Source organism: Rattus norvegicus, chromosome 10, assembly GCF_036323735.1.
Source record: "Rattus norvegicus strain BN/NHsdMcwi chromosome 10, GRCr8, whole genome shotgun sequence".
In the NCBI taxonomy this organism is placed as follows: domain Eukaryota; kingdom Metazoa; phylum Chordata; class Mammalia; order Rodentia; family Muridae; genus Rattus; species Rattus norvegicus.
In genome coordinates this window covers 53,876,848-54,163,105 of record NC_086028.1, presented here as the reverse complement: position 1 = coordinate 54,163,105, position 286,258 = coordinate 53,876,848, and the positions used below count along the sequence as shown (strand labels likewise).

The 286,258-nt window shown below is 45.5% G+C and overlaps 6 protein-coding genes, 1 long non-coding RNA gene, 1 other non-coding gene and 3 pseudogenes across 39 annotated transcripts in view; 5 read left to right on the top strand and 6 right to left on the bottom strand.

Moving 5' to 3' along the window:
- Positions 1-1,289, bottom strand: part of LOC134480814 (uncharacterized) — a 2,414-nt gene extending 1,125 nt beyond the window's left edge. For both annotated transcript variants that reach the window (XR_010055666.1, XR_010055665.1), the window contains exons 1-2: positions 828-1,289; positions 1-159 (exon numbers count right to left, since the gene is read on the bottom strand). The exon at positions 1-159 is cut by the window's left edge. This is a non-coding gene — a long non-coding RNA (uncharacterized LOC134480814). The remainder of the gene's footprint in view (positions 160-827) is intronic.
- Arhgef15 (Rho guanine nucleotide exchange factor 15) lies at positions 978-13,734 on the top strand. Of its 4 annotated transcripts, NM_001414295.1 has the most exon segments (17): positions 978-1,019; positions 1,288-1,470; positions 2,299-2,954; positions 3,207-3,557; positions 3,826-3,883; positions 5,554-5,612; positions 5,692-5,903; positions 6,030-6,190; positions 6,344-6,496; positions 6,992-7,121; positions 9,332-9,406; positions 9,505-9,597; positions 9,678-9,838; positions 9,938-10,090; positions 10,436-10,518; positions 10,630-10,734; positions 12,020-13,734. In NM_001414295.1, coding segments are annotated over 15 exon segments (2,553 nt in total). In that variant the 5' UTR covers positions 978-1,019; positions 1,288-1,470; positions 2,299-2,347; the 3' UTR covers positions 12,172-13,734.
- Rps4x-ps7 (ribosomal protein S4, X-linked, pseudogene 7) lies at positions 21,153-22,090 on the bottom strand (annotated as a pseudogene).
- Odf4 (outer dense fiber of sperm tails 4) lies at positions 29,879-35,708 on the top strand. Of its 10 annotated transcripts, none has more exons than XR_010055180.1 (5): positions 29,879-30,066; positions 30,169-30,470; positions 33,944-34,048; positions 34,295-34,463; positions 34,906-35,133. XR_010055180.1 is itself a non-coding variant. In XM_063269024.1 (5 exons), the coding sequence occupies exons 1-5, from the start codon at positions 30,020-30,022 to the stop codon at positions 34,947-34,949; spliced, it is 699 nt and encodes a 232-aa protein (XP_063125094.1). In that variant the 5' UTR covers positions 29,879-30,019; the 3' UTR covers positions 34,950-35,708. The 10 variants fall into 10 exon arrangements, 6 of the variants coding, with proteins under 6 accessions (XP_063125094.1, XP_063125095.1, XP_017452771.1 ...); XR_005489818.2 differs by having other exon boundaries at positions 33,875-34,048; XM_063269024.1 differs by having other exon boundaries at positions 30,172-30,470; positions 33,875-34,048; positions 34,329-34,463; positions 34,906-35,708.
- A 9,984-nt stretch (positions 35,709-45,692) lies between these two features.
- Positions 45,693-45,799, bottom strand: LOC120095368 (U6 spliceosomal RNA). Its single transcript, XR_005490847.1, has one exon. It is a non-coding gene; the product is annotated as a U6 spliceosomal RNA (small nuclear RNA).
- A 4,484-nt stretch (positions 45,800-50,283) lies between these two features.
- On the bottom strand, positions 50,284-53,414 carry Rpl26 (ribosomal protein L26). Its single transcript, NM_001304534.1, has 4 exons — positions 53,356-53,414; positions 52,583-52,755; positions 51,394-51,534; positions 50,284-50,457 (listed from the first exon to the last, which is right to left on the bottom strand). Exons 2-4 carry the CDS (start codon positions 52,748-52,750, stop codon positions 50,329-50,331), a joined length of 438 nt encoding a protein of 145 aa, NP_001291463.1. The 5' UTR covers positions 52,751-52,755; positions 53,356-53,414; the 3' UTR covers positions 50,284-50,328.
- Positions 53,415-53,828: 414 nt separating this feature from the next.
- On the top strand, positions 53,829-55,014 carry Prdx6-ps1 (peroxiredoxin 6, pseudogene 1; annotated as a pseudogene).
- Positions 55,015-60,944: 5,930 nt separating this feature from the next.
- Rnf222 (ring finger protein 222) lies at positions 60,945-72,887 on the bottom strand. 6 transcript variants are annotated; one of them, XM_063269512.1, is made up of 5 exons: positions 72,590-72,887; positions 68,775-68,865; positions 67,385-67,510; positions 64,003-64,150; positions 60,945-63,373 (listed from the first exon to the last, which is right to left on the bottom strand). In XM_063269512.1, exon 5 carries the CDS (start codon positions 63,345-63,347, stop codon positions 62,712-62,714), a length of 636 nt encoding a protein of 211 aa, XP_063125582.1. In that variant the 5' UTR covers positions 63,348-63,373; positions 64,003-64,150; positions 67,385-67,510; positions 68,775-68,865; positions 72,590-72,887; the 3' UTR covers positions 60,945-62,711. The 6 variants fall into 6 exon arrangements, with proteins under 6 accessions (XP_063125582.1, XP_063125581.1, XP_063125583.1 ...); XM_063269511.1 differs by having other exon boundaries at positions 68,775-72,887; XM_063269513.1 differs by lacking the exon at positions 67,385-67,510.
- Positions 72,888-82,196: 9,309 nt separating this feature from the next.
- On the top strand, positions 82,197-161,671 carry Ndel1 (nudE neurodevelopment protein 1-like 1). Of its 8 annotated transcripts, none has more exons than XM_063268360.1 (10): positions 82,203-82,324; positions 109,738-109,835; positions 111,404-111,557; positions 114,143-114,291; positions 115,277-115,413; positions 119,426-119,599; positions 122,374-122,465; positions 125,813-125,964; positions 129,502-129,536; positions 132,698-133,920. In XM_063268360.1, exons 2-10 carry the CDS (start codon positions 109,750-109,752, stop codon positions 132,703-132,705), a joined length of 987 nt encoding a protein of 328 aa, XP_063124430.1. In that variant the 5' UTR covers positions 82,203-82,324; positions 109,738-109,749; the 3' UTR covers positions 132,706-133,920. The 8 variants fall into 8 exon arrangements, with proteins under 8 accessions (XP_038941044.1, XP_063124430.1, XP_006246640.1 ...); XM_006246578.5 differs by lacking the exon at positions 82,203-82,324 and adding an exon at positions 100,875-101,111; XM_063268361.1 differs by lacking the exon at positions 82,203-82,324 and adding an exon at positions 101,168-101,693.
- Positions 139,074-271,151, bottom strand: Myh10 (myosin heavy chain 10). Of its 7 annotated transcripts, none has more exons than XM_017597544.3 (43): positions 270,026-271,151; positions 261,932-262,307; positions 240,884-241,040; positions 227,151-227,178; positions 213,647-213,749; positions 213,064-213,093; positions 207,251-207,343; positions 196,205-196,268; positions 195,338-195,436; positions 193,278-193,421; positions 193,003-193,098; positions 191,603-191,721; positions 190,791-190,943; positions 186,175-186,348; positions 183,903-184,076; positions 183,023-183,137; positions 179,628-179,690; positions 171,562-171,755; positions 171,355-171,476; positions 169,809-169,878; positions 169,437-169,597; positions 169,024-169,132; positions 168,803-168,934; positions 166,390-166,596; positions 163,908-164,045; positions 163,383-163,506; positions 162,043-162,214; positions 160,888-161,100; positions 157,117-157,261; positions 156,096-156,302; positions 153,674-153,778; positions 152,904-153,056; positions 152,286-152,534; positions 151,610-151,822; positions 150,062-150,274; positions 149,125-149,286; positions 146,461-146,589; positions 145,108-145,196; positions 144,318-144,441; positions 144,033-144,241; positions 142,945-143,053; positions 141,326-141,498; positions 139,156-140,731 (listed from the first exon to the last, which is right to left on the bottom strand). In XM_017597544.3, the coding sequence occupies exons 2-43, from the start codon at positions 262,274-262,276 to the stop codon at positions 140,587-140,589; spliced, it is 6,024 nt and encodes a 2,007-aa protein (XP_017453033.1). In that variant the 5' UTR covers positions 262,277-262,307; positions 270,026-271,151; the 3' UTR covers positions 139,156-140,586. The 7 variants fall into 7 exon arrangements, with proteins under 7 accessions (NP_113708.2, XP_017453033.1, XP_063125995.1 ...); XM_063269925.1 differs by lacking the exon at positions 270,026-271,151 and adding an exon at positions 268,844-268,877; XM_063269927.1 differs by lacking the exon at positions 179,628-179,690 and having other exon boundaries at positions 270,026-270,309.
- On the top strand, positions 242,244-242,639 carry LOC134480812 (large ribosomal subunit protein eL30-like; annotated as a pseudogene).
- Positions 271,152-286,258: the final 15,107 nt, after the last annotated feature.

Genomic DNA, 286,258 nt, shown 5'->3' with positions numbered 1-286,258 from the left:
ATTTTCTTCCCAGTATCTGGATGTGTTCCTGTGGAGTGACATCTGACAGGGACCTGCCCCTGCAACTCCCAGCAGCCTCCCTCTCAGGCTTGGGTAGGGTTCACTCCACCCCGTTCAGTTGTTTTTACGACATGCTCCCAGCCCTGCAAGCTCAGTTTCCTAATCAGAGAGCAAATTAAAGGTGGCAGGCACTCCACGACCTGTCTTCCCTTCCCCTCAGGCGTTGACTTTTAGGACAGTCACTGTGGGAGCCTCCGAGTGCAACTCTAAGAGTTGGGGCTCAGAGAAACTGGGAATGCAGAATAGTGCATCTAGAGAATCCCCTTCCCCACCATCCTCAACACTCCCACCCCTGGTCTGACACAATGGCTGGGTGGGGCCGAGGAACTGGTTTCCTCTGTGGAGATGGAAATCTGGGCCTTCAGTTCCCGCCTCAGAGACAGAGGAACAGTTATTTGGTGAGGTTGGGCAGCCTTTGGTGCTCGGAGGGGACAGGAAGATGAGCTGAAAACAAAAACTACCTCAAACCATAAAGGTAAACTCCTGGGGGCCTTTACAGATGTGGGGAAGGGTGAAGAAGAGAGGTTCCCTCAGTGCAAGTGTGGTTAGCTCACACCAAGACAATAGGTTGGAAATAGGGAAGACGGTTGTGTACGCCAGACAGACATCCCTTAGCTAAGAGGGAGGCATGAGGATGGTCATGCCATACTGCATGACCAAGGCTGCCTACCCTCATTTGAACATTCCACCCACCCCCACCCGCACCCACCCACGTCGCACAGCAGTACAGGTGAAGGTGCACACGTAAAATGGCCTCCTCTGCATACCTGAGTTCCAGGCTTTTTAATCTCCAACACCTTGGACGCCAGATTCCTCACATCCTCTAGGCCCGGTGTGCGCATGTGGAGCTTGGTGTGGTTGGGGGTGGTGGTGTCCGGTTGGGAGGAGGATCTGATTCCTGTTTCCTGCCCCTACTCACTCAGCCCTCGGAGGTGACTGGGAGTGGAGGGAACTGGAGGGTAAGTGCTTGGGGCCCCCGGACTATCTGGGCTCGTAAAGGCCTCAGTCTGGAGTGGGGAAGGAAATAACTGAAGGTACCTAGGATGGGGAAGGGTGGGTTCCCCAAAGGGGCAGAAGCTGGGGAGCGGGAGGCCAAGCTTGGGTAACCGCACTGAGTGGCTGGCTTACTGGCACTGAGTGAGCTGCCATCTAAGGGGTCTCCAATACCCATCCTTTCTCAAGAACTTAACCTGGGACTTAGAAGGCTCTGATTTCTGACTGCTATAGGGAATTTTGAGGCTCTCTTGTGTCCCAGCTCTGCTTCCCAACCTCCTGGTCCTCAAGAGGAAGAGCAGCACAGGTCCCACCGTCCTTGCGCTGCTGGTTCTGTGCCTTGGCTTGGACTCGTAACCACCTCCCTGACATTAGACCCAGCATCCCACTGGAGCTTCTTTCTATGACCAGACCCAGGTATAGCAGGAATAAGGATGGGAAGCAGAGGAGACCAGGCTGGGGCCTCCTGGTCTCCTGGGGTCAGAGGCTCCAGGAATCTTCATGGCAGGAAAAGGAGACTAAAAATAATCCGGAAAGGGAGAGTCCGGGAGAGAGGAACTGGGAAATGGGAGGGGGGAGGAGGGGCACCCAGAGTAGGGAAACAGTGATGCATCCCTCGGCTCAGGCACCACAAACACACACACGCACACGCACACGCACTGTGCTCGCACCACACGCTTCTTGATGTGTCTGTGACCAGCCACAATTGACTCCACTCTTCCACAGCACAGCCTCCCAGTGCACACTCAACTCCCCAACTCCCACTAATCCAACACAGTGGATAACAGGGCACACTGGCTTACATAAACTCCTACACATGGTGACTACACCAGCAAGCTGAGTTCTCCTCACTGAATCTTGTTACCCCTGCTTTCCCATCCTTCCCAATGGCCTGTCCTTATCCCCACTGTGTCCTCTTGGCTTGACTGTGACAGCAGAAATCAAAGGATAGCAGGACATTGGGGCACAGCTCCAGAGGCTGAGGCAGGAGGAACAGAAGTTTTGAGGCCAATCTGGGATGCAGAATGAGAGACTCTGTCTTAAAAAAGGAAAAGCTGCTCAGGAGGGCCTAGGGGCAGAATGAGGAGGGGTGAGGGGTGAAGAAAGAAGACAGTAGAGATGAAGAAGAGAGGGAATGTAACCAGCCTTCTCTCCTGACTTAAAAAAAAACGTGGCTTCAGATGGCCTCAGTCCACCCACCCAGGGAGACACTGAGGGGCAGTTTCTTCCTTCCACCTTCCTCAGGGGATGACTTCCGCAGAACACCCCACTCCTTGGAAACACTCAGAAGACAATGTCAGCTCAGTCTCTCCCTGCAGCAACGCCCCCTACCCTGAAGCCCCCTCGGATCATCCGCCCCCGACCCCCATCTCGGCATAGGGCTCCACACTCCCCGGGGCCTCCGCACAATGGCTCCTCTCCGAAAGCACTTCCTCAAATATCCAATGATGCATCAGCCTCAGTGTGCACCTCCATCTTCTGGGAACCCCCCACGGGTTCCCTGAAGCCCCCTGCTCTTCTGCCTCCCTCAGTTTCTAGAGCCAGCCTGGACTCTCAGACTTCCCCTGACTCACCTTCCAGCACACCGAGTCCCAGCCCAGTGTCCCGGCGCTCCATCTCCCCAGAACCAGCTCCCTGCTCTCCGGTACCCCCGCCCAAGCCCTCTGGATCTTCCCGAACACCTTTGCCCTTGGGCCCCGTGCCTCTCCAGGATGGCTCTGCCTCAGCCCCTGGCACGGTTCGCAGACTGGCCGGCAAGTTTGAATGGGGAGCTGAAGGCAAGGCCCAGTCGGCAGACTCCCTGGAACGGTGCTCCCAAGGGAGCACGGATGTGAATGGGGAGAAAGAGACTCTCCAAGTCGGCCTTTCGGGGAATGGGTCCCAGGAGAATGGCACTCCCGGTAAGCACAGGGTGCAGCGGGGTGACCTTAACATAGCTCTTTGTTTTCAATGTTTAAAGACTTTAAAGGGGTAACGTTTCTAATGTAGATTTTATGTTTGAGAAATTTATTTTCTTTGTTGCTTAGAGTTTGCAGACAGTCAGGGTGCAGGACATCTATAGATACCTGGGTTGATCCTTGATGTGGGAGGAGTTATAAATGAATGAGGCAGGCCCCAAGGACTTCTTGCTTAGGCAACCCCTTCTATCACAGATGCTGCCCTGGCCTGCCCTCCATGCTGTCCCTGTGTCTGCCATGTAGCAAAACCCGGCCTGGAGCTCCGATGGGTGCCTGTGGGAAGTTCTGACGACATCCTCAGGGCTCCCTGCCGGGCATCTCCACTCCGAGCCTCCCGCTCCCGTATCAACCCTCCAGTCATCAGTCACCCTCCAGTTGTGCTCACATCCTATCGCTCCACTGCGGAGCGCAAACTCCTACCTCCCCTCAAGCCTCCCAAGCCAACTAGAGTCAGACAGGACACCAGCACCTCTGGGGAGCTTCCACAGCCGGACCTGGAACTGCCTTCAGAAGATGGAATCCAAGCAGCTCCAAAGGCCTGGGAAGGTAGGGAGAGGGGGCGGGGCTGGAGTGATAGGCTCTCTGGGTTTTGGGGAACACCGGAGTAGGGTGGGATGTGGGGGAGGGTGGGATTTGTGGGGTGGGGGTGGGGCTGAGTGGCCAGCTACCCCCCTACCACACCCTGGACTTTTCGTTTTTCTACCGTCTGCTGCTCTGGAGTTAAGGGGAGTGGTATTCTTGGTGTCAGTCTTCATTTAGGGCTGGGGCTCAGTGTCTGGAGGTTAGCTCTGGTCACTCTGGCTTCTCTCTCCAGGGGACAGACCTGAAGAAGCTCCTCAGAACGCTCCTCCTCCGGTAGCCTTGGAGGGAAGGTACTGAACTCCTCACCTTTGCTTCCCCTAGCTTTACCCCACTCTCACCTAAGGGTAGACTAACCTTCAAGTCCGATGAATACTACCCTATCCAGGTAGAAGAGGAAAGGGTCAGGGATCCAGAAATAAGGAGCCCAGCTTTCTAATCTGACCTATGTTCTTTGTTAGTTATGCAACCTTAAATAAATTCTCTTTTCTGGGTCTCAGTCCTTAAGAAATAGGGATAAGCATGTCTCTGTTCTATTGGGTTATTGAGGGATAATAACCCGATATCAGGTTATTGAGGCACTCAACAGTCTGAGGCAGAAAAATCAGGAGTTGAGGCCAGCCTGGGATATGTATCATAGTTCATTTTCAAAGCAACAGCAACAACAGACCAAAACCAAAACAAAGCAACATACAAACAGACACAAAAGGCAGGACCAGGTTCTGCTTAAATTTTTCTTTTCTTTTCTTTTCTTTTCTTTTTTTTTTTTCTTTTTTTCGGAGCTGGGGACCGAACCCAGGGCCTTGCGTTTGCTAGACAAGCGCTCTACCACTGAGCTAAATCTCCAACCCCTTAAATTTTCTTATTGTGAGTTTATATTTTAAATATTTCAAAGATTTATTCATTCATTCATTCATTCATTCATTTGGTTTTTTTTTTTTTTTTTTCAGACACAGGGTTTCTCTGTGGTCCTTGATGTTTAGAACTTGCTTTGTAGACCAGGCTGGCCTCAAATGCACATAACTCCTCCTGCCTCTGCCTCCCTAGTGCTGGGATTAAAGGTATGCAGCACCATGCCTGACTAAAATTTATTTTTAAATATGTGTGAGTGTGAGTGCAGACACAGGTACCTTCTCCCCCCACTCACATACACACATCATAGGCTGAGTTTACGAGCAGTGTAAGCCACCTGATGTGGGTGCTGGGAATCAAACTCAGGTCCTCTGCAGGAGTAGTACATTCTTGGGTGGAGAGATGGCTCAGTGGTTAAGAGTACTGACTGTTCTTCCAGAGGTCCTGAGTTCAAATCCCAGCAACCACATGGTGACTCACAACCATCTAGAATGGGATCCGACACCCTCTTCTGGTGTATCTGAAGACAGCTACAGTATACTTATATATAGTGAATAAATAAATCTTAAAAAAAAAAAAAAAGAGTAGTACATTCTCCTAACCACTGGAGCCATTTCTCAAATCCTCTATTAAAATTATTGTTGGCACAACTGTTTGGTACCCATAATCGTCCATTTTGTTTTCTGGGCTTGCTAATCATCCTAGACTTGTTGATTTTTAAACCAGAATAACCCAAGTATAGTATACATTTGTTTAGAAGATATTTACTGCAGCAGCTTGTAACTTCAGTGAATGACAGGCAACCGGGAGCGGGAAGACAGGGAGCCACCCTTGTGAGAGTTTGATCAAGCCACAAAGACCTTCCAGACAATGGGCATATGTGAGAGGGCTGGGGGAGGGGCTTGGAAGTATCTGCTGCACTGTTGTCGAGATAGCAGGAATGTATAGGACCTGATTTGTCAAGGGCCTCCCCTGCAACAGGCACAAACATATGGGATTTGATCAGGGGAGCTGTCAGGGTCCCTCCATACAATGTGCATCTCTCTCTTCTGGTATCCTGTGAATTACTTCCACACGTGGACCCCACATGTATGCCTTTCTTTCTCTACAGGGAGGAGGAAGGGCTGGAGGGGCTGAAGGAGCTGCAGTGGGAGCTGCCCCTGCAGGACGGTAGGTCTTTATTGTGACAGGCAGGAAGGAAGGGTTCTGGGGCCCTGGACTTCCCTGATGTTCTCTGTCTACCTTCCAGAACCTTTATACCAGACTTACCGAGCAGCTGTGCTGTCAGAGGAGCTGTGGGGTGTGGGTGAGGATGGGGGTCCCTCTCCAGCTAATCCTGGAGAAGCTCCCACCTTCTCCAGGCTCCCTGGACCTCGAAACACTCTGTGGCAGGAGCTCCCGGCTGTGCGAGGCAGTGGTCTCTTAGAGAGTCTAAGCCCCCAGGAAAGGCGCATGCAGGAGGTGGGTACCCCTGGGTGGAACTGAGAAGGGTGGGATAGGGGATAGGGAAGGTACATGACCCGAGTCCTGGGGTGGTTGTGAGGTGGCTGGCTGCCCCCTCTACTGTGGCTCTGCTCTCCTGGCTAGAGCCTGTTTGAGGTGGTGACATCAGAGGCCTCCTACCTGCGCTCCCTGAGGCTGCTGACCGACACCTTCGTCCTGAGCCAGGCTCTCCGGGACACCCTCACTCCTCGGGATCATCATACGCTCTTCTCCAATGTGCAGAGAGTCCAGAGTGTCAGTGAGCGGTCAGTGGGGCCCTGTCTTCCTACGAATCTGGGTGTTGGGCCGCAAGCATCCTCATTGGCTTCCTCCCTCTTCTGCATCTTTCCTTTCACTCACCCTGAAAAACCTGGAAAAGCAGGCTTTCTGTCCATCAATTGCTTTTTCTATACTTTCAGGTTTCTAGGAACACTGCTGTCACGTGTTCGTTCCTCCCCACACATCTCTGACCTGTGTGACGTGGTGCACGCCCACGCAGTTGGTCCTTTCTCCGTGTATGTGGATTACGTTCGGAACCAGCAGTATCAAGAGGAGACGTATAGCCGCCTTATGTGAGCTTTCTCCTTTCTCCCTAGGAATGTGTTCCAAAACCACCCGTGGATAGTACTGAACCTTAAATGTACATACCTGCGAAGACAATCTATAAACTAGGCCCAGTAATAGATAAATAATAACATAATGAAATAGAAAATTAGATCAGTATAATGTAATAAAATTGTCAGCGTCGCTACTCTCGTACTTTGTGGACTTTAGTAAGTAAAATAAGGATTACCGGGGTTGGGGATTTAGCTCAGTGGTAGAGCGCTTGCCTAGCAAGCGCAAGGCCCTGGGTTCGGTCCCCAGCTCCGAAAAAAAGAAAAGAAAAAAAAAATAAAAAAATAAAGGTGCTGGATAATTGATATTAGGAACGCAAAGCTATGGATAAGGGGTTTCTGTATCCCAGAGTCGGAGGAAGCTGTGAAATCTTAAGGCTGAGGCCAGAGCTGGCTGGAGGCGTTCAGGGCCCCACTTCAGGCAGTTCCTAAGCAACTGGGCTTTCCTTGCAGGGATACAAACGTGCGATTCTCTGCGGAGCTGCGCAGGCTACAGAGCCTCCCCAAATGCGAGCGGCTCCCACTGCCATCTTTCCTGCTACTGCCCTTCCAGCGCATCACCCGCCTCCGGATGTTGTTACAGGTACTGTCTCAGTGGCTCCTGTCCCAACCCACCCCGCTGTGGAAACTCTCCAAAGCGTCTGGTCTAGTTATCACTATTTCCCACCCCACCATGATCTCAGAAGTCTTCTCAGGACGACATCTTCTGAACGGCCCTCAGTTCCCTCAATGCCTGGGGTGCAGGCTGGGCCGGGGACAGGACTGGACAGATTGGTTTAGAGAAAAGGCCTTCTAGACTTTTCTGCTTAGCTTCGAACTAGTTGAGATTTCCAAAGGAACCAACAGTAGTTTTGGGGAGGACTGAAAAAAAAAAAAAAAACCCAAACCTTAGCTATTCCAGTATTTGTGAACTTCAAAGAACCGTGGTAAATGCGAAGATTTACAGTGTATCTATAAAATTCAATTTTTATGGTGGTTGTAAGGTAGGCTGAGAGCTGCAGACAGTTTGCCTAGGTTGTATAAAGGTAGGCCTTGAACAGTCTCCCATGTAACTGATTAAAATAATAAATGAAAAAGTTCCTCAGTGGGATAATACTGAGAAAGAAAAATGGGGGTTTCGAGAAACACTGTTTTGTTTGTTTCTTTGATTCCTTTTTTTTTTTTTTTTTTTTTTTCCCACGATGGAGTTTCTCTGTGTAGCCCTGGCTGTCCTGGAACTTGCTCTGTAGATGAGGCTGACCTCAAACACAGAGACCTACCTGCCTCTGAGATCCCCAGTGCTGGGCCTAGAAGCCCGTGTCCAGCTTTCTTTTTCTTCTTTTAGACAAGGTCTCCCTCGTTATGTAGTTCTGGCTGCCTTGGTCTGCCTGCCAGGCATGCCTGGCGCCTCGGAGCTCTGCCTGCCTGTTCCTATAGAGTGCTGGGATTAAAGGCTTGCGCTTCCATGCCTGGTGGTACTGGAATCTCAATGTGAAGCGTCTCCAGCTCAGTGATGGGGAAAAAGGAAAGCTACTTCCTTTGTTTTGAGACGGTTGGCTTTGGTGTTTGTTTTGTTTTTGTTTGGTTATTGTTGTTGTTGTTTAGAACTCACTACACAGCTCAGGCCGGCCTCAAACTTGCAGTCTTCTGCCCCAGTCTCTTGAGTGTTGGGATAAATTTTTGTTATTTAGTTATTTAGTTAGTTAGTTAGTTACTTTTTAGAGACAGGGTTTCTCTGTGTATCCTGGCCTCATAGAGATCATCCACCTGCCTCTGCCTCCCCATTGCAGTGATCAAAGGCTTGTGCACCAGCCGGGCTGGCTTTCTTTCTTTCTTTCTTTCTTCCTTTCTCTCTTTCTTTCTTTCAAGTTTAATTCTTTTTTATCTGTGGGAGGATCAAACTGATGCCTCACTCACGCTAAACAGGCTCTGCCACTGAGCTGCCAACCCCAGTTCCCTTGAGTTTTACTCAGCCTTGTCTGGCGTTCATGTAGACGCCATAGTAACTATAATACCACACTAACTCGCTGATTGCTGAGTGTGCCGTTAGAGACCCTGTTCTAAATGTTCCACACATGTATAACCCCAGTGACAAGTGTGGAAGGGCAGAAACCATGATTTATCAGACTTTATAAAGGAGGAAACTGAGGTGCAGTTTGAATAACGTGACCTAGGTCATGTAAAAATAGTGGACGGAGCCAGCTGTGATGGTGCACCCCTGTAATCCCAGCATTCCAGAGGCTGGGCAGAAGGATTCACACCTCGAAGCCAGCCAGAGCTGCTTAGCAAAAAAAAAAAAAAAAAAAAAAAAAAAAAAAAAAAAAAAAAAAAAAAAAGTCATCTCAGAAAAACAAACACACTAAAAATAAATAGAAATTCAGGCATTTCTAACTGTCCTGCTCTATTGTTAGGCTAGTAATTAAAAAAAAAAGGGCGGGGGGGGGGTTGGGGATTTAGCTCAGTGGTAGAGCGCTTGCCTAGCAAGCGCAAGGCCCTGGGTTCAGTCCCCAGCTCCGAAAAAAAGAAAAAAAAAAAAAGACACCCCCCCACTATCATTTATGATGTGCCAAGGACCTATGCTATGTCCTCTTTATATATCACTTCCTCGATACCTCATAATGTTAACATGCTAAGTAGACATCAGCTCCAGCCTGAGGCTCTGAGAGCTAACCTGACTTGCTCAGGCTCTGGCAGCTGGTATTGGTAGGTCTCACCCCTAAACCGAACATTTGGCAAAGCTGGGCTGCGTCCACAGCACCTCAGAATCTCAGGGGCGCAGAGGATGATCTCAGTTCCTTTTCTCTTTGTTTCCAGAATATCCTAAGCCAGACAGAGGAGGGGTCCAGTCGTCAGGAGAATGCCCAGAAGGCCTTGGGTGCTGTGAGCAAGGTGGGCAGAAGGGAAGCTGAGGAGGGAAGAGGTGCCAAGTGGCAGCGGGGAAGTGGAGGGGAATATGCTGGGATGGGTGACTGGATCCTCCTCACCAGATCATTGAGCGCTGCAGCGCTGAGGTGGGGCGCATGAAGCAGACTGAAGAGCTCATCCGACTCACCCAAAGGTTGCGCTTTCACAAAGTCAAGGTTAGTCCCGCCTAGACTCTTCCTTTAGCCTTTCCTCACCTTGCTGCGAGGTTAGTGCCTTCTCTTTTTTCGTCTCCCAGGCTCTCCCGCTGGTCTCCTGGTCACGGCGCCTGGAATTGCAGGGGGAGCTGACCGAGTTGGGGTGTCGGAGGGGTGGTGTGCTCTTCACCTCCCGCCCGCGCTTCACTCCCCTCTGCCTGCTGCTCTTCAGTGACCTGCTGCTTATAACTCAGCCCAAGAGGTGGGTCCTGCGTGGGAGGGGCGGGAGCCTGAGCCTAAGTAGGAAAGAGGCATCTAGCAGGACCCTTGCTCTCCTCTGAACGCCCTCTTCCCTGGGCAGTGGGCAGCGGCTGCAGGTTCTGGACTATGCCCATCGCTCCCTGGTGCAGGCCCAGCAGGTTCCTGACCCATCTGGACCCCCTACATTCCGACTCTCGCTTCTCAGCAACCACCAGGGCCGCCCCACCCACAGGCTACTCCAAGCGGCCTCACTGTGAGTCATGTCTGTAGAAAACACTCTTGGGGGCTGAGGATATGGCTCAGTTGTAGAGAGCTTACCTAGCACACCTGAGACTCAGTCCTCAGCAGCCAAAGAAAACAAACCAGTCTGGTGGCATACCTTTATTATCTGAGCACTGGGAAGACTGGGATAGGGAGGAAGACCATGAATGGGGAGCCAGCTTGGGCAGCCTTGTCAAAACATGCAGACAAGCAAGCCACTGTTAGGACCCTCAGTCTCTATATTCTATTTCTGTTCTCTCTCCTCTGCTGCCCTTCTTCCCCCAGGAGTATCTCTGGGCCAACTATGAACCCCCTTACCTCCTATGTTCACCACTAGGTCAGACATGCAGCGCTGGCTAGGAGCCTTCCCTACCCCAGGCCCCCTTCCCTGTTCCCCAGACACCATCTATGAGGACTGTGGTAAGCATCTGTCAAAGGGAGGAGGGAAAGAAATGTGAGTCTAAGGGGAATATGGGATGGCATCTAGGAAGAGCGAGGGGTCCAACTGAAGTGTTACCCACACTTCACCAGAGTGTTCCCAGGAGCTATGTTCAGAGCCATCTACACCTTCCAAGACTGAGGGGCAAAGTCTGGAGTCCAAGGCTCCCCGAAAGCATCTGCACAAGAATCCAGAAGGTGAGCAAGAGTTTTTCATTTACTCCTTCAGCAAACATTTACTGAACATCAGGAGACAAACACATAATGTATCCTGCTCTGCTCTGGGTAAGATTTTTTCCCCTAGGCAGTGCTGGGATCTAGGCCTTGCCTCACACAGGATAGGCAAATGCTGTGCTAATGAGCCACGAGCTGGCCCTGAAGCAAGCTTTCTTTTTTTTTCTTTTTTTTTTTTTTTTTTTTCCTTTTTCTTCGGAACTGGGGACTGAACCCAGGGCCTTGCGTTTGCTAGGCAAGCGCTCTACCACTGAGCTAAATCCCCAACCCCTGAAGCAAGCTTTCTAATGAGGAAGCAGACAGGGAAGGAAGGATAAGTGAGCCTGGTGTGGTGGCGCTGGTGTTGATCTCTCAGAGCTGGTGTTGGTCTCTCAGTCTGTCACTTGGGAGGCACAGGCAAGGCCAGCCTGGTCTATACAGTGAGTTTCAGGCAAGCCAGGGCTACATAGTGAGACCCCTTCTCTCTTCTTTTTTTTTTTTATTTTTGTTTTTCAAGATAAGGTTTCTCCGTGCAGCCCTGGCTGTCCTGGAACCTGCTCTGTAGACTAGGCTAGCCTCGAACTCTGAGATCCACCTGTGTCCAGACGAGTACGAGTGGACCAGCGGGAGGGCAAAGGCCGAGTACATGCTGTGCAATAAAGGACCTGGCAGGACACGAGTGTGCCTAGACTGATCCAGAGAAGGGAATGAGGGAAGCACAGGAGGTCACAGAGAAAAGAGAGATGAGATCTTGCAGTCCTTTACAAGGGTTCTTTCTTCACGTTTACTTTTCTTTATTCTCTTTCTTTTTTAGATTTATCTATTTTATTATTTGATGTGTTTGGGTGTTTTGCCTGTATGTATGTCTGTGCACATGCGTATGCCTGGTGCCTGCTGAAGTCAGAAGAGGGCACTGGATCCCTTGGGATTGGAGTTTCAGATGGTTGTCTGGGTCACCATGTGGGTAATGGGAATCAAACCTGGGTCCTCTGGAAGAGCACTGGTTTCTCTTAACCGCTGAGCCAGCTCTCAAGCTCAGAAGTTCTTCTGATTGAGTGACAAGGGCAGTCACTTAGGACCCAGCACAGAATTGATACAGACCCTCTCAGATGCTGATGTCCTTTCCAGTAGCACTAGTGACTGAAGTTGAATGTTCTGGTCTTCTCCATTAATCCCCAACCCACCATGTCCTGAGACCTGAGGATCCCCTCCCTCAATTCTATCACCTGACCTCTGGCCTGCTCTACACAAGTCTTTTTCCCCTCCTCAGGTTGGCTTAAGGGGCTTCCTGGAGCTTTCCCTGCCCAACTGGTGTGTGAAGTCACAGGAGAACATGAAAGGAGAAAGCATCTTCGCCAGCATCAGAAGCTCCTTGAGGCTGCAGGACCCTCTTCAGACACTCCTGACACCCCTCAACCTTAGGGCAGCCTAGGGAGGAACAGATTGGGACACTGGCAGCAGCATGGGGAAGACAAAGTCTGCCCATCCATCCATCAACCATCCATCTGTCCATCCATCCATTTATCTGCTGTCAGTGGAAACACTACCTCTAGAGGCAACCAATAGGAATAGAGCAGCTAATGAAACAAGACCATCTAAGCCCACAACAAGAAAGAATGGGGACAGCTCGAATTGTGTTGCCAATGGAGACAGAGGCCCTGGCCAGTGAGCATCACAGTATGTCTACAACCATGGAAGATGAAGCAGGGGCATTGTATTGAGAAATGGTGTCATTGGAGTAGTCTGTCCTATAGACAACAGGGATGGGATGGGACCCATCCAGCCAAAGTGATTTAGGCCCAAGTAATCATTCTTGGTTTTACAGAAGCTACTGGTCCTGCTTTTTGAGTATAGGAAGTATTAAATTAATCTAATACTTCTGTTTTGGGGCTACTTTCTCTGCCCGCTTAAACCACTTTCTTTCTTCTAGAAGAATCCAGAGTGGAGACTGCACCTCAGAGAACATGAGTGCATGTATGTCCATGTATATGTGTATCTAGGAAGGCAACTGTGCTGAATGGTGTGTGTGTGTGTGTGTGTGTGTGTGTGTGTGTGTGTGTGTGTGTGTGTGTCTATGAGAGAGAGAGAGAGAGAGAGAGAGAGAGAGAGAGAGAGAGAGCACATACCTCTCCTGTCGGTGACTGAATACATCTTTTTCTTTTTCTCTCCTGTTTATCCTCTCATTTTCTACAAAGAAGCCATATGCCCTGAGTTCTAAAAGAGAGTACCAATCTTTAGCTTGCCTAAAGATTGGGGCTGTGATGAGAGCCATGGATTCTGGTCTCTTGGTACTCTCTGGGTTCTATGACAGTTGAAGGGTGGTATCGTGAAGCAGTTGGTGGCCTGCCAAGGAAGGCACTGAGGACTAAGCAGTTGGGGAATGAGATCCTCTGCAGTCTGTGGGCCTCTTCCTGTTCCAAGCATTGACCTCAGTGATCCATGTCTGCTATGCATCATCTCCCAGCTTGAATTGTCATCGTGATGCCAGCCAGCCTCAGCCTCAGGCTGCAGAGCAAGGTGGATCCCAGGCCAGCCAGCAACAATCCTGAGCCTCTCCTATCCTGATCCTTTCAGAAGCAGAAGGCTGAACTCAGGAGAGAATAGAGAACTGGTGGTGTTGCTCAGACTCAACCAAGGTTTGTGCTGGAGAACCTGTCCTGTGTGGTGCTGGAGAGGTGAAGGCGAAGACAGTAGAACAGAGAGTTGCTGGGCTTGTGGCAAGGGCTTCCTAGATCTTCACAACTGTGCAATACTGTTCCTTCATGCATGACAACCTGCCCAGATAGAGACTGCCCGGATGACTATGGGAGGGGTACAATGACTCTGGGGACTTGAAGACAGAAGGGCACTTTGCGTGTCCATAGTTTTCATCCAGCAAAGTGCCAGCCACATGGGAAACCTTCAATAAATGTCGGTGGCATCATACCAGGGCTCTTCAGAGCTGGAAAGAGCAGTGGTCTACAAATAAAGTTTTGTGTGGGGGCAGAGTGTGGTTGCACCGGTGCCATGAACAGGTGTGGTCTCCGCTGGAACTAGGGCTCAGGAAGCAGGTACAAGGCCTGCCTGGAGTGTGTTGGCTCCTGCAGTTTCTTAAGGGAGCCATGTTTGCAGTGGACTACAGCTACTGTTGCTAGGGTTGTTGGAGACTGGGAAAGAGGGCAGGGTCACAGTGGTTGGAACTGGTTAGAGGGTACAGTCCAAGGTCAAAGGAACAGAGAGTCAGCAACAAAGGCCTTTCACAGACCAGTCAAGTGTCTGATTCTATTCTGTGCCTGCTCCTTGACCACCTCTTATGTGCCAGGCATAGTTCTGGCAGACAAAAAAGACAGTGTAAAAAGGGCCCTTCGCCTTAGGGGGCCTATATTGGTTTGAGTAGATTCTGAAATCAACACATTAATGGGTAGGATGAAGTTGGGATGCACTGTTACAAAGAAAATACACTCCCTGAAGGCTGTGACAGAATGGTGTGGGGTGAGAGAGACAGGGAGACCCTGGAGGAGATGACATCTGACCTAGCCCAGGTTGACCTCACTCTCTTAATCCTCCTGTCTCAAACTCCCAGCTACTGAGGTTAATGGCATGAGCCGCCATACCAGAGAGAACCCTTTCCCTCTTTAACATGAGGTACAAACTTGGGGCTGGCAAGATGACTCAGCAGGTGAGGATGCTTACCACCAAGCCTGACAACCTGAGTTCAACCCCCAGAACCCATATGGTTTCCTGTAGCTTAAGCTTCAGGCCTCCTGACTTGCACTTGGAGGACCCTAAAAGTGGATTCACATGGGCATATGTTTCTAAAAGCTTTATAAAAGTCAGGCCAGATTTGGTAGCTCATGCCTGTAATCTTAGGATGTGAGAGCCCAAGGTAGGAGGATTGCCATGAATTTGAGATCAGGCTCAGATACAGAGGGACACCCTGTCTCAAAAACAAATGACCGGGGCTGGGGATTTAGCTCAGCGGTAGAGCGCTTACCTAGGAAGCGCAAGGCCCTGGGTTCGGTCCCCAGCTCCGAAAAAAAAGAACCAAAAAAAAAAAAAAAAAAAAAAAACAAATGACCAACAACTACAAAAACAAAAGAAACAAAAACCCAAGAACCTGGGTATGGTTGTGTGTGCCTTTAATCCCAGCACTAGGGAGGCAGAGACTGGAGGATCTCTGTGAACTTGAGGCCACCTTGGTATGTACAGAGAATATCAGGCTAGCCCACAGACACAGTGAGACCCGAGCCCCCAAAACAAACAAACAAAAAAAAACCCAATTAGTTACTGAGGTCCAACTAAAGGATGACAAGTTGAGGGAACTTAGGTTTTCAGTGAGTAGGATAAATAAACTTCAGTGACTCCCAGCTCTTGCTAGCCATGCCTTTAGAGAGCCATACTGTCTTTTGGGCATTTAGTGACTGAAGCGTGTGGGGGTTGTGTGTGGGTGTGTGTGTGTGCACGAGGCCCAGCTGGCCTCAAACTTCTGTGAGGTTGACCTTGAACTCTGGATCTTTTTGCCTCCATTTCACAAGTGCTGGGTCTGAATGTGGACCCACCACACCTAGCTTAGTGATTGGGTTCTCTCGAATGACTAACGTGATAAGCAGCGTGGCCGTGCTGGCGTTAGCTGGAGAACTGTTCGTTTGGGAGTATACTCTTTTCCTCTTGAGTCTTCACAGGAGATCTCAGATCCTGGGCTGTCTGCCTGACTCTGCTTGACAGAACTATGGCTATTTTGAGCTGTGTAATGGTTGGGATCCTATTTGCTTTATGTATTTGAATCTTGCTAGGAGCTGGTAAGGGTTGGCACTGATTCTCTGCTTTAGCTTCTGAATATGGGGACTCCATACCTGTGCCACCACATCTCACAGGTTTGGATCTTAAATGTCTCCTGAAGGGCATGCACTGAAGGCTTAGTCAAGGTTAGTTGGTGGGGGAAACCTTTAGAAAGTGGGACCTACTAGAAGTTATAGGGCACTGACGGCCTTTGAAAGGAAGAGTGGAACCTTGACCATTTTCTCTTTTGGTTCCTATCAGACATGAGGTAAGCAGATTCCCTTTGCCATGCCCTCTCTGCTCTGCCACAGCCCTAGAGCACCAGGGCAAGCAAGCATATCCGGTGAGTTCAAATAAAGCTTTCCTTGCCAGCAATGGTGGTGCAGGCCTCTAATACCAGCACTCAGGAGGCAGAGGCAGGCAGGTCTCTGTGAAGATGAGGTCAGCCTGGTCTACAGAGTGATTTCTAGGACAGCCAAGGTTACACAGAGAAACCCTGTCTCAAAAAACCCTCACTAACCAATAAATAAGTTAAATAAAGCTTTTCTCAGAAGTTGATGTATTTGGATGCTGTGGTCACACCATGGGAGGCCAAGCAAGGCAAGTCAATCATGGAACTGCTTCAAAGTAACTGAGTCTGCTTTCTTGGTGAACTATAAACATAAGGTCTGTAGAGTTGTCTGACCTGCACCAGGAATGTGCTTAACTCTTCCCTTGGCTTAAGGTAAACCAAGTACATTTGATCTTGGATAAAAACACTTTGTCCTAACCAAAATACACACCCTTCCCTCACAGTGGACTGCTTATTTTAGCTACTACTCAGAATCTGATTCTGTCAGCAAATCTTCCCTACCTCCCAATAAATTTCACTTCATACAGACTTAAATATGTTGAATTAAATATCATATAAATCCCAGCAGTGATTTCGCTACCTGCCTTAATGTTTTACGTTCCCGAGTGAAAGACACGCGCGCGCGCACGAGCGAGCGCACCCCCCCCTAGTGTTTATATTTTGATATGCCCTAATCAGCTTAATTGCTGAGCCACTGCCTAACCTCCATGAGGTTAATCCACCTCCTGCCAATAATCCCGTTATTACTTACTAAACTCTATATATCTTGGCTGCTCTGGACCCAAAGGGATCTCCCAGCTCCTTCACATGGTGGCCAAGCCTCTCTGTCCTGCACACACTCAGGCATGGTGTCTTCTCTTCCACATTCTCCCACTACGACAAATTTCCTTCCTTTTTCTCTCTTCCCAGTTCCAAACCCAGGAATCCTAAAGTCCCGCCTCTGTCTACCCTCCCTAGCCATTGGCTGCTGGCATCTTTATTTACCAATCAGAATGAACTGGGGGCAGGTTCCCAGAAGCTGTGTGCAGACACTCGTGTAGGCAGGTTTTTGGGGAGTGTAATTAACGTTAGAATGCAAGCATTTTAGGCTAAATCCACTACATAGATCTGTCCTTTATTCGTTGGCCTCCTGGCACTTTTGTGGCTAGCCTGGATTACACTGTGAGGCCGTGTCCTCAAACAAAACCTGTAAAATCACTTGATCCCGCCTTTCCTCCAACCTGGTCCCGTGATTCACTGAACCAAACTCAGATGTTATTCTGTTCATTTACTGTCTACTTAAATTGAGAATGCAGGGATTCTCTGAGCAGTTTTGTGGGTAGTTAGTCTGTTGCAGGGATGAATCTCTGAAAATACACATAAAGAATACCCAGAAGGAGAACTTAGGAAAGTTGATTTGGGGCCACAGCATCCTATATGCTAAGTAAGGCAGTGATTAGCGAACATGCACCCTGGAGGTGGCCGACCTATGCTCCAACATCCACTCTACAGTCTATAAGCTGTTTCACTTAACTTCTCGACTCAGTGTCTCAGTCTCTTTATTCATATAATGATGATGACAATATTTATACATGATTTACAGGATTATTGAAAGGCTTAAAAAGAATTAATATGCACAAAGTGCTAAGAACAGCACTCAATACATAGTTGATGTTTAATAAGTAGCCACTGGGGCTGGAGAGATGGCTCAGAGGTTAAGAGCACTGTCTGCTCTTCCAGAGGTCCTGAGTTCAATTCCCAGCAACCACATGGTGGCTCACAACCATCTATAATCAGGTCTGGTGCCCTCTTCTGGCCTGCAGGTGTACATGCAGGCAGAAAGCTGTATGATGTATACATAATAAATAAATAAGTGTTTTAAAAAAAAAGATTTATTTAAAAAAATAAGTAGCCACATAGTTTTGTTTGTTTGTTTCTTTGAAACAGGGTCTCACTATGTGGTCCTGGCTGGCCTGGAACTCAGTCTATGTAGTCTAGGCTTGCCTCAAATCTGCAGTCTTCTTGCTTTAATTTCCCCAGTGCTGAAGTTACACATGTCTGCCATCAAGCTCTGCTCGCCTGTGATTCTTTTCTTCAGTTATCTTGGAAGTTACTCGAGTTAGGAAAAGATTGTGTCTACATGTAATACATACTCCATTCTTTAAACAATTATGACAAACACCAGAAAGAATTAAAGAATGGTGTACATAATTAAAGAAACATGTCATTTTAAAAAATACTATACTAGCCAAAACACAGAGACGTGGCTTCATGTGGGTACAGGAATATCTTCATTTACTCATTTATTTTAACACTTTATTATTTTAAAAAAATTGTAAATAAAATGCAATTTAGAAAAGAAACACACACACACACACACACACACACACACACACACACACACACTTGAACTACTCAATTTCTTTTAGCCAATTGAGCAATAAATGCAACATTGAACTTTCACACTGATTTCATGCAGCTTCTACTAAGGCTTAAAAGCAAGAGCCAAAGTTAAGACTTTTCTCACTGTGTCAGGTAATCTTAGATGGCTTCTCCCTGGATTGTACCCTGGAGTAACCTTTTACATATCTTTTTTAATAGAGGGCAGGTTTGGCTCCTTTATTCCTGTGTCAGTAATGTTACCATTTCTTGGGATCTGGGGAAGATTTATATTATTCATGTTCTTTAACCTGGACCAGCATGGGCTGCGTCTTCCACTGAGCTTGCCTCAGGCAAGAGGCCTCCCCTTTATTTATTTATTTATTTATTTATTTATTTATTTATTTTATTTATTTTTTTGGTTCTTTTTTTTCCGGAGCTGGAGACCGAACCCAGGGCCTTGTGCTTCCTAGGCAAGCACTCTACCACTGAGCTAAATCCCCAACCCCACCTCCCCTTTATTTTATGCACCAATTTGTATAAGCCTCATCTGTGTGTGTCTCCAGTGCCACTCTCCCATCACCATTTCTGAGAGAGTATTGTGAACCTTGTCTACATGAAATGCTGTCCATTTTAAAAAAAAAAATTGTCAGGGGCTGGAGAGCTGGCTCAGCAGTTAAGAGCACTGACTGCTCTTCCAGAGGTCCTGAGTTCAAATCCCAGCAACCACATGGTATCTCACAACCATCTGTGATGGGATCCGATGCCCTCTTCTGTTGTGTCTGAAGACAGCTACAATGCACTCACATACATTAAATAAATAAAAATAAATAAATCTTAAAAAAATGTCCAATATTTCCACAAATACTTGAATTAGATCTAAAACTGCCAAGTTCACTTTCCGAGGAGGCTATACAGATAATACAACGTCTATAAGTCAGTTTGTGGTCAGATCCTCCAGTTACTAAGATTTAACTCCGATAGATAGATGGCTGAAGCCGGAACACTGGGATCCTCTTTCTAGGAAATTATATTATCATCCTGCTTAGATAACAAATGGGAGATCTCCCTGATGGCCTGCTGCTGGCTGAAGATGAGGGTGGACTTGATCATGGCTGGACTGGGCTGACTAGCAGGGTGCTGGGGCCAGGGTGGGGAGGGCTTATGGACCTTGCGTCTGAAACTTGCAAATGCTGCTGCTCCTGCCCATGAATCTTTAAGCAAATAAGAACTAAAGGATAGAACATGGAATAATGTACAATCATATTTGCATATAATGACCTGTCAACCCATGCCCGACTCTGGGGATCTAATGGAGGACCTGGCATGCTGAACATGTTCCCTGCCACTGAGCTGCAACTGTAGTCCAGTGAGCTCCTTTGTGAAGTTTGGAGTCTTCAGATGGGAGGCTGGAGGCAATCTCAGTGTTGTGTAAGGTCATGAAGGAAGCTTTTGTCATTTCCTTGGCACTCTTCCTACTCTGGGTGAGACTTTCCCATTTCCTGGGTCACCCTTAAATGATAACCTTTATTCCTCTGTATCCACAAGATCCCAAGTCAGGAGTTCTGTGTTTGTGGATTTAACCAACTGCAGGTTGAAAAGATTAAGGGAGGAAAATTTCCATCCATACTAAACACATTGAGGCCTGTCCGTTACTCCCTAAGTGATACATTGTTACAACTACATACATAGTGTTTCCTTGTGCTTGGTTCTATAAGTAGTCTAGATACAGTAGAGGTGTATGGGAGGAAGTGTGTAGGCTCTATGAAAATATTAAGCTGTGAAAGACTCCAGAACTTGGGAAGTTGTGGTATCTTTAGGGATTCTGGAAACTTCTGTGGATACCAAGGAATCACTGTACTCAAAACCCACAAGGTCCACTGGAGTAGTCTATGGATGTAGGGAGCTCCTGTCTGGGCCATCATGTGAGGCCAATGTAGGGTGGCTGGGGATGTCCCTGTGTGGAGGCTGAAGAGGTAAAATAAACCTACAGGCAGCTGTTGTGAAGTAACAAAGGGAAACAAGGTCTTATTATCTCCTTTTGGGTTACAGGATCAGATCTCACGGGAAGCTTGAATCTCATGTTCTCAGTACTACAGAATACTAAAGTGCTGGCTGGAATCTCCTGGCCTGGTATTAGCCACAGAGTCCTGATTAACTCACTCTTCATTAAAGTTGCATCTCCCTCAGACATTAGGAATGTCATTTACCTCACTGGAAGCTCTTCCTCTCCTCATCCCTTCCTGTACATTTGATGGATTTCTATATTGTAGAAAACCAATCTAGGACAGGCATATACACTAAAGTATGCTTGCTTCTTACAACAGCCTTGGTTCAATTGGATCATGATTATGGCTTTCCCGTGTGTGTGTGTGTGTGTGTGTGTGTGTGTGTGTGTGTGTGTGTGTGTGTTTGCTGTTTTTAGACAAAATCACACCATATGTAGCTAGCTCAGACTAGCCTGTAACTTGCTACATAGCCAAGACTGGCTTCAAACCTCTTGCTTCACTCTTCCAAGTGCAGGTACGAGGTTTGCGTGTCTGTGCTTGATGGCTTATCTTTCTATTTAAGACTAGACTAAGCATTTAGAACACGAAGCACAAATGCACTGGTGTGAATTGGCTTCATTCTCTCATCTCTGCAGCAATAGTCAGAGGCGCATAGATTTTACTACCTACATTATATTTCTCTTCAGTAAAACAAGACAGCGAACATGGATGTGCCTCAGTAGGGGACAGCTTGACTATTACTCGTGAGGCCCTGGATTTGATCTTCCATATGACCCCCGTCCCTGGGATCTAGAACAAGTGTCCTTTTGACTTGGATGACAGGATTACTTGTTTACCTCTCCACAGCTAACACAGCTTGCAGGAGTCAGTACATAGGAGTCAAGCAGATACAAATGTAACTAAGACTATTATTATTGATTTTTTTTATTTCATCATGCTGTTTAATCTAGCATGTTGCCTAGAAAGGCTTGTAGTAGCCAGAGTACAAATGCTTCTCCAGCATGTCTCCTAGAGTCCATTTCACCCACTGCTGTGTTTGGCTGCTAGCCTCTTGTCTCTCTCTTCAGCAATGGTGAGGTGGATTCCTTTTCCTCAGGGAAGAGAGATCCAGGGTTTGTTGCCCTCGCCAATAACAAAATGTTAGAAAGCCAAGTGGCAAAGCTGTTGCCATTGGCATCTTTCACATGAACCACATCAAAAGATCCAGGATGTCTCTCTCTTGGTGACCACACCAATTCTTCCCAAGTTAGCACCTCCAGTCACCATACACAGGTTCCTAGTGTGGAACTTGAGGAAGTCAGTTATTTTGCCTGTTTCCAAATCAATCTGAATGGTGTCATTCACCTTGATGAGGGGATCAGGGTATCGAGTAGTATGGGCATCATGGGTCACCAGATGTGGGATTCCTTTTGTGCCCACAAAAGATCTTTCTCACTTTGCACAACTTGTACGTGGCCTCCTCAGGTGTTAATTCGATGAACAGCAAAGTGACCCTTGGTGTCACAGATGAGACGGAAGTGCTCTCCAGTCTTTTCAGTGCTGATGACAACCATAAACCCAGCAGGGTAGGTTATATCGGTCCTGACCTTCCCATCAACCTTAATGAATCACTGCATGCAAATCTTTTTCACTTCATCTCCAGTCTGGACATACTTGAGTCTGTTCCTCAGGAAATGACCAGAGGCAGGCATTCCCTTAGCTTGTGAGGACCAGAGGATGGACGGAGAGCAAACAGGCCGGTCAGCTTACCCAGCATCCAATGTTTTGGAGCAACTATGCCCTTCAGGTGTTTCCTGGGACCATGAGCCGTGGCTGCGCTGGGAATGGAAAGAGACTCGCTTTCTTCTGGCAAACGAAGCTATTATTGATCTTTTTAATGTGCTGAGCATTGAAATTTATGGCCTACGCATGCTAGGCAAGTGCTCTACCACTGCACTAGTCCCCATTTCTGAAGATGCTTGTCATATGTGGCTCCTTTTAAAATAACATCAAATGGGCTATTTTAATAAAAATATTTTTTTGGTTCTTTTTTTCGGAGCTGGGGATCGAACCCAGGGCCTTGCGCTTCCTAGGCAAGCGCTCTACTTAATAAAAATATTATTTTATATGTATGGATATTTTTCCTGTGTGTATATCTATGCACTAAAAGCATGCCTGGTGTTCACTGAGGCCAGAAGAGGACACCAGATTCCCTGGCACTGGAGTTACAGATGGTTGTGAGCTACCATGTGAGTGCTTAGAATTGGATGCTGATCCTCTGGAAGAATAGCCAGTGTTCTTAACTAATGTGTCTGGCCCCTAAATGGGCTTTTAATTAATTAATTAGTTAATTTACTTACTAATGCATTTACTTATTTACTTATGTATTTATGGTTTCTTGAGACAAGCTTTCTCTGTGTACCCATGACTGTCCTAGAATTTGCTCTGTAGACCAGACTGGCTTCAAACTCACAGAGATCCACCTGCCTCTCTCCCAGCACTAGTATTGAAGATGTGCACCACCACTGCCTGGCCCTAAATGGTGCTTTTAAATAACTCATCCTGAGTGGGTGGGGAAAGGGAAAAAACTCATCCTGAAAGGCTAGAGAGATGGCTCAAAGGTTAAGAGCACTGGCTGCTTTTCCAAAGAACCCAGGTTTGATTCCCAGGACCTACATGATGGCTCCAGTTCTAGGGACTCTAACAGACTCTTCTGGCCTCTGCAGACATCAGGCACACACGTGGTACACAGACACACATGTGGGCAAAACACTCATACACATAAAATTGAAAAAAAAGGAAAACAACTCACATGACTTTTCTCGTCACGTCTTGTCATGAGAGACTTTACTGTGTGACATAGGACAGCAGTAGCATGGACGCTTCAACCTCAGGTGAGCTAGCCATCGAAGCAGGCTGGGCCACATGCTCCTTCTCCCAAACCTACTATGGTAATTATAGGGGCCACTGACGGCGAGGTTGCAGTTCCTCTTCTAGGAACACTGTGGATGCTCTCTTGGAGTCAGGAGCAGGTGCCTGGCTTTGCTTTATAGTCAGTGTTATGCTTGGAGTGTGAAATGTCCTCTCTAGATTCGTGTGTTTGAACACTCGGGGCCTGGCTGCTGGCCGTTTTGAGAGGTTGTACAAACTATGGGAAACAGGGCTTAGCAGAGGTAGAGGGTAATTGGAGATAGACAAGGGCCTTCTGTTTCCTGCTCCTTCCCCCGCAACATAACCAACCACTGTAAGATCCAGCTACCACAGCCACAAGCCACTCCCACTGTGACAGACAGCATCCCAGCATCCCCTGAATGGTGAGCCACAATAAAACCTTCCCCTTTTGTTTCTGTCAGCTCATCTGTCACAGCGATGAGAAAAAAAAAAATAGCTGATATGGCCAGATGCATGTGATCAGAGGAGGGTGGTGCTTGTCTTCCAACAGGGGGCTCTAAGAGCGAGTGTCTGATTGGCTATACTTCCTTTTCTCTTTGACACAGCATTGTAACATTCCAGAAGGTATCTGTGCCATTGGTCTACACTCTGCAGCAAGAACGACACGAGACAAACCCCAAGGAAACAATGACGTGGAGCTTGAGGAGCAAAGAAGTCTGTTGTAAGCGGGATTCGAACTGTGGATTTCTTACCACAGTACCACTTACTTTGTCTAACGCCTCTTCAACCGTCATCCACCCAGTCTGCTCCTTCTCAAGGAGGAATGAATAAATACTCAGGAGCAGAGCTAAAAGGTTTTTTTTATAAAGATCTATTTATTCATTTTTACCTCTTTTCTGAGATAAAGTTTCTCTGCGTATCCCTGATGTCCTGGAACTTGCTCTGTAAACCAGGCTGAAATGTTTTATGTATGGAAACAGAAGTCTGGCTTCATGGCAAGCACCTGTAGCCCCAGCTTCCTGGGAGGTTGAGGAAAGAGGATCAGTTAAGCTTAGTTGTTCAAAGACACAAACGCCTCCTCTGGGCCAGTCCGCCTCTGTCTTTGTGCTCTAAATGAGAAACTTCTTCATGTTTGCAGAATTTGTTTTAAGAAAAATCTTTTCTTTTATTTTCTTTTTTTTTTTCGGAGCTGAGGACCAAACCCAGGGCCTTGCACTTGCTAGGCAAGCGCTCTACCACTGAGCTAAATCACCAACCCTGGAAAAATCTTTTCTTTTTAGATTTATTTCTTTTATATGTATTCTTTTATGTATTTTGCCTGCATGTTTATATGCATACCTCATGTAGAAATAGTGCCCATGGAAGGCAAAAGAGGACATCAGATCCTCTGGAACTGAAGTTATCGGTGGTTATGAACCATGTGGGTGCTGGGATTTGAACCTGGGTCCTCTGCAAGAGCAACAAGTACTTTTAACCCCGCAGCCATCTCGCCTGCCCATTTTGCTGATGAAACTCAAATAACAAACTTACTTGTGAAACAAATTACACAAGCCTCATTTCTCATAATTCATCTTTTTGTTTGTTGGTGTTTGAAGACAGGGTTTCTCTAACCCTGGTTGTCCTGGAACTCACTTTATAAACCTGGGTGGCCTTGAACTCAGATATCCACCTGCCTCTGCCTCTGCCTCACGAGTGCTGGGAGTAAAGGCTTGTGTCACCACCACCACCTGGCATAATTCATCTTTAAAAATAAATTTTATGGGGCTGGGGATTTAGCTCAGTGGTAGAGCGCTTACCTAGGAAGCGCAAGGCCCTGGGTTCGGTCCCCAGCTCCGAAAAAAAGAACCAAAAATAAATAAATAAATAAATAAATTTTATGTACTGTTACTGGAGGGGGTACTGTGTGGAAGTTGTGGGACAACTTTGTGGAGTCAGTTCTCTGCTCTCACCTCTAAGTAGATTCTGGGGGTCAAACTCAGGCTGCCCATCTCACACCCTTAACACTTAGCTCTTATAATTCACCTTAACTTTTGAATTAGAACCTTCATCCACTAAGATTACTGTGTAAAGCAGAAAATAGCTTCCTATTCCTGCTTACTAGAACGCTGCTCCTGCCCAGGTGTCTCCTAGGTTCGACCGGCACATCCACGGGTCCTTTAGGATCTGGTGGACTTGCACTGGGTCTCTGCTATGTTCAGGTCATGAGACTATTCTAGAAAACTGCCTAACTTCCTATCTGCCTTTATGTGCAATAATCATTCTCACCACGGATGCTCTGGTGAGAACAGTGGGCTACCCAACTTGGCTACTTAGTAATAGTTATTACTCTCCAGGGTTTCTCTCATCCTTGGGCCATCCTACTCCTCTGGCCACTGTCTCCACCCAACCCCCATCTGTTGATCTCCTACTAGGGTATTTTTTAATATATAGAGAGCTTTCAAACTGAACCTCCTGGATTCAGATACGGACTCCACCACTTGTGCCCTGAGTAAATTCCTCGGCCTCTTTATGTCTCTCTGTTTCTTCTTAAAACAAAACAACAAAACCAGTGCTGATAATAACAATTCCCATTGATCATTATTATTTGGGTTCCCCCAGAAGTAGACCCCAGAAGTGCTGGGAAGATAAACCCATGACACACTTAGAAAGATGTAAGGAAGTGAGAGACAGGGAAGGGCTATCAAACCCGAGACAACCAGGACAACTGGCGCCTAATCCCACTGGTAGCTGTAGGTGACATAAGGGATTGGGAAGGACAAGGTATAGCCCCGGGCTATAAAACAAAGTTCTATGTATTGGAACTGCTGTCTGTGATGACCTCCAGACTATACTAGCTAAGTTGGGTAGTAGTAGAGGCCAATTTGAAAAGCCTAAGAATATGTATTTATATTTTAATTATGTGTATGTTCGTGCCGGAGCACAAACCCACATATAGTCCATGTGCCAGCTGCAGATGGTAGCTGCGGACGGCAGACGCAGCATCAGATCCCCTGACAGATGATTGCAAGTCATCGTGTGGGTGCTGGGAACTGAACCTGGATCTTCTGCAGGGATAGTAAGAGCTTTAACCACTGAGCCACTTCTCCAGCCCATAAAAGGCCAATGTATTCATTATCTGGGCTTTTACAGGAAACTTTTCCAGCCCTTGTTATAGGCTCTGTTACTTATTCCAGTCAGGGGTTGAGAAATATAGGGAATTTATTTGCGACCCCCAGAAGTGCCACCCTTCCTTTACGATCTCCTCGTCTACTCTTTCAGATGTTTTCCTTGGGTAAGGTGAAGGCTGCTGTGTTTTACTGCATTGTCTTTAGTGTGTCTTCCGAGCTTTGTCTGTCTGTTGACGCTGAGAGTGGAAATCCACCGGGCAGTGTTTACCTTATGTATTGTGGCTACATAAATATTCCACTGCTGAGCTGGAAGCCTCTAGGATTACACTTCCTTTCTTGAACTGTCCTCTTTCTTTCTTCCCTACCTCCAACCCCCAACTCCCCACTTCAGTCTGTAGACCAGGGTGTCCTCCAATTCACAGAGATCCACCCTCCTCTTCCTCCTGAGTGCTGGGATGAAAGATGGGTAGAAACACACCTGGATTTTTTTTCTTAGCTTTTGAGACAAGGTCTCCTGTAACTTTGGAAAGCCTCAAACTCATTACATACTCTGGGATCATCTTGAACTCTTGGTGCCCTGGCTTCATTTCCCAAGTGTTGGGATGACAGGTGTAATCTTGGCTTAAACTAATTTCAGTTATCTTTTGAAAAGTAATTCTAAAATATTTTAAGTTACCCCCTCTGTCTGTTAGACTGATAATTTTTCAGCCTCCTTTGTCTTTTTTTTCTTTTTTTTTTATTTATTCATTTATTATCTATAAGTACACTGTAGCTGTCTTCAGATACACCGGAAGAGGGAATGGGATCTCTTTACAGATGGTTGTGAGCCACCATGTGGTTGCTGGGAATTGAACTCAGGACCTCTGGAAGAGCAGTCGGGTGCTCTTAACCGCTGAGCCATCTCTCCAGCCCCTCCTTTGTCTTTTTAAATATGTATTTATTATATATAAATACACTGTAGCTGTCTTCAGACACACCAGAAGAGGGCATCAGATCTCATTACAGATGGTTGTGAGCCACCATGTGGTTGCTGGGAATTGAACTCAGGACCTCTGGAAGAGGTCTTAACTGGTGAACCATTTCTCCAACCTGAAACGTGACATTTCTAAGAGTCTTTCGTGTGTTGCTATGAGACCTGCTTGTTATTAGAAATGGTTGGAAACTCAAAAAAGACCCAAAGAAGATCTGAGAAAGGAAACACAACCCTGTCAATCTCTGGCTCTGCAGGGAGAGCCTTCTAAATCAGGGTTGTCCCAGTTGCCAGTTTCAGGGTTCAGCCTCAGATTGGAGGATTGGGATTGGCTGATTGTTTCGAGGACAGCGCTTATCCCCACAGGGGTACTGAATGCTTGCTCTGGTAATAGAGCTTCCCACTGCACAGGCTGTGGGTGGTAGAGAAACAGCTTGGGTGTCAGGACTGTGGCTCTCACCAGATGCACAAGAGTCCTGGAATGCAGAGAAGCAACAAGCTACTCAGGGAAGTGGAGGAGTCAGAGCGAGATGATTTGAGCCCCCAATTCTGATCATTCGTGGCATCTGCCTGCTCATTTAACCAGGAGATTTAAAGTTAACCCTTGAACTCTAATGCAGCAAACTAAATACGCAGGGTGTCAGACAGGTATTAGCCTTTGCGCTTTTGCCTTTTCTCTGTTCTCTGGTGAGACTTCAACCGTTCAGCGACAACAGAAACAATACCACACATTGAGAACCAACGAGGGCCTTGTTCGTTATCCCACTCAGTAGTCGAATACCATCCCTGGGAGAGTCTTACTGTCTGTCTGCTTTCCAGATGAATGGGCTAAGGCACAGTGAAGCTGTGTGGCTGGATCAGGAGCGTGCAGAACGGTGTCGCTTGGAACCCAGGGAGCCACATGTGGGTACCGGAGTCAGTGGCAGAAACAGACAAAGAAGGAAGAAGTCCAAGAGTGTAACTGCACACAGACAGAGAAAAAAAGATGGCAACAGAAGCAAAACCAGATACCTCTAATCTTAAGGAGATAAACATTGTGAATATTTTATTTTTTTTCTTTTTTTTTTTCGGAGCTGAGGACCGAACCCAGGGCCTTGTGCTTGCTAGGCAAGCGCTCTACCACTGAGCTAAATCCCCAACCCCTTGTGAATATTTTCTAAACATCCAGGAGGAGCTTGCACACTCCTCAGAAGGCCTGTTTCTTGAACCTCTGCAGCTACTCCACGCAACTACTCCATGAAGAACCAGTTAATGCTGTGGAAGTTTCAAGAGCAAGTTGCAATACAGTGACGACACATCAGATCCTCTCCCCCAAAAGAGCAGTACATTAAATGTTAGTTTTGTTTTGTTTTGTTTTTTTTTTAAGATTTATTTCATGTATATGAGTACACTGTCGCTCTCTTCAGACACACCAGGAGAGGGCATCAGATCCCATTACAGATGGTTGTGAGCCACCATGTGGTTGCTGGGAATTGAACTCAGGACCTCTGGAAGAGCAGTCAGTGCTCTTAACCACTGAACCATCTCTCCAGCCCTAAATGTTTTAAAAATACAAAGCAGAAGCCTGGTGGTGGTGACGCACACCTTTGATCCTAGCACTGGGGAGGCAGAAACAGGTGAATCTTTGTGAATTTAAAGCCAACCTGGTCTACATAGTGAGTTCCAGAAAAGCCAGGGCTACGCAGCTGAGACCTCTCTTAAACAAACACACAGAGGGGCCAAGAGACAGCTCAGAAGGTAAAAGCTATTGTTGAACCTATCAACCTGAGTTTGATCATCAGAACCCCCCTTTTTAAGAGAGGCTTCAAAATTCAGTATGTGTGGCACCCCCCAGGTCTGTCTTCATTCTGTGCCTACCCTCTTAGGTACTGAGAGGAAAAGATGAGAAGAAGAAAAGTTCAAAGGCCAAGGATGGTGCCTCTCCTGTAAAACCTGAGGTCATAGTTAGGTCTCAAACCTGGGACAAAGGCTGAGGTCCCTATTTAACACATCAAAGCTGATGCACCACCAAGTTCTCCCAGCATCCCTCAGTCTCAGGGTCCTCCTGGCTGGCACACTGTCACTAGCCTAAACTCTGCAGCCCAAGGTCTGGGCCGCATTTCCCACAGATGCCCTTCTCTATATAATATAATCAGCCATTTTGGTTATCCTTTCCCTTTTGGACCTCCTGGCTGCTGTACCTGGTTCCACCCTTCACCTCTGGCTGTGCTCTTCCGCCCACCTGCAATAAACTTTCTCCTCCACCACACCTAGGAACAGTTATGTCCTCTCCTATCTGCTTGCTTGCTTGCTTGCTTGCTTTTCGATTTAGTCGCCCTGAACTACATAGTGAGTTCAAGGTCAGCCTGAGCTACGTAAGAGGTACCTGTTGAAAGAAAGGGAGAGTTAAGAGAAGCGGAGTGAGGAGACTGACCACTGTTGACTGGAACGGAGACGAGTGGAGAAGCTGGCGAAGCAGTAGGAAGGTTGATGTATGTTTGGGGGAAGCATAAGACGAGAGATGTAAGGAATTTGGCTCTTTCCTAGGGGCACATCTTCTCTTCCCTGTCAGTGAGCATTTGGGGTTAAGAGAAAGGGGGTCTCTCAGAGATCATCACCTTGAGTAAAGGGGGAGTAGCAGCCAGCAGGAGACGTCTGATCCACATTAGGGGCTGGAGCCAGAGAATAGAATTTTGAGAAGGGTTGGAGCTGAGTCCACGGCCCATCCCCCATCTCCCTGCACCACAGCAATATTCCATGGCAGTTAGGGTCTGCTCAGCGGGATGGGGAGGGACCTTCTCTTGGATCTGGAGCTCAGGTGCCTGAAAAGAGGTCCCCCCATTCTTGCTCAGACTCTAGGCCTGTGATGGAATCTGACTTGACTGTGGAAGAATCTGAGACGATAAAGACCAGGTGAGTGTGGGAGGGGAAGGGGACGGGTGAAGGCAGGGTGGAGGAAGGGTGAGCTGGGCAGAGCAGAGAGGACTCGGGGAGGACTTCTGTCCCTTCTCCCAGCAGGAGCAGGCGGCCACTCACAGAGCATCGTCGCCACTCCCTATTGCCCCTTCAATGGAAATTGGCACACAGCTCCCGCTGGATGGCCCAGGTGGTGGCCTCCGAGTTCAGCCTGCTGGCCTTCCTCCTGCTCCTGCTCATGGTCTTCTCCAAGAAATGGTTGTATCCTTCTAAGAGTCGTTTCCATCAGCGCTACCCCCAAAACATCACCAAGAGAGTCTACACCTCCATCCACAGTATGTCCACAGGACTCCTGTACATCTGCATATCTAAAAGCTGCCTCAGCTCAGACAATGAGGAAGGTGAGTTCCTTGGTCCCATCCCAGGTCTCCAGACTGCCCTGACCTCATGGTGTCCCTCACTGGCTCGTTCCCTCCAATCAGCCATCTTCATTTGACTTGCAAGATGGCATGATGAGGTCAGGATCATTTTCTTCCTTTGGTTTGGCCAAATCAGTTTGTCTGGCCCAGGAGACGATGTCACTGTTTTGGGCAAAGTCCAAAGGTCTTTCCTTTAAGAATGTTGAGAAGTGCCTGGATCATTCCTGAATAACACTGTTTCAGCTGGAAGGCACTGTCTCCTTCTAGCTTTGCATACCCAGAGTCTTGAGAGGACCCCCTGAACATTCTCTTGCAGTCATTCCTGGTTCCTGTTGTCTTCCTTTCCTCCTGCCTGAGGTCTTGCTTCTCTGGGCTAGCTCTAGGGTTCCCTTGTACTGTTGGGCTTTCTTATTCCTTCCTTCGCTGAATTCTCACAACTGTTTAATCTCTGACGTGATGTTTCATTTGGTGGTGTCCCTCACCACTTCAGTTCTGGATGTCCCTTTTCATCTGTCATTCTCCTTCATGTAAGCAAAAACAGGTATACATCTTATTGATATATATGTACACACACACACAGCAGGATTATATCTTAATGACAATATTATTTATGGTACACTTACTTTCTTTGCCTAGTCGGACCTCGCATTAGCCACACGAGTAGGAATAACTGACCTTATTTACATGAGAAGATTGGAGCTGCTCTAGAGTTCGTTATGTAGCCTATAGCCTTGAGCCACCACCTTCAGCCCCCAGGCTGGTATTAGAGACATGAACCACTACACCTGACTTATGCGCTCATGACTTTTTGTTTGTTTTGGTTTTTGGTTTTTCAAGACTGGGGTTTCTTTGGGTAGCCCTGGCTGTCCTGGAACTCATTCTGTCGACCAGGCTGGCCTTGAACTCAGAGATCTGCCTGCCTCTGCCTCCTGAGTGTTGGGGTTAAAAGGCATGTGTCACCACTGCCCAGGTCACAGAATCCAATTTCAAAAGCCTCTGGCAATGTTGGGGGTCGAGACCTCATTGGAGGAAGGAAGTTACTGGGGAGGGTTATTAGGGGATATCTTTTCTTTTTTTTAAAAAAAAAAGATTAATTTATTTTTTTGTATATGAGTACACTGTCACTGTCTTCAGACACACCAGAAGAGGGCATCAGATCCCATTATAGATGGTTGTAAGCCACCATGTGGAAATTGAACTCAGGACCTCTGAAAGAGCAGTCGGTGCCCTTAACCACTGAGCCATCTCTCCAGCCCATCTTTTCCTTTTTTAAAAAAAGATAAATGTTAACTTTATTTTATGTGTATGAGTGTTTTTGCTTACATGTATATCTATGTGCCGTGTCTATATACTGTATGCATGCCTGGTGCCCACAGGGTCTAGGAGAGGGCATCGGATCCCCTGGAACTGGAGTTACAGTTGTGAGTCTCCATCTGAGAGTCAGGCACTGAACATAGGTCCTCTGAAAGAAGCGTCAAGAGCTCTTAACTTGTGAGCCATCTCTCCAGCTTGTCTTGGGGCATTCTCTTGCCCTGACCTCTTCCTGTCTTCCTCTCTGTGCTTTCTGTCTCCTAATAAGTGAAGAATTTACAATTTCCTCAGCTTATGCCACACCTTTCTGCCACTGTGATGGCCCAACTAGTTGGAGCCAAGGAACCGTGGACTAGAGTCTCTGAAGCCAGGGACCAGAATAAGCTTTTCTCACTTTAAGTCATTTCGTCAGGTACTTAAGCCACAGTGATGAATAGGTAACTAATACAGAAAACTGGTTACCTATATCTGATCGCGGGGAAGGAAGCCTTTGGAACTGGTCTCTGGGAAGAATCTGGCTCCTTATCGCCAGTTTCTAGTGAGCACTGGGTAACGGATCTCTAAAGAGTGCAGTCATGCCAAAAAAGGAACAAACTGGAAGGTGTGGACAATGGCACCATGGTCATTAACCAAATTAGACTCCGTCCAAAGGAGCTGACTGCCCTGCACTGTAGGGAAGATGGGGGAAGATGCTTTGAGGTCAATCTCAGGGTCATTCCAGGCTGCTGGGTCTAAAATTATAAGCTCATTTGCAAGATTTCTTTTGAAAAGAAAGCGCCACTAAAGCTCTCATGAGTCCATTGTTAATTTGTGTATTTTTCTTTTGAGAATTGCTATTCATGTTTATTTTACTCTATTTTTTTATGTTCTTGATTTTTTTTTCTCTCTATTTACTCTTACTGATTTTTTTTTTCTTTTTGATTTGTTAAGATAGGTTTCCTCTAAATAGCCCTAGCTGTCCTGGAACTTGCTATATAGACCAGACTGGCCTGGAACTTAAAGAGATCTGCCTGCCTCTACCTCTGGAATGATGGAATTAAAGACATGCACTGCTATGCCTGGCATTTTAAATTTTTTATTGTGTTTGTTTTGTTTTGTTGAAACAGAGTCTTACCTTACTATGTAGGTCTGGCTGTCCGGGAATTCACTATATAGACCATGCTGGCCTCAAACTCATAGAGATCTGATCACTTGGGCCTCTCTAGTGCTGGTACTAACCGTGTGAGCCACAGTAGCTGTCTTCTATTTTTATTTTTATTTTTTTTTGAGACATTACATTGTAGTCCTGATTGGCTTGTAACTCACTGTGTAGCTTGAACCCATGGTTATCTCAGCTGTTGCTGGATTCAGAAGTATGAGCCAGCACACTGGCTTTTATTTTTTGTTTTTTTAATCCATATATTCAAGTGGTTGAAATTCTCAAGCAGTCTTGTAATGGTCCATGGTTTGCAGAAGATTGACACCCTGGACTCAAGTAGTATGTAAACTCAAAGAATGTTTTATTCTGCACAAGTCTAGCATGCTGGGGTCTCCCCATTCCCAAGACAGACACCCAAGTGAGCTCACAGGCCCGATTTAAAGCACACTAGGGAATTTTGGGGTAGGTGACCTCTATGTTAATCTGTTGGTTCCATCTCTACCAACATCCCATTACCGGGGAGTTCGGACTGGAAACTTGCTGGGGGGTCTGGAAACTGTAACTGAGGAAGTAGCTGAGAAAGACTGGAAACTGCTGCTGACCCACAGGCCAGGTGGCTGGGACATTCCATTACCTGAGCGTGAAGGCTGGAGCCTGGGTTTTTAGTTTTTGTTTTTTCCTGTTAGTAATTGAATTGCCTGAACTTGCCCAGTTTTTAGGCCTAGTCTCCTTTTAACTGCCAGTTTGGAGTCTGCCGAGCCTTCTCAGTCTCTAGGTCAGGAATCTTACTTGCAGGAAAGGATTGTTCCCTAATCTCAACTGTACAGGATTTCTTTGGTTCCGGACCATGTGCGCCTCCCCATTATCTGTTGACTTGACTGCATTTCATTTTTGTGAATCCTGAGTTCCTCCCTATTTTTGTCATTTCCCCCCCCAGACAATTTTAAGATGTGGACAATCCATCCAGCTTTTGGGGTGGCTAAGATAAGTTTCATCCTGGCCGTAGGGCTGGGTTTTGTCCTCACCGTGTGGCTTCATCTGCCGTACCTGCCCTGCCTGCAGAGAATGCCTTTCTTTGGCTTGATTGGGATCATCCTGAGCTTCTGTGAAGGTGCCCCCCAGCTCTGAAAAAGGTTCTTAATTCCCTAGCCCACATGGTCCCGGGGCACATCTCCCTCTTCTCTGGGAGTGAGGGGTGGGGTGGAGCAAGCATTGGGGGCGGTGAGGGAGAGGGGAGGGAAGTGAGAGCGGGAGTATGTTTTCTGATTGCTGGAGACTGGAGGGGTTGATTTCCTCAGTGTGAGTGATTTGTGGCTGTAGCTCGGCAGATGAGGCAGACCACCTGTGCAATTCTTAGGTGAGAATAAGATCTCTCCACTCCTGCCTCCCAGTCACCTTAATTTTCCTCACCCTCCTGTTGTTCCCTGTTAACCTCTGGATCTACGAGCTGAAGAAGAATATATCGGTTCCCATCGGCTGGAGCTATTTCATTGGTTGGCTCGTGCTCATTCTGTATTTAACTTGTGGTAAGTGGTTAAGAGGACCCTGTGGGAGGAAGGGACTTAGGTGGGTCGGGGCAGAGACTGTGTGGCTGGAAGAGGCAGGCAACCCCTCTCGCTCCCCATCCCCGACCCCCGAAAGTCTGTAAGGTCTCTCCCCTCCGCCCGACCCCCGGAAATCTGTAAGGTCTCGCTCCGCCCACCCCCGGAAGTCTGTAAGGTCTCGCCCCCCCCCCCGACCCCCGGAAGTTTGTAAGGGAACCTTCCCCTTCAGCCTGCTTCACCTGTCACCTTCCATGCCACTCTCAGTTGCCCCCTTTTTCTTGTCCCCCAACCCCCCACCCCCACCCCGCTAGGGATCCTTTGTTACCTCAACCATAAAAACTTCTGGAGCCTGATTATGAGCAGCTCCTCCATCAACGCTACTTGCAGCAGCTCAGTGCCAGTGTCTCTGATGAATACCTCACAGATCTCCAAAAGCCAGGCGGACATCCTGGATCCTACTCAGGATGACCAAAAGCCATTAAGTTCAGATAACATCGCCTTACCACCCAACCCAGACACCACTGACTAGGTCTACACTCATCATAACAAAGGACGAGAAGAGGAGGATTTGGGGACCAGCTTTGCTCTCCTCTGCCTCAGCATGGCCTTGTCTGTGGCTCAGGTGATGTGGAATAAATTGCCCGTGTCTTCATCCTGTCTGACGGTTGTCGAGGAGAACTAGAGGAGGGAGAGTAAGGGAGAAAAAACAAAACTCGCTGTGTTTGTTTCCCAGTTCTTCGTGCCTATGAACTTTTTGGATCCGGTTTGTCCCAGCATCCTCTGCTGTAGCGCGCCTGTGCATACACAAGAGGGACTCCATGGTGCAGACACTTACCTGTCATTCACAAGAATTTGGGTTTGCACTGAAAACTGAAAAACAAAAGTAAATCTAGCCAGGCTCTGGTGGCACATACCTATAATGCCAGGAGGCTGAGGCAGGAGGATGGCCAGCCTGAGAGCTCTGTGAGACTATGTCCTCAGAAACAAAAATAAAATATAACCAGCTTTTTAACCAGCCAAAATGACTGCAGTGTTTGCAGGAACACAAACTTCTCTAGAGGGCCGGCCAGACCACATAGGTACAAAGAACACCAAGTCTATATATCATTCTCTCTCTCTCTCTCTCTCTCTCTCTCAGTAAGATCTAGTTTATGAGCAGCTCATTGCTGGGTAAAAATGTATCCCCGACTTACTGCCTTGAAGTAATAAACATTAATTTACACAGAGTCTGAGGGACAAGGAATCTGGAAGCACTTTAATTAAATAGTTCTCTTTCTAAAAACTGGATGTTATTTTTCAGTTGACAAATCAAACTTGTGTATATATGTATCCTATATCATGATGTTTTGAAGCATGTGTATAATGTGGACTGGCTCAAAGAGCTCATTGGCATCTGCATGACCTCAAATACTCTATTTATTTATGTGGAAAGAGCACCTAAAATCTACACTTCAGAATTTTTTTTTCAAAATACAATCCATTGAGCCGGGTGTGGAAGCACCACCACCTGCAGTCCTAGCGTTCCACAGGCCGAGGCAGGAGAAGAGCCAGGTTCAAAGCTAGCACGTACACTCACACGCACAACCAATAGTAGTGAGCTATAACTGTGCTGATCTCCTGAATTTATTCCTTCTTTCTGATGAAAAGCTATGCCTTTGGGGCCTATGTAGATGACCCAGTGGGTAAGAGTGCTTGCCATCAAGCCTGACAATCTGAGTTTGGTGTTGTAAATGGCACGACTTCTTCCTCCTCTTCCTTTTTTTTCGGAGCTGGGGACCGAACCCAGGGCCTTGTGCTTGCTAGGCAAGCGCTCTACCACTGAGCCAAATCCCCAACCGCTCCTCTTCCTTTTCTTGAGACAGGGTTGATCTATGTAGACCTTGAATTCTCTATGTAGACCAGGCTGGCCTTGAACTCAGAGATCCACATGGATGGGGTTTGGTCTGGTGATGCTATGTATTTAAACGTTAAATACCAGCCCCTAAGATCTGGTTGCAGTCAAGGTAGCAGATTTGAACTACGCTGAGTGATATCGTATGAACATTGCGGCCAATCTCTGACTGGTTTAAAGTGGCAATAGCCAAATACTGGGGAGAGTAGAGGTAGGTGGGGGTTTCAGTTATCGGACTGGAGGGGGTCAAAGCTAGGGACCTCTAAGAGAGAGGAGTGGGAGGAGGAAGAAGGAGAGAGGAGGAGAACGCAGAGAACTCTCCATTAGACTGCATGGAGCAGGAGCACATGGCTAAAAGAAGTGCCCCCAGAGAACAGACTGATGGGGAAAAAGGCAGCCCGGGAGAGTGTCAAACAGCAAGGAACTTGGGGAGCACAGCTGGGATATAGCCAGTCCTAGCGTAGAAAAATAGATTGGGGTAACAGCCCAGTAATCCTGGAGATAAAACTGATTAAATAAATCACTAGGACTAAATTATTGGGGGGGGGGCTGGGTCCTGTGAAGAACTAATAGAGTTGGGGTTGGGGATTTAGCTCAGTGGTAGAGCGCTTGCCTAGCAAGTGCAAGGCCCTGGGTTCGGTCCCCAGCTCTGAAAAAAAAAAAAAAAAAAAAAAGAACTAATAGCGTTAATTCATAGCTGACCCTGAAACTCATAGAGATCCATCTGCCTTTGCCTCCCAAGTGCTGGGATTAAAGGCATTCCTTCTTTTTAAAGTCTGAACAAGCCTCGCCCCCCTTCCTTTTTTTATTTTTTAAAAGATTTATTCTGTGTGTGTGGGTTCAGTGTGGCTGTCTTCAGACATGGCTGGAAGAGGGCATCAGATCCTATTACATAGGGATTTTTTTTTTTTCGAGTTACCATGTGGTTGCTGGGAATTGAACTCAGGAGCTCTAGAAGAGCAGTTAATATTAACTGCTCTGCCAGAGGATCTGAGTTTGACTCCCAGCACACACACGGTGGCTCACAGTTACCTGGGGGATAACTCCAGGTCCGGAGGGTCCAGTGCCTTTTTTTCCCCCTGGCCTTTGAAGCCACCAGGCACACAGGCATACATACAGGCAAAACACCCATGCATATAAAATGAACATAAACAATGACATAGAAGATAAATATTCCATTGTAGACACACACCCCATTTTCTTTCCATTAGCTCCCCTTAGCAGGCACTTAAGGTAGGCTTCATGTCTTGGCTGCTGTGAACAATGTTTTTGTCAGGGAATACAGACATCTTGGCATATTAAGTCCATCTCCTCGGAATGAATATGCACTCGAAGCACAGGCCTTCGCCAAGGTCTCTCATGAGGTTACGAGTTAAGACGTTGGCTAGGAAACAAGGTATGGTGGCCAATGCCTTTAATCCCAACACTGGCAAAGCAAAGGAGGCTGAGTTTGAGGCCAGCCTGGTCTACAAAGCAAGTTCCAGGCCAGCAAAGGCTACATAGAGAGACCCTGTTTCCTAAACAAAAAGTAGGTTGGAACTGCAGGTGGCTGTCTGCAACCATGGCTGGGGCTGGAGGCTCGGCTTCCACGAGGAGCAGTGCACATCCATTTGCAGAAAGCCTCAGCCCTTTGCTACAGGATTCTGTATATCCAAGGTTAACTGTGCCCAGAGTAGACCGTCTAGTAGAGAGGAAGGAGGAAACCCTGGTGCCTTTTATGATCTAATTTTGAAAACAGCAAAAAATCCCCACAATATCACTGAGGGGTGAGGGTCTAACTCGGTGATAAAGTGTTGCCAAAGGCCCTGGGTTCCATCCCTAGCTCTGAAAACTAACAGCCGAGCAAAGGCAGCCACTCAGAGACGTGTGTGTGTGTTTGTGTGAGAATACATGTGTGTGGGGTTGGGGATTTAGCTCAGTGGTAGAGCGCTTGACTAGCAAGCGCAAGGCCCTGGGTTCGGTCCCCAGCTCCGAAAAAAAGAAAAAAAAAAAAGAGAATACGTGTGTGTGTGTGTGTGTGTGTAAATACAGCTACTTTCTCATTTTGCATTTTTGTCTAGTGTGTCTTTGTCTTGTTTGTTTTCTTTTCTAAGACAGGGTTTCTCTGTGTAGCCCTAGCTGTTCTGGAACTCACTCTGTAGACCAGGCTGGCCTAGAACCGAGAGACCCAACTGCCTCTGCCTCCTGAGCGTTATGTGCTACCACTGCCTGGCCGAAGTGTATTTCATATAGACGACTTCACCAAACCTAACACACACAGTCATTTACAATTAAAATTACTTTTCTACATAGAGAACTGGCATGATGTCTCCCTTAGTAGACGACCTTGAATAATCCATTGAAGGAAGGTTGCCTTATGCAGCCTAGCGAAGCCTATGTTCTTTGAATACTGGTGGGAACACCTTCTGAACATCTATCTCTAGACCATATTTCTGGATTGGGCTGTGGCAATCTGCGCAGAATCCTGGTTAAAAAAAAAAAAAAAACAATTGTGGCTGACTTCAGTATAGCTGCCGGTGACTGAGCCAGCTTGTCTTCAGATGTCTAATCAGGGAGAAGACCTTGCAATCCTCTTGTAAAATTGGTGAATTTAGCCCACTGCTAGTGGCACATGCCTTTAATTCCAGCACTCGGGAGACAGAGGCAAGTGGATCTCTCTGCATGTTCTTGGCCAGCCTGGTCTGCAGAGGGAGTTCCAGGACAGGCAGGACTACACAAAAGAAACTGTCTCCAAAAGCCAGAAAAGAAAAAAAGTGGGGGTTGGGGATTTAGTTCAGTGGTAAAGCGCTTGCCTAGCAAGCCCAAGGCCCTGGGTTCAGTTCCCAGCTCTGAAAAAAAAAATGTGGAACATAGTAATTTCATCTTTAATAAGTATAAAAATGCTCTGGGACTAGAGAGCTGGCTCAGTGGTTAAGAGCACTGACTGCTCTTCTAGAGAAGCCAGGTTCTATTCCCAGTACCTGCCTGGAGGCTCATAACTATCCATGGCTCCAGTTCTGGAGGCTCCCACTTCCTCTCTTTTATCTTTTTTTTTTTTTTTTTTTTTTTTTTTTTCCGGAGCTGGGGACCGAACCCAGGGCCTTGTGCTTGCTAGGCAAGCGCTCTACCACTGAGCTAAATCCCCAACCCCTCCCACTTCCTCTCATGGCCTCCATGCGCTCACACAGGTGGATTTTTTTCTCGAGGCAGGAACGATTCAACTTGCTTACACTAATATTCCAGATACTGCTCCAGATAGCTTAGTGGTTAAAAGCCCACTGGGTCTGATGCTTGCCTGTCCACACAAGTTCCAGGCCAGCTAGAGTGACATAGTAAGATTCTGTCTCAATTAGAAAAAAACAAAAAGGGGCTGGGGATTTAGCTCAGTGGTAGAGCGCTTACCTAGGAAGCGCAAGGCCCTGGGTTCGGTCCCCAGCTCCGAAAAAAAGAACCAAAAAAAAAAAAAAGAAAAGAAAAAAAAAAACAAAACTTAAATAATATCCCACTACCTATTTACCACTTCCTATTTGTTTAGTCACACACGGATGTTTTCAGTTGTTTCCACATCTTGGCCGTAATCAATAGTGCTGCTATGAAAACTGGACACTTGGGGGCTGGAGAGATGGCTTAGTGGTTAAGAGAACTGACTGCTCTTCCAGAGGTCCTGAGTTCAATTTCCAACAACCACATGGTGGCTCACAACCATCTGTAATGGGATCTGATGCCCTTTTCTGGTGTGTCTGAAGATAGCAACAGAGTACTCACATAAACAAATAAAAAGCAGGACATTTAGGGGCTGGGAATTTAGCTCAGTGGTAGAGCGCTTACCTAGGAAGCACAAGGCCCTGGGTTCGGTCCCCAGCTCCGAAAAAAAAAAAGAACCAAAAAAAAAAAAAAAAAAAGCAGGACATTTGTGTGTGTTACACATACAAATACATATTCACACAGATATCATCTGATACGTGTAAGTTTAGGTTGTGGTCATTGAGCTCCGGCCTTTTCTGTCTGCTCTGTTCCTTGGAAGTGTCTGTTTTCCTTACTTCCTCTCTCCCTTCCTCCCTTCCATCTCTCTCTTCTTTCCTTTGTTTTTTGAAACAGCTGGCCGGGAACTCCCTATGTAGACCTGGTTGGCTTTGAACTCACAGAGCTCCTCTCTTCTCTGCCTCTGAGGTGCTGGGATCAAAGGCATCTGTCACCACACCCGGCTTGTACTCTTTCTTAATGAACTCTCTGCTCCTGCCCCCAGCGTTGGCTCCAGGCAGTAGTGAGGTATATTCTTCAGTAGACAGATGTACACACAGCTCGCAACCCTCCCAGCTCTATCCTTGTGTGGATCCCGTGACTTGTTCTGGGCTGTAAGCAGACTAGAGAATTTAGGAGGGTGGTCATCGTCTCTAGTCATCCACACTGGTCTTGCCACTAAAGGGACTAAAGGGTCGTTGTGTCATTTCGGATGCTATGGGTTTGTGCCGACCAAGATCCTTGTGGTCCCTATAGTTAAGGCGGTCCTTTCTCTGGAGAAAGGCAGTGCTGGTGTGAACCTGGGGTGGGGTGGGGGACTACAAGGTGACTCAGTCAGAGACCGACCAAAGACACAAGCAGGCCATTTGCACAAGCATAGAGCAAAAGTTGCGTATCCGTCAAGCGCCTACCCTCCAACAAGGCAGGAAGCGCCTAACAGTGAAAAAGCAGTTTTAGGCTAGAGGTTCCAGTGTGGAGAAGTTGCTCTGGGGAACAGGGTCAGTGGAAGGAGCACAGGCATTCTAATGAAACAGACAAGCAGCGATTAGCAAAGGAGTCCCGAGAGAGCAGGGTATCAGCACCAAGTTTTAAAAGGAAAGGTTGAAACGCACTCAACTCTTCCCTTGAATCAGAAGTCGGCTGTGACAAGGTAGAGCAGTGGCAGACAAACAAGGTCCAAAGCAAAGCCCCTCTCCGACGCCGACCAACTGGAGAAAGCTGCTTTTCTCAGGAAGCTTCTATTTCCTGCCTGCTTTGTTTGCTTGGAAAACTCCAAGGAGTCAGCCATCTGGAGTAATTAATTGTAGGGTTGAAAAAAAAAAAAAGTCAGAACCTGGGTAAACAAAGATTAGCAGGAAGACAATAAAAAGGAACAAGAAGCAAAAAAGGAAGAAAGCAAATTAAATGAAGCTAAGTTCAGCGGGATGAGATGGGGAACAGGATTTCAGGCAAAACTTGTTCTGTCGTCAGCTAGCTTTTCAGTGAGCGTCCTAAGTAGGCTCTAGCTTTTTTGTTTTTTTTAAATCTTTATTTTTATTCTCTGTGCATGGATGTTTTGCCTGCACGTGTACCTGGTTCCCTCAAAGATCAGAAGAGAACAACAGAGTCCCTGGAACCAGAGTCATAGACCCCACCATGCGAGGGCGGAGAATTGAATTCTCTGGAAGAACAGCAGTGCTTAACCACTGGGCCAACTCTCCAGCCGCAGTATATGTTTCTCCTTTTGTGGTGCTCACGCAGAAGTCAGAGCCTTCGGAGTGCTAGGCAGGTGGTCTACCGCTGAGCCACACCCTGCTTTTATATTTACAGGGTGCCAAGGCAGGAAAATCTGAGTTCCATGCCAGCCAAGGCTACATAGCAACGATCTTGTCTATGGATAGATATGCAAACCCCACAATAATAAAACAATGACAATTCTAAAAGAAAATGGCTGTTAAAAAACAATCATCATGGGTCACCCCCTCCGTCCCCAATAATGATTCATGCCTTTAATTCCAGCACTTGGGAAGCAGAGGCAGACAGATCTCTGTGAGATCAAGACTGGCTTGGTTTGTTCCAGGACAACCAGGGCTGTAACACAGAAACACCCTATCTTGAAAAACTAATTTTGATAATCTGTTTTCCCTTTCCTAGCCCTGACTCTGAAACTAATTATTAATAAATGCCTAGGCCATAAACATTGGCTCATTCCCTGACTAGCTCGTAACTTATTTAACCCATTTAAACTATCTTATGTCTACCATGTGGTTAGTTACCTCTTCAGTCCTGGCCCACTTCTTCCTTCAAGTCTCCTCAGAGTCTCCCTGAGTCTCCCTACTGGTTAACGCTGTCTTACTGGTCTGTTATCCTCAGTCTGTCTCCCTTGATCGGTCCCCTGATGCTCTCCTGATTCTCTATACGCTCACTAGTTCCCAGAATTCTCTCTTTCTGCCAGTGTCTTACCACCTATTTCCTGTTCAGCTCATTGGCTGTCAATTTTTTTTAAAAAGATTTATTTATTTATTATATATGAGTACACTGTAGCTGTCTTCAGATACACCAGAAGAGGGCATCAGATCTCTTTATAGGTGGTTGTGAGCCACCATGTGGTTGCTGGGAATTGAACTCAGGAGCTCTGGAAGAGTAGTCGGTGCTCTTAACCGCTGTGGCTGTCAATTTTTAAATTGACAGGTGATGTTTATAAAAGATCCTCTCTACAACAAACAAATAAATTCACCCCCCAACAAACAAACAAAAAATAGAGCCAGACATGCCTTCTAAAATCCCAGTCCTCGAGAAGCATATTTTTGCGAGTTTGAGCCAACCTTGTCTATATAGCAAGTTCCAGGATAGACAGGGTTATACAGAGAGACCTTGCCACAAGACTAACTAGTTAACCAACCAACTAATTAACTAACTCCCTAAAATAGAGAGAGGGGTAGAGAGTCACCCTATCTAAATCAGTTAAGTAAGTGTGCAGAGGTGACTGTCACTCAACAATTGAACCCAACTCTTGGCATGCTCTGCTCTGATTGGTTGCTGTTCCAGCTGCACTGGTGTGCAGAAACCGTTCAAGATCATTAGGAAGCAAGGCGGGGTCCGAGCCTCTTGGTTGGCTCCTCTGCTCTTCTCCTTCAGTGCCAGCTAAGCACATCCTGGTTCTTAAGTCTCCAGAAACCACTGGCAATTGACCATGAGACATGCAAGACGAAAATATTCCTTCTTCCCTCTTAAGCTCCAGAAAAGCCTATTTTATTCATGATATAAAGTAGCATAAGCTGGTCTGGAGAGATGGCTCAGTGTTTAAGGCTGCTTTTTGGAACACAGATGACCTAGGTTCAATTCCCATCACCCACAAGGCCCAGCTATAACCATGTGTAACTCCAGTTCCAAGGGATCAGATGCCCTCTTTGGGTCTCTGCAGGCTCACTGCATGCACATGGGATATGCGGTGGACACTGCTGGAAAATAACACATATCCCCGGCCCTGTGCATAGCAGTTGTTCATTGAAAGGCAAGCTTAGTTCTTTCCTCCGAGTTCCTTAACTCTGTGCAGTTCTCTTAGGAGCTAGACGGCAGTGTGCTCAACCTTCAAGGGTCAGCCTGTGACCTAGTAAGCGGCTGTGCACGTGAGCAGACAGAACTGTGGCATAAGGGCACTGAATGCCATCCCAATGGGCCGGGACAAGACTGAGCAGACTGGCTTTTGCTGTCCTGCTCCCGCCACCTCTTTTTCCTGTTGAGAGGTAAGAATTTACCAAGGGTTTGCTAGTCCTAAGGAGGAAGTGACCTCTCCCACCCCCTTTCCAAACGTATCACCCTCTCAAAAGCCCCATTATATCCCTGACTGCCTTTTATTTACAAGAGACAGGACTTGGTTATAGACCAAGACTTTAATTGAGCCAGAGCTTACACCCTGTGTGAGAAAATATGTCACAGGCTCCTTACTCCACCAGTAAAAACCAAAAACCTTTAGCCCACTCTCCATCTTTTCATAGCCAATGTGAGTTCTAGAAAGATTAAACATGAAAATCTTCAAAATGAACACAGGGTCCCAGAAAGGTAGTGCGACCCTCCCTCCACATCCGTACACGTGTAGAGACTCTGACTCCACTGTAAAACTAGTCTGAAGAGTCTGCTTAGTCAGGCTTATAGGAGCCATGCCTCTCAAGAACAGCCACTTGCTTCTTTTGTACAAAATAAAGACTCCCCTGAATGCGTGTAACTGGTGTCGACCCATCCTGGTTTCTGTTGGGAGAAAGGTCCTGCCTTTTTAAGTATTATTTGGTCTGAGGGATTGCTCTGAGTCTCTCATCACTTTGAAACAACTGTTGCCTTCTAACCTGGGTCAACACACCCCGTCCGGGAATTCTCAGCGTTTCTGCTAAGAGCTGAACTATGCCTCCAAAAGATGCAGAAGTTGGAACTTTCTAGAACCCAGGAATGCAACCCTTGGAAGTTTTGAAGCCCACACCATTCCAGAGAGCTCTCAGCCTCATGCCTGTGCATAAGATGTGAGCTCTCAGCTACTGCTCCAGCACCGTGCCTGCCTGCCTGCCTGCCTGCCCTCCTGCCTGCCTGCCTGCCTGCCCTCCTGCCCTCCTGCCTGCCTGCCCTCCTGCCTGCCTGCCTGCCTGCCCGCCTGCCCTCCTGCCCTCCTGCCCGCCTGCCTGCCTGCCTGCCTGCCTGCCTGCCTGCCTGCCCTCCTGCCCTCCTGCCCGCCTGCCTGCCTGCCTGCCCTCCTGCCTGCCTGCCTGCCCTCCTGCCTGCCTGCCTGCCTGCCCTCCTGCCCTCCTGCCTGCCCTTCTGCCTGCCTGCCAGCATGCTTCATGCTGCAGTGCTCCTGGACACACCGCTGAAACATAAGCAAGCCTTGGTCAGTGTCTCCTCACAGCAACAGAAAAGCAAAAGATAGGAGGGAACCAATGTTCACAATTGTCTTCCGATCTCCATGTATGCATTTGTGTGCATGCCTCAACCTCAAATAAATGTAAAAAAACAAAAAACAACCCACCAAACATTAGAAAGATCTTTGAAGATGGTTACAAAATGAAGTCATTTAGGATAGGCCCTAATCCCACTGACAAGCTTATTTTTTTAAAAAGGGGCCATTAATGGGGATGAGTGAGCAGCAGAGGTGACTGTAGTTAAGAGCAGTAGTTTCTCTCGCAGGACCAGGGTTCAGGTCCCAACACCCACATGACAGCTCACAACCAACTGTTAATGTTAACTCCAGTTCTAGGAGATCTTCTTACCTTGGGCACTCACGGTACATATATATACATATAGACAAAACACTCATATTCATAAAAAAAGTCGTAAAAGATTAAAATGTAGGGCTGGAGAGATGGCTCAGCAGGTAAGAGCATTCTGGCTGCTTTTCCAGAGGTCCCGAGTTCAATTCCCAGCAACCACATGGTGGCTCACAACCATCTATAATGAGATCTGATGCCCTCTTCTGGTGTGTCTGAAGACAGCTACAGCATACTCATATAAATAAATAAATCTTTAAAAAAATTAAAAATTGGTAGAGCGCTTGCCTAGGAAGCGCAAGGCCCTGGGTTCGGTCCCCAGCTCCGAAAAAAAGAACCAAAAAAAAAAAAAATTAAAAAATTAAAAAAAAAACCCTATAGAATGCTTCTTGATTTTGTGTCATCCTTGCACAGAGGCCACACTGAACTTTTCTGTGACCTTCCAATGTTAGTATGTGTGCTCCTGAAGCAAGCACTCTTACAGTCTTTTGAAACTTTTAAGTAATTTAAATCCATTTGATCTTTACACTCCCCAAGTTCCAGGATTATAGGTGTTCACTACCACGCCTGGCACAAGGGCAAATTTTTTGAAAAGCAAACAAAATCGTGAGAACAAAATGTATTTTCCAGCTGAGAAGAGCCAATGGCGGATCAGTGGGTGATCTTGATTCCTAAGACGAAGAACAAGATGATAATAAATGGTGAAGGCCATTTCCGGTGCGTGGTTCACTTCCCACTCTGCACCGCCAACATGAAGAAGTCAGGGAGAGAGATGTCCACATCTGCAAAGCTTCAGGGAAAGAAAGTAAGGCTGGAGCTCACTGTACCCCTCACCCAGTCCTGTGTCTCCAGGGCTGCGAAGCCACCAGGAGGTAGAAGGTCAGCTCAAGGCAGGGGTGGGGGTTGGGTAGAGGTGTAACTGTCGTAACTTGGGCCTCCTGCACGCTATTACAAAGGACAATGTCTTGGAAGGAGAATGGAGCTGCTGGCCAGGGACTGAACAAGACTTTGCACCTTCAAAACAAGCTGGGAAATGATGTCCTTTCCTATCTAAAAATAATGCAGCTTCCCTTGATATGGTCACATCAGCTCACCAAAAAAGTAATGGCCAGGGCTGGGTATCTGCCACTAACCTCTTTTGGCCTCCGTGGCCACCAGGTGTGTTTGGTGTACCTACACAGAGACAAAACATCCCTATCCATAAATCTTTTAAAAAGTAACAAACAAAAGTCCCCAACTCCTATTGAAGAGCTGGCAGCAGGCAGATCACGAGACCCTACTGTTGGTGGGTAAAGTCCCTTCACTTGTATAACCTTGTTTCTTATGAACCTCTTTGAGGTAGGCAACATCAGGGCTGTTCGTGTCCCCCAAACAGGAGGGGCCCAGCATGAAGGATGATCAGAAGAGTTTTTAGTTAGTTCTGGGACACGGAGGAAGACAGATGTGGAGAATAAAAGGTTTAAACCCTCCCTCCTCCCTATGCACATCTCTGCAGAACCATTTATTTTAATTAACCACTAATTGATTTATGGATTGGCACAGGGTTTCTCTGTGTAGCCCTGGCTGTCCTGGAGCTCACTCTATAGACCAGGCTGGCCTCAAATTCAGAGATCTGCTTGAGTGCTGGGATTAAGGGGTGTATCACTATGCCTGGCTCGAGATCGTTTATTGATCTAGTTTGTGGGCGGTGTTCCCTGAGCTTTCTTCTAGGCCTCAGGAACGTGGCAGTGCATGGATCCTTTGCCTGGATCACAGTCGTCCTGGTTCTGAATTGTAACCCACACTGTTTGCCCTCCTCTGTAGCTAGAGCAGTGACCTCAAGCCAGCTTCTATGTTTTGCTCCAGAGACCTGTTGTTTCCATGGCGATGAGTCACTTCCTGGAATGCACTGACCTGTGCCAAGAGACAACATGATTTTATATTCTTGAGAAGTAGACTCAGGCCAAGATCCAGCCAATTCTGACCTACATTTAAAATGTTCAAACAGACCACACAACTCTTCCTGTGTGTCACTCTAAGAGCACAGTTTCTCTTGAGTTAATGAGGTTAGGAGCTGCTGGATGCAGGTGCTGGGAACTGAACTCTGGTCTAACTCTGGCCCTCTACAAGAGCAGTGTGTAGTCTCTTCCCTACCCCCCATTTTTATACATATTTTGCCTGCATGCATTTAAGTGCACTGTATGCCCAGAGGCCAGAAAATAGCATTAGGACCCCTAAAAACTGGAGTTAATAGTTGTGCCATCAGGAGATGCTGCGACCTGAGCCCAGGTCCTCTGGGTGTTTTCCAGTGCTGAGCCATCTCTCCAGCTCCCACACCCAACTTTTTTTTTTCCAAAAGGATCTCTGGCAAAGTTTTATTAAAAGAAAACTTTCTGGGCTGGAGAGATGGCTCAGTGGTTTAGAGCACTGACTGCTCTTCCAGAGGTCCTGAGTTCAATTCCCAGCAACCACATGGTGGCTCACTACCATCTGTAATGGGATCCGATACCCTCTTCTGGTATGTCTGGAGACAAGAGACAGGGTGCGCGCATACATAAAATAAATAAATATTTAAAAGAAAACTTTCTGACTTTTTTTTTTTCCTTTTCTTTTTTTTCGGAGCTGGGGACCGAACCCAGGGCCTTGCGCTTGCTAGGTAAGCGCTCTACCACTGAGCTAAATCCCCAACCCCAACTTTCTGACTTCTTACCAGTCTGTTCTGGCATGCTTCTTTTTTTTTTTTTTTTTTTTTTTTTTGGTTCTTTTTTTTTTTTTCGGAGCTGGGGACCGAACCCAGGGCCTTGCGCTTCCTAGGTAAGCGCTCTACCACTGAGCTAAATCCCCAGCCCCTCTGGCATGCTTCTAATAACATAGAATCAATGATAGCTAGTGTGCATACTCAGTATTTTCCACACACTGTGCCCAATTCAGTGTCATTGCCACTGTAGTGATGATGATGGACACCGGTTTTAGCCAACATGGCATAGTATTCTTTTTTTTTTTTTTTTTTTTGGAGCTGGGGACCGAACCCAGGGCCTTGCGCTTCCTAGGTAAGCGCTCTACCACTGAGCTAAATCCCCAGCCCCTATGGCATAGTATTCTATTTCACATTTCCTCAAAGCTGGGCAGTTGCTGTCGAGGATAACCAACTTCCTTTTGCCTTGTCTTATCATTTTGAGTCTGTACCCCAGCACACATTTTCCACTTTTCCTAACAAGCTGGAGCCTAGAGTTGATTGACTCCAGAGACTTTTTTATCGTCTTCGCAGCCATTTTCTTGCCTTAGGTGTAGGACAACCCAAGATCAGCCACCAAGATACATATCCTACTATCCTACTTCTTACATGGGTGCTGGGGATTTGAACTCATGTCCAACACTTAAATTGCAAACACTTTACATCTGAGCCCCAGGTTTTTCAGTGTTTCTTTAAGCAATGTTCTGAGTTGAGGCCCTCATTAGTCAGCTTTCCTGAGTGATGTGCTGGTGGGGTGGGTGGCCAAAGAGCTTAGGTAACTAGTTCTCAAGTCATGCTAACTCTCTTAGTTTTGGTTTTTCTGACCAAAGCTTTCAAATCAGCCAACTTCCCCGTGTGCATTAGCGTCCAGCCCGCTCACCACACCTCCCCTTCACTGAACCTGCAACCCTCACTGAAGCTCCCAGCTCTCTATGTTCTCAGGGCTGAGATGTGTAACAGCCTACAGGCTGAGGCTGCTCATAACCTGTACCCCTCCTCATGGCTCCCAAGTATAAAGTGGCTAAGCTGTTCAAACCACAAAGGCATAGCCTACAGGAACACGGTAGTGTGGCAGTGCGGCCATGTCTACACTTGAGAGTTCCTGACTCTACTATTTACTGCTCACCAGCTTAGAAGAATGAGGACATGTAGCCAGGCATGGAGCATCTGTTTTGGGCCAGCCTGGCCTACATAGTCAGACCCTATCTCAAAGCAAAAAAACCAATTAGGTAAATACTGGCATTCATTACAAGTGGGTTTTGTTAAAACCTGCAACAAGGAAAACCAGCTTATTCCGTAAGCCTAGGTATGGCCTTGCACCTCTGGAGCCTTTAGAGTGGGCTCAGAGCACCACCCGTGCCATCCACCTGGCTCAGGAACCACCTTTAAAATGCAAGTAAAGCTGATGACATCAGGAAAGCCTTGGAGTGCACTGTTCCAGTCGCTATTAGATTCCTAAACCCTCCCGAGATACTGGCAACAGCTGCCAACTGCAGGACATCCCAGACTTAGTTCTCAGAGAATTCATTTTCTTGTAAACTATTTTGCTATTATGACCCAGGATAGCCTCAAAATGCTCCTGCCTCCACTTTAGCTGGGATTTCTGATGGACTCAAGGCTGTTTGCAACTTAGTTCATAGCACAGAGCCAATAAAAATTACCACAGTAAAATTCTCACTATAGTGAAATCACAGCAGCCCAGTTTTCTCCAGTGAGACAACACAAGTGTTCTTCCAGGGTTGGAGAGCTGCCTCAGCAGTTAAGAGCCAGCTGCTCAAGTCTGGGTGCCGACAATTCAAGGAGATCTGGTGCCCTCTTCTGGCTTTTGTAGACACTGCAGGAATTTCTCAGGTTTTTCCAATACATTTCAAGTAATTTAGGCCCTGTGAGATGGTATCAGGCTCCAAGACTGAAAACCTCTAGGACTCACAAGGTGGGGAACTGACTCTTGGGCTCTTTCCAGATATCAGACCATTTTCAACTGGCCATCCTAGAAACCTCAGTAGAACCCCTCAGGATAAGGGCCATTGCAAGACTCTGAGGCTGCCAAGGCTAACTATTAAGTCCAAAACTCACCATAGCTCCCGATTCCACAAAATTATTAGGAAACAGAAAAAAAAAAGACCCTCTTAATTCCACACAATGTGTCACAGTGTCCGTAAGTGTGGCTGTCCTCTCAGACCCAAGGACTGACACAGAAGCAGAGTAAGGCACAGGGACAAGGTACTTGGAAAACACCACACAAGACAGGACTACTTAAGCAGTCTTTAATGAAAACTGGGCATGACATTTCTACTCCTGCATCTTCTCGATAGTTTCTTCCTTGTATTTGCCCTTCTCCTTTCCTACTTGCCGGGACTTGGCTTTCCTCTCCAGGATCTTCTTGCGGTCCTTGTCCAGCTTTAGCCTGGTGATAACCACCTGCAGAAAAAGAAACAGCCTTAAGTTTTAAGCAACCACTTAGGCCCAATTAAAGGTCACATTTCCCATTCCCTGAACCCAGGGTGGTAGATACCTAAATTTATTTTCTAAACACCTACAAACCATACAGCTTTGAAGCAGAAGTTCTGAATTTATCCATCTAGTCCGATCTGATCACATGCTGCACTAAGGACCAAAGACCAAGAACTGACCACTCTATTTTCCTTGAAAACGGAGCTAGTGGTAGGAAGCAAAAACCAAACCAACAAACAAACAAACAAAAAAAACCATTAGGAGGAACATGTTACAGAATAAAAAAGTCCTGGCTACTAAAGACACACCTTTCCTGTGGAGTATTGTGGCACACGCCTGTAATCCCAGCACCCAGGAGGCAGAGATAGGCAGACCTCCGAGCACTAGAAAAACAAAACCTCAGAACTCACTGAGGTGATGTGCTAGGCTGGAGAAAGGGCAGACCTCCATAGCTTTGATCTCCATGGGCATCACACACATAGAAGCAAACAGGCTTGATGTATCATGGCACAATTTTAATACTGACACATAGGTCTTTTGGTTTTTCTCTAGCTTGAAAAATAATTTTTATTTTATTTTTAGCACTGATGCAGTTCGGCTTACTCACACATTAAACAATCCGATCACAAATTTGGGATAACGGACACGCGAAGAGTCTAGGACAGGGCTGCAACCCTACTTATCTAATAATCACCGCCTTTCTCAGACTTCAGAATACTAATCACTAAGTTAGAGGGGGAAAAAACCACTGTCCTGAACATCAATGCCCGCTTTCCCTCTAGTTCAATGATTAATAGCGCTGCTTTAGGAAACATTTCTAGCACAGGGGCCACTCCCAGGTGCCCTGTAAATCTGCAATCACAGGGTCAGAGCAAGTGGTTTCCTTCTCTCAAAAACACCCACCTTGCTGGGGTGGATGCCCACATGGACAGTTGTGCCGTTAGCCTTCTCTCGCTGGACTCGCTCAATGTAGATGACGTATTTCTTCCTGTACACTTGGACCACTTTGCCAATCTGCTGGCCTTTGTAGTGTCCTCGAACAACCTGCATGCAAATTAAGAAAAAGGTAAACAAGGGCAAGAGTATATAACACAGTAACCCAGGACTCCTGAACCATTTATACACCCCTTACTTCTAACAGAGCCACACCTTCCCTTTTTGGGGTGGAGATGGGCTTACTAGGACTCAAATCCAGGACCTGTACATATAAGGTAAACACTATAAACAGTGAGCTAAATCTGCAACCCTAAACCTTTTATTAGTCTTCAAAGAAAGAATACAAACCAGGCCATTTTCCTATAGCAAAGAAAGGCTGGTTAAAAGGTAAAGCCACCACTCTGGCTTTTTAAAAAAGCAAACTACTCAAGACCATTCCTATAGCTGTTTTTTTTTTTCAAAGACTTATTTATTTAATGTATATGGATACACTGTAGCTGTCTTCACACACACCAGAAGAGGGTATCAGACTTTATTTCAGATGGTTGTGAGCCACCATGTGGTTGCTGGGAATTGAACTCAGGCCCTCTGGAAGAGCAGTCAGTGCTCTTAACCACTGAGCCATCTCTCCAGCCCCTATAGCTGTTTTCAACCCACACTGATCCTACCAGGGAAGTCTTCCATTTACTTTGTTAAGTATTGTTAAGAAGTGTTAAGCCGTGCCAAGTGGGCAGTGCACGCACACCTTTTATCCTAAAGCTGCACTTCTGTAAGTTCAAGGCCATCCTACTCTACAGAATTAATTCCAGGACAGCCAAGGACTACACAAACCTTGCCTTGAGAAGTGTTATTTTAAGGACCTCCAGAATTTACCAATCACTATTTATAAATTACAGCTACAGAACATCTTACCCGAATAGAACCCCACAAGGACATTAACAAACAGTAAGAGCTGAAGACAGACCAAAAAGCACACCACTTTCCAGTTCTTTCACTCGACACAAAGCAACTCTTTCAAACATCAAATGCAGGTCTGCCTAAATGAAAGGCAGGGGATTGGCCTTGAATTTGGCAGAGTAGTAAACAGAACTATTGAGGGTTCGCCCCTCCAATAGTCGTAAAGTTCGTTTAAGACTCACCAAGCAAGGAAACGTACCTGAACTTCGTCGTCCTTTCGAATGGGCATAGACCGAACATTATACTTCTGTCTCAGTTCTTTGGAAAGCGGAGAAGACATGATCTTCCTCCGAATGTGAGATGGTGCATTGAAATGCCGTTTGCGGTTCTTGCTTCGGTCAGAAGTCACGAAGGGATTGAACTTCATTTTGGCTAAAAAACAAAAGACCCTTTAATGCTTCAAGTCTCAGCCAGTTCCCCAAACTGCATCAATCCCACTTCCAAAGCACACAACGTTCACTGGAAGACGTCATGCTCAGTTACTCCATTAGACCTTCCTAAGTTTTTTGCGTTTTCCGAGGTGGTGACTCTGCCACTAGTTAACAGTTGTCTTACTTTTAACCTTGACTTTCCAACATAAGGATCCTGTGAGGGTCCTACATAGCGCTGGTCTTTTACCTTCTCATTTACGGACTCCGGTGTTCTGCATTTTGCCCACTTGAGCGTGAAAAACTAAGGCGGATCTCCGAACCCGTTTAACTGGCCAGAGGGCTAACAGCACTGATGATTCGAGGCTACTATTTAATTAATTACATCTCTATAGGACCCCGCCGGCCTTCGCGTCCACGAATCTGTTCCCTACCCCTCTCCAGCCCCGCGGCCCCTGGCTAGGACATGGAACGAGTTCATCCCAGTACGGCTCGCTGGCTGATGCTGGGCCAGCAAGACTGTCTCGGGGTCTCGGGACAGAAAGCCTCATTGCCTCGCCGCGGATGGCTGCGGATTACCCGGGACAACCCGCCGAAAACTCACCGGCTGCAATCCAGCGATGGCCGCAAAAGGAAAGAGATCTACATGCGACTTCCGGTTCTGTAAGTTGACACGAGATCTCGCGAGAGTCTCGGAGCGAAAGGGGAGAGGAGGTTGAACGAGAAGAGACTAGGAATGGAAGGTTAGCGCCATCTCGTGGTTCGGAGGGGAACTGCGAGGGTTCTGACGTCATCTCTTGGAGGCGTGGATGCTAGGCTTAATCCTCTGGGGAAAGCAGTACTGGGGGATGAAGAAGGTTGCTTAGGGACCGTAGGCCAGCAAGATGGAGGAGTGAGAGGACCTAGGGTACCTCACCCTCCATTCGTGGACTCCGGGCGTAGCGCAAGTCCTACTTTCTGCCGCCTAGTGGCTCTGGGACCTTGGCCAGTTACCTCAGTGACTTGACCCATGGAGTTAGTCCTTATAATTAGCCCCAGCGGGCCGTAGGTTCTGATTACTCTGGGGCGTTCTCTGAAATGAGATCATCCCTCACCTGGACGGTCGGAAATAGATCTCGTCTCCCTGATGATGCCAAGGTGCTGGTTCAGATCACGCTTAAAGAAACAGACACGGGGCTCCTCACTGCTGCGGCTGCGCCTCCTTGTTCCCAGCGTCACCACTGCTGCCATGCCTGGAACTTTGAGGCCAATACCACCATCAGCCACATCCACTTCCACGATTTCCTAGGAGATTCATGGGGCATTCTCTTTTCCCACCCACGGGACTTTACCCCAGTGTGCACCACAGAACTTGGCAGAGCTGTAAAGCTGGCGCCAGAGTTCGCCAAGAGGATGTTAAGTTGATTGCTCTTTCAATAGACTGTGTTGAGGACCATTTTGCCTGGAGCAAGAACAACAATGCTTACAATGCAGCACCCACAGAAAAGCTACCATAAGGACAGGGACCTTGCCATCCTGTTGGGCATGTTGGATCCATCAGAAAAGGATGAAAAAGGCATGCCCCTGACAGCCCGTGTGGTATTCATTTTTGGCCCTGACAAGAAACTAAAGCTGTCTATCTTCTACCCAGCCACCACGGGCAGGAACTTTGATGAGATTCTCAGAGTGGTTGACTCCCTCCAGCTGACAGCATCAAATCCAGTTGCCACTCCAGTTGATTGGAAGAAGGGAGAGAGTGTGATGGTCCTTCCCACCCTCCCTGAAGAGGAAGGCAAACGACTTTTCCCTAAAGTAGTCTTCACCAAAGAGCTCCCATCTGGCAAGAAATACCTCAGTTATACACACCCCAGCCTTAAGTCTTTGTGGGAATTGGGGCTGTCACTGCTTGCCCAGCACTGGGACCTGAGGATGACAGCTGACAGCCGTGGGCTCTTGCAGTTCCGTAGAAAGATTGTGGCGTGGTCACAGCCGAAGTCGTGTAGGTCACTCGCTATACTACTGGCTCATTAAATGGAAATGGCACCAAAACTTACTCTGTGCCTTCGCCAGCATTCTGCCCCTCCATCCATCACAGCGCCCTGTTGACTGACTTTCTTTGAAACGAATTATGTATTCGTGACTCCTTAGGTCTGCAGGGTCTGTGATCAGCAAGGTAGTGACAGTGTGGGCTCCATGCTAGAATGATAAACATCTTTTGTAGCTTTCCAAACTGAATCTTCTGTTACCCATTGTGGAGAACCATAAAGTGGGGAGAAATTTTCAATTCTGTACTTTCAGTAAATAAAGCGGGGGGGGGGGGCTAGTGGGAACAGCTGGGAGAGTTCTCTATAGGAAATCTATGGTGAGTTTCTATCAAAGTGGGCTTCCAAGAATGTGAGCAAGACAGCACATGTACCTCCTGGAGTTTCCAGGTCTGCTCTCTAGTGATCTGTGAATGTGAACTCGCCTTATGAAAGACAGGCAGTGACATTGTTTTGCCACTAAATTTCCTAAAGGAGTGGGTTGCCATTTCTAAATTCTGCTTTGTGAGGTTCAACAATAAAATCCTGATTAGAAAAAGAAAGAAAGAAAGAGAGAGAGAAAGAAAGAAAGAAAGAAAGAAAGAAAGAAAGAAAGAAAGAAAGAAAGAGAGGACACTCAGCGCGGACAGGTGTACCCTTTAAAACTACAACTACAACCCCCTCCTGCCAGTTCTCGGTTCCAGATCTGATGGGGGGCAGGGCAAGGGGGTCTGCTTCCCTGCAATCGGTTCTGAAGCATCGGTTTCTGTCGAATGAATAATATAGATGTCATGCTAGCAGGAGACTCGTATTTCATAAGACGCAGGGAGCTTACTGAATCCGAGGCACAGCACACTCTTCTGCGCCCTTTTACAGTGCTAAGGTCTTTACGCTGATGCGGGTACGTTGTCCTCAGTTTACAGAGTGGTAACTGATCCACGGAGCAGGGACCGGAAGGTGCAAGAGGACACAGGACCTATCTATGATTTCTAGCAGACTCTAAAACCTAAAAGGCTACCTTTCCAGGCTACCCCCCACCTCATCCCCCCAAAAAACAATATGGCTCGGTTTGTAGGAACCTCCTGTCAGGTTGAAGAAAGAGAAACCATACCTTTAAGGGCTCAAAATAGAGTCATCTGTATTCATGACTTTAAAATAGTATGCTGTCAAATATTCTGTAAAAGAGTCCCAATTTTATCTGTCATTGAAAAATTGAAAGCTGTGTGTGCTGATGCATACCTTTAATTCCAACATTTGGGAGGCAGAAGAAGGGGGATCTCTGAGTTTGAGGCCAGTCTGGTCTACAGAGTGAGTTTTAGGATAGTCAGGGCTACACAGAGAAATCCTGTCTTGAAAAAAAGCAAAACAAGGGCTGGAGAGATGGCCCACTGGTTAAGAGCACCGACTGCTCTTCCAGAGGTCCTGAGTTCAAATAGTAGCTCACAACCATCTGTAATGAGTTCTGATGCCCTCTTCTGTGTCTGAAGACAGCTACAGTGTACTTATATAATAAATAAATAAATAAATAAATAAATAAATAAATAAATTTTAAAAAATGAAAGAAAAGAAAAATTGAACAAAATCTGCAGAACAAATGCTTCTGGTGCATCCTCCGTGCCTAGAGCACTGGAGTAACAAAATGATTCCAGGTTTGTGTTTACAGGGAGTCATGGTCCAAGAGGGAAGATAGGCATGGGAAGCAACAAGTTCACAGGAAGCTTGAGCCAGCTGCCAGGAGATTTGTGTGGTGAGGTCACCCTTGACTGAGTTTTGAAGAATGTTAAAATTAGCTCCACGAGGCCGGTGGCATAGCTTGAGGGGAGGTGGGAGGTGAGCGGCAAATGGCATTTTCTAGGAACTAGGTTCTGTGGCATTTAGAGGGAAGCTCAGAGGTCACAGGCTTTCCAACTCTCCAGCTTGCTTTCAGAAAAAGCGTTTTTAGTTTCCTTAACCGTCTTTCCTCTTCCAGGACTCCCCTCTTTCTCTAGGGACACCCTGCCCTGGTTAGGGCCTCCTTGGTTGCTCCAATCAGCAGATTCTGAACCATCATCAGAACGAATTAGCTCAGGGTTTGGACAGCACAGTCACTCCATGCAGAGATAAGATTGTTAAATTACACAGTGATACAAATTGCCTGTAGTCTAGCTATGGTCTGCTTATCTCGCCAGTGTCAGTTGGGTGTCTGACTCACGTCCTCCTTCTCTGCCTTCTAACCGCACTAGAAAGGATCCTTTAAGTTGACCCTGTAGGATCATTTTGAAGCAGGTCTTCATACAGCTGAGATGCATCAAAGCAGGGATTCCTCTCCAGCCCCGGTTTCACGTCTAAGTTGAACTATGCATGTATAGGAGTGCAGTACACAGATTTTATTTATTTTATTTCACTTTTTATGCAGTGCCTATCTTTTACGTAGGACTCACCACTAAGTTCTGTGCCCAGTTCTGTAAGTTCCTGTTACACTTTGCCCAGACGGAGGAGGTAACACAGAATCATAATAGAATATACCCAGGAAGGTATGATGGCGTGCGTGCGTGAGTGTGTGTGTGCGTGCATGAGTGTGTGGTGTGTGTGTGGTGTGTGTGTGCATGAGTGTGTGTGGTGTGTGTGCATGAGTGTGTGTGTGCATGAGTGTGTGTGGTGTGTGTGCATGAGTGTGTGTGTGCATGAGTGTGTGTGTGTGGTGTGTGCATGAGTGTGTGTGTGTGTGGTATGTGTGTATGTGTGTGCATGAGTGTGTGTGCGTGCGCGCGTGTGTGTTTGTGTGTGTATGTGTGTGTGGTATGTGTGTATGTGTGTGCGTGAGTGTGTGTGCGTGTGTGTTTGTGTGTGTATTTGTGTGGTGTGTGTGTTTGTGTGTATGGTGTGTGCGTGCGTGAGTGTGTGTTTGTGTGTGTATGTGGTGTGTGTGTTTGTGTGTGTGTGTGTGTGGTGAGTGTGTTTGTGTGTGTATGTGTGTGTGGTGTGTGTGTGTTTGTGTGTGTGTATGTGTGTGTGGTGGGTGAGTGTGTGTGTGTGGTGTGTGTGTGTGTTTGTGTGTGTGTGTGGTGTGTGTGTTTGTGTGTGTGTATGTGTGTGTGGTGGGTGAGTGGGTGTGTGTGTGTGGTGTGTGTGTGTTTGTGTGTGTGTGTGTGGGTGTGTGTGTGTGTGTGTGTGTAAAACATGACAACAGTCTGTCCATTTGAGCGGCAGAGGGGCGTGAGGATGTTTCTGTAGGTCAGCTTTTCACTGCTTCTGGAAACTCAAGCCAGGGAAGTTAGTTCCGGAATCTGTCCAGATACACAGCTTCCTATGCTTGTCTGGTGGGCCTAGACTGGGGAGTATGGAGGTTACCGGCTCCTGCGACAGTGGGAGAGGCATGTGTGCGCGCCTCCAAAGGAAGCAAGGAAGGAAGAGAAAAGCTGCAGTTTTGCTGTTGTTTGGGGAGGTCTCCCTCTGCAGCCCAGGCCACTCTGAACTCAAGAGCCTCCTGCCTTTGCTTACTGCTGGGATTCCCACGGGCCGCAATGCCCGGTATCACCCGTTCATCCTTCTGTTTATATCGCTGGTGTCCATCTGTCCATCCATCTGTCTGTCAAAATTTATCTCCCTGTGCTTTAAGCAACCACCTTTCCCAAGATAGTTGCCCAAATGATACAGTTTTAGGGAAATACAGGGAAGGCAGAGAAAGGGGACTCAAAGCACACACATTGAATGATGGGACCCAAGGAAATCCACAAGAATTTAGGAACACTGACAAGATGAAACGTCTTTGTGCTTCTTGGTGCCTCTTATCCATGTCTGCAAACAGGTCGGCCCTACAGAGCCAGCGGCTGACACCCTTGAACCACAGAAACAGTGATTTGGCTGTTTTCAAACGTTCTTTTAAAATGTATTTGTAATGTAATTGTTTATAAAAATTATTATAAAAATTATTTATATGTATAGGTATTTAGCCTGCACACACACACACACACACACACACACACACACACACACACACAAACGTCTATATAACACATGCATTTTCTGGTACCCATGGAGATTGGAAGAGGGCATCAGATGCCCTGGGACTGGACTTCCAGATGATTTTGGGTCACCTGTGGGTGCTGGGAGTTGAATCTGAGTTTTCTAGTAGAGGAGCCAGTTGCTCTTAACCACTGTGTCATCTCTAGCGCCATTTTAAAATTTCATTATTTTATGTGTGCTTCATTATTTTATGAACTTTTGCCTGAATGTATCCAGTGTATACCACACTGCATGTCTGGTGCCCTCTGAGGCCAGAAGCAGGCATCACATCTTCTAGAACTGGAGTTACAGATGTTGTGATCCACCTGTGGGTGCCGGGAATCCAACCCACGTATTCTGGTGAACAGTGCGTTGGCTGGTCCTAATGTCAACTTCATACACAACCAAGGGTTATCTGAAAGGAGGGAGCCTTAATTACAAAAATACCTTTCTTAATTAGTGATTAATGCAAGGAGAGTCCAGCCCATTGTAGGTGGTGCCCTCCCTGGGCTGGTGGTCCTGGGCTCTATATGAAAGCAGGCTGAACAAGACATGGGGAACAGCCAGTAAGCAGCACCCCTCCATGGCCTCTGCATCAGCTCCTGCCTCCAGGTTCCAGCCCTGCTTGAGTTCCTGTCCTGACTTCCTTTGATGTTGAACAGCAAGGAGGAAGCTGAATAGACCTTTTCCTCCCCAACTTGCTTTTTGGTCATGGTGTCTCATTGAAACAATAGAACCCCTAACAAGGATAAACATTTAAGCTCCATCTCTCCACCCTCAAAGTAGTCTCATGGTGGATTCCCATCTGGGCAAGAAGAATATACACTAAAACTTACTATATTTTTTTATTTTAAGATTTATTTTATATAAGTATACTGTAGATGACACCAGAAGATAGGATCAGATCTCATTACAGTTGGTTGTGAGCCACCATGTGGTTGCTGGGATTTGAACTCAGGACCTCTGGAAGACCGGTCAATGGTCTTTACCCCTGAGCCATCTCTCCAGTCCCCTAAAACTTATCCTTAGTGTTGATCATTCTTCAATTTCATTTTTTTTTCTTTTTGGTGCTGGAAATTGAACCCAGGGTCTATGTCCTGCTAAGCCCATTCCCTACCACCGAGCTATCCTTCTAGCCCTCTATTTAGCTTTTGAATAAACATTTACTTGACTTAAAGTCCAAAAACATAAAAGGCAAAGTGAAGTCTTCCACCCCATCAATTTCTCTGTCCTTTCCCCAGTAAATCTGTTATCAGGGTGGTTTGTTGTTGCTGCTGCTGCTGCTGCTGCTGCTGTTGCTGCTGCTGCTGCTGTCTATTTCCCCAGCTAATGCACATACAAGCAAACAGGAAAACATTTATTCTCTTTCCACAGAAATCAGTGTCCAGAATCCAGGGTTCTGGGCCTGGCTCTTTCCATTTGTTGTTACGTTGTTTCATCCTCTCTGGGACTGCAGGCCTGGGTCTCAAGGTTAATAAGTGGTTGTCTGTTGATTACCACTTAGGGGTTTTCTTATCCTTTGTTATTACAAATAGGACCACAATTATACAATACTGTGTGTATGTCACCAGCCATCTAGACAGCTGTACCAAGGAGACACATTTCTAGAACACAAATTCCGGGGCCAAAATGGAAACATTGAGAGATAATGTGTCCAGTGTCCTTGGGCAGCCTTTACAAATGTACATTTCTAGCCAGGTGGGGGTGGCACACATTTTTAATCCCAGCACTCAAGAGGGAGAGGCAGGTGGATCTTTGAAAGTTCAAGGCCCGGGGTTGAGGATTTAGCTCAGTGGTAGAGCACTTGCCTAGCAAGCCCAAGGCCCTGCGTTCGGTCCCCAGCTCTGAAAAAAAAGAAAAAAGAAAAAAAAAAAAAAAAGAAAGTTCAAGGCCCTCCACATCTAGAGTAAGTTCCAGGACAACCACATGGAGAAAGCCTGTCTCAAGAAAAACCAAACAAACAAAAAACAAAACCAACCAAAATCAGAAAACAAACGTGCATTTCCACTAACAATTCACCCCCAACCCCAGCCTCAGGATTGGATACGATAACAGGACTTAATAAGGTAACAGGTCATCGATGCCAGTGGTTTCAATTTAGATCTCTTTTACAAATGAGTCTCAGGGTCTCAGGGCCTTTGGGACCTGTGTATTCAGTCTAGAGAATAATCACTTAGGGAGTCTACGAACATTGCAAAGGTCTCTGGACTCTGAGAAAATATATACTTTTATTTTAAAAATGACTTTCCACCTTTATTTGAAAACGAAAGAAGCAGCCTGTACAAGTTCAGCTGAACAACACGAAAACATGGCAGGTGTTTGCGAAGGGCCTCCGCAAACACAACACAATCCACAGGTTTATCCGTTCCCTCGACTCTCATGGCCCTGAGAGCACAGCCTGGCCAAGGTGGACACAGACACGAAAGTGTGCAAAGTTCCTTTTGTTTCTATAATAAATATTGCCCCTCCCACCTTCCCCCACCCCCTCCATCTACCTGTTCCCTCCACATCTGCACAGCACCTGTGTTCTCCAGTCTTAAAAGGAGTATAAATCCACTGCTGGGCACCTGACAGCAACAGTCACTTTGTGGCAAACATCCCTTGTTGGGGGAGGCTCTTCTCTGATGGTCCCCCAGATGTCAACCACGGCAGACATCTGAGAAGTAGCTACGAGGTACAGTGTTATTTCCCTCTGCACAGATAGCAAACTTCTGTGTAGAAGTTGTGGATGGGCCCAGCTACTGGCATACCCTGGTTGCCAAATCCCTCTTATTTGTGACAGTAGCTGGAAGTCCCTGTTGTTTTCAGTGACAAAGGATTAGCTTCCTTGAGGATTTCCTCAAGAGAGACCCACTCTGAGGCTTTCCTTATAGGCGTCAGTGAGGTACCCAGTCACTCCAGGGTGCAGGGCCTGGCTATCAGCCTCTGTTGAGACAGCTGATGAGCTTAGCTGTTTACTTCCCCACCCTTCCTCACCCAGCTCAGCCCTGGAGAATCCACCCGGGGAACTGGCCCAGCTGGTGTGGCGTCTAATGAATGGTTGGATCATGAGGAGGTGGACGTGGCAGGGAGGAAGGTGGGAGCCCCCAGGGGTTAATTTGCTCACATAGCTCTCGGCTGACTCAAGTCTCACCTGGAGGGCGTCCCCTCCAGCCCTTGTCTTCTACTTCACCCTGGAGAACCCTAAGACTCCAAATCGGGTCTGCTCCTTGGGCCCGGCAGTTTACAGAAACCTCTAAGACCGTAGCTACTCCGTTAACAGTGGCCTCTTTCGAGTGTTTCCTGTTGAATTGACTACCCAGAAAACCCTTTCTCCGTGGTCCCCCCATGCCCCATCCTGGCTAAAGCTTCTGAGATCATCTTTCTCTTTCAGGATGATGGGTTGGAGGCGTAGGAACACTTCGCAGCTGGCTGTTTGAGGTTCGGATGTGAGGCTAAGGTGCTGGGACACTGGAGCTAGGACCCTGTATCAACTTCTGTTCTCCCTGGGGGTGCTGCTGTGGGAGGGAATTCTGACCTGGAACAGACCTTCCACTGGGCTCCCACCTGGCCGGACCTACTAGGACTTCTTGTGCCTAGTAGGTATACCTGGCTTCAGGTTGGTTACTTGGCAGGTAAGGTTAATGACCCTTTAGGAGAGCTTCTAGCTTGCTAAGTTCCAGCCTAGAAAAACGGTGTTTGTTGTATGGGGCCACAAATAGGGTGTTGGTCGTTCAGTGCTAGCCTCAGAGTATCTCGGTCCCTAGCTTCTCCTCATGCCAAAGCCCTCACTGACAAGGGATGAAAAGGGTGGAGACAAAGCCCCTATCCTTCCAATCTGGCCCCACCCCTGTCGTCTCCGAGTCCAGGACCTCCCTCTGTAGATTGTACCAGGTCTACACTAGGACCCTCTGCCCTCTCCCAAGCTATGGCCAGCACAGCATGGAGTAGAGCTTAGATAATGGGCCTGGCTCCCCAGTCCTCCACAAGCCGCCACTCAGGTCTGCTTCCTCACCAGCAGTACCCAAGGCAGGATGGCAGCTACCACAGCCACCACAGCAATGAGGGTGATGAGCAGGAGGGCCCGAGACCGGCAGCAGAAAGAGCGGGTGGCGCTGGGAGCCGGGGATGCTTCAGATATCTCTGCCAGGCTGCGTCGGGGCAGCACACTGTCCTGTTCCCCCAGCGGCATCCCGTGGCGACTGATGATGAAAATCTGTGACTCTCGGGGCAGGCTAGGCAGCAGGTCCAAGGGGAGCTGTGTCCCCTGGCTTGGTGATTGTCTCCAGACCTGGTGGGAAATAACCAGGGGGTTTGTGTGGCCTCCGCGGTCTGGTGAGGGCGTGGAGGGCAGGCCCACAGGCACGGCCAGGGTCTGTGAGCTCTTGTCCAGCATGGAGGGCCACCGGGAGCTCTTCTTGCTGAGGAAGGTGACATAGCGGCAGATGGGGCAGACGATAGTCCTCTGCACCTGTCCATCCACCCGGGTAGAGAGCAGGTACTTGACCAAGCAGTCATGGCAGAACACATGGCCGCAGCTCAGGGTCCGGCTGGCGCCCTCCAGATCCCGGAACTTCTCGTAGCACACAGGGCACTCGCTGCCCGAGCTGTCTTTGCTTTCCCCTTCTGACATGGCCCCTCAGAGGGAACAGGCCTCAGCTGGGAGATGCAAGAGTGAAGGGTTGTGAACGTCTGGGAGTTTTTCCTTCTTCCCCTCCCCTTTCCTGGTTCCCACTCACATCCACCTCTTCTTTCCCCTACTCTTTTCCTTATCTTCTGCGTCTCCTCGGAGGCCTACCTGGATCAAACTAAGATGTCGAGCCTAGGATCCACACAGGAGTTGGACAGACGCTCCTTGGGCTGGCATCAGGAAACAGGTAAGCGATCCCAGCTAGGTAGGAAGTGTGTGGAGTGGGCCGAATACCTGAAGTACCTGATGCCTCCCTCACCACAGCTATGACAAGCACTGTTGATGTCACCAGTTCACCTCTTCCTGCTTCAGTGCTGGACCTGGCTCCCATGGCAAACGAGGGCTTAGGAGGTCCATGGCCAGGGGCATAGACATCTCTAGTCAGTTTGGCTCTACACTGTAAACTGTGTGCTATTCTTCAGACTTCCCTCTCAGCAGGGCTTCGCCGATCTGTGGCTGGGCCAGGACCCCGTGTCTCTTATCCCCACTTCCAAGACTGTGTTCTTAGTGGCAGTCCTAACTATAAAGTAATTAAAAAAAAAAATAAAGCTCCCAACGTACACGTGCAAATGCCTGCTAGGCTGCGAGGAGTACATACCAGCCATGTTCACTCATTCTTCAGATTCTCCTTAGGTGGGGGCTCGAGGCTGTCAGAAGGTTCTGATTAACCTCAGTAAAAGTAGATTTCCATTCTTGGAGGATGCGTCTGGAATTCTGGAAATGGGCAAAGTCACTGAGATCCAAGTCTGGTGGGAAGATAAACGAGAGGTCAAGGTCACGGTATTGTTCGAAATCAAAGCTCACGGAATCTCTCTGGAAGCAAGCAGTGGGTTTCAAACCGATCTGAGAGGAAACGGGAGAGCCAGCAGTTCGCTCAGAAGGATTGTGGGTGACTGGGAAGGGGAGCAGCTGCTTGGATGATGGCGAGTCCAAGTCTTTGTGTGTACGTGTCTCCAGAATCACAGCTCTGTAGCCTGAGCTATCCTGAACAGAATGTTAAGAAAGAACCAAAACTCCTGTAATTGCTCTACGGTGCCGTCAGTGACCAAGGATATGGCTGCCCTGAGAGCTAACAGGTGGCACAGTAGAACAGGATTGGCTAGCAGGAGGATCTATAAAGATCATGAATCTTCTGGAACCACTCCCATTACCCTCTATTTGTTTAGTTGAAAATCCCCATTGTTGGATTGAAAATGTCCTAGCTCTTAAAAATTAAAAAAAAAAAAGGTGGGTGGTGGTGATGGTGGTGGTGGTGGTGGTGGTGGTGGTGGTGGTGGTGGTGGTGGTGGAGGTGGAGGTAGTGGTAATGGTGGAGGTGGTGGTGGTAGTGGTGCTGGTGGTGGTGGTGGAGGTGGTGGTGGTGGTGGTGGTGATGGTAGTGGTGGTGGAGGTAGTGGTAATTGTGGTGGTGGTGGTGCTAGTGGTGGAGGTGGTGGTGGTCGTACCATAGAATCAGTCCAAAATCGTCATGGAGGTGGTTAATGTGGATCTGAGCAGGGAAATGGGGGTCAAGTACTCAGACTGTAGGACTGGATTGAATTCCTTATCTATCTATGACTATTACCGCTACTGCTCCCTGGTAACCTCGGTGAAGTCCTCTGGTTCTCTGAGGTTGAGAGCTGGGCATGGTGGCCCACACCTGTGATACAGTGTGTTCCAAGACAGTCAGGGTTACATAGTGAGACCCTGTGTCAAGAAAAGAAACTGAAGCAAAAAAGATGCATTTACAACAGCACCATCTTCCTCCCAGAATGGGCAGTGGGTGGTTAGTGAGGGAAGGGTATGACAGGCAGGAAATGCTCAGTACAAAGGAGAGAGTCACTGTTAGGACAGGCTGAGTCCTCTCTTTTTCTCCTGGAGATCCCTGTCAGGCACCTTGTCTACAGCATAGCAGCCCTTGACAAAGGGCAGTTCCCCCTCAAATTAGAACAAGCTGACGGATGACAGTAGACCAGGTAGGTGGTGGGCAGTGGATGAATCAGGACAGCTACCAAATTCTCAGATTTGTTTCCTAATAGACATCCCAATAGACCCGAATGAATGGGCTGCTATCAAGATGACACCTTAAAAAAAAAAAAAAAACCAACAAACTGTTCCTTTGCACTGTGTAACTTCCCAAGAGATACAAGGGGAATCCCCCCACCATCCATCTCTGCACCCATCAGATTTTAACAGCTTTTTGCCATGTTCCTGTTATTTACCAAATACTGAGACTGTGCTCTAGGGTTAAAAGGTAGTCGTGAAATCCTTCATGAAGCCTACAGGACATTTATGACTTTTTTTTCTATTTCTTGGACAGAGGGTCTCATGTGGCCCAAGTTGGCCTGGAACTGGGCTATATAGCTAAAACAGACTCGAACGCTTAGCCTTCCTGCCTCTCCACATCACATGCTGTGATTACGGGCACGGACCACCATGCGTGGCTATAAGGTTGTTCTTTTTCAATAGATTTTTTAAAAAGGAGGGTTGGTGGTTGTCAGCAGTGTAAGTTGTTTGGATAACTGAGAAATGAGGCTTGAGAGAGATGAGGGCAAATGAGAAAAAGAGGAAGACAGGGATTCAGTGTCAGTCAAAATGTCTCCTTTTATAAACTAGCACACTTGGCATTAGAGATGGGCAAGGGGTGTGTGTGCATGTGTGTGCATGTGTGTGTGTGTGACTCAAGGTCACCTGGTAGTGATGGAAAGAGAGGAGAAAGATCTCATGGGTGATGCCGAGAGCATTATTAGACCTGTTGATAGACTGGCTGAGTAGATGCTAGCCAAGTCAGAAGTCAGGCTAAGGCCGACGGGGAGGAGGAGCTTCTTTTTCTTCTTTGAGTTCTAGGAAAAGTCAAAAGGCAGTTCAGGGAGTGGCAGAGACATCCTGGGTTACTCACCAGGACCTCTCAGTTTCATGCACTCCAGGAGAGCCACACAATTCATGCTTGGGCAGTGCACCTCCTTCCCCCTTTCTCAACTTCATTTCTGTATTCTCTTGACCCCTCTCTTCTCTCCATGGGGAACCTCACCTGACTCTCTGTCTTGGGAACTGGGGTGTAGGAGCACACACACACACACACACACACACACACACACACACACACACAATACTAGGAGTGTGCTGTAGACAGGGCACAGTCTGGATGAGTGACATCGTAAGGCATTCTGTACCAAAGACATCCACCTTGGTTTCTTTAGGAAACTGCGGGGAGAGGAGGACTGGGAAGTCTTCCTGGCTAAAGTGAGACCAGTGTTGAGCTAATAATAAATAATTACAACAGCGGCCATTTATTGAACACTAATTACGTGTTTGGCACTTGGCATCCCTTCCTCACCAAATCCTGACAACAAGTTTGGGAGGTAGGTATTATCTCCATCTTACAGACGAGGGACCTGAGGCTTCAAGTAAAGAACGTCATCAAAGCCACAGTGCTACTATAGGGAAGACCTAGGACTTGAACTCAGGACAGCCTTGCTTGACAGCCCATATGATATATTGCCATCTCTACTGGGGTTCAGATGGGCCTCCATGGAGGACCTTTCAGACTTTAGTGAGAGGAGTAAATGATACAGCCCCAGCAAAAGGGAATACACCAGTTTCTGGAGTGCCCCTAAACAGGGTTGTCCCTCTGGCCACTTATGAAGTAAGAAGGCAGTGGTTAGCTAAAGGAACCCAATCTCATGGAGTTCCTATACCCACGATTCTTTACAGAAGCATCGTATCTCCAGGACAGAGATGAGGAACAGGTGTCAGCCACCCAAGAACCTCACATCCCATGACACAGAGTGCTACTTCTAGACACCTGGGGTTCCCTCCCAGAGCCCTAGTGCAAGCCAGGCAGTTTCAGCCACAGCTGCTTCCCCACCCATAAGGAACACACATATTTACTGTCTTTCTCCTTTCTCTCACATTTTTCCAGCTCCAGTTCACAGCATTGCCAGAAGCCATCCTCCACCCCAGCCAGCACCCCTCCCCCAACATGCACACTTTGGCTGTACCTGAGAGAGTGGTGTCTGTCTTTCTATCCAAGGCCTCCGCAGATGGGGAGCCACCCAGCTGGACTGACAGCTGCTGTCACTGTGCCGGCTGTGGAGGCATTTCCTAATGACTGAGCACGTAGTCTCCTGGAGGACAGCGCAGGGAAGTGAATGCTGCCCAACCCGTTTGAGGCCAAGAGGCTCTTGGTGCTGCCCAGGGGTTGGGCAGCTGCTGGAGTCAGGTGATCCCAGTGAGGATGCTTGCTAGCTGAGGAGCCCTGGCCTGAATCAGAGGGTCTCACTCTAGAAGCAGTAAGTCAGGGTCCCTTTGGCTGAGGCTTCGTGGTCATGGAGTTCCCCATCCAACCATGGGAAAGCTGTATGTAGGATCCCCGTCTTTGGCCACATGAAGAGTAAACAGGCCAGTAGGTCACAGCCTAAGTGGGCTGTGACAGCCCAAGTCCCACACTGAGTTTAGTGTGATGTGCCCATGTGCGAACTGTTTTTCCTTAAACAGAGGGGCTTAGCATGCCAATAGACCAACTGCTACGGCTATAAACCTGCAAAGTTGGTTTGGGGAACGACTTTGGCTGCTTTAAAGTACATTTGGGCAACTATGATCAACAAGATTAATTATGTATTTCAAATAGCTTGCACAGTACAGGATTTTGAATGTTCTCAGTACAGAGAAAGGTTTTGTCATTTTTATCTGAGTTTATGGATATGCCAGTCACTCTGATCCAATAATTAAAGGCTGTATACATGTGATGAAATGCCAGGCTCCACACTCTATCCCTTATATGTGTACAATAACTTAAAAGTTATTAAAATAATATTGAGGGTCCGGGATGTAAATCATTAGGTTAAGCGCTTGCTTAGCATGCATAAAGCCCTGGGTTCGAGTCCCAGCTCTGCATAAACCAGGTGTGGCAACATCTGCCTGTAATCCCTGCACTCAGAAGGTAGAGATCAGAAGCTCAGGATCGGCCAGGGAGTGGTGGTGCACACCTCTAATCCCAGCACTGCAGAGAGAGGCCAGAGAGAGGCCAGAGAGAGGCAGGCTGGCCTCTGTGAGTTTGAGGCCAGCCTGGTCTACAGAGTTAGTCCCAGGATAGCCAGGGCTATACAGAGAAACCCTGTCTGGGGGTGGCAGGACAAGTTCAAGACCATGCTCAGCTACATGAGGCTCTGTCTCAAAAAAAGGTGAGGCGGGGACCAGAGGCTAAGAGCACTTGTTGCTCTTGCAGAGGACCTGGCTGATTCTCAGCACCCACATGGGGGCTTACAGCTACCCATAGCTCTAATTCCAGGAGATTTGACCCAAGGCAAGCACACATATGTAAAACAAAATGATTAAATCTAAAAAAAATTTGAGACAGGAAAAAAATCAAAAATATTGATATACACATACCCAGAAGTCACTGACTGTGGGACAGAGATTCAGGTGTGAGAACTGTCTGTAGGGATGACGTTAATACATGACAAGGTTGACGAGGAGAGACCTGAAGGGAGACACATCAAATCACTATTAGGAGTCATTTTTTAGGGGAATTAAAAAAAAAAAACAAACAAACCCTGAATATGTCTTTGTTTCTTTCTTTTTGATTCAGGAGGGCCATGTAAGTGTCACAGAGCACTCTTGTATGCTGTGACTTGGGAGCCCAGAGGACAGGACAGCATGTGGGGTCTTTCCTTGTATGGGGGGGGGCCAGAAGACACACTTTAGGTCATCAGGCCCAGTGGGTGACCTGATACGCTTTTATCTGCTGAGCTAGCTCACTGACTCTCTGTTTTAAAATTATTATAATTTGGTGTATGTGCGTGTTGTGGTTGGGGGGTGCTGAGGGGGCACGTGTGCCATGGTTTGCACGTGGCAGTCAGAGGACAACTTTGTGGGGCCTGGGGATGGAATTCAGGTGTGTGCTTGTGTGGCAAATACCTTTCCTCACAAACCCAGCTTGCCAGCACGTGAATGTGTGTTTCTTTTGTGATCATAAACACCCAAGAATAAGGGAGAATCCAAGGTGAGGGAACTGGAAAATATTTTGGGATACATTCCCTCTCAGTTCTCAGAAGGTTCCCTCAAAGCCATTTATTTTTTTCCTGGGAGAAAAAGAGAAAAGGTTACTAGATACAAAACATACTAACTTGTGTGCGGCCCATAGCGTGACCATTCTGTCCCGTCAACCATGGACCTGTCTTCAGGGACATTTTGCTCTTAGAGGGTGACATTCCAGGGCACGCAGCTCCTTCAGCCAGGAGTACATATCTAGGCAGGTGAGCTGTCATGGAAGCCTCTCATGCTCTTTTTCTGGGAGCTCCAGGGAACCCCAGATTTAGTAAATAAAATCACAATATAACTAGATAAATCTGGCTTTCAGATAGACACCAAATGATTTTTGTCATAGTCTTTCTGCCTGGGACATGCCTATATTAGAAAATAAGTACATACATTCATATACACACAAACATCCATACATAATCCCAAACCCAAATTTAGGCACTTATTTGAGAAGCTGAATGAAGTAGACGGGTCGTAAGTTCCAGGCCAGCCTAAGCAACTGAGTCAGAACTTGTTTCAAGATAAAAGGTCAAAACATCTAGGGATAGATTTCAGTGGTTAAGGGTTTATTTAGCATGCATGAGGTTCTCGGTTCAAAGGCTGGTGCCACCAAAAAAAAAAAAAAAAAAAAAAACTAGTAAGATAAAATTGCCAAGTTCTCAGAGCCTTCATTGGTATGGCTTTTAACTCTGCCTAGGGATTTCTGGGGGTTCCTAAAGTACCAGTCCCCACTGTGTTTCTCAGGCAGGGGACTGAATCAGAAGAGATGATTCCTGGATTCTGATTTATGTGATTTTTAGAATGATTAGAAGTTCCTAGATTTCTTTTATATCTTCCCACTTGGCCTTCTATAAAGCTTGACTTTGAAGATGACCCTTAGGAGATAAATAGTTATTATCAGACTCTATCATGGTGTACTCCAGGTATCCTTACTAGTAGTGACTAAAGGGAAAAATGCCATGTCCCTTTGGGAAACATACTTAATCTGTCAGTGCCTTGGTGGCTTCACTCATAAAAAAATGGGGATAATGCCACATACTCCATAGGACTATTGAGGCAATCAAGTGAACGATGCATGTCATCTGTCTGAAACAACACTGGTTTGTGTAAGGGTCCCCGTTGGTGTCAATGTCATCATCATCATGTGACAAAGAGGGAATCGAGGAGGACACGAACACCTCCCAGATCCAGTGTCTGGGGCTGGTCTTGATCAGTTCAAATACTAGCATTATTCTTAGGCTCCCCCTCCTCAGCAGCTTGACGTGTGGGAGAAGAATTTCTAGTGCCCGAGGGATAGAATAGGTTTCTGCTCTGGACATGCTAGAAAGTTGTCTTCCTCTCTGGAGTCACACGGAGTATGCTATTCCAGGGTCTCTGAGGCACTGGTCTGTTCTGGAGAAGAGGTTGCCGGACAGTGGGTGGGTCTGGAACCGTCATTGGCTCCTTGGAGTTAAGGCCTACCTTAGAAGAAGGGTGTGAAGCTGCCTGTAGCCCTAGGACTCAGGAGGACGCAGGTGGATCACAAGTTTGGCGCCAGACTGAGCTACATGAGACCCTGACGCAAGCAAAGGACACCTTTCTTTGAGAGATATTTTGTGAAGGTAAGAGACTTCCAGGCTGAGGAAGACAAACTGGCCAGCCCCTTGCTAACTGCAGGTACAATGTCTGCATGAGATGAACATTTGGACAAGGGACAGACGTTCCCAAATGCCCAAATCCCCTAGAAAACAGATTAACAAAGCTTCAGGTCCTGGTGAAGGACTTAGCAGATGCTAGGAAAAGCCCAAGAAGCAATAATCTATGTTTATTCTTAAAGAATAGAAGGGTTGATGGACAGATTCGTGATATGCAAAAAAAAAAAATAGTGTGTACTAATGGTCAAGTCCAGGTCTGGTACGTCTGAGAATTTCAACTTCCATATACTAAGATTTTCAAAATAGATATTCACAACAGAACACATTTAGAGGATTCGAAAGTGAGGGAATATTAAGATGGCAGCTAGGGCCCCTTCCTAGTCCCCCAGGTAGCTATTACCTTGCCATCCCTTCACACATATTCATAGGTTTGCATATAAACCTCAGAGAATAACAAGTGTTAGTGAGTTGTGGGTAAATTGGATCCCTTGTGTCCTCCTGGAGGCAATGTAAAATTATGTGGTGTCTGTGGAAAGCCACGTAGCCATTCCTCAAACACTTAAACACAGAACTACCTAGCAAGTCCTACAGTCAAAAGGATACAGTCACAAAGTTGGTGGTGCCTGAGACGTAACTTAGCTGGTTAGGAGTGCAAGCATACTGTGTGAGAGGCCCTGGGTTCAGTCCTCTACAGTGCTCGAAACCAGGCACACGTCTGTAAGTCCAGCCCTCTGTGGTCACAGTCACCTGAGCCCAGTTGGCAGAACAAGGGATGGTTTTTCATCCTCAATTTACCTCTCCTGGGTCCTGAGCCCACTTAGCCCAACCTGACAGCAAAATGCTGTAACCAAAACAATTTTGTTCTCCTCAAAGTGGCTTCTGCAAGCAAGCATCCATCCCTTTCAAACGCCTTGGGTTGAAGGAGGCAGACTTTACAGATGCCGTAACAATCCAAGCCTGTGAGTTCAGGTTTGCAATTCTAATTATGTTTTCAATAAATGGTAAAATTAACACATACTTCTAGGTTAAAAAACAACCTCATGGGGGTTGGGGATTTAGCTCAGTGGTAGAGCGCTTGCCTAGGAAGCGCAAGGCCCTGGGTTCGGTCCCCAGCTCTGAAAAAAAGAACCAAAAAAAAAACAAAAAACAAAACAAAAAAAAAAAACAACCTCATGTGCCTAGCACTTAAAACTATTGCGCCTACAGATCTGGGCATGAGTTGACCTGGACATGTGACTCAATGCTCACTACACGAGACCTCTGAGATTAAGAGGAAATTAGGCAGGGTCCTGGTGACTCACGTTTGTAATCCCAGGATTTGGGAGCAGAGACAAGAGTGACCAGGAGTTCAAGGTCAGCCTGTGCTACAAGGTAAGACCCTGTCTTGAAGAGCAAACACAGACAGACAAAAATAAAACAAAACAAGGTAAAACAAAACAACAACAACCAAACCCAACCCAACCCAACCAAACCAAAACCAACAACACTTCTGGGCTCCTTGTGGCGGAGCCCAAGGTCAGGTTTACGTACTTGACCTGAGAGTCCTTAGAAGACAAGAACCAGCTCGGACGCCAAGAGAAACTAACAAGGGAGGCTTTTGTCCAGGGAAGAGGCTGATGGAAGGGGTGAGGCACAGAGGTGCAGGAGAGTGGCTCAGGCCTTCTGTCAGCCCACTTGCGTGGGGCCGCCTTCCTGTGCTCCCTGCCCTCGGATTCTCTGTCAGCAAAATGCCCAAGTGCAGGTGCAGGGACCGGTGAGTGACAGGTGCAGGAGCAAGCGCAGTGAGCTTTGTTCTCAGGAACGCTGGGGTGGCCCCCGGTGCAGGAGAAACAGGGAGGGAGGTAAGCCGCCTTTGGGGCAGGATTTAGATAGTTATCGCTCTTGCAGAACATGAACGCTCTCTGGCAGCCAATAGGCCTCAGATTCTGAAGCAGGTCGGCTGAGTCAAGGACAGTGTCAAGAGTTTAAAAAACAACTTTTCTTAAATGATAAAAATAGTGCAACATTGAAAATAAATGTGGGAAATTCATAAAGACACAGGCACAAAGTGAGAACACAGGATGCGTGCCCCGTGTACAGATAACTAGTCTTACTATTTTGCTGTTTGTTTTTCCAAGAGAAAATACTACCCCACATATTGTTATGCTACAGTGACTATGAATTACAGGCCCACAGATGATATATAATTACTTCTAAGATAAGTGGAGTCATATTGTATAAATTCTTTTAAGACTTAATTTTTTTCAACTGTTGCCGTGTGATCCCAATAAACATTCCTAGGTACCCTCATTTTAGGTTTTATTGTTTATTTATTTTTGTGGTCCTGGGGAGCCGAGAGCCTCCTGGGTGCTTAGTGTCATTGTGTTAGTCAAGCCCTTCTTCCAATTTTCTTTTCTAATAAAATATTTTACGGGTATGGGTGTTTGCCTGCATGTATGTCTGTGTACCATGTGTGTGCCTGGTGCCCATGGAGACCAGAAGAGGGCATCAGATCCCTGGGATTTAAATCTGGATGCTCTGAAAGAGCAGCTAGTGCTCCTAACCACTGAGCCATCTCTCTAGCCCCATTCTTTTCTCTTAAAAAACTTTTTTAAAAAAGATTTATTTATGTATTTATTTATTTATGTATTTATTTATTTATTTATTTTATGTGAGTACTTTGTCACTGTCTTCTGATATACCAGAAGAGGGCATGAGATCTCACTACAGATGGTTGTGAGCCACCATGTGGTTGCTGGGAATTGAACTCACGACCTCTGGAAGAGCAGTTGGTGCTCTTAACCACTGAGCCATCCCTCCAGCCCCTTAAAAAACTCTTTTTACATTGTGTGTGTGTGTGTGTGTGTGTGTGTGTGTGTGTGTGTTTCTGTGGTCACGCACATGTCACAGTACAAATGAAGAAAGCGAAGTCGGTTTTCTTCTCCCATGTGCATCGTGGGGATCGAACTCAGGTCCTCGGTCTTGTCAGCAAGTGCCTTTGCTTGCCGAACCATCTCCCTAGCCCTTCCTTTATTTAAAAAGTTTTATGGTAGCCGGGAGTGATAGTGCATGCCTTTAATCCCAAGTACTCTGGAGGCAGAGGCAGGGGATTACTGTGAGTTCAAGACCAGCCTGGTCTCTGTGAGGATCTGTGAAAACAAAACACAAACCTTTTAAGAACAGAGCTGGAATAGGATTCAGAATCTGCTGAAAGTCAGGTAAGGCTCTTATCCCTGGACTACCCTCTTAACCGCAATTTTTATTTTGTTTATTGTTTTATGATTTGTTTCTCTTACTTATATGGACATATTTCTATGTGTCGTGTGCGTGTGTGTGTGCCAGAAGAGGGTACTGGATTCTTCGAAGCTGGCGTTACAAGCACATGGGAGCCATCTGAGGGAGATGCTGAACTCACTGTCCTCATGAGGGAGCAGCAAGCGACTAACCGACTAACCGCTGAGCCATCTCTCCAGCCCCTCAGCCATTATTATTATTATTTTTTTTTTTGGTTCTTTTTTTCAGAGCTGGGGACCGAACCCAGGGCCTTGCGCTTCCTAGGCAAGCGCTCTACCACTGAGCTAAATCCCCAACCCCTCAGCCATGATTTTTAATGGACGGTAGTAATTAATTGATCTGATGTTAATTGGTGTTCAGGTTTTGTTTCTTATTAGTCCCTATTGCAACATTTCTCTGCAGTAACTGTATTAAACATCTTGGCATCCCTGTGCTGTGCGCGTACACGAAGCGTGCACAGGGTCTTCCGGAACCTTGGTTGTGATTGTTGGTCTCGTGTGTGTTGTCAGCAGAAAAGTTCTTGCGCACAGCACCGCAGGCTGCTTGTATGGAATTCTAAATGCTGGCTCCCTTTCCTGGCTTCATTATTCTCTATGGTCAGTCTCTCATAGAAGAGTTGGAATTACCGGAGTCGGAATTACCGTTTTTTTTTTTTTGTTTTTTTGTTTTTGTTTTTTTTTTTTTTTTTTTGGTTCTTTTTTTTTTTTCGGAGCTGGGGACCGAACCCAGGGCCTTGCGCTTCCTAGGCAAGCGCTCTACCACTGAGCTAAATCCCCAACCCTTTTTTTTTTTTTTTAAGGTTTATTTTATTTGTATGAGTACACTGTCACTGTCTTCAGACACACCAGAGGAGGGCATCAGATCTCATTACAGATGGTTGTGAGACACCATGTGGTTGCTGGGAATTGAACTCAGGACCTCTGGAAGAGCAGTCAGTGCTCTTAACCGCTGAGCCAGATATCTCTCCAGCCCGGAATTAAGAAGTGTGCATTTGCCAGGCAGTTGTGGCCTATGCCTTTAATCCTAGCATTCAGGAAGCAGAAGTAGGCAGATCTCTGAGTTTGAGACCAGCCTGGTCTACAGAGTGAGTTCCAGGACACAAAGAAACCCTGTCTTGAAAAAACCCAACCAACCAACCCACCAGCCAAACAAACAAAAATCCCCAAATCCAAACCAAACAAACAAAGGAAAAAAAAACCCTAACCAACCAAACAAAGAAAAAGGAAGTGTGGGTTCTATGACCTTTGCTTCTGTCATGATAGGATAGACTGTTTATCAGATGTGGCTGCCTTTTGAGAACAATGTAAGACCTTCAGCAACACGTGAGCACACATGCAAAAATGCACAGCTACTTTAGTGCATCAGAGAGCAGTCAGCGTGGACAGTACTGTAGTAAACAGCTGTGGAAAGACACTCTGACGTGAGGGAGATCACTTCCTTTTTTTTTTTTTAAATATTTATTTACTTTATGTGAGTACACTGTAACTGTCAGACACACCAGAAGAGGGCATCAGGTCCCATTACAGATGGTTGTGAGCCACCATGTGGTTGCTGGGAATTGAACTCAGGACCTCTAAGAAGAGCAGTCAGTGCTCTTAACCGCTGAGCCATCTCTCCAGCCCAAGGGAGAGCACTTCTATGGCTTTTATCTTCAAGGAATTTGCCCATTTGCTTAGGAGGCATTGAGGCAAAGCAGAAAACGGCCTAAATCCTTAGCAATACACCAGGGCTTGAAAACGCGAGTCCATTGGCTGGCAGGATGGCTCAGTGAGTAAAGGTGCTTGCCGCCAAGCTGAGCCCGAGTTCTAGCTCTGGAGTAGACAGCTGACTGCAAGGTATCCTCTGACCTCTGCACGTAGGCCATCCAAACCAACCAGAATTTAAGGGACAAAGATTAGATAAAGGGCACAAGCGACAAGAGCTCCACGTCCTAAGTAGCCTTTTAGTTCAGAGAAGTTGCTAATTCATATTCAGTACACGTGGGGGAGGAGCAGTGAGAAGGAACAGCACCGAAAGCTGTGGTCGAGTGAAGAAGGGTAGCTTTCAAGCTCAGGTTTGTCGGTTCCGCGCTGGAACCCAGCCCTGGCTGAGAAGGCAGGGACGGGTAGCTGGTGTGGCGGCATGCTCCTGTGATCCCAGCACTCGCAGCACTCGCTAAAAAAGAGGACCTGGGTAGAAGTGCCAGCCTGGCTGCATATTAAAAGCCTGGGACAGGAGTGGGATGGGAGAAGTTCCCAAAGAGAACAGGGTATTTTTTTTTTCTTTTTTTCTGAGCTGGGGACAGAACCCAAGGCCTTGCGCTCACTAGGCAAGCACTCTACCGCTCTACCGTTGAGCTAAATCCCCAACCCTGAGAACAGGGTATTTATATTGTCAAACGGCTGCTGATGCATTTGAGAAGGGAGAGACAACAACAACAACAATGAACCCATCAGAGCTGGACATATGGCTCAGTGGTTAAGAGCACTGACTGCTCTCCCAGAGGTCCTGAGTTCAATTCCCAGCAACCACATGGTGGCTCACAGCCATCTGTAATGAGGTCTGGTGTCCTCATTATAATAAACAAAACAAAAAACTACCACCATCTGCAATGCGATCCCATGCCCTCTTCTGGTGGGTCCGAAGACTTTAAGAAAGAAATGTGTCAGTTTAGAACTTTTTTTTTTTAGAGACACAGTCTCAAGCATCTACACTGGCCTCAGACTCACTGCTTACTCAAGGAAGACCTCGAACTCCTGGTCCTCTTGCCTCTACCTCCTGTGCGCTGGGGTGACAGGCCTGAGACACCACCATCCAGCTCAGGGCGGTTAAACCAGGCAAGCACTCTTAGCCACCTGTTTCCCAGTCCTGACGGGAGTCCCAGGAAAGCGCAGAAGCACAGGAACAAATAACTCAGAAGTAAATACAGAGCTCACATGAGCCCATCTTACCCGTCAGTCGGGGTTGGCCTCTTTCTTCTTGATTACGTCATATACTCCCTAGGCCTAGGGAGGCTTACAGTTTAGTGCTTTAGATACTTTCAAGCTCTCTAGCAGTAGTATTAGGTGGGCTGTTATTGAAGACATTGTTCGTTACCATTTTTACTATTCTTTTCATTTATTTAGTCACTTAACATCCTGATCGATGCTTCCCCTTCCTGCTCCCCCCTCACATAGTCCCTCCTCCATCTCCCCTCCCCCTCGATGTAATGTGATGGCTCCCCTTGGGTATCACCCTACCCCGGCACATCAAGTCTCTTTTTGGAGACAGGAGTGATCTCTCTATGTGGCCCTGGTGGTCCTGGAACTCAATATGTAGCCTAGGCTAACCTTGAACTCACAGAGATCTGCCTGTCTCCGTTTGCCTGAACTCCGGGATTAAAGGAGTGTGCCACCATGCTTGGCTGAAAACCTGTCAAAAGATTTATTTTATGTGTCTGAATGTTCTGCCCGCATGCACGGATGTGCCCCACCTGTGTGCCTGGTGCCCTGGGAGGTAAGAAGACAGAAGGTGTTGGATCTGTTAGAAGGGAAGTTACAGTGGTTGTGAGCCACACGGTGGGTGCGGAGAATCGAATCCGGCTCCTTGCAAGAGCAACAAGTGCTTTAAAACACTGGACCGTCTCTCCGGACCCAAAACTAAATTAAAAGTTGGAAGGCAGAGGCAGCTGGATCTCTTGAGTTCAAGGCCAGCCTGATCTATAGACAGTTCTAGGACAGCCAGGGCTATACAGAGACCATGTCTCAAAAACCTAAAAATAAATAAATTTTGAAAAATTGAGATGCCTTTTTTCTACTTGTATTCTTTCTGCTATGAGTTTGTGTCTTGCATCCAGTTTTCTTTGGGGACGATTTTCTTACTAATTTTACTTTTTGAGACAGGACCTCGCTATGTGACCCTGGCTGACCTGAAACTCTCAATATAGACCAGACTGGTCTGGAACTGTCGAGATCCTCTGGTCTCCACCTGTCAAGTGCTGGGATTAAAGGCATGCGCCCCCTTGCCAGGCTCTACCTGATTCAGACGGATACAAACATAAGGCAACTAGGAATGTGTCCATGTGACTGCTAAAGAATTTGATTGTTGGGACCAATTTGACATCTTTATGTCTTTATTCTTAGTCGGAACACCGAGGTCGAGGTGTTACTACTTTACTAGTCGGAAGGCTTTCTTAGCTAAATCTGAAAGCTTGTCGCGCTAGTACAAAGGCCTGATGAACTGGACCGAATTGAAGATGACGAGGGGCTAAGCAAATGTGGAGAGATCCACTGTTGTTATTTAGAGAGAAAGGAATTGTCTGAACCAGTCACTGGAAAAGGGCATGGTGAATGTTGAAGGAGCATAAATAAACCACCTCGAGAAAGCCTAAGGATGCTCTCTGTAGAAGGCTCTGAGGCAGAGCTGCTGGGTTACCCTAGCAGAAATGCGTCACTAGAACCAGCAGATGGCGCTCTAAAGACAGCTCTTTACTGTTCATATTTCCATCCTAGTCCAAGGTCTTGTTGACATACCCAGAATGTTGAAATTGAACCGGGTGAGGAGAGCTTCCTAGTTCTAGCTTTTGACTCTTTACATCCAGGTGAAATTCTCAAAATCAAGAGCCCTGTGAAGTTTGGGGCTTGTTTTCCTATGCTTGCTTTGCTTTTGGACGCCCCTACAGGACCATCGTCAATTCAGTGTGCACCTGTGGTGGCCTCCAACTATGAAGAGCACGCCCATTCCCTGGTTTTCCTGTGAAAATGTGCGTTCTGATTCTATAGCTGTCGGGTGGGGCCCGATTCTACCTTTTAAACAAACTCCCTTTTTTGCGATGGCTCACGCTCAGAATTGAGTTAAGTGCACGCCCATTGTGCCAGGTCCTGTCTGCACCGCAGGAGGTGAGAGAGACTCACACCCAGGCTCTTCCTTTGAAGACTTTACAGCATCCAAGAGCAAACCTAACTCCGTTTGTTTGTGTGTTTGTTTGTGTGTTTGTTTGTTTGTTTGTTTGTTTTTGAGACAGGGTTTCTTTGTTTAGCCTTGGCTATCCTGGAACTAGTTCTGTAAATCAGGCTGGCCTCAAACTCACAGAGATCTGTTAAGGTGTTGAGATTAAAGCTGTGCACCACCAACACCTGGCTTCCTTTTATTGCTACTTTACTACTATTATTATTGTTATTGTTATTTTTGCTGTTGTTTTTGGTGGTGGTGGTGGTGATGTGTGTGTGTGTGTGTGTGTGTGTGTGTGTGTTATGTATGCCTTCAGAGGCCACAGAGGGCTGAGCTGAAGATGCAGGAGGTTATAAGTCACTATGTGGGGTCTGGAAACTGAGCCTCAGTCCTGTGGAAGAACAGCAAGTGCTCCTAACTGCTGAGCTCTCTCTCCAGCCCCAACACAATTTCGTAGATGCATGCAAACTTTGAATCCATCAACCGTGTGTCCTTGGGCGATTTTTGGGAACACATTGGGTGCCGGTTTTCAGATCTGTAAACGGGAACGCCCTCAGCATTGCAGAGTTCCTTGACGTTAAGTCAGAATTCGTAAAACCCTGCACAGTGCCTGGCGCACAGGGAAGCTCAGCGAGGCTTGGCAAACGGAGCCAGAGGAGCAGTTCTGGTGGAGAGGAAAGACACTGCAGGAAGCAAGGAGCAGGCCCTCATCCAGGAGAGCCTTTCTCAGCTGTCAGGATGGGGGCCGTCATCTGAGAAGAAGGGGGTCAGGGAGATGAGGGCAGAGAGCCAGGGGCTGGGCCGCTTGGTCAGCAGGTGATAAACATGAGTTGAGGGGGAGTTGGGTTTAGCAGGCTAAGCAGGTTTCACCTGAAGGTGGAGATGATGCGTAGCTGCGTGTGCGAAGGAGGCCTCCGGGCAGCTTGGCGGTTTTCAGCACCTTCCCCCTCTCTCCACCTCCTTTCTCTCTTGTTTTATGAGATAAGGTTTCTCCATGTAATCCTACTTGTCCTGGAACTTACTCTGTAGACCAGGCTAGCCTCAAACTCAGGTCCACCTGCCTCTGCCTCCCATGTGCTGAGATTAAATGTGTGGCATCACCACCACCTGACTAGGTAGGCATACACCCCTTTCCCACTTCAGAGCTTCTGGGGGTTGTGAGAACAGCTTTTAGAATCTTTTTTTTTTTTAAATTCATTCATTTATTATATATAAGTACACTGTAGCTGTCTTCAGATACACCAGAAGAGGGCATTGGATCTCTTTACAGATGGTTGTGAGCCACCATGTGGTTGCTGGGAATTGAACTCAGGACCTCTGGAAGAGTAGTCGGGTGCTCTTAACCGCTGAGCCATCTCTCCAGTCCGAGAACAGCTTTTAAAGCATGCCAGGGTGGCCCTGTTTTGCTTTCACGCAAAGCTTTGCCTCGACCTTCAAGACCCTAGACCTATTGCTATGGATTCCTCGGCTCAGGTACGGCTTGTCTATGTGCTTTTTTGTGTGGATTTGTTTGACATGACCACAGCCATCTTGAGTCATAACCACCGTGATTGCTCCTGAGTAACCCAGGCTGGTTTTTCCTGTATGGTCTCTCCCAGCAAACCACAACTAGATAAAACCATTAAAGTCAAATATGGGGCTTTGACCAACCAGACCCTGGCCCCAGGAATGTACCCGACTCTTTGATATTAAGTTATGATACACCAGGTACATTCCAGCCAGAATGAAGTCACTTTTGTCCCAGCCCATAAGTACACTCCTCTTTCTGACCCAGATTGCCACTGTAGTTTGTTTTTCTGACACTCAAGACTATACTTCCTTAGTAAGTCCTACAGTAAATCCCTCTCTCTGTAACCCTACATGCCTGCCTATTTGTCTGTGGTATCCTGTCCCCTTGAGGCCACTTCTCACAGTCTAGGACTGGGTTTAAATAGGATGTTTCCATCGGATGGCCAAGATCCACAAATATTTATAGACTCCCAGGACTTGCTGGCCCCTCCTAGGCACATAGAGACAAGTACGCACAACGCCTGCCTTCTCTGGGTTAACCTTGGAAAGAAAGACACCCTTATGGGAAATGACTTCTCAGTGGAGGTCCCTGTTTTATATTGTTAAAATGGAAAAGGCATTGTTATTTTGTTTCCCATTAGATGGACATTTGTAGACTAAACATGAGCAGGCAGTAACTTTAACATGTTATCAGTGCCTATTCTGATCAGTGGTTCCTGCTCTATTTGGTAAGACTAATGGGCATGGGAGGACTGCGGTCACTGTGGAGGCAAGAGATGTGGACGGCTCACATGATCTGATAAAGACTTAGGGAGTGGAGCAGCCTTTCCAAGGCAGACAGGGGACAATTCTGACAACTCAAGTGACTCACTGGATCTCGGGACTTATATAGAGCTAGTTAAACACATTATCCCAGCTGAGCCACAAATGATGCCGGGAGTCAGTCAGTACTGGTGTTATCTACAAGTGTGAAAACGAGGCTCAATGATGAAAAGTCTAAGCTATCTGACGTTAAGATTGTGTCCTCTTTTCTCTCCGTGGTTTGTTTTAACTTTCAGTACTGGGCACAGAACCCAGGGCCTTACGTGGGCTAGGCAAGTAGTGTACCATTGAGCCAGACCTACCCACCTCCTAATCTGAGCTCTCACTTGCTGTGTTATTGCACCAGCGTAGGCATGAAAGCGTTGGCGCCTGTATTTCCTCCACTAAATTAGTTAGATGGCTTTCTCAGGGACAGAGGCCAGAAGTGGGTGAGAGGACCACAGTTCACACGCAGGCAGCAGAGGTGAGAGCCTTGAAGCACAGGCTGAGAAGCTACAACTGGCATTTTTTACTCCTTCCTCAAGCTCCCAGGTCTTGCTCAACTGCCCTGAGTAACAAGGCTGTCAGGGTTGCCTCACTTCTTGACAGTAGGCCCCAGCCTTCCTGGCTCAAACCCACTTCCTGTCCCCGAGTCTCTTTTGTCAGACATGAGTGAGTCTCATTCTTCCTGTTGACCTCTGCTTTGTCCCAGCTGGCCCCAGGTGGTCCCCACGTGCTGCTGTGAACCAGATCAGCTGAGGACCCAAGACACAGGTGCCTTGTGACTTTGGGGAATTGGAATGAGGGGAAAGGATGAGTGGGGGCCTCAGCCTGGCCTGAGAGACACCAGAATGGAGGCTTCTGGTGTCAGGACCCTTTCTTGTCCATATGGTGGCCAGTTTGGACAGAGGTGATTATGTTCCTGTGATAGGTGACACTAGGTGTTTGCTATGGTGCCTTTTTCTGAAAACTCGGTATCTTCCCTCATCTGGATTCTGATCACCTTGATTTGGTTTTTATTTCCTGGCTGCCTGCTAGTATTTCTTGGGCAGGGGAGCTCTTTGGGTTCAGACAAGTTTATCTGGGGCTGATGAAGAGACAGGGTGAGGCAATGATGTCATGCCAGACTGAACAAGTGAGGGGCTTGTTTTGAAGTCTTGGCTGCTTCTAAATAGCTCAACTCCTGATGAGCCAGCAGCTTCCTTCATTCTGTCTTGTCTATGGATGGCGAAGTATTTTTATTTGATTTGAACTTGTATAGCGCTGGTAGGACTATGGCTATGAAAGTGCGTCCTAGACTGTCATGAGGTTGTGTTTCTTAAGGCTTGGGGCTCTCTTTATTTTAATTTCTAAATGGAACTAGACATATTCTTTCACGATAATATCTTATTTGATAGAATACAAGCTATGCGTGCAGAGATGCTGGAAATCTTTGTATAAGTATATCCCCAAATATGAACCCTTTGACATACAAACTTAGACATTTTATCTATTTTTAAGTGTGTGTGTGTGGGTGTATATGTGCACACAACCGTGGGTTCCCTTAGAGACTAGACATCTGAATCCCCTGGGACTGGTTGTGAGCCTCTGTGTGAGAAACCCAGTGCTCTGTAAGAACAGACGTTCTCTTAGCCATTGAGCCATCTCTCCAGCCCCCCAATCCCCTTCGAGACAGGGTCTTACATCTATAAGTCTTGGCTGGTCTAGAATTTGCTATGCGCACCAGGTTGGCCTTGGGTGTGTCTGGGTGCTAGAGTCACAGCTATGTTCAGTCTCACCCACTCCCAACAACCTTGCCTGGCCTCAAAAATCCACATTCTTTTTGAGACAAGGCGTTATGTTGACCTTGAACCCCTGCTCCTCCTGTGTACACCCACCCAGTGTGAGGGTTACAGGAATGAGCCATCACACCCCGCTGACATACACACTTTCAATAAGTTTTTTAATGTTGAATTCTATTTACCGTCCTATAACTTCTTTGCATTTAATGTCTTCTGAGTCACCGTGTGCTGATTCACAAGTACCCACCCTGTCCTCTGGACTGCTGCACAGTGTCCCTAGGTGGATGCACCATGGCTTGTTAAAGTAGACTCCCATTAGTGGGTAGTGATAGGCTTTCAGTTTGGGTCTATAAACGTAAGCAGCACTTCGGAAAACACCATTAAACATACAATCTTCACACACCAGGTCTGGCGTTTCCTCAGAATGAATTGTTAGGAGATAGATCATTGGGTGGAAAGGTATATAATCTTGTAAAATATATACACACACACACATATATATATAGACATCATACATACACACACATATATACATATATACACACAAACACACATATATATACATCATACATACACACACATATATACATATATACACACAAACACACACATATATATACATATATATACATACATACATACACACACACACACACACACACACACACACACACACACACACAGTCTTACTGGTTTGTTCAGATTTCATTAAGAAAGGTCATATTGGGCTGGAGAGCTGGCCCCATGGTTAAGAACTTGCTGCTCTTTCAGAGGACTGGGCTTGTTCCCAGCACCCACGAGGAGGTTAACTACCATCTATCTACAGTTCCATTTCTAGGGATACGATGTCCTCATCTGGCTTCCATGGGCACCAGGCATACTAGTGTGCACAGACATACATGGGGGCAAAACTTCCATACACACAAAAGATTCAAACTTAAAAAATAAGTCATACTATTTAAATTTAACATCTGCGTTTATTAAAAGCAGCACGAAGCTTACACTGGAAGATAACACCTCCTTGTTCTCTTCCCCCTTTCCAACTTTTCTTATTTATTTATTTATTTATTTATTTATTTATCTATTTATTTATTTATTTATTTATTTTTTGGTTCTTTTTTTCGGAGCTGGGGACCGAACCCAGGGCCTTGCGCTTCCTAGGCAAGCGCTCTGCCCCTGAGCTAAATCCCCAACCCTCCAACTTTTCTTTACCAGAGATAATAGTCGAAATTATTTTCTTTGTATTTCCAAATTAAGTGTCTATGTGACCTGTATAATTCGATCACTCCTTCCTTCCTTCTTCCTCCTTCCCTCTCTCTCCCTCCCTCTCTCCCTCCCTCCCTCCCACCTTCTTCCCTCTTTCCCTCCCTCCATCCTTCCTTCCTTCCCTCCCTCCTTCCCTCCTTCCTTTTCCTTTCTTTCTTAGACACAGCTTCATGTGTAGTCTTGGCTGGTGTGGAACTTGCTATGTAGACCAGGCTGGCCTCAGACTCACAGAGATGCCTCTGTCTCTGTGCTGGGATTAAAGGCATGTGCCACAATGCCTGGCCTATGTGGCTGTATTTTAGTATTTTGTTAATAAAAGGGAAAGATGCAGTATCCATCTGTCAGATACCCACATTATTGTTCCCACCCTCCTGGTAGGATGACTTAGTTAATGCTTGTGTTGATGCCGAGTACAGCATGCTGTGACTGTCGCTATTCTCTGAACTGTGCAGAGGGCGAAAGGTTGATGATGGTGGTAGTGGTGTTCCTTTTCTTTATTTAATTTTTTTGCTCCTGGAATTGATAGAAGCCTCAAGGCGTTTTTTTTTTTTTTTGTTATTGTGATTATTTTTTATTTGTGTGTGCGTGTGTGTCTTTTGTGGATGTCTAGGTTTTCTGGCTTTTGGGCCTGTGTGATGGGTGCTCAGATCTGGTTGAGGCTATGGTTGGAAGATCCGTTGAAGAGTTCTCTGTCCTGCTGCCTGGAGGAGGTTGTCAGGACTGGGAGGCTACCCAGGGCAGAGGGTGAACTATCCTGGGCTGGGAGGAGTCCTTTCTCCTCAGACCCCCTTTCTCTTTATGGTGAAGTGACCTAACTGCTCCTTCCGGTTCCTCCTTCTCACCTTCTCCTGTTGGGGTGGGGGTGAAGCAATGCTTTGGTTTGCCTACTCCCTGGACTGTGAACTCTGTGTCTAAATGCTCTGTAAACACACTACCTTCAACACATCGTCCTTTCTTTAGCCCTTTTCATATGGTTGCTGAAGCAGCTACAACTTCTACCTCATGAACCTTCCTGTAGTTCAGAGGCACAGCACGCTTCCTCTGGTTAGCATCTCGCTTTCAGTTTCCTCTGACTGTTGTATGGCTTTGAGCCTTGTAAGAGTGTGTGTGTGTGTGTGTGTGTGTGTGTGTGTGTGTGTGTGTGTGTGTGTGCATCTCTCTCTTTGTTTTTGTTTGTCTGTTTATGAGACAAGCTCTCTCTATGCAGCCCTGGCTATCTGCCCTGGAATTCTCAATGTAGACCAGGTAGTTTTGAACTCTCAGAGATTTGCCTGCCTCTGCCTCTCAAATGCTGGGACTATAAGCGTGTGCTCCCACCATGTGGACATCTCTTGTCCAGAGCTCTGCTTTGTTATGTTGTGTTCTTTGTAATGCTCGCTTTGATGGGAAGAAGTGATGGTGTGTGCACTCATCCTAGGATGGTGGCCAGAGTGGCTACAGCACGTTTTCACTTGAAGGGCCTCTCTCTCTCTCTCTTTTTCTTTTTTCTTTTTTCTTTTTTTTTTCCGGAGCTGGGGACGGTCTCTCTCTCTCTTTTTTTTTTTTTAAAGATTGAGTACATTGTAGTTGTCTTCAGACGCACCAGAAGAGGGCATCAGATCCCATTACAGATGGTTGTGAGCCACCATGTGGTTGCTGGGAATTTGAACTCAGGACCTCTGGAAGAGCAGTCAGTGCTCTTAACCGCTGAGCCATTTTTCTTGATCTTTTTTTCTATCTCTTTCTTTCTCCCTCTCCTTCCTTCCTTCCCTTCTCCCTTTCTTCTTTCTTTCTTCCCTTCCCCCTCTCTTCCTCCTCCACCTCTCTGCTGGGTCTCATTATGAAGCTCCAGCTGCCCTGAAATTAGCTCTACAGATCGGGCTCAAACTCAGAGCCAGGTTCGGTTCCTCTGACTCCTGAGTGGGCCAAATGGCTTGCCTACCTGCCTTCCTGCCTGCCTGCCTTCCTTACTTCCTTCCCTCCTTCCCTCCTTCCCTCCTTCCCTCCTTCCCTCCTTCCCTCCTTCCTTTTTCTTTTTTGGGGATTCAAGAGGGTTGGATAGGGTTTCTCTGTGTAGTCCTGGCTGTCCTAGAACTCACTCTGTAGACCAGGCTGACCTGTACTTGGAGATCTACCTGCCTCTGCTTCCTAAATGCTGGAATTAAAGGTGTGCCCCACCACTGCTCCCACCTTACTCTTGGAATTGCACCTAGAACCTAGTCAAGGTTTCCAACACTTAGTTATAATCCCATCCCTTTCTTCTATGTTCAGAACTCAGGGACCAGGCTTCAGAAACCAGCACCTCCTAGTGTCCTGTCTATAGATTGTTTATTTTTTTGTCCCTAAGTTTATGAAACTAATGTGGGTTCATTGTTGAAAGCAGAAAGCATAGACAAATACACACAAAATTACAAAACAGCTGGTACTGAGCTTCTCACCACAGCCTTTTCTCCCTGTAGGTCTATATCACTAAAAACAGAAGTGGAGGCATTCTCTTGATAAGTCTATCATCACCCACAGTCTGTAGCATAATTTCTAGTGACTGTACAGTACCTATTTACATAAATATGAACATTAGTCTAGCTGATTCCATATTGATGGATAGATTCTTCCTTTTAAAAATAGATTTTTATTAATTGTGTCTATGCGTGTGTCTAAGCATGAGTATGCCAGTGACCATAGAGGCCAGAAGAAAGTGTTGGATCCCCTGGTGCTACAGTCAGTGGTCACTGTGAGCTACAAATGTGGGTGCCGGGGGAGAGGGGGTCCTCTGCAAGGGCAGTATGTGATCTTAACCACCGAGCCTTCTCTTCAGTTCCATTTTTTTTAAAAATCATGTGTGTATGTACATCTCCATGTAGATTTGTGCCTGTCAGAGTGCAGGTGTCATGGAATCTAGCAGAGAGGCTTAGATCACCTGGAGCTGGAGTAGTGAGTTACTTGACTTGGGTACAGAGAACTGGGTTCTGGTTCTCTGCAAGAGTGGTGTCATGCTCTCCAACTGCTGAACCATCCTTCCACCCCGGGACTCTCAGTCTCTGCTAAGATTTCCATTAACAAGTGTCTTGTGACCTCGCCTAATCATGTTTCTGTTAAGCAACTGCTGAGTCTGTTTTTTGGAGGTAAACTTCAATCCTTTTCCTGTTAAATTACTACTAACTCCAGGGGCTGGGGAGATGGCTTAGCAGTTAAGAGCACTTGTTGCTCTGGTAAAGAACCCGAGTTTGATTCCCATCCCTTGCACGATGGCTTGCAAACACCTGTATTTCCAGTTTCAGGGGATCTGATGCCATTTTCTTACCTCCTCAAGCATGGAACATGCATGTGCACATACATACATGCAGGCAAAAATCCTCACACATAAAGTGAGTACATCTAAAATAATATTCTAACACACTTATTCCTAATTCCAAATTAATGGATGTAGATTATGGAGGTTTTCTAGCACATCCACATTCTTTCCTGTGTCAGAGGGAAGCCTAGAGAGGGGTCAGCCTGGGAATGCCTTTGCTACCCCACAGCTTTTCTTTTGCATGGAAATGATAAAGGGCAAAGGCACCAGGGGACGAGTGATGCACACAGAGAAGGAAGTGCCTGAGCATGCGGCTGAAGAAAGCATAGCTGAGCCACGTGCAGTGGCGAACGCTTTGACCCCTAGCACTTGGGAGGCAGAATTAGGTGGGTCTCTGTGAAGTGGAGGCTAGCCTGGTCTAAATAGTGAGTTCCAGGCTAGTTAGGGCTACATAGACCCTCAATAATACAAACCGAGCTAAACTAAACCAAACCAACCAACCAACCAACCAACCTAAAAAAAAAAAAAATCAACCAACCAAACCAACTAACCAAATAACCAACCAACCAACCAAACAAGCAAACAAACAAAACAAACAACAAAAGAAAAGAAAGAAAGAAGTCATAACTCCAAAGAGAGGAAGTCTGAAGAAAGGGACTGGTCTGAGGTTGATGGTCTGAATTCTGTCCCCAAGTCTGCTAACTTCATGCCACTGGGCAGGTCGGCCAATGTCCTGGTGTTGTCATTTGTCTGATGAGCCCCATGTCTCCTGGTATTTCTGAAGTGCTCTGAAGATCAACTTTGTCGTAGTCATCTCTTCTGACACTGAGTCCTCTGATCTGTAAAGTGAGGCACTAATCTGTATTCCATGGGTTTGGTGTGAACTGATATCCGCAGCAGCTACCTCAGGGTCCAATCCATAGCAGGCATCCAATACCTGATAGTTATTTTTATTATATGCTGAGTGTTATGTAAGATGAGGATAATTATGTCATCCCACATAGAAAGAACGCTGTCTTCTCAACTCTGGTTTCGAAGTTCAAGTTGCAGCTGGGAAAGATGCCAAGGGGCAGAGTACAAAGTCACCACTGGCTGATGACCTCCCTTTTCAGCTCAGTCTTCCCTAGGATCTGGCTGCTGTCCAGATGTGGGTCAGGTAAACAGGCTACTGTTGAACACAGATAAGTCAGATCTCCAGATATGGGTCGGCAGGGGAAACAATAGGAAACCCCACTCCTGGAACAGAAAACAAAGCTCTGGGTATCGGTGAGTGTAACAAAGGGAAGTAACCCAGGGCTTATCCGAGTCACGGATGCCTGGGGTGCTCATCAGAAAAGCTGACGTAATTTCAAGGTATGATTAATAAGTACTGGGACAGGAGGGAGAAGTTATGGGGGTGGCTGAGGTTTTGTTGGTGTGGATTCTCGGACAGACTAATTTTTTCTGTAAGACCATGAAGCTGGATTCTATTTATGGTCCCTGAAGGATGGTCTCTTGTCCTACTGGTGGCATGTGAAGTGCTTTTGATGGTGCAGAGATGAGCACTGGAAACCTTGATGGTTACGTATTGCTTTTCTCAGGTCCAGGCGATAGGATTGTTGTCAGCTCCCTGGCTTCATCGATGTGCCAGGAGGAGGCCAAGGTGGGATTTAAGTTCATTTTTAGACAGTGAGTCAATTTAAAGAGGATATTCAGAAATGGCAGATGTGGGAGGCAGACTAATAACTCCTCAAGGACGTCAGTGCCCTCGTCCTCAGACCTGCATGTTACTGTGCACATCAAAAGGGACTTGGCACATATGATTAAGTATTTTGAGATGGGAAGATTAGATTAGATGTGTAGACCCAGCATAGTCTGAGAAGAGATGAAGGAGGTTCAATATCAGTCTATGGAAGCAGGCTATAAGGTGATATGCCCCAAGCCTATGCAGTGGCCTCTAGAAATCAGGAGAACCAAGGATCTGATTCTTCCCCTGTAACCTCAGAAGAGCCAATACCTTGATTTTATAGCCATATACACTTCATTTGGAATCTCTGACTTCCAGAAGTAAAAGAGAATACGTACGCATTGTTTGAAGCCACCCCATTTGAGATCATCTGCTACCATAGCCACAGGAAATGAATACACTGAGTGTAAGAGGGACCTAAAGTGATACGTTCTGCAAGTTCAGCATTTTCCTAGGGCAGAGGAATGGGCATTGGCCACTTAACTCATCCATCTAGGAGGCTGGCCCAGCCATCATGTCTGGCAGTCTGGTCAAAAGTAGGGAGGGCCCCCATTCCTACAAGGAGACTGCTTGGATAGGTGACATAATGGGTCCTGACTCATGGACACTGTCAACATCTGTCATTTACTTCAGCCTGCTCGGTTTGTAGATAGACTTCGATACCCAGAAATGGGAAGTAACCTAGCAAAGTCACCAGCAATGGGGCCGGTTAGGCCAGGATGAAAAAAATGGATCTGTTCCCCAGGCAGGAATAAGGAGTAACTGTGCAGAGACATGCCTGGGTTCCCACGAGAGGGTGGGGAACCTTGTTGAGGGGTGAGGCCTATGTCTGGGGGTGGCTTTCACCACCTTTTGACCACCTCTGTGTGTCTTGGCCTCTGGTTCTCATGTCCCTCCCTCTTCTATCTTTGAACCAGAGTTTAATAGCCATTCTGTTAACATGTCATCTTCAGAAAATAGCCGAAACAGTGAGGTCCCAGGGCAAGGGCTCCTCTGCTGCCCTTCACCCCGGTCTGAGTCTGGAGTGCTGCTCTTTTGCCTGCTCCCTCTGCAGATGCTGATTTTCTTTTTATAGAAAGGACATTCTTCTGCGGTGAACATGAAACCTGGAATGCTTCATTTCCGCAGCTCAGCGTGGGGAATCAAAGTTGGCTTCTGTGGTAGGAACACTCCTGCATAAAGCCAGATTCCTAGTTTTGAGCAGAAACTGTTCTCCATATAATGCTTTTAATCCCAGGAATTGGGAGGTAGGCAGAGCTCTTTGAGTTCCAGGTTAGCCTGGTCTACAGAGTGAGACCTTATCTCAAAACCAAACCAAACAAACAAACACGCCAAAATATTGTAGGGTGGAAATTTTGCATCTTTAGAATGAGCATATTAGTTATATGCATATGAGATGAGGCACACATACCCCAGGTTGGGAGCTATGGAAGCAGGGTGGGAATTCTTATGAGTCAAGCAGAAGAACTGGGAAACTTCCCAGGGAAACTCTGGACCGTGGAGGCTTCTGTGTTTTAGAAAAAGATAGAGAAGAGGTATGTTTGGTGGAGGAGCATGGTGCGGGGGGGAAGGGGTGCCTTTGCGGGGGGGGGGGCATGCTGAGGCATCCCTTACCCCCTGAGGTGCCAGCCACATGACAGTATAGAATAGAGTATAGAATAGAGTTTACTCAGGGCATGGGGTGGGGATTTGAGACAGAGGGAGAGGGAGAGAGAGAGAAAGGGGGAGAGAGAGGGGAGAGCACGTGGAGAGAGAGAAGGGGGAATGGAATGGGGAAAGGGGGAAAGAAGGTAAGGGATCAGGAGCAAGGGGAAAAGAGAAGAGCGCAAGAACAAGAGGGGGAGGGGGAGCAGCCCCTTTTATAGTGAGTCTGGCACACCAGGCTGTTGCCAGGTAACTGAGGGGCGGAGCCTAGGCTAAATGCCAATAGAGGCCCAGGCCACTGTTGTGCCTATCGCAGTCACCCAGTCACCGGGCTCAAAGGGTGCAGTTTGCGGTTTGTTTTGTTTTGAGACAGAGACTTGTCTTGCAGCTTTAGACTTAGTCCTGACGCCTCTGCCCCCTGACTGCTTCGATTACAAGTGTGCACCAGCAACAGCTGGCTCAAAGACTACGTTTAAGAAAGAAAAGAAAGAAAAGAAAGAAAAGCCCTAAATCCATCCCTTTAGGAAACTGCAAGGAATGTAGAGGAAATGAGTATACTCTAAGTTTAAATACAGTATTGCTCTATATGACAATGAAAACATTACTCACTTAATATATGTTTGTCAAAATGCAGAAAGAAAGGGGGGGTGAGAAAGAGCAGGAAGGAGTGGGGGAGCCAGTGGTACTCACATTCTTTTGTGTGTTTTTCTAGGTTAAAATGGAATCCTATGCATATTAACTGCTTCTTTCCTTTAACTGAACATTGGGGCCATTTTCATTGTTAATATTCTTCTGTAACATTATTGTTTATTAGCACATTATTCAGCCTGGCTATCACATGATTCCACTTCATCAATGCTTCTTTCTTTCGGTAAAAAAAAAAAAAATTAATGTGTGTGAATGTTCTGCCTGCATGTAATATGTATGGCTGTGTACATGTGTATGCGGTGCTCACAGAGGTCAGGAGGGCCCATTGGGTCCCCTGAAACTGGGGTTACAGATGGTTGAGTCAGCCAGTGGGTGTTAAGGAACTGAACCTGAGTTCTCTTTTTTTTTTTTTTTTTTTTTTTTTGGTTCTTTTTTTCCGGAGCGCTCTACCACTGAGCTAAATCCCCAGCCCCGAACCTGAGTCCTCTTATAAGAGCACTTGGGGCTATTAAATGCTGAGCCATTTTCTCAGCCCGTCAACTGGTTCTTGTTGTTCACATCTTATTGTTTTATTAGCACTCTAAACTAGAGAAATATTTTCTTTAGTAAAAGAAAAGGAAAAGGGGCAGGATAGAGTAGCAGAAGGGAGCTGAAGCAATGAGGTGGTTTTTGAAAATGTCCCCTGGAGACTTTCTATTCATTCCACAAACAGAGCTTCCTGACACCAGGCATTGGGACTATAGGCCAAAGTCATAGCTGTTGCCCTCAATTCACCTTTGTGAAATGCAAAACCCTGACACTCTGACTGTTCTCATTGGTCCATAGATGGCTGACACACTCATGTGACTTTGGCACTTTCTGTTTCCCTTCTCCTTTCTTCTGTCTTTTCATTGTTAGAAAACCTGCAAGGAGCTTGGGGTGAGGCTGGAGAGATGGCTCAGTGGCTAAGAGCACTGACTTCCAGAGGTCCTGAGTTCAAATCCCAGCAACCATATGGTGGCTCACAACCATCTGTAATGAGATCTGATGCCCTCTTCTGGTGTGTCTGAAGACAGCTACAGTGAACTTATACATAATAAATAAAATAAATCTTTAAAAAATAGAACCCAGAAAACCTCTAGGAAGGGTTTCTTCACTTCTTTTGTTGATTGCGTCTCCCTGGGGCTAAGGACAGTGCTAGTCAGTCAATAAATATTTCTTGAATGGCTAAATACATAATCTTTGGGTACCAGTAACTGAGTCATTGGCTTTCCCAGCAGTGGGAATTAGGCTGAGACTGTGATACAATCAGCTCAGGTTGGTCAGAAACATTCCATTTCTTTTCACCCCTGTCATTGCACAGTCTGGGTTGAGAGTAGGCAAAGGAGGTGCCCTCCCTGTCTGTGTAAGGTATGTGATCAGGCACCGTCCTTTTCCTCCAGGGACAGTCACAGTGTTTATGTAAGTAGGATGTCAACAGTGCTTGGCGTTGCCAGGTGTTAACCAAATTAGCAATGAACAGCGTTGGCGATACTTTCTTGGGCAGGTAGCTGCCACTCTAAGGAACAGGCTATGGCTGGAACCAGCACGGAGCCTTAAGACTGAAGCTTGGGAGGCTGGAGGCTCTGCAGCTGGGAAAACCACATGGTTTCAGGTTGGGAAGAAGTCCAGAGCCAGGTAGGTTGCTGGGGAAGAAATCTAGAGAGACTCTGGGAGATTGCTGTGTGGATGGCAGTTTATCGAGTTCCACCAGTAGAGGATACATGGCTGCGCAGGGATTCTCCTTAGACTTACCTTCTGAGACAAGGAAGAGAGCTGGTCCCTGCCAGAGACCAGCCTTCAGGGCAGGTCTGTGAGGGGGAGGTCTGCGGCAGTCCCAACCTAAGTCTTTCTTACTTTCAAGAGCCACCATTCAGCAAGTGACCTTTGTAGACTTAAAACACTTCTTGGCAAAGTGTCCAAGGGCCAGAAGCAGGTGCCATTCTCTGTCAGCCACAGTGGAAAAGGGAAAGCAGGAAGGAGGTTGGGAACCTATAACAACGTGAACTGACTACAGTGATGTGTGCCTGTAGCCTCAACCGCTCAGAAGCTGAGGCAGGAGGATCATTTGAACCCAGATTTGTTTTTTGTTTTTTTTTTTTTTTTTTCGGAGCTGGGGACCGAACCCAGGACCTTGCAATTGCTAGGCTTACCACTGAGCTAAATCCCCAACCCCCAGATTTGTTTTTAAACATTTTCTTTTTAGATTTATTCATTGTATTTCATGCTATGGTTTTTTTTAAATTTATTTATTTATTACATATAAGTACACTGTCACTGTCTTCAGACACACCAGAAGAGGGCATAAGATCTCATTACAGATGGTTGTGAGTCACCATGTGGTTGCTGGGAATTGAACCTAGAACCTCTGGAAGAGCAGTCAGTGCTCTTAACTGCAGAGCCATCTCTCCAGTCCACTATGGGTGTTTTGCCTGCATGTATATTTGCTCACTGTGTGTGTTGGTACCCTCAGAAGTCAGAAGAGGACATCAGATCTCCTGTAACTGGAGTTACAGATGATTGTAAGCTACCATATGGGTGCTGAGAATGGAACCCAAGTCCTCGCTGCAAGAGCAGCAAGGTTTGGCTCTTAACCACTGAGCCAACACTCAGGTCTGCAGCTCAGGACTGTGAGGCCATATTGGGCAACACAGTCAGACTTTGTCTTTTAAAATCAACACCAAACAAACACACTTTATCGGACATTCACTCACAGCCAGCTGGAGTTAGAAGGCAGAGGTGCTGATGGAAGAGCTGAGGTCAGAGTGTGAGCTCCTTTGAGTAGTTCGTGGATATCGCCAGTACAAGAGGGTACTGAGGGTGCATTAAAGACAAGGAATGGGCGTCTCCTTTCAGGAAATACCGTAGGCATACTCTCTGTGGCTTCCAGCCACCTCTGTCTGCTTCCCTGCCTGTCTGTCTGTCTCTCTTGAGGTGGGGGGCAGGGGTGTCAATATGCTGTCCTAGTGGTTCTCCAATAGTACTGCTACCGTGGCTTCCTGAGTAGCTGGGACCGGGCATGAGCCACCATACCAGGCTGAGAAGTGAGCATTTGGTATCAAACTTGGCTGACCATCACCTACAATCTCGGAAGAGGAACTCCATTGTCTGGTCAAAGGCTCTGTCCTCTGTAGGTTGTCATTCATCCAGCGGTGTTTATTGAGTTCCTATTCCATGCCAGGAACTATGATGAAAAAGTATATATTTCTTTAAGGAAGACATCCGCCTATAATATTAATTTGTTTAATTTTACATATCCTTTTGCTGAATGGATAGAATGTCATTAAGCTTGACAACTTAATGAAAGCAAAAAAAAAATCCTATAGACACTATGTCCTGTTTTCAAAAGCAGGTTTTTTGAGTTGGGGTTTCACTATGTATCCCGGGCTGGCCTCGAACTCACAGAGAACACTTTCTGCCCCCTTTTGACCACTGACCCTAGCTATTCTTCTTTGTTGGCTGTCTTCTCCATTAGAATATAAACTCCACAGGGTGAGAGTTATGTTTTTTTCGTTTTTTTCTTTTTTCTTTTTTTTTTTTTCGGAGCTGGGGGCCAAACCCAGGGCCTTGCGCTTGCTAGGCAAGTGCTCTACCACTGAGCTAAATCCCCAACCCGAGAGGTATGTTTTAAAGTTATGGTAGGATCCCCAAGGATTAGGACCTTTAGACCCACAAGCACTAAACTCATAGTATATGGCTGGCAGATTTTCTGCTCTGTATAAAGTGATTTCTTATCTCAGAGGCTATATTTGTTTGTTTCTGTTTTCAATTTTGTTTTTCATTGAGACAGACTCTCATAGCCTAGGCTGTCTTTGAACTAAGTCACTAAGTAACTGTGAAGCTGAAGATGACCTTGCACTTCTGATCTTCCTGTTTCTACTTCCTGAGTTCTGGGATTATAGGCAAACATTACCTCATGTGGAAGTGCTGGTGATAGAGGCCGTGATTTATGCATAGCAGGCATCCCCCTATCTACCGAGATACAGCCGAGCTCCAACAATTTATTTTTTAACAGCATTACTATTGTATTTTTTTTTTTTTTACTTTTGAAAGATAATTCTATGTAGTCCTGGCTGACCTGGAACTTGCTATGTAGACCAGGCTGGCTTTGAACTTACAAAGGTCCACCTGTCTATTTCCTGAATGTTGAGATTAAAGCCATCTGCAATTTCAGGCCTATATTACTGTTGTCTTAAATGACAAAGAGTATAGATACTAAAAGATTAGGTTTAAAATTTGAATGAAAGTGAAAGCCTAAGGTATGACCCAAACCCCAGAGCCTCTGTAACCTGGCATCCACTCACGCAGACTTTGTACCATTGAAAGTCTCTATTTGTGTTAAGGGCTCAGAATTTGTAACATTTTCCAGACTGTTGGTAGTCATGCCCTTGGAATTATCACTACCTAACCATCAATTCCTTCTTTCTTTTCACTGAGGCCTGGTGCTGTGGGATATTACAGCTAACACGCCTTGTCCTGGTTGAACTTAGGTTTTGGGGAGAAGGCCTGGATACCTCCATGGCTAAAAAAAGGCAGTGGCTTAATTTTTTAACAGTATTTTTTTTTAGAATTATTTATTTTATGTATATGAGTACACTGTAGCTGTCTTCAGACACACCAGAAGAGGGCATCGGATCCCATTACAGATGGTTGTGAGCCACCATGTGGTTGCTGGGATTTGAACTCAGGACCTCTGGAAGAGCAGTCAGTGCTCTTAACCTCTGAGCCATCTCTCCAGCCCAGTGGCTTAATTTTTAAAAAAGTATTTATTATTATTTTTTAATTCATTTTGAGACAGTCTCACGATGTAATCTTGACTGGCCTGGAACTTACTATATAGACAAGGCTGGCTTCTGCCTTCTGAGTGTTGGGACTGAAGGCCTGTGCTCACGCATGTGTGTGTGTACTAAGGGAGGTCAGAAGAGGGTGTTGGATCCCGTAGATCTGGAGTTACAGGCATTTGTGAGCCACTTGATATGGATGCAGAGAACAGAACTCAGGCCCTCTGGAAGGGCAGTGTGTGTTTTACTGGTGAGTCACTTCTCCAGCCCACATTTATTATTAATTTATTTAGTTATTGATCTTTTTTGTGTGTGTGTTGTCAATGGTACACATGTTGAGGTTAGAGGACAGCTAAGGGCTTAGTTCTTTTCTTCCACCAAGTAGGACCCATGGATCAAAGTTAGGTGGTCATACATTGTAGGCTAGCAACTTTACTGGCTCAGCTGTCTTGTTGGACCCTAAAGACAATGTTTGTAAGTTTTCTTTTACCTATGTGACCTCTATTTGTGTTTTGAATGTCAGGGAAGGCTTCTTGGAGGAGTTACCTTGTGAATGAGGCTAATGAAGGTGGAAAGGTGGCATCCCTAGCCTCAGCTGTAGTCACAGTGCATAGGGCAGTGTGAGTTGATAAGAAGATCCTCGAGAAGAAGGGAACTGTCTTGGGGGGGTATCTTAGTTACTATTCTATTGCTGTGAAGAGACACCAGGATCAAGAAAAATTGCAGGAGGAAACATTTAATTGGGGGGCTTGCTTATAATTTCAGAGGGCTGGTTTATGATTATCATGGCGGGAAGCATGACTGCAGGCAGGGATGGCCATGGGAAGCTTACATTTTGATCTACCAGCAAAAGGCAGAGAGATAAAGACTGGGTCTGGTGTGGGCTTTTGAAACTCCAAAGCCTACCCCTGGTGACACATCTCCTTCAAGTAGCCCATACCTCCTAATCCTCCCTAAATAGTCCGCTAACTGAGCAACCAACATTCAAAGATAAGCACCCATGGCATTATCATTCAGACAACTGCAAGGGGACACAGTGCTCCATCTGGTTAGGCTCAGGTGAACATCAGGATGGAGGCTTCCAGGGTGGGTTGGAGCAGCTGTGTGGGCTCTGATTCTACATGGCAACAGTAAGAAGGAGACGAGTCAAATTTGGAAGCAGGGATGTTCTGTATATAGTGGGATTTTAGTGATATTATTCTGAAAGTGATGTAGAGACTGCTAGGGTGTACCAAGAAGTCATTCAAGGGAGGGAGCTTGGGGTGGAGGTGAGATGAATAGGAGGCAATAGATAAATAGGTAAGCAGGTAAACAGGAGGCTTTGGTCTGGAGGAAATGCAGGCGGAATGAAGTGGAACATCAACGAACCTGAGTTTGTAAGGGGAAAGTGGAGAGAGCATGGTGACCACACTGGTGAACTGAAAGCCAGTGGTGGTGGTGGGGATCATTATGGGAGATTGGATGAAAAGTTTGTTTCCATGACTAAAACATAGCACAGCTGAGAGCATGTAAATTATTCTAGAGAATTCAGTTGAAGCAAAAGGTAGATCTGTTGGGGTTTAGGATGGTAGACATGGGGTAGATCATTAGAAACCACCCAGTTACTGAGTATTCCTTACTCAACTGGATCTCTACCCTTAAGGATTAGCAAAAACCATATAGATTAACAGAGTATAAAAAGTTAGACTGAGGGGTTGGGGATTTAGCTCAGTGGTAGAGCGCTTGCCTAGGAAGCACAAGGCCCTGGGTTCGGTCCCCAGTTCCGAAAAAAAGAACCAAAAAAAAAAAAAAAAGTTAGACTGAATTTAGTATTCTCTCTCCTCTCTCTCTCTCCCTCTCTCTCTCTCTCTCTGTGTGTGTGTGTGTGTGTGTGTGTGTGTGTGTGTGTGTGCGCGCATGTCGTTTAAGTCCAGGTGCTCTTATGTAGAGCTGTAGGCTGGCCTGGAACTTTCCAGGATCACAGGCATGCACCAACACACCCAGTGAGCCTTTGATTTTTGTGGTGTCTTGTTTACCTGATCCATAAGGTAAATATGTTCCATCTCCTCAGAGTTTCTGTAGCAGGTTTATATGTACTGCATATGTGCTGGCTAGTCTTATGTCAACTTGACACATTAACTGGAGTTTTCTGAAAGGAGGGAACCTCAACTGAGAAAAATGTTTCGTTAGATCCAGCTGTAAAGAACTTTTAATTAGTGATTGAAGGGGGAGGGCCCAGCCCATTATGGCTGGTTCCATCCCTGGGTTGGTGGTCCTGGATTCTGTAAGAAAGCATGCTGAGCAAACCATGGGAAGCAAGCCAGTAAGCACTACTCCCCTTCCAGTCCCCAAGCCCACATGGCCTTTGCATCACCTTCTAGTCCAGGTTCCCGCCCTGTTTTGAGTTCCTGTCCTGACTTTCCTTTGGTGTTGAACAGTGATATTGAAGTGTAAGCTGAATAAACCCTTCCCCCAACAACTTGCTTTTTGGTGTTTCATTGCAGCAGTAGAACCTTAACTAAAACAATTACCTTTTTTGGGTATGAGATGGGCCAAAGTCCAGCATTTTCACTAGCTGGAGTTTGGACCCAGATCTCTCTTTTGGTAGCTGATCACACATTAACCATTGGAAGGATAGAACTTGATCTGTTTCTTGTATTTTGTAGCAGGGAAGATGTTGTGGGTGCTTACACGTGTTCTCAGAGACTGTTACATTGAACTTTCTGGTACATTGAACAGTCCAAAAAGTACTGGAACCTATGGAAAGTACTCTGGAATGCTACATCAGGTTGGAAGCATATGGCAGTCCTCACCTTACCAAGCTGGTTTTATAACTTGTGCTTCCTTTTGAGACTGTCATCTTCTTTACTGATTTATTCCGTATGGATTTGGCATAATGGAAGGAGGTGGGGCAGTTTGCTGACTCGTACCTTATTCTAGCCCCTGGGCCAATGATGAAGATCAAAGCAGGGCCTTTGGGTTCTGAGGGCTCTGCCAAACTAAGCCCATTCATTAAGAAGGGAATGATGCCAGTCCTAGGCCAGAGCAAATGGGAGGGGCAGCAGCCTGGGAGATGATGTCAATGTTTTCTGAAGGGCCTGGCCAGCCATTAGGTGACTCAGTGTGTTTCTTAGCACCTCAGCCAGGAGGCAGGACAGAAGCTGCAGCCTTTATCTTTTCCTATTTGGGTGGGACTGTTCTGTCTTGGCACTGGGTCTATAGGAAAGCCTTCATTAATCACTTCCTTGCCTGAAATCTGATTAGACTGAGCACAGCTCCAAGTAGGGAAGGCAGACTGAGTTTCAAAGCTGTTCGAGGCCTCTGGCCTGGAAAGTAGACCTCTTTTGAGTCTTACTTTACAATATAGATCTAATGATTCCAGCCTCAAATGTTGAGGGTTAATGGTAGCGTATTGAAAGCACTTTAGCCCCATGGTCTAGCCTATGTTTCCCTTCTTGTCATCGTAGTAGTGGATAATAATAGTATAGCTTCTGAATTTGAATTCGCGCTGTAGTTGAGTGACCTTGGGAAACTTCATCTTGCCGTTTCTTATTTGTAATTGAGAGTAACCTGGGGTTACTGTGATGAAGCAATGCAGACCAGTGACTGGTACAACCCTGGGCACAACAAACCGCACAGTGAACTCATAATCATTTTTTAAAACCCTAACTCCTTCATTGTGTAGTTCAAGGTGATTTAGACCCTACCAATCTTCCTCTGCTCATCAATTTAGGTTCTCCTTAAAAAATCCACCTTACACTGTTTTTGTTTATATTTACCTTTCCTAAAAGTATACGTGGGCTTCTTCAGCTCACCTTTTTTAGGCTTAGCGTGTTTTATGCTATGTTGTTTTGTTTTCAAACCTCAAAACCAAGCCCAACAGCACTGAAATTAGAATTACACTTAGCATGAGACAGCAAAAATCCCTAAAATTGTTCCCCAAATGCCTTTTCTTCATTTACGTTTCTACTCCCAGGACAGTTGCGCATATTTCCTGTCTCCTTCTTGAGTTCCCTTACGCCTTCATACTTGCCTTCCTCTTAGCGTAGGGAACTACTCTCGCCAACAGCACAGCTTCCGGAAACCCCAGAGGGCTAAAAACCCACCCTTAGGGTGCCCCGGGCGGCGCCTGCGCAGGACGTTGTCGCAGGCCTGACGTCAGCGCGCAGGGCCTGGGTCGGCTCCCTGTGACGCTTGCCTCCCATGGCTCCTCCCCCCCGCCTGCTTCTGCGCATGCTCTCGACTCCACCCCCGTGCGTCACAGAATGGCTTCCGACACCCAGGGAGCCCCTGACGTGTCGGGGAGGAGCCCAGCGCGGAGGTACGCGGAGTGGAGCTCAGGGCTGCGGAAGGGAGCAGAGCTGAGAGGCTGGGCGGGCCTGGCCAGGCCAGCGGAGCAGAGACGTCGGCCGAGCGGCGGCGAACATGCGCTTTTGACACATTGGCGGTGAGCTCCCGTGTGAGGCAGCCTCTGGGGTCGAGCCGAGTGGGCAGCGCCGAGGCCTGCCCCTGGGGAGCCTGCCTGACCGCGGGGCTGTGGCTCAGGGCCCGGTGGGCCAGGCCGGGCTTGGGTTCTGGGGCGGCCGGTACGGAAACAACTGTTCCAACCGCTCTAACTGCCCCTTCCTTACTGTCGGAGGTGTGGCCCACTGGGGGCACCTGCAGGAGAGCGAGTGCGGGGCTTCCAGAGGAGGGACGGAGGCCGGGACGTGGCAACCGGGACTGACGGCTCGAGGAGTGGCCCAGTTGGGGTGGCAGCGGCGCGCCCAGCGTCTTGCTCCACCCACCCTGAATTCCCCGGAGCTGCCCGGGTGGTTAGGAGCAGGGTTGGATCTTGATTTCCCAGCGCCCCATATGCGGGAGGGGAGAGCGGGAGCAGCACGCGTTGGCAGAGACTGGTAGTCTCGTGACTGTCTGCCCCGGACTGCTAATCATCTGCTTTGGAGTTGGGGAAAGTATCACCAACCAACTCCGGTTGCTTGGGTTCTCCTTTTTCTCTGGGAAACGATGAGGTGACTAACCCTTTAAGGCGAGTGAGGGTTCTTTTCATTATTTAGGGTTTATTCCTGTAGCGTTTATAAACATTTTAGAACATTTGTTGTTTGCACTTGTAACGGATACTGTAAGTCACTGTTTGGAGTGTGGGGAAATTGAGCCTAGGTACAAGGGGGTGGGGGCAATTGTGATTTTTTTTTTTTAACTTGAGTTCCACTAACTGGTGAGAAGTTTAGCTTGGATCACAATTTACCTTTCTCAGCTTAGGGTTCTGGTTTCAGTTTTCATGAAATTTTTATACCTTCTTCAGCCAGAAAGAGGACTGAGCATTGTACTTGTCAAAAGATAATACCCGAAGTTACTAGATTACTTATCTATTTACCAGTAAATGGACCAGAAATCAGCTCAGTTATTAGAAAAATCTTACCCTGAAGCTTGCTCATGAGTGGTTGTTTGTTAGTCTGAAAATTGTGTTGTTTTCACTGCGTTTAAGAGATAGGGTTAGTGTCTGCCAAATCAGAAAGGTGAAGGGCAAAGCCCAGCATTAAGCTGAGGAGTCAGTCAAAGGAGGCCAAAGGGCACCCAGTAGGGGTATCTCTTCTGGATTGTTAACATCTTTATTTAGAGTAGAAATGCATAAAGAACAAAGAAAACCTTTAGCCCCAGTTAGAAACAGACTTAATCTTAGAAGTTGCTAAATCTGCAGTGCCTTTGCTTTGAGTGAGATAAATTGAAGTTGGATACAGAAAAAATAGACCTGAATATGCTTTCATGAGACCAACAAAATTTATTTTCATTTGGATTTTAAAGCATGGTAAAATAAACTCAAGGATTGATGACTTAAGTTAAAATTACTTTCTAGGCACTTCATAAGGGAGAAAAATGATAAGACCTATTTCATTCTGCATATGTTAATAGCCTATCATGTAAAATTAATTTTCTTAGTGCTGTACAGAGTGTCTTTGCCAGTAAGGTATGTTAGATGATAACTGTCTAAAGTTTAAGTGAGCTAATTGCCAGTTCACATCTAAAGGTCATATAGAGTGTGATAATGTCTGGTGCAGAAGTTGTAATTTTAGACTCATACCCCATACTTGTCTGCCTGTATTGCAGCTTCAGAAGATTGTAGATGTGCCATTTGAGCACTTTTTAAAAGCAGTGAAAAATTTGACATTGGCTAACTTTCCCCACTTACGTAATCTCAGGTGATAGTGAATACAATCTCTCAGTGTACCTGGAGGCAAACTCCACACACAGTCTTCACAGTCGCAGACAGCTTTGAGATCATGCAACGATAGCACATTCGTTATTTAAACCTGGCTTTTAGAAGGATAAAGTTGATGAATAGGTGTAGTGGGGTAAAGCTGGGTACTGCCAGGTAGGTGTGACGGAAGGGTAAGAACTCCTGCTTGTTCTAGTCTAGCTCACAAAGCTTATTCCAGGAGAGATGTGAGAGCCTTTTGTAATGGAACGATTTGAGGAATCACGTGTTTTTAAATTTGGAAGTCTGCTCTCTAACTTTAAAGGCCCACTCTGGCATACTAGATTCTTACAATTGAATTAACATTTATGCTGTGTTTATGCATCAGGCTCTGTTACGAATGCTGTGCCAATAGTAATTCACTTCATCTTCAAAACACAACTAATTTTCCTGTTTTATAGGTGAGAAAATGAGGCACTGAGAAGTTGAATAGCTTGCCCTAGGTCTCCCAGCAAGGGCATAGTTTGACTCTAGGGTCTGGGCTTTTAAGCACTTTGCATGCTGAATTTTCTGGCTTGATTCATTTTCTTTTAAAAACTTATTTCTGTGTGTGAGTGTGTGCTCACATGTATGTGGGTGGCTGTAGAGGTCATAAGAAGAGCTAGAGGTGGAGAGGGAGTTCCCTGTGTGGTGCAGGGGACCATAATCTAGTCTTCTGCAAGAGTGCTGAACCACTGAACCACCCTTTCAGTCCTTCAATGTCCACAGAGACAGGAGGCACCTGAATCCCTGGAGCTGGAGCTGTCTAGATGGTTGTGAGCCTGCCTGATGTGGGTGCTCTTAACCTCAGAACCATCTCTATTCCCATGAATTTTTTTTTTAAATCTTTTTTCTTTTTTGAAAAAGTCTTGTGTAGCCTAAACTGAGCCTCCAACCTGCCATGTAGTCAAGGATGACCTTGGTCCTGTTCTTTCTACCTACTGAAGGCTGGGACTACAGATGTGCTGCACCACTGGTTTGTGCAGTGCTGGGGATTGAACTCAGGGCTTCATGCATGCTATGCTAGGCAAGTACTTTACCAGCTGAGTCACATCCTTAGCCTCCTGTGACTTACTCCTCTCTCTCTCTCTCTCTCTCTGTGTGTGTGTGTGTGTGTGTGTGTGTGTGTGTGTGTGTGTGTGTGTGTATAGCTTCTGGCTGACAGAGAACTGAAAGAACTGGCTATGTAAGCAAGCCTGGCCTGACGTTCATGTTGCTCCCCCTGCTCTCTGGGTCCTTTTACCCCTGTCTGTTCAGTGCTGGGATTACACCTGAGCTTGTTCCCTGGCTTCCACATACAAGTGCACACATCATGCCAATCTGCACACACTACACACATACATCTATTCTTCTTCATGAACATATACACAGATGCACACAAAATACTATAAAGGAGTATATAGCTTTAGGTAGTTAGTCTAGATTGTATATTGTAAAGAGCTAGAAGGATTTTGAAAGTTTTCACTAGAGAGAATTGATAATCAGTGGAGGAGGTAAATATATTTAACCCTACTTAAGTAGTGTGTAGTGTATTTATATATTGAACATTACATGGTACTCTTTTTTTTATTCTTTTCTTTTCTATTTTTCGGAGCTGGGGACCGAACCCAGGGCCTTGCGCTTGCTAGGCAAGTGCTCTACCACTGAGCTAAATCCCCAACCCCATGGTACTCTTTTAATATGTGTAACATTTTACATTTTTTTGTGTGTAAACTAAAAAATATGAAAAAATTCTCAAGAACCAAAAGCTGGAGAAAATGCATAGTTTACAGTATATGTGGAAGTATTCTTTCCCAGGGACCATTTCTGAGCTAAGAGAGCTGCCAGTAGGTCCCTTTATATTGTAAAACCAGTGTCTAAGCAACAAAAGCCACCTCTACTTTCATAAAGAAAAGTGAGTGGACAAATTTATAGATAAAACGGATTCTGACCATATTTGTAGAAGAATTGTTTTTTTTTTTTTTTTTTTTGTTCTTTTTTTTTTTTTGGAGCTGGGGACCGAACCCAGGGCCTTGCGCTTCCTAGGTAAGCGCTCTACCACTGAGCTAAATCCCCAGCCCCAGAAGAATTGGTTATAAGAACCTCCTAAAGTTCAACAAAAAATATTTAGGAGCCTGAAATGGCTGCTAAATAGGGTAAACTATCCACTTGGGAAAGAACAAGGCTAAGATGCTATCAACAGAGTCTACCAAGATCAGCCAGAGTGTAAAAATGGAGAACACAGGCTTGTTTACCAAATCCTGGAAGCTTATAGCAGAGCAACATACAAAACTTAGAACATATTCAAGAGTGAAAATGGGGCTGAAGAGATGGCTCAGTGGTTAAGAGCACTGACTGCTTTTCCAGAAGTCTTCAGTTCAAATCCCAGCAACCACATGGTGGCTCACAACCATCTGTGATGAAATCTGATGCCCTCTTGTCTGAAGACAGCTACAGTGTATACAATAAGTAAATAAATCTTTTTTAAAGGGCTGGAGAGATGGCTCAGCGGTTAAGAGCACCCGACTGCTCTTTCAGAGGTCATGAGTTCAATTCCCAGCAACCACATGGTGGCTCACAACCATCTGTAAAGAGATCTGATGCCCTCTTCTGGTGTATCTGAAGACAGCTACAGTGTACTTATATATAATAAATAAATAAATCTTTTAAAAAAAATCTTTTTTAAAAAAGTGAAAATAGAAAGCACATTGATGACTGTTGTTAATAGATTTTACCAGTTGTTTAAAATAATATATAATCTATTGAGTTAGGAACTTCAGATTTGGGTCCTGGAGAGATGACTCTGGTTATATGATTACTCTTCCTGAAGATCTGGGTTCAGTTCCCTGTTCCATATGCCATCTCATGACCATCTGAAACTTCAGTTCCAGGGTATCTGATGTCCTCTTTTAGCCTCAACAGGCATTATACTCATACATAGACCAAAAAGTCCACACATAGGAAATAAATACAAATAAAGTTCTAAAAAAGATGAAACAAAGTAGATTTCAAGTCATGAGTTAAATTTTTTTTAAGATTTTTAAAAAATATTTATTTATTATGTATACTACATCATATAGCTTTCTGCCTGCATGTATGCCTGCAGGTCAGAAGAGGGCACCAGATCTGATTATAGATGGTTGTGAGCCACCATGTGGTTGCTGGGAATTGAACTCAGGACCTCTGGAAGAGCAGACAGTGCTCTTAACCTCTGAGCCATCTCTCCAGCCCGAGTTAAAATTTTTATATATAGTCTTAAATTATCTCACTCCAGAGGTAGTTAGGTAGGAGTTCTGTGTGTGTGTGTGTGTGTGTGTGTGTGTGTGTGTGAGAGAGAGAGAGAGAGAGAGAGAGAGAGAGAGAGAGAGAGAGAGAGTTGTGAGAGAGGAATGTGTGTTAGAGTACAAAGTGTTCTTAAAGCTTTGCTAATTGACAAAAGAGTAAGGGCTTTTGTAATTTCTTTTTTTTTTTTTTTTTTTTTTTTTTTTTGGTTCTTTTTTTCGGAGCTGGGGACCGAACCCAGGGCCTTGCGCTTCCTAGGTAAGCGCTCTACCACTGAGCTAAATCCCCAGCCCCGCTTTTGTAATTTCTTAAACAGCCTTGTAGTCATAATACCTATTCTGTATGACTCCCCCCACCCCCGTCCCCCCTTTTTTTCTAGAGCTGTTTTCTATATTTGAGCCACTCTGTGCTATTGGCCTAGGTGTTATCCCAGAACTTCATTGCAGGCTTGGGTTACAACTGCTATGTTCTTCATCCTATGCCTTCCAGGTCATTTATTTCAACTGATTTGGAAGAATTTATAAATAAGGCACAGATCTTGCCCTTAGGAACTGACTTGTGAGACTTCGCCTTCATTGGTTTCCTTTGGCTGACAATGTCAGTAGCAGAGGAGCTTTACTTCTTGTGTCGTCTTTGGTTTTTATAACATTCTAAAAAATATAACTAAAACATAGTTTATTGGCTTTTTTATTAGAAACTGAATATTTGAGCTGTCCATTGACACATGGTTGATAACGCTTAAATAATCTAAATTTGGGGGCAGGGTTGAATTTATTTGTTTATTTACTAGGGATGGAACCCAGGCCTTATACATGCTAATTAAATGATCTACCACTGACCTATGCCCCCAGCTCTTGGGAGTATTTGTTTTTATCTTTATTTTAAAAAATATTTATTTATTTATTGATTGATTGATTTTATGTATGTGAGTACACTGTTGCTGCTTCAGACACACCAGAAGCGGGCATTGGATCCCACTACAGATTGTTGTGAGCCACCATATGGCTGGGAATTGAACTCAGGACCTCTGGAAGAGTAGTCAGTGTTCTTTTTTTTTTTTTTTTTGGTTCTTTTTTTTTTTTTCGGAGCTGGGGACCGAACCCAGGGCCTTGCGCTTCCTAGGCAAGCGCTCTACTACTGAGCTAAATCCCCAACCCCTAGTCAGTGTTCTTAACCACTAAGCAGGCTCTGCAGCCTTCCCCCCCCCCCCCCCCCCCCCCCCCCCCCGGAGCTGGGGACCAAACCCAGGGCCTTGCGCTTGCTAGGCAAGCGCTCTACCACTGAGCTAAATCCCCAACCCCCGCTCTGCAGCCTTTTATCTTGACTATTTTTTTTTTTTTTTTGTGGTTCTTTTTTTAACTTGACTATTTTTTAACTGTTTTGTGTATATGGGTATTTTGCCTGCATGTATGTGTGTATACCACTTGCATGCCTGGTGCCTACAGAGACAAGAAGAGACCATGAGACCCCCGAATTGAAATTGCAGATGAATACTGGGAATCGAATCCTGGTCTCTGGGAGAGCAGCTACTGCTTTTACTATTCACGGCCTCTTTTGTATAGATCCATAGTTTTCAGGACACCTTGGGAGGAGAGTCTATGTAGAACATTAGAGAACACACAGGCATTGTTGGATCAACTCTCTATATATGCTATCACATATTTCCTGTGATTCTGTCTTCATCTGGATTGTTAAAATGTACTCCTTTCCTAAGGAGACTTCAGTATTAACCCTGAAGAGTTTGTGATGCCACGGAGTGATGCCTACACTTTGGATCTTTGAAATAAGGAGCACCTCTGGCTCTGAAGAGCCCATTCTTACCCATTGACTACTGACCATGTGTTATGCAGTAACCTCTGTATCTGGGCAAGGGAAGTGGGAATTTCTGGGACAGGATTACAGAACCAACCAGTATTTATTAATCAGTACACATACTTGAAATATTTAGTCACCCAGTCTAGTCCATACGTTTATTAGATGAAACAAAGGAGCAACTGAAGCCCTGAGAGAGTAAGCAGTCTGTGTAAGTAATTTAATGGCAGAATTGGAACCCTAGAACCCAGCCTCAACAGGACTCCTAGCATTGTATAGTTAACATTAAAGTACTTTCATGCTGTAAAGACATCTCTAAGAATAGAGCAATACAGACAAATCTGTGCTAGAGCGTAATCAGATTAGAGGATGGTGTATTTGGTAAATATATACATGCCTAGTGCTTAATAATATCTTAGTATTTGGTGAATGACTGCAGCCTTGGGTGTGTTCTCTAAGCAATCTGTTGTACTCAGTGCCGTGGAGGGATGCAATGTGTATCAAGAATCTAGCTCTTTGGAAGAACATTCAGGGCGATTGGCAGTTTAAGATAACTGGAAGATTCACTAATTAGATATCAAGATAATAATAGATAGTGTGACAGCAAAGGTTTGGTTAAGGGAACATTGGCACAGTGCCTCAAAAGAATTAAACTCAGCATCTCAAATGATGTGTAGTTTTATCCCCACTAAACACCATTCTCTTGCCTTTTATGCACATCTGAATCTGGAGTTCTTGCTATGGATAGGAGCTCTTTCCGTTTTCAAGGCTTTTTTATGTTCTAGGATCGTTGTTTCTTCCTTACTGGTGGCACACATTGTGGTTTAATTAGGTAGATGTTACTGTCTCTTGTGTGGATGTGGTGCTGGAACAGAAGGTAAGCAGTGAAGAGCGGAGTGGGCTGGTCATCTTGGTGTCTGTATCTGTCCTGTGATCGTTTGGGAGTTTTAGCCAATTGACATGGCAAGAGCAAGTAACTAGATCCCTCCTCTGTGAATTCCTTGGGGAAGAACTGAAGATACAGGTTGTTGCCGTGGGAGATGAGTGGACTTGGAGTCCATTTGATTGAAGGATGACTGAGGATGTTTTCAGAAGTGTGATCTGAGAATGTGGGTCTTGCCTGATGTGGTAGTCTCACTTGGCATGAAGGAACTTAGCAGCTTGCTTGCTTGTGTCCCTCCCTCTATCCCTCTCTTTGTTCTTCTCTCCTTTCCTTCCCACTTTCTTTTGAGACAGCATATCATGTAATTCAGGCTGGCCTTGAACTTTCTATATAGCTGAAAGTTTCTGTAAGCTGCCCCCGCACACCCACCCCTTTCCTCAGTGCTGAGATTGCAGATGGTACCAGGGATCAGACAGGCATCTTAGTAACCAAGCCACATTCTCAGACCCTTTACAGGTGTTGTAAAGCAGTTATACAACAGGAAAGCATGTAGAATGGTTATAGTCTAATGTTGTCTCTGTCACTGGATTCCCTGAAGATCAGTTGGCTATAAACCAACTGCTGGAACTGTATGTAGGTTATTTCTATGGTCAGATTATCTAGCACCCAGTGCTATAGCTGAAAATGCCTCATTGCCTTTGTATTAAAGGACTCTGTTCTCATCGCCTGTCATGACCTCATCCACAATGTTGGTTGTCCCCAAGTGAGGTAATATGTGCCTAAGTGACAGGAAAGCGACAGTGACTCCTAGAGCCTTTGAAACTACCAAATGTTGTGCCACATTCTCCTTCACATCCTGGTTCTTTGTCTTTAATACCACAGGCTTTCTTGATCATGGATGGTGAAGATATACCGGATTTTTCAAGTTTAAAGGAAGAAACTGCTTATTGGAAGGAACTTTCCTTGAAGTATAAGCAAAGGTAGTATTTGAAAACATTAAAATAGGGGCGGGATTTGGAATATACTGTATATACAGCTTGCACATTTTTTATTTTGGAGCATAAGGCTAAATTCAGAGTTTAGGACTGTCATTTCATAGTTAAACAATGTTTGTATTTAAACAGTATAAAATTACCACCAGTCTTTACATTGTTCAGCTTGAAATATCAGGAAGCTTTAGTGCCACCTGTGATTCCTGATGGCTTGCCTCTTGTGACTTGTTACTAGCTGTGCTGTCTTTGACCTGCTGTGTGTACTGGGGCTCCCTCATCATTTGCTCATTTGAGGTGCTTAAAACAGACTTCTGTCTTTTCAGGTGTGCATCATTAATTAGTATTGGGAGGGAGCTGAGCTTCCAAGCTATGGAGTATTTTAGAAAATTATTTTACTTAGTTGGGAAGAAAATAGCTCTTTGGCCTCAATGAATCTTTTTTTTTTTTCTTCTTTTTCTATTTTTTTCGGAGCTGGGGACCGAACCCAGGACCTTGCGCTTGCTAGGCAAGTGCTCTACCACTGAGCTAAATCCCCAACCCCGGCCTCAATGAATCTTAATGAAACTTCCTTCTTATACTTTTTTTTGAGATTTGTTTTTATCTTATGTGTATGGGTATTTTGCCTGCAAGCATGTCTGTGTACATTGTGTAGGTCTGATGACCATACAGACCAGAAGAGGGCATTAGATCCCCTGGGACTGTGAGCTGCCATGTGGTTGCTGGGAATGGAACCCTGGTCCTCCTGAAGAGTAGCAAGTACTCTTAACCACTGAGCCATCTCTCCAGCCTTGAGATCTTACTCAGATTCTTATACACTTTAGTCCTTTGGTTGACAGAGTTATAAAAAAAAAAAAAAAAGCCCTATAAAATGCCACTATTCTTTTCCTGTGGTCGTATCAGGCCAGGGATGGAGAGACTCTATGTCCAGTAGAGGTTCTTCACTTCTTCTAATGCTACAGATTCCCCCAGAGGCTGGGAAGCCTGCGGACCTCTTCTCAGAATAAATGGAGAAAATTAAGTAATGGAATTATAGAGGAAACCAGTTATTTCAAAAATTATGTAAATATTAACTTAAGCTAGTTTGAGATATTATAATGTATTAGTGCATTATGTAAAAAAGATGGAGAAACATAGTGACTCCCTGGTTCTGAATTAGTAGTAAGAGTGAGTGATGCTTAACTCTGTACCAGCAGTTGTGATTTTAGAGTATGTTGTTGATTTCTGGTTAGAAATGAAAATAATGCTCAATATAAGTTACTTCAGTACAAATACACATTCATCCTCTTTCAGTTTTATGGAGGAAGAAGCTAATGGTTTTGAGTCCTGTAGAACTATTTTTTGTAAATATTGTAATTACTGATTTATATTTTGGGGGAAGCTTATAACTAATTTTTATTGAATCTTCCATATAGTACAATAAGAAATATAAGACATTTTCTTTACTGTTTAACATTTCACGAGAATGTTAATTTTCAGTAAGAAATTACTAAATTGCTATGTAATTATGTGAAAGGACTCAACTGTTAACTTGTTTTTCCCACTTTGCTTCTGTTTAGCTTCCAGGAAGCTCGGGATGAGCTAGTTGAATTCCAGGAAGGAAGCAGAGAATTAGAAGCAGAATTGGAGGCACAGTTAGTACAGGCTGAACAAAGAAATAGAGACCTGCAGGCTGATAACCAAAGACTGAAATACGAAGTGGAGGCGTTAAAGGTAACTGCAGAAGCCCCTTCCCTGAGCCCGTGCTGTCCAGGTATTAAAGGGCCAGCGAGGTGGCTTCATGGGGAAGCCTTACAACCTGAGTTTGATTTCTGGGCCCCACATGTTGTAAGAAGAGAAACTTTTTCTTTAGTTTTCTGATCTCCACACATGTGCTGTAGCATGAGTGTATATATATGTATAATCATAATAATAATATATTATATATATTGCTTGAAATATAGTAATATTTTACAAATGAGAAATGTACGAACCAAGTAGTACTTAAGAATATCAAGCACCCCTCAAAAATATATGTGTGTGTGTATACATATGTTTAACACACATATATACATGTATGTATATATATCATATATATAAACATTTTTTAAAAAAAATTGTGAGTACACTGTAGCTGTCTTCAGGCTCACTAGAACAGGGCATCAGATCTCATTACAGATGGCCGTGAGCCACTATATGGTTGCTGGGATTTGAACTCAGGACCTCTGAAAGAGCAGTTAGTGCTGTTAACCACTGAACCATCTCTCCAGCCCCCCATTTCAAAAGTTTGATAGATTTAAAATTTTTTTAATAGAATCTAGAGATGGTTCAGAGTTTAGGACTTCTCATGGGAAATTTATGGCAGTCAGTTTTCTGCCTGTCCTTCAGTACATTTTAGTTCCTGTATTTTCTAAAGCTTTTGATTATTTGTTTGGACAAATTGCTTGCCTTATTGTGTACTGCCTTAAAATTATATTTATATGACATGGCATTCCTTTTTTCTCTCTTTTTGGTATTATTCATAGCTTCTTGAGTTTTGAATTTAAATTGGGTTAGAAATCTTCAAAAAGGAGTTGTCAGACTCCTGGGATGGGTCAGTGGTTGATAGACATGCTTGTCTAGCATGTACATGACCCTGGGTTCAGTTCTTCTCTACATTCATGACTTGGAGACTTAAGAGTATTTCCTTCTTTTTAGAAGTAGAATATGTTTTCAAATAAAATAGAATATCTTCTCTATCTTTGACCATTTCACATAAACAGTGTATTCAATCCATCTCCAGTCCCCTCCTCCTCCTCTCAGCTACCTCCAGCATGGTCCCATATGCCTTTGTCTTCTTCTCTCCTGTAGCCCACTGAGTACACTTCGGCCTGTTGTAATGTTTAGCTGATCTTTTTTTTTTTTTTTTTTGGTTCTTTTTTTTTTTTTTTTTCGGAGCTGGGGACCGAACCCAGGGCCTTGCGCTTCCTAGGTAAGCGCTCTACCACTGAGCTAAATCCCCAGCCCCAATGTTTAGCTGATCTTGTTAGCTTGCTCTTATATCGGTATTGTGTAGGTAGGTAGCTATAGTTGTAGTGATTGTAAGGGTCATGTTACAACATTTTAAATATTTTACAGAACTTTCTCATCCTTTAGTTCTTACATTCTTTGCACCTTCTCTTCTGTGGTGTTTCCTGAGCCTTGTTGGTAGGATAGGATAGTGTTGGTAGGGTTAGAGATGTCCCATGTAGGGCTGAGCACTCAGTCTGTAGCTCTGGCCAATGGTGAAGGCAGTGCTGATTTGTGGGTATAAACATGTGTTTAGGCAGATAGACATTGTTTAGCAAAAAAAAAACTCCAAGCAGGTACCTTACTATGGACCTGAGACCATTTGACCTGGTTTACAATACCAACCCTGAATTTCCTTCCATGAGGCAGGCCTCAAATCCAATCCAAAAGTGGTTGGTTACTCCTGTAACCTAGATACTGTTATTGCATTAGTGGGCACATCTAACCTGGCAGGTCAGTACTAGTGCATGTAGGGTGCTCTGCTGGGTAATACCAGCAGCCTGTATGCCATCTTCTGGCATTGTGAAAGTTGTTTAGTTCAGCTCTACCTTGTATGTCCTATAGCCAGTATGTGCTGTGTCTTCAATACTGGGTTTTAATATCAAGTTCTGTTGGGTAACCAAGAGTAATATCAATGACCTAGTGATTTGAGGGCCCCTGGGGCCCTGAAAGTATTTCTGTTGAGAGGGAGTATGTGTTGGGAGCTGGGAGGAGGTCAGGAAAAGAGTAGGGGTTTTGAACTCTGAATGGATTTTGCACTCATTTTGCAAACCTAGAGGTTGCCCCATCATGTTTAGGTTTTCTTTTTAAAGACTTAATTTTAAAGTTATGTGTCTCTGTGGCTATGCCATGTGAGTTCAGTACCCACAGAGTCTAGAAAAGAGCATTGATTGAATCTCTTAGAGCTGGGGTTACAGGTGTTTGTGGACCACTTGACATGAGTGCAGGCCATCAGCCTCTGGGCTTTGCAAGAGCATCACTTCCTCTTAACTTCATCTCTCCAGTCCCCAGGTTTAGATTTTGAGGAAAGGATTCTATTATTTTATTTTTCAGTAAGATCATTTTTTTTCTGAGAGAATTGTTACTATATTCGTTTTATATGAATTAAGGATTTAGAATGGTTTTGTCCGTGTAGTTTAAGGAGGGGGTACAATCAACTCAGATTGTGGTAAAGTCCTCTCACCTTTTTTTCTCCTTTAATTTGGGAAATTCCTTTATTAATAGATGATTACGTATTAATCACACATCCTTCTCTGCACCTTTTCTTTCAGGAGAAACTAGAGCATCAGTATGCACAGAGCTATAAGCAGGTCTCAGTGTTAGAAGATGATTTAAGTCAGACCCGGGCCATTAAGGAGCAACTGCATAAGTATGTGAGAGAGCTGGAGCAGGCCAATGATGACCTGGAGCGAGCAAAACGGTAAGGGGTGCTGTGCACTCTATGAGCATAGCCAGTTGTCAGCTAAGTTTTCACCCATCAGCAACCCATTTCTCCTTCAGCGTCTTACGTCCTTTGTGACTCAGTGGATTTAAAGGAAATGGAACAAAACAATAGGCCAGGCTTGGTAGTACTCACCTTGAATCCCAGTACATGGGAGACTGAGTTAGGTGGATCTCGAACTCAGAGATCTGCCTGTTTCTGCCTCCAGAGTGTCTGTTACTTTTTCTTTTTCTTTTTTTTCTTTTTTCTTTTCTTTTTTTCGGAGCTGGGGACGGAACCCAGGGCCTTGCGCTTCCTAGGTAAGCGCTCTACCAACCACTGAGCTAAATCCCCAGCCCTGAGAAAGCCTTTTTACAAGTTGGGGCCCAGTCTGCAAAGAAGAAAAGTTAACTAGGCAGAGAGACAGTGAAGAGGCTTCAGAGCAGGAAGGTTTTTTTTTTTTTTCTTTTTTTTCAGAGCCGGGAACTGAACCCAGGGCCTTGTGCTCGATAGGCAAGCGCTGTACCGCTGAGCTAAATCCCCAACCCCAGGAAGTATTTTATTAAGAGACTGTTTTAGGGCTTGAGAAACCTCATCAAGAAGTGCTGACTGCTTTTCCAGAGGTTTGAATTCAATTCCCAGCAACTACAGAGTGGCTCACAAACATCTGTAATGGGATCCTGTGCCCTCTTCTGGTGTGTATAAAGATAGCTACAGTGTCCCCATAGGAAAAAAAAAAGGTTGGAATTGGTATTCTGAGTTGTAACTTTAGGTTGGAGAATTTTATTTCTGTAGCAGATAACCAGGGAATGGGAGGCTACAAGAGTAAGTATGTGTTAATTTTTGCTGAATGGAGTGAGATCATTCTCCAAATTGGGTCAGGTTGACTTGGTTAAGAATGGCAGGAGATAAACTGATTTTCTTTTGTACTAGCTGTTTGTACATGCTGTTTAATTCATGGGCTTCAAATAATTTTGTTTTAAAGGGCAACAATAGTTTCACTGGAAGACTTTGAACAAAGGCTAAATCAGGCCATTGAACGAAATGCATTTTTAGAAAGTGAACTTGATGAAAAGGAATCTTTGTTGGTCTCAGTACAGAGGTTAAAGGATGAAGCAAGAGGTAAGTAAGCTTTATAACTTGGCAAGTATTTATCCATTGCCTGGTCCCTGAGTAAGTCAAGGACTAAGCCTTTTGATGGTGCTAGGATCACAGGGTCTTGAGCATGCTGGGTAAGCACTCTGCTTCCAAGCTGTTTCCAGCCTTCAGTTTCTCTGAAGTTCTAGTTTTATATGCCTTTAAATTTCTTTCAGTCACTGTGCCAAAGTGCGTTTAACCTGGCAATTTATTTCATACCCATATCATCAGCACTAAGAAGTAGCTGTGACCTCCATATTATAGATGAGAAAAAGGAGGCACAGAGTTTGAGCTTTTTCAGTGTCATACTGCACTCAGTTGGGATTTTTTTATTTATTGATTGTATTTAAATAACTTCATTTTATATACATATCATTTTATATATACATATATCAATCTGTTTACATATTATACGTGTAACTAGTACACACTTTGTTTAAAACTTCTTTCTCCTCAGAAACACAGTACAATTGAGAATATTATTTTATTTTATTTTTTTCCGGAGCTGGGGACCGAACCCAGGGCCTTGCGCTTGCTAGGCAAGTGCTCTACCACTGAGCTAAATCCCCAACCCCAATTGAGAATATTATAAAGAAGGAAAGCCCACTAGTAATTTGATATATTTAGTTCATTTTTTATGGTTGTATATGTCTGTATATTTTCCCTTATATAATTTCTGACTTCTTACATAATTTCCTCCTTCTTTCCAGATGAAAATAGACACATATATTTCTCTTTTTTTTTTTTCTGCTTAATATGGGGAATATACATGGCATCACAATTTTTTTTTATAAATTTATTTTGTATACAGCATTCTGCCTGTTTGTGTGCCTGCAGGCCAGAAGAGGGCACCAGACCTCATCATAGATGGTTGTGAGCCACCATGTGGTTGCTGGGAATTGAACTCAGAACCTCTGGAAGAGCAGTCAGTGCTCTTAACCTCTGAGTCACCTCTGTAACCTTGGCATCACAAATTTTTTAGAGCAGGTTTGGGTCTGGAGAGGTGATGGCTCAGCAGCAGGGAGCATTTACTGTCCCTTCTCTTGTTTCCGCTATAATACTCTGAGTCTCATTGTGCTGAGAAGAGAGGGAAGTTCTACAGAAGGTGTGTTCAACTATGTCATCTCTCTCTATAGATTTTCAGTGCCTTTTATTTTCTTTTTCATGAGGGCGCTGTAATCATCTGAACAGTTCTTTTTATTTATTTATTTTTTCTTTTTTTCTTTTTTTCTTTTTTTCGGAGCTGGGGACCGAACCCAGGGCCTTCCACTTGCTAGGCAAGCGCTCTACCACTGAGCTAAATCCCCAACCCCTGAACAGTTCTTTTTAAGTTATAGGTTTTAAAAGGTTTGTTTTATGTGTAAAGAGTGTTTTGGCTGCATGCTTGTGTACTGTTTGAATGCTTGGTGCTCTCAGGAGCTAGAAGAGGGCATCAGATCCCTGCAACTGGAGTTAGAGATAATTGTGAGCTAGCACATGGGTGCTGGGAACCAAACCCCTAGTCCTTTGGAAGAGCAGTGAGTGCTTTTTATGTGCTGAGCTACCTCTCTAGCCCCTGAAGAATTGTTTTAATTTTTGTAATATATAAGTTATTATCTTGGTATTGTTTATTTATAGGTCTTGTTTCACAGTAGTAGGAGTGAACACAGGGCCTTGTATATGACAGGCAAGCACCACACCTCTGGGCTCCATCCCCAGTCTTGTTTTTTGTTCGTCTCATCATTTGTTTTGAGGTGGTGGGACTTAGTGCCTGCTAGGCAAGTGCTCTATCCCTGAGTTTTTCCCCCAGCATCTTACTTATTTTAATTGCAGTAAAAACAAAACAAAACAAAACAACAACAACAACAGCAAAAGAACCCCAAAACAAAACAAAACATTACAAATTTAATCTCTTGTCTATCCTGTTTTTTGAGACTAGGTCTCAACTGTATAGCCCTGGCTGGCCTAGATCTCACTATGTAGATCATACTGGCCTCCAAATCAGAGATCTCCCTGCCTCTAACCTCTCAAGTGCTGGAATTAAAAATTAAAACTGTGCCACCATACCGAGATGGTTTTAAAATATTTATTATTGTTTATGTGACTGGTTGATTTAACTTTAGTGTCTTCAAGGTTTGTTTATGTTGTTGTGACTGGATTTTTTTTTTGTTTACAAAATTTTTTAAATGTGTGTGTGTGTGTGTGTGTGTGTGTGTGTGTGAGTGATGTCTGTGCCTGCCTGCATGAGTGTGGAGTTCAAAGTACAGCTTTTGAGAATTTGTTCATTCCCCCTTCTTACAGAAAATGGATTAAGAACTCCACTCCATCATTTCTTCTCCTCTGTGAATGGGCATTGGGCGGCTTGCGTCTTTAGTTCCTGTGAACAAGGCTGTTGTGGATATAGGTTGCATGTGTCAGTCTGTAATCCTGTTTTGACGTTTTTGATCTCAAAAGTAGAGTAACTTCGTATCCTTTGTTTTGTTTTTCCTTTTTCTTTTTTTCTTTTTTGTTTTTTCAAGACAGTTTTTCTGTGTAGCCCTGGCTGTCTTGGAACTTCTTCTGTAGCTCAGGCTGGCCCCAAACTCACAGAGGTCCGTTTGCATCTGTCTCCCAAGTGCTGGTCTTAATTAAAGACATGAACCACCGCTGCCTGGCCTGTTTTTCTTTTCCTGAAATAGAATCTTTTTGCATAGCCCTGGTTGTCCTGGGACTCTCTATGTAGACAAGGCTGGCTTTAAATTTCTCAGAGATCTGCTTCTTTTTATCCTTTTTCTTTTAACATAAGATATTTTTCAGGGTCATTATATAATTTAAAACATTAAAAATTCAGTATTGAAAAAGGATTTCATAGTGGTAGTTTAAAAAAAATCTGAGGTGTAGTAGTGCATGCCTTTAATCCAGGTACTCTGAAAGCAAAGACAATTGGATCTTTGTAAGTTTGAGGCCAGCCTCATCTACATAGAGAACTCCAGGCCTACCAGAACTACATAGTGAGACTTTGTTTAAACAAAATAATAATTAAAAAAAATATAAAACTTAAAATCTTCATTGGTTTTTCGTAGTAATCTGTGACATATGCAATACACACACACACACACATATATATATACATATATATCTCATATACATATATATATATATATATATACACATGAGAAGTTGTTTAGGAATATTTTGTGTTATTTAGTTTCACTATGAGTTCTACTTTGTGTCCTCTTTTTTTTTTTTTAAAGATTTATTTATTTATTGTATATGAGTACACTTTAGCTCTCTTCAGACACACCAGAAGAGGGCATTGGATCCCATTTACAGATGGTTGTGAGCTACCATGTGGTTGCTGGGATTTGAACTCAGGACCTCTAGAAGAGCAATCAGTGCTTTTAACCACTGAGCCATCTCTCCAGCCCTTTTTTTTTTTTTTTATTTAAAGACATTATTTTATGTGTGTATGTGCATGCCACTTATGTGCAGGTGTCTGCAGAGGCCAGAAGAGGGTGTTAGATCCCCTGAAGCTAGAGTTAGAGGCATCTGTCTGACATGGATTAGGAACTGAACTTGTCTAGCGGAAAAGCCGTCTCCAGCTCTCACTGCTCAATTTCTTTCTGCCTTTGGGCATAATATTGTTCTCTGAGAGGTTATAGCAGTTTAAAATTATTTTTTTAAAAATTATGTTTACTGTGTGTATGCGTGTGTGCGTGCCACTGTACAGATGTGGAAGTCAGAGGATATCTCGTAGGGTTTGTTTCTCAGTCTACCATGTCTGTCTTGGGGATGGAGCTCAGGCTGTCAGGCTTGGTAACAAATGCCTTAAGCTACTAAGCCATCTCACTATCCCACATTTTTAAATTCTAGGGAAGTTCACATTTTTTTCCAGAGATAAACATTTTTAGAATAGAAGCTTGTTTTGAGAAACTGTAACTTAGGAGGAATGTCTTACAGTGTTTTGGTTGGGACTTGAGCCAGGATATAGTTGCTCTCTCTAATGAGGATTCCTGCTTTTGTTTGCAACATTTTGCAGATTTAAGGCAAGAGCTAGCAGTTCGGGAACGGCAACAGGAAGTGACCCGAAAGTCTGCTCCCAGCTCTCCAACTCTGGACTGTGAGAAGATGGATTCTGCCGTCCAGGCTTCGCTCTCCTTGCCTGCAACGCCTGTGGGGAAAGGCACAGAAAACAGTTTTCCTTCACCAAAAGGTTTGTATTTTCTCTTTCAGCCATGTTAGATGATGGGTTTGAAATGCATTTGCTGATGTAGGGAAGCTGCTACAGTTAAATGATGAACAAGTTACTTTAGTATCCAGGAAACAAAGGTAGAATTGTTTTTCTAGGTCACTGTGAGATGAAGTCTGCACTCAACACAAGAGCAGCTTAAGTAAAATTCTTAAAGTTAAAAGTTACTTATTTGGGTTGGGGATTTAGCTCAGTGGTAGAGCGCTTGCCTAGGAAGCGCAAGGCCCTGGGTTCGGTCCCCAGCTCCGAAAAAGTTACTTATTTCTATGTTTTCCAAGACAGGGTCTCTCTCTGAGTAGTTCTGGCTCCTGGAACTCACTCTGTAGACCAGGCCGGCTTCTAACTCAAGAGATTCCGTGCCTCCACCTCCTGAGTGCTGGGGTTATGGAGTGCCACCATGCCCCGCAAGTTAAAAAGTTAAAAGTTTTAAAAGCTTATTTTGGTTATTGTGATATATGTTCGTGCAGATTTCTCTGTCTGTCTAATTTGTCTGTTTTGGGCCTGGGGATTGAACCCAGAGCTCTGTATGTGCTTGGCTAAGGCACTGACACTGAGCTATAATTTCAGTTCCATGTAGAGAATTTGAAAGTACAAGAAGATCAAGTTTTACAGAGGATTTTTCTTTGAGTTATTCCTTACACATTTCTTTGCTACCATAGATTGGTGTTTAGTTTTTTTTTTGTTTTTGTTTTTTTTTTTTTTTGGTTCTTTTTTTCGGAGCTGGGGACCGAACCCAGGGCCTTGCGCTTCCTAGGTAAGCGCTCTACCACTGAGCTAAATCCCCAGCCCCTGGTGTTTAGTTTTGAGGTGTAGTCTCATCAAGCCTAGGCTGTCCTGAAGATGACCTTTGAATTAATTCCTGATCTTTGCGCCTCTCCCTCCCATGTTCTGGGATTACAGGCATGTGCCATCACACCCAGTCTCTCATGTTAAGTTTTTTGATCCTACCTAAATAATTATTTCTCGCTTTTGCCATTTAGTATGTCATAGAAAAACAGGATACAGATATGAAGAGAATCTTTAAGTTACTATTTGGATTGCTATATGGTTGGCTCAGAACATTCTGTTGGATAGGTCTTGAACTACGCACTAAGGTAACATTCAGGGGAACTGGTAAGATTCACCTGTTGTCAGTCAGTGTTTGTTATGTGCACATAAGAGGTAAAGCAGTCTGTAACCAGTCTTAGAGCCTTGCAGTGCAATCCCAGAGCTTTCCAGTTCCAGCTTGTTTAGGTAGTCTGCAGTTCGTATCCCAGCTTCCTCCACTCGCCCTTTTTTCACCCTCAACAGACGCTGTCTCCTCTTGCCCTTCTTAAAATACATTTTATTCTCTAGAGTGAGAGGAGGTTCTCTGGGCAATTAGGACAGCATTTCCTGTATTTGTGCTGCTCAAGTAGCCACAAGTGACTGTTAAACTTTATATTAATTTAAATGAATGAAAGGGATTCAATTTCCTTTATCAGTCACATTTCATTATTGAGAATATTATCATGCTGATTACTGGCTTGGCACAGTATTTCTTTTATATGTGTGTGGTTTTTTAGATTTATTTGTTTCATATATGTGAGTACATTGTAGGTGTACTCATCTAGTCAGTGCTCTTAACCACTGAGCCATCTCTCCAGCCCCTGCACAGTATTTCTCTTCTCTTTGTCTTGCCTTGCTTTTCCTTTTTTTTTTTTTTCTCTTGAGATATGGTTTCACTTTGTAGTCCTGTCTACCCTGGTACTCTGTCTCTGTCTCCCCCCCCCCCCCCCCGCCCCCCCAACACACACAAGGCTGGCCTCAACCTCACAAAGATTCCCTGCCTATAACTGTACCCAGTTTGGCGTATTCTTTTATTTTTTTCAATTGCAAGTAATTTTTTTATACAACATTCTGATCCTGTTTTCCCTCCCTCATCCCTTCCCAGACCCTTCCTTCCTCTTCACCCTTCCAACACTATACCTTCTTATACCTTTTACTATTACCTTTCTTTGTCTTAGGAAAACAGGGAAGTTCAAACAAACAAGAGTAAAACAAAGCTGATGAACTAACAGGAAAAACAGAACATGAGAAACACATACATATGCAGACACACCCAGCCCATAAAACACAGAACTGAGAATGTAATGTACAGGCAGAAGATCAGAAAGGTAAAAAATGCTGAACCAAAACAGTAGGAGACCAAAAAAAGGTCTAAGAATACCTTTGAGTTGGTTGTGTTGGTCCTCTGCTACTGGGCATAGAGCCTGCCTGTGAGTATGGTCGACCCTGTCAGATGCCCTTGGAGAAACTAATTTGCCTCTGTGGATTGTTGTCAGTTAATTGGCAATGGCTCCTTGGTTAGGGATTCTCATGCACTTCCCATCTTAGCTGGCTTTCTGGCTGGCTTGGACTTGTGCAGGCACTGTGCGTGCTGCCACAGTCTCTGTGTGTTCATGTGTGGCACGATACTCATAAGGAAACATCCTTGTAGCATCTGTTAGGGTAACAGTGGACAGCCCTCTGCCCTCAGAGTTCTGTTCTCAGGGTCTCCAGCAATTCCTGTTGATGTTTCAGTATCTTTGTCCTGGCAGCAGTTTGGAGACGTGGCACACTGATGTAGTCTGATCATTAAGAGTCTTTTCTCTTTATACTTTGTACCTTGAAACAGTATGATATTGCTTCAAATGTGTTTGACTTTGTAACATCATCCAATATAACCCAAATATAAAGGGGGCTGCTGATGGCATTACTCTGCTTTTCTCTTTCTGTAGCTATACCAAATGGCTTTGGAACCAGTCCACTAACTCCTTCTGCTAGGATATCAGCACTAAACATCGTGGGAGATCTCTTGCGGAAAGTAGGGGTAAGCATTCAATTATTTATCACTAGGGTTTCCACTGTGGAGGTAGTATTGGGCTGTCTCTTTCTTGTGGTGAGAACCTTATGAAGCTGAGAAGCACCGCAGGCACTGATGAGCAAGGACTAGACCTGAGAAGACCCCAGCCCTGGGCAAAAGGCATTTCTGGAAGAGCCTGGGCTCTGAGGTTACCTATGTAACTCTTGACATTGCTCTCCTGTCTAGTTCTGTTCCTTGCCCCTGCCTCTTATCTTCCTGGGTTTTTTTTTTTTTTTTTGGAGCTGGGGACCGAACCCAGGGCCTTGCTAGGGCCTTGCTCTTGCTAGGCAAGCGCTCTACCACTGAGCTAAATCCCCAAACCCATGTTTTTTTTCTTTGTCTTGTATTTTGTGGGATAGTATGTGGCTGGGGGCATTGCCAGCCAGTCTTTATCTGGGGCTTTCTTGCTCTCAGGACACCTCAACTTCTGGGCCTCATTCTTGGCCCTAAGCTTGTTTTTAGCAACTTGACTTTTGAAATATGACACTGGTTGTTTCTTTATCAATTTTTAACATTTATGTATTTTTATAATTTTATAAAAATATGTATGAGTTGGATGTGTCTGTGCACTGTGTGTGTGTGTGTGTGTGTGTGTGAGTGTGTGTGTGCGTGTGTGCGTGCGCGTGTACGTGTACGTGTATGATGTCTGCTGAGGTCAGAGAGAGTGTTTAGATACCCTGGGACTGGAGTTAACAGATGGTTGTGAGGTGCTGTGTGGCTGTTGGGAATCAAACCCCAGTTGTCTGTAAGAGCAGCAAGTGCTCTAACCTGAGCCAGCTCTCCAATTCTGGCTTTTCTTTCTGTCTTTTTCCTTTTAAAATAAAGTTTTTAAAAATTACATGTGTGCATGCGTTGTGTGCGTGTATGTATGTGTGAGTGAGTGAGACGCATACTTGCAAGTTTATGCACACATGCAAACCCCTACTGGGCTACTAAATACTACATTGGCTTTTTGATTTAAGAATTTTTATTATTTAATTATGTGTATATGTGTGTCTGAATGTGTATATTATGAGAATGCATGTGTCCTGTGAGACCAGGGGAATCAGATCTCCTAAAACTGGACTTAACAGCCACCTGATTAAGGGTTCTGGGAACTGAACTCAGGTCCCCTGGGAGAGCAGTACACTCTCTTAACCACTGAGCCATCATCTAGCTCCAGGTCTTTGGTTTGTTTGTTAAAATATGAGTCCTAGGGATCAAACTCAGGTTGTCAGGCTTGTGAGGCAAGCACTTTGATCTGCTAAGGATTTTCCACTGCACCATCTTGCTGGTCCCTGTAACCTCTTGAATGTTAAGCTAATACTCTGCCACGGAGCTGTACCACTCGTAAGCCTGACCTCTTCCCTTTCTCCTTTCAACTCCATTTGTTCTTTTTGTTGAGTCACTATCTACTGTGAACATAGTTCACACTGGCCCAGGCTGGCCTAGAACTCATGCTGCTTCTGTCTCTGCCTGCTTAGTGCTTGGGATTATCTAGCATACCTAGTTATTCTTTTTTCTTTTTTAGAGACAGGGTCTCACTGTGTAGCTTTGATGGACATGGTATTTGCTAGGTAGACCAGCTGCCTTCTAACTCAGAGAAATCTGTCTGCTTCTGCCTCCAAAGTGCTGGGCCCCTTCATGCCTGGCTTTTTTAATTTTACAAAGCAAAACTAAAGGTCATTCTTGACATTACATCTCTCTTTCACCATCACCTTTGTGGGCCTTCGATGTATACATACTCTAGACATTCTGGCTTGCTCTCCATTCCTGATCAAGCCCCTAAGACTGTGTGGTAATGTCAGTGTGGTTAACAATGTGTGCACTGCTCTACTGAATTTTATTTGAAGCATTCAATGCCAGTGTGCCCCTACCCTCCTTAGAGTGTCCTCGTTTCTTGGTGTCCCTGATGCTGTCTCTTGTCTGTCCCCACCCAGCCGCCCATTTCTCTTGGTTTTTCTTTGTCCATTCTTTCAATGATGGTTTTACTGTTCACAGTCATGGTTCATTTCCAACTGATGTCAAATTTCTATTTCTTAATCTCTAGACCACTTTTTTCCTTTGAAAAGACCCTGGGCTTATACTGCCTGTGTGTATCACTGATGCCTGAAACAATTTTTTACCTGCCATGTGACATGTTCAACAGATATGCACATGGATGGACAAGGAAATTAAAGATTTCAGTATGAATTTATTTACAAGTCAGAGCACTCTAGAGGGGCATTATATCTGACATTATTTAACCAGTTCATTGTACTTTTACCATAAGAAAGGGGCAGAAGAAAAAGAATTTTCAGTTTGTTTTTGGTTCTATTTCATGTTTTTGGGTTTGTGTGTGTGTGTGGTTGAGACTGGTTTTGTTGTAGATATGAGGGAGAGGACAGCTGGGGCATCTGGAAGGGTCCAAAGTGAGCTGGGCCGTAAGGTGAATGAGAGGGTGGGGAGGGGATGAGCCCAGGAGCCCAGAAGGTGAAGAACTGAAGCCTGTGTGTGTCATGCTTTCATTGAAATGGTGGGGCAGGATGTCCATAAGTTTCTGACAGTGTTTTTCTGTGGATTTCTAATCCTTCAGTCTTGTGTGAATTGGAATGGGCTCTATTCTTTTTCTCACCATGATGTATATTTTTCTTTTTTGGGAGCTAGTGGAGAGATACTTCATTTGGGAGAAATTTTTTGGGAAAGAGGGATTCCATGATATCCAGGTGTGGAGAGATGAGGAGTGCCTGTTCTTTCACGGCATGCGTTTGCACATGACAGGCATTGTGACAGATATAAAGGAAGGATACCAAGATTGAGAGGTAAATGAGAAAGGGGCAGTATCATTGGCCGGTGAATTAATTATAGACGAAAGGCATCAGGTATACAGTTTGTAGTATACTATCACAAAGAAAATGGATTACTTTATGTGAGGTTGGAAATGGATCTGTTTTGATGTAGTGGAAAAATACCTGGAAGAACCTATAGAAAGGGTGGACGGCATTAAAAACACCTCAAGTTGATGGCGATTGTAGTGCTTGCTGCACAAGCACACAGAGTCCTAGAACTTAACAAATGATGGATGGGTTGAGAGGTCTGGGGTCTTTACCTACCTACTAGCACCATGGTGTTCTTAGTTGTGGATTTTATGTGTCCCTGAGAGGAAAAAGTTAAATTTCTGAGCTCATTAAAAAGAGAGCCAGTGAAAATGTTCCTTGTTGTACTAGAAAGACAATTGACTATGGTTTCACTAGTGGCTATTATCCTGGAGCCTGAAGGCTGAAATAGAAATGGTTTGAGATGCAGATTTTTCTGTACAGCCACTGTTTTGACAGCCATTCCTTCTTTCTTTGTAGGCTTTAGAATCCAAGTTAGCAGCTTGCAGGAACTTTGCAAAAGACCAAGCATCCCGAAAATCCTATGTTCCAGGGAGCGTTAACTGTGGGGTAATGAACAGCAACGGTCCAGAGTGCCCAAGGTCAGGGCGTGCAACTTTCTTCCATAAAGGGTAAGTCCTTTACTTTTTTTTGGCGGTTCTAGGGCTAAAAGAAACCTAGGGCTTCGTATGTGCCAGACAGTAATTTACCACTGAGCTACAGCCTCAGTCCTCATACTCACTGATGAGTTTTAGTAAGTTTACCAAGTCTTTTTTTTTTTTTAAAGATTTATTTATTTATATATATGAATACACTGTCACTGTCTTCAGACACACCAGAAGAGGGCATCAAATCCCATTACAGATGGTTGTGAGCCACCATGTGGTTGCTGGGAATTGAACTCAGGACCTCTGGAAGAGCAGTCACTGCCCTTAACCGCTGAGCCATCTCTCCAGCCCAAGTTTACCAAGTCTTATGTGAGGGTACCAGAGTCTTGAAGGTCACGAACACTGGTGAGATTCCCTGCTTTGCTTATTCAAGTCCCAGAGGACAGAGGTCTGTTCTTGTTTCGTGGTTCCCAAGGAGTTTGCTGCCCCTGGAACCTACAGCTTCTGCCCTGGGGGTAGACTCCTAAAGGCAACTGTGTTGGGCTCAGGAGACTGCAGAGCTCCTGTGGGCCTGGTCTCTAGATCCTTACAGCTTGAGAAACTCAGCACATCTCCTTTAAGGGAAGGGGAGATTGTTTGTACACAGACTGAACGGCAAACCTTTTATTTGAAGATTTTAGAAAAATACAAAGTTCTAAAGTGCTTAGACACTGGGTCATATACAAGTGAGAGTTCAAGGCTAGCCTGGTACTTAGTGCGTTTCAAGCCAGCTAGAGCCTCATGATGAGACTGGCTTAAAAAAAAAGTAAGTGTGTGTGTGCACTTATATTCAAACTAAAAAAAGCTTTAAGCTTAAAGCAGTGGTATATTGTTAGTGAAAACATTGCAGAATGTGCAGTAAGAAGCAAGTGTCCTATTTTCACACTATTGTGGTCATTCCTTAGAGTTAATTTTCAGGCTTGTAAAAATGAGATTTTTATGCATCTGCTGTAAGAGTACAGTTTAAATATGGCTCAGTAACTTGCCTGTTTTGATTTACATTGCCAGTATCTTTCCATATCAGTACCTTTCCTTCTGTCTCATTTTGTTTTCTCTCTAATATGCATAACTATCTTCCTGTTAGAGACATGACTTCATACTAATTAGGACCTGTAATCCATCTGCTGATCAGGTCCCTGTAGGTAGTGGTTACTGGAACAGCAGCTGCTGTGCTCATGATCCCTTGCCATTGTCTTTTGTGAGGGGAGTAGGCAGCTTTAAAAACAGAACAGAACAAAGAGGGATAGCTCTGGAAAACGCCACAGTATTTTTTAAAGGTGCTTGTATTTCTGATGTCCTCAATAGTTATGGTTTGTTTACAGACAACCTGATTGTTTTTTTTTTTTTTTTTTTTTGGAGCTGGGGACCGAACCCAGGGCCTTGTGCAACAAGAGCTCTACCACTGAGCTAAATCCCCAACCCCCAACCTGATTGTTATATACAATGTGCTCTCTCTTTGGTTTTGGTTTTTGAGACAGATTCTCCCTATCTAGCCCTTGTCATGGAACTCACTCTGCAGACCAGGCTGGTCTTGAACTCACAGAGATCCACTTGCCTCTCTCTAAGTGCTGGGATTAAAGGTGTGTCCCATTATCCTCAGCTACAGTCTACGGTGGAAAGAGTTTTAAGGCCAGGCATGGTGATGTATGCTTTTAATTTCCAGCGCTGGGGAGGTAAAGGAAGGCTGATCTCTGTGAGTTCAAGATTGGACTACAATGTGAGTCGAGGAGAGTCACGGCTACACAGAGTCAGGAAACCCCATCTCAAAAAAAACCAAACCAAAACAAAACAAAAACAAAGTATTCATCCCGTAGTGGAGAATTGTGGCCTATTTCCGTTTCTTATGACACTTATGTCTTGAAAAGGAGACAAAGACCTCCTACTAAAAGTATATTGTAAAATATCTGTTTTTAAGTCAGAGCTCTGTTTTAACTCCTAAGGTCTTTCTGGTAGGCTAAGTGTAAAGGTAACGTTCATCAGGCTAGGGCGCGCACATTTCTGAGCAGTTCTGAAACATGACGTGGATAGACATGTCCACATTAGACTGGCCTTTCCCCAAACGATAGAGGAAGTATGAAGGAAGTGCTCTTCACGAGTGTTGGAAACTTGGGATTATGCCACAGTCTCTGTCTCTGGAATCAGGTTCTTGGTGGCTGCAGGTGGTATCTTACAGCGTGAGAGGAGGCACGGACTAGGGTGGGTTGGTTAGGCAGGGGCCTTTGTGTGGAAAGTACTTGGAGGTGGTCACACGAGGGAAGAGTACATTGTCATTCAGGTCACTGCTCTTCTCTTGCATTTGCCTCCCATCCCAGGGTGCCAGGGCAGGCATTGCTCAGAGAGGGAACCTGCCTAGGATGTGGAGCAGCAGTGTAAGCTGAAAGCTGGAGCCCCAGGAGCAGCTAGATGCAGGTCTCCCCATCTCCTGAGCTGCACCATGGGGAAAGGGCAGAACAGTTCTTTTTCCTGACAGATCCACTTGTAGTTACTATTTGTGTTTTGTTTTAAATTATGAAAATTTTATGTTGTACTGTTTCAACCAGCAGTGAAATATGCCTTTATGGATTGTCTCTTGATAACAGTGTTTGCTTTATTTAATAAGAGGATTGTGGGTGCACACTGCAGTGTTAACCCGCGGTTGCCTGAGGGATCCCGTGTCCTCACTGTGCTCTGGAGGGTTGCTCTTCGTGGGTTTGCTATGTGACCACATCCTTGCTGCTCTGCTCTCTTTCCACCTGTCTTGTAGTCCTGGCTTTTTATCTCTGTTTTCATCTGCTGACTAGATAAAAACCAGGATGTCAGGTTTCCGCTGGAAGAGTAAAGGGAATAGCTTGATTCCAGACATTATTACTCTGGCATGTTAATGAAAAGCCAGTCTTTGTAGAAATAGGAAAGTGTAGCTTGGGACTTTAGCATGTGAAAAGCTGCATCTTAAAACCTTGGCTGTGGCTGTGGTACTGGTGTTGCTTGCCCTTTGCTCCTGACAAGTATGTCTGTAGCTCCATCACAGTAGCTCACTAGTATGACTGAAGACCTGTTTCTTGGAAGGTTGTGAGCATGTGTACTTCATATTGCTCATCGTCTTTGCAGGGCAATGCAGCCCTTGACATGTAAAACTGCACACACCTCACTGGGTCTGTGGCCTTACATTGAGTCACGAGTATTTTTTCAGATTATGGTTATCTGAGGACTTCTTAGAACTAGGATTTGTCTTCTGGGGTTTCTGCCAGCCCCCCAGATGCAGGCTGCTGCTGCCTGGCTCCCAGTCATTCCACCACCGATCCTCTCTGTATTCCTGCCTTGGGGATATGCAGTTTGTGTATTACTTGAATTTGCTCTAAAACATTTTATTTTCTTCCATAAATTTAATCTGGTTTTATTTATGTTACTTGTACATGGTGCAAATTGTGGGCAAACCAGTTAGGTTTTCTGGGTCATATGTAGGTAGGTATGGGCTCATTTCAGGGCATGATGTGAAAACAGTGTTTGCATTGCTGTTTAATGATCTTTCCTTTTTTTTATTAGGCAAGAAAAAGTCATATTCCCCACGTTGTTCATGGGTAACTCAATTTGTTTGCTGTGCTTTCTTCTCTGTCTTAATCATGCTGTGTGGTGGAAGACACATTAACAAACTGGTTTTACTAACTGCATGGGGTGGACTCAGCTTTAACCAACTTTTAGCCCATGAGTGAGCTTTCAAGATCTTGTTTGACTTGATTAACCATTGCTGTGACTTGATCACACGCACTGTTGCTGCTGTGCAGGACAGTAGCCCAACTGGAGTTGAGTGTCTGTGGTCTCAGCTAGCTGAGTGAGGTCTGAGGCAGAAGGGGGCTTGAGCTCAGGAGTTTAGGCCACAGGGTGAGACACCAACCAGACCCCAGCATTGTGGTCTGGGTGGTGGGGAGTCTCTGTGGCACTCCCATTACATGGCAGGATGAAGTTTGAGTTGAGCGGTAGAGGCAGTGCTAGGCTCCAGGATCTCCTCGCTGCCTTCATGGGGATGGGTGGGGCTCTTCCTGCCTTGGAGTTGCTTCTGTGTTCTCCTTTCAGAAACTGAAGATAATGAACTTTCTTTCCCTGCACTTGCTTTTGTTTCCATGTTGAACTGGGATGGTAAATAGGAGGTGTACAGAATCCCCCTTCTCTTTCTGAACTGTTGATGTAGCCTGGCTAGAGGACCGAGCTGCCTGGAGCTGCTCCGTGCTTCTGTTTACACACAGGGAGAGTGGGCTCTGGCTGCCCTCCTCTCCTTACTGCCTTCACAGGTACTTGTGCTGCTTTGGCAGGCTGAGCTTTGCTTTTTGTACGGTTAGATGCTGGATAGCCCCCTGACTGGCCGAGAGGTGCAGTTTCTGTTGCTAAGGCATCTTTCTGGAGTTGCAGTCAGTTTTACCATAGCTAGACTTGGAGTATGGATTGCATGTCTGGAGCCTTTTGTTTGCATACTGAATCCTAGGGTTGTCTTCATCCTTACCTGTGCCTTTCATTTAATTCTGGGCATTTATTTCTTTACATCTGCACCTGGTATATTCAAAGGCTTTTCTTCTCTTGGGAATTTTCCTCTCTGAATGGATGTAGTTTCCTGAAAGGACCTCTCCAGACCTGGAGGTCAGCTTTCTTTTCTTCCGGTTTTAACTTCTTACCTCTTGATTCAGAAGAGAAGTGCTAGGCGAGACCCTCTGCTCAACCCACTGCCAAGTTCCCCTATTCACACAGAGATGTTACTGGCCTTCCCCTAGAGCTCATACGTACTGGGAGCATAGAGCTGGTTGTTCACTGAGGGCTTCTGCATGGCTTGTGACAGGCTGGGAAGGCATAGGACACCTGGAGGCAGTTGGGGCTGAACAACTCACTAACTGCTCAGTGGGCGAGCCTGGGCTAATGACCTGATCTTCTTTTGGTTTGTTTCCCGCTATAACAATGGAGACAAACTTGATACTACTTTAAAAGTGCATTTAATTTAGTCCTGTCCTGTTTCTGTGTGAGGGACTGTCCTTGTGGCACACCCTAGCAGACCATATGACAAACTCTTGGGAGCCTATAGTGCCCATCTGACGAGTTGGGGGCTTTCTGTAGTGTAGCTGAGGACAGGAATGGAGGTTTGTGTGTTGGACACTAGGTCTCCTATGTATTTCTTCTTCTGGTGGTCGAGAGCATCAGAAGAAGCCCAGGGTCTACACAGGCAATGGAGTTAGTTATAAAGCAAGCCCTGCACAGGCCAACAGACTGGCCGCAGGCCTCAGGAGAAGCACATGCATGCAGCTTTTGGGAAAGATTTAAAGAGAGAATGGGTGTGTCCTGCTGTAGTTGGTTTCTATGTATGTAATGCAGATTTTAAGTATGGGCTGTGTTCAGTCTCTTGAAACATGGAAGTAGTGTCAAGTTCCTGCGCATGTGTGTCTGTGTGCCATTAGTGACTGCTTATGAACCGGTGGTCTTTGCAGGGAATAAAATATATGGCTTACTTTTTAGAGAATGCCTCTTTGTGAGTCTGTATTCAGCTCCTTGGATCCTTCTGCAAACAAGTGGGGGACAGTGTTGGGCAAGAATTGAGGCTCTCTCAGAGTCACTAGTGGGATGAATTCTCCTACCAAGTGTCTAGACTAGAAAGGCTGAATTGCCTCCTGAGAGATCTTGTGCCTTGCCCTCTTTTTCCTCCCCCTGCTTCCTGCAGCTGCATGCTGGTGGGTGGACTTGGGGGTGCCCTCCACCTTGCTGGGTGTGCCTGGATGTTGGCTGGCCCTCCTGTGGATCTGGGTTGCTGTGTTTAAGAAAAAACAAATTTTCTCATCTGGTTTTGCTTGCTAAGCATTAATTTTTTTCACCTTGAGATACTGGTATTAGAATATAAAATAATAATTATAAACCAGTAAAATTTATCTACAACTCAGAGAAGAATATATTTTAAAATTTTTCTTCTGATATAGATGATTATATATGTATATATAGTCTATACATTATATATTTACATATATATACATCTATATTCATTCTAGACTTAATCACATAGATGATAGTATCTGTGTAAAAGGCTAGAATAGAATAGAACCTAGGCTACACACTGCATTTTCTCTTTCATTTTGAGGAGGGGTGTTGTTTTGTTTTTGTTTTTCAAGATAGGGTTTCTCCATGAAGTCCTGGCTGTCCTGGAGCTCAGTAAACCAGGCTGTCCTTGAACTCACAGAGATCTGCCTGCCTCTGCCTCCCAAGTGCTGGGATTAAAGTCGTGCACCACTATCACCCTGCTCCTTTTTTTTTAAATTAAAAACCATCTCACTGAACATAGGTAGTTTAGGTTGCTCGCCTCTTTTTCTTTATTAAATCATTAAATACATTCTGAATAGTCTCCTCTGCTATTAAAAGTACTGCAGCATACATTCTTAAAGTTGTATTTACATTTCATTTCTTTGTTGTATAATTATTTAACTAGCTCTCTAGTGCCAGACATTTAGACCTTTTAATGGTTAAAAACAAAATCAGAATTGTGTTTACAGTGGCCCATAGGACAAAGGTGCCTAGAAGGGTGTGCATGGTCTCAGTGCCCCAGGACGGAGAACCCTCCATTCTCCTATCCGCAATGCTCTGTGTAGTTGGGATCCTACTGTGGGTAGGGAGGAGGACTAATTTCAGAAAGCAGCTAAATTTCCTGTGTGTAGAGTGATTTTTAAATAAGCCTTTTTTCTTTTCTTCTTCCCTTGCTATTCTGGTCACCCCACAGGGCAGTAAACGGCTTTGATCCAGCTCCTCCTCCTCCTGGGCTGGGCTCCTCACGCCCATCGTCAGCACCGGGTATGCTGCCTCTCAGTGTGTGAGTGCCCGGCCTCCAGGTGGGGCCCCTGCCCTCTTCCAGCAGCCCAGGACACCTACGCCTCGTCCCTCGGTGCCTGGGTCCAGCCCTGTGCCCCTCTGTCTGCCTCTTCACCGCTGGCAGAGGGCAGGCTGCATGCAGTGGCCGCTGCTGGGCCCTGCCCAGCCCCAGGACTCTGCGCGATATCAATACTGGCTATTTTCTCTTCTCGCCGTAGTGCCGTTGGTTTCACATGATTGCACTTTTGTGGGTCCCAAGTGATACACACATACATACGTGTGTTTCTCGATCACTGGATGTGGAAGCACCCGTTCATCACATCTGCCTCATAGCCCCCATATTGCTGTGCTGATAGGATTTAGTTGTGTTTAGGACATTGCAGATCTTCTAGAAGTTTCCCTCAATCAGGTTGGTAAGGCCTTCTAAGCTCCTGCCAAGCATCTTCAGTGCTCACAATCATGTGTCCCCAGCCTCACCCCTGCAGTCAGGAACGTCTCTGAATTACGGAACACTGTCTGTACCTTCTGGCTTTATGTAAGCAGTCCATTCCATTGCTTGTTTCTCAAAGCAGCGAGATGCCTGTCTGAGCTGCAAGAGGCAGGGGCAGCTGAGACATGGGCACTCCAGGGCTGAGCCTCTGTGCTGCCCTCTCCTCTGTGCCTCAGACTCAGGAGGCAGGTGGCAGCCTTCTTGCCAGCTTTCCAGGCCCTCAGGTCAGTGACATCTCTCAGAGCGGTTTTGTTTTTTTTTTTTTTTTTCTTCTCCTCTGAAGGGCCATCAAGTTGCACTGGGGAGGGTTGAGGGGCCCGATTGTGGGCTGGCGGTGTCAGCTCTTGGGCACAGACTGGCTAGAGGTGTTTGTCCCTTGCACCCTTTGGCTATTCTCATGCTGCACTTACTGTTTACATTTGTTTTACTGTACATAGGTTTGTAAACATTATTGCCTAAGATATTTGTATATAACTTGGGCTTTGTAGCTTTTATTTATTCAGACTCACATGGCATGTTAATTAATGACTTACGATGGTGTCCGACTCTGGGCAGCTGGATAGGATCATCATGTGGTTAACAGAAGATACTTCCCTCCAAAAAATCTTTTAATGTGGAAACAATAAATTTCACAGAAAACAAAAGGGTTGAGATTGTTTTATTTGGTTCCTGCTGTCCCACGAGAAAAGACTACACAGAGGCAGTCAGTGTCTCTTCTCCCACATCGGATATGATGGAGAACGGGTAGGAAATGAGACAGAAGATTGAGGCCACAAGAGAGGCCTTCGCCACATTCTCAGGGGCAGCGTGAGAATGGTCCAGACCCAAAGGATAGCAGGGTTAGTAAGCTCGCCGTGGAGAACCTTCGTGGGCCCAGGAACTGGTCTTCCAGTTGCACTGAACACTTCGTTTGCCAGAAATGCTGCGGTTAGAGACATTATGTGGACATAGGCTTCTCCTCACACGTCTTTCCTTGGGTTGATATTAGCAAGTGAGAGAAGTTCCAGGTGTTCGATAGCAAAGTTCCAGATGCCATGTTGAAGAAACTGTAAAATGGGGTGTGAATGAGTGTGCTTTGTTCTGAACCCTGCCTGCTTACAGAAGCATAGCTCAACAGTGAGCGTACTTCATAGCTTAAAGACAAGTGTGCTAAGTGTGGGGTACAGGTAGGTGGATTTCTGAGTTCAAGTTCGAGCCTAGCCTGCTCTACCTAGTGAGCCCCAGGACAGCCAGAACTATGTGTAGAGACCCTGCCTCCACCCTCAACCCCCCAAACCATAAAATAAGAACAAAACCAAGTGAACAAAAGCAAAAGTTGAGGAAGTCAGATTCCTAAGTGAACAGCAAACAAGATATCCCTGACTTTCTGTCGACAGATGACGACAGTATCTCCCCTGTCGACAGATGACGACAGTATCTCCCAGGCTGACCCCTCGGGAGGCCCTGAGTGGTAGAAGATGGTTTATCCTGTCTCACTGCTTTGGCCTCTTGCCAGACTGCCTTTGGAGGGATGGATTAAGTCAGAGTTTGAGCAGTTAGCAGACCTTCGTTTATGTGGGGACCCAAGACCTTATACTAAGCTAAGCTAAGTCCTTTGGGGATGAGCCTCACCTGAGTCCCCCACTCTTTTTTTTTTTTTTTTTAAAGATTTATTTATTTATTATATATAAGTACACTGTAGCTGTCTTCAGACACACCAGAAGAGGGCATCGGATCTCTTTACAGATGGTTGTGAGCCACCATGTGGTTGCTGGGAATTGAACTCATGACCTCTGGAAGAGCAGTCGGGTGCTCTTAACCGCTGAGCCATCTCTCCAGCCTGAGTCCCCCACTCTTGCCTCCAGGACTTCTCAGATTTTCTGAGGCTTTGTATCTGCAGACTTATGAGACCGCTCTGTCAGCTGCTGCTTGTGAGTTGGTGGTGCGGGTAGGCTGGGGTAGGCTGGGGTAGGCTGGGATAGGCTGGGGTAGGCGGGGATGCCACTGTTGCTTTGGGCCCAGGTCCGCCAAAGCAGCAATGTGTTACTTTCTGGTCCTTGCTGGGAAGATGTTCAGCCAGTTGTTTGTCCTCAACACGCTTGTAGTAGCCCTCTCCACATGACCCATGTGGACACTGCTTGTGAGAGCCCTTCTTCAGCACCTGTGAGAGGGGTGGTATGGAACTTTGTGCTTGCCGGCTTAAGTGCCCGTTCTGGTGGGTGCCCATGGCCCAGCTGTTGTTGAATCCTCCAGACTAAGAATTTGATGAGCTTGGTCTTTTGGGTCTGTGGGAGCCTTTCCTTTTGGAAGTGCTACTCCACACTCCTCCAACCCCCACTCAATCTTCCTCAACAAGTAGATGACAGGGTCCTACTTCTTGGCTCAGAATAACTAGAAACTACTAAGTCAGCTGAGAGCCTCAAAACCTACCATGGGGTTGGGCGGGGGTAGGCACTGCATAGATGAGCACAGGGCAGCCACTTGCCCCCCAGTTTGCAGAAAGGACAGCTCAGAGCGAGGCCAGGATTGGCCATGGGACCATTATCTGTTTCTGTTGTGCCCTCTTCCCGAATGGGAGGTTGAGTTCTCTGTGTAGTGTGGACCTGGGGCATTCCTCCTGCCTCAGCATCCTGAGCCCTGAGATTGATAGCCGCGATTCACTGTGTCTGGCTTGAAGAGGCATATGCAGAAACAATCTGTTAGCAATCATGGGCTTTGTGCTGTTTTATGACTCTTTCTCCTGTCTGTCTGCACCCACAGGGTTTCTGCTAGTGTTTCCTGTCAGCTCTTTAGGAAGTTTTCCCTGAGGCAGCTGTGACCCATCGGAAAGAAGTTTACCCTTTTCATTGACGGGTCAGGTGTCAGCTCGACTGCCTTCTCCGCTAACATGCAGTAGGTAGACTCCTGCCTGGACTGTGGTCATGGGGGCGGGGGGTGCCTACGAGGAGGGCAGGGCTCACTGTGCTGGGCTGGCAGTGAGGGCCTGAGTAAACAGAGCCTGTGAGACAGTAGAGTGAGGCTCAGTGGCAAACCCCACTGCTTGCTGCATTAGAGGTTGGAGGTAGGAAACAAACATTTCAGTTTTAGCTAGGAAAAAAAGTCAGAATATTTACTGATCCCTGTGTGATAGGGAAGAGCTGTTCTTTTAAGTCATTCATTTTATCAGGTTATTCTCCATGTCTTAATCTAGCCTTACGCTATAAAAGCTATTAGCTATAAAAGCTTACTTTGGGGATATTACCCTACAATATTAAGAATACAATAAACTTTAGTCTGGTGGTAGGGAATGGTCAGGATGGCTTAGCATTACAGATAAAGTGCAGTCAGGTAGTGTGGATGTAATCAGTGGGTAGAAACTCAAAAGCAGCAACTCTTTGTTTAAACAAATCAAGTAAGTGATGGAAAGTGTGTAGGGGACTTACTCTCTAGATTTAAAATTGCCTCCAAGGTTGCCCAAATTGATTAAAGGAAAAAGTAGTAATGCTGGCTTTCTTTTACTGTGCAAGTTGGCCTGAGACCTGTGCGAGGCAGGCAGTGTGGCTTCTCTGACCACTTATGCCACCCCAGGCAGTGTCACAACAGCTTCCCATGAGAGCCATTTTACAGACCCTGAGACACCATTGTTAGAGGATGCACTTTGTCTCCTGCCCATTGAGAACAGTGTGACAGACAGATGGAAATGCTTGTCATCATTTACTAGATGCTGTTATTTTCTGTGTGCGTCTGCATCATGTACGTGCCTGGTGCCCTTGGAGGCCAGAAAAGGGTTTCAGATTCCTCTGGTCTGGGTTTAGATGATTGTGAGTCACCATGTGGTTGCTGGGAATCAAACCCAGGTCCTCTGGAAGAGCAGCAGTGCTCTTAGCCACTGAGCTGTCTCTCCAGCCCCCATTTATACCTTCACTATTACTGGCTTCCCTAGTGCTAGGTTAAAGGTGTGGCTTGGGGTTGGGGATTTAGCTCAGTGGTAGAGTGCAAGGCCCTCCCTGGGTTCGGTCCCCAGCTCCGAAAAAAAGAACAAAAAAAAAAAAAAAAAAGGTGTGGCTTGCCACACCCGGCACTTCTAACCTATCACAGGTCATAGACCGTGAGAAGGATGGATTTCCTAGAACTTGACTGTGGGCCTGCGTTCGGAATCATTCTTCTGGCCCAGAGTTGCCCTTGTTCGTGTTTTCCCAAGCAGCATTAGCATCTTGTGCTGTGGTGTTGATGTGGCATTCCTGAAAGGTACATTCCACCGTCCCTTCCAGAATCTTCTCCTAAGTGGCTGACAGCCATTCTGCAAATTTTGATGCTGAACCTTACTAGCACGAGTCAGGCAGTGACAGCCACAGCCCAAGTGCCACCTATTTATAGTGAGACGCATGAGATCTCTAGAATCTAAACCAGCTCTATCTTCTCAGTCAGCTGGAATGCAGCTCACTGACTGTCTACACTGCAAGACGAGTCAGACTGAATCCAGTCCTACAGAGCTTGAAGGATCTGGGCTCCCTTCTTGGCATAGCACACAGGGAATGTAATATCCAGCCCATAGGTAGCTAGTATTGACCAGCACTGTGAGGTAAACATCCCCTTCCATAGCTCCGGGTCACACTCCTGACAGTTAACTATTTCACTGGCCAGGAGTAGACTGTAGGCTCTGGTCCTTAGCTGATCTAGGGCCGCCTTTTAATAGAGACTGGAGAAAGTGTCTCAGCAAGGTAGGGAAGCAGAGGAACTAGGCAGCCCATGGGGATGACTCCTCATGGTGGCCACAGTCTTTGTTCTCAGACCTGCTGTGGCTGTGGGGAGAGAAGCTGTCATCAGTTCTCTCTTCCAGGGTCTGATGTGGCCATTCTGATTTGGTTTTGTGTGTGAGGTGGGGCAAGCCTGGGCCAGGAAAGTGTGCTTTGCAGTGTTCTTCCTTCTATGTTTAACATCGTCTCAGTGTCTCATTGGGCCCTGGGCCCATCTGGGTCAGTCAGACCAGGGCAGTAGGGCTAGAAGGACATCTTAGCTAAGGTTCAGGACATGGAGGGAAATGCTGAGAGAGAAGCAGAGGTCCTGGAGTCGTCCTGGTGTCAGGACATTGGAAGCCTGCCATTAAGCCTGCAGGCTAGGATCAGTGTAGTGCTGCGGTTACAGTGTGCACAGCCATGCCTTGTCCAACAGACTTTTCAAACTACATTTGACTACAAAGGGAGGAATTGTTTAGCGATCAATGGTTCCTTCAACTTAGCATGTTTGTGGAATCAGGAACTAGTCCTGGTCCACAGAGTCTGTCAGTTCTGACAGGCTGAGTTGTTCAGACGCTGACAGACCAGTCAGGCAGGACAGGAAGAAAGAATGATTGAGACAAATAGGCTTCTACATCCAAGCTCTAGGATACGCTGTGAAGGTGAAGCCTGTCTGGATGGCCATCACACCAACCAACCACCTTTCTTCTCCATGGTCGGGAGGGTTTCCTATGCCTTTGTTGTAAGAGGCCTAGATATAACTAGGGTGTGTGCTCACTTCCTGTTTCCCCAGGGTTCCTTTGCAGTGAACACCAGAAAGGTTGCTCCTCCCCAGTTTGCTTCCTGCACACATCCTGTATATACATGCAATCCCAAATTTTTGGGATTCCTTAAAAATGTTCTAACCTAGTCTAGTCTTCAGTGACTGGGCCACACACTCCTACATTGTTTCCTGCCTTCAGGTGTCCAAACACTGGAAACAGATGGCCATTTGCTGTTTGTGGGAGACCCCACCCTGGTGTGCATGGTTCAGGTGTGTGACCCCCTCCAGTCAGGTCACAGATGGGAAACCAAGAACAGAAGGTGCGGAAGCAAGTTCCATGTTCACATGATTATTCTTGTTTATTGAGGTCTGTTTGTTCTCAACGGGTGCTTTTTCCTCCAAGTAAACAGAGCAGGCGCAAATATCTATAATGAATAAATTTATTGTCTTACAAAAATCATTGTCTAGAAATATGGGAGTACAAGAAAAGATATTTGCAGTCAGGTGTCTGGTGGTCAACAGCCAGTACAATTCATACAGGGGAAATCAAAGATTCCAAACCCATGTGACCAATTCTTCCTCACAGATGTTAAAGCTTTTAACCCAAAAGGTCTGTGTTTTCGAGCACATTGCCACGGGTCGGGGCTTGTCATTAACACTGATTTGCTGCTGTCACTGAATGTTTCTACTTCACTACAGAGGTACATGATATAAAGCACAGACAAAACCTAATACACTGAGTTGTTAGAGGCAAATAATACATTTAACATTGTCTTAGTGCTGCAGTGTCTAAGGCACTTTCTGTAACGTCAGTCTGCTCAACTACCAACCAAAACCAGAATGCTAAGTGTTCATTGTAACACTGTCCAAAGGAGGGAAGGGAAATGGAGGGCACACGCCCACTGGCGTCAACATTCAGGCAGATGGCATCTGTTCTCGAGGCTCTGTGGCCTCATTGACAAACTTGGAACACACCTCCGACACAAAACTAATATTCCCATTTTGGGCTCAAAGCAGTGGCTGAATTTGCAAGAGGGCCTGACTGGTTGGAGAGGCCTTCTGTGAGCACCCCAAGGGTCACAGAGGCTCACTCCTGAATTGAGGAGGGAGGGCATCATCAAGCCAGACACTCAGAGACCACCTGGAAGTCACTGTGATGGCTGCCACCTGGGGCACCTTATATGTTGAGGCCACTGTCCTCTCTGTGCATAGAACTCTGGGGCTATTCACATGAGACAGTGGGGACACCATAAATTTGAGGGGCAGGGTCACCCCAAATGGATGCTGCTTCCCAACCCAAACCCACCCCTCCTAAGCCGCCAAAGCCCTTCTCACAGTTTGCTCACCGAGACAGCGATCACTATTCAGAGGAAATGAGAGACAAGTGCAGGTTGGGTTCACAATGCTCTAAGACCGGGTGTGGTGGAAGGGTCAGGGCCACATGAACACAGAACTAAGGTACCTGTCGGCAGGACAGAGCATGCAGAGCAACTGAGCAACGTCCCCGGGGCAACCCCAGGCCCAGCCACTGGCAACAAAGGGTCTGGAGTTTGTTTCAAAAAGGTTCTTTCTTCTTAATGCATCATAAAATGGTCTCTTGATGAATATATGGAAAATAGATGCAACGATGAGACAATCTGTTTAATACGCATGTCTTGTGGAGGTGTATATATAAAAGGGGCAATTGTACCTAGTCTGAAGCAGGATTCAGTCTGCGCAGGCCGCAAAGCCTTAAGACACAGTTGATTTCCTTAAGGAACCTGGGGCTTGCCGCTCCCGAGTGCAGGGCTCAAGCAGACCAGTGCTGGGTTGGGTTCCGGCCTGTCCTCAGCATCACCTCTGACTGCCTGTGTCTATTCCGACTGGGGTGGCTGTGTCTCATTGACATCACTGGTCTTGCTTTCTGTGTCGTCATCTGACAGCTCTAGCGATGCCCCCTCAATGTGTAGCTGGCGCCGGCCAGATCGGCTTGAAGAAAAGCTGATTGGGCCGCCCCGCCTGGGAGAGAAATGCACAAGCACATGAGGCTGCTGGGTTGTTCAACCCTCAACAAGGCTCGTTCTCTACCTTCTACTCTACCCTGTCTGGGCATCATGGCCTTGGTGGGTAGCTTGTCCAGCCCCTCCTTTCCCCCCACAGTGCACGTGACCGTGGTCGACATGGTAAGGCAGACAGGTTAGGGTGAAGCTCTACCCCTCAGAAAGCCTTTCCTGAAAGGGGAAGCAGAGCTTAGACTCTGATTTTGTATTCTAAGTCCTTTAAAATCAGAGGCTCAACTTCCTGGCCACACAAGCAGGACACCAGCATCCTTTGCCCCAGGACAGAGGCCTATGCTGGCTCGCTGGCTTTTCCGGCAAATGTGTGTACCCCCTTTACTCTGCCATGCTCTGCTCCCTCACTGGACAGAGAGGAGTGAGGAGGCTGGTGGGTGAGTCAACTGGGAGCTCTTGCCCTGCTTGAGTGAGGCTGTGGACTCTAGATGTCTGCTTTCTTCCACTTGCTATTGTAAACGCCATGCGTTTTGACTGTGGGGATTCTAGAGGAATCCACACATGAAGCCTGTCAGCTCTCCATGGCTCACCAAACACTTACCTAAGCCGGTTCTTGAGAGTGCTGACCTCACGGCTCAGGCCCTCATTGGCCTCGGTGGCATCATCCAGTTCCCTTTGGAGTTTACGCCGAGATGCATTGGCACGTGTAGCCTCCTCCTCAGCTTCTTCCAGCTGGCGTTTAAGCTGCTTCATCCTGGCATTGGCTTTCTCCATCTTGGGGAGTTACATGAATGAAAGGCAAACAGAGAATCCAGGGTCAGATGGCCTGGAGGGTCAGCGCGCTCTGTGACATCTTGTGTGGGCTCCTGCACACACATGCACGTTTGTTTCAGGGCTGCTCTAAGGCGCTTCCCTTGCTGTAGTAGAACCAGTATTTACAGAGCAAGCTACATAATCAGAAACTCAGAACTGCCTTACCCATGAGTTTTTGTTTTCCATCTCCACACATGTGACTGATGAGGTTATGCAAAAGGCTAGCAGTCTGGACAGGATACTGTCCGTGAAGCCTGGCTGTTCACACAGCCACTCTGGGAGAATACATTCCCACTTCTTAAGAATCTGACTCTGGATCCTTTGCTCCTAAATTTGCAGGGACTGGCCCAAAGTCAACGAACCCTCAGTGGTGAGGGAGGCGTGGACAGGCTGCAGGCAGGATGTGTGCTCAGTTCCCACGGGCACACCCTATCTACTGCCTTGAGACAGTTTTTATAGCCAGGCTGGCGCTGATCCCCCGATGCTCTATGGGACCCCAGGTGTGTTACTGTTGGAGAGAGCCCTCCAGTAACGTGCGTCTGGTATTAGGGTTTGGTGCATGTGGGCAAACACCCTTCACATATCCCTGGTTTCTGTGGTTTGCCACCTCCCACTTTTCCTCCATCTAGTTTCCCGATGCTTGCTGTACCCAAGAACTATTATTCCAGGCACAGGAATGCTTTAGTGGAGGAAGCTGCATGTAACTAAAATCCACCCCAGAGCTCACACGGGACACTGATGCTGCAGTCAGTTGAAATGCCATCATTAAGAGTTTCCCAACTCTAATCAAAAATCTTACTAATCTATTGATCAATCTACCACATTCGCTTAGCTTCCTTTCACTGTGTATTTGTTTATGAGCTTTGTAAATAATGATAGACTCCATGCTAGACATTTTGTTAAATGTTGAGCATAAATAAAACAGAGGATCAAGATTGAAGTCAATTTCTACATTTGTGGAGATTAAGGCTAGGTTAGGGGTAACACAAATGGGTGCTGGAAACCCTGGTCTTTGGATAAGAATGTTCTCTATCAGCTCAGCTGTTGGGATACTTCATCCTCCGGTGATGTAGTGTAGGGAGGACTTAGGAGGTAAGGCCTTGTTGGAGGAAGAATGTCATTATAGGTGGGTTTGGGAATCTACAGATTCATGCCATTCCCAATTTTCTCTCTCTGTTGCTTCCTTAGGGTTCAAGATGTGAGTTCTTAGCTCCCAGTTCCACCCACCATGCCTCCACTAGACAATTATAGACTCATACCTCTGTAATCATAAGTTCAAATAAACTCTTTTTTTTTTTTTTTTTTTTACAACTTATAGAAGAAAGTTTCCCAAAGCATTCTTAACTCTGACTTGTTTGCTTAAACATGTCCACGGTGCGACCCTCACCCCGCCTGGCTGTCTCCTACCTGCTCCTTATACTGATCCGCATGCCGGCGCTCGTCTTCGACCTGCATGAAGATCTCTTTCAGTTTCTTCTCTGTCCGACGGACTAGTTTGTTGGCAGCTGCGCGTTCCCTGTCAAAGTGACCAAAACAGTTTTAAGTAGTTGTAGGACTTGAAATTAATTATATTTTAAATAGGGAAATATTTAGGAGTTCTTTTTCTTTGGAAAATGACGCATACTGGAAGGCCCTTTTAGACCTCCCAGGATCTGAAGCAGGGATTGTCTTTCAGTGTCCTTCAGTGGCCACAGAGCATTTGTTCCTGTGCACACAGGTGCTGAGTGACAAGGACAGCATGTGCCACATACACTGGTAAGTCATGTGAAACAGACATGGTTATCACTTAAACAAACGCCCAATTTCTGGAGTGACTGTCTCAGGTTTAGAGTTTGCTAATGCTGGGAGTAGTTACTGATACTGGAAATGGCAAAGCCCACAATGTCGCCCGGACTGCTGCCCATTTAGAGGAAATCAACGCCAAGAGTTCCTGCAGACAAGATGGTTCCTCCCTAGCTGGAACTGGAGCTGGTTGGGGTCAGCTGAAAGGGCAACTTAAATCTTGTTGGTGATCGCCTGACTGCCTGTGTCTGGCTGTGACACTTCCAGGCACTCCTACCCAGTGGAGTGGGAGGAGGGGTGGAAACGTAGCACTGGAACTGCAGGGTTGGGGGGGGGGGTGTCCTGCATTTCTGGGTCCCATACTCCCCAACATGGTGGGTCTGTGGGCTGCTGTAGCTGCCTGCTCATTCTGCCCTGTGCAGTGCGGTGCTTCATTCTGGTGTGACGGACTGTCCGGGAGGGAGAATGCTTCTGAGCAGCACCGCAAACCAGCACCTCACAGGAAGTCTGCCGTGGGTACATAAAGTCACAGGACAGAATGATGGCTCCCAGCAGGGCCAGGCAGAGGCCTAGCCCCTCCCTAAGCACTTCTCTCACGGCTCACAGACCCTTCTATCTCCCATGCAGGTCACTTGTCCTGCACTGTTTGTTTCCCGTGCATGGGGTGCTCCTACGGGTGAGGCACTTCTGTGTGATGAAATGGCCCATCTTACTTGGCTTCCTGCTCCAGCTGTTCCTCCAGCTGCCCAATCTTGGCTTCCAGGGCTGAGATGGTGGCTTTGAACTTGGACTTGACCGCCCCCTCCAGCTCCTGCAGCTTGGCCTTCAGCTCCTTGTTTTGTCGCTCCAGCTGCTGGCGGGCATTGTCGCTCTTCTGGGCAGCGCTGCGCTCCGCTGCCAACTCTGTGTTCAGGGTGTCCACCTGGAAGGGGAGAGAGTTCAGATAAGCAGTGTAGAGAGAGGCAGTACAGCTGCCCCGGGGACAGGTCGCAGGGCACCTGGAGCGTGGTCTTGCGGAAGCGGTCATTGAGCAGCTCCATGTTACTCTGCTCCTCTTCTAGCTCCTCCTCCAGCTGCGCGATCCGGGCTTCCAGGCGCCGCTTCTCATCCAGCAGAGCGGACCTAGGCACAAGGAAGGGGCGTGCACAGAGCACAGCTGAGAACTGAGCACTTCGCTCCAGATTAGTCCCTGCATCTACCCCTGAGCTGTGGATGAGCCCCACCTCAACAGTGCCCTCCTGCCCATGTCTGTCTTCCTGGTCCTGTCCTCTGAACCACTGTGTGACTTCCCAGGACCTCCCTGTTGCTGACTGCCTCTAGAATTCAGGAGGATCTTAGATGAGACCCTGTAGTCACGGGCATGGACTCTAATGATGTCCCAGCACTCCCAAGAGAAACTTTAAGGAAATTCAGATGAAGATGGTGAGGAAGCTATTTGCCAAGCCAGTGAATCAGAAAGTGAGGCCTTAAGTGTTAGGGGAGTGCAGTCTATGGATGTCTATGCTGTAAGGCCTTTGGGACTGGCACAGGGGCACACGCTTGTGTGGCCTGTGTGTGATGGGCATGTGGAGGTGGTGTCCTATGTGTGGCTGAGGTTGCCCAGACTTGTGGTCATCCTTTTAGACCTGAAGAGGTGAGCCAGCCCACTCGCTCTTAGATGTCAGGCGGCTGTCCTTAGCCTGTGCAGCTGCACGCACTTGAGGGCAGAGAACCATGCTTGCGCAGAGGGTAGGCTAAGCACTGCTGCTTCCTAGTCCCATCCCATTTGCCTGCTGCCCGGAGACTCACTTCCCAGAGGCGCTGTTGGCAATCTCGTCAGCCAGCTCATCTCGCTCCTGCTCTGCGTGTCTGCGGGCTCGCTCAGATGAGGCCAGCTCCTAAATGAGTTTAAACGGGGTTAGGCTCTCCCACTGACATTTTCCCTCATGCTTTCCACATAACCAAAGAGCAGTCTCTATAAGATAGGAGGCTGGCTTAGTGCTGAGGTGAGACTTGCTACCAGACCCATTAAAGGCCACCAAGGAAGCGTTCACTGTCACTTGTGTGGAGTAGCTATTTCCCACCATCGTCAGGTGTTCCTTACAATCATGGAGCACAAGATTCAACTTTGAACCCTACAGAGACACTGGCCATACCAAATCACAGCTCACTCAAGGCCTTGGAGCTACCGGCCATGGTTTGCTGAAGTACAAAGCAGCCAGGAAGTAGATGGTACGTTTGGAGTCTAAGCCACAGCTTTAAATTAGTGTGAATTAAAGAAGCCATTTATAGAAATTAGGAAAATACCGAATTGTGACAGTGAACTTGCCCTGCATCAAAATTTGCGAGACGAAGTAGAAGAACCTTAGAGGGATGTTTATGTCTCTGTGAATGCAGGAGTCATAGCCCTGAGCTGCAGTGTGTGTTAGCGTGCCTGAGGCCCTGGTTTCACTCCCGGACACACGCACATACACACCTCACAGAAAGAGAAAAATAGCCCAAAGGAAGTAAACAAAAGACAGTAAAATAGAAAACATGAAAGGACCAAAGACCCGGTGCTCAGGATAAGCCTGGGCTCTGCCCGTGTCTCATCCAGTTGTTGTTTCTCAGCCTCTCCCTGACTGACAGGGTCTCGGCAGCTGCTGTAGCCAGTGCTGGTGATTTCCCATGGCAACTGTTATCAAGCCAACAGTTCCGGTCACTATCTTTTGAGAAGATCTCAGAAATTAGTAGAGAGAAGTGCACTTCAGGAGGCCTTATTACATGGGTGGAATTCTGTCCTGCCTGCTCCTTACGATGGAGACCTTAGTGAGAGACGAGTGAAAAGTGCTTGTTTTTACATGTCCCACTTCAGAATTCAGCAGAACACGTCTCTTTCTGTAAGGGGACAGCACTTCTGCGAGAAACAACAACCTTCCCTGGGCAGAGCCCACTCAGCTTACTGCTTAAATAATGATCTCTCCTTTCTCTCAGGAGAGCACATTCTAGAAGGCTGTCTTACTAACAGCTGTTCTGCCTTTAGTCAGGTAAAAGAATATTCATTCAGGAGCAGGTGACAAAGCACTGGAAGTGGTGCTGAACTGAAACCCACACCATCAAGGCCACAACACATTCCCTAAGGACAAGCAGCTGCTGAACACGTGGGTGACCAAGCAAAGATACCTCTTGCAACTGGAGGATTTCTGCTTCTAGACTCTTCAGTTTCTTTTCACTTTCTTTGGATTGAGCAAAAATCTCATCTCTAGATGCTCGAGCTTCTTCTAGTTCACGCTGGTAATCCTTCATCTGTGCCTGAGGTTAAATAAGAAAGTCCTTTTAGGGAGTAGTTTTTATTCTCAGTATTGTTTCACTGTAAAAAGAACACAGAAGTACAAAGCTCCCAGAAGACCAGACTGATATCCCATGTAAATCCCTCAACAGGAACTAACCAGTGCTGGAATGGAATGGAGTCTGTACCGTGACCGAGCGCGTTTGCCACCCACCTGTCCTATACACCGCATCACCTCATCAGCTGCAGAGCGGCATTTGATTTAATCACAACACTTGATGGGTTATGAAGAAGATGAGGCTTTAATCCGTATGCTTTGCTGGACAGATCATCAAGTAGGGACGTCCAATCTCAGTCTCTACTTAACCCTGACATGCAGAGCCCAGCCCAGGTAATTCGACAACAAGAAGCCAATCCAAGAAGGAAGGAGTAGACAAAGTGGGTTTATGGCATGATCTTCGCTTAGGCAATCTTAAGGGACCTAGTAAAAAAGCCATCACAGCTAGTAGATGACTTTGGCAAGATTGACTGATAGATACAGGGGCTGGAGAGGTGGCTCAGTGGTTAAGAGCACTGTCTGCTTTTTCAGAGGTCCAGAGTTCAATTCCCAGCAACCACATGGTGGCTCACAACCATCTGTAATGGGATCCGATGCCCTCTTCTGGTGTAACTGAAGACAGCTATAATGTATTCATATACATTAAATAAATTAAAAAAAAAAAACAAAAACCAAAACAAAACAAACACCAGCCAGAGTATATACAGAATTGTAGTGTCCAAGTAAATCACTGAAAGACAGTGCAACTGAAAAGATTCACAGGCGGGATGAACTGGCATTTACGTGTGCTTCTGTAAACATGTTCAGTGCCATTAGTGTACTGGCTGGTTTTTTGTCAGCATGGCATAAGCTAGTAATCAGAGAGGAAGGAAAAATGCCTCTATAAGATAAGGCTGTAGGGCATTTTCTCCATTAGTGATCAATGTGTGAGGGCCCAGCCTATTTAGGGTGGGGCCACCCCTGAGCTGGTGGTCCTGGGTTCTATAAGAAAGCAGGTTGAGCAAGCCATGGGGAGCAAGCCAGTAAGCAGCATCCCTCCATGGCCTCTGCTTCAGTTCCTGCTTCCTGGTTCATGCCCTGACTTCCTTCAATGATGAAGCGTAAGTCGAATAAACCCTTTCCTCCCCAGCTTGCTTCTTGGTCATGGTATTTCAAAGCAAATCGAGCACAATTCGAGGGGCTGGGGTCCTAACTGTTAAAGTGTCTGCCACACAAACATCAAGACTAAAGCTTAGATCCCCAGCACCCACAAAAGCTGACTGAGGGCACGTAGTCCCAGTGCTGGGAACTGCTGGCCAGCTGTTTATCCTGGCTGCATCTGAGCTCCAGCTTCAGAGAGAGGCACTGGGAAACAAGGTAGAGCACGACTGAGGAGGGCGCTGACCTCTAGCCTCTACGCATGTGCAAGTGCTCATAATTGGGGGAGTGAGATTAGAGCCGGGGTCCAGCTCAGGATAAGCAAACATCCCAAAGCAAAGGAAACACACATCCTGTGGTGCGTGACTATCTTGATAAACAGCTATTAAATACATTCAGTATTACTTTTCATCATGAGAAATATTTGTAATTATTAAGCCAAAAGTTTGTATTAGCCTCAAAATTTTTAAATTTTGCGTGTATGAGTGTTTTGCCTGTTTGTATGCTGATGTACCTCGTGAATGCAGTACCCATGGAGGCCAGAAGAGGGCAGCATGTGAGCCACCATGTGGGTGGATGCTGGGAACCAAACCTGGGTTGGTCCTGGACAAGGGCAACAGGTGCCCTTGTTATAAACTTCAGCCATCACGCCAGCATACAAAAAGCATACAAAAGTGATTCCTTGGCTTATAAAGCTGCTGGCCACAGACGCTTTGCATGTGTGCAGCTGTAAGCAACAGTCACCATTTCTTTTGTCAGGTGCTCCCTTCATCCTGCGACTTCCACACAGCTCTGTCAGTCTTTGGGCTTTGGCTAAGATCATAGTTGTTGGGTGCATGCATGAAGATATAGAACTATGAAGTTAAAGGAAAGATTTTTTTCTGAAGGTTTGGTCACAGTTTGTACCTCCTACCGGTGCCTATACCTAGCTAGTAAGAGCAGGGCCACCCCACGCTGGCCTTTAGCATGAATAACAGCCCTCTCCCAATCGAGGCCATAAAATGGTATCATATGGGTACCAAAAGTGATGCTTGGAGCTGTCTGAAATTACATTCCCAGCAGCGCAGGGGAAAGGCACACTCTGCCTCCTCCTGGAGATGTGCTGGACAGTTATGTGTTGCTTAAGGGTATTTGTGGGCACAGGACCATATTACAGCAAGGATACTTCTCTTGGCCACCATCCCCAGGTCTGTCTAAGAAGCAAATCCAATAATCTAGGGGACAGCTGCTCTGGTCCTCAGCAGGACAGTGGCTCGGTGACAAGGTGACAGTTGGGTGCTATATTGTCTCCCAGCTTCAGTTTCATCTTGGTTCCAGTACGGCCATGTGACCCTGTCCCGCAGGGCAAGCCTGCCGTTCCTACCTGAAGCTTGCGAAGCTGCTTGATCACTTCATCCCGGGCCTTGTTGGCGGCCTCGATCTGAGCCTCCAGGTCCTTCAGGTCTATCTCCATCTTCTTCTTTGAAGCCACAGCAAGTGCCCGCTGCTTCCGCTCATCCTCCAGCTCTGCCTCGAGCTCCCGTACCTGAAGGACAGTGTGGACTGCATTATCCTGGCCTCTAGTTCCTTGGCTAGGGGAGCTCGTCACTGCAGAGGTTCCTGATACCAACAAGTCCCCATGTATTACTAACAAAAGCTCCAGGACTGGGTTTAGTTCAGAAGGCCTTGGCAACCACTACGTGGGATAGGCTACGCTTGCTGGTAGCTACTAGGGGACCGAAGGAGGAAGACCTTAGGCTCACAGTGACAGGTGACTCTAAATCAGAAAGATAGGAGGCACAAGACAATCATAAGATTCTTTTTATGTCTTTAATTCCAACACTTGGGATTAAACTCTGTTTGAGTACATAGAGAAACCCTGTCTCCCAAGAACCAAACCAAGCAAACAAGCACACACAAAGAATTAAACATCAACCCTCTTCTCTCATGAGGAACCCTTTAAGGTGGTTCAGTGGTAGAGTGCTTACCTAGTATGTGCAAAGTCCTAGGTTTGATCCCAGCCTTCCGAAGGGGGTGGGGTGATTTAAGGAGGCCATGATATATGAATGATGGGCACCTGCAGTGTCTCCCCATCTGAGAGACAGGTTTTCCCCTAGTCTCATACCCTGAGTACTCCGATGGCTTCACAGACACCCTAGCTAAGCAGCAGTGACATTGGAGAAAGAGAAAATCTAAACTACTTACTGCCAGACTCAACATGTCCTGCAGCTAATGCTTCCCAGTGCCAGCTACAGGGCCGACTGCTGGGCCGGCTGAGAACGCACGAGCCAGGCTCTGCAGGCCATGCCTCCCCCACCTACCTGCTTGAGCAGCAGCCGCTTCTTCTCTTCATTCTGCTCATCTCTGGTTTGCAGGTCCCTCTCAAACTGGGCCTTCATGGCCTGCATGTTGACTTCCAGGCGGAGTTTGGCGTCCTCAGTGGCCTGCAACTCGTCCTCCAGCTCCTCCAGCTGGGTCCTCATCTCCTCCACCTGCTGCTCCAGGGCCCGCTTGGACTTCTCCAGCTCGTGGACCTAAGGCGCAGCAAACATCAGACTGGTGAGCAGAGGCTGCTGCTCTTGGATCAGAGATGTGACCTAAACCTACAGTTCTGACTTCTGTGGTCACACGTGTTTTAATCACCCCACTTGAATGACGGGACTTTGAAGCTAAAGCAGTCACATCACCCGCAGAGTGTGAGGCTGCATGAGCCTTAGAAGTCACTCACAATGGAAAGGCTCATGGGCCACCTGGGATAGAGGTAGTCTGCAAAGCAGGGCACAGCCACAAGGTCTGACCTTTCTCTGAACAGTGCCCTCCACAAAGACGAGCCTTCTGAGCCTGGAGCTCCACTGGGTACCTCCACCTCCTGTCCCAAGTAACCTGCCCAACCTCTTGAAGCAGACCTATGTGTTATCGAATGTCCGGGGCTCACAATCACGTTAGCTTCACGGGCAAGCAGCAGAACTTAGGAAGATCCATTCCTAAGTAGTGTTTGGTAACTCGTCAGTCACCATGAGTGTGAGTGTCAGTTACTGTGGAGAAAATGACTAGGGAACCACTACAGTCTTCTCTTCACTGCTACATGGCTCTGTGAGTTCAAAGCCAGCCTGTTCTACAAAGTGAGCTCCAGGACAGCCAGAGCTGCTACACAGAAGAGCCCTGTCTCAAAACCCCAAAATAATGGAAGTTGGCAGAAGAGCCAAGGGGAATGTCCCTTTGAATTGCAGGTCCAAATTTACTCTGTAGCTTTCTGCTAGTTAGATACTGAGGGAGGGCACAGGGCAAGGAACTAGCATGGGGACTCTTGGAGAAGGCACACATGTGAGAGCTCACAGAAATGTCTCAACTGTAAGTCCTGACAGCTGCAGACACCCTGAAGGCCAGCACTCAGGTCTCAGGAAGGCCAGGCAGGGAGTGGAGTAAATGTGCTTCAGTTCCCAGGGGATCTTGGGACATCCAGGTTTGTAACCACTGACAATGCAGATATGAGAGGTGCCTCTGCCAGGATGAACTGGGGCAGGGAGGGCCAGGGTAAGGGTCAACATCTGGCTGTCTGCTAGGGGTTCTGCAATAATTCCACATCTGGGGTCTGGGGAGAAGGTCTCAGCAGTAAAGAACACTGCGTGCTCTTCTGGAGGACCTGGGTTCAACTTGCAGCCCACATGGCAGCTCACAACCACCAGCAGGTCTAGTCCCAAGGGATCCAATCCCTCTCTGCCCTCAAGGGCATAGGGCATGTGCATGGCACGCAGACATGGATCTCGGCGCAGGTGAATGGGAGAACACATCTGCCTCCAGGACAGGGCTCAAGTTGGCTCTGCTATGGTCCCAGGCTGTTTCTGTCCTTGCAACTACAGATGACTTACGTTCTTCCCCACATCATCTTTCGAGCTCATGAGGTCTTCCATGTCTGCCCGAAGCTGCTTATTCTGCCTCTCGAATTCCTCCTTGGCCTCCAAGGCCTCCTCCAGGGCCCGCGCCAGGGAGAGCGCCTTGGTTTCTTTCTCTCTGGCCTCAGCTTCAGCCCGGTCCCGTTCTTCTGCATAGCGAGCAGAGATGCCCTTCTCTTCTGCCAACAGCTGTGTGAGAGCAGAGCACGGTGAAAACACCACTTGCCACGCCTAAGGACACTGCAGAGGGCCCTACGCACCCCAAGGCTCTCTGAGTGCCAATGATGCCGCGACTGGAAAGCTCCAGCCTGTGCTCATGGGATAGGCCACAGTCAAAGCACACGGCGCTGCACAGGCCGTAAGCACAGGCTTATGTGGAACACTGAGGTCCTGTCCTGTACATTACTGTGTAGGTGCACATTCCCCAGTGAGGCATTCTCAAGCCTGGGATAGTGCTTGTCCTAAGAACCGTGCATGGTGGTATTTATTCCCCTGTGCAGGACTCATGGGCGCCCCCATACTTCCTTTTTATGTTTTCTGAACACTGTATAAGTGTGTATTGCATTTAAATAAGAAAAGATTGTCTTAAACCGAAACCAAAGTGAGAGCCTTGTCAGGATGTGGAGCCTAAGGGCCTGGACAAACGCCTCACCTGGTCAAACTTCTTCTGTTTCTTCTCCAAGTTGGAGACGATCTGGCGCTGGTGGTCCAGGTCCACCGTCAGGTCATCCAGCTCCTGTTGCAGCCGGTTCTTGGTCTTCTCCAGCTTGTCATATGCTAGGACCTTTTCCTCCAGTCGCTGACTCAGTGCCTCCACGTCCTTAAGCAGTTTCTTCTTGGCTTCTTCCAAACCCTCAATTGTCCCCAGGTCATCGTCCACTTTCTTCTTGGTGTCAGCCAGCTAGGTTTTGGGTAAGGAAGCAAGGGTCATAAGAACTTGTCTGATTTTTGCATTTCAAGAATCAACACTTGTTTTCAATATTATAAGCCAGCACGGTATGCTTCTAACCCAAGTCCTGAAACAACCCTTAGCTAAGCTGTAAATTGGAACTGAGGCCCCACAGAAGCCATACTTCTGTCTGTAAAGGTTGTCAAGTTATGGAGAGGACATTAGTGTTTGGCTGGGTCAAAGAAAAAAAATCATGTACCGAGCTTAATTTAGTTCAACCTAATTAACTGTCCCAAAATGCAGAGGCTGAGTCCACGTGGCTAGGCCACCGCTGTCCCTGCACATATCTAGAGCACCGCTGTTCCCAAAAAGGACACACACCTGGGACTGCAGGGCCAACACCTGCTTTTCCAAGTTCTTCCTGGCCTCCTCTTCCTCCTCCTGCTGCTCCTGAAGGCTGTTCTTCTCCTCCTCCAGCTGCCGGATCCGACTGCTCAGGTTCAGTTTCTGCCGCGTCTCCTCCTGAAGGAGCTCCTGTATGTTTAAGAGGGAGCGCCTAGGTTACCTGCAGCGAACACTGGGGCTCGATCCCACCAGAGGAACAAAAGGCCCAAACTAAAGTAACTCTCTGGACAATTAGGCCACAAAAAAGCAAGCGCTCCTGTGGACAAGAAATAGCCAGCGACAGGTAAACAGTCTCATTCTTGCCTAGGCCCACACATATGCCTTCCACACATGCGGCTCCTGCTGCAGTCTCTTCCTTGGCACTCCTCTGCCTCAATCCCAGCACTCAGCAGGCAAGCTGACTGACTTCCCCCAAATCTCCATGCAACCATGTCCTTGCTGCTTTTAGCCGTGAGCACTCTTCAAGGTGACACATGGCTCCTGCCTCCTGCAGCCTCCCTGACCAGGCTGCTCAGGGGCTGCGCTGGTTGCTTAACTTGTCCCTGTAACTTAATTACCCTGCAGTTTAACCGAGACCTCTACCCCCATATTTTGAGCACCTCACTCCAAATGCAGAAACAGTGTCTGTCAATGACTGCCCCATCACAGAAATGCATGCAGCACGTGCTCTCGGCACGCGTGTAGCATTGTGATACATTAGAGCTTTACTTTATTCACGCCCTCTCCATCCCCTGCTCCCCGAGTACCTGTGTGTCCTGTAGCTGAGACTCGAGACCTGCGGCGTCCTTAGCGAACTTCATTCCTTTCTTCTCGGCTTCTTCCAGCAGGGTTGAGACATTATCCAGCTCATTCTGCAAGGAGGTAAGGAAGAAACTCGGTTCCACAGTAAGAAAAGACCATCAGAGCCCTTAGAGAACACAGCAGCACGTGAGTGTGCACATGTATGAGAATTCGAACTAGAAAATAAATTCAGTGAATGCTTACCACCCAGCCGGAGCTAAAACCCACTCCACAGCCCCCTTCCCACGGCCTCTGGTTGAAAGGGCAGGGAGCGCAGGGACCTGTGATCCTCTTCGTGTTTTACTTTGACCACCACAAAAAGACAAAACAAAACCACGCTGGAGGGCGGGAAGGGCCAGTTTGGGCCAGCAGGTGGTTTCCTCCATGTTAATTTGCACTAAGCACATGCCGGGGGCACATGGAGTTTACATCCTTACAGAACTTGACATTTAAGGGACTCAAGGAGATATGTACATGCTGGTAATCAGCCAAAATGTCTGCAGCTGTGAGGAGTGGCATACTCACATTCAGTGTGAGCATAAGTCGCTGAGGATCAGATTTTAGGAATAGTGTGACACCTCCCCCTTCATCTCCTCCCCAATGAGAGAGGTCTCCAAACAGGGCTGGAGAGATGGCTCAGACCATAAGAGCACTGGCTGCACTTCTGGAAGGTCTAGGTTCAGTTCCCAGCACCAAGCTCATAGTGGTCTGTAACTCCCACCCTAGGGATCTGCACCCTCTTCTGACCTTGGTGCGTATCGAGCATAGAGGTGATGCACAGACAAACATGTGGACAAAACTCGTGAGACTGTGCAGTGGTGGCGCACACCTTTAATACCAGGGAGGCAGAGGCAGGTGGATCTCTGTGAGAGGTCATTCTGGTCAAGAAGCAAGTTCAAGGACAGCCACAGCTACACAGACAAACCCTGTCTCAAAACATGCACGCTCACATTTTAATGAGTGTTGTGCATGTAGATAGAAAGTGGAGGAACAGCAGGGCAGGTTGTCTTCACTTGTCTTCTGGCTGTATGACTATGGGGAGCGATATGGAAGATACATTGTATGCCTAACAGGATAGCCTTGTTTCTATTACTTCTGTAGCAACATCCTTCAGTGCTCTGGGTGCAGGGGACTGGGGAAGATCTCTGGTGTTGAGAGGGACCTCCTCTTCTACCTGAGATCTGAAGAGGACAGAGAGGTGGCTTAGGTTCTATGAGCCACAGCCTTCTTGCCGCCCTATGGAGGATGAGAGTGGGGGTAGTGGCTATGTACACAGGAGCCCAGTGCTTCCCAGGAACCCTCTGATGTCCCTCACCTTGTTCAGAACACTTGTTTCTAACTGCTGCCTTTAAGGAATACCTTCCAAGATCCCTGAGAGCCCACACACGAGGCACACAGGGATGTTCTGTACACAGGCCAAAGGCTGGTCTCCTTAAGAGGCCTGCTTCTGACATCCCTGGCTAGATCCGGAAAGTTGGATTTGAGGTGGGGTCTGACACTAGGTCCACTGTGCCTGTGCTCAGAGCACCTGCCACCTGTCCTTCCAGGCTGACGGCCTACACGACCCACAGCACCCACTTCTCAGCAACAAACAGCCTACTATGCTGAGTGAATGATAGGATCCCTGAAGGGCGACTGCCACCACTGTCCCCACCCTGCTGAAGAAACTGGGCACACGCTGTGGGACTGGGCTGGAGGTTCCCCAGCTGGCCACCAGAGTCAGGCAGCTCCAGCTTCCTTCCCTAGAACAGGAGACCTCAAACCTCTGTGACAACCACTTCTGTACTCTGTGCAGCGAGGCAGTGGCACAAACACCTCTTTCCTAACAGTGACTCCTCTGGGAAGTCACCTTACTGCTGTGCCGGAGTCTGTTACTAGGCATGAAGGCGCCTTTGCACATATTCCTACAGTGAGCAGCTTTAACGCTGAGCCTGTGCCACTGTAATACTCTAAAGACTTCTGTGTGCAGCTGGACTAACGGAGAAGGTGAGACGCACTCAGCTACAGCCACGCTGGCTAGGTCTAAACTCACACGTCTTTTTTTAAAAAAAGATGTATTTATTTTATTTATATGAGTACACTGTAGCCGACTTCAGACACACCAGAAGAGGGCAGCAGATCCCATTACAGATGGTTGTGAGCCACCTTGTGGTTGCTGGGATTTGAACTCAGGACCTCTAGAAGAACAGTCAGTGCTCTTAACCACTGAGCCATCTCTCCAGCCCTAAACTCACATGTCTTATTCTTTAAAGGGATTGCTTAACTTACACACACACACACACACACACACACACACACACACACACACACACACACACAACTTAAGGGTTCCCCAGATTTAATTGAGACACTTTCCAGGTATGCAAGAGAACACGCCAGAGCCCATACCTGTAGCTTGTTTGCTTTCTCGGCCAGTTCTACCCTGAGCCTGTCACCTTCTGACACCTTGGCGTGGAGCTCCTGGACCTGGGCATCGAGCTTCTTCCTCTTGTGCTCTGACTCAGCCTTGACTTGCTGCAGCACCTTCACCTCACACGCCAGCTCCTTGTTGTCCGTCTCCAGGCCCTGTTTGTTCTTCTCCAGATTGGCTTTGAACTAGCAGAGGGGAGAGAGGAACTCATCAGCGGTTGTCTCACAATACTCCATAAAAGTGCAGACGTCTGTGGGCACACAGTGAGCCTGCAACACCACGTGTGCGCTGCAGGAGTGCCTGAGCACTCCCACTATGGGAGACCTTGTGAGTTGTTGCAGCACTATGGGCTGTGAGCCGCTCATCAGACTGTGGTTCTCCTCCATACAGGGCACAGGGAAGAACTGCGTGCCTTCGGTGCGTGTCTTCAGTATCAAGTTGTCAGAAACGTTATCCCAAACTTACTGAGTTTGGAACACGGACTGGGTCTCTGGTTAGAGACAAGGCTACCCAGGGCTCTGTCTGTGGTTATGGAACTTGGCTCTAATCAGTCTTCCCACTTATTGGCTGGGTGACCTAAACGTATGTGCTGGGCCTCAGTTTCCTTATCCTTTAAATGACAATGACAGGTTATGCGACAGTGCTGAAGCCAGGACTCTCAGAGTACTAAACAGCAGAGACTGACCCTCACTAGCGTGCTGACACCATCACCCTGCACAGGGAAGGATGAAAAGAGAAAGGAGAGGGACAGAAGCAAAATGGCAGGAAGGCAAGGAAGTGTGTGGGGGAGGAGGAGGAAGGAGGCCGAGTGGGAGGGTAGGAGGCCGAGGAGAGCACAGCGGGGTGAAGAGCAGTATGGAAGGGCAGGAAGGGCTGGCAGTGGTCCTGTGGCTTCTGGCCTCAGCCGAGAGGCTCAGCAATGCTCCACAGAGGCTGGGAGCGAGTGAGCTGGTGTAGCTAGAGGGGACGTCCAGCAGGTGAGTCTCACGGGGTCCTCACCCTCTTAGCCTGTTCCAGTTGCTCAGAGAGTTCCTCCAGTGCCGTGGCGTGCCTCTGTCTCATGTCCTGGATCTGAGCTTCGTGGTTCTTAGTTTCATCCTCAAGAGCCTTCTTCAGCTCAGCTACTTCCTGCTCCCGCTTTGTGCTAGAGACATTTTTTTTTTTTAAAGTACAAAGGTCAGAATTGGCTAAGCAATGAAATTAAAACCCATTTTATGTGCTATTTGTGCTTAGTGAACCTTACAGAAGGTCTTTGATAGACACTAGCCATGTTATTTCCAGTAAGTGGGCTTGATCAGTTCTGTGGCATCAGACATCCTTCTAGAAACAGTACAACGTGCCCTCCACACTGACTTATACAACCAGGATTCACTGTGATATCCATAAAGGTCATCTAGTCTTTTTACGCAGTCTGCTTAACACATGATGCCAAGCTTCCTCAGTCTAGCCAACTTTCTGAAGTAAATCCCACAAGGCTTGTAGCAGCAAAGGTGCTCCCCATTGTAAGCAAGCCTACTTGTCACCCTTGTGAAGCAGTTACAGGGAACTAATGTTACAGGGGAGGTGTAAGGTAAGGCAGGCTGAAGGGTCACATCTCTCTAGAAAGGTCTTGGTGTGTGGTTGGGGATTTAGCTCAGTGGTAGAGCGCTTGCCTAGGAAGCGCAAGGCCCTGGGTTCGGTCCCCAGCTCCGGAAAAAAAAAAAAAAAAAAAAAAAGAAAGGTCTTGGTGTTGGAGCCTGGTACTGGGCACAGGAGATAAAAATATCGTAGGATTTGAATGCTCAGAATGAAATTGAGGGGTTTCATAACTGCACTGATGTCGTGAAGATCACTAGTATTAAACATCCCTGTGTGGCTTTCTAGTATTTTCTAACTGTCTATGGCACATGGGGGCAACATGAACAACCCAGTTATTTTACTAACCAGGAGTGAATTCGCCTTCCTCATGTGGTAAGCCAGGTTTTAGATCAGTCAACCTGAACATCATGTTCAGGTGCACAGCCTGAGAGATGGAAACCAGAGGCTGCGATATAGCCTTGCTCCGTGGTAGAGCTCCTAGCCTGTGGCAGCCCTTTGACTACCACCTGCTCGCTTCCTGAAACCAGTAAGGTGACCGACTCCTGCAGAGACCTACGTCAGCGTGTCTGCAGAGTCCAAGGTCACCCTGAAAGGCATATCTGAAAGACTTGCTCTCTGCTTTCAGATGTTTAGGGGGACCTCTTCTACCCAACACAACTCAAAACACCAAGTCAATGCAGATGACAAAAATTTATTGTGATCAAGTCCTCATGCTTTGGGGAACAAAGGATGACTAACGGGAGCTGTGGCTAGGAATGGTCATTATGTTTTGGGGAGCAAAGGATGAAAAAAGGAGTCTTTATTTATGTTCAGAAACAGAAGATGAATAACAGAAGCTGGTCAGCTATTGGGGAGTCCCCAGGTCCCTTAGGGCTGGGAACGAGAGCTTAGTTTCACCCCATCACTAAAGTGGAGTCTGAAAACAAAATGATAGCACTTAGGATAAGTTTCTTTTGCTTGTTCCCAACACAGATGTGAAACCCATGCCAATGATACGTTTCTCTCCTCCCTATTCTCAGCTGAGAGAGAGGGCAGAGGTCACAGCCACGAGAGGGCTGCTGCAGCTGGCAGCTCTGGTTAGATGTAGTCTAGACAGAAGAGTCATGGAAGCCACTTTAGCTGCAAGTGCTGCTGGCTCAGACACTTACTTGGTCTGGCCTGTCCTTGGCTAGTGCTCATCAACATTACTTCAACACAGCTGGTGGCTCCCGCTTATTAGATGTCCAGGAAAGGCCCTGCTACGCTCATTGCCTTTTCAGTGTGTTCCTGGTCTCTACTTGAATCCCAACATCACAGGAACTCTTTCGCACAGAAGAGAAACCCATGTCCCCCACTAGGGGACAAGGTAGGGTTCGGTGAGCACTCCGACCAGTCTTGGTAAGAGCACACCACACACCAGGTTTTAGATGAACCAGAGCCATGCCTAGTATTGTGTTCACCACCACCAAGCACATGCTTGGTTTTGGTAATGGTGTACACACCATTTCAAGCTTTTAACACAGAAAGTCTCTGCAGCCCAGGCTGGCTTCAAACTTGTGGCAATCCTCCTGTCTCGGTCACCCAGGTGCCTGAGCAACCACCCGCAGTATCTGTGCAAGAGCTGAGCGGGAAGAAGTGGTTAGAGTTGTGGTCAAAGGCCCATCTGTGGAGCTAGAAATCCACCAAGAAGCTAAGAGTCTATTCTGCTCTTGCGGATTCCTGGGTTCGGTTCCCAGGACCTCCATCTTGCAGGGAGTGCCGACGCCTCCTTCTGGCCTCTTGTAACTCCAGCTTCAGGAGATCTGAACATTTAGTTCTTCAGACACATGCACACATGGGCACATACCTCAACCCTCGTTAAAAATATAAAAATACAAAGACCTTCTGAGGGTGGGTATGTGTGCAAATTTAGTTGTATAAAGCAGAAAGAATCTGTGAAAAGCAGGCCAGAACTTAGAATGCTGCTGCACACGCAAACCCTGGGCAGTTTGTTGTGATGGCTGCTCGTGCCTTCCCTGAGTGCTCCTGAAACTGGGGTTGGGGATGGAGGGTCTGCCCTGGTCTCGCTGTTCTCTGCAGCCATCTGCTATCTAGACACAAATCTGTCATTCTTCCAGGGGCCTGTTTCCTGATCAATGAGTAGATCCTGGTGTCACATCCTGACCTTCCTGGAAAGGGGGTGGGGACCACTGGCTTTTGGCATACTGATCCTCCTTCTGGGTACTTGGTGTCTACTTTATTTTTTTTTTATTTTATTTTTTTTTAATTTATTTATTTATTTTTTTTTTTGGTTCTTTTTTTCAGAGCTGGGGACCGAACCCAGGGCCTTGCGCTTCCTAGGCAAGCGCTCTACCACTGAGCTAAATCCCCAACCCCTGGTGTCTACTTTATTAATGTGACAGTGTAGCCTCCCACTGTAGCACTGGTGGCCCGTCCATCATGCATATCCTAGAGCATCTGACAGGCACACATGTGTGTGTAGACTGTGCACACTTACACAACAAGCTCAGTCACTAGCCTAGGCAGTGTGGGTTCCTTTCTGTCTGGATTTACAGTCACATGGAGGGAGCAGTGGCAAGCAGGAGGCAAGGACAGCAGGGTGGAAGGTGTCTCAGTGGCCTCACAGATGACATCTACATTGCCAGTGGCCCTGCCTAGTCAGTGAGTTGTGATAGCTGTAGGTTCCTGACTATGAGCCTTCTCAGGCTATGTCTACCTATGCCTGGCTCTTGGTAGTATCCTGTGCAGAACATTCCAGGGCCTGTGCTCACTCTTTTCTTACAGGGCTGGGACTGAACCTCCGCCTTCTGCATACTCAGCAAGCACTCTGAGCTGTCCCGGCTTTGCACCCGTTAGCACCCCTCCTCCTCCTCTGCTTCCCTTCCAGTGCCCATTGCTACTGTACTGCCTGCGGGTGGCCTCTGCACCCCTGCTTCCCTTCCAGTGCCCATGGCTACTGTACTGCCTGCGGGTGGCCACCGCTCCACTGCTTCTGTCTTCATCCTGTCCTTCCCTTGGTTCTGCCTGCTGTCTCCTCCTGACTTCAGCTTCTACCGTGTCTCTCACCTCAATCTGCTGTGTGGCTGCTTACTAACCACCATGCTTTGTCACCAATTTCCTGCTCTCCTTCCAGGAGGAAGTGGGCTATCGATTTGAATGGCATCCACTGTGGAGTGGACTGGAAAACCCAGCATGGTGGAGCCCCTCACTCACCGGAGTTCCTGCTGAGCTGCTGTGGTGTCTAGGGTGTCCTCCAGTTCTGTCTTTAGAGCTTCCAGCTCCTCACTCAGGTCCCGTTTTTGTTTCTCAGCCTTGTTCCTTGAAGCCTTTTCAGACTCAAAGTCTTCCTGGAGCTCGGCGATTTGGGCCTGCAGCTCCCGCGCAACTTTAAGCGCATTATTCTTGTGCAGCGTCTCATCATCTCCTCTGTCAAAAGATCCAGGCACAAAGACACTGAGGATGGTGTGTGGATGGGCCGTGCCTCCTGCCTGACAACACCCGTTCTTTCTGGGGCCTGCTGGAGTCGGGGTCTCACTCACCAGCACAGACCTGTGTGTGGTCCCAGGCCTGAAACTTTCACACCTTAGACTTCCCCCATTCTTTGGCACAACTTTGAACTTACATGTACGGTTTGAGTGTCGACAGAACTTCCTGATGGGACTACACAAGCGAGAGGCCTGTTTCCAGACTACAAAGCACCCAGTTGAATTCATGGAGCTGGGGATGACTGTGGACTTTTCATCCCCCTGCCTCTACCTCCTGGGATTATAGGCATGCTGTTCTACACTCAGTCTTCTGTAGTGCTGGGAGCAGAGCTGGGGGTTTGTGCACAATAGGCAGGCACTCTACCAGCCATGCTACAGCTCCAGCCTGTTACAAGTTGTTCTTAATTAAATCATGTTATAAATTATGCTCTAAGACCATGTAGTCAGGTAGTTAATGCTTTAAAAGTAAAATGATATGTTAGATGGAAATAAATTGGTTTCAATATTCCAAATGGTTTTAGACTAAATATCAGATTATAGAATAAGAGGAAATATTTCTGAAATGTTAGTTCCTTCAAAGTCCCAAAGCACACTGAAACTAATCTATAACATACAGAAAGGAAACATCTGGTACAGTAAAGTGGCTTGCTCTCTTTGCTCTCTGGTGTGAGCCTCCTAGGATTTTGAGATGTGACAATCTTGTGAGACCTCAGTGCTCTGACACTCTTTGCGTGCTGGTGTTTTTTTTTTTTTTTGTGAACTTATGTCATAACCAACATCAAAGAAACTGCATCTTGTTCCCTGGAGTTTCCCTATGCTTCCAGACATGGGCCATGATGCAGACCACAGGCCTGCCCGTCCAGCTGCCTCCCCTACTGCAGACCTGGCCAGCGCCCCCTGAAGCTCCTCCTCCTTCTTGGTCAACTGGACTTTGAGCTCATCGACCTGTGCTTGCAACTCGGCGATCTGGTCCTGCAGATCAGTTGTTTCACCGTCCAGTTTCCGTTTGGCCTTTTCCAGTTCCTGCCGTGTTTTCTCCTCCTTCTTCAAGCGTTCTGAAAGGCAAGACAGAAGCAGAATACACACAGTAAGTGGATGCAGTCACAGCTTAGATAACCCTGAGTCGAGTGCTTGGTCATGAGACCCTCCAAGATTGAACAGAGATGAGAGGACTGAGCACATGGATAGGATCTGAAGGAGAAGTGGGGCACTGTCTAAAGCCGTCGCTTCTCTTGGAAAGTGAATTCACTCTGCTAAGAGCCAAGATAATATGGAGCTGTGTCACAACCTCCCTGTGCCCAGGACTGGGAAGGAAGCTAACCAGAGGATCATGGCCCCCATCCCTGAGAAGCACAGGGGAGAATGACAGGAGTAGGCAGAGCCACGTGTCTTCCCCAGCCTCTCTGGTATAACTTCCTAATAAGGGCTGGTGACTACTTCTGTTCCTGTGGTTTGCTCAAGCAGTGTGGCCTGTGAGCCCTGAATTCTTTAGCAGGAGCCCTCCGTTCTGCTAAGAGCATGTCCCAGGATGGGTACACCCACCTCATGGGCACTTCTTTAGCAGAGAGCCCAGAGGGTAGCAAGGAAGTTGACAAAAGTAAGTTTATGTCAACATTCCATCTTTTATCTACATCAACAAAAAACAAAACAAAACAAAAAAACCCACAACAAAAAAACCCCAAACAAACAAAAAAAAGCACCAAAATCCCCTTTCCAACCCCAAGTCTTTTTTCTTAAAAATACATAAGCCCATGTTTCCCACTGTAAAAGTATGCATAAGAAAGCTGGTGGGCACACTTTCTGCAGGGCATACAGACAGCATTCTCTAGCTGCAGGCTCAAGGACAGGTCATCCACCCCTCACAGCTTCTGTCCCGTCTTCAGCCGTCTAGACTGTGACATCATGTTAGCCAGAGTTGCTGACACTGCCTCTCTCCAGTGTCACCTCTGTCTTACCAGACTCTGCTGTTGATCAATCCCTTTGTGAGGTGTCACCTGGGCACTTCCCCCCAGTGTTTGGATCCAATGCCCAGAATGTCCATTAAAAGGCAAGTTAAAAAGAACAAAGGAACCCATCTGAGTTCTATTCCACCAAACACCAAGCCACATGACCTGTGAGGATGTTGGTTAGCAGAATTCCTCATCTAAGCAATCCCTGGGCTTGCTTGGCTGTTCTGACTCAGGTACAACCACAACATCCAAGAGTCTCTGGGCTGGCACCAACCTTCTAAATCCGAGATCATCACTTCTTGCTTATTCCTGATTTTGGCTAAGTTTTTTGCCTTTTCTTCCTCTTCAGCCAGCTGAGAGGAACACTCAGCAATTCGATCTTCCATGAGTTTCTTTTCCTAAGTAGAAAGAAAATTCTAATTCAGGGAAGACATGCAAGTTACATGCAGCTTGGGTTGGAATTCTCTCTGATGTGAGAAAAAGTGAGTGACTGGGGCCTCGGGGTGGTGTCCTCCCAGAGCAGCTAGGCGATCTGGTGGCTGCCTACTACCTGCCTTGCACTCAGAGCCCGAATACCAGATGCACTACAAGGGGCGTAGATGGAGCAGACTGGAAAAGGTTGTGAGGACATTTGGCTAAATGCAGCCTGTCTTCAGAGCTCTAGACAGAAGCTTTACAGAGAAAGTAAACGCAAGGGAAATTCTCTCCAGCACTTTATCTCCCTCACCAGGAGCCACAACCAGTGAGTGTGTCAGCTCTTCTGCGTCTCGACAGCGGCGCCCTATGGGAAGGGTCTTACTTTGATAAATTTGGAATTCTGGTCCTCGAGAAGCAGAACCTCCTCTTCCATCTTCTTGATTTTAGCCTCCGCGGTCACCTTCTCCAGCTGCAGCTTTTGCCGCGCCCCCTCCTCCTCATCCAGTTGCTCTTCTAGATCCTTGTGAAAGAAAGCCTACATCAGTTTCTCCATCCAGATTCAGCCGCACAGCGAGAGCACACAGGAAAAATGGCTTGTACTGTATTGGCAAGTTTGAGACAGATATGTGCACTTCACAGGGTAAAGTATAAACTGGGTTGATCCAGCACAGCAAGCTCTGCAAACGTGCTTTCCACACAACTGCAGGAAACTGCCAGGGGGATTTGGAGTGGCCATGGCCATGACTCCAGCACTCGGGAGGCCATGGGTTGCAGGCCGGCCTGGGCTACGTTAATACCGCCAGACCAAGCCAAACATATAATAATACCACGAAACTATGAGCATTCTGCAAAAAGTCTTGGCAATTAAGCTTCGGTATGTTTGTGAGGAGGTATAACATGTAATTAAAACTCACATTGTACAATAATGACTAACAACACAGGAAATACAACTGGGAGAGCAGAACTGCATCAGACACACAATCGTCTAGTACAAGAGTGCCTGTTACCTGAGGTGTGTGGCAGACCTGAGTGGAACTCTAAGCACTGACACATTTCTACTGTAGCCTGCTTATCTTTATTTACATCCTATATTATTTACATGATACTAAACATTTAACAGTGGACATGGTTGTGCACATTAACCCGATAATAACTCTGCTTGAAGGCTTTACTTAGGGTTAATTTCAGAATCTTGTGAGGTGTAAAGGTAACATCTATTAGAAAAGCTGCAAGCACATCTCCGAGGACACGGTGACCCTCACACCACTTGAAGTGTATGTAACGGGTCACCTCAGGGACCATCTCCTTCCCTGGGACCTCCACCATCTTCTCTTTTCCTTTGACTTATCCTAGAGCAAACCCCAAGTGCGCTATCCCATCTGAAAAGCCTCCTGCTACACCTCTCAGTAAAAATGAAAGGCGCTTTAACAAAACGTTTGCTCAAATCAGCATCTCTAAGTCTCGCAGGCTGTGCCTCCTCCGATCTCTGGGTCAGGCTGTCTTCTCTTACTGCTTCAGGCTCCTTGCTGCCTGGACTTCGCCAACTGTACTCCTGCTCTGCGTACTCACGAGGCGGTAAAGCACAGCAGTGTGTTCAGGTACAATCTCAGGGGACTAACGAAGCTGTTCGCTGTTGCAAACACTTCTCCAAAAGTGATGGGAGTAGGAAGGGGTGAGGGGCAGAGGGCCTCTAAGTACTTTTCTATGTTCTAGGTTTTCTACGATAATTCTATTAATGCTAAAATCAAGAAACTTATCTTCAAAACCAAATATAAAGAAAGTTCTAATTAAAAAGGTGATCAGAAATCACCCAAAGTCTCACAGGCAGAGGAAAACAACAAAATAAACCATGTAAGGGGTCAAATGCTCTTCTCAGGGTGGTGTCATCAATTTGGAACCTGACATTCCACAAGAGGAAAAAAAAGCCCACTACCTACCTAGTGATTTCATAACGCCACGAGCAATGTGGGGTTGCACTGGAATGAACTCCCAGTTGCAGGGAGTCGGTAAATCACAGCAGTGCCGCAGCCACAGCCTGTGCTGATTTAGGAGAGCATGAACCTCGCATCATGGGAAACAAAGCAGGAAGCTAACTGTGGGGCAGGACGTATTTGTGTTTAAGGAAATGCTAGTCTTTAAGTAAAGAACTGCAAGCATCTCATATAAAGTACTTAGAATTTAGTATAAAAGACAGGAGAGGGCCAAGAAGATGGCGTGGGACAAAGGTGCCCGCTGCCAAGCCTGCTGTCACCTGGATCCACACCTGGGGAAGACTTAGCTCCTACAGGTTGTCCTCTGACCTTTGTGGCATGGAACACACATACAAAAACATGCATTAAAACAGAAGCGGCAAGGCCAGCAGGATCGCTCTGCAGGCAGAGCATTTGCTGCACAAGACTAATGTTCCCGGCTCAGCCCCCAGGGCCTATGGAGGAAGAGAGGGAGAACTGGCTCCAGTCATCCTCTGAGCTCCGCCTGCACCCCAGCCCCCAGCTAAGATTTAAAAGAATGCTAAGGTAGCTTTGAATGGATACACTCCACATGGTAGTGCACTCTGTGACCAGGATGGGGTTAACTGTTGCCCATGTACTCCCTGGGAAGAGTGTAAGAATTATGACGACAACATAAAGGCCCTCCTAAGCCCATGGAGTGCTCCAGACCCTGGGTGTTTCTGACCGTGGGTCTTCGCACTGTAAGATGACTGGAACACAAAGGTTCCTACTTAAATAATAGACCTATGTTTGCAGAAAACTTGTTACATCTGTGGTTCAAATGAACGAGTGCTGCACAGGACCTGTGCTCAATGGGCACAGGAGTCCACGTGCTCAACAGACCCGAGGCCGAGGCCGAGGACTGCGGCAGACCTGAATGTGCGCTTGCATCTTCTTCTTCTCGTTCTGCAGGATCTGGTTTCGCTCTTCCTCCTCCTCCACCCTGGACTCCAGGTCATGGAGGATCTCCTCCAGTTCCTGCTTCTTGGCAGCGAGTCTTGCTCTCATCTCCTCTGCTTCAGCAAAGAGCTCAGTCTCGGCCTGCAGCTGTTCTGCCAGGATATTCTTCTCTTCCAGCAGCTGGAAGCACAATTCAGAGTGTGGTACAGTCACTCCCCCAGGGACACACCACAGGGACGTCACTATCCCAGGGTGCACACACCACGGGGACGTCACTCACTCAGGGTACACACACCACAGGGACGTCACTCACTCAGGGTGCACACACCACGGGGACGTCACTATCCCAGGGTACACACACCACAGGGACGTCACTATCCCAGGGTACACACACCACAGGGATGACACTCACTCAGGGTGCACACACCACAGGGATGACACTCACTCAGGGTACACACACCACAGGGATGACACTCACTCAGGGTACACACACCACAGGGATGACACTCACTCAGGGTACACACACCACAGGGATGACACTCACTCAGGGTGCACACACCACAGGGATGACACTCACTCAGGGTACACACACCACAGGGACGTCACTATCCCAGGGTACACACACCACAGGGACGTCACTCACTCAGGGTGCACACACCACGGGGACGTCACTATCCCAGGGTACACACACCACAGGGATGACACTCACTCAGGGTACACACACCACAGGGATGACACTCACTCAGGGTGCACACACCACAGGGATGACACTCACTCAGGGTACACACACCACAGGGATGACACTCACTCAGGGTGCACACACCACAGGGATGACACTCACTCAGGGTACACACACCACAGGGATGACACTCACTCAGGGTACACACACCACAGGGACGTCACTATCCCAGGGTACACACACCACAGGGACGTCACTCACTCAGGGCGCACACACCACGGGGACGACACTCACTCAGGGTACACACACCACAGGGACGTCACTATCCCAGGGTACACACACCACAGGGACGTCACTATCCCAGGGTACACACACCACAGGGACGTCACTATCCCAGGGTACACACACCACAGGGACGTCACTCGCTCAGGGCGCACACACCACGGGGACGACACTCACTCAGGGTACACACACCACAGGGACATCACTATCCCAGGGTACACACACCACAGGGACGTCACTATCCCAGGGAACACACACCACGGGGACGACACTATCCCAGGGTGCATACAGAACAGAGACTGACCACGGCAGCAGTCAGTGCCCACTGCCTCAGACACAGCAAGTTAAAAACATAGAGACATGATCTTGGTGAGCACCAGGCCAGCCTGGTCTACACAGCAAGATTCAGTCCAGCCAAGGGTACACAGAGAGATTCTACCTCAAAAACCAAACCAACCAACCAAACACAACATAACATATCTGGCAGAAATTTTAAGTACGCTTTGTGTGTGTGTGTGTGTGTGTGTGTGTGTGTGTGTGTGTGTGTGTGTGTGTGTGTATAAAATAAACTAAAGGAAATATTTTTGGTGGTGTCTATTACCTTGAGTTACGTTGAGTAATAACTACTAAGTTCTTACCACTTTAAGAATTATAGTTTGTCCATTATGTTGGGAAGGGATGGATAAATAGGAGAGGGGAATATTCAAGTGCTCTAAAGGTCCCAGGTGTGGTGGCCCACGCCTGTAATCCCAGCACATGGAAGGCTAAAGCAAGAGGACTGCCATGAGTTTGGGACCAGCCTGGGCTACAAAGTGAGGCTCTACTGAAAAAAAAAACAAAAAACCAAACAAAACAACAACAACAACAACAACAACAAAAAACAACCAAAAAACAAAACACAAAACAAATCAAACCGATACAACAACTAAAACCAACCAAACAACCCTGAGAAGTTCTTGGGAACTACCACTGCCTATCACACACCAAATGACATTCTCAGTCTTCAACACCGAGACTATGGCTATTGCCCAGAGAAGATTCGGAGCAAGTGACTGCAGTGGGGCAAGATCCCGTAGCTAGAGAAGCTGGAATGGGCGGGGCCCTGCTCGGCCAGGTGAGCAGACAGCACCAGGAGCCCCACCTTACAGGGGTAGACATAAGCTTCACAGCAAACATGATCTGCTGTGTGTCCAAAGATGGGGAAAAGAAAGGGGTAGGAGTTGAGGTTAATTTTATTTTATATAAATAAATCATAAGGCCCAATGTAGCTTTTAATTCTACAGTGAAAACAAACACTGTAAAAACGAGGAAAAAACCCTCCTCTGTAACACGATGAGGCAGTGGGTGTGGCTACTCATAATTAACACGTGACGTGACAATGTACACTAAGTCCAGTCACTGCACATGCAGAGGGGGTGCACACACCTGCTGGTGCTTCCGTTCCATCTCCTCAAGTTCCCCTTCCACTTTTGTCTGCTTCTCTTTCACCTTCAGCAGCTCCTCATCTTTAGCCTGGAGCTCCTCCTCCTGGCGGGTCACTTGGAGGAGAGGCTTCACCTGTGACAAGGTAAAAGTTCATCACTACTACAGCTGCATCTCCTGCTGATCCGGGCGCCATGCAGAAGGAGGCCCTTGGCTCAGCCCACCTTTGTGAAGACGCGCCACCACTGCCAGTGTCGCAGCTTCAGGTACGCCGCACAGTTCCGCTGCAAGACCTTTAAGGCACTTAGCTGCTGCTGTTTCTTGGCAAAGGCCCTGAGGAACAGTGAGGAAAGCACACCTTCAGGGGTGTTCCCAGGAAGACTGGCTTACAGCAAAACTCGCTTGGGCATGGCGTCCCCAGGACCGAGGCTGAAACACAACTCTAACCCTTTTGTTTCACCTCTTGGCCCTGTGTGTTTTCCTGGTGCCCGTGTGTTGTTTGTGCATCTGTTCATCCAGATGCTGCTCCCATGGGAATGCGCCATCCACAAGGTGAGAGCCTGTCAATCTCATGGCCTCTCGAATCACGGTCCAAACACAATGCCCCACCCTAGTAGAGATGTTGGAGTCAACTTACTTTCTGGCTAGGTAGCCTCTGCATACAGCTTGGAAAAAGATGATTATATCAGTGATTTTTAAATCTCTTTCTTCCTCTAAGTGCGCCAGAACTCCAGCTCGGAAAAATATCTTGCTCTGTCCAATTCTATACAGGTTTGGGTCCAGTTCTAAAGCTCGGATCTAAAAGAGAAGAGGCCTGTTTATTTTTGTTATAGGAAAATAAGAATTAAAAAAAAAAAAAAAAGAATCCAGATGTAGTGGTGCATGCCTTAAAATCCCAGCACTTGGACATCAGAGGCAGACAGGTCTCTGGGAGTTCTAGGACAGAAGGCTACACAATACAGACCCTCTCTCAAAAACCCAAAAATATCAACGAAAGAAGAAATCTTACCATTCGCTCACAGGCCTGTTTGCCATCCATGAAGCCTTTGGGAATAGCGTTGGGAGTTAGGATCTCATATCTGGAGAAAGAAAAGCGTAGACATAATAAACAGGAATGCACAAATTGAGAACTGAGAAGAGATCTGGATGGGGGATGGGCAGGGGACAGCCCCAGGCCTTTGCGGTCCGGTTCCTACTGAGAGTCTCTTAGATCAGAGCCTGGGCTAAGCAGTCTGACAGAAGAATCAGAACTGGTATTGGAAAGCTTGCATTTTCCTTCATTTCCCACAAATGTTCACATCTTTAAGATGAGATCATTTGGCTCTTGGTACCTCCAGCCAGTCAGCTGGTCAGCATTTACCAGATAACAGAAAAGGCTGTAAGAGCAATGCCCTCCAGCTTGTTTAGAAACCCAGAAGACAACAGGGTGACATTCAGCAGGGCTCAGGCCTGGGTGTACTCATTCTCGGAGTTGCGGCTGCTCAGTGTACGCAGTCACACCTCAGTTAGGAAATCTGCAGCAGAAAGTCAGCCATGACAACAAGGCATCCCAGGTGCCACTAACGCCTATTTCTCCCAGCAATAAAGTGACTATCAGACAGCTGGCTCTTGACAACACCTAGAACTGCAGCCATTGAGTTGACTCTTCTGCGACTAGGTGGGTGAGGGGTAGGGAAGAGGTGACTCAGGCAGGGAGGACCCTGCTTTGACCTGGAAGCCCCTAATTACTTTACGAAGGAACAATGCAAATTCTTTGAGATCTGATTTCCAGAAGAAAAAGGGAGAAACCGGTTAACAACTTTTAGAGAATCAACCCCCAAGCACTTCCCACCCCATCTGCATCAGCCTCCTCTGCAAACCGTGAAGCTCCATCTCGTTTGTACCTTAGTCATTTTCTAGTCTCTTCCTTTCTCTACTCTTGTTAAAGTCTGTCATTGTGTACACACACGCACATACACACACACACACATATACACACATGCACATACACATTTAGATGCATACAGATTCATTTACTGAAGAAAGATGGAAACATTCTAAAATATTTTCAGGAATTCTTACTGGAGGATTTTAAATTTCTTTTTATTTGTATTTTAACATACATTATTCCTCTATTTTTAGATTGTTATTTTTTAAAAAATATTATTTGAAATGTGTTTTAAGAATATATCAAGCCTGGTGATTGTGTATCTACCTTTAACCCCAGCACTCAAGAGGCAGAGGCAGGAGGATCTCTGTGTGTTTAAGGCCACCTTGGTCTACACAGTGAGATCTAGGACAGCGAGGGTTACACAGTGGGATCCTGTCTTGAACAACAATTTAAAACGTGAAGTTTCCTGCTGTCTGGCTCATTTTACAGCTAACTTCAGGCTGTAAGACGGAGTGCATTCTTCAGCGTGCGGAAGCTGCTTCTTTGGACAGCAAGAAAATCAGGATTCTCCTTTGCAGGGAACAAAGGAGAGCGTCCTTGTCACATGGGCATTTCTACTCCTGCTAAGGTATGTTCATATCTGGATGTTCAGGACACAGACAAAAAAGGTAAAAGTTCGAGATACCTCTGTCTGAACTCCTGGAAAACTATCCGGTTGGGGAATCCCTGGCGACAGATCCTGATTCCTTCCAGGACACCGTTACAGCGGAGCTGATCCAGCACGAGATGTGGATCCAGTTTTCCAGCCTAGTCAAGCAGACAAGTTTTCTAGTTTAATCACGGAACCCAGGCTCCATCAACCCAGAACAGGCATGCGCTCTGCCTCACGTACCCGCTTCTCGTGATTTGGAATGATGCAGCGTACGAAGTTGGGGTTGGTGTTTCGGAGGGTTGCCATGAGCTTGGTGAGAGACTCTTTGTAGAGCTGCCCGACGGTGCGGAACATGCCCTTCTTGGTTTTATATGCAGAGCCAAAAGCTGTCTCAGTCATGCCAGTGACTTGATCCAGACCTACAATTCGGTCCACTGGGGAGAGGGGAGGAGAGGAGAGAACGGCTGTGACCCAAATGTGACTGTGGAGGAAGGGCAGACAGTGATATTCAGCAGCATAAGCTTTGTGAACAGATGGTGAGAGGTGCCGTCTAGGAAAGGCAATCAGCACATTCAGACACTGCACAAGCCGAGGAGCTACAGCCACACACTTAGATGGCAGGATTTTGCAGTGCCTACAAGTCCCACCTACCACACTGGGGTAGGTGCCTTCCACTGCACTAGGCTCAGGGACCCACTGTCTGCTACGTTCTGCCTGTGTGAGATCGGCCATTACTCGGCAAATGGAAGGATCTCTGGCTGGCATTATTGATACACAAACTGATGCTGGGAAGAGTCTCACAAGAAGAAATGGCTCAGAAACGCTCATGAAGGTAAGTGACTGTACAGGCCCACTCAGGGTGGCTCACGGTACACAGACGTTACCCTGCACCAGCACTCTCGCCGAGAAAGCCTCCGAACCTGAGGACAGTGCAGGAAGATTACATCACGCCGATTCTGAGGAATGTGTGAACCTCAGCCGTCTCCTCAATGTGCAAGTGATGCAAAACCACAAAATGGGAAAGGCTTTAGGAAACCACTGACTGTGTCTCCTCAGACATTCCTAGATGGTTAAAGCAAATGGCGTTTTTACACATCTACACAACAGGGCCTCCTGAGGATCAGACTGTAAAAGGGCACAGCCACTAACTAATCTGCTGCATAAGATGTCATGTGCTTTCCTGAAATATCTTAAAGAAATTAGAATATCAGTTGACCTGTTATTACTGATACTCTCCTCACCCCTGACAACCTCCTCATTTTTCTGTGGGGATCTGGCTCTGAGTAGGGACTCTATGTACAAGATCTCAGGTGACTCTTGACTTCCAGAGGTTTCTGCAGAAGAGAGCGCCTGGCCCAGGAGTGAGTGCCCGGGGGCAGGTCTGGAATGGCAACTGGAGGATGGAGAGCTGTGTGGCTCCCAGGCCCAGGCATGTAAGCTGCTCCCCGAAAGCTACAGTCAGTGCCCTGGAGCTCAGTCCTCAGGTACCACAGAGGACTCACTCGTTTCTTTCACTTGCAGTGGAACCAGCACCAGCCACCCGCCCTGTCCTGTAAAGGATGAGCCTGCATCACCCCTGTATTAATCTACTTCCTGCCTGCATCGGCAGAGCCCTGCTTCTTTCTACAGTTGACGTGTTTGCGCCTTGCTGCCTTCCTTCATGTCCCCCCAGTGTTCAGACACCTGGTTCCTAGCCCACCTCTTCCCACCCCACCCAGCACTGCCCAGGAAGCGACCCACCCGTTGCTAAGGTAATGGCTGCTGCCTTTGGTTGTTTTACTTGACCCGAATGTTTACCTGTTGCCATCACAGCAGCCTCCTAGACTCTCTTCACTTTTGGCCTTAACGGCCCTGCCCACTCCCAGCTTTTCAATGTCCCCCCAGCTCTTTCAGTCTTGTGATCCAAGATGACCTCTCTTCCACGTATCCTGTCCACCTTGGCACTCTCGGGACCCACACTTATGTGAAACCTTCTAGGGTGTGGCAAGAAATGCGCACAGACGTTAGCTCTCTTCTTTTCTCAACAAGCTCTCGGCCAAGTGATTTCATTTACGAGTTTAAATTACGTATGCCTGGCTACCTAGCCCTACTTAGCACAGGTCCATGTACTCTCTCCCAGCTGGATGTCACAAAAGTACTCTGCCTTCCACAGACTCTTCCCAAGTCCCTATGATGTCTGCTTTTACAATAACTGCATCTGCTCTCACGATGCCTGTTACTAACATTCTCGGTTCATGTGTTAGGGAGAGAACAAAGTATATTTTTAAATATATTTACATCATAAAGTGGGAAATGCAGGTAAGAGATCTCTCTCTGGGCATTGCCATTTAAAACATGAAGACACGGAGAGGCCGTAGGTGAGCAAGTGCAGGGCAGGAGGTTTGTACCAAGGAGGCGCTGCGAGCTGGGCCAGCATGAAGGCTCGCCTGGGACGATGGCAGCCTGAAAGAGTGACATCACAAACGAGATGACTAAGAAGAGCATATTCTGACGCAAGGACCTACTTTGTAGGATTAGTATGAAAAGGGGACAAGTGGAGGGCAGCTCCTAGGGTTCTAGCTTGAGAACTGGGAGGCTGGTGGATGAGGTCATGGGTAAGATGGAGAGAAGTGGAGTGAGCTGCCCAGGGCGGGCTGGCTGCTGCAGCCTGCTGCTAAGGGAGGTTGGAGCAAAGTAAGTAAACTGGGGCTTGTCAACAGGTTGTTCAAGTTATGGGACTGGCCATCTGCCCCAGGGGACCACTCTGGAAAAGGGAAGAGGAGGACAATGGACAGAAGGGAAAACACTGGTCCATCCATGCTTACCCCATCTGTCCCAGTGTGAGCACCGCTCACTCCAGTGGGAGCTGGTAGTCATGGAGTCCTCCTGTATCCAGCTGCTCACCCAACTTTCCATTCCTGCCCTGACACTGCCCTTCCTGCTGACTGGGATTCTGAAACCCTCCTATAGGTCTTTCCTCTGGCCCATCCCACTTAGCCTCTCCCGTCACACATGCCCAAGTATTAGCATAACTTTAGCCAAAGTCAGAGACACCTGCCACCAGTGAGTGTGTGATCTGGTGGTAGGTTCTGACTGCAACAAACCCAGCTGCTACCCTGAAAGGGAGGTGAGGAGGTGCGCTTTGTGGTGAGGCACGGTGAACCTGAATGAATGCTCACCACTGGCGTTCTGTGCTCACTTTCCCACACAACCTTGCATTCTTGCCAGCCAGACTGTGGCAACCTCCAAGGTACAAGGACTTATCCATCCTTTCTGTTCACTCTTGCTGGTTACAAGGCTAACTAACTCATTGTGTGTAAGTCTCCATTCCTTAGCCTCCTAAGAACACTTAGGCCCTTGTCTCCACCATGCTCACAGTGCACAACAAACCTGAGAAACACCCCACATGTTCTAGGTATCTTCTCTCCCTGACTTAGCATTCCCCGGAGGACATTTCCCCAGCCATTCCCAGGGCCGTGGGAGCTGTCCCTGTGGCCTCCGTGATCTCTGACCACCAGCCAGGGTGACTGCTGCTGCCTTCATGACCATCCAGTCAGTGCAGGCCAGCGCCTGCTGCTGGCACCTAGAAGCTACTTAATAAATACATGCTGGTGGAAAACAAAGTTTACCAAAAGAACAAATCATCACTACCACAAGAGAGGGATGATGCCATGATTACTGTCCAAGGATCCAATTTTGTTAGCTCTGTGGGAGGCTGGGGTGGGGTGGTTCTTTAACTCTTCATGCTGGACGCTCCAGCATGCAAAGCCAACAATCACAGACACCAGTCCATCTGCCTCATTTCCAATTCAATAGTTCTGCATTACTTTTAAAAATGACCAAAAACCAATGCTTTAGACTTTCAGGTTGCTTTGTCCTTTTAAAACTACCATTTAAAACTCAGAGTTGGGGGTTGGGGATTTGGCTCAGTGGTAGAGCACTTGCCTAGCAAGCGCAAGGCCCTGGGTTCGGTCCCCAGCTCCGAGAAAAAAAACAAACAAACAAACAAAAAAACCCCAAAACTCAGAGTTGGGTCCCAGCACTAAGAAAAACTATCTGGGGGGTAATAGAGAAACGCTTCAGCAAAGTCATTAAATGACCAGGAGCACACCACTAAATTCATTAAAACAAATCAAACAGAGAAATGTCTATTTTAGAAGGGCTTTTCTTATGCAGATGATGAGAACAGAAGCAGACAGAGTTGGAACACTCAGACACAAGAGCCGCAGCAGCAAGCCGCAGTAGGTGGAAGCACTACTGCTCCGTCAAGCCCAGCTAGGGCTGGGGTGGGCATTGGATCTATTATGTGGTTTCCTAGAACAGTGCTAACAATTTAAAGTCCTACAATTTATTACCCTGTAAACTCGAACAGTCAGGAATTAGATGAGTTTATAGTCATAATTACAAAAAAATGGGATTTGTCATCTATCCTGCCACAAACTGCCATCACCAGTTTTTATAAGGAGATCCTTAATGGGCTCTTCCCAAGGATGAGAACCTCAGAGGCAAGGAGGAACAGGATGTTTTCAAAGAGTTTTTTTCAATCTGGCAAAATATTAGCGCTTACTAAGCTAAGTATTTGAAACTCATCGTGGCTAATAAAAGCCACGAGAGTGGGGAAAGCTGATGACTGTCCACTTAATAGCCAGGCAGAGCAGGCAGAACTCATATACTACATTCTCCCGACCAGGGCCTCCAGCAGGTGCAAGGCAAGCCTCAGGGTTCCTGCCGCGTTCTCAGCAATGGAATGCTGACCTGCTGGGAGCTCCCAGAAACATCAAATATCACATCTTTATGATATGTACACTGCAATTACTGATTTACAACTAGGATGGAATTGGTAGTCAGGGCCAATCTGTTAGAATAATTTTAGCAGAGTTAGAAACGTTTAGGACAACTCCAGGAAGCAGAGAGGTTGGCTGACTGACTTAAGGAGACAGCCCTCCCTCTCACCCAGCACTAGTGGAGAACTGACCAGGCAAGCGGGTCTCTCCCTCCTTTCCCAGCCTTTGGAAAGCTTTCTCCTCACAGGGGCTACTGTTCACTGGCCTCTTCCTGTCAGGTAGATGCTGGGACTTGTGCTCACAGTGGTGGTCCAGCCATAGCAACTGCACCCCCTGAATATCAAGCACTAGGTCAGCCTGGTCTACATAGTGAATTCTAGGATAGCCAAGAGACACCCTATCTCAAAAAACCTAAACCCACAGCCACAACAACCAAAAGACCCAATCAATCGACCAACCAACCAACCACAAACCAAACCAACCACAAACTAACAGACAGGCAAAACAGAAAGCTAGGATACTCCCCATGCTCCTGATGACCCCAAGACCTAAGAGTCAGCTATCAATCAGACCAGGTGCAGTGTGGGGATATTGCTCCTTGAACTTTCCATTGGAGATGAAACTTAAGCTAAAACACTACTAGGGATTATGTTGCAGCAGCAGCAGCAACAACAACAACAACAACAACAACAACAACAACAACAACAACAAGAAGCACAACAACCAAAATGGTAATTTAAGCTGGGACTGACCCAAACCCCAAACCTCAGATGGCATTAGAACAGCTATGACTCAGCGGGGAGCACGGTCTTCTCATCCTACTGCTACTCTAAGTGGCGCTTCCTCTAAAACTTTGAAAAGTGTTTGTGAGGTCTCACTACATAGCTCAGGCTGGCCTTGTGATCTCTCTGGGACCATAGTACACATGCACCATTCTATCTGACCTTTCTTATGCCTCACTGGACAGGGACAGGGAAAAAGGCTGCTTTTGGAGTCAGAAAATTCCCCGCCATGTTTTAAACACATCTAAAATATTTTTCCATAAATTAAGACAAGTCTGAGTCTCAGTCACATTAATAGGTGCTACTCTATCTCAAGATGGCTTCTCTGCATGCAGGATTGAAGGTGGTAGGGGAAGTCTCTGCCAGCAATTAAAACTCGGTTCCTGGCACTTCCCACGTTTTGTGTTATTTTTTCTCTCTTGGTACCTTTTCAGATCAGTCAGCTGCAGTCTGGCACACGTGGGGCTCAAAGCCTAAACAGTGCTCTATGTGAAGGACACCCTGGGACAAATCGGTGCCAGGGCAGATGATTAGAATCCAGCCTGGTCTGGGTCCGGTCCAGAGGCACTAACTCATCAGTCCTGCCACCAGCTGTCACCAACTCTGAGGGGCGTTCTCTCTGCTGGCTCAGTGTGCTTGCATCCCACCTGCCTGCTTCTCCTCAGAAATGTGGACTTCCAAACTGTGGACAGGAAGATCACTGCTCCAGGCTACAGCAGAAGCCTGTCGGACCTCCATGCTTGCTGCCAGGAATCCGACACCCTTTCCTTATGTTCTTTGGTGCCTTTCAGAGAGCACTTTACCGCCAGAGTCTCATTTTCTTTTCTTAAAAGCTTGAAAACATATTTCCCCAATACTATGGCTATATTTTGTTTTGTTGCTGAGGCAGGATCTATGTAGCCCTGGCTACAAACATACTTGGAAGCACATTATCTCTATTAGCTTGCAGGTCAGTGTCACAGGTATCCACAATCTATCCCTAGAAACATTTTCACCGTCTCTCGAGAGCGCCGCAAATACAGCACCTCAAATTTCCATCTTTAAACCTGACACCTTGCCCTTAGTCTCTTTGACACGTAAACATGCTTTGAGGAGAGAAAGACCTTGCTATATAGAATGTTCACAAACTCGAAGGCTAGATACATAGCCGGTGGATGGATGGGTGGGCTCTGAGAAAAGAGTTTGAAACCTTTGCCACTTCAAGACTACTTCACAACACAGGAGAGACAGAGTCAGGGACATTTAAGTGCTAGGGTGAGAATCTGATGAGCTGGCTGCTTGTTTACTAAAATGAAGTCATCGGAGAGGGGCTTTGTATTGGATTCTGCCAGCACGAACAAATGCCTGGTCTGTGTCCTCAAAAGATCCAGACTCACAGAAGCAGAGTTGGCGGAAGTCTCCACTTGTGGAAACTGGGCATGTGGCATTGCAGCCCACTGCAGCAGCGCCCTCTATTTAATCCTGGTATGCTTCCTAAACCAGATGCTGAGGGAGGAGAGGGCCCTCATCCGGCCTTGACTCTTCCTTAGAGACCTCTGGAGGGCTTTGGGAGCCGTCCAGAACACTAATCGCTAATTTTTCTGTTGTTTTGAAACCAAGTCTCACTGTGCAGCCCATGCTGACCTCAAATCCGTGATCCTTCTGCCTTGGCCCTTCCCAAAATGCCAACTTTGACAGAGCACAGCATAAGAAGACTGTGTAACTCCAAACCACAGCCTTAGCTCGCCTTCCTCAGTACCCACAGTGCTCCCCAAGGTCACAGACGAGCAGGCTAAAGGTCTCCTCTTTCAGAGTTCTGGGGTGTGCTCACTGTGGGCTGTACTGTCTCTGACATTCCCATCTCTCCTTCCGCTCTGTGCTTACAGTTGGCTTCCTCAGAGTCAGCTGGGACTGCAGGCAGGAATCTGCTGTGGACGATCACAGCATAGCCCACTAACAGCAACTTCTCAGATGGGTTTAGAGTTCAGCATCCTCATGGTCCCAAATTCACACATTTTATAAGATGAAAGTGACTTTATGTTCAAATATTACTACTTGACAATTTCATTAAAAACTGGAAGGCTAGGTGAGTTTCTCAATATACTGGACTTTGGGAACCTTCTAGCTATGGTGAGGATATATCTGAAAATAGGGGGATACCAAAGTATAAATTCTAAGAACATTCCACTATACCTCAATCGCAAAACGAACTTATATCAAGCCTTACAGGCAGGCTTAGTGCAAGAAAAGGCAACAGCCAGACAACATCCCAGGTCAAAACCAAAGCCACAATGATGGGAACGACAATCCTGAGGTCAACAAACTCTTGTTCACCAAATATAGTTTAGAGAGAGAGACTTCCTTCTTAGGATTCCTTAGGAGTTGAAAATGTAAAAGGTGACCCAGGGATAGCAGAGACGTCATTGAGCAGAGCAGATCCTAGCTGTTCTCTTGCAGAAGTGTGTATCAAAATGGCTCGACTGGAAAGGTAGTGAGTGGCATACCTTTCCATATGCAGCGCTCTAAGTGCTATGCATAAAGTAACAAGCGATGTGGAGGCAGTAGCGACTGAACCGGTTTGCACTCAAACACTTGCCGGGAAGTAATAAAAGAGCATGGAATGGGACGTTCATGCAGGCCTGTGAGCAAAAACGAACAGAAACCCCAGAAACCCCCAAACACCCCGCCTCCCAGGCCGCCCTGCCAGCCCCCACCCCACCATCGTCTCCTGTGGCCTTAAGACCCTTCTGATTTGGAGGCCCTGCAGGCTGTATACATTCACCTGGCGGCTCATGAAGACCAGAAACACTGTCATAGAAAGAAGCTCTCTGAATATTCTGAATCTCTAAGGCAGAGAAACAGTGAAAACAGGACAGAAGAGCAGATACACAAACACTTCAGTTAGTGTGAAAGACATTTGACATCACAAGTAAACTCTGAAATGGGGCTACCAAGGTAGCTGGTCCAGGGCAGAGCCTATGTAAAAATTACTGTTTCAAGAATCTGTGCATTTCGATAAAGTTCTTTACATAATACATTCAAGCTGAATCGAAAGAGCAAATTCCCAACACCAGGTGTGAGCATCATGCCATATTGACAAAATTTAAGAGCAATGAGGTACTAATTGATCTGTCTTGCAGTTGGCAAATCAGGGCAAGACAGCAGTTAAATTAGAGTGCTAAGACAAATGCAAAGTCAGTGGCTTTACTGTCAAAAGTTCCAGTACAGATTTTGGAAACATAATTTACTTCAAATACAAATTTCTAAAAGATCAGGTTAACTACTCAAGTTCTGCTGTAGCAAATGTCAAAGTAATTGTGGAGCTCTGATCATGGGTTACGCATAGGAGGCTCACATACATGACAATGCAGTCTTCAGTGGTTGCTGCTTGCATACAGAAGGCATGAGAAAGGGCAGGAATCCTATGCAGTGGGAAAACCTCGAGCAACAGCTTTTAATAAGTCTCTAGGGCAGGGCTGCCATCTATACACTTACTCCTTTTGGTTTGGGCTTAAGAAAACTGTGTGAAACTCTCACATGAGCTGGATTCTAGCACGAGGTTTCTACAGTTCAAGGGGGATTCTTAGGCAATCTGTAGGCAAGCATTAGACATTCTCCATTGTGGCCAACTCACCCACTTCAATGGAAAGAAAAGGAAATAGGGGCCTTTTTTTTTCTATGAAAAATGTTCCTCTTAGTCCAAGAGATCTCTACAAAGTGACAATTCTCGACTTTGGCTTCCTCACCTAACTTCAGAGAGAGCCCACCACTGCCCTTGTGAGTGAAATCCAGTCCTCAAGCCTGGGAAAGCCTGGGACTGGCTCTCTGCCTGCACAATGCTCTGCAATAGCACTGACCTCTCAGATCTCCTGTTACTCAGATTTAACCAGATGTCCACCTGCGCTGGTGGGTGACAGGATGCTCGCCCTACCAACAGTGACATCGTTAGCGAGCAGAAGCTATAAGAGTCAAACCAAACTCAGGGTAGATAAGACTTCTCACTCTACTCTGACAAGAGTGGCCACAGGATTCAAGCCTTGTCTGTAGCAGGACAAGAGCTAACATCGAGAAGTAGTGCAGCTGAATGGTTAGAGCGGCAAACTAAGTATGGACAGACAGGGTTAAAAGGGTGTGCCAAGGCTGTGACAATTCCCTCAGAGCATTTCTGTAAACCAGTAAAAAACGTATCTGTGTTAGTTAGGTGGCACTCTCTCCACACATGGCCTCAGCTGTAAGTTTCATCCTCAGTAACCCCTGGTGTGCTTGTCACTCCTGCCGTCATCCCCACCTTTACCTACAGAGTTTTTATCCTAGAACCTGATCCTTTCATTGTTCTCAACTAAAGGATGGAAGGAGGGAGCTCAGAAAAAACAAACACACTTTTCCCATATTCCTAACTGCATGACAAGTCTGTTGTGGGCAGGGAACAGATCTTTTATGCTTCCAGAGGGTTTTGAATGATGGTTTGGGTAAGGAAGACACAGAAGGAGTTGCCTCTTTTACGAAGCTGTCAGTCTTGGGGCCTTTACAGGCCCTTTCTTACCCATCGTCTCTGCATCCCTCACTTGTAAGGGATTCCCCCAATCTCCCCAGGAGACAGCTACTGTATTCACTGAATAGACTATGTCGATGCACTTTGCTCAGTGACGTCTTCTAGGCACTCCTCCGTCTGGGTCAGGCTACATCACCACAGCCTCACTTTGGCTCTGACCCTTTCTGCCCCAGCCTTACTATCTAGCCGGAAGGGACTCCTGAGTGCTGGCTTTCTGTCTCCATACCAGGTTACTCTACTCCCTCCCCTGCCCCAAGCCAAGCTAACTCATTCTTCAAGCTAGGAGGAAGAGGGACTGAGTATGACCTACCCCAGGTAGTAAATAGGCAAATATTTATGACAGCACTGCATGCCACTCCTTTGAGAGACACCCCACAGCCACACTGCCAACCCAGTGCTGAGCTTCCTAGTACCAGGGCCCTGGGATGCCCTGAGCCCAGTCCTTTCCTCTGCTTCATGTTCAGTTTCTCAGATTCCATGGTGATAAGACTTAATATCACAGAGCAGAACGGCCCCACTCTGCACCTGTGGACTGAGTGAGGCTCAGATCCTTTGCTGTGTATTCAGATAGCACCTGACTAACTGGGTCACTGCAAGGGACACTATGAACCTGTAGGAGAGCCAGCCTTCTCCTAAAGTCCCCTCTTTGTACAGTCTTAGGCACATCTCTTCCCAGGACACAGGCACACATGTGGATGGTGTACCCCACTCCTATGAGCTCCCTCATATACTTGTCCTGCCCACTACACACGGTCATTTGTGAGTACACTGCCCTTCACGTGGTCACTGTTCCCCTGAAGACTTTCTCTTTGTTCTTTCCCTATCTCTTTCTTTTGCCTTAACTGCCCAAACCCTTTCTATTTACTGTGTTTCTTTTTCTCTACCTCTAAGAAGATGGCTAAGCTAACACAATTTGAGATGGTAACAAGAAAACTGAGTTAGTTACTGAACCAGTGGGCATGACCTGAGGCCCAGTGAAGAGAGACACAACCAGGATGAAGGACAGCAGAGAGCTAAACACTAAAAGATGTGCTCCTACTAGGTACAAAGAAACACAAGCATTGTGTATCCTAGTAAAGTCTACCCTGTAGTAAATGTCACCAGAAGTCAGAAATCATTTGAGGTTTGTATATATGAAAGAACTACGAAGATTAATGAGAATAGAAGCAACTGGTCTGTATGCAGGATATCAAAGAGCTCACTCTTTGGCTACTGTGTATTTGTGCACATGCGTGCATGATGGAAGATTAGCTTGCTAGACCTGTGTACAGCTCCAGGAAAAGGATCTTCTCAGGTTGCCTGTGCCTGTGCCTTTATGTCATAACCTCAAATGTCACTGGGAAGCCTGAGGGATCTTGTAGCTTCCTGTAGCTCTGAATGTATACCATTTCTATATGTCCCACAGTGTCTGACTAAGGGGGCAGATGGTTTGTATTTATTTCCTAATCCAAATATTCATGAAATGGGTAACTTCTGACATAACGGCAGCCGTGCTCTAGGGAAAGATTTTAAAGCAATAAAAATGTATGGATCTATACAAACACATATGTGTGAGAGAACTGTAAATAAACCTTAGCTACAGAAGATCCAGGCCAAGCTGAAATACAAACACAAGCTCATCTCACCATCCTTCCAAAGCTCGGCGACAAATCTGTCTGATGACTGGTGCAGGAGGGTGGCCACGTTGTCATTCAGGGGGTCCATGTTCTTCATCAGCCACTCATCCGCCTTATAGTCCACCTGTCCCACACCAAAGAGGGAAAAATAAAGAACACACAACTTATTACCATCATAAGTCTAATCAAAGACTTTCACTAAACAATTCCCGCACTGGGCTGTCTCAGTGGCAGACATCTGTAAAAATATATTTAAACATGTTCGTTATGGCCTTAGATCACATGTGGCAAAACCACAAACAGTGGTTCTCTCTCTCTCTCTCTCTCTCTCTCTCTCTCTCTCTCTCTCTCTCTCTCTCTCTCTCGTTCTCTTTGTTTCTTAATATGACAGGGTCTGATCTTCCTAAGTGTTTAGCACAGGTCCAGCCAAGTTTGTTTCTTTTCCTCTTTTTGAGGCAAGTTCTCACTATAGCCAAGGCAGGTCTGGAACTCATTCTGTAGATGAGGCTGGTTTAGAACTCACAGAGATCTGCCTGCCACTGCCTCCCACGTACTGAGATTAAAGGTGTGTGCCACCATGCCTGGAGTTCTTAGTTTCAGTGTGTGGTGTGCACATGCGCACCTGGAGTCCAGGTCCACTTAGGTGTCTTTATCACTTTCCACCCTGTTTTTGAATGGTCTCTCACTGATCCTATAGCCTGTCATTTCAGCTGAACGGACAGGGCAGTGAACCCTGGGGACCTGTTCGTCTCTATCATGCCCGACCTATGTGGGTGCTGAGGATCAAATCCAAGCCCCTCATGCTTGGGCAGCAAGCATTTACCCAGTGAGCCATCCCCACAGCCCCACCATGCAGAGCTCTAACCGAGTTTAACCTCAGGGTTCTCACCTTCCCTGCATAGTGGATGATGCAGAAGTCGGCTTTGTCTTTCAGTTGCCGTGGTTTCTGAAACTTGGAGTGGGAACCTTGCTCCTGAACCAGCTTCTCAACAAACGTTTTGTCTGTGGCTTTGGGGAACCAGCATTCTTCATCCAGGAGGGCCAGCACACCAGGGGGATTGGCCTGAGAATGAAAGGCAGTGAGGACCAGCAAGTTAGCAGTGGCACCACCGGGGTGATTGACAGTTTACTTCCACAACTAACAGCTCCATGAAGATCTAGGAGAGAACCACCTTCTCCAATGGAAAGTATGTCCAAGCCATAACAAGCTAAAAGTTCAAACACAGATCATAAGTTACTAAGAACAGGGAAGAAATGGATAACATCGGATAAGCCCTGGAAACTTGAAATATGCACATTATAAGTACACTAATTATAGCAGACTCTCCACAAATCATCCAATTCAGGAGCCAGAAAGGAGCTGGGGGAGGGAATGGGGTGGAGGGGTCAAAGTTAGTTTTCTATGATCAACGGCTGCTGGAGATATATAAAGCTCAGCTGACCAGACGCTGCATGCTGCAGTTCAGGGCTTTGTTAACTGATGACTAAAGAGACTGTGTAATTTCTTGTTGGTGAAGTGTCTGAAGCAGCACGGTGTGCTTGTTTAAGGAGAAATGTCCGCAGAGTCTGGCCTGTGAATAATCCGTCCCTAGCTGGTGCCGTTGGGGGAGCATGGCCTTGTTGGCAGCACTTGAGGTTTCAAAGCCACACAACGCCATTCTTGGCTCACTCTCAATTGTTCCTGCCACCATGACTGTTGCCATGCGCCAAAATCACCTGCCTCAGTGGCCTCTCCTCCCTCTGGATCCCTGAACCTAAGTTAAACCCTTCTTCCTAGAAGTCATATGGTTCTATCGCAGCAACAGAAAAGTGACTAATAAATTATGAAAGGGGGTAACACAGCTATCACTTTAAAAGGCTTTGACAAATCTAGAGACAGAAGGCACATCAGCCGCGCCTTGCCAGGATTTTAGTGGGGCAGGGGTGAGGAAAACGAAGTATTAGTGGGGATGGCCTCCCAAGGTATGATATAGCACAAAACTAAATTCCAGTCTTAACAGGTTCATTTATGTTGTGAATTAAAAAAAATTAAAGACCTACAGCATGCCATTCCCTTGGATGACTTGGGAACTGAAATAAAGTATTTAGAGAGCAATGGGCTCCTGGGTAGTGCTTCCAGGTCACTGTTTACCGCTACAGTGCCAGCATGTGACATGACACTGAACTCACACTCTGACTCATTCTTAAACCTTTAGAAACAATTTTTTTCAAGTATTTACTGGGTGAAGATGCTATGTGAAAGGCAAGTAGGGATTATAGCATGAATAAAGAAATGTGATGGTGACAGTCCCAAGCAGAGCTGACTGGAGCGCACGGTGCATGGGACCTAGGATCACTTCTACAGCGAGACCCTTACCCCTTGGTTCCTTCTCAAAACCCTCGGGTTTCAGATCAGTTAGAGAGGATAATCCATATTGTCCAAGGTTGGCTACCTCCGGAGGAGCCATGGTGGAGCCATGGTCACAGCGGCAGGCTACTGTGTTGGAGTTAGAGTGGAAGGGAGTTAATGCTTCTGAGGCAGGATCACAGGATTACAAATCCCGCCCTAGAACATTCTCTCACTCCCTTCACAGCATCTGTCTCCAGCCTTCTGGCCTAGAACCATCTGACAAACCTTAAGTGAGGCAGGAATTATTGTGAAGGACTAGCTTACCCTGTCTTGGCGGAGCTAAGCTGTCAACTATCCCACATCATGTGTCTTTAAATGTATATTTGCCAAAAGAATGCCCTCTCAAACATACTTCAAAAACAAAAAATACTTACAAAAGGCTGAGCTCAAATTCAATTACCTAAAAACTAAGTTTATGTGACACATCTTATTCTCAGAGAAGTGTTCCTGTATTACCTAGGAAGGAGGTGTGCCAAGTGGAGTGCCACACCCCCTTTGAGGGGTACACACAGTGCTACCATCTCACTGGTCTCTGTGGTCTGTGAGGACCAAGGCACATTACCTGACACATGCACAAACACAAGGACAGGGATTCAAAGCTGCACCTGAGGAGACCTAATGAAGGCTTTGACTGCCAGATCACTCGCTTTTACTTATGTAGATCGTGTTATTAGAATATCATTTTCCTGGACTGTGCCTCAGATTGTGCCAGAAAGAAAACTAAAGGCTCTGCTCAACAGAAGAGGAAGCCGGGCAAGGAGGAGGCACTCACAGGTCTCTCTATCAGGTCGATGCAGGGCTGCAAGTCGAGACCAAAGTCGATGAAGTTCCACTCGATGCCCTCTCGCTGGTACTCCTCCTGCTCCAGGATGAACATGGTGTGGTTGAACAGCTGCTGCAGCTTCTCATTGGTGTAGTTGATGCATAGTTGTTCAAAGGAGTTCAGCTGAAGGTTTCAAGTCATGGGAGGGGAGACAGGAACACTTAGTCATTTAGTTACCCAAAACTATTCTAAACTATTCCTTAGGCATCACCGATACTACTGAGACTAAAGCTGATGACTACCCCCTAATGGGGGGCGGGGCTCTCTGCCTCTCACTTACACCTGCCCCACTGCCACAGCACTGTGAAAAGTTAGGAGAGGGCTTGTGAGAGTGCTCATTGAGTAAGGTGCTTACAGCCAGCCCTGATGAGCTAAGGTCAATCCCTGGGAACCATGTAGCAGAAAAAGAACCGACTTCTGTGCTTGCATGAGTATGTATGCGCATGAGTGTACACACGCACGTATGCACACACGCACACGTCTAACAGAGAGAGAGAGAGAGAGAGAGAGAGACAGAGAGGCAGAGAGAGAGAGAGACAGAGAGACAGAGAGAGGCAGAGAAGGTAAGTAAGAGAGACTAGATAGCCACACTACATTACCAAACATCTCAGTGCTTACTAATGAACAATTAAGGGATAGAAATAAAGAATAAATGAAATAGAAAGCAAGGAGGGGAAGAGCAACATGAGGACCTAGAGAGGGCAAAAGGCTCAGGGCATCCTGGTGAGCACGTGGGCCTGTGAGCTGCAGGGGAGCTACAGGCTGCGCCTGCCTGTGTCTCATTCTCTTCATGGAGCAGCAGGGTCCACAGTGATGTAAAAGATGGAACTAGGAATCAGCTTAGGAATTGTTGCTGGGAGCCCAGCCTGAGCCCGACACATAATGCTCTTAATGAGTAAAGGCTCCTGCTTCTTTTCCTATGGGGGTCCTTCTTGCAGCAGATGCCCGACCTTGGCCGATATCAAATGTGACACTACCCTGCTGTGACAAAGTGAATTTGAGCATCCTTCATCTATTATTGCCATTGCCCTCATTTTTCTGTGAATGCTGCCCCACCCCCACCCAACTGTTCTGCTTAGTAATAAATTAAGACATGTAATTTTCTTAATTTATCTACTCTATAAGTATAACCCATATTCTATTTCCATGCTGTTCACACAAGTACCACATACCCATAAATAACCTCTTTCATTATAACAAGTGGCTCTGAATTAGAGGCTCAATTGCTCTCCATCTTATGTAGATTTATGGTCTGGAAAGGCCACTCAGGATCTCACAGCCCATGAAGCTGGTTTGCTCTTTAGAATGAGGTCATATGGGAAGGGACACTGTTTGCCTTCCAACACTGTATATTACTAAGTCACACAAAGAGAAGCTACATACATACTGTCTATTTAGGTTTTGCTTTGTCTCTGGGTTTATAACATGTACTGTACTTAATTACATGCAATAAATTTTAAAAATAATGAATATTTAAATTATCAGATGTATTTTAATGATTTTATTTTTTATTATGTGCATGAGTGTGTGAGCATGGTAGGTGTGCAGGCGCTCACAGAAAAGGCCTCAGCTTACCTGGAGCTGGAGGCATAGGTGGCTAAAAGCTGCCTGATGTGAGTGCTGAGAACTAAATCCAGGCCTTCTGGAAGAGCAGCAGCACTGTTAACTACTGAGCCATCTCTCCGGCCCCATAACTCAATTTTAAAGTGATTCTGACTGCAGTGCTGGGGTGTGAACTGGGGTAAGCATGCTAAGATGCTCTCCCACTCAGACCTGGCTGGGTGTTTCTCTGTACAGCCCTGGTTGTCCTGGAACTTGCTTTGTAGACCAGGCTAGCTCAGAGAGCCTCCCAAGTGCTGTGATTAAAGGCCTGTGTCACAACTGCCCAGAAAGATCTGGTTTTAAAGTAATGCAGGGCATTCATTCTAGATGTAAAAGAGCTATCCTGAGATGTAAGCTTCATTTCTGTTCCCAACAGCTCTTTAACGTCAGCTGGGTCACTCATTTCTTGTGACCCTTCTAAAATAGTTGATGCACTCATAAGTCTGTGTAACCTTAATTCCTTTCTTTTAGTTTAATTGTGTTTTTTAAAATCTTTTATCAAAACTACATTTTTATTTATTTGTATTTATATTGTGCCACTGTGAAGATAACATTTTTAATTTTCAATAAGTAAACATTTATTAGAGAAAATTGTTAGTAAGCAACACAAAATAGTAGAGATAATGTGTTTGGTAAACTTGGTGTCACCTCAGTCCTGATTTTGAGATGCTTCAGCCTCCTACAGAAGGTTCTCTTCAGGCAGAAGCAGCAGTGTCCTGAAGATGTAACTATTAGGGCTTACCAGATCGTATGCCTTAGTTACAAGGAAGGAAACAGTTCCCAAATATTTGAGACAGTTCAAATATACTGAATTCCAGGAGTGGCAAGAGCCAACTTCTAACATCCACTATATAACCTTCTAGTGCCAATGGCAAAAGCTTCCAAGGTAAGAAGATAAGGGCTAACGTCTAGGTGAGAGGACCCAGATGCTCTCTGGTACTAGTGCTGCTTTGGAAATGTGGCCTTTCTGATTAAATCCTACCTGACCAACCCTGGAATGAATGTAGGTAAATTCTTATTAACTAACAATTATACCCTTTAAAGTACAGCAAACAGAACGGTAAGCTGGCTTCATTTGGACATAGATTTTGGTTTTGTTAGCTGCTGTGTCTATCATAACGCCCGGCTGCTCCTGAGAGGTCCGGGCTGTTAAATGAGCAACTCCACGTGGCTCTGTTGGTATTTAAGCTATCAACACTAGAAAAGATGTTGTTTAGCTTTAAGTAGACCACTATGATAGGAAAAGACATAGCATGAAGTTTTAGGATGCTCAAGAGTTTAAAGGAGACTAGAGTGGGTAGCAGCAGGGGAGAGGGCATGGTGTGGACACTGCATACTGTCTGCTCTCTCCACAGTGGGACCAATCTGCCAAATATGGTATCTTCTAAGAGAATTAAACATCTGAGATGACAGCGTATGAGCTGTGTTCTTGTACACTCTGTGTCAGTTTTAAACTCTACGGAACTGGAAGGCAGTGATCTCCTCTTCCACAATCCCTTCATTTTTTACTAATTTACTTGAGTTTATAAACCCTCACCTCATTAAATTATCAAATTAAGTCCTCACTAACATTTAAAAGCTTAAAAGCTGTATTACTTTTTAAAAATAGTTTTATGTATTTTATGTGTCTGCATGTAGCCAGAGGAAGATATCAGAATTGGCATTACAGATGGCTGTGAGCTGTCACATGGTTGCTGGGAATCCAGTCCTGGTCCTGTGCAGGGGCAGCCAGTGTAACTGTGGAGCGATCTCTCCAGCCCTGTGCTTGTGAATGCACCCAGCCTGACTCAGAATCGTATACGTGCCCATAAAGCCAACCAGCACATGGTTCTAGCTCTAACTCCGTGATAAAAATAAAAGAGTGCTCCACATGTGACAGTTCTCCTCCACCCTGCAGGACCTCATACACATCACTTCTGGTTGTGAAACCAGAAGTCAGGTGCCCTGCGCAGGCTTCTCCATGACCATTTTCACATGTCTCCTCTGCTTTTGTCATGGCCGTAAATAGGGCTTTTCCTTTCACTGTATCTTCTATTTACACCGTTGGAAAGGTAACGATTGTTTTTTAATGCAATTTTTAAAAAGGCCAGGCCATTGTAAGATTTCTCCAGGTAGTTATTCATCATTTCATACTATGGTTTCTTAGCGTAGTGGTGCAAACTGAGCGGAGAAAGCTGCTTCCCACAGTGATCCAGTTTGGGTGAGGCTGGAGTTAGCATTTCAATGCTCGACTGTGGCAAAACTGGTAACACTGGGCAGAGCAGCAGCATTTGATCTAACATTCACGCCTCTACATAATCTGTCAGAGGAGACAGGCACAGCACAATTACAGAGGTCTGGACTGTATTTGATCTGTATTTATAAAAAATGTTTCTTTCTGACACTGAAAGTTTTATCTAGTTCTCTAAAGACTGACAGAAGTGTATGATGCAAAGTATTACCCGTCATCAGTCTTTGGATATGACTTCACGGGATACAGGCTGACACCCTGTCATATGCCTCTATCAAATTACTCTCCCTGGACCCATTGAGTCAAGCCACCTTTGCTCTGATCCATTACTCTGGGCTCCTCAGGATGGCAACTTCTGCATCTCTGTCCCCCTTTTCCTTTGGTTAACCATGAATTCCTAGCAACTTTGACTTCTAGCAATCTAACCTTTGGTAAATGCTCTCTCTCGGAAGCACTGGAGTCTGTCCACCCAGAAAGAGAAGCTTTCTGAGCTGGCAGCTTCTTGTCTTTCAGGATTGTCTAACTGCAGGCACGCACCTAACAATCTTTTTGCAATGTTTCACTGCTATGGACAAATCTGTGAACTGAGTAACCATTTGCTGTCTATTGCTTGACAAAGAGCAAGAAACGTACCTGCTCTGACTGCCTGGCACAGAACTGCATGGATGAACCTTAAATCTGTTAGAAGAAACAACAGTAACAAAATAGCAAAAGGGAGAGAGATGAGGAATACCTCAAAAATTTCAAAACCAGCAATATCCAGGATCCCAATGAAAGACGCTCCCTGGCGTTTGGTCCTATCCAGCGCCTTATTGATGCGGTGAACGAGCCAGCGAAACAACCGCTCATAGGTAGCCTTTGCCAATGCTTCCACTGCAAAATCTGCCTGTAATTAGATAACACCAACCTTTTATCCAAGAAGTGGTCTCAACAAAGACATTTCAAAACCTTAGTAGCTGTAATATGGAGTTCAATGCTACCCAGATCTCAAGCACTGCTTAATTACATCTCAGTGTACATATCAATAGAGCCATTAGTTCACTTATGAGAATGTGGCTAACCACTGGCCGTTGAGCAGGCCTGGGACAACTGCATCTGTCTCGTCAGCCTGGTTTCTTGGCAATATGCCCCTGAAAAAAAAAATCAACTTCTAACCTTCTTAATCAAAGCTATTCATATCCTTAAAGCCATTACAACTAAAGGCATGCACGACCCCTCTGCTCTTGCTGCTCTTCCACCCAGGAAGAAGACAGTGAAGTGGTGGCTTTTGTCTTGTTTGGCTGGTACAAAACACAAGATTTGTCTGTCAACTTATTTATCAGCTAGGGGACAACTGGAGATGACATTTCACATTTACTTACAAAATTCAATTTGAAATTCCTCCAAAAAAAAATAATAAACTACAGAAAAAACAAAACTCACTCAGTTTCAAGACAGTTGTGTGTGCTCTTCCTAACTTAGTCTGGTACGTGTCAAGCAGGGTAACTGACCAACCACAGTTTCTAATTTCGACACCTTTGTAATCAGTGCCGCCACTGGACTCACCTGCTCTTTGGTCTGGGCTTTCTGTACATAATCTCGGCCAACTTTGATCCTGGGCGTGAGGATAGCCCGAGTGAACTCCATCACATTCATCCCAAGCAGGTGGCAGAGTTTCTGTGCAACTGAAGTGTAAAAGTTTCCTAAATGCTTTATTTCTACTTGGGATCCAATCATGGCGTCAAAGCAACGGAAAGCTCTTGTCTTCAAGGGTGCTAAAACTTCAAGTCAGCTGACAAATGCTTTCTACTCTTCTGGGTCAACAAGACATTGGTGAGACAGGAAACCTCTGCCCTCCTAGCCTTCTAGAAGAGTGATCTCCTTGTCTACCTTTGGGTCACTTCAAGATCCAAGCTGTACCATAACATGCCTTACCTTAAATCTTAAATCACTCCACTTAAAATAAATCACTTGAGGATGTGAGCAGGAGGCAAGCACATGGAGATGGAGCCCTTCTGCTAGTCTACCTATGCGACCGAATGACACACAAAAGGGTCCTACTGGTCAAACACTCCAGGAAGATGAGCCTGGTCAAGAAATGCTGGCCGTGACCCAGATATAGTGGTTCTTGCCTTTAGTCTCTGCACTCAGAAGCAGAGGCAAATGGATGTTTGGGAGTTTGAGGCCAGCCTGATCTATATAGTGAGTTCTAGAACAGCCAGGGCTACACAGAGAAACCCTGCCTTAAAAGTAAAACAGGAAATGGTGAGCATGATATAGGAGGGGAGCCAGTCTCTCAGGAGTCACACAGAAATAAATACTAAAGACCCTCAAGTAGGTTATCAAAAAGGGCTATATTTGGGGGTCTGTGTTTTTTGGTATGTGTACATTTGTGCACATGCACATGGAAGCTAACAGCACGTGGGGGCTGTTAGTGGCATCAACCTTACGTCTGAGATAGATGAGGCTGGGATGGCTAGACAGGGAGCCTCAGGGACCACCAATGCCCATACTGCTCGATTATAAGGATGTGACCCACATCTGACTTTTTATGTAGGTTTTGGGATGGAGTATCTTCCTACCCCAAAAGCCTATCTCAAGGGTGGCAGACTTTACTGTGTTGTCACTGACTATAGTGCTCCACGGATAACCCAGTGAGACCTAGGAGGCAATAGAGGTCCTCATGTCCTTTCAGAAACAATCTGTCAGCTCCCAATACCTACAACCAGATCCTCTTGGTATTTATCTTTTATTCCTGACCAGTGTTTAAATTCATTGTCAACATTTAGAAAAAGAAACGTTTCACATTAAAAAAAAATTAGATTTCCAATGAGTCCAGCACACAGTGCATCCCTGTAGTTAGAAGGCAGGAGGATCCAGGAGTCTGAGGCCACTGAAGGACACTGAGAGGCCACCTCAACCCCAAGCTGAAGCGGAAAGGCCAAGAGCGGTGCTCATTGGCTTACCTGTGTTCTCGGGCATGGAAGCTTGGTCAGTGTTCCTCTCCTTTTTGAAAGAGATGTTTCCAAACTGCAGCACTGAAGACACGACTTTAAGCATTGCTTTATATCGATAAAAAGAAAAGGAGAGAAATGATCAAAATGTAGCAGAGACACAGCCTAACTTTCTGGTGCTAAAAGCTGGCTCCACGTAACTCTGGTAATGGCTCGGGGTTTCTCACTAGCTCCCCAGTTATCTCCTGTGGGCTCTAACAGTGAAGAGCAGAGTAGGACACACGTACAGAGGATCTCTTCGTGAGAGAAGCCCATTATGTGCATGGCTTCCATGGTCTCCTGAAAGTTATCCTTGTCTTGCTGTCCAGGAATAGGGATGTAGCCGTTGGAGAGGAATCTGTAGTTATTAAAGCCTTCCAGGAGTAAGTCGGCTGAAAGGAAAGACAGACATCAGCTATTTAACATCGACAGACTTAAGAATCTGCCTACAGACTCTGCGAACTCGGACTGAGAACTCAGGAGACTGGGATGCCATAGCCCATCACTGGCACGTTTCCCTGTTAATTCTTGTAATATATAAACATACACAGTTTTCCAGCATTTGTTTCAATGAAGGGAAAACACTTGTAAACATGTTTACACTTCTGCAGGTTTTTGTTGTGGTATACTGATTTGTACAATTTTCTATTTGAAATGGGGTACCTGAGAAACAAGTAAAAATTCCAGATTTATGTATTTGCACCATCATTAAGTTTTGAAACTCTTATTCCGCATTTTTATCTTAACAGGTAGTCTACAGCAAATCTTTTCTGGGGTCTCCAGCGACACTACCATGGACATAAGATCTGGATGCAGAAGGTCAGGGCACCTGAGCCCTGTATGGCCCTGAAATACCTCCTGCAGGCCAGCTGTGATGGTGGGGATTGAGCCAAGAACCTTGTGCACACCACGCACATGCTTTACCACAGAGGCAGACCCCCCACCCCCAAATTAGTTGGCTTTTAGAGTTAGGAAACAGGTCATATGACAGGGAGCTACTCATACCGCAGGGGCCACGTGACAAGAACGACTTTTTTTGGTGAGTAACTCAATAGTGTTCAAGGACATTTCCCACTAGTGACAGAATAGAAAGAACAGGGCTCCTTATGCCCCAAATATATATGTGATCATGTCCCAACCTCTGCTCTCCTCATACAGCCATGGCTCTCCTGCTCTTCTGTCGAGGATTCCCATCGATCACTCTTCCCCCAGTTTCTAACTATGTCACATTGAACCTCTATTAGGAACGGTTTGCTTCCCCCAACACCTTCATTCAACACTTTGGAAATCTGATTGATTCTAGTTGCAGACTCATTACCTGTCTGCAGATGAAAGTCTCAGTCTTATTCTCTTCAATTGCATCACCTTGAGTGGTCTCTTTATGTTCTGTGTGTGGCTGAGTTTTTACTGCGTACAGGTTTCCCTACTTAATTTCTAGTTGCGTGAACTCACGGTGCTCCAGGTAAGAAAAGTCTCACTGCACTGTGCGTCTGTTGTAAACCTACATAACATATACAGTAATTGTGCACATACACCGAGTTTAGGACTAAATCGTACGTCTCTCTCCTTAATAGATCTGAGTCAGCAAAATTCTTGCTCAGCTAGAGACAGGGTAAAACCAGAGGGCCTCTGGAGGTCCACCTGATTCTGCTTCCTGAATGCTGAGGTTAGACCATGCTTGAGTTTAATTTCCTCTTTAATTTAAATGTTTATCTGAAGAACTTTACATGCTGGCCAATCCTAAGTGTCCAGTCCTTGTGATTCACACTGATAAACAAACATCCCTACTTGCTCATGCTAGTACTAGTGTAAGGACAGTCTCTGCTTAGTTTTCTTTTCTTTCTTTTTTTTTTTTTTTTTTTCCGGAGCTGGGGACCGAACCCAGAGCCTTAAGCACTCTACCACTGAGCTAAATCCCCAACCCCTTCTGCTTAGTTTTAAATCAAGGAACAAGAGCTTCTATTCTATACTTTATTAACTAAGTTTATTTATTTTTTTACATTTCCATTGTAAATGTTAGGACAGAATCTTACAGAAATAGCTTTTAACTTAAAAATTTAAGACAGTCTCCTTATATACCTAGCTGTCCTGAACTCTCTATGTGGACCAGGCTGGCCTTGAACACATGGAGATCTGCTGGGCTCTGCCTCCCACCTGCTGGAACTAAAGGTGTATGCCACCACATCCAACTCGGATTTTATTTAAAGAAAATCTCAAAAGCTAATATATTAAAACTCATACATTCACCTCTTAAGTTCAGTGGTCAAAAAGACAACTGAATATAGAGGACTAAGAACCCAATACTTACACTTCAGGTGTTCCCCTGCTCCAGAGAGCAACTGATAAAAGATATGAAACGTGCGTTCATCTTTAGCTTGACGAACAGCACGGGACTTTTCCAGAAGGTCTGGGCAGAGAAGGTTAAGGATGCAGTAACTAAGAGAGGGCTCTTCTATAATGTCTGCACCCAACTTTCTTTCTTGGAAACATCACACACCACACACACACACACCCCTCTTATTCCTCCAGGCCACTCTATTCGATGACATTTCCTAGGGTTATTCTACATATGTCTGACATTCTGACATGCCCTGTCTTTGCTCTGACTTTATTAACATAAAAGTACTTTAGCCCCGTAACTCCATAGGTTTGTCTCACTGAGTAGAGGCCTAGCCTAGGACCACAGAATACAGTAAACAGTGGGCAAGCAACTGTAGCTGTCTAGTCCTGTACCACGTGTCAACACTCGGGCCTACGGATTTGTGGCTGGTTTAAAGATTTGTTATTTACTAGAAGGAATATACATAGGGCCTGTGTGAGTTTATGAGCATCATGTGCATGCAGTGCCCTTAGAAGACAGGAGACTGCACTGGACCCCCTGGTAATGAAGTCGCCTGCAGTTGTGAGTTGCCTGACATAGAGATGCTGGGAATCCAACCAGTGCGCCCTGCAAAGGCAGTATGAGCTGTCCTGTGCTGAGCTCCAACCTCTGTGGCCTGTTTTTAAAAATAAGAAAAATATCCATACCATTTTGCGGCTGATAACCAGTAAGGTAAAGTACCCGCATGTGTCACAATGTCACTAAGTTCTCCCACCAGGTGCTCCCCACAGATGGCTACTTATGGCTGCAGGAAAATGAAACCACTATTTTGGACTCAGCTCTGGGAAAGGATACATGTTTCAATGTTGGCCCCAACAATATAGCCGGTTACATCAAAGTTGATCCGGATAAACTTGCCCTGAAAACAGAGAACACGAGATGAATGATGTCATGGAGGGTTTGAGCACTGTTGAAGTTAGGCCTGGTTCTGTCTCCAGCCCATGCTCCCAGAAGGAGGACTCAGACCCAACATATATTTACAAATACCTTGGTCATATAGCTAGATTCTTCTCTGACTAAAATCATAACTTAAGATAACCCATTTATTTTAACTTACATTCTGCTATGTGGCCGGCTACCTGGGCTTAGGTACCATAGGTCCATCTCCTCACATCTTCCCAGAGCGATCTCCCCATGCCTGGCTCTATCCCAGAATTCTTTCTCCTCCCAGATGTCCCACCTCCTATTTCATGCCTAAGCCATAAAGGCTTTTTAATTGACAGGTGATGCATCTATGTACTACATAAGGTGTTCTCTCTACAGAGAACTATGGTAAAACAGGACAATATGCCCACCTCAAATACAAAGAAAAGCCTCATCAGTATTACAAAGGAGCCATAGGATAGAGCATGTCCTAGATTGTGCCCTAATAAAGCTAGAAACTGACAAGATGGAGCGATAAGGCGTTTAGTGCTTGGAGGGCTGAGTTTGCTTCCAAGCACCCACATCAGGTTCACGGTTTCAGGGGTCCCAGCAGCGCCCTCTAGCTTCCCCAGGGACCCATGCACACGACACACACTTGCACAGATAAGCAATACCTGTAATATAAAGGAATGAACGCAGCCAGCTAGAACTTGAAAGCTTTTTCTAAGTAGTCTGGGGCAGGAGGCGTCTCAGAAGAATGCCACAGCGAGACTTCAAGCGTTAGGTTTGAAGTTTTGAATAGTGGAGATTAGTTTGTAGTAAAATAGAAATAAATCCATTGAAAAGTGGAGTGTGAGGGAACATGAACAGACTACTCAAAAAAGGGCAAGGCAGAACACCTTCTTCTAAAATGCCAGTTTTATAAGGACTGAGAAACTCGACTCTCTTATGTACCCTTGGGAGAGAAAAGGCTGAGCGATGGCTCAGTGGAGATGCTGTCCAAGCAGGCACAAGCGGGGTTCGTGTCCCAGCATTCCCAACACAGACCACAGGCATACACATTTGGAGAAAGAGTAAACTCTTTAATAGTTATGATTACACTGAGTGCCCAAACTGGTAAAGACGGCCTAAAATCAAGGAGGGCGAGATGAAGGTAAGTCTGACTGTGGCTTACTATATTTATAAGATATAAAAGGCCAAATCAACACTTCCTAAAACAGGACCATGAACTACGACTGGGAAGGCTGCTCTGGAACTGCTAAGAAGCACTGCCGCTGGTAAGAACTCTGCTAATATTCATGAGCAAGGCCTCTGCGGCCATCTGAGGGAGCTGCTTCTCAAACTGGGGACCGGAAAGGACTTGGATTAGTTGCTGCATCAATCACACATGTATGAATCATATATGCAGCTGCCTTGGCACCTGTTCACTGCAAACCTTACCACACACGTTTATATACAAATGCATACCGGATGAAACTTCTGGTGTACTCCATTATGTTCCTTGCAAGTTAAAAGCAGGTCATAAAAAAGTTATCTCTAGTCTCTTTTCCCATGTTTTACATATTGAGAAACAACAGGCTATGGTGGTTTGAATGAGAATGGCCCCACAGGCTCATATATGTGAATGTTTAGTCCATGTTGGTGAACTTTTTAGGAAGAGAGGTGTCACTGGGGGAGGGCTTTGCGGTTTCAAAAACCCACACAAGTCTTGCTTTCTCTATCTTGGCTTCCAACTTGAGGTGAAACTTGCCTGCTTGCTGCCCCATCCCCCATCATGATACCACTGTTATGTACTAACCCTGTGAGACTGTAAGCAGGCCCCCAGTTAAATGCTCTCTTCTCTGAGCTGCCTTGGTCGTGGTGTTTCCTCACAGTAACAGAACAGTAACTAAGACATAGGCCAACTTAAAGATGATGCAGCGGTTACTATAGTAGTCTTGCAGGCAACCTCAGCTTCTAAAAATTATTATTTATTTGTATATGTATATGTCTACATGGGTTTATATCTTCCACATGTGTGTCCAGTGAGACCAGTAGAAGCCATCAGATTCTCAGGAACTGGAGTTGCAGGGCCATTGTGAGCCACCCAATGTGGTTGCCAAGAACCAGAGTCAGGTCTTCTGGAAGAATAGCAAGTGCTCTTAACCAGTGCACTGTCTTCCCTGCTCCCAAACCTGTTATTGTTGTCATTTTAAACTTTGTGGGTAAGGTGCTGGGGCTTGCTTGAACATGCTACGCAAGGATGCCGCCATCAACTGGACTACTTCGCTCACGATTATTTTAACCTTCTTGGAGAAGCTGGTAACACTTAGAAACAATGATCCGATTCCTTGGATGATGAGACAGCGCCATGCTTGACACAGAATGAAAATCAGATCACTAATAGTCCATCTGTTTCTAAGATCTAGGAAATGGTCCAAGGGATCCATATGGTGATTACAAGGCAGTGCATTTTATTCCATTTTAAAGATAAGTTTATTTTGTCTTTGTTCCCGGGAAGGACCCGTGCCCCTCCCTAAGGAAGAATAAATTCAAACCATTGCTGCATATGGACAGTTAACTGTTCAAAAAAAAACCTCAGAAACTAAAATTTGGTCCTGATGTTATAAAAGCGGGTTAAAATTCCCTATAAATTTTAAACAGCTGTTCCATCCATACAACAGCTCACTGAGTTAATTAAGAAGTGCTATTTTAAGAGACAGTAGTTAAAGAACGGTGTTCTTATTCTAAGGCTACGAAGCACACATTGCCAGAACTGCCCAAGCACATGGTTCTCAAGTCTCTTATCTCAACACTGCAGGAAGGTTCATCCAAACCATCAGTGTCACTTGATTCCTACTTAAAACAGTCTGCTCACACAACTCTTTCTATCCATAACACCGACTTACAGCTTCGGCAATGTCTAACTTCTTCACTGGGTGTGCGACAGCACACTGCCTAACTGAACTAGAACTGCCACATGAGTTAGCTACACCAGGCTGGTTATGAACTCGAAGGAAATCAAGTCAGCATAGGAGGGTCACCTTCATGCCAGCGGAAGTCTCAAGGTCAAGTCTTGGAGTCAGCCTAGGTGTGTGTACTTATAACACAAGCTAAATGCCATTTTCAGGACAACTGTGGATGGAACTGGAGGGTAAAACTGAGATAGCTCAACACAGAAGATAGATTTTTAGGGAAGAGGAAATGTGTGCCTGGGGAAAGATAACAGAGTCCAGAGAGAAACAGAAGAAAAATTCAGGTTTTGGCTTTCATATTTGCTAACCTCTGAGAGAATGTTCTAAAATAATTTAACTAGGTGGTTGAGTACGCGAATAAACCCTGGGGTTCTCAGCATGGAGTGCTCCAGTCTCCACGTTAGTTCCTAGCTCCAGCCTTTGCCTAGCCAGGTCCACAGTCACTAAAGCCATTACTGTGTGGCCAGAGAAAGATGCTTGGAGTAAATCACAAGAAGTAAGCAAAGAGTCGAGACGGGCTCCAACAAGGCCAGGATGCAGGAGTTAAGGAAGGAAAGGGATCGGGAAGCTTTTTCTCTAGCCCCCTGCAAAGGAACTAGCACTTCTAAAATTAGGGCATGCAAAGTTCTAGAATTGACTCTACCTCAAAAACATGAAACCATTTTGTAAAGTTGAAAATTTATCCACAGATATTTGACAAGATGATGACAAAGACACTGATAACAAGATAAAGTGAAATTCCGAAACTCAAACATTTTCCTGAATATCCTCAAATAACCCCAAAACTTACATTTCAATGTTAAACCTTTAATATTGTAAAAAGGGGATGGAATCTGTAAATTGAAAAGCATTATACATATACAGGCGCATGCACGGGCGTGCACACACACACACACACGCACATATACATGCACAGAGCAAATGAATGTTTCTAGTGAAACACAAATCCAGACTAAACTGAGAAAAAGTCAGTCCTCTCTCTTAAATATGTGAAGAAACTCGTGCTAAATATACCCTTTCCATATTTGATCTCCATAAAGTTAAGATTATGGTACTCACAGCAGTCAAACAGCATCTTACCAATAAAAAGGCAAGGAAAGGGCCACAAATATGACCAAGCAGCGTATAGTAGTCAAAGCTACTCTGCACCCTGGGAAACATTCACGGCGATCCTTGGCTCCACACAACCTGTTGGAAATGCCCGCTGAACTATACCTCAGACTTAAAATACAAGTTTCTTGGGAATTTCATTTTAACAAGTCAACCTGGACATTGCCTATTTTAATTCTACAATGAAAATTCAATCTCTTTTCGTTAATATTTGTTCTGAATTGACAAGATTTTCTGGGAAATTTTCTGGAAAGGCCATCAAAGCGTCTGCTACTACAGGGGAAAGGCAGGCTCGTTTTATACTCTGCCATTATTTCCCCTCTTAGTTTGGCACCTAACACAATTATTTATGAGCCGTGCTTTACTTTAAATACTCCAGCAACGACTGGGACGTATACAGATACTGTTTTAAATTCCATTCTGAAGGCAACCATTTTCCCTAAACAACGAAGGTCATGTGAGGAGTAGAAGCTAGGGTTTAATCCAAAGGCCAGATGGCCACCGCAAATGTTTCAATTATCCTAATCTCCAAACCACTCCAGAAGCTTTGCTGTTACTAAAATGAGTTTCCATGTGAACTAAGTGGCCTGTTACTTAACGTAATGGGTATCAGAAATTACCAGGATAACAGGAGTAGTATTGAGATAAGGCCAGACCTGACCAGAAATGCAAACCCTCTCCACCTAGGTCTGAATACGATGTTAAGACTCTGGGCACCCAGAAGACCTGGCTGCTAGGAGCTCTGTCTGCAGAAGGCCTGACTCTACAAGGGTAAATGTGAATGCAGTGCTGATCTGGGACGCTGGTTTTAAGTACAGACTGGACCCCATCTCTGAGACTGTCACACAAGCTACAGCTGACCTTTCAGGGACAGCTTTGGTCAGAGGACTTAGGAGTTTTAATGTTTGTAATACATATGAGGGTATAAACTTGTGACTTGATTTCATTATAATCTAGGAATAAAATAAGAGGAAGGCACCTATACCTTTACCTTGCTTTAACTACTAGAAGCTAATTATCTGCCAGTAGCCACAGCAGGGCTGAATTGTTAAACTGGCTCAGTTTGGTTTAACAGTGGAACACAATCAATAAAAAAACAAGTACTCGTGCAAACAGATTTTCGAGTGATCTGTCTGCAGCTTCAAGCCACCATGTTAAATTGAAGTCCTGTCTCAAAGTTGCATTGTGAGAGAGCCATTGTCCATAAATTGCCTCCATCTGGGATGCATTTTGCCTCCCATAAACAGTAAGGGACTAACTGTGGATGATTATTTTCATAAGGGCAATGCTCTCCTGAAGAATCCCTTAACACAAAGCACATGCCAGCATCTTTAGAAGAAAAGATATCTTCAGGAAATTAGCTGGCTATATTAGATCAAAGAAACAACTGAATAGCTTCTACAGCTCAGAGCTGTGAGCACGCGGCTTGTAAACAGGTACTGCATAGAATCTCACTGTACATACAACTCATCTTTTACTATCGAGTCACTTTCAGGATGACACCAATGCTAACCCAAGGCCTGTCCCATCCATGGAGCCAAATGTCTCCCACATAACTCCAACCCACACTCCTAAAACGGGAACACACGCACTGCTGGGGTGTGCAACAGAGTGAACAACTGCAGGACATGGCGTGTCCCAAGAATCCAAGAATCCTGATGTTTAAACCAAAAGAAGGCAAGTCCTTTGGGGCAGGACTCTAGTTTGCCCAACGGGGCATTCCCCAGGCCTAGAGTGCAAATGGTATTTAGGAGTATTTTGCTGAAATGGATCCTATTAAATAAATACATCTTCTTACATTGTGAGGCACAGTGCCAGAACCAAGTACACAGTGGGGGACAAGGCAGACGAAGTCCCCACTGGCTGACCTCAGGGGAGAGATGACAATCAAAGTAACTGCTATAAGAAGAAGACTCGTGCAGCCACTGACTGGCATAAGCTGTGAACAGGAATAACAGAACTTCCTCCAATGGATGGCATTCAGACGGCTGGGGAGCAGAGAGAAATGTGGCCATATTTCAGATACACCTAGGAGATAGGCCAATAGAAAAACTCTGAATTCTTAGGGATTTTGCCTTCCCAGGCTTTTTCTGTTTTCATTTTGCTTTAATAAGCTTGTATAGCTTTTTGGTTCAATTTATTGATATAAAAACATAATGGAACAAATTATGAAAGAAGAAAATTTCCATTTAGAATATGCTAAACCTTAGAGATCTATAAGACACTCACAGAGACTCTGGTTGAGCAGGAGAATAGCTTGGCAAAGAAGAGATGCTAATAATTAACTGACTGCACAATAAACCAACACGCAAATCTAAATTACGGCAGTCATCATCAGTGGGTGCTGCCAGGACCCAAAGGCAACAGCACAGAAGGCAGGGAAAGGAACCAGAACTGAGCAGTGCTCAGTGAACGTAAGTACATAATTGTTGTTTAAGAAAACACTAACATCAAGACCCCTGTTTGCTGCTGTGGGGAAGTGGACTGTGAAAGGTCCTCGGTTGAGCTAAACGCTTTGAAGCCGCAGAGACCCTGAAGGGAGGGTAGGAGTTTTGCCTGCTTCGTGGACCAGGCCCATGTCACTAGACTAGAAGACCCCCATATATTTGTGGCCACCAGTCATGTAAAGGCAACGCCACAAGCCCCTCCACGTGTAGATGAGGCATCCCTAACATCTCAGACCAAGACAATAGGAAAAGAGACCTGTGGTCAAGTAGGCTCAAGACAGAGATCTCCATGCTAATGAGGTACCTAGGAGCCTGGAGGGCTTAGCCAATAAGCCTTCCTTTCCAAACATTCCTCTCTGCTAAAGGTATTAAATCTCAGGCCCACTGTGAGAAGTGGGGTATGGTTTTATGCATCCACTTTCTACCATGGCAATAAGTGATTTGGAATCATGGACTGTCTCTTTTCATTGGGATCTGCCGTGGGGGAGCCATGGAGAGGGCTTTCACCTACAGAGCCGCTGGCTGTCTAATCTCCCACAGAAGAAGGCCTTTCCGTACTCCCAGTCACAACCGCCACCTCAAGTGAAGGACAATACCCATGGGACCAGTGGAATCTCCCCCACCCTACATCCTGGACTAGATCCAGGCCTCGGGCCCAGACTCAGTTTTCAGCTCTTCCTTGACTTCCAGCACACCTGGGTATCCAAAAGCCTGGGAACTCCACAGCCTCAGCCTCTCCCCAGCCAGCTCTGGCTGTCCCAGGTCTCAGACCAGCCTTTCCCACCCCCCAAGCTGTCCTCAGCCCTACCCTACAGCCCAGCACCAGCCCAACACTGAGTGGGACAAGCAGAATCAAACTCTTGGCCTTCCCAAGTGGCCTCGCCCTGTGGCAGAGCAGATGAGAGACCCACAACCCTACACCTTTCACTAGCGGAAAGCTACTAAACCACTTCTCAGAAACAAAGCAAATGAACAAAGAAATCCCCAGTACTGTACAAAAGTGAAAAATTGAAAAAATCCCTTTACTTTTTGAAAGAGAGGTACAGCTAAGAATATCGTCTTAATCACTCAGGCAGGAACTTGTAGGCAAGGACTGAGGCAGAGACCATGGAGGAACGCTGATTACTGGCTTGTTCAGCCTGTTTCCTTATACACACCAAATCCACCTTCAAAGGGCATGACACCACTCACGGTGGGTTGGGCCTGCCCACAGCAATCATTAATCAAGAAAATGCCCACAGGACAATCTATAAGAAGCAATCCCTCTTTCCCAACCCAGGTGACACTGTGTCCAACCATCAAAAACCAGCCAGCCTGCTCATGCACTCTGTAAACAGACTGCAGAAGTGTTGGTTTAGTTCGAGTTCTAATTTGAGTGTATAGTCAAGAGCATAATTTTGCAACTGCAGCATAACTGTCATCTGGAACCAGGTGGTTCTGTTGTGGGAACTGCACTGTGTATTATAGGATGCTTAGCAGCACCGCTGACCTCTACCCAACAGATACCAGCAGCATATCAATACCCTTCTCTTGGAGAGCCCCCAATTAAAAATTAGTAAGAGGGGCCAGATGTGGTGGCACATGCCTTTATTCCCAGCACTTGAGAGGCAGAAGCAGGGGGATCTCTGAGGTTGAGGACAGCCTGTCTACAGAGTGAGTAGGGCTACATGCAGAGAAACCTTGTCTCAAAACACAAACTAAAACCCAACAAATTAACATTTAAAAATAAATAAAATTGAAAAAGGAGTGATGTCAATTATACATCAGGGCCATATGTCAACAATGGAGATCCTCTAAGGATTTGGGGTAGCCAGAGATTGACAGCTGGGCCCATGAAAGACATTTTTTGTGAGTCGTTTTCTCTCTTGGATCATTTCTGTGGGAAAACAGCAGCCATGCAGGCAGCTCCAAAGAAGCTCAGCTGCTCAGGCTGGGGTCTTACCACAGCTGATGGAGGCTAGACCTTCCTGTCAAAAGTTGCCTGCATAAGCCTGGAGAAAGAGCCTCTATCCTGGCAGGCCTTCCCACCACAACAACACTAACCAGCTTCCTAACCACAACTTCTCAGGAGTCACTGAACAAGTAAGTACTACCCAGCTGAGCTCTGACGGAAGTTTCAACACCCAGAGATTATAAAGAAATGTTTCCATCGGTATCTTCTGGGGTCATTGCAATAAGCAACCAAACACAAAAGGGAGTGAAGACACGCCCTGGCAGGGGTGGAGCCTTATCATTTACTAACAGCATCACTACTGTTTACCACCAACAGGCACGATCTAGTGGCAACTTTTCTTTTCTAGGTAAAAATAAGACTACTGTGTATTACAGTTTCTCCTGAAGTTAAACTGTGATTAGGGGCAGGCTGTGTGTGTGTGTGTGTGTGTGTGTGTGTGTGTGTGTGTGTGTGTGTGTAGGGGGAGTCCAAAAAGATGGGTAGCTGGATGTATGTGGTAAAATAAAGGATTTTCCATGAAGCTGTACTTAAAAACCTTCATGGAAAAAAAAAAAAAAAAAAAAAAAAACAGTCACATACCAAAACTGGGAGCTCACCACTTCTGTCATCGCACAAAACACAGGGCTTTTCAGAAAGAGAATTTAAGATTCAACTATGGCACAGGCTCAATGTGGATGGCCCAAGGAAGGACGGGCCTCTAGTTCAAGTCTCACCAGGTCATTTCTGGCAGGCACAGACATCCCTCCACAACCACGGGGATTCTCACTCCACTTTGGACAAACAATTACTTTGGACAAAAAATTCGAAGGGAATTACTAAATAAACTTTGAAAATGTTCAAAAAGCAAATCTTCAAATGTTTCTTTCTAGGAGCAAACAATATTCCAAATAGATCACTATTTCCTAATAACTCTCTGGGGCTGAGACTGTGGTGCAGCCCCAGCATTTTAGGACATATTTAGAGGAGAGGACCTTTAAAATGATAACTAAGTGAAATGGGCCTTAATCAACAGACAGGTGTCCTCATACAAAGAGGAGATAGACACAGGGATAGAGAGAGAGAGAGAGATCTGGAGAGAAAATGGCTGTCTGTATGACAAGGAGGAGAGAAATCTTACAGAAAACCAAACCTGCTGGTGTCTTAATCTCTAACTTTCAACCTCCATAAGAACACATCTCTGTTGTGTAACCTACAGTTAGAGGCCTGTGTTTACTAGGTTAGGCCTTGGTGACAACTGAATCTGGTCCCTTTCATTAGTCACAAAAAACCACGCCACCAAAAAATGTACGTGCACCCCACAATTTTACACTCAATTTTAAATTTTTAAAAGCATGTAACAATGATACTATGTTTTCCAAAATGAAAGAATGTTTGGAATTAAAATGCTTCTTATCCTGGTGTCCCACTCTCACCAATACTTCAGGAGGGAAAATAGTCAAATTTGAACAATTTAGTAAGAAATATTTGAACAGTAACATTTTTTGGTTAATAGAAAAAAAAATTCTCTTAGTCAAGCTGAGGGGAAAGAAAAGCTATCAAGGAACTGGTGTGGTTGAATAGTTAAAAAAACAAGCTGTAAGCCAGGCTGTGCGCTCCTTTGATCCCAGGGCTCAGGAAGCAGAGGCAGAAAAAAAAATCTCTTGAGTTTGAGGCCAGCCTGGTCTACAGTGCAAGTCCCAGGGCAGCCAGGGCTACAAGAAAGGCCATGTCTCAAAAAAACAAAGAAAGTTAAGTTGTAAACAGAAGTCCTACTAGTGAGACGCATCCTGCCCACCTCCCATAGAAACAGCAAGTTATAAGAAGGACAACTCATTACATGGAAATCAGCTGTGTTATCGTACTCACTGACTTGCTAAGTACTCAACACACACACTATTCATCTTAGTTAGGGCTACCATGGCTGTGATGAAGCACCATGACCAAAAGCAGTTTGGGAAGGAAAGGGGTTACTGTGTCACAGTTCATTGAGGGAAGCCAGAGCAGGGACTCAAGCAGGGCAGGAACCTGGAGGCAGGAGCTGATGCTGAGGCCATGGTGAGGGTGCTGCTTACATGGCTTGCTTAGCTTGCTTTCCTGTAGAACCCAGGACCATCAGCCCAGTGATGGCCTCACCCACAAAGGTTGGGTCCTCCCCCATCAATCACTAATTAAGAAAATGCCCTCCAAGCTTGTCAACAGCACAACTGAATGGAGGCATTTTCTCAATTGCGGCTTCATTCTCTCAGATGATTATAGCTTATATCAAGTTGATATAAAACTAGCCAGCACCCTGCTACCTATGCCAATCCCATAATAGAATGACTGACAAAGATAAAGAGATATGCAGAGTGTGGGCATGCAGCTATGTTTCCATATACAAACATGCAAAATGAAACACAATTACAATCACCAGAAGTATCACCACATCTATTAACCAGCCTTTCTAGAAAGAAAAAACAACTCAGTTGCTCAAGTCAGTAGACATTTCATGAGAAATCTGAAGACGCCCAAGTGTTTGGGCTTTTCAACTTACAAAGCGAGATGAGTTATCATTTTTCACAGTCTTCGCATTTCCAAATGATTCCAGAATTGGATTTGCTTGTAAAAGCTGCCGTTCAAGTTCCCCCTAAAAGACATCACACACACACACACACATAAATAAAAACAGACATATGTTAATCTCCTCTTTACTTCGTTCTCAGGGTGAAAAACACACCCTCACCCCACCACCACTTTCATCCTGCTGCCCGCCATCAGTGCCATCTGCTGGCTTCTATTCCTGCTTATGATAATGGCTTCTGCTGAAAGAAAAAAAAAAAGCAAACAGCTTCCAGAGAGGGGTCAGGAGAAGAAAATATCTTGCTGGACAGATAACAATTTAAACGAGGCAGAAAAGAAAACATGGCAAATGGTTCCCATGAAGTGAAATCAAGTGTAACGCTCGGCCTAAGAACACATTACTGCGGCTGTTGTTTTTGTTCTGCTTTGGATGAAGGATTTAAGATGGCCGACTGAATAATTTCCACCACATTGCCATCCTCTCAAATGCTTTCACACAGCGTGGACACAGTGATGGACAACCGCTCCACCTCCACGTCAGAGGCTGGCAAAGACGGCAAGGCACTCACTTCACCAAGAAGTAGAACACTTGGCAGAAAGTATGCTTTAGCCAATCTTTGTATGCAAATTAGGCTACAGGCAGATCTCACAAATGAGAGGTGTTAAGTGCATGAAGCCCAACAGAGAGCTGCACAAAAGCTGATGCCCGGCCTGGCCAAGAAAAACATTAGAAACTGATGTTGTGTTTGGGGACTGCAATTTCAGAATTATCTTTTATGATCTAAATAAATCTGTCTCCCTTTCCCAATCTTATCCCTGTACTTTGAATTGCCCATAATATTCTAGACCTAAAAATAAATAAATAGAAACCAATAGCAAAAAAACAAAACAAACAAACAAAAAAAACCAAACCAAAACAAAACCCCCCCAAAAAAACAAAAAAAAAAAACAAACAAACCATGTTGGGTTTGTAAATTAGTGGTCATCAAGCAATGCATGACAAGTGCCACTATCATATCTCAAAACAGGAACAAATGCACGCTGTGGTATTACCTCACTGTTCATGGGTCTAGGGCATCAACAAAGCCAACTGAAGACCTCATAGTTTCCGCCTCCTCCTGGTGGGGACTCTGTGATGTGATGAAGTGTGAAGAGCAGGGCAGTGTTCCCAAGGCACCCACAAAACATGGGGGTATGCGCCTGATGTCTATCTGGGCAGCCCAGATTCTCACAGGCCTTAAACCACAGTCTACCACTTTTCTCAGCTGAACACAGTCAAGGACTGCTCCTGGTAATTCACTGCCTAGTATCACCTGACTTTCTGGGCATTAGGTAAGATGCCCAGGGCACTCTCTACAGTGATTCTCAGTTTAAAACTGTTTTATGGAAATCTCTGTATATTGTATGCTAACAATTTCCCTTTTTCTTTCCTTCCTTCCTTCCTTCCTTTTCTTTGGCTCCTTTGAGACAGGGTCTGATTGTGTAGGCCTGGCTGTCCTTGAACTCCCTATGAAGACCAGGCAGGCTCACGGGGATCCACCTGCCTCAGCCTCCTGACTGCTGGGATTGAAGGCCTGTGTCACCACTCCTAGCCACGAACTTTTCTTAAAGATGTTTGGAATCCTGAACTAAATTAGATTACTGAGAGCTATTATTACTAAAGTCTGGAAGGAGTTGGGATGTAGCTCAGAGGCAGAATGCTTGCCTGGCATGTGCAAGGTCATGGATTCAATCCCTAACACTGCAGGGTTGGGGGAGGACAGGGGAGACTGTGAGCTGTCACTTCCATCAACATGTTTGTGACTGAGACCTTGCAATGCTTGTAGCACACTAATTCTGCACTCGTTGTATGACCCTCCAAAGGCCCCTTCTTGTCTTTGCTATTCAATTCAGTTTGTGGGGTCGAAATGCAGAAATTGTCAGGGAAACTAATGCTGTGGTAAGTGCTTGCCTACACGAAACAGAGATCTGAAATACAGACTCCTTAAAATCACACACCATCCTTCCAAATCATAAGATCGACAATCTCTTTTAAGGTGTCTTCTTAATTTAGAGGGGAGGCAAGTACAACACCCCTGGTTTCCCGTCCCTGGGCATGGCAACAGGGATTCTTTGGGTCACATTTATTTCACCGATTCCTTTCCCTATCTCAGTCAGTATCAGGTCAAAATGACACAGGCAAATGTTTGAGCAGATATATAATAAGTCCTAAAACATTCTAGCAGTGCCTGGGAAGGGAGTGGGGATGACCCAAAGGCAGCCCTGAGATCTGGGCTGCAGCTTCAAAGTCACCGTGCAGACTAGCATTCTGTGTCACTGCTGTTGACTTTACTAATGGGTGTCATGGGATTGTTCCTCTCCTAAAACATTGAGACATCAGAAAGATCAAGAAAGATCTTACGCAAAGTTAAATATCTTAAAACTACTATCACAGTCATAATTAAGAAATTATGTTTTGGTTGTGAGCCTAGCCTTTAACGGCTGAGCCATCTCTCCAGCCCAAGAAATTATGTAAATGGTATTTTTATCTCTAAAAACTACCAGGGAACAATGACAAGTGTTGTCCCCACTAGAGCTAGGCAAGCACTCATCTTTGCTTCTATTCTAGATAACAACTTATGTTCTCTACGGATGTGGTGGGGAAACATTATTTAAATCATTTACAAAATTCTAAGTATTTAGTTAGTGTTATAAGGCTTTCCAATCATGGGTGACAATTATTTTCTTGAGTTATTCTACAATGTACAGCAGAGTCTTGGTAGAAGATGAGGTGTGGGACAGGATCCACTGCACTTTGCAGGGTCAAGTGCAAGTGCTCCATGAAAGCAGAAAATCAGATTCCAATTTCAGACAGCAGGGTCTGGTTTCCCTATCTGCTATGTCATCTTTGCCTCCGTTCAAGGCAGTTTTGGCCGCTGAGGAAAGACAGTATCATCTGAAGAAGGAAGGCTGAGAGGCAGGTGCAGCAGCTTGAAGGCATTACTCCAAGTGGAGGGAAAGTTTGAGAAATTAGTCATTTCCAAATCTATTCTCAAGTGCTCCATACTGAGGCTTGGGGCAGCAATGGACACGGCGAGGCCTCTGAAGGCCCTGTCAGGAGAAACCCACAGTGGTGTTGTGTTGCAGCTGCCTGGTGGGTGGCTCCGAGGGCGTAAAGCCAAATATAACTTTCAATTATGTTATAAAACACATCTGAAAGTCCACAGATAAGTCTTTGCTTGAAGTTTACTTTTGTAACTTGAATTTGAAAACCAGTGTTTCTTTTATTTGTTCATATTTTCAAGGAGGCTATAAAAGACCAGCTGCACCGCCTGGGTGGTTATACTAAAGGGCAGACGTCGCCAAGGGTGGATTAGGATGCAGAAACTCGGGCATGGCTCTGCTGTTTTCACGTGACCCAGCTCTAGGTGTGTGCTCGAGAGCAGTCAACCAGCGTCCCTACAGAACAAGTGCCTAAATGTTCTAAATGGCCCAAACTAGAAGTGACCCAATGCCTGCCGGCTTCTGAGTGGACACTGAAATGGGCCATATTTAATTCAGCAGAATTTTCTTAGGCCATGACAAAAGAACGTTGTACTTCTAATGATACAATGTAGGCTGAACCTCAAAAACATCATCTTAGTGAAAGAAAACAGCCAGAAAACATTTTTCATCCATTTCTCATCCGTATACAATATCCAGAACAGGCACTTTCTGTAGGGGACAGAAAGTGGACTTGTGGTTACCAGCACAGGAGGAAACGGGAGGTGACAACCAGGGGACAGTGGGGTTTCTTGTAGGGAGGCAAAAACTGCAACTGTCCTACACTTGTGCTGATGCTGCACTGAGTGGCTGTGACATGAGCACACAGCTGTACGTGTAAACGGGCACACTGTGCAGCACGAACTGTATTGCAATATTTGACCAACAAAGTTCAACGCTTATGTGGAATAAAGGAGAGAGGGAGGAAAAACAATGAAACTAAAACAAATAGTGACTTTGCAAGGTCAGTCCTCTGTAGGCTCTGCACCCCCAAATTCAACTAAAAATGAAATGAAAATATTTTAGGGGAGAGTAGCAGCTATCTGTACTGTCTCACACAGCAGTTATTGTAGCAGACACTACACTCTAGTGTGACTTATACCACACAAGAGGACTGCACAGGTTCCATTTTATGCATGGCACCTGAGCATCTGAGGCTTTTGTCAGCGGAGGAGGGTAAGAGGAGAGGCCTCGAGCCAATCTCACCAGGGCACCAAGGGATTACTTTATAAGCTCATATTCTTCAGGGTGTTGGAGAGCAACTAAGAACCAATACTTATATATTTTTAAACACATCACAGATACTAGCAACTTGGGTAAGGTAGCAATGAATGTGGGAAGGCAGCCTTGGGGCTGTGCACACAGACAGCACATGCAGAGACGTGCAACCCAGCAGGGACAGCATAGCTCAAAGCAGCAGCCTCTGCCTTTGGGAGAACTTGCTTCCAGGGATGGACTAGAACTCCTGAGACATCCAAGTGTGGCATGCTACTCACATACAACTGGGATGCCCAGTAGTTTAACACAACATGGGGACGAAGTGTAAATAGCAATGGCTCCTGTGTTTCAGAGAATGAGGAAAATTTAACTCCTTATCTTGCTTATTTAATGCTATCTCAGGCTCCGCGCAGATTAAAAGGTCGTAGAGTGCACCGTGAATGCACAAAGAAAAGCTGGTTTCTTGTCTGTGTTGTCCTTCTTCAGCTACCAAAAAGTCTTTACATATCCCATAGCATGACAATGACAATTCTTTCGGTAACCTTTCCAAGCTATACTGCTGACCTGGACAGCAGGAAGTCAGGAAGAACATCACAGGCCTCCACAGGCAAACAGAGCTCGAGATGACCTTGAGCTCTCACCTTGAATGCTAAGAAAGATACTTGAGAGTCTCTGTCCCTGTGATAGCTTTTCTGTATAATCTTCTCTACGTGTATTAATAAATCAGGGGGTTGGGGATTTAGCTCAGTGGTAGAGCACTTGCCTAGCAAGCACAAGGCCCTGGGTTCGGTCCCCAGCTCCGAAAAAAAAAAAGAAAAAAGAAAAAAAAAATCAGCCATGACTCAAAAGTACTGCTTCTTGCTTTAGATTAACAACATTGTTGTGCTTGGGGAAAACACATCAAAAACCATTGCTGTGCCATGGCGAGGATCATGTTCAGAGCCATGCCCTGCTCCTCCAGGACTCCTGGGAAGCAGGGAATAGAATCCAGCTCTGGTTTGTGGTTTGTTCAATGTTGGGAATTCTGGGGTTAAAAGGTAGCCCAGCACAAAGAAAATTCTAATTTATTGGGAATATTAAATACAACAAGGAAGCCTTTGGGCTAAAACACACACAGACATAAATTATACGATGCCATAAAAACTTAACAGGTGGGAAATGTAGTGTCCCCAACTTTCAAGGTTCTATCCCAAATTTAAAATGTAATGTACAGCACAAAACCAAGTTTTCATGTGCTTGTAGTAAGATAATTCCACCTAAGATGATAGATGAAATCATCTTAAGTTTAAAGACTCATAAACATGCATTTCAATGTCACGGTAAGAGGGGAACTGCTCGGATTTATCTAGAACACAAGTAGGAAGCACAAGCGCATGCTGCTTCGCGTGAAAGAGTGAGATGCCAGCGACACATTTTCAACGTCAACTCTCATTTTAGAACAGATTCCGCTCAGAGCCAAGAGTGCTACTTGTTTCTAGGAGAGGCTCTATCCAAAGACAGAATCAGTGCAGGCACTCAAGACTGAGAAGCACAAAGAAAGTCACTTGCCTGGGGTTTCACTGGCTTAGGCGATTCCTGCTGCTCATTACAAACAGATAAGCAGACATTAGCACAAAGCACCAAGTCGGCGGGCAGCGGGAGCAGGTTTGGCTGGCACACGCAGGCTTACCAAAACTACAGCAACATTTCAAAAATGAGAGGCTCACTGACGCCCATATTTTGTGTTTTTATCTTTTTATCATCCATGGATTCCTTCCACAGACCCCGCCCCCCCAACCCTGAGCAGCTATAGGCAGCAGCCATAGGTACTCTGTAATCTGGAAAGAACCACTAGAATTATTTACAGACAAATGTTTGGTTGACATACATAAATCTTCACAGGCATTGCTCATTAATTTATAAATTGGGCTTCAAGCCACAGCCATAATTCCCATTTGCCTTGTGAGAAAGCCTAGTTAGATTTCCTTGTATTGTGCCTGGCTCTTCCTGAATGAAGGAAGAGGGAGGCGGCTGGGGGTGACCAGGGAGCTGCTTGCCAGAGCAGTGTATGGAGCAGCTGCGCTTTCCTGGTTTGTCTCTGATATTATACTAGGATGAAATGCAGACAAAGAGCAACAAAGCAAAGACTTACAGGAATATTGTGGTCCTTTCTTCCTTTGTGTGAAGAAGCAACGTGGGCAAGGTACTGAATGACTTTCTTTGTATTTTCTGTCTTCCCGGCACCTGATTCACCCCTAAAAGAAATCGCAACACCAGCTACTTTAAAAAGGGAGCTGGGCAATGTGTTCCAAAATTACAACTGATACATGAAACTGAACAGAATAAGATTTAGGGAAAGAAAAAAAGAGAAAGAGGAGAAAACTTACAGGTAACAGTAGTAACAGACAAAAAAAATGTATTATTGTTTTTAAATTATCAACTCTTAGAAACCTCGTTATCACCACTGAACCACCTTGGAAATCATTTTCTTCTTATAATGCACTAAAAATATACATAAAAAATGAGCTCTGGATTGCGAAGGAGAATTGATTTTCACACCTATTTTTCACTCTCCCACCATTTCAATGAGCACATTTTCATGTGTGCTTGCTTTTTGTGGTTTTAAAACAGAGTCTCCTAATGTAGCCAAGGCTGGCTGGCCTAGAACTTACAATGAGACTAGTATTTTGAAATCACAGTGATCCTCTTGCTTCAGCCTCCCAAGTGCTGGGATTAAAGGCTTAAGCCACCATGCCTAAGAAAATTATTTTTTAATAATTAAAAATAATTTAATGATAATAATATGGGCATGGCAGCACACACCTTTAGTTGTGGCACTCAGGAGGCAGAGGCTCTAAGGCTCTCAGATCTCTAAGGCTAGCCTGGTCTACAAAGTGAAGTCCAAGACAGTCAGGGCTACACAGAGAAACCCTATCTTGAAAAAATAAAGGGGGTGGGGGATATTAAACAAAACCAAATAAATAGTCATTGGTAGTACTGGTGAGAAAACATAGGCACATAGCCAAAACACAATTTTCTCTTCTAGGGGTAAGAGCTTCCATGAGCAAAGAGAAATGTACTTGAATTGTCATGGAAAAAAAGAAGCAAACAACCTCATTAAGTGCATCAGAAAGCCCCAGTAGCACTGACAGAAGCCAACACTTCACTGTAGACGCAGTCTGACGATCTGACACCAGGGAGGCCTGCTGGGCACTGGTGCTCATCTCCGAAGCACGGAGCCATCCCAGGGCTGAGCCCATGGTGCACCTGGAGAAAACCTTCCCACTAGTACTGGTCTCACACACAGGGCTCCTGATCCCATGACCTCATGGACTGGTTCTTGTCTGACCCCACGTAACCTCCCATAGTATGAACTAAGCTTGACATACAGTGAAAGAACCCTCTGTGTCCTCAGGGACACCCGGGTTCTCACTCCTCTGCTCAGAATAGTTCAAGTTTCCAGAAAACAAGCAATGGTTTACTCTTTTAATAATCACATATATTAAAATGTTATATATAAAGTATACCTTTATAAATTACATATACAAGATCATATATAAATATATATTTGAACTACAGAAGAAATTGTAGATGCAGTTCACCCGCACCCAAGTACAGTCTCTCAGTGCTTTGTCTTGCCACTCTGCTCTCCAGGGAATCCTGACTCCTCTCTGGAGTTAATACTTAGACTGCATTGTTTTAACTGCCCACTCTTCAAGTCTCCAGCAAGTCTCTGCAGCAGGTTAACCTCAGTCTCAACACGGGACAGCGGGGCAGAGGGATCCTACTGACCAGCTTCAGGGACTGGAGTAGTAAACCATCTCTGAGCTGCAGTATCCCAACTGGAAAATGTAGGCAAGGGATCTGCTCCCTTCCAGTTCCCAAGACTGCTGATCCTAGACAAAACCCAAATCACTTACAGTCACACCTCATGCTTGCTAACTGTGAGGGCTCATCTCGGGTGTCAACCTGACTCCATATATCCGGAGTCAACTAAACCCAAGCAGCTTGATCACACTTGTGGGGGAGTTTTCTTGAGTGGATTATTTGAGGTGGGAGACCCACCCTCAATCTGGAACACTGTAGTCAGCAAACACACCCATAATCTGGGCTACACCTTCTCATGGCAGCCCACATGAAAGGACACACACAGACGGGAGCTTGGTCTTTCGCCTGCTTGTTCTCAGTCTGGCTGTCAAATCCATCCATTCTGCTGCCGGGGCATCCTTTCATTGCTCTTAGAAGCAATGATTTCTTCCTGGGGATTCCACATATACTGAAGGCCAGGCTCACCAGAGTGAACAGCTGGATGCTTGGCTTTTCCATCAGAACACAGTCACTGTTGCACTCGCCAGACCACAGTCTGCAAGCCATGCTTATAAATCCTTACATACAAAGACACAGCCAGTTCTGTTGCTCTAGAGAACCCTGACTAATACACTGGCCACCTCTGCTTCTCCTATGAACTTCTGAGTCTTAGGTACTCAAATCTATCAAGCTTTTCCAAGTTTATAATAAGGTTTCTGCCCACGTTTGAAAGCCTGCATTTAAGATTATTATATCCTTCTAAATTCTCATTTTATGGAATTTGTATTATTACATCTATCTGTGTTTTCAACTAGACCTTTGAAAAGTTTCATATTTTATAGCTGACTCTTTAGTCGACCTGAAAAAAATTACAATTTGAGAGAATGTGATTCCTGCACTCAGATGACTTGGCTCACACCCTTGTGTGGGTCTCCTGGGATCTGAGGTGTGACCTTCACCTTGCCTACTTGTTTCTCTTATCTATTGTCTATTCAAGGCCAGCACCTGACGCAGGGATGTTTGAAATACAATTAGCAACCACTAGCACCATTCTTTGGAACACAAAAAGAAAAGAAATAGTCTCTGGAGTTCATTTCATAGATAAACCTTAAATAACTTTGTTCCACTGTACTTGATCCACCATCCTGCAACCCAGCTGACCACACCACCCAAAGTAGTGTGTGAGATAAATGGCACCAACAGAATGTGACTTTTTAAGGAAAATGGCGATTTTTACCTCTCGGATAATTCTTCTTTCAGTCAAAATAAGTGAAGAGGACGTTTATTTGTCTTTCATAGCCCAATATCTGGCTTAGCAAATCCAGTGTGATGAACACTGTTAAGCAAATGAATGACGACAGGCCATACTCATTTAGTTTCAGTGATCCTGTTAGGAATGTCCCTCCATCACCATATTAATGATCAACCTTATTATAAGCTTGGAAAATCTGGCTTGTAATGATTTTTTATGACTTTATTTAGCCATTCCCAAATACTTGTAAACCAACTTGTATGGGTCAGCCATTCTTCTAAGTGCTAGAGACAACAGCTGTGTATAAAGTCCCTGTCCCTGGGAGATCAAACTTTGGGGATGGGATGTGAACAGGGGGGAAATGACTACAAACCATGATGAATTCTCTGAAGGAGATGAGACAGACACTGGTGGGAGGGATCTGAGGAGAAGGGGCAGCCATCTCCATTGCGAGATACCTTCTCCAAGACAATCAGGAACTAGCAGGGGAAGAGACCAGAGAGCATTGGGCAGATGGAGAGACACATGCAAAGCCAAGCAGAAAAGAGCTTAGTGTGTTCCCAGACCAGCTGGCTGAAGATGGTGACGGAAAACAGTAGCCGGCTCAGATCAAGGAGATTCAGGAAATGCCATGGACCCTGGGAATTCATGGTAGATTACTTGGGATTTACTCAAGTATAATTTTTTTCTTTCTTTTAAATATTTTTATTTTATGTGTATTTGAGTTTTGCTTGCATGTACTCTGTACACATGTGAATGCAGTGCCCACAAGGGTTGGAAAGTGGTGCTGGATCCCTGGACCTGGAATTACAGAACCACGTGGGTGCTGGGAAATGGACCCGGGCCTTCTAGAACAGCGGGTCATGTGTGACCCTTGGTATGTGTGTATTGGTGGGGTGGGGGTTGAAAAAAACTTTTCATAGGGGTCACATATCAGACATTTACATTACAGTTCATCATAGTACCAAGATTACAGTTTTACGTTTGGGGTCACTACAATATGAAGAACTGTATAAGAGGGGCAGCATTAGGAAGGTGGAGAACCACTGCCCTAGAAGAGCAGCCAGTGCTCTTAGCTGCTGAGCCATCTCTGCAGCCCCTACAGTATTATTCCTTAGTAGTCATAAAGCAGTTTACTAGTTTTTGTCATTAACTTTATTCATAGTAGTATTCCAGTGCTATCTATTGGTTGTTGGTTGCAAGTAAGTAATTTTTTTATTATGCTCAAGAAATAAGTTTTCCATTTAGCCTGATGATGATTTGCCGTGTAGACTTCAGGTCTCTGTAGTTGCCCGAGTTTTTGTTCCCATCACAGTTACGTAGCTGTACCTCAATGGATTCTGAGGCAATATTGTCAGGTCTAATGGAGCTGCTATATGAAATGCTGCTTTGGGGGCAAAAAAGACAGTCCACTGGGTAAAAGCTTGCCATGCTATGTATAAGGACCTGAGTTTGAAACCCCAGAATCTATGTCTGTAATCTTTAACAATGATACAGGGGTTAAGGCTGTGAACTATGGAATAAATATGACCTGTTCAGATTTAAATCTTTCCTTTACCATGAGACACTGAGTGTCCCTTGAAGGCTCACATGTTGAAAGCTTGGTTTCTAACTCATGGCACAACTAGCAGTTAGGAAGGAGAAGACTTAGTGAAAGAAAATTAAGTCACCACGGTATGTCTTGGAAAGGGATGCTGGGAGTCCAGCACCTGCTTGTCTCTTTACAGCTTTGTTGGGATGCATGCTCTCTGCACTGTCGACAATGGAGCCAACTAAGCAGGGGATGAAAGCATGAGCCAGAATCAGCCTCTCCCCTTTATAACGGACTTATCTCTGCTGTTAAATAGAAAGAGAACCAGAAACACATTGCCTACCTGCAGTGCCCTAGATCAGTTACTTGCTCACCTGAGACTTACTATACACACTGATTAGAAGCTATTCCATAGAACTCAATAGCCCATGAGCACCTAGAATGGTGGCTGGCAGTGGTGTGAAAAGTGATGATTATGATGATGAGATACCAACAGGAAGTAACAAACAACAGAAAGGATTTCTTATGTTAATGTTAGATTATAGAAATATAAGAATAAAATATTCTTGGGAAAATGAAAAGGGGAACACAGTGGGAAATGATGCATCTCAACAGACAGAAGCTGAGAAGTGAAAAGCACTCTAATGAGGGAGTGCTGGCCAGGAGACTCATGGGCAAGACCATTGGCTGCTCTTCTCAAGATCAGGGGTCCAATTCCCAGCACTCACATGGTGGCTCACAACTGTCTATGGCTCCAATTCTAGGGGATCTGATGCCCTCTTCAGGTCTCCATGGGTACCAGGCATGCAAATGATGAATACGCACCCATCCACATAGAATAAGGAAATTAATTTGGGGGGGGGGGGGAGTAAACAAGAAGTCCAGCAGAGAACTCTGCTGCAGAGGACAAGAATGCTGGAAGCGGGGCTGGGGATTTAGCTCAGTGGTAGAGCGCTTACCTAGGAAGCGCAAGACCCTGGGTTCGGTCCCCAGCTCCGAAAAAAAAAAGAACCAAAAAAAAAAAAAAGAATGCTGGAAGCATGGGGACACAATCGACTGAGACCTCCACCAGGAGGCAGTAGACACCCTGGCTTCATTCCCACCAAGAATGCAATGCATCTTCAACCTTGAAGTGGTGTCACCTGTCACTGCTGACCCGAGAGTCCAGGAAGGAAAGGAAGGGTGACTGGCACCATGCACCCCATACCTCCACAGAGAGTGTGAACTGGAGTACAAAGTTAACCTAAAGCCTAAGCAAGAAGCCTGCTGAAGTGAGCTGGGCATCATCAGTTTTTAACCTGTTTTCACATTTTCTACTGAGGTCTAGAGCCTTTGTTAGCCCCCCAAAGGAATATAAAAATGGAAACAAACCCCTAATAAACAGTACGGAGAGGCAGGTCACTAACACAAAGGCTACTTTGGGATCCTTCTGTGACTCCCTTCTGCACCCCAGTTCTGCCAATGAGGAACGCTTTTCTTGTTTCTCTTCTCTGCATGTGTTGTGTGAAGTCCTGCTTTAAATAACCTCACTGAAAATCACCACATGCCTCCTTCAGCGAGCAGCATCTGGACCGGCTTTCTGAAAAGCAGAGCTCCTCATTGTCTTCACTTCTCCAGCTCTGTTACTTGGCCAGTCAACTGCTTACCTGTGCAGGGTAACTGCAAGGCATGACTAGCTACTGACTGGTGATTCCTACATCACCTCATCCCTCTTCAAGGCTGAAGGTGCCAAGAGAAAAGCAACTGAGGCATTTTCCTGTCAGTTTTTACAAATTTCTATCTTAGGCCCTGTAAAACATACCCCGTCTCCAAAAAAAAAAAAAAAAAAAAATCTGTATTCATCTCGTTTTCCAGGACTGTCAGAGCCTTGAAGAGCCGTTACCACACGGTCACCCCTAAGCAGGAGCTCTCATTTCAAGGGAGCCAGATCACTCCCTGCAAGCAATTAGACTTCTGCAAGCCACCTTGAAGAACCACAGCTAAGACAGTGCCAAGCAGACCACGCTGACCAGACCAGCTCCACCATGCGTCAGTGCTTCCTCCATTTAACCCTAAATCACACATCTGAAAACGGACTGGGGAGGGAAAGTCAGTAGACCCCCTTGGCTCTTCCCTCTGTTCCACACTGACCACACCTCTCCCTCCACTTTTCCCATTACTCAACTCTGACTGGCACTGTGAGATGAGCATGCAAGCCTAATGGTCAGGACTCTGGGAGTCATGGATTTTTGCCTTAAAACTCTGGCTACCGGACCCCATTTTCTATATTAAATATATGTATAATATATTAATATTAATAATTTAAAATTAGCATTCTATTTTTTATTCATGTACTCAGCCAACATTCACTGCACACATAATGCATAGCCACAAGTACAGGTGTGACATAGGCAAACAAGTCTTCTACAGTTTTAAACTTTAGAGTCTAAAAGGAATAATCTGCCAGATGCCCAGGGTTTTCTAGTTTCTGCTTATTTTTGAGCTAATTTCCTATTTCTATAAACAACCTTCTCTAAAGTTTAAACCACTATAATAGAAACAACTTATATTTTATAAAATATTTAAAAAATTATAGTTACCAATAAAAACTACCAAAGACATAAACTTTCAGTCCTTTAGAAGGCAGCTTACTAACAGGAGACTTTATGACTGAAACTGGATGCCTTTCCATCACATTAGCACTGGCTCCTTGTGGGGTCTTAAAGTGACCCCATGTGTGGGGATGGGTAAAGATGTTAGCTTCTTTTCCTTGGTCCACCTCCAGAGTCCTCCATTTAAAGGTGTGTGCCTTGTAGGTCCACTATTTCCCCCCACAACTTAAAACAAACAAACAAACAAACAAACAAACAAAACAAGAAAAATCAAACTTAACAGATACACATTTCTATCCAGAGCTTCTTAAATTTCTATCAGTGGCTTTATGTGCTTCCTTTTTTCTCTGATAGCATAGCTATAATTTAAAGAGGGCAATGTAAAAATTCCCAAAGTTTTATAGCTTGAGGACATCTAAAACAGAGTTGCAGGAAAAGCAAACTAGGATTTAAAGAAACTATGTGACAGGCATGGTGGACTGGGAGAAGATCATCAGATGTCATCTGACCACGCAATGGCTTTTCAGTCACACCATATGGTCACTTTAGCTGGCCTAGGCTATCTTCAAACTCACTATGCGGCCAGAGGAGTCCTGGAACCTGCCTTACCTGGATACAGCGCTCACATCACAGGTGTGCCCCGCCATGCCCGTCTTTGGTATCAGAACCAGAGCACCGTGCACGCTGAGCCAGCACTCTACCAAGTGAGCCGCACCTCAGCTCGCCACACCTCAGCTCGCCACACCTCAGCTCGCCACACCTCAGCTCGCCACCTCAGCTCGCCACACCTCAGCTCGCCAGCTCTGTAATTAGCCAATCCTATGTGTTTGTTTGTCTTCAGACTTAGATACTCTGCTCTTCAAAATAACCAGCTGCCCTTACAGGACTCGCTTGGAATATTTGTATATGATAGATAACTGATATACAAAATCCAAAACAAAGGGATGGAGAGAGGGCTCAGCATTTAGGAGCACTGGCTACTCTTCCAGAGCCCCAGTTCAATTCCAGCACCCACATGGCAGCTCACAATGGTCTTTAATTCCAGTTCCAAAGGATCTGGCACCCTCACACAGACATATATGCAGGCAAAACAACGCAAATTTAAAAAAAAAAACATAAATGTCACATCTTAAAGGGAGATAATTAATACACTACACTAAAATATACTTAAGAGGAAAAAGAAATTTGGGGTTATCAGCTTGTCTAAAGTAGGAGTCATAAAGTGTCAGTATTCTCTATAGATGAGATTAAGGGTGACTGCTTTATCAGCCTTATGTATGGGGAGTCAACAGAGTTACACTTTCCTTCTGGTTCAGCAATGGACTCTGAGCATCAAAGACATGGTTCTCTTCAGAAACAGCTGGCGTGTCCTCACAGTGACCAGAAGTGGGTCTGGTCTGCAAGTGTGGGCTGCAGGCTCATGACACCAGGTCAGTCTTCGGAGCTCACCCAGTGGAAGCATGGGCACAAGAGGTTCAGCCTTCATAGGAAGTGCAAATTGGAAACTAAATGACCACAAACTAAGGCTTAAAGACAGAGTATAATTATGTACTTGTTCTCATTGTATATATGTGGGTGTTTTACCTGCATGTATACCTGTACACTACATGCATGCATGCATGCATGCCCTTGGAATCCAGAAGAGAGGAGCAAATCAGCTACCATGTGGATGCTGGGAACCCAACCCAGGTCATCTAGAAGAGCAGCCAGAGCTCTTCACTGCTGAGCAGTCTCTGAAGCCTTATACATGCTCACTTAAATAAACAAACCCCACATTGCTTCAACTTTTGATTTGTGATACTGTGTAAACAGCTACTGAGTATAAAATAACTAGTAAATAATAAACACAAAATGACTTCTTCATGAAGTAGAACTTTAGCTTGGCTATGGACCACTGTAAGGCAGAGGTGAATATACTCCTGGAATATTTCACTTGGATTTTCAAAAGCACCAAGGAACACTTCTGCTAAACCTGGGATACAATGTTTCACATTTCCATATTTTTGGGTCACAATGTTACATTATGAGATAAACATGAAAGCTGTTAAATATTACAATTGTGACACCTAAAACCAAACAAAGGCAAGGATGAAAAAGGCCAGGGTGAACATTTCTAGGACAGGGGGAGGACCTTTCTGGAGTGATGGGACTTTATTCTGCATCTTGAGAGAGGTTTAGCTTACACGAATGACTTAGCAAAAACTATACTTAGGATGTGTTGACCCCATTATAGTATGCATTCTGCTTCATATGAAAACACTGGACCCTAGGTAGTGCTCTCTATAAAGCAAAACATTTAGGGAGAAATGTGCTGATTTGTTAACATTGGGATTAAAATGCACTTGCTGAAGGGAATCGGAGCTTACTGAGAGAAAATTACTTCATACAACTAAACAATTGCAACCACCAAAATAAACACTGCCTAAACCTCTGTACCTGTGCAGGTGCCCAAAAGCCTCTCCCAGGGGTGTCCTGGCTGAAGGAAGCCTGGCCCTTTATATTCAGAAGTGGGGACCCAACTGTCTATCAGCATAGAAAAGCTGAGGTAATGAATGCTCCAAGCTTCCCAACTGAAGCCCTAACCTCCTCCACTGGACCATTAAGACTGAAGGATGACCCTTCAGGGGGCTGGAGAGATGGCTTGGCAGTTGAGAACACTGGCTGCTTTTTCAGAAAACCCAGGTTCAATTTCCATACCCACATGGCAGCTCACAGCTGTTAACTCCAGCTCCAGGGCTTCTGACACAGACATAAATGCAGGCAAAACACCAATGTACATAGTAAATAAAGCTAGCCATCTCCGTCTTAGGGTTCTATTGCTGTGAAAGATAAAACACTGACCAAATCCAGCTTGGCTTAGTTCATCTTAAACTTGTAGGCAATACTCCATCTCAGAAGGAAGTCTAGGCAGGAGCCAAGCAAAGGCAAGAACCTGGAGACAGGGACTGAAGCAGGGTACACAAAGAAACAGGGCTTCCTCAAGGCTTGCTGACCCTCCTTTCTTATACAGCTCAGGACTGCCTGCCCAGGAGTGACACAGTGAGCTGGGCCCTCCCACATCAATAGTTAATTAATACATACAGTATCCCACAGATGTGCCTACAGGCCAATCTTATGGAGGCATTTTCTCAACTATGACTCAACAGGAACTAGCCTGGGTTTCAGTACCCAAGATAGAGAGAATGCACTAGTTGTCTGTCCTCTGAACTCCACGCGTATTCTATTACATATGCGCACTCACACATACACCAAACAATCATCATTGACCGTCATCTTATGTGTAGACAAACCTTTTCTTTTCTCCGATTTATCAGGCATAAGCAAGCCCCAGACCAATCTCCTTCCAACATAAACATAAAGATGGGCTGATGGGTGGATGGAAGGACAGTCAGATACGATAAATCAACCAGAGGACAGTCTTAGAGTTGTGCCTGGGTAGTGTGCGTATGCTGTTCACAGTGTAGTTCTCCAACACTGTTTTAGGTCAGAGAACATTTATGATAAGACACTGGGGTTAGATAACAATTTAAAATAGAACGAGTCCTTCCTCATCATTGAATCATAAAAGAGGACAAGTTAATTGCTTTTCTAGTTAACTCTGCCATGGATTTTTGGTATTTTGGTGATGGGTAAGTGCATAAGAACATATCTGATAAAGAGAATAAATCCACTGTGGGGTCCACAGCTTCAGAACGGCTCTGCTAACTGTACAGACTCTATTGAGATGTGCAGACTCCATCGAAATGTAAAGACTTCGGGTTTGGTTAATTTTGCTATGTGAAAAGATTTCAAGTTCTTTATAATGAAATTTTGATAATTTTTAAATGAAAAAAGAATGGGAAAAAAAACAAAAACCAAAAAACAAATGTTGTTCATAATGGCTGCTCCTTGAGTCAAGCAGAGACAACTCACCTAGCAAGAGACTATCGAACACAAGCCTTTGATGGATGACAAACCCCACAAAATGGGCCGTCACCCACCTTCAATCTGCTGACAACAGCCATTCCTTTGTAAGGGGCCTATTGTTTTCAGAGCCTTGTGACACAGTACGGAATCTCAATGACTTGGGAGGCTGAGGCAGGAAGACTGCAGGTTCAAGGCCAGCCTGAACTACACAGGAAGTTCAAGTTCGGCCTGGGAAACTTAGTGAGAACTTGTCGCAATATAAAAAGAGGGCTGGGGTATCTCAGAGGGTGAGTGCGGCCTACGATCACAAGGCCCTTGCTGAAAGTCATCCAATTCCAAACAACACGTGTATGCAGGAACTGAGTCTGTCACCTTCTATTGACTTGGTTTTATAACAGCAGCCCAGGTGGGTGGACTATAGTCGGCTCACTGCTTCATACTTCATTATGTGTAGTGGGTCCCAGGTGCACTCTGGCCAAGGTTGTGTCTGCCTTGGGGGAGGGACCCAGTAGGAATAGGAGAATGCACCTTCATGCTGCTTTCAGAATACAGCTGTCCCATAAAAGCCAGCATGAGAAGATGCTTAAAAAGCCATGGCGCCCTGTTTAACAGTTGCCAGCACCCATAGCTGGCTGCAGAGGCAGGAGTGAGCCTCACATGAGATGGCCAAGCCTGTTTTCTCCATATATATATATATATATATATATATATATATATATATATATATATACCAGGACAGCCAAGTGAGTCTAATACAGTTGCTGGGAAACTTGCAGGACCATACGATTTTTTTTTTCTTTTCTATTTTTCGGAGCTGGGGACCAAACCCAGGGCCTTGCGCTTGCTAGGCAAGCGCTCTACCACTAAGCTAAATCCCCAACCCCACAATTTTTTGTTTTAATTATTACTTTTATCTTACTTATCATTTGAATAAGTTGTGTGTGTGTGTGTGTGTGTGTGTGTGTGTGTAGAGGGGTGTGCCATGGGACATATGTACATATGTGGAGGACCAGGACAGTTTGGGTAGTTGGTTCTCTTCCTCCACCTTTCTACCTTTACATGAGTCCCTGGGATCAAACTGAGGTAGTCAGGTGTGCGGTATGAGGTGGCAAGAAACTGCTAAGTCCTCTCACAGGACTGACCATGCTGTTAAGAATGAGGCTTCAAGGAAGATTTCTTTATGTAACTCCTTGAGGCTAAATGATGCTAGAAGAACATTGAGATGACAGAGCAGACTCTCATTTCTTCTTCTGCACCTCTCTTCCCACCACATACTAAACAGCAAGCTTTCTATTCAGAGGAAAAACAAAAACAAAAGAGGCAGCACAGGATAGGGTTCTCAGTTCCCAGTTCTTTGCCCTGTGGACACCCCCACAGGAGAGCTGAGGTGCCTTCTAGCCCTCCTTCCTTGCCCCCATCCAGCTACTCTTAAATACAACGCTGTCTCCCTCTGCTTGGCCACAGTAAAAGCACCGATGAGCTAAGACCCTCTGCTGCTTCTATCACTCAGCTATTGCTCTGTTCACATTCTTCTTGCTCTGAGAAACAGTTGTTTTTCCCAAGTTTCTCTTATTTCTCAGCTCCAGCCTGGCTTCTAGGCCCTCCCCAGCCCACCACTCAAGTCCTTTTAACATTCTCCATCTTATGTGGCTTCTATTCACCTCCTCACTCAGTTCAGGAGGCAGCAGGCACCCTGAACACTCCCTGTTTCAGGAAAGGCCCCTTGTCCCTTGGCAATGCCACCATCCCTTGGGTCATTATGGACTTTGCAGCTCTTCACAGTGTCCTCCTCTGGTGTCTCCTGAGTGCTGGCTATCCTGAGGTGTCCAAATACAGCACACAGCTTCTACAACATCCCACTGCAGTTCCTCCATTCTGTATTTCCAGCCTCTCCCCGAGTACATTTCTACAAGTTAAGGGCTGAGCACAGACACGATACCAGCATGTGGCCTAAACCAAGTGTGGTATCTGCCACTCTACCCTGCTCTCACCATGCAGGGAGACAGCCTAATTCTACCAATAAATCCATTTACTTTCTTGGGCACAAAAACCACCAAGTCCCAGTAAACCTGGCTCTTGGACTGAACACCCCTTATACTCAACTGCTTCTCTGTAGGTTCATAACCATCTCTAGGCTTCCATCACCACAGTCTCCTAAATGATCTCCTCCAGCCCAGAGTCCCACGTGCAGTCAAAGCCATCTTTCTACTGTACACAGTGGATCCCACTGTGCCCCTGGACACTGTTCTATCCAGTGCTACACAATATGTGGGCATGAGATGATCAATAAATTTTTATTGAATAAAAATAAAGCAGTGCTGAACTCTCCCAACATCCTACTTAGACATATAAACTAAAGAGGTAAATTTTCAACTTTATGAAATGTGAGAGGTTTTGTCTGATAGCAAAGCAATAACATCAGATGTGAGCATCTTGAATACTCTCAGCCTTCACATAACTGTATGTCTAAATCATGCCCCTGCACGACTCCCTCCCCCAACACAAAAGCAGTTCTCCTTCCCAAAAGACTCGAAAACAATTCCCAACATCCAGAATAAACGGTACTTACGTGCAAAGAATCGACTGGTCCTCACGATCTAGAAAACAAAAGAAACAAAAAGTCACCATCTGCCCAATTTTACAATTTACAATTTTACAATACACTTGCAGTAACAGATTGTAAAATACTAGTAATCCTCCTCTCAGGTCTCGAACCTGAGCACCATCCTAAATCATATCCGGTTAGTCAGCTCCCACTGCTATGCCGCATGCTCTGGGGATAACCGGGACCCAGACAGGAAGCACCGCTTTCTAGGTGATTTCATGAATACACACAACTAGTCAGGACAGTGGTGTAAGGCTTTCCCACTGCCTCAAGTCAAAACCTTAACCCAGTTTTCTTAGGTATTTGTAACACTGACGGATCCCAAACACAACAAAGGAGTGTGCAATGGCACTTGACTATGTTTTTATGATTATTCCGTTTTTAACATTTCAACGTGATTAAATGATTTAAGCATTCAGACTTTCCAAGCAAAAAGAAAAAACCTGAATCCACATCTGCAAAGTTAATAGGATAAGATTTCTAATTACTCGCAAGCATTCTTATTCCTATTGCACAGTGTGTGTATGTACATGTGGTGTTGTCAGGCAAGCACTACCCACTGAACTACATCCCAGCTGTTATGTTTCTAACAGAATTGAACAAGTCTGCTGTTACTGCTTTAAGAGGCGCTGTGGTCACAGGCCTGGTGCAGGCTGCTACTTTATTGCCTCTCATCTGTGCTCACTGATCCTCTGATAGATGCCACCAGGTACCCAAAAGACTAAACACATTTGTTCATATATTCTAGATTATATTGAGACACACACACACAAACACACACACACACACACACACACACACACACACACACACACAACCCTCTGCTACTGTGCTGGCCCCCACTCAAGTCGTTTTTGTTTTTGTTTTTTTTTTTTAAATAGAATTTGTCAATGTGGCCCTGGCTCCTGGAACTCTCTATGTAGACTATGACAGCCTTGAATTTACAAAGATCTACCTGCCTCTGCCTCCTAAGTGCTGGGATTAAAGGTATGTGCTACTTGCCCACCTGGCTCAAGACTTTTTTGGAGGGAGAGATGGTTTCAAAACAGGGTTTCTGTGTAACTCTGGTTGTTCTGGAACTCAATCTATAGGCCAAGCTGGCCTCAAACTCAGGAGCTCCACCTGCCTCTGCCTCCCAAGTGCTAGATTAAAGGCTGCCCAACTACACCCAGCTTCAAGACTATTTCTAAAAGAGGTTTTTAAAAAATTCTTATAAATTGTTCTTAGATGTGAGAGGCAATGTGACATTTCAGTGTATGTGTGACGTGTGACATCACAATATGACCAGGGTGGCAGGTATACCTATCAACTCAGCTATTGTTGCTTCTTGTGGAAAATGTTCACAATCTTGTCTATCAGCTAGCTATTCTATCATCTACAATTGCCAACCATGGTCACTGACTATGCCACAGAACTTTAAAGTGATTTCTCCTATCCTGCACTCTTGTACTCGTCAACAGTTCTCTCTCTATCTCATTCTCATTATTTAGTGTTTATTGCTGTTGTTATTTTAACTCTAGAGGCAGCTACTACTAAGTTGGTCCTGAATTTGCGATTCTCTTGTAGCCACCTCATGAGTACCAGAACTACAGGTGTGTACCAGCATGCCTGGCCCAATAATTAATTCTTACTATCACCTAACAGTCCTGTTAGCTTTCACCCTGGCTACCACATGCAACATTGACACTAGAGATTTAATGTCTGTCCCATTGGTCCCACAAAGATGCAGGCTTCACCTGTGAGGCCCTGTGGCTCACTGCAGTTCTATGTGCACTAGGGAACCTTCTCAGTGCCCTCCCTGAGGTCCTTGCCACGTCTTCCTGCAGGCATAACTGGCCTAGAGAAGCATATACTGGCCTAGACAAGTGTATACTGGCCTAGACAAGTGTATACTGGCCTAGACAAGTGTATACTGGCCTAGACAAGTGTATACTGGCCTAGACAAGCAGCACTGCAATTGGCTCCCCTAGAGCCCGAGGGCTGCTTTGCTTGCATTACTGGCCTTGGCAGCAAGCAGGGTTTTAATGCACTGACAGAAACGTGGCATCGGACACCATGTTGGCATTGGTGAGATGGTGGAACTGAAATCTCTGTTCCAGGCTAAGCTCGCACCACTGTCTGCAGTGAACACTGTTCCCTGCTGGCTCTTCACCTATGAATTCATCAGTTTCAGAAAGAAAATCTCTCTAATATTTTAGAAGTCTAGAAGAACAAAGACGGGGTGATAGAAAAATGGGGAAATTTATGACAAAGGAATCAAAAACCACTTGTAAGACAGAACAGAAGCAGTTTTCCAAGTCTCATCTACTCTTTTGTTTTGTTTAGTTTTGTTTTTTTGAAACGGATCTCTAGTTTAGCCTCGAACTCACAGAGCTCTGTCTGCGTCTGCTTCTCTGTAAGGATGAAAGGTGTGTACCCATGCCTGCTCAGTCTCACACATGCGCCTTCAGAGCCTCAGACTCGCCCGTTCTGACCGACCTCTACACAACACCATAGTACCAAGTTTTAAAATGACTTTCTTGAGAAGGGGTATTTTTAAACACTAGGCTAGGGGTGTCGCTCAATGGAACTGTTTGCCAAGCATGTGTGAGTGCTCTAAGCTCAAGAATCCAACAGCCAGTACAAAAGAAAAGAATGGAGTGTAAGGAAAGAAAGAAAGAAAGAAAGAAAGAAAGAAAGAAAGAAAGAAAGAAACCCAAACCACACACACACACACACACATTAAATGGTTTCCTAATGTATTCCGAAATGTGTTCTCCCTGGATCTGTACATATCCCACCCCACTGTCTGGAAGTGAAGACCTCCACAAGGGATCCCTCAGACCTCTTCCTTCCCCATGAGGACTCACCTCTCCAGCAGCAATGGCCGTGAAGGCTCTGCTACCCAGACTCACCTGTTTCACTCTCTCTGACCTAGTACTGTTTTTGAGTTTCTCTCAGTCTCAGTACAAAGAGGAATGAGCCCGAGACTCTCCAAGATCCTTCCAACTCTATGACACTGTCCCCCCTCAAGTCCCAACCTCAGGGTTCAGTTTCACTGACTCCTCCACTCCTCAACTGCCAAGAGAGGCACCATGACAGAGCACAAGGACTCTCCAACTCTGAAAACGTACCCAGATAGTGACATTTACAGTGAAAAAAGAAAATTCAGTTAAAAAAATCTAACTAGTCTTCTAAAGAGGGACACATGTGCTAGCGCAGCAAGCCCAGTATTTTCCAGAGCGCCTTCCAAAAACCACAGGAGGAGACACTTAGTATAGTTGACATAAACCACACGCTCAGCAGTGGGAATGTTCAAATCAACAATCTCGGTCCCATCATAAAAGCCCAGGAAAGAGCCAATGAAATCCCAAGAGAGGAAACAATAAAGAACAGAAAGTATCACATGGAAAACAGAGGTGTGTGTGTGTGTGTGTGTGTGTGTGTGTGTGTGTGTGTGTGTGTGTGTGTGTGTGTGTGTGTCTTACTCAAAACAAAAAACATATCCTAAAGAGCGCTACTCTATCAAAAAAGTGAGGGTGAAATTAAAATCCTTCCTAAGAAAAAGTAAATTTTAGGAAACATTTAAGATTGGTATAATACCAACTTTCTACAGTCTTCAGGAAATGAAGAGGGAGAAACAGTTCCCAATCTTTTCTAAGAGACAAGGCTTACTTTAGCCAGATGCTAAACCTGGAAGAAAAAAGTGTAACAGAAAACATGTATCTCATAAATAAAGTCACACAAATTCTTAACATAGTGAGAGCAAACAGTACCCAGTGATCTATACAACAAGTCATATAACAGGCAAGTAGTACTTATCTTTAATCTAATTCACTTGATTAAAAAATTAAGAAAAACCACTTCATCACTGAATAGATGTAGAAAAAGCATTTGAAAAAAAATCCATTCGTGATGTAAAAGAGAAAAGAAGGAGGAGGAGGAGGAGGGGGGGAGGAGGAGGAGGAGGAGGAAGAGGAATAGGAGGAGGAGGAGGAGGAGGAGGAGGAGGAGGAGGAGGACGACGACGACGACGACGACGACGACGACGACGACGACGACGACGACGACGACGACGACGATAGCCTAGCTAGCAAAGTAGAATACAGAGGAATTCCGGTTCATGTAACACCTGCCACCCCTATCATCTTTGTGAATGTTGTCCAAGTAAGATGGTGAAGAAGGAGGCAAGGAGGAATAGCCATTCTCATTTTAACATGGAAAAGCAAAAAGGAATAAAAGTTAAAAAGGCACAGAAAGAACAGTGTTTCTAACCTGCCTGCTTTGTGCAAGTGGTGGGCAGGTACTTGGGTTTTGAGTTTCTAACTATTGAATTTCTGAAAGACTGCTCTAGTCTGAACATGGTTTTCAAATAATAGTATTTGTTTTATATTTCAGTGTTGTATTTAAATGATTCTTAAATTTAAGAATAGATTCTAGAGCTGGGTGTAGTAGTACAGGCCTTTGATCCCAACATTTGGGAAGCAAAGGCAGACGGATCTCTTACTTCAAAACTGGCCTGGTCTACAGAGCTCCAGGATGACCAGGGCTAAATAAGACTTTGTCTTTTTAAAGAAACAAAGAAAAACTTCTAGTGTCTGAGGAACATTTGAAAAAATAAACTAAACTGGCGTCATCCTGATCCCAGCAGCTTAGTTATTAACGTAAAAAGTCCAGAGAGGCTTCCTTTTTGAGTCTATTTGGGAAGGACTGAGCTGAAGATTTGCTGTGGGTGGGATTAGATGATGCGGCCTAAGCTAAGAGCAGAGCAGTGTTGAGGCCACTCTTGACTTTCACCTAAATTGGGACTTGGATGCCTCCTTCAATCAAATTCTTTAATGTTGCGTTAAAGAAGCTAAGCTTGAGATCTCATCTGGCCTAGAACAATTTTCTTCAGGCATTCAGCAGCCTTCAGAAAGAAGTATCTTAATTTTGCCTAGTTTTATTGTTCCAATTTACTATGTGTTTCTTACTCAATAAACAAGCAGAATTTTTGTCCTGCTTTATCTAGGTATTAAAGACGAGAAGTTGGATCCACTGAGTTAGTATGTTTCCTTGAAAAAGAAAAGTGATTAAACTTAAGTTTAAGCCTTAAAAAAAAAAAAAGAATAGTGTTTCTTTTTTTTTTTTTTTTTGGTTCTTTTTTTTCGGAGCTGGGGATCGAACCCAGGGCCTTGCGCTTCCTAGGTAAGCGCTCTACCACTGAGCTAAATCCCCAGCCCCAAGAATAGTGTTTCTATTTGAGGAGAGAAGATGATCTAGTACAAAAGCTCAAGGAATCTTCAAAAACAAATTAAATACCTACCCAGAGTAAACCAGCTTTAAAAGATTTTTTTAAAAAGTCAGTGTAGGGCTAATGTGGAGGCTCAGAGGGCAAAGCTGCCTGCCTGCAAGCCTGAGGACTCCGGTCCAGTGCCTGAAACCCAAACAAGGTGGACGGCAGAGTCAGCTCACACAGACTGGCCTCGGACTTCCACAGGTGTGTTCATAATCATATATACACACATATACACCAAAATTCCAACTGTCCGTGTATATTAACTTGAAACCCTATTTCCATATATTAATAAAGAAGCCCATTTAAAAATACAAAAGCCACCCAATGTTTCACTTTACTAAGGTATTTGCTGTTGCTTACGTGTTAGTCCCATGAATCATGAACACCACGTAAATACAAAACACTCAGCACGGACGAGAGATCAGAGGACATCTGTGTCATGGACAGACAATTATGCTCATGGACCAGAGGACTCAGTACTGTCAGCTCTGCATCGCTGACCTACAGGGTCAGTGCTGGCCTTTTTAAAGAACAATAATGGGAGATGAAACCAGATGCTATCTGATATCAAAGTCTATTGCATGGCTACCATTAGGCAAGCCAAAATGATGATAAGTCAGACATTTAGATCAAAGGAAGTCTAAGTGAGACCTTTAGCAACTTTCGAAAAGACCAAAGGCCAGTGGAGAAATAGTCTCAATCAGTGCTAAACCAAGAAGCATATGCCAAAAAGAAAAAGAAAAACATAAACCAATAATTCAAAGTAGATCAGATCAGAACAACCTGCAAATCATTTCTCTAATAAAGGATGTATTATCTACAAATAACAATGTTTTCCAAATTGAGCAGTAAGGAAATATGTGTATGTTGTCTGCATGTATACCTGCACACCAGAAGAGGGCATCAGATCCATTTTAGAAAGTTGTAAGCTACCATGTGGTTGCTGGGAATTCAGCTCAGGTCCTCTAGAAGAGCTGCCAGCGCTCTTAACCACTGAGCTATCTCTCCTGCCCCCTTTTCCCTTATTCTTGCTTGAAACGGTACTTGTAATGAGTGTTTCCTTTTCGTGTGCTATATATAGCTTAAGGTTCTACTCATTCTCAAACGTTTATTATTTGCCCATTTTGGGGTGTCCTTCTTGTAAATGGCATACGTTTGCTGTTAGGCTTTCTCTTACCTATATGTAAGGTACTAAAAGTACAATTATGGCTGATGTACTTGGTGTCACACGTTTTCAGACTTATTTTTTTTTTTTAAGATTTATTCATTTATTATATATAAGTACACTGTAGCTGTCCTCAGACACACCAGAAGAGGGCATCAGATCTCTTTACAGATGGTTGCGAGCCACCATGTGGTTGCTGGGAATTGAACTAAGGACCTATGGAAGAGCAGTTGGGGCTCTTAACCACCGAGCCATCTCTCCAGCCCATTTTCAGACTTATTAAACATCTTGTCTTTAAGTACCTTGATATAGGAAATTTGCATTCAGTTTCTCGGTTTGTTTAAAAAGTTTCAAGTGTCATTTCTGAAGTATAGCAACTCTTTCTTAAGGTGCTCATGACTCTCACGGGAGGAGCACTTAGTAGAACTCTTCAGCATGACATCTGTCACACAAGAGCATCCTTGGTGGTTTCTAGGGTTTGTTAGGAAGCACCTGGGGCTATCCTCCATTCACAGCCAATATGAAGTCTATTGTTGAAGTTAGGTCCAGGTTCTACCTCCCAGTCCCATATTCCCAGAAATAATGTTTACAAATACCTTGGTCACATAGTTAGGCTCTACTCTAATTAGATCATAACTAAAGATACCCATTTCTTTTAACCTACATTCTGCCACCTGGCTGTTACCTGTGCTCAGGTGTCATGATCCATGCGTCCTCCCCTCTTTTCAGGCTCTGCTCCTCCCCACTTCTCTCCCAGGATGCTTTTCCTCCCATAGCTGGAGAGTAGCCAGGCCAGTAGTTAAAAAGTAGATTGGGGTGACCCCTCAAGAATTATCAAAGCTAAATAAAATAATCATAGTCTGAGTCTCGTGTATGTGTGAGCTGGTCAGGAATAAGCTGAAATCAGCTGTACTACAGACCACTTAAAATACACCAACTGAGAGAAGCAGATGGAATTCCTAGCGTCTGCAGAGATTATTCTGTACCAAGGAGTGGTCTAAATTCACTCAGACAACAGAAATCAGCTAGGCCTTAAAGGTAATGGACTAACCCTGTTGAGGCCTTGTGATTTAGACATGACAACGGAGCTTTTCACTTCCTGGCCCCTTCAATACCCCCCACACCCCACTCCTCTGGCTCAGCTTATTATGGGTCAGCGATAATGTGCCGTAGCCTTATCATTCCTGGTCTCCTGGGCACCCTTGCTGAACCTATATTTTAGGTGCATTCAGTCAGCTGCAGTTTTACTTATGAGTTCAACAACAGGATGCACTGGGTTCCAACGCAGGAGGCTTTTTATGCGTTTCCATTTGGTTTAGGTTCACTTTACTGCTATGCTTTTGAAGAAAGCTTTTTATTGTGAATGAAACACAGAGCAGCTCACTTGATAGTACACAGGCCCACAGATGGTCATAAAGTATCTTTTGTCTCCCTTGCGAGGTAAAATGCCTGTTATAAATTTTTATTGACTAATGAAATTAGAACTAAGTGCTTCTAAAAGTGACTTTGGCCCCAACTCTTCCATCAAAAAATTATTTTATTTTTCTTTTACATGCCTTGGTGTTTTGTCTGTGCATGTGTACGTGTGTTTATGTATGTGTATGTGTGTCATCTCCTGGGACTGCAGTTATAGTTACAGTTTGTGAGCTGCCATGAGGGTGTTGGGAATTGAACCCATATCCTCTAGAAGAGCAGTCACCTCTCTAGTCCATCACTCCCATTTATATATATATATGAATGATATTTTGCTGTGAACAAGAATCTACAATATGGGCTGGAGAGATGGCTCAGCAGTTAAGAGCACCCGACTGCTCTTCCAGAGGTCACGAGTTCAATTCCCAGCAACCACATGGTGGCTCACAACCATCTGTAAAGAGTTCTGATGCCCTCTTCTGGTGTATCTGAAGACAGCTACAGTGTACTTATATATAATAAATAAATAAATCTTTAAAAAAAAAAAAAAGAATCTACAATATACTTCCTGATGTCACCTTCTGTCACCAAAGCCCATACAGATAAACGATTAACAATGAAATAACAGGAAGTGATTATACACATTCCCACCACAGCCAAGCCACTGGAAAAATCTTTAGCAGTAATACTCTATCTCATTACACTATGGTCAGAGAATATGGCCGGCCATTTCTTCTTTTAGGAGCTGAGGCTTTTATTGGTGGCCTGCCTCAGAATTTGCTCCAAGTTCCAAACTGTGCTTCTTGCTTGACAGGCAGCTGCTTTATACGCTTATTTTTTTATTTCCACTTGCTAAACTGTTAATCCCATCTTAATGACAATTCTGAGAAGCATATGATGTTTCTCTATATAACCATGCGTGGCTGCCATCCTCTCTGTATCCCCCAAAGGTTTCACTTTAAATATATGGAGCGATGGTAACAGTGTAAACAGAGGTGTCCCCTTCTCTCTCTGCAGCTATGGCACGTTCTTTCTCTGTCTCTGGACCTATGGCAAACCATCTCTCCATGCAATCGTTCCTTCTTGCTCTCAAACAGAGCCTATTCTTAGGGTCCTTGAGAAAACAGAGCATTTTCAAGTTTCTACCATGGACTGTGGTCACCTGCCTGCCTAACCACTGGCAATGTTTCAAAATCTGACAGTGAAAATTAGAAGAAAAATGTGATACTATTTTTTAGGGTTTTTTTAAATGATTTATTTATTTTATGTATGTGAGTACACTGTCACTGTCTTCAGACACACCAGAAGAGGGCATCAGATCCCATTACAGATGGCTATGAGCTACCGTGTGTTTGCTGGGAATTGAACTCAGGACCTCTGGAAGAAGAGTCAGTGTTCTTAACCACTGAGCCATCTCTCCAGTCTAAATACTTTTGTTTAAGCAAAGGGAAATGAGGAGCTGTTGGGAAGCTGTCAAAAGCAAGGCAGCAGAGAGTGACTCAAGAGACAATGGCACTGTGAGATTCTTGGAGAGAGATGAAGGGATGGCAGGACTAGCCTTGGATCGCAACAGATGCAACAGGAGATGGCTTGTAAATCTAGTGGGGATTCTAGACCAGTTCTCTGGTGACTTCTAGTTTCTCAGAAATGAGAAATCAATTGATACACAGGAACCTGAAGGACACGTAAGGAACCAGAGGTCTGAAGCACACAGGATCCCATTCACTCATGACAGAGAATGTCAATCATCTCTCTCTAGGTAGAGTTGGCACGCTGTAGTAAGGGCAGAGTCATTTCAGTCATGAATTTCTAGCATGGTCATCTCGGATGAACATGACTCCTAAGAACCAGCACCCCAAGGGAGAATGCCAAGAGGCACAGACAGCCCAACTATCCAGCAGGAGAATTCTGACAAACAGGTCTAACAGAGAAGGGTATAGAGACCACTGGAAGGAGAGAGCGTGAACCCATGCTGAGGGACAGCTACACAGGGATCCACAGGAAGCAAGCATAGACTTTAGTCTTCCTGGAAGGGCACTGTAATAGAATTTGTGAAATATCATTGAAAATCCTGGTGATTCAATAAGATGAAAAAGTATGCAAGGCCACTTCAGGAAGCACAGGTAAGATGAAGCTTTTTCACTAGGGAGGGGGGGTCATGAAAACCTCTGTGGCTCCTATCATAGGGTCACAACAAAGCTTGAAGAATAAGGGAGACCAAGAAGAGAGCTTTGAGGGAAGGGGGAAGCACACAGCTTTTCCAGGGGTTCAGAAGAAAAGGTTTAATAGAGATACAAGACAAGTTAAGGACACAATTTCCATCTTCTAGAATGCAGGGTTTCAATTGTTAGTATAGTCTTCAAAGAGTGGGTTCAAATGACATATTCAAGGAGAAAGCCAGGAACCAATTAAATCCTGAAAGGAAAATCAAGGCACTCTGAGCACAACATCTGGGTAAGCTCACACATCAGAGAGTGGGAGTTACCTGAAGCAAAATGAAAAGGGAAGCAGGAAGGTCAGGAGTTCAAAGCTATCCCTTGCTACATTGAGTGTGCAGACACCCTGGGCTCCATTAGTCTGCCAGGGAAGGAAGGAGAGAGGAGGGCCAACCCAGATTCAAGTACAACTAAGATGCATAGCAGAACAAGACATTTGGGTTTCATTCTAAGACTCTCTAGGAAAGCAGCATATACGTAAGTAGTTATGGTGTGCCAAAAAGAAGGCCTCTGAGGTTGCTGTTCTGTGCAGCTCGATAAGGAACTCTACAGCAGTGCCGGCTGGAGTGGACGGCATCTGACAGAGAGCCTATAGAGAAGGCAGGCTTGCTGACCTCAGAGGATCGTATACACAGGGAGCTCAGGGCTTCGGCCTTTGGTTTCTGAGTCTCAGTACTATACAAATGAGGTCTGATCTAATGATTCCTTTCCATGAAGAGCCTCTGACCTTGGCCTGTCTGTCAAACTATACAAGAAGAGGTGCATAACACCTCCCTGTTCAATACTCTGCCTGGCAGATCTAAGTCTTTTCTTTAGCTCAGGTATATTTCTCCAAACTATCATTTCTATCATAGAACCTAAAAGAGGCTCCACGTCCCCACCTCTCGCTCATGAGTTCCACTGCTTCTTTCTTATTTACATCCAGTCTTCACACGCACTATGACAATACTGCTGGTTATGTCAGTGCTGCTGTCCCAAACTTCTACTAAACGCACTATGACAATACTGCTGGTTATGTCAGTGCTGCTGTCCCAAACTTCTACTAAACGCACTATGACAATACTGCTGGTTATGTCAATACTGCTGTCCCAAACTTCTACTAAACATGTGACTTTTTTGCACTGAGTTCACAACCAAGAGCTCTGCTTCTGCCCATTCATTCAACAAATATTTATTAAGCAACTAGTATGTGCCAAGTGCACTCTGCATTTTACTAACAGGGCATCCCTTAGACTCCAAACCTAAGGAAAAACAAGTTTGTTTTTTTTAAAGATTTATTTATCTATATTTTATGTCTATAGATAAATGCTTTGCCTGTGTATCTGGGGCACCATGTGCATGTAGTGCCCATGGAGGCCAGAAGAGGGCATCAGACTCTCCAGAACTGACAGCCACCATGTGGGTGCTGGGAATTGAACTTGGGTTCTTGGGAAGAGTAGTCATCACTCTAGACCACTAACTAATCCTTTTGTCTGGCACTTACATTTCTTAAAAACAAAACCTTTTACCATTTCTATCAGTAAGTCTGAAGATGCATGACGTGTGCCCAAAATAATCACACAAGACATAAAACTGGGATGATATTTAACTGATGGAGAAAGCCCAGAATTTCAAAAGATCTAGACAGATTAAATGGGGAGTGACTTTAACATCAAAGTTGAGAGGGACCCTATGGTCCCCTCTCAGGCTCTCTGTCACTCAGCTGCTGTCCACATGGTAACTATGGGCCTAACCTAGATAGACTGGTGTGAGCGCTCCTGCTCCTCTCTCCTATGCCCTGCAGTATATAAGCAGGGGCAAGCAGTCCCTTTCTCACAGAATGGAAGGCAAAGGTAGTTTTCTGTATCAAATTTTAAAGCCTTTATATGATCAATGATTTCCATTTAGTGTGGGTAAGAAGAACGTTTCAAGTAGCAGCCACGTGTGGAAGCTCAAGCCCGTGATCTAGCATCCAGAGATGGAACAGAAGACTGTGAGCTGGGCTACAAGGAAACCCTATCTCAATACCAAAACACAAAAATGTCAGGTCTTAATTCTGTTTCACACTTTTATCAACCTGCATGCTCTTGGTCAAGTTATTTGATTTTTTTGTGCCTCAGTATAATAGAGATAAATACAAATAAATATTATAATTATGATATGCATTATTCTGGCTAGTAGCGATTTTCAAGGAATTGTCCTTTCTAGCATTAGTAATAATAACAATATCACATGTTCACAGACCACAAATTCCTCGTGTCTTCTGCTTCCGTATTTGTGAAGAACTTAGGAACCATTCACAGGCCTTACATCTATTTTTGTAAGCTGTTACAGTAAAGTCAACTCTCCATTCTACCTGGCAAAGGATTTAAAATTTCTGAGTGTTTCCCTCAGAAGTACTTAACTATCCTACCAGACTCATGTCACCCACCCACTTTATAGGCACACACCCTACATCCTCACAGGAATGGACGGTGATGCTAGTTAGGACACACCCCTCTGGTACACACCCTGAGCAGCCCAGGCACCTGCATACATCTGTCAGCAGCTCCAGTGCGACCTACCAAGGGTCACTCAAGGGGCTGGGGGATGGTATGAGTCTCACCTGTCTGATCAAACTGTTCACTGTAGAGCAAATATATTCATATTATTTTAAACTGATCTCGCTATATTAAATAACAACAGGTTCTACATTCTTTCCTGGCATGCACATAATGCTCAGAAGACTGCAATATTTTCTCCTTTTAAAAGAAATCAGAATCATGTATAGGAGAGCCTGACCAGCCTCCTGGGACCCTTCCCTTGCTAGAGTGATCCAGGCATAGGGAGACAACAGGAAGCTGGAACAAGGAATCCCAGACTGTTAAAAGGGGACTCTTTGCATTCTTGTCTCACAAGACACTCTATATCAAAAAGGTCCTTCCATAAATCGTTGTCCAAAGTCAGGGTTCAAATGAAGGTCTCAACAAATCTATAATTAATTTTGATCCAAACGCAAAAGCTTTTAATGTCAACCAATCAACACATTTTAAAACTTTTCTCATCTTTATATGCATTTAAACTACAAGTAAGATCTTTTAATTCTCCCTCCCTCAACGATGTGCCCACCTTTCCTTCACTCTTGCTGATCTCACTTCACATTACTTTGCAGCACTGGATATGGGCTGAACCCTGGGCTTCACACACGCTCAGCAAATGCTCTCCTGCTCTACCCCGTCCCCACCCAGCCCTTTCCTATTGGTTTTAGAGCCTAATACCATGGAGTGTTACTTGTGCTGGTTTATGGCAGAGATTGAACATGTATTAAAAACCTGATGCTTCTAAATACTAAAAGGTACATGAAGCATTGCTATGGGGCAGCAACTGTATGTCAGTTCCTATAAAAATGGCCTCATCATCCATTTTAATCTTAAAAGTTAATAACTTTTCGACAATAAACACCTTATTTATTGACTGAGTGATTAAGACAAGATTTCACTGTGTCACTCTAGCAGGGAACTAGCTATGTGGACCACGCTGGCCAACTCTCTTCCTTTTAAGTACCATCATGCCTGGCCCATTTTTTAAATTTTAAAAGGAAGATTGAAATATTTTGCAGGTCAGATTAAGACATTAAGAAACAGTGTCTAACAAAGTCCACGCATTTCTTATTCTTGCATTTGTTTACCTTGAAGCATGCATCTGTAGGCAGACTCTGATATGGCGTAGATGTGTGGCGGCATCTCATGGCGCTTCTTCCCTCTGTACATCTCAATAATATTCTCAGAGTAAATCGGAAGGTTCTTGTAGGGATTTATCACCACACAGAAGAGTCCAGAGTAAGTCTAGAATAAAAATGAATAGGAAATAGGAAAGTCAAAACAAACAGAATCTGTATTTATCATTCAGATCCAACCATAAGACACATGGGCCTCTGCTCTTCCCATTCATTCTCTCGTGAACAGAAAGTTAAGAAAGGCTGCTAATGTAGCTTAGACCCCAAGTTACAGTTCATCTTTAAGAAAATACCATTTGCTAAGTTTGGGTTTAATGCCAAGGAAGAACATTCCCAATTTATCTGAAAAGTGACTAAAATATCCCTTTAAAAACTTCTTCGTAGAGTAGTTTAACTTTGTGTATAAATATTTCGCTTGCATGTTTGTATATGTGCCATGTGTGTGCCCGGTGCCCACGAAGGTCAGAAGAGGGCATCGAATCCTCGGATGGCTGTGAACAATCAAATGGATGCTGGGATCAGACCAGAAGAGCAACAAATGCTCTAAACCACTGAGCCCCCAAATTCTCCTCTTTCTCAAACATCTGCATAAAGCAGAATTTCCTTCAAGTAACTTCACAACAAATAGAATACAATAGCGGACATGGGGATCCAACTCTTTTGCTAAGATATTAAAAGGATTTACAGAAAAAATTAAGTTTTTACTCTGCAGCTGTTTTGGTATTAATTTTTTTTTTAATAAAAATAACTGTTGGGCTGGAGAGATGGCTCAGTGGTTAAGAGCACTAACTGCTCTTCCAGAGGTCCTGAGTTCGATACCTTCTTCTGGGTATGCCTAAAGATAGCAGTGTACTCATATATATAAAATAAATTAATTAATAAATAAAAATAACCATTGATAACTTTATATGGGATTATCACTTTAATGATACTTCGAGTACGGTAAACACTGTCACAGTAACCCAAATGTTCCTCCGTAACTTATGAACTGGATTACAAGGCTTCAGGGAACCTTTCTGATCAACATGGTAGTCTTCATTCAAAAATGACACTAGGGCTGGAGAGGTGGCTCAGCGGTCAAGAGCACTGGCTGCTCTTGCAGAAGACCTAGGTTCAATTCCTAGTACCCACATGGTGACTCACAACCATCTATAACTTTAGTCCCAGAGGATCTGATCCCCTCTCTGACTTCCTCAGGCACTCGGGTCACATGTGTGTACATAAAGACAAGCAAGCAAAATACTCTCTACACATGAATTAATAAAGTACAGTACAGATCTTGGCGTCTGATCTTGGTTGGGGGTTGTCCCACACCTAAGGCAAGAGGATGGTGGCTGCAAAGAAGATGAAAAAGTCTCTGGAGTCGATTAACTCTAGGCTCCAGCTTGTTATGGGAGGTGGAAAGTCCGTGCTGGGGTACAAACAGATCTGAAGATGATCAGACAAGGCAAAGCGAAGTTGGTCATCCTCGCCAACAACTGCCCAACTTTGAGGAAATCTGAAATAGAATACTATGCTATGTTGGCTAAAACTGGTGTCCATCACTACAGTGGCAATAACATTGAATTGGGCACAGCGTGTGGAAAATGCTACAGAGCATGCACACTGGCTATCATTGACCCAGGTGACCCTGATATTATTAGAAGCATGCCAGAACAGACTGGTGAGAAGTAAACAAGAAAGTTTTCCTTTAATAAAACTTTGCCAGAGCTCCTTAAAAAAAAAAAAAAAGTATATGTTTCAAAAAAGAAGGAGAAATGGCGTACCAGACACTTAGGACTGGGTTTTTTTTTTCATCTTTTCAGACTGACTTCTGAAAATATTCTATAAAACTTGCTATTGAAAAACACAAAAATAGGGAAGCCTGCTCCAGATGTGCTCCCTGCTCCAGATGTGCCAGGCCACGGGGGACTGTGGCATTTGGAAAGGACATTCTTTTTGGCTGCACTGAGGCAGACCTTTTAGTTGGTTAACACAAATAACCAGCGAAAAGACACTACAGAAGAGCCAGAGAGATGGTTAAGAGCACTGCTGCTCTTGAAGAGAGAGACCCCTCCAGTTCTCAGCACCCACATGGCAGCTCACAATCATCTGCAAGTCCAGTTCCAGGGGATCTAACACCCTCTTCTGGCCTCCAGAGCAAGCACACGGTGCACACATATAAAACACACAGCCAAAACACTCATACACATAAAATAAAAACACATAAATCTCTTAAAAAAGATGGGAGATGGCTGGGGAGTGTCGGCTGGAGCTGTGTGGCCTGCTCCCCTGGGACAGCTGAGGGACTGTAATGAACAGCTGTGTTCATAAGGGCTGAAGCCTTGGCAATGGCTGCAGAAAGCCCTCTAGGGACCACTCTGCTTTGAATGCTGCAGTTACTAATTCTAAAATGAGGCAAGCTTGCCAAAACAATTCAAGTGACCAGACCATCTCTGTCACCGCTCTTGATGGCTTTCCTTGAGGCTCCTCTACTGCAGGCTTAGAAGTGGGGTGCAGGTGAGATGGCCCCTGGCTGGAGGCCATTGATTTGACCACTTGGCTAATACCTCACATCTGACCTGATGAGGTCGCCTGAGACTAGAAGGATCCATGGCTTACTCCCTTGCTACCTCAGACCCCTGGCTTTGTTTGCCTAGACACAGACAACTTTAGCTTGCTCCGGGCCTTCCCAGACCGCCCTCTTCCACTTTCTCCCAAGCAAGTCTTTCAATAATTAATCCAGTCTCAGACAATAAAAGACAAGGAAAGATAATAAAAACTGACTTTATAGCACCAAAATAGCTACTGCACTATGAGGTGACTTTAGACCATGTATCCCGAAAAGCTGGGAGGAATTAATTTTGAGTATGACAAATGTCTGTGACAGCTACAGTTGACCTAAGTACACAAAGTATGCATGTATGGGAACATCATTGTGCCTTTAATGTGTCAGCTACAAAATAGACTTAATTATAAAAGTATTTTATTAAGGATGAACAAAGGAAGTCAAACTCAATTGTTAACGGGTTTATGTTATAACAATATATAAGTTATAACCCCACATTAATAAATTCTTAAATATAACATCATTTTTCAGTCAGAAGTTAGGTCATAGCCTGGCAAAACCCTACAGCATCTGCGCCTCATGCTTTAGTGCTGTTCTTGCTATTTTGTTTCTGTTTTTGTTTTTGACACAGGATTTCTCTGTATAACAACCCTGGCTGTCCCGGACTTGCTTTGTAGACCAGGCTGGCCTCAAACTCATAGAAATCTGCCTGCCTCTGCCTTCCAAGTGCTTGGGATTCAAGGCATGCACCACCACATGCGGCCTTGCTTGCACTTTATGTTTTTTAGAGGTGAATAATTATAGAATGAGAAACAACAACAACAACAACAACAACAAAACTCTCAAAGCTAAAATACACAAACCAGGAGCAACACTCGGCACTATGGCTGGCAGAGGTAACACTGGAACAAGAACAGGTTTAATGAGAACTAAATCCAACATGTCTTAGGCAGTTTTCTGAGGACAAGGATTACAAAGTCTCACAAATATGAATTAAGTCATCAAAAAGAAAACATTAAATAATCATTAGCATCTCATGCTTGCCAAAGACAAATGTAACAAATGGCTAAACAGAAATCTTATTAAAGTATTAACTTCTGAGTACCTAAAAAAATTAGATCAAATATTGTTTTTTTTCTACATAAACCTATCGTTGAATTAATACTGCATCTCTTCTGGCTTTGCTAGACACATGAGTCTGCAAGCCCAAATGCATTTTTAAGTATTTGAATGTATACATGAGGTATTGAGAAGCACACATTCTAGGTGTGAAAAGAGCAGGTATAAACTAAACAAGCCAGGCACATCGCAAGGCTGCAGAATGGGGGCGAGAAAGGTAAACAGGTGGACTGAGAACGGAGAGCCCTCTGGCCGGAACACCCAGCAGAGAGCAGCCACCAAGAGCCACGGCATCCTGTCTAGAGTTTTGAAACCAGACATAACAGCCCTGGATGGTCTTTGATGCTGTCCTTCCCTTAGAGGCTGTTAGGGCCAAAGAAGGGATAAAGAATTCCTACTAAAGCAGTGCAAGTTAAGACTCTTACCAGACAGACTGGGAAGACTGGCATATCAGAGAACGGTTTGGACGATGGAATGTGAGACAAGTCAACAGTCACACCGAACAATTTAGTTTCTGTCCTCTATAGGTGACAAAGAGTGACTTGGATAAAGAAACATTTTACACTAAGTACAAATCTGGCAGTCATCTGGAATAGTGATTAAAAGAGCGGGAGGGAGGAGACCAGCAGATACAGGAGGTTGCTGGACAGTCCTGGCACAATGGCTCGGCCTAGATGAGAGAAGGAGCAACACAGTCCAGAGAGAAAAAGGTCATGGGGAAGCTGGACACAGGCCTCCTGGACAGTCTGAGAAATTCACAGGGAAGAGCAATAAAGGCCCCAGTCAGAGAAGATGCAGTTTTAAGCTTGAGTAACTGGAACCGTTATTGAGACAAGAGAAAGATAACGTGCTTTGTGGGAGAAATACACTGCATTCCCTTTTAATGTACAGAGACTGTGGGGCCACAGATAAGTCAAGTGGGATACTTTGGAACAGTTGGCCATATTAAATTGCTAGAGCCACAGGAAAGTCCTGAACAACTAAGAAGGCCTGAGGGGAAAGTCTGTGTAATAACATGACTGCACATCTTTCCCAAGAGAGAGATACACAAATATTTGCACACACAAAAATTTGCAATTTTGTAGGTATGTTTATATGATACGGTGCTATGCTTCCAGGCTCCTGAAGGCCACCCTCTCCTGCAGGGCACTCCCGGAAATGTTGCTCCTCATCTTTAAGGGTCGGGCCAGTGTTTGAGAAAGCGGGGCTGTGTGTGTATGCCTTGTTTCAGAGGATCAAAGGACTAGAGAACGAGGAAACGGAAGCAGGTGCTGAGGCTGATGCCAGGAAGCAGAGACACAACACTCCCATCAGGAGCAGGGCACTGACTAGGAACATCGGATCATCCTCTATCCTAACTATAGCTCCAGAAGAAGTCAGTCCAAAGGAAAGCAGCATGGGGCTGGGGCTGGGGCTGGGGCTGGGGCTGGGGCTGGGGCTGGGGCTGGGAGAGCAGGTGGGGATGGAGGATGGTTTATCTATACCATCTACATAAGCACCACACCCACATACAAATTACATGTATATCAAAAATCAAACGGGTCCAGACAAACAAGAAGCACTGCATGATGAGGGAAAGATGGTCAGAGGATTTGGAGAAAGAACTTAGTCTACAAATAAGCCAGAGAGAAACTTAGGCAGTAGGATGCAGTGTAACAGACTCCACACTGTGTCAGAAACAAAAGAAAAATACCAGTGGCTAAGGCAACAAAAGACTAAAAACTCCCATCACAGAGTGGGGCACACCCTAGTACATGGGAGGCAAAGGTAGGAGGGTGCCAAGAGTTTGAGGCCAGTCTGAGTTCCACCGGGAAACTCTATGTGATGTTAACCTTGTGACTGTCAACTTGACTGGATTCTGAGTCACACAGGAGACACATCTATGAGCATGCCAGTGAAGGTGTTTCCCGAGAGTCGACTCATGATAAAAGAACCCATACCATCCCATGGGCTGAGTCCTGACAGAGTAAAAAGGAAAAAAGCTCTCTGCTTCCTGAGGGCAAGCACCATGTCTCACTCTTTCCACCATGCCTCTCCTGGGTTCAAGTATGAGCCAATTATGTCCCTCCTCCCGAAAGTCACTTCTTATCGGGTATTCTGTCACACCAACAGGGAGAGTTAATGTACCTGACTCAAAACCAGAGACAGGATGGGGATCAAGTGATCAGACTGTCACACTTACTCCAAGGCACTCTTCTTATAGGAACACAGATTATAAGGGAAATAATACATGAGAACAAGTTAACAGATAAAACGAATACAATACAGAGGGCAAATGAATGTGGATGACACAGGAAGGCAACTATATTATTAACCGTTATTGCTGGGGGTGGCAGATACCAGGCATACAAAGCAACAGGTGCGACTGAGGTCACATCTCACTGTCCTATGAGTCTGTTATTTATGTTTGTTTATACATTTGGGGGTATAAAACTTTTTTAAAAAGATAACAAAAAACAAATGAGTCAGTCATGGTGGCGTTCACCTTTGATCCTACCACTCAGGAGGCAGAGGCAGGTGGATCTCTATGAGTTTGAGGCCAGTCTGTTCTACATAGTGAGTTCAAGGACAGCCAGGGCTACATGGAGAAATCCTGTCTCAAAAAATTAAACAAATACAAAAAACAAAACCAGCAAACAAACTTGAAGAAAAAGTTGTATTAAGATGGTTTGACTAGGGGCTGGAGAGATGGCTCAGCGGTTAAGAGCACCCAACTACTCTTCCAGAGGTCCTGAGTTCAATTCCCAGCAACCACATGGTGGCTCACAACCATCTGTAAAGAGATCCGATGCCCTCTTCTGGTGTATCTGAAGACAGCTACAGTGTACTTATATATAATAAATGAATAAATCTTTAAAAAAAAAAAAAGATGGTTTGACTAACTCTTTGTGTGAGGTAAATACATATATTAAATGGAAAAGCAACTTGAGCTCCTGGAACCCCCATGACAGGGAAGGAAATGTCCCAAAGAACACTTGAGTTCCTCCCTTCAGCCATCCAAAGCAACAGACCCCGAAGAACTGAAAATTCCCCTGGGTACCCCATGGAGCTAGTTAGGGCTGCTATGCTGTGATCAAACACTGTGATCAAAAGCAAGTTGGGAGGAAAGGGTTTTCTTTGGCTTATACTTCCACATCACACTCCATTACTGAAAGAAGTCAGGACAGGAACCCAAGCAGAGCAGGAACCTGGAGACAGAGTTGAAGCAGACAACATGGACGGGTGCTGCTTACTGGCTACTCTCTATGGGTTGCTTGGTCCACTTTCTTAGAGAAAGAACCCAGACTACCAGCCCAGGGATGGCATCACCCACAGTGGGCTGGGCCTTCACCATCAATCACTAATTAAGAAAATGCCCTCCAGCTTGTGTCAAACAAACATGAAATTAGCCAGCACAGGCATTAGGCCTATTCTTGCTTTCTTTTTTTCTTTTTTTGCCTTGGGCAGGGACGGTGTGCCACAACACATATGCAGAGGTAAGAGGTGGGTCTCTCCTTCTACACACATGCGTCCGCTGCTCATCTGGGCACCACAGGCATGTGAGATGTGGGCACCCAGAGCCCAGATGAGAGCATCAAACCCCCGGGAAAGTTCCAGGGGACTGTGGGTCACGTGATGTGGGGAGGAAACAGAATCTGGAGCCTCTGCCTGAGTAGCAAGTGCTCTTTATCACTGGATCATCTCTCTAGAGCCTAAGCTAAATTCTAAAAAAGATGGAAGGCAAAACATGGCGGCACTACTGTCTGCTAGCTTTGCATATTTGTTTTGTTTTGTTTCTCTGTGTAGTCTTGGCTGCCGTAAAAGTCACTCTGTAGACCAGGCTGACTTCAAACTCAGAGATCCACCTGCCTCTGCCTCTGCCTCTGCCTCTGCCTCTGCCCCGGCACCAGTTTTAGCTCTGCATCTTAAATACAGAAAAAGAAAAGAAAACCCAAAACAAAATCTCAGCACTCCAGAGGCTGGGCAGGAAGACTGCTGCAAGTTTGGCTCAATTTGGGCTACAGAACCCGACCCTGTCTCACACAAACAGGAGACAGACACAGAGAAATGAAAGACATTTCTCTCTTTGTGTGTGTGTGTGTGTGTGTGTGTGTGTGTGTGTGTGTGTGTGTGTGTGTATGTGTGTGTGTGAGCTAGAGGTTGACAGCAGATGTTTTTCTCAGTATTTTGTTTGTTTCTTAAGACAGAGCCTCACTATGTATACCTGGCTGGCCTAGAACTCACTATGTGGGTCAGGCTAGCCTTGTAATTGTGGAGATCTTTGGGTTTTGTTTTTGGTTTTTACTAATTAAAAATTTTTTTAAATTATAAATTTTGCGTATGTGTGTACATGTGTACCAGCGTGGGTGCCCTAGAGGCCAGAGGTAAAATGTCAGATCTACTTGGAGCTAGAATTATAGGCAGTTGTGAGCTACCTAAGGTGGGTGCTGGGAATTGAACTTGAGTCCTTCGTAAGTGCTCTTAACTGCCAAGTCATTTCTCCAGCCATTCCACCTTATTTTTGGGGACAGGATCTTCTGTTCCTGAACTTGGAGCCCATGATCGGCTCTCAAAAAACCCCCAGGGACCCTCCCGATTCCACCCTCCAACTGCTAGGATTACAGGTGCACATGAGTGCTGGGAGCCAAACTCAGGCCTCATGCTTCCGGGACAGTCACTCTAGAAAAGACTATTTTGTTTTCATATGTGTGTCTCTGTGATGTGCGTGCATGCGTGTGTGCAGGTGCCCACAGGGCCAGGACAGAACATTAGATCCCTTGAAGCTGGAGTCAGAGGCATCTGTGAACAGGGATTCAAACTCTAGCCCTCAAAATACAACAAGCCCTCTTCACCAGAGACGTCTTTACAGACGTGCACAGACATGGACACAAACAGAGGCAGACAGACAGAACACACACACACACACACACACACACACACACACACACACACACCTGTAACTCCAGCATCCAAGTCTATGGTACACAAGGAAACTGCCTGAAAAGAACTTTAAAAATCAATAACAACAGCAACGAAACATAAGAAGTATTTTAAGGATGAAAAATCAACAGAAAGAGCAAACAGATAAACTCATAAACAACTACTATGAGAAAGTAGGGACGGGTGGGGCAGGAGAGGTAGGGAGCACCTTCATAGAGGCAAAAGGGAAGGAAGAGAGGGAAGTTGTAGGATAGGAGGGCTTGTGGAGTGGTAACGGGGAAGTGGGATATCATTTGAGATGTAAACGAGTGGAATGATTAATAAATAAAAACAAAAGTTTTCTATGTGAACTACAGAAACAAAAAAAAAAAGAGAGTAGTGTTTTGTAGACTTTAAATACAGAGAATTAAAACTGCCAACAATAGCATATTAAGTTGTGAGGAAAGAGTAAAGGTCACTAAAGTGCTCTCAGGCCCTGTGGCATTATCTCTGACTCAGTAAGAATTCTATTTCTCATAAATCATTTCTCAGCCCCTTTGGCTAAGATTATGTGTCAGATCATTCTTTAGTAGGCAAAAAATACAAATAAAAATATGTGACCACTATATTAAAACTAAATAAAAAGGAAACTAAAATGAACAGCAAAAAATGTATAATGAGAAAGGGACTGGAGAGATGGCTCAGTGGTTACAACTACTGTTGGCTCCTGCAGAGGACTGGGGCTTAGCTCCCAACACCCAGAGAGCAGTTCACAACTTTCTGGAGCTCTGGTTCCAGGGCCAGTGCCTTCTTCTGGTCTCCATGGGCACAGGTACACACTGGGTGCATATTCATACGGCAGGCAGAACATACACATATGAGATGTGAAAAGATAGAACAACGAAAACCCCTTAGTCCAGGGGGTGGGAGTGGGAACGGAGGAGGGGATAGGTGGGGAGTAGTTAGGGGGTTAGGGTAAAGGGAAGTATAAGAAAGAAAAAAATTAAAAATTATGGTGCCAAGGAGATAACTCAGTTGGTAAAATGCTTGCCATGTAAGCAAGAGGACCAGAGTTTATGTCCCAACAGTGTGTGTGTGTGTGTGTGTGTGTGTGTGTGTGTGTGTGTGTGTGTGTGTAAGACAGAAGGAGAGACCAAATCTTGTCAATCTGTCTTCAAACCGCCACATATACACAATAGGACACACATGTACACACAAACAATAGTAGGTAGGTAGGTAGGTAGGTAGGTAGATAGATAGATAGATAGATAGATAGAAAGATGTTGTAATTCTAAATGTGATAAAATAAATGTAATAAAAATAATTTTATAGACACAGGTAGAACAATACACTCTGGCCTCCAAAGGCATGCACACTCACACACAAACAGAAAACAAATTAGAGGGTAGACTGAATGATATGTATTAGTCACTATATTACATGTACATATTCTACTTTTAAAACTGGTGAGTAGTCTACTGCAGCCTGCCCATGTTCCTTTGACTTCTCACTCCTTCTTAAAACCTGTTGATCAATTCCTAATTCATTATTGAATACATTATAAATTCCCACCCTAAAATAAATAAGTAGATAGATAGGTAGGTAGGTGGGTAGATAGATAGATAGATAGATAGATAGATAGATAGAGATAGATAAACAGACAAGATGTTCAGATTCAGGAAAACTGTCCTTTCCTTGAGACACTGAGGCAGGAGGAATTCGACATTGCCCTGGGCTACATAATAAGACCCTGTTTCAAAAACAAGACAGAATATTGTCAGATTTGGGACAAGATTAACGACTACATAGCCAGGCAGTAGTGGCACATGCCTTTATCTCAACATTTGGGAGGCAGAAGCAGGCAGATCTCTGAGTTCTAGGTCAGCCTTATCTACAGAGCAAGTTCCAGGAAAACCAGTACTATGGAGAGAGAAATCCTGTTTCGAAAAATAAAAAACAAAACCAAAAACTACAATAGGAAACATCTTCAGTATAAAGACAAGTAGATGCTGAGACTAAACAAGGAATCATGTAAAACCTGGGGCTGGGGAGATGGCTCAGCACGGGACAGTACTTCTAGCTCAAGCACAAGGACCTGAATTCAAATTCCTGAACTCAAGCAAGAGCTGTGTGTGCCAGCTGCACCATAAGCCAGCGCGGCTCGAGTGGGCGGAGACCGCTGGCCCAGCCGCCATACCCACGCCCACACGCATGCTCACTGTCTGTCAGCCTAGCTCCAGGCCCAGTAAGACACCTCATGTAAAGGGAACTAGAGGCAGAAGGGAGAGCAGGCAACTGTATCTTCTTCTGGCCTTCTCAAGCATCCCTGTGTGTGTGCGTGCGCGCGCATGCACACACACACACACACACACACACACACACACACAGAGTACTAATGCTGAAGTCAAATCAGCAAATGTTGTCACCAAAAATAGAGACCACTTCATGATGATTCAAATCTCTATACACAAGCTATCAGTGTGAGTGTGAGCAAAGAGTGACAGGACTAAAAAGAGAAAAATTATTTATAGTAATTGATAGAAAACCAGATTTAAAAAAGAGAAAATCGTAGGACCTATAACATAAGATCAAAAGGCACTGCATACTTATGGTACTAGGTCCAAAAACTTCAGCGGACACATGATTTTCAAGTTCATCTTTTCCCACCCATCTGGTCATAAAACAGACCACACTGCAAGCCAAGAAGTATCAAAGGACTGAGCTCATTCAGGACATAACGTCTGATCATGGGGTTTATGTTGAAATAACAAAGTAAGCCTGCAAATCCCCTATGTTTGGAAATGAAGCAAATAGTCTATGGAATCAAAGAAAAACATTCTCATTATTTTTAATTGAATGATAACCCAACATAATAAAATTTACAGAATACTGCCAAAGCAATGGAAATTTATAGCTTTAAAGGCATGTATTAGAGAATGACTACTTAAATCAATGAGGTATTTATATTAGAATCTACAGAATGAACAATTTATTCCACAGAAAGTAAAACAATGGTATGAGAAGTAGACAAGGAGGCAGACTCGGGTGGGAAGAATAAGTAGAAAGGGTCAGAACAGACCAAAAACGGACATTTGAACCTCGGGTGAGTCACTTTAAAAAACAGAAAAAAACTATTACTATCAAGTCAAGGGTCAGGAATACAGCTCAGTAGTAGAATGCTTGCATAGCGTGGGCAAGGACTCTGCTCCTTGGTCTATCTCGTACTGAAGGAAACACAAAGAGAAGGGGGTGGGGGAGAAACCACTGAAGTTAAAACCTCTTTCCACCAGAGAGTATTGTCAGTATTGTCATGACCATGTCCATGAAGTGGATGGGCTTCTAGAGAAACGCAATTATCAACTGAGACAAAGTAAAAGTCTGAAAAGCTAATAGTTGATCAAGGAAAACCTTCCGTAGGGAAACTCGTTGTTTTAAGTCAACATGAGCCGTAGTCAATTGTAGAGAACCAAGGACAGACAGCCCTAGTTCATCTCATAAAGTCACAGAGTTTTGCTGTGGTGCTGAGGATAGAGCAGGAGCCTCCTTGCACGAGCTAAAGGAGCACCCACAGAGCCACACTCCTGACACAAAACAATCTCAACACAAAATACAGCAAGAACATTACAGAAAAGGAAGACAGTTGTTCTCAGTCAAGATATGCACACAGCCTAAATATTAGCCAGAAATGGAGGAAATTGCTGAGGAAGGACAGAAGAAGCCTTGTTCCTGGCAAGGTTTATTGAACATTCCAGAATATATAACAAGTAACAAAAAATTCCACACTATTATCTCATTGATAATAAAAATATATTTGGTAAGTTAAAAGTCAAGACTTTAAAAAATCATCTATTCAGGATAGGAACTAAGAAGAGAAGGAAATTTCCCTTAAGTTGACAAGAATCTTTGTATTTATTGTTGTTTGTTGTTTTAATTTTTTTCAAGATAGGGTTTCTCTGTGTAGTCCTGCCTTAGAACAAACTCTGCAGACCAGGCTGGCCTCAAACTCAAGAAATCCCTCTGCTCTCTGTTTCCCGAGTGCTCGGATTAAAGGCCGCCTCTGCACAGCTTAAGAGAATTTCTGTTTTGAGATAGCGTCTCACTGTGTACCTGGTTGACCTAAAACTCAGATCATCTGCTTCTGAGTGCTGAGATTAAAAGTGTACCCACCACACCCAGATGCAAATGTCATTCTTAATTCTGAAATATTGAAAACTTCCCCTGAGATTTGAAATGATACGAGAATGTCTCCTAATGCTTTTATTCGAAAGTGTTACACTGGGAGTCCTAATAGTACAATAAAGCAAGCAGAGCTGTGTTAGAACTGGAAAGAAAAACAAAATCATCATTTGCAGATAGTGAAGGCGTTCCACAAGAATCTTCAGGGAACTATTTATTATAAGCAATGAATAAACTCAGCAAAGCCCCTGAATACAAAGTTAGCATATAAAAATTAATTGTAGAACAGAATATTTCTACATAATTATATGTTCTCACTATATGTACCATAATGTACATGTCTTGGTTGGGTTTTGTCAACTTGACACAAGTTAGAGTTACAAGCAAGAAGAACCTCAATTGAGAATTTCCTCTATCAGACTGCCTGTCAGCAAATCCATAGGGCATTTACTTTCTTTCTTTGTTTTAAAGAATTTTTAAAGAATTACAGTTAGTATACTGTAGCTGTCTTCAGACACACCAGAAGAGGGCATTGGATCCCTTTACAGTTGGTTGTGAGCCACCATGTGGTTGCTGGGAATTGAACTCAGGACCTCTGGAAGAGCAGTCAGCATTCTTAACCACTGAGCCATCTCTCCAGCCCCAACAGGGCATTTTCTTAATGACTGAAGTGGGAGGGCTCAGCCCACTGGGGGTGGTGCCATACCCCTGTGCAGTGATCCTGGGTTGTGTAAGACAGCCAAGAGGAGCAAGCCAGTAAGCAGCAGCAGCATGGCATCTGCGTCAGCTCCTGCCTTTGAGTTCTGGCCCTGATGTGATCAGTCAAATAAACTCTTCCCTCCTCAAACTGCTTTAAAGGGTCATGGTGTTTTATCACAACAGAAAACCAAACTATTTAAATAGTAGCTAGAAAAAAATTTAAATACCCAAAAGATAATTTTAACAAAATATAGACACAGGGGCTGGAGAAAAGCTCAGCAGTTAGCAGCGTCAGCTGCTCTTCCAGAGCACTGGGTCACCCCCACCATTTACAACAGATCTGTAACTCCAGTTACAGGACTTCCGATGCCCTCTTCTGGCCTCTCTGGGCAGCAGACAAACACGGTGTGCACAGATAGACATAAAATAAAATAAAAAAAAAAAAAGAATAGTAAAAGATGCTTTAAAAATATGAAGAGCTTTTTAAAAATTAATTATTTATTTCATGTGCATTGGTGTTTTGCCTGCATGTATGTCTGAGTGTGAGGGTATCAAATCTTGGAGTTACAGTTGTGTGCTGTCATGTGGTTGCTGGGAATTGAACTCAGGACTTTTGGAAGAGCACTTGGCGCTCTTAATGGCTGAGCCATCTCTCCAGCCCTGAACATAGCTTTTATAAAGAAAATTATAAATAGAAAAAAATAAACAGTTAGATACATGAGTTTATCAGGAATTAAGGTTTAGCTTTGTAAATAAATATCTAATTTCTTCCCCAAACTGGTTTGTAAAAACTCCGATTAAAATTTTAGCAGGCGCTGGGCAGTGGTGGTGCATGCCTTTAATCCTAGCAGGTAAAGGCAGCCGGGTCTCTGTGAACTTGAGGATAACTTGGTCTACAGAGCGAGTTCCAGGACAGCCAGGGCTACACAGAGAAAAATCCAAAAACCAAAACAACAACAAAGTCAACGGGATTCATACAGCATGTCTGTAACAAATGGCAAGCGATACTAAAATTATATTGAAACATGAAGGACTATGGGTTGGGGATTTAGCTCAGTGGTAGAGCGCTTGCCTAGCAAACGCAAGGCCCTGGGTTCGGTCCCCAGCTCCAAAAAAAAGAAAAAAAAAAAAAAAAAAAAAAAGAAACATGAAGGACTTAGCAACCATCAACAATGAACCAGGGGCAATTGCTACAAACAAAAATGAAGACCGCTGGGCGTGGGGTGCACCCCTTTAATCAGGCAGGGTATCACAAAGATATTCAAATTCTACCACCAGATGTGAGGCACACACCTCATAGTGACCCATCACACGCCCAACACAGCAGAGGCCCTAATGCGTACTCAGCTCTCCACACCGGACATTAAAAAGATGTATTCTCAAAGGCTGAGATTTAATAACATCAATAATTTCCCCTGCTTTATCACGGACATTCTCAAATTGGCTTTGTTTTAACTACGCACAAAGCTCGGTGAAGAAAAGACATTGAGAACACAGCCTGCAGTCACTACCGTTATCCATGAGACGGCATCGTGAGCTTTAGTCATCGCCAGCCTGGACCAGCGGTCTGAATGTCACAGTGGTGAAATGGCAGATGACATAATGTTATGAAAATAGTCTTGACCTCTCAGTTCCCCTGAAGAGGATTTAAGGAAACCTCACTGACCACACTCTCAAGACTGCTGAACTCCATCCACACAGAACAGTGGGCCCCATCTTTAAAATGTAATACCAAGCAAAACAAAACCCACAGACACCTGCATGAAAACAAAACCAGGCACAAGTAAACCCTAGGTGCACATTATAAGTTAATAAAACATGCTGGGAGATTTCAACACATTTTCTTGTAACTGACAAGACGGACGAACGGCAGACTTGAGAAGCTTTGAGTGCTCAGGTGCGAGTGAACAAGCCCTGGTGCTGCTCCTCAGCCACTGTCTACACGGCATCTCTCACTGGCCTGCAGCCCAGGAAGTAGGCTAGGCTGACCGGTCAGCAGGCCCCAGGGATCTCTATGTGCAACCAGGCCTGGCTTCATGTGAGTTCTGGGAGCTGAACTCAGGGCTTCAGACTTGTGTAGTAAGCATTTTACTGACTGAGCTGTTTCCTAGCTTCAGACTGAAGATTAAACTCTTCACTAGTGGCCATACATGGAAATGTAGATCCAACCATAACAGAATATATGATCTTTACAAACATACAAAACATTCCTCAAGCTGAGAGTATATTTTCAATAAAAATAAGGACCTAGTTGTGTAGTGAGGATTTTGATCTTTTAAAAATACAGAACTAGGAATGTGGTTTCATTTTAATCTCGAGTATGGGATATGGGCGCTTTAGATTGTCCACAGCCCAGCAGCTGACTATGATTTGCCTGGTGCTCTAGCAGCAGAGTGACTTTCCAGTTGCAGATAGTTTCTGTGATTGTGTGATGTTGGGAATTCTGAGGGCTTTTCAGAGGGTATACAAATTACAAATGCTAGGGCCTGAAGAGGGGTGTGTGTGTATGGGGAGGAGTGTTGTTGGTTGGTTGCTGTTGGTCATGTTTGCCAAGTAGTTGTGCGAAATCAGAAGAAATTAGATATCCTGCCAGTGAAGATCAAACTTCCCCCAAGGAGCTCCACCACTCTAATCAGCAGGAATTAGTCTATCGCTAACACCAACCCTTTTCCTTTCTATCCTTTTTTTTATCTCCTATCTAGTGTTAGAGGGTTAAAATGGTAGGAAAAGGGTGAAGTGTGGAAGAAAAAAGAGCCAACCAAGTAGCCAAAGACCAGTCACATACTAGGGCAGGCACAACATTCTAGAGACAGATCTCTGTATGTGGAGGCCAGCCTGGGCTACATAGTGAGTTCCAGGTTGGCCAGAGCTACATGGTGAAACATGGAATATTATATGAATGTTATCTTTGTTTTGTGATTACTTTAAAAAAAAAATCAATAGTGAAAGGATAATTAAGACCGACATTTAAAACTGAGCATGGTGGCAAATGACTGTAATCCCAGAGCATGGGAGGTGGAGCAGGAGGATCAGGAGCTCAAACCTAGCTTTTGTTACACATTGAGTTTGAGGCTAACCTGGCCAAAACAAAACAAAACACAAACAAAAAAACCCCACAAAAAACCTGCCTTCAAAGGGGACACCTTGGTCAGTTATGTAAGTGCATGAGTTTGGACCCTAACACACTCATGAAGAAAGGCACGGTAGGACGTAGCTCCAATCCCAGCGCTGGAGACAGTAGATAGATCTCTGGAGTTCTCTGAGTAGCCAGTCTGGCCGAATTGATGAGCTCCAGGTTCAGTGAGAGACTCTGTGTCAAAGAGGAAGATACACGGGGTCTGGAAAGATGGCTCGGTGGTTAAGAGCAGTTACAGCTCTTGCAGAAGATCTAGGTTCAGTTCCCAGCATCCATATGGCTGCTCACAACTGCCTGTAGCTTCAACTCTCTTCTGGCCTCCACAGACAGACAGGCAGGCATACACACAGTACAAACACATATACATACAAGCAAAAACTCTCATACATACAAGATAAAAATAAAGAAATCTTTAAAAGGTAAAAAGTAATTGAGAAAGATACCTGATGCTGACCTCCACCAGCTTACACACATGCTTGTACACACATGAACATGTACACATATAACACATACACAAATAAGTAATAATAGGAAAAACAAAACAACCAAAACCCCAGCCCGTCATCCAAACACTGAGGAAGCAGAGGCAGGAGAATTGCTGTAAATTTGAGCCAGCATGATATATAAAAAGCTCTGGGTCAGCAAAGGGCTACACAAAACCCTGCGTGGAAAATACCAGAAACATAGTAAAGCAAACAAAACAAAAGGGAAACAAAAAGAAAATAACACCACTACCCTTGGAAATGTTAAAAACACACCTTTAATGGTCCAAAGGCTGAAGAAGCTACAGAAATTAGAAAATACTTAAAACTGAGTAGCATAATGCTACATGTCACATCTGTGAGTGTGTGTTGGAGAGAGCGTTACAGCAGTAAGTGGGTTTTATAGTAGGGAAGATAAACATTAGTGATCTGAGAATTAGGCTGTTAGGGAGAGTGAGTGGAAAGAACACACTAACCGTGTTGGCAGCCAAGTCTGTCTAAGAAAGCTGTTTTATCTGACACACATGCTATGGCCAGCTCATGTGCTCTTATGCACAATCTGTCTCTATCATGGCACCTTCAATGACAATTTCAACTACTCAGTTAACTCCAAGCAAGTACAGCGAGTGCAGCTCTCCCCAGCCCCACTGTCAACCGCTCCGACCCAGAATTTTGGGTGGGAACCTCCATCCTCCCTAACCCCTTCTGTGAACTTAATACTTTGAGGAAAAACAAATTGTCCTTCTGTACAGACCTAGAAACCATACTTTGAAAAGAAGCTCAAAAATTTACTCAGTTGTCACTAAGGTTGGAAAAAGTATAGATATAAGACAGCTGCACAGACATTGAAATCCTCACCATGTGTGCAACGCATGCCTTTATGTGCAGCAGTGTGCATGTGTGGAGGCCAAACGTCAACATCAGGTGCCTTCCTCTACCATTATCAACTCTGTTTTTTGGTTTTAATTTTTTTATATGTATAAATGATTTCCCTGCATGTGCATGTGTATAACACAAACATGCTTAATTTTATTTTTTGAGGCAAGCTCTCTCATTGAACCTGGAACTCAGTGATTGGCTAGACTGGCTGGCCAACCAGCTGCTTCCATCCCTTCCTCCCCTCCACCCGGCTCTGCCTTGGAATGCTGAGCTGACAGGCATGGCCGACCACATGCAGCTTTTATGTGAGTGCTGAGGACACATCAAGCACTTTATCCTCAGCCCCTTCTTCTTTCATTGTTTCCCTTGTACCAGTGCAGTATCTCCCTTCCATCTCCCTTCTTTCTACTCCTTGACGTCTATGGTGTCCACTGATGGAATCGAGGGAAAGCCTGTAGAAAGAGTTTGGCCCCTTTCCACACTAATGTCCGTGTGTGTGTGTGTGTGTGTGTGTGTGTGTGTGTCTGTCTGTCTGTCTGTCTGTCTGTCTGTGGGACTTAGGGCTCACATTAGACTTGAATGGGTGGCCGGAAAGCCCTCTAGACCCTCCATCTCCACTTCCCCAGCACTCAGAGTCTGAGTCTGTGCTCTCCTGAGCTTCCGTGGGTTCTGGAGTCTCACTTGGAGCCTCATGCTTATGTGTCCTGTGAGAAGCTGTCTTCTCAGTATTTCCAGTGCTCCTTGGTTGTGCTTCACCTTCCCAGGCCTGCCTACGTCATTGCACCAGGCTTCAGTCCAAAACTGAGGCACTCTCAAATCTCCAAAGCCTACACTCCCATCTGACTGCAGCATCCTAAGACTACCTCAGTCTCAACTCCGCCCTTCAATGGTATTAAAACCTCAGCCCTTGATCATTGTGGGTTGAATAATAATGGCCCCATACGTTCATTTATTTGAATGCTTAGTCACCAAGGGTGGAGCAGTTTGGGAAGGATTAAGAGGAGTGGCCTCATTGGAGGTCTCAAAGGCTAGTCCCAGGCTCTCGACTGCTGCCTGTGGATTAGAAGGTAAAACTCTCAGGTCCGGCTCCAGCACCATGCCTGTCTGCTTCCCTCCATGATCATGGACTAACCCTCTAAAACTGTAAGCAAGGTCTCAATTAACTTCTTTCTTTCATAAGAGTTGCTTTGGTCATAATATCTCCTCACAATAATAGAACAGTAACTAAGACAGTCACAGAGACCTCCTGCCTAGACCATCATTCCTCCTCAGCCTGACTGAAGATGATCACTAAGCTGTACTCTTACTGCACTAGGAATACAGATGCAAGTTGTCTGGCTATCACAGGCCTAAAGCTGAATCACACAGCCAGGAAAAGGACGCTGTTCCTCGTCTCCGACCCGGCTGGATTCCCACTGCTGCTCCTCTACTGATCTCTTTTCCTTGGCTCCTCCTCCTTTCCAGGTTGGTCTGCTCTCCTAACCTGCTTTCCCAGCACTGCCGGCTGCCTCTTCCTCTCTTTTTCTCTATTTAACCTCACAGAAAAAAGGAAGAGGAGGTGGAGGGGCCCAAAACCCACTCATTTTTCAGCTTTTCCTTTGCTGGTTCCTTTATCAGTCAGAGTTTAGTCCAAATGTTACCCTGTCAAAGTGGCCTTCACCCCACCCACTGGGGTAGCCATTCTGCCTCCAGCCTTGTTTATAACCTTGCTTCATTCCCCTATAGGGCTTCTCACACATTCAGGGCACTGATGACAGTGACTGCTTGGCAATATTACTAACTTAAATGCACTAATTACTTGGGAACATTGGTTCCAGCTGAATGATTTCTAAATTACTTGTGGGGTTCAAGTAGCATATTCTTTGCATAAAATTCAACCATACTTTCCCAATTTCAATGCCGTTATTGTCAGCTTTTCTATGTCTGTTCCTTTTAAATTTGTCCTGGTCTCATCCATGTGCCCTTCCTCAGTGCTGGCCCCTGTTTGTCACTTCCTCAAGCCTACTTTGTCATTCTAGGGTTGTTTTGTTGTCACTGTCTGTGTATGGTGTTTGCCTGCATCTGTGACTGTGCAACTCTTGTATTTCTGGTGCCCATAGAAGCCAGAAGAGGGTATGGGAACCCTTGGAACTGGTGTTACAGATGATTGTAAGCCATGTGCGTGCTGGGAATCAACTGTGGGTCCTCTAGAAGAGCAGCCAGTGCTCTTGACCCCTGAACCATCTCTCTAACCCTTGTTACTTTCTGCAACAGGGTCTTATACTCTTTAGCCAATGCTGGCTTCTGACTTACGGAAATCCCCCTGCCTACACCCGTCCACCCAATTGCTAGGATCATAAGCATGAACCATGATATGTAACCCACTCTAGACTCTTTGCAGTATCTGGCATTCTTCCTCTGCTTTACCCTAAATTATTTTCAGTAACTTCTATGCCCAGACATGATCGGCATCTACAACATAAACGCCAGCCTCAGGACAGCCATAGCCTCTGTCTCATCCCCAACTGCTTCCTCTTAAAAGCCTCAACATTCTTCCTCTGCCTCCCTGTTACCCAGATGAAGCTGCTCCTGCCCTCGGCTGAAACCTCAGAGCCTGGTGCCCTTGCTTTTCTACTCTTCCTTGTCCAGCTCCTCCTGTAAATGAAGGCTCAATTACCATTAAATTCCCTAGCCTTTTGCCGCATGCTCCCCTCCAGAGCAGAACTTTAGCAGTCTTCAAACATCATTCCACCATATCTAATCATTTAAACTGCATAACATATGAAAGAAGCTAGACACAGTGTCATATGCCTTTAATCCCAGGCAGAGGCAGGCGGAGCTCTGTAAATTCAAGGCCAACCTGATCTACAAAGGGAGTCCAGGACAGCCAGGACTTGTAATGCAAAGAAAAGATGGGAAAGAAAGCAGAAACTAGTTAAGCAAAAACCATCCTAATTTTAACAGAAATATGTCAAGCAGGATGATGGGAACCTCTGTTCTCAAGTGGTTATAGCATTGTGCATAAGGTAAATTATACTAACTCTCAGGTACCACTCCCAGGGTTATTGAGAAGAAATACTCACATAGATGAGTCCTGAATAGTAGCGATCCTTCAGATTGTGTAAAACAGAGGCTTCGTTCAAGCACGTGAGCTCTGCCATGTCCTCCACCTTGGAGAACTTCGGCGGGTTCATCTTCTGAATGTCATCTTTGTTGACCATCGCTTTCTTCCCGTTCTCTGCCAGCTCCACCATAACCTCATCGCCCCGTTCTTCTTTAATACTAGCTGCCTCAAAACCATGGCGTTCAGATGGAATCCACACCAGCTTTTTAGCTGTCCAGTCAGCTTGAGTGGCAGGGTTGTAGATGACAGCCCTGTCCACAAAGAGATACCTCTCGGGATCCTCCAGTCCAGTTCTCTGGGCCATTGTAAACAGAAGGACCCAAAAGTTATTGCCTCTGGAAGAGAAAGGCAGAATTAGATGCTTGGGACACATAAAATAATTTACAAGTTTGACTTTCTAAGAAATTAAGTAAAACCTTCAGTAAGCATAAAATATACAGTTATAGAGCCCAGTATCCCTCCCCACAGCCACAGTACTCCCCCCATTTTCCAAGGTAAACTTCAGGGGTAACCACTAATCATGACTCTGGTTGTCTGGTGACCATACGAGATCTGCCCTCAGTTACCAAATGTAGAGGCAAGCAACAAAGTTTCTGGGTGACCTCTTCTCTATCTTCTTTTTCCCCTCACCACAAATTAAGCAGGGAGTTAGGAAGGGAAAGGCGGAAGGAAAAAAAAAACAAACAAACAAAAAACAAAAACAACAAAAAACCCCAAAGATACATAATAAAAGGTTTTTGAGTGGTATTGGAATTAGTGTCACCACAGGCCATAGCTACAAAAACTTAAGATTGCCAGAGAATAAAGAACCAGGTCCAGGGTGTAGCTCAATGGTAGAGCATTTGCTCTGCAATGCTCACTTCCACCCTCGGTACACAAGCAGGGAAGAGACACACATGCAGACACAGTGAGAATAATTGAATGAATTAGAGCTAAATTATGCCTTCTAGTTCGTCTTCAGACAAGACTCAGGTCAATTCCCCTAGATATTCGCTACAGTCCTTTAATCTGTAACACGGGTGCCTTTAACCAAGCCTTTTGGGTATGTCATGATAACTCCTCAAGACTCCATCTGTAACCCACGACTGCTCCCATTCCTGCATCTCCACTTTCCACTACCCTCACCTCTCACCAAAGTGTCCATGTGTATGTAGTGTAATAGTTTCCAGATTAAAACAGCTCCTTAATCAGGAAGGTAAAAACTCAAAATAGATTCAGGAAGTCCCTGAAACTAAGCATATTCACTAGGCCCCCTCCCTGCCAGAATAAGTAATAAAAGCTCCTAAAGAAAGTCTCAGATGCAGCAGAAGCAAGCTGCAAAAAGACCCTTACACAAGCTGAGGAACAAAGAAGACTCTTGAGACAAGACCAGCTCCCCGGAAGAACCAGAAACCAGCTGAACTGCCTGGAAGAGTTTTAGACCACCTGAAGAACCTGGAAATGACATTCTCCAACCTATGGAGCTGCCTGTAGGTTGAGGATTATGTTCCAAATTCCCAGCTTTGTGAGTTGTCACTCATGCTGAGGTGGTCTCTGGTGATACAGCTGTCTTTGAGTCATTTCTGCGCCTGCAACTCCTTACCCACGGTTCTGAAAGGAACCCCAATAAAACTCATTGGTTCATCATATTGAAATTTGGTGGTATCCATACTTTGGTCTGTGGTGGGCTCCCTGTCTGGGGTGAGTAGACACATGTGTTGTATCTCCTGAGGAATAGTTTTGTAACACAACACCATGTCTTCCATTAACAGTGTATGGCCCCAAAGCAAATATTCCAGAAATGATTTAAATGGTACAGAAAAGAAGAATCATTAGTAACTCATGCCATACTGAGGAAAGGTCTGTTCTGTCTCTGTTAAAACACACAGAGCTCAAGATATAATTGACTTATTTAATGCTCACTGACTATTGGTACATAAGGAGAGAAGTGAAATCTCCATGCATGTCATGATTAAACGCTTCTCCTATACTTGGGTAACTAACCTTTTGGATCAAAGGACATCATGCACATTCCTGATGGAACTTGTCATTCCTTCCTGATAGCATCTTTCTAAACTTTAACATCATAGCAAACGTTTCTTGCTATTAGTCCCAAAGTCCAAGTTATTCCCTATTTCATAGGAATGGTTTCTAAGACTTCATCCAAATCTACCCAAGAAACCAAGTACCTTTTACGCTATCAAATCAACTTCTCCCCCTGTCTCCTGTTTGCCAGAAACATTGGGGACTGTTTGTAAGCGAAAGGACCCATATAAGGCATCCTTTGTAGGTTGCATAAAGAAATCATAGTCATCCAAAGTTGTAAATAGGTCATTAACCTTGAGTCTATAAATAAACCTCAAGGTCCAGAAACCTCTAAAGTACTCTCAGTGTGTGTGTGCATTTGTACATTTTTCTAAGGAGTCAATCCATAGCTTTCTTCAGATTCTCAAAGGGCTATCTATACCCAGAAGGATTAAGTGCTAACAGTGAGTACAGATGCTAGCTCTTTAACCCCTCAGAAGAGTTTATTTCAACCAAATAGCTATGATCCTTCCCAAATTATTTGTCACATGTTAATGAACTATAACCACCTATGCTCTGGAGCAGCAGCTCTCAAACTCTAGCAGGCATTAGTAGCACAGGGAAGGCTTACTGACATTCAGATTGCTGGACCACATGCCTGGAGTTTCCTATTCAGTAAGTCTGTATCTGCCCACCCCACCACCTTTTTTTTTTTTTTTCCTTTTTTTTTTTTCCTTTTTTTTTTTTTTTCGGAGCTGGGGACTGAACCCAGGGCCTTGCGCTTGCTAGGCAAGCGCTCTACCACTGAGCTAAATCCCCAACCCCACCACCACCTTTTTTTAAAGAGATTTATTTTAGTTTACGTGTATGAGTCTTTTGCCTGCATGTACGTATGTGCACCACATACAAGCTTAGTGTCCATTCTGTCCAGAAGAGGGTGTCAGAACCCACGGAACTGTAGTATAGGTAATTGTGAGTCATGTGAGGGCTGGGAATTGAACCCAGGTCCTCTGCAAGAACAAGTACTCTTAACTGCTAAGCCATCTTTGTAAGCCCAGCCCAAGACTGCATTTCTATCAAATTCTCAGCTGGTGCTATTGTTATTGGTCCTAGACCACTTTTAACAACCGCTATTCCACAGTTCTCTCTGTCTACCAATACTACCAGCAGGCACATTAGAATAGAAAAGGAAACTGAAAACCAATGTCCAAAACTCATTCATAGTCCATATAAAGAATGTGCTGATGTTTTAAAGAATATAGATTTGAATATAAAAAAAAAAGATAGGGGCTGGGGATTTAGCTCAGTGGTAGAGCGCTTACCTAGGAAGCGCAAGGCCCTGGGTTCGGTCCCCAGCTCCAAAAAAAAAAAAAAAAAAAAAAAGATAAAATGACCTCCTCCTGTTAAAAAAGTGATTTTATTAATACATCTTCAAATAGACTTGCTAATGTGTTCTATACCCATGTGTTGTTTTATATCTTAAATGTACATGTGCTTCCTAGGCAAATAAAAGAGTAGGAAGTATAGAAAATATTTATGAGCACACACATACAACCAGAAGTGTTAGTGAGTTATTAACAAATCTTCCCCACTTAAACTGCACAGTGGTAAGAAGCATGGGGATCAACTCAGGTGATTTGAAGGCAAATAATAGGTCCAGACACGCACCTTTTGGAAGTACAGAATCTATAAAAGGTGGGACAATCCACAATCATAACAAAATGAGTTTATCTTATTTTTACTTGGTTAAAATACACATGTGGCACTTTGGAAAAGTATCCTTGTATCTATAGGTTTGCACTCACTAACTTACCTTGGATGTGGAAACATGCTTACATTTGGTAGACAGCTATAAACTAGAGTGATTTAGCAAGTAGGTAAGGTAAATTATGGGGTTTGGAGGGTATTTTATCAAATGGGGGCATTTAAAATTTATTAGTGCATGTTTACTATGCTGAAATGCTAATTAATGTGAAAAAAAACTAGTCGATTATAAAATTTCATAATTGCCACATGGCCCTAGTTTTATGGGAGAAAGATAACATACACACACCTTTTTTGGTTTTTGAGTCCCAGGCAGCTTGCCTTAGAAGTCAGTATGTAGGTGAGGCTGGTTTGGAACTCCTAAAGTTTCTACTTCCACCTCCCAAATTCTAAGATGGCAGCTATGTGCACCATGCCCAACTTCATCTATTTTTTTTAAATGGAGTCAATTCTTTGGGTCTGAAAGTTGAGCAGTAAATTACAAATTATTTTTATTTTTAACACATCCACATTTTTGCACTAATGCCTCACTGCACGTGTTGATCAGTTAGGCTGGTCAGAGAATCCAGACCTACCTTACATGAATGGTTCCTAGCTTTATAATTCACTTCTACTTCCCACAACCAAAAGCCTTCCTCCTGACCCAAATGCTACCCTTTCACACTTTCTTTTCAGGTCAATCTAGCAATTCAATCCTTCCTTCTCCTAACTCTCCTTGCTGCCCTCTGGCAGTCTCCTGACCTACCTAGCAGTGTGCCACAGGCTTACTTAGCAGGTAGGAGGTGCTCCGGGGCCGTTTAATTCGTAGAGTTCACAAGGCCAGTCAAGATGTTGTAGTTAGTTTAGCACTTTGCTTGTTTGCCAAGTATATTGCATTTTTTCACTCTGCTGAACATTTAGTATTTGGTATTAGATCTGATTTAAAAACGGTATTTAACATGTGCCACTTGCAAATATTTTGCCTTTGCTGAAAGGGTAATATCACAATTTTTTAAAAACAAATAATCTTGTTATATATCCCTAATTACATCCAGACACTGTTTTCTCTCTATATGTATGTATATCAAGGTCTTTATCCTCACAAGAGTGGTACAAGATAGCTTCCATTAACTTCGTTTTACAACTGAAGAATCCAAAGAATTCTGAAAATAGACAAGTAACTTGCCCAAGGTCATACAGCAGAGGTCACAAGTCGCAGAGGTCATCATCTTAAGCCCAGAGACCAGGCTACAATGATAAAAGCGCACTGGTAAGGGAAGAAATTTCGAAGGACTGGTAGGTAGTATACACATCATATTATCAAATTTAAAAACGCTGTCTATTGAGGTTGGGGATTTAGCTCAGTGGTAGAGTGCTTGCCTAGCAAGCGCAAGGCCCTGGGTTCAGTCCCCAGCTCCGAAAAATAGAAAAGAAAACAAAACAAAACAAAACAAAACAAAAAAAAAGACAAAAAATAAAAACAAAAAAAACCCCACTGTCTATCAATTGTGAGTTAAAGATTACTGGTTTAGTCAATGGGCACATTAGTACAATCTGGCAAAGACTCTTTATACTTTGAAGGAAAATGCCCACATTTAAGAAAGAAGGGAATAAAAAGGAACCTCTGTAGTAGACAGACATGCAGAGGATCTGGAAGTGCTGGTGTCATCTGAAATAACTAACTATAATTAAATCATTAATCAGTGCATATATGAATTTGCCTCCTACTGAGTCCAAGTTCCCACCCCTTACATAGGCTGTAGATGACTACCCCTGGGACATCCACCCAGGTCATTTTTTACTTCCAATGAAATGCCCCCTAGCAAAATCTCAGCTGCCTCCCAACACCCAAGGTAGGTATGGGCAGAGGAAAACAACTCAATTTTATGATCAATGAACACAGAAAAGCAAACAAAATAATCGCAAATTATCCACCCCAGAGGATGCTTCTAACACAGATGAACTAAAGGAGAACTGCCCCAATCTGTGTAATTGTTATCTATCACCGAGGTCACTGGTATTACAGGACTGCACATGTCTCTTCATTTATCAAAATTCTACTTAACCAAACAATCACTAACACAAAAAGCTAGATGGCCATGAAGCCCCACACTAGCTCCCAATTAGTAAAATACTTCCAAAACTTGGGGCTCAAACCAGGGATTTAATTTCTCCTATGTGATAACAATGTACATCAAACGCCAAAGCATATAGTCTTCCACCCCGCAACGTGCCCTTCAAATTTTCCTCCATCTCATTCTCTATCCTGTCTCTTCATTGTCACGATTCCCAAAGGGGCCCAAACACATAGCTGAGCACTCCCAGGTCACATCCCTTTGCTGCAAAAGCTTGTGCTGTATCACACAATTGCACCATATGCTTTCTGCCGATAAGGATGAGAAGAACGGAATTTAAGATGCAGAAGTAAAGAGATACATAAAATGGCCACTTTTCCAGAACCGGAGACAGACGGGGAATACTTAAACATCAAATGCACGGAGCTACAAGAATAGTTAATAGATGCAGATTAATAAAGGAGATGGAACAATGAATAGATTATAAAGTTTTCCGGAGTCAGATACTATCAGCAATAATTAAACCTCACCCAAAGCATCCTTAGTTTCAATGTTTGAAAAAAAAAATCAAAATCTCAACATAGCTAAAGTATTATATTTAGTATTATTTTATTCAGCAAAAACAGCAGTCTTTGTTCCATCCGCAGTCTGGATCTACCCCGCCTGCTTTTCCCTACCCCACCCCAACCTACCCCACCCCCTTCCATCCACCGCAGTGATCTTGAAGAGAGCTGCAGAGGCCCCAAGAAACAAGAGATAACGGTCGTAGGCAGAGCCCCTGTTACCCAAACCTCACCAGTTCAGTCAGACCCGCTGAGTGGCCACCTCCTAAAGGCCCCAGTTCCCAGACAGGCCTGACTGGGGGCCTCTCGGGTCTCTGGGCCGCATCCGCCCACCAAAGGCCCACAAAGCCCCGCCAACGCCAAGGACTCCACAGCTTCAAGTTCCCTCCGACCCAAATCCACTTCGATTTATAGGATCAGTGTATGACACCCAACTACAGAAGGCCAGGGAGAGATTCTGCGGCGAGCCATTACCAGATCACTTACACAATAAAGCGATCCAGAGGCGAGGGCTGACCCTCCCCCCCGGCCGCTCCGCTACAACGCGCCCGGGCCACATTTCCCGCCTCGTTCTCCCCAACCGCCCAGGCCTCGCCCGGCGTCCACCTCCCGGTCGACCACGGTCCCCAGAGAGCATGGCATGAGATCTAGCTCCAGCCCTCCTTCCCGAGACCAGCTCTGGAGCCTCTCACCCGTCGCATGCTCACCAGAACATGCAGTTTCAGGCCACTGGTCCCTAAACCTCACAGATCCAGGGTCCGCCTTCTGAGTCTTCGGAGAACCCCTCAGTCACACCCGGGGAAATCTAACTCCACCTAATCCACAGTGCAATCCACTCAGGGTACCCTCCTTCCCGTGCCCCCAGCACCAATATCCCATCCCAGGACTCAGTCCTTTCCTCTAAGAGGAGACAGACACTCGGGGTGCCTCCAGCCTCTTACTAGGACACTCACCTCCTAACCTCACGCTTCCAGGGATCCAATGCAACAATGAGTTGGTCCCTACATTCCCACCCCCTGATCTCCATTCTCATCCCCTTCAAGGGTCGTCCTCACATATAACCTGGCCCTGATCCCTGAAGGGGTCTCATTCTTAAGGACCCCATTTCCCACCCCTCCAGGGGTCTCCTCATCTCCATACACTGCGGTCCAGTCACCTCCACAAGCTCCGCTTAACTGCCCAGTCTCCCTTTCCCAGCTCCCGCCTGGGATCCATCTCTGTGCTCCAGGCTCGCCCAGTTCCCCAGTCCCGGTTCCTTCCCTCCTGTTCCCTCAACCATCCCCACTCTCCGGACAACGCACTCGGACCCGGGCAACTGCACCTCTCACCTTCAGCCGAAGATGGTGGCGCCGGCACACGTCCCCAGCAGCGACCAAAGATCCAGCGTCTCAGTTCCAAACCCACCGCTGCCTCCGCCGGGCTCCTTTAGCACTGCCGCTCGCGCCTGCCCCACCCACTCCCACCCTCATTGGGCCAGCTCCACGCCCATCACCGCCGCCCCCAGACCCACTGGTCGGTTTGCGCGCCCATCTCCCAGGAAAGACGTTAGCAACCCGAACGAAGCTACCTTCCCAAGTCCGGCTCCCTCCACCCACCTGGAATGATGCTTATTGGCTCCCGCTCCCGACCTAGACCCACAGACTCCCAATCTCATAGGCTGGCACTCACGCCTGTCAAAAATTCCGGGAGGTGCGGCCCGGGCAATGGCAGGTGATTGGCTGGCTCGGGAGGGAGATGGACAGCTGAAACTGGGAGCCGGGCGATCCCGCGAGGCAGAGGGCGCCGACCTTGTTGGGGTGTACGCGCTGCGCTAGTCAGGGCTGGGTGGACAGTGGGGCAGGTGTGCCGCAGCAGAAGCCACCAGCTCCCACTGGTCACGTCTCTCTGTAGCGTCGGTTCGCCGCTGCTACCCACTCGAGCGTTCTGCGGCCCGTTGGCTTGCCGCAGCCACTGGGTCCCTCAGCGGGACCGGCTTTCACAGTGGAATTGCTGGCCCCCGGAGCTGCCTGCAGGGGCGGGGCCGGAGCGCGGTCCTGAAGCCTGACGTCACCCTGGAGCTTCAGGGGGTGGGAGCCGCTGCTGTGCGGCTCACCTGCAGTGGGGGAGGGGTGCCGCTCCGTCTGTGCGCTAGAGCTCTGTCCTGACCCGGCGACAGTCGGCTTACCACCCTGTGGGCGCTGGGGTCCCCATTACTGATGCTTTTTCCTCGGCACCCGCCAGATACCTTCCTCTGGTGACGCGCCGCAGTCGAATGTTTGCTTGCTCAGCCTCTTAGGCAGAGCTGAGATTCCAAAAATACGAGAAGCAAACGGGCCTGGCGGAGAGGACCAGAAAGCGACTTCATTTGTTCATTCGCTCGTTCATTCCAGTCCCCTACAGAAGAGGAACTGGATAGGGTTTGCAGGATTCCTGTGGTGTTGTCATATCCCCTGGGGCCAAAGAACCGGTGGTTCAAGTGCCTTAAAAAAGGTTCAAGGACCTCAGGTGGGGGTGGGCTTCCAAAATAAGGAAACTGGAAAATTGAAGTAAAAAATGTAATGAAATGTCTGCAGAATCTTGTCAACTCTTAGTTATACGTGCATAAATATAATAAGGTCAAAAATCACAATATAAGGATGAATATTTTTATAAAATATTTTATAAAATACCTTATTTTTTAAAATGCCTTAAGATTTTTAGTATTTAGTATTGAATATGTGTGTGCGCGCTTTAAACGTTTACCTTGTAAACGCCTGGGAAACTTCTAGGCTGTTTTTTTTCTTTTTTCTTTTTTTGAGTAAAAAAAAAAAATGAAAACAAGGCAGGAAGTGATAAGAAAGGGTTGTGGAATTCAGAGAAATCTCCAAGGCAGCTGAATGCAGAGCCCTTCCGGGGGAAGTGAGAATTCTTTGTCCTTTGTCCAGGTGCATCTGGTCTCCACCCCCACCTGCCCCCTGTCCAGGTGTCTTGTGACTTTGGCACCACATGAAGAGTTCCATCCTTGTGAAGTCTACAGAGGAAGTGTAAGTTAGCTCTACAAAACATGTCAATGATAGCCCTCTTATAAATGTTTCCGGATTTAGAAGAGACTCAAGCCATCACAAAGGAGTGAGTCTAAGCTTTGATACCCAGTGAAGTCATTTCTAAATGCTTAGAGCGTCCACATGAATTTAGCCATCAGACCTGTGGGTTTCTCATACTTTGAGACCTCGTAATTTTACAACAAACTCAGGGGACCATTAGAAGGAGAGAACAAGAAAGTTCACCAGAATTAAAACTCAACGCAGACATCTGCCTTAATGAGAACTCTAACAAACTGTCCCCAAGTATATTTCTAGTTCTGGAGTCTCTTCCATGTTTTCATCCCCAGACATCTCCCATCCAAATACTGATGGGGTCTGGTCCCACTCTTCTTCTGGCATCGAACAAAGATCTGGCAAAGATCAGAGTAAAATGTCCATTCATGTCTGCTCCACATCTCTGCCTGGAGGAGAGGGGAATTAAAGAGTAACAGACTCCAAGTCTCTCTCCTGCCCATCCATGCTTCAACCGGTCACTTAAGAGTTCTTCCTAAGTTCCCTTGATCCGCCTCCTTGCTTCCTTCTCCTTCATCTTTACACCTAGCCCCACACGGACCCCCATTCTCCCAGACAGGCTTCTCCGACTCTACCAAAACAAAAGGAACATAGGATTTAGAATCAGACCTGACTCTGAATGCACTCTGCCACTATACCTATAAACTCTATATCCTGCATAGATTAATGCTTTACAAATTACCTCCTGCCTAAAAGGAAGCTATGGATGTGTCCTGGAAGGATTCACTTATCAAGTATGTTGAATTGGTGGGTTACTGTATAAAAATGGTGTGTGGCCATGGATTAATAGATAGAAAATTGCTTTTTTTCCCTATTGTTCAAATTCACTATGAAGAGGGAGTTTCGAAACCCTTGTCTTTGTAGTAATATTAGCTGGTGACGTGGGCTGCTTCTACTTCTAAAAGCAAAAGCTCACAGACCATTGTTTAGCAGGGGCTAGGTCAGAAGTCCAAACTCCTTTCCTCAGGGCAGTTTGAGCATGTGAGCTTGTTTTGTTTTGTGTGTGCAGAATTGATGGGCAGCTTTTTGAATGAATTCCAACATTTGAAAATTAAGAGCTATATCCAGTGTTGGTCTTCATTAGGGAACTGAGAATTGAAAGCACAATGAGAACTCACTTTATGCCCACAGGACTGGTCATGACACCTACTAGGCACTAATGATGGAGTAAGGGCCATACTGAAGGCGGATGAGAACCTAGAGAAACTGGAACTTTGCAGATACTACCGGGCAGGAATGTAAAACACTACGGCCACTTTGGAAAATAATCACTTTCTTTAAAAGTTAAGCGTGTTGCATGCTTTAGTCTCTAATTAAAAAAAAGTTAAATATAAATTTACCATACAATCTCACAATTATACCCTTGGGTATCTTAAAAAAAAAAAAAAAAAGAAAGAAAGAAAGAAAGAAAGAAAAAGTCAGGGTTTGGAGGAGATCCCATGTCCGTACAAAAAATGTACACAGAAATGTTCACACAGCATCATTTAGAGTAGCCAGAAGATATGACAACCTAAATGGAAATGAACTGGTGGATGGATGCCAAAAAATGGTAGACCCATGCAACAGAATATCATTCAGCAATCAAAAGTACTTAAAGATGCAATGTGGAGGAACCTTGAAAACCTTATGCTCTCTTGAAAACCCCAGACATGATAGCACATACTGAATCATCCCATCTGTACAAAATGCCCATAAAAGGCAAAGCTAGAGAGAGAAAGTGATATGTCCCTTGCCTGAGGTCACATCTGGGGCAACAAAGATGAGACAACACAGGATTCACCAGTAAGTGAACATAAGAGATCTAATTGGGTAATAAAAATGTTCTAAAACTGACTTACAGTACCTGCACAACCTGATAAACGTACTAACCCCTGCCCCGCCAAAAGAACCCAACCCAAACCATTAAATTGTATACTCTGAATTATATACGTATGTAAATACACGTCAATAAAGTTATTTTTAAAAATAAAGAGAGGGGTTGGGGATTTAGCTCAGTGGTAGAGCCCTGGGTTCCATCCCTAGCTCCGAAAAAAAAGAAAAGGAAAAAATAAATAAAGAAAGAAAAAGGAGCTAGCCCATAAAAACCTAGATGTCCAGCTTTTCTTTAAAAATGGGAAGATCAGGAAATCCAGAAACCATTTGTTTGTGTCTTGGTTATCACTCGTTTTTAGACAATGCACGTATTCCTTGGGATTCCCTGGTCACCACCCTCCCTGCCCTCTTACTCCTGACCTGAATTTCTAATTAAATTTACTTGTCTGTTGTGACTGTATTCCCTTTATTTGATTTGTTTTCTCTTTTTCAGTGTTGAGATCAAACTGAGAGCCTTGACTGTGTTCAGTAAACGCTCTTCCGCTGAGCTATATCATCTCAGCCTTCATTAACTTAAGTTTCTGAGTTTCCAGGCCCTTGATTCTTGCTGGGGAAGAACAGGGATTCGCCAGATCGTCATCCCAGGGGCATGAGAAAGGTAGTTTTGAATTGAGTTGTCTCTGTGACTGCAGTGAAGTAGTAGAATGTTTGGGCTGGGGAGGAGGAGTCTATAAGAAGTACAGACAAGCTTGGTGCTGGTGGCGATGCACCCCTGTAATCCCAGCACTTGGGAGGCAAAGGCAGGCAGATCTCTGTGAGTTCGAGGCCAGCCTGGTTTACAGAGCCAGCTCTGTTTTGAAAAAACAAAAAAAAAAAAAAAAAAAAAAAAAAATTACAGACAAGTCTATCCTACAAGCATGATTTGTGGAACCGGAAACGGGGTTGGGTCTGTGTGGGGCTTGTAGCACATGCTACTGTGACATTCTTAGTCTACCCAGACCAATATCTCCTGACCATGGTGAAAGGTTAGTGTTCAAAGAGGATTTTAAAACAGAAAGAGTAATGACGAAACAGACAACTCCAATGAGCAAAGAAAGAAATATCCAGAATTTTCTTAAGTTCCTTAAGTTCTGAGTTTCTTAGAAAACCCCCAAGAAGGAATTCCTGAAGATTGCTGATTTAACATTTCCCATGAACCGTGTAGAACCTGGCTAAGTCATGTAGTACTTGGTTTATAAAACCTGGGGATGGGAGTAGAGTTCAGAGTGTGCGTGGGATGTATGAGGCCCTCGGTTAAGCTCCAGAAGGAAAAGGCAGACCTGATAATCATTGACCTTAACACTGCAAGCTACACCCAGGGCATATGCTTAGCGACTATCTTTTGTGCCTAGGGCCTGTGCCAAATACTGAAGAGACAACAGTAATTTCATGGACATGGTCCCCGAAATCCAGTGGGAAATACGGGGAAAAAAATTGGCAAGTAATTGTAATTGAAGAGAAGTTTGGTGTTTTTTTGTTTTGTTTTGTTTTAAGTCCTGAATACATGCGAGGAAACCTACAGGATTCTAAGGGTTCTGAAATTATGTGTAGATTTTGTGTGCACTTTCCCCCTCCCCAGCTAGGAAGATCTATAACTTTTAATAGCCAGTACCCATAAAGGCCTCTGATCTGAAAAGGTTGTAAGCATACAAATATTGTATGTTCTTTGGGGTTCTCTAGAGGAACAGAACTGAAATGATTATAAAGGAGTAATCCAATGGCAGCCATCTTGACTATGGAGACTTAGAGAACGCAGCAAAAGCCTCAGGGCAGGAAGGACCATTGTTGTGGTACCCGTCTGAGGCCAACTTTCTGAAAGAGCTCTGGAGAGTGGCTGGTAGAAGTCCCGTCTAGTGCCCCCAGATGCTGGCAGCAGGAGTAGATTAGAGTGTACACGATGGCTAGCGCCTTCCTCAGGACTTTGTTCCGTCTGGGACACTAGCATGTCACTGTACTGGATCCTGGGAGCCCGTCAGGATTCAAGGACAAATGATAAAGACACTAAGCCCATAACAGTGGCAGAGAAAGAGCCCTGGAAAAGTGACGTAGAGGAAATAATATTGAGGACATAACCCGAAGGATAAAATGTTAACCAAATGAAGGAAGGGGACATTCTTTCAGAAAAGCCCAGGAGGGAGGGAGGCAGGGAATCAGATCTTATCTATGCACTGAGGAGTGGAATTTCGATGGTAGAATTCAAATGGGGAACTGTGAGAGAATTTTAATTTGAGGAGTAACACGATCAAGTTTTCTCGGGGTCATCTGGCCATAGGTAGAAGATGAAAATAAGACTGAGCGTGGAGGAGAGTTCTGAATGCAGCAAACCGTGCAGCTAGGAGGCAATGGATTCAGGAAGGAGCCAGCAGGCTGAGAGTCAAGGTCAGATCTCGGAGATTGCTGTTGGAGGGATTACGTGAGATATTTAAAGTGCCGAGCCAAAGTGTGAAGATATTAAAACGCCTACCATCTCACACGAGGGTATTTATAGTGCTCAGCACAATACACGACACATTTTAGGTCAATGCCCTTCCTTCTTCTCACGCCCTGTCCACGTGCATCTCTGTAGCCTGTCGCAAGACCAGCTCAGCAGATGGAGAAGGTGAGCCACCAATGCAAGCCACCAGTGCAGGCCACATAGCTATTGAAAAGTTTTAGTAGCTCTATCTAAAAAGGAAAGGTCGCATCATTTGTATTCACTTTAATCATTTACCAAATTCAAATACAGCAAGAATATAGTATTTCAATGTATAAACAGTTAAAAAAATCATAAATTATTTTTCCAATTCTAAAGCTCTTGTGTTTTTTTTTTTTTTTTTTTTTTAGGCTGTGGATAAGTACATAAAAATATATTCAAGGGGTTGGGTTGGGGATTTAGCTCAGTGGTAGAGCGCTTGCCTAGCAAGCGCAAGGCCCTGGGTTCGGTCCCCAGCTCTGAAAAAAAGAAAAAAAAATATATATATATATATTCAATAGTGCAAGCGTGTAGTCCAATGTGAAGCCCCATAGCTTCAGAATGGCTGTGTTAAGTCTATAGAAGTCTGTTGAGATATATAGACTTTAGGCGTGATTAGTTGTTGTGTGATGTTATTTGATTTGCAAGTTTTTTTAAAATAAAGTTTTTTTTTTGGGTTTTTTTTTTTTTTTTTTTTTTTGGTTCTTTTTTTCGGAGCTGGGGACCGAACCCAGGGCCTTGCGCTTCTTAGGCAAGCGCTCTACCGCTGAGCTAAATCCCCAACCCCAAAGTTTATTTAAAAAAAAAAAAAAAAAAAAAAAAAACATTAATAGGGATCTGAAGAGATGACTCAGCAGTTAAGAGCACTTCCTGCTCTTCCAGAGGACCCAGGTTTGATCCAAACACCCACACGGTGGCAGACATCCGTAGCTCCAGCCTCAGATGATCTGATGTCCTCTCTGGCTTCTGAGAGCACCAAGTATAGGCATGCATGCAGACAAAACACCTGTACACATAAAAATAAATACAAATAAATGAACAGATTTAAAGTGTATTTTAAAAATAATAGAATCTTTCACCTATCGTGTTAAATGCCAAACCCCAGTGTTTGTAGCGGATGTATAGTAGTATATATAGTACATGCTTATTTAGACTGGACACATTCTAAGCGTTAAAACATCTACACATGGCCACCGATAGGACAGCACCGTCCTGGGCTGTCAGTTCATGTTGGTCAAGGCTATCTTTTTTTAAAAAATCACTTTTAGAGACAGGCTTTCTCTGCCTAACTGTGGCTGCCCTAGAACTCACTCTGTTGATAAAGCTGGCCTTTCAGCCAAGGCTATCTTGTATCCCAAAGAACTATCTTAAAACTTGACAAGTGGTAGATTCCTGGTAAAGGCTTTCTGGGTAGAGAGGTGGTAGGATGAATGGTAAATAGATGGGAAGAAAATGGACGGATAACAAGGTCCCCTCAGCTCTGAGGAGGAGGAATTGTCACTGAGTCTGAAAGGGGAGAGGGTGTCTGCAGTTAAGGATGGTAGGCTGCAAACATCCAAGACATGGGCAAAAGTAATACCAGAAAATGGGAACGATAGAGTTAGGCTGACAGATGGAATGCCTACCACATAAAGACGGTGGGAAGCCATCCTAGATGTTCCCGGAAATGCTCATCATCAGGGGCCTTGCTTCAAGGGCAACTAATTGCAATACTAGACGTGTGTTTGACTCTCCAATTCAGGCCACCAAATTATTCACGGAGTAAACTAGAAATAACACGTGACAATTAGAAAGCCAAATGCGCACCAGCTATTGAAAAATGAATGCATTGTTCTGAAAGATGTAATTATGGTGGTTTTAGTCTGCAAAAAACAATCTTTTCCTTTCAGTGCTTTACACTGTTGGGAGCTGGCTAGGTACTGCTATGTATCCGAATGCTAAATACTGGACCCCCAAGATCTGGTTGCAGTCAAGACTAGCAGATTCCCATTACACCAAATGAAGTTATATTAACTTTGCTCGCCATTCTTCTCTGAGTGGTTAAATAAAAGTGGCTACAGCCAATTACTCGGGAGAAAAAAATGTAGGTGGGGGTTTCAGTGACCGGGCTAGGGTTGCAGATAGGGACCATGAGGAGAGAGGAGAAAGGAGGAGAAAGAAGACAAGAGAGCAGGAGGGCTCCATCAGATGGGATGGACCAGGAGCACGTCACTGAAAGAAGTGCCCCCTGAGGACAGACTGATGGAAAAAAAAAAAAAGACTTGAACGGCAAGGAACTTGGAGAGAGTACAGCTGGAAAATAGCTGGCGTGGAAAAAATAGATTAGGGGTAATCACCCAGTGTTTGTGCTAAAGTTGACTAAGTAAATCAATAAGACTGTGTCTCAATTCTTGGAGGCTGGCTGGATCATGTTAAGAACTAATAGAGTTAATTAATAGCATTTACAACAACGGTACGCAGAAATATTTACAGATTATTACAGGTTATGGTGCCAACGCTGGGGGTGTAGCTCAGTGATAGAACATAGGTATGGTGCTTCAGAAGCTCCGGGAATATAGTATCTGGGATTTGCTTCAGAATATCATGGGAGACAGTACAACAAAGGGTTTGGTGGGACTAGGTGATGGGAACACCTATCTCTCTCAAATTTTGCATATATTAGAATTTCCTTATAACTTAAAATTGCAAAGTAATCCTCTGTTGATACCACTTCTACTTGGAGGGCTGAATCTAAAAATGGAGTGGGGGGACTCCCTGTAGACTTAGACTTTTCAAAACTTACTTTATTTAGGGCTCGTAAACACTTCACCTTCCCTTCCATCCCACTGACCAGAGGTGAGAGAAAAAGAAGGTTAATAGGAACTGTTTAGAAGAAGTTCCTTGTGGGCAATTCCACTCCTCATTGTCAGGATACCAGCAGTCCAGTTCAGTAGCAAACACCAAACATGAATCAGTCACAATCCAGCAGAAACAGCAAGACTCCGCCAACTCAGGAGAAGCGGCCAGAATACCACAGGAAACTTATTGGCACGTTTCTCTCTATGAAGTGAAGACCAACAAAGACCAGCGAAGCATTGAGGGGTGTAGTAATGTAAGAGCATCCTCTCGCTGTTTGTGGGGTTCCATTTATAATCTTTCTAAACATCACGCACCCTCCCAAACTGTCTGTGTTCAGCAAAACATCACATGCCCTCTCACAAGACTCAAGGGTGGAGAGGAGTGGCCTGTCCTTACTGGCCAGCCCTGCCCCCAGGGGCCATGGTGAGGTCCCAGCCCAGGCTGCTACTTAGGGCCATGTCTGAGTCCATGGCCACACAGATTCAGGGTTTTGGTGTTGGTGTTGATATCCATGGCTCGAATCACCACTGGAGAGCATGGGGATGCCCACATGGATGTCCAGAGACTGTGCAGAACTGGCCCTTCTCCTCACTGGCTTTGGCATTCTGGAGAGCTGGCCCCATCTTTCATCAACTGTAGCACATCAGGGCAGGCCCTGTGCCTTGCCCAGGTAACACAGTGGAGTTGTCCCTGGTGGTGGGGGTATGAGTGTGGGAGAGCTGACCCCTCTCACGTGTCTGCCTGAGGGTGGCACAGATGAATAGGGGATGTTTCCCTTCCAACCCCCACACCACCTCTGGCATTTGGGAAAGCTAGTCCTGATCCTTACTGGCTGCACCACTCCAGAGAATGGGCCCTGCACCTAGCCTGGGACAGCACAGCAGAGCTGACGATGATGGTGTGGGGGGCGGGGGCAGGTGAACCACCCCTGAGGGTGAGAGTGAGAGAGAGCTGGCCTCTCCCCTCATCTGGTGGGTGTTGGGATAATGCCTTCTCCCCCTCACCCCACACTACCTGCAGTGGTCAGGGGAGCTGACCCTGGGAATCAGAGTGAAACAGCAGGCCCTGCACCTCACTTTGGCAGCACAGTAGAGCTGGCACTGCTGGAGGGGATGAGGTGAGCAGGCCCCAAGGGCTTGAGCTGGGAAGAGCTGGCCCTCTCCCTCCCTGCCTTGCCTCCTGTGGTAGTGTAGTTTGAAGAGTTGGTCCCAAGGGCATGAGAGTGGGAGAACTGACCTAGTCCCCTCATTGGCTGTAGCACTCAGGAGAGTGAGCCCAGCACCTCATCGCGCAGCAACTCAATGGAACTGGCCCTGAGGGCAAAGGCATGAGTGAGCCAGCCCTGAAGAGGTGAGAGCAGGAGCGTAGGCCCAGTCCCTCACAGGCTGCAGCACTTTGGAGAGTAGTCTCCACATCATGACTGGGCAGTAAGTGGAGTTGGCTCTGGAGGTGTGGGTGCCTGTAAGCAGGTCTGAGGGCATGACCTCAAGAGACCTGACCCTGACTCCTGCTGACGGTAGCCTTGGTGGCCTAGTCAGAGTAGTGCTGGTGATGAGGATAAGGGAGAGCCAGTGTGCTGACCAGCTCAGCTAGCACCCAGGTCTAGATCCAGGAATCTGAATTGGCCCACTCCCAAATCTATATCATCTTCGAACAATTCGAACAGTTGGGACGTGGGAAAGGGTGGGTTCTATTTATTGATCCAGAGCTGCAGAATCTCCATGACACAGGGCAACAACAGAATAACTGGGCAGAATCCCCATGAGGATCCAATATTGATGGTGCCACAGAAGCCAGAGATCTTGAACCAGACCAATGACTCATTGCAATGAACATTTGCGAGTAAAGATATGTGGAAAGAGATAAACTGGGACACACTGGGACACATTACAGTTTCCACGAAGGTATTTGTTTGTTTGTTTGTTTGTTTGTTTTGTTTGTTATTTGTGTTTTTTATTTTACAGGGGAGGTTCAAGGACAAAGGACAGATACCAGGGGACTGGGAGATGAGCCAGACTGGGGTACCTGATGTGAAACTCACAATCAATAAAAAGTTTCTTAAAAAAAGATAAGAAAGATGGGAGATCTCTTCTAGGTTGAGAATGTTTGCTGCTCTTGCGGGGAATCCATATTTGATTTCCAGAACACATGCAGCTCACAACTATAACTTTAATTTTTTCAAACCTTATTTTTAATGATGGTTCTCAAATTCTTTAATCTCCCTTTTGGCTCAACACTCACCAGAAGAAGTGGAAAAGAAAGAATATGGGGAAGTGGACCTGTTTAGAAAGGATTCTTTGGAGCAAATCCCATCTGTGTTGTCAGAAAATCAGCAGTTCAGTTTACAGGAGTCGGCAGCAGCAGCATGATCCACTCACAAACACTTCACAGATATATCAACAGTCCAGTTCAGTAGAGCTGGGATAGCAAGCATGAATCAGCATTGGTGGCACTCCCAAGCAAAGACAGCTAGGCCTTAGCCTTGGCACAAATCAGCAGGAGAGACCAGGGAGGAATGCCAGGAAATGTTCTTAGCTGTGCCTCTCAGAGAAGTAAAGATCAGTGAAGATTGGAGACCAACAAGCATTGCATAACAAGTTGTACCAGCAAGCCAAGCTCAGCCTCTGTCACTGCCGGTCAAGTCTTTTTTTATGCCCCACCCCCCAAATCAGGTGCCCTCACAGGTCTAGCCTCAGCACATGAGTTTGTCTCAGTTGATATCCCTCTTTGCCTATCAGCCTGAGTCTGAGGTAGCAGCAAGAAGCCCACAGTACACCGACAGAAGTTTTTTGGTGTGTTTCTTTCTATGGAGTCCCGACAAATGGAGCTCAACTACTCAATGTAAGGCAGACCAATACATGTGTGTTGTTAGCAAAGAATCCCCCATCATGTATCCTTTCACATGCTTACTTTAGTGGAACATCCTTTCACCTGTGTCTGCTTTAGCCAAGTGTTCCTTTACAAGTCTGCCTGAGCCTTTCACCTGTGTCCACTTCAGGAAAACACTCCATATATTTACCCCAGCAAAACACCATCCAATACATTGATTTTCCAAAGAACTCTTAAGTTTCCATTTCACACATCTGTTACTCCAGTCCTTGGGGATCTGATGCCCTCTTCCAACCTCTGAAGGCACCAGGCAAACATATGGTGAACCTACATATGTACAGGCAGGACAATCATACACAAAAAATAAATTTTTTAAGTTGCTGCTCAGTGGTGGCACGGCCTACACTGCAGTCTCAGCACTCAAGAGGCATAGGCAGGCAGATCTCTTGAGTTTGAAGCCAGCTTGGCCTACAGTGAGTTCCAGGACATCCAGGGCTACCTAGAGTAAACCCTGTGTCAAACAAACAAATTAAATTAATAAAGGAAAAGGAATGCATTTTGGTGACAATAAAAAGATCCCTTTCTTTGTCTTTCACATTCCTTCATAGCCTGGAAGATTCATGTCTCTTGTCTTAAAATCATATCACACCTTCTTCCCTAGGACACAATGATTTCCCCTGGTAATAGTATTTCACTGGTTGTCTCATATTCTTTTCTTTCTGACATCGTCTCCCCTTTGCTCATCCTAGTTCTTTTTTTTTTTTTTTCCCAGAGCTGGGGACCGAACCCAGGGCCTTGCGTTTGCTAGGCAAGCGCTCTACCACTGAGCTAAATCCCCAACCCATGTTTTTTTGTTTTGTTGTTGTTGTTGTTGTTGTTGTTGTTGTTGTTTTGTTTTTTTTTTTTCATCCTAGTTCTTATTATCAAGTTTCAGGACAGCTAGGGCTACCTAGAGGGATCCTGTCTTGGAAAAAACACCAGCAACAACAAAAAATAGTTCTTAGAAAATCTCACTAGCAGTCCAATCCACTGTGACCCGTTCTACCTCATAATTTCTAAAATAGGGCATCTCCAGGTTTCTGGTAAAATTGCTAATCATGTGATGAGTGTTACGGAGTTTGTGGATCTGCCCTTCCCACTCCAGATGGGCATGGATGAGACTGGGTTTGATTTGGCAGGAAAGGCTTATGGGCTCCATTTAAATTCATGCCCTGGTCTCTTTCTTGAGACGCTGCTCTGTTTCTGATATTCAGCCGAAGTGTGGATGAGATGTTTTATTCTAACCTATGATCATCTTAAAGGGGAAACAGCATCTGCTAGAGCACCTTACAGATTTTAGATTTGTTTTATAAGTATTTTGCCCGTACATTCACCACATGCAAACCTGGTGCTCAAGGAGGACCTCAGACCTCTGGAACGGGGGTTATGAATGATTGTGAGCCACCATGTGGACACTGAGAATTGAATTCTCTGCAAGAACAACAGGTGTTCATGACTGCTGAGGCAGCTCTCCAGCCCCCTCAAGTTCACTTTTCATGTTTTTTAATGTTTCACCTTTTTTTTACTTCTTTGCTTATTTTTGATGTGGGACTGGAAGCAGTATGCAATTTTTCAGGTGTTTACAGGTGCTTGGATACCTAGATCACTCATGAGACATGATGACACATGGATGTTGCAGGCTTGGTTAAGCTCTGATATCCTTCAACCCATTCTCAGTCCTTCAGTCAACAGTGTAGTGTAGTGTAGTGGTGCGGGAACCCTGCAGGAATGGCTGGTTCTTTTGATTGCTTGGGGTTTCTGTTTGTTCATTTGCTTTTGAGACACGTTCTCTCAACACAGACCAGGTTGGCCTTGAACTCAGAGATCTGACTGTCTCTTCCACATGAATGCTGGGATTAACGTTGTGAGCCACCACACCTGGCCTGATGACTGGGTTCTTAGAACAATACTCTGTGTGAGAATGGATGTGGGGTCTTGGCAGAGTATGTGGCTGCTTCCGTCGTTGGTCTCAGCAGATACTGTTAGAAACAATCAGCCCAGAATTTGTTAAGCCTCGAGTTGTTTACCATGGCAATGTCTAGACATTTGCCCTAAACTTCCTACCATATAAATGATTCTCAAGCTTGGGCTATAATGATGGAGGAGAACCAGGTTGTACAAGGTACCTGAGAGTAAGAGGATGGGCATCTGTGTATCACCTTTTTATACAAGCTTGACTACTCGCATCAAGTTAGCTCACTTTCTTCATGGAAGGTCACAGGCAGCTGGGGAGCCGCCCCAAGAGGATCTGGGTTTGGAAGTCTGAGAGGCCCCTCTTTGTTTCCCACCTCTTTGGAGCTCTTGGTCTGTGTGATGATTAATACCGATTGTCTACTTGACAGGGTCTAGAATCATCCAGGAGAGAAGCTTCTGGGTGCATCTGTGAGAGAGGTGGTAGGTTTGATGAACGGAACTGGGAAGGCACAAACTAAACATGGTCAGCACTGTTCGATGGCCTGGGGTCTTAGGCTGAATAAAAAGGGAGAAGCGAGCTGAACACCAGCCCGTCTCTCTTCACTTTCTGACACAGATGCAATGTGACAATGTGATCCTTGTCATCGTGCCTTTCCTGCCATGATGAACAGTGTCCTCAAACTGTGAGCTACAATAAACCCTTGCTTCCTTCACCTGGCTCTGTGAAGTGCTCTGTCAGATAAAGGAGAAACACAACTAAGGCACGATGAGACGTGAAGGCAAACGCGCTCATTCCCTCAAGCTTCGTGGTTCTACAGTTGTGCGCACACTCAGAAACAGAGACTTGTGTTCTGCTCTTACACGCGCTTGTCAAAGGACTTTTCCCGATTTCTTTCTAATGAAAGCATTAATGGTTGTGAGCCCACTGACACCATTTTCCATACCTGTTTTATGAAAGTTGGCTGGCTGGTGGACAGGAGACACAGAAGTTCTGTCTAAGACTCCTTAAAGGGCTGCCTTCAGATAAACATGGAGACCTTTTCACACAGACGAGGCTGTAGACACTTCCTAGGCTTCACTTCACAATGAAGTATGGAGATGGGGACTTCACAAGTCACGGAAGAGCTGGGACTCAGCCCTGGGTCTCCTGTCCACTGTCCATCCAACAGTTCTCTGTGAATCATCGTTATCAGCCACAGTGGTCTGATGAGGCGTCTACTATATATGGAACACTGAGCGACACACTGGAAAACTAATACAGGAATCTCCCGAAAGTCACTAGAAAATCATTATGTGTTGCAGGAGGCCGTTGAGGCCTGATCGGAAAGAACTCAGGGACAGGACTTACATCTAATCCACAGCCAGTCAACCCAGGGTGTTGCAATGATGGGAGTCAGATCTGAAAGGCTGTGGGAGATTTACATAAAGGGCCTGCCCACGCTTTCCCAAGGCATCTATTTATAAATCCCAGAAACCTCTTTCCCTCAGTGCCTGCCAGTGGCGAAATGCCTAAAACCTTTTCCAGGTCCCACCCAGAGAATATAAAGTCCATGGCTAATGTTATAAAACAGGTTAGATTTGGATAAGATCACTGCAGGGGTTAAACAGAGACACTTACAAAACGGACCACCTGCGTTCATGTGCTCAGGCATGTCCCTAAGTTCTCTAGGTCCAGATCCCAGTGCAAGCGTGAAGAAGCCCCTGTACATTGTCTAACACATAAGTAACTTCTCGCTAATTGCAGCCTTTTATCATTCTGGTATTTTCCTGTTTTGTCTCCTGAGCCTGGCTCATCCTGAGTCAACAGGAAGTTAGCTTAGAGACAGGGGAGCTCCCCCAGAACATACCTGGAATAAGTATCTATTAAAAGTCTATCTCTTCAAAGCACATCTTTCATTTCAGGGGGGAAAAAATGAGGAGCTAAATTGGGAATGGAAAAGTTGCATCTGACCAAAGGTATGTGCAGACAGACACATGTTTGCAAATGATGTCAAGCTTTGAAAATACCCCAGCTGGGACAGATGAGGCGAGCCCCAGGCAGTGGGCTTACTATTTACCTCGTATGATGACACATTCCTCTCTGCTTGCTACCCATATGATCGTTTGTCAGGAGTTATACTCGAGGGGGTTACTCATTTCGAACGGTGGTGGCATTGCCTGGTTTGAAATGCAAACTTGGACTTCCAGGGATTTCGCCCCACAAAGTTGAATTCCTCAGTTAACACTGTCAAAGAAGCAGCCAGTGAGACTATGTGGCAGACCAGCACAGATCCTTGCTCAGGGAAGGCGGGTCCAGATAGAGGATAGTTAAGTCCTGGAAAGCACAGGAACCCTGGACTCATCCGATGCCCACAGAGTCCATTATTAAAAGCAAAGATGGTTGCCATTCCAGCAGTCACTCACCCTTTGATTTGTTTCTTTATTTTTTTAATCCAAATTAATGACTTTTTTTTCAAATATTTTTTGTAGATTGATTTAATTTCTGTGTACAATGTTTTCCCTGAATATGTTTTTATATGTAGTGTGTGTGTGTTTGTGTGTGTGTGTGTGTGTTTGTGTGTGTGTGTGTGCGCATGTGTGCTTGATGCCAGCAGAGGCCAGAAGAGAGAGCCCCTGAAACTGGAGTTGCAAATGGTTGTGAGCTGCCATTTAGGTGCTGGAAGAGAACCAAGGTCTTCTGAAAGAGCAGGTGTGCTTAACCACAGCCATCTCTACAGCCCAGCAACTATTTCAGTTTATGCGACAGGGTTTCAGGTACCCCAGTCCGGTCTGCCTGTCACCACGCAGCTGAGGATGACCTTGAACTCCTGATCTTCCTGTTTCCACCTCCTGAGTTAAGTTAGTGCTCTAACTACTGAGCCACACCCCTACCCCTCTCTAACAACTGAGCCACTCCCCACCCTG

Excerpts from the sequence above, each read along its gene's own strand:
- Myh10 (XM_017597544.3), bottom strand. The coding sequence starts at position 262,276 with ATGGCCCAGAGAACTGGACTGGAGGATCCCGAGAGGTATCTCTTTGTG. Across the intron at positions 169,133-169,436 it reads AGAGGCTACCTAGCCAGAAA|GGCCTTTGCCAAGAAACAGC; the intron begins GTAAGTTGACTC and ends ACTGTTCCTCAG. Across the intron at positions 140,732-141,325 it reads ACTCTCAAGAACCGGCTTAG|GCGGGGCGGCCCAATCAGCT; the intron begins GTAAGTGTTTGG and ends TTTCTCTCCCAG.
- Odf4 (XM_006246698.5), top strand. The coding sequence starts at position 30,020 with ATGGAATCTGACTTGACTGTGGAAGAATCTGAGACGATAAAGACCAG. Across the intron at positions 30,067-30,168 it reads TCTGAGACGATAAAGACCAG|CAGGAGCAGGCGGCCACTCA; the intron begins GTGAGTGTGGGA and ends CCCTTCTCCCAG. Across the intron at positions 30,471-33,874 it reads CAGCTCAGACAATGAGGAAG|ACAATTTTAAGATGTGGACA; the intron begins GTGAGTTCCTTG and ends TTCCCCCCCCAG.
- Rnf222 (XM_008767847.4), bottom strand. The coding sequence starts at position 63,347 with ATGTCAGAAGGGGAAAGCAAAGACAGCTCGGGCAGCGAGTGCCCTGTG.
- Ndel1 (XM_063268359.1), top strand. The coding sequence starts at position 109,750 with ATGGATGGTGAAGATATACCGGATTTTTCAAGTTTAAAGGAAGAAACT. Across the intron at positions 111,558-114,142 it reads ACGAAGTGGAGGCGTTAAAG|GAGAAACTAGAGCATCAGTA; the intron begins GTAACTGCAGAA and ends CTTTTCTTTCAG. Across the intron at positions 119,600-122,373 it reads CAGTTTTCCTTCACCAAAAG|CTATACCAAATGGCTTTGGA; the intron begins GTTTGTATTTTC and ends CTCTTTCTGTAG.
- Rpl26 (NM_001304534.1), bottom strand. The coding sequence starts at position 52,750 with ATGAAGTTCAATCCCTTCGTGACTTCTGACCGAAGCAAGAACCGCAAA. Across the intron at positions 51,535-52,582 it reads GAAAGGACGACGAAGTTCAG|GTTGTTCGAGGACACTACAA; the intron begins GTACGTTTCCTT and ends ATTTGCATGCAG. Across the intron at positions 50,458-51,393 it reads TGGGCATCCACCCCAGCAAG|GTGGTTATCACCAGGCTAAA; the intron begins GTGGGTGTTTTT and ends CTTTTTCTGCAG.
- Arhgef15 (XM_039085436.2), top strand. The coding sequence starts at position 2,348 with ATGTCAGCTCAGTCTCTCCCTGCAGCAACGCCCCCTACCCTGAAGCCC. Across the intron at positions 2,832-3,206 it reads GTTTGAATGGGGAGCTGAAG|ATGCTGCCCTGGCCTGCCCT; the intron begins GCAAGGCCCAGT and ends CTTCTATCACAG. Across the intron at positions 9,407-9,504 it reads CCTTGGGTGCTGTGAGCAAG|ATCATTGAGCGCTGCAGCGC; the intron begins GTGGGCAGAAGG and ends CCTCCTCACCAG.